A 252,803-nucleotide genomic window follows, 5' to 3' on the forward strand; every position below is an offset into this window, starting at 1 on the left:
TGTGATGCTCTAGTAGGCTTTTCCATACCAGGTGCTGCTGTTTTAGAGACAGGTATATACTGTTTCATTCAGATCTTTGTAGGGTGGGAGGGGGTCAGTAACCACTGGGGAATATGGGGGGGAGGGTCATTACTTAATCCCTCCAGTGGTCATCTGGTCAGTTTGGATACCTTTTTGGCACTTAGACACTTTTAAAACGGTCTAGCTCTGAATGTCTAAGTTTCATCCAGGACATCTTAGGAAACATTTGATTATCGCCGCAAGACATCTGAGACTGAGCATGCCCAGAACACGCCTCTAAAACACCCCCCGTGAGTTTTGGACACACAGAGGCTAGATCGCTTCGCAAGATGTCCAGAAAAACAGTTTTGGACATCCTGGCAATTAGGTTGTCCAGGTGCCAGTTTATGATGTTTTTCGAAGGTCTGCATTTTTTGAAAATAAGCCCCTTACTGTATATCTACTTTTGGATCACCCTATATAAATACTATTTTTATTTTCTTCACTGATCAGTAATGTTTTTCGGCATTTTAATAACTAGTCCTTTCAGAAACTTCTCCCACCCTCTTCCCCAATCAAATATCTTGCGTGTCATAAATAGCACAATGTCATGGTCTTTATGTCAGGGCAAAATGTGCTGAGGCTGGTCTTGAACAGAGGTCTACTTGATCAGAGGATGGTGTTCCTTATGCAGAACCTGATGTATTCCAGTGGGCCAGACAGTGAGGAATTTGATTGGTTGTGGGGACTTAAAGAAGGAATTATGGGTTATCCCAGGACAAGCAGGTAGCATATTCTTGACTGATGGGTGACGGCACCAACGGAGCCCCGGTACGGACAATTTTAGAGTGATTGCACTCTAAGAACTTAGAAAGTTCTAGCTAGGCCGCACCGCGCGTGCGCGAGTGCCTTCCCGCCCGACAGGCGCACGGTCCCCAGTTTCTTAGTTTCCGCGGAGCTAAGACGCGTGTTTCCAACGGCTGTTGGACTCTTTTTTTTTTTTCGCCTTCCCGCTCGCGTAATTTTTCTCGTGAATTTATTCACTTTTTCTTCTTTTATTATTTTCCTTAAAAAAAAAAAAAAAAAGGTCTATTTTTTTCGACTTTTTTCGGTCGGCCCCGGCGGGGCCTGTTGGCACCATCGAAGCCTCGTGCTTCGATTTTGCTACTGCCGTTTTTCCCTTCATGCCCCCTTCTCCGGGTTTTAAGAAGTGTCAGCGGTGTGCATGCCCTATTTCTTTATCCGACCCGAACAAGTGGTGCCTTCAGTGTTTGGATCCGGACCATAGGGCAGAAACGTGCACCCGCTGTAGTTCTCTTCAAAAGAGAACTTTGAAGAACCGCCAAATTAAACAGCGGATTCTTTTCAGTGCCGCTATGGAAGTTCCACCGGCGTCGACTCCGGCGACTTCCTCCAAATCGGCACCGGTGGTTTCGACACCGCAAGAGGTCTCTTCGGTGTCACACCCTTCAGGTAAGCTGGCTAAGAAGCCATCCCCTTCTGTTCTTGGCCGCCAGTCGAACAAGCAGTGAGCCAAGTCCTGCAGACTGCGCGCCGGCCCCGCAAACGCTCCGCTCCCATAGAAGTCACTGCCTCTTCATCGGCATCGACTTCGCCTGAGCATCGAGCGGCACCGCAGGTACCGAGCAAGAAAAAATCGGTACCGGTGCCATCGGGACCGTCTCTGGATGAGCGTATAGCATCCATCCTTCAGGTCCAGCTTAAGGAGCAATTACAACACCTGCTCTGCTAACTCCGAACCTTCCGGTGTCGGTACCCAATGAGCCTGCGGTACCGATAGTCGACCAGCCTATGTTATCGGCATCGACGTTATCGGCACCACTTAAATCTGCCTCTTCCATTTCTATGCCTGTCTTATCGGCAGAGCCAAAGTCTCTTCGACGTACGGCTCACTCGGCCTCTGATCCGGTACCGCTTTCTGACACCCGTCCCGTTTTACAGTCACCAGGTACGGTGTCGATACGTTCAGGCAAATCGGTACGCAAAACCAGGCATACCGAATCCTCTACCCCTTTGTCTCAGGGCCGTCTCCCATCAGTACGGGACCCTGATTTATGGGATGACTCCGATGATCCCCTCGGTACCGAGGAGGATTTTTCATCGGATGAGGCTGACCCATCGGTGCAGGATTCTGCTAGTAAGCCAGAGCACTCTTCCTTCACCAAATTTCTTAGGGAAATGTCAGACACCCTTTCTCTTCCCTTGGAATCCGATTCTAAGAAATCAAAAGCATACTTGGAGGCTTTGGACTTTGAACAACCTCCCAAAGAATTTTTAAAGTTACCCCTTCATGATATATTAAGGGAAACTTTTTACAAAAATTTAGAAACTCCTCTCACTATTCCAGGAGCTCCAAGGAAGTTGGAATCACTTTATAAAGTTATTCCTATCCCAGGGTTTGACAAACCTCAGCTTCCATATGAATCTTTGCTGGTGGAGTCAACCCTCAAAAAATCTGCAGGCTCTAGTGTATATGCCTCTGTCCCTCCTGGCAGAGAAGGCAAGGCCATGGATAAATTTGGTAAACGACTTTACCAAAATGCTATGTTGGCCAACCGTTCAGGTAACAATGCGTTTTACTTTTCCTTTTACCTGAAACATCTTATCCAGCAGATGGCCACTTTTCAGAAATATATTCCTGACCGCAAGCTTTCTGCTTTTCAACAATGCACTGCCAGTCTCTTGCAACTCAGGAAGTTTATGGTCCGTTCCATCTATGACACTTTTGAACTGACCTCTCGAGCTACTGCTATGGCTGTAGCGATTAGACGATTGGCGTGGCTTCGCGTCTCAGACCTTGATGTGAACCACCAGGACCGCCTTGCCAATGCTCCCTGCCTGGGTGATGAGCTGTTTGGTGAATCTCTGGATACCACCACTCAGAAGCTTTCTGCTCATGAGACGAAGTGGGATACTTTATTGAAAAACAAGAAGAAACCTTCTCCTCCTCGTCCTTTCAAGCAGCAGATGTCCTATCAGAGGCGTTTTTCTGCTCGGCCGATTCAGCCTCATCCTCCTCAGCCTCGGAGGCAAAGGCAGCAACAACAACAGGCTTGACAACAACAGCCGCCTGCCATGAAGCCTGTTGCTCAGCCTAAACCGACTCAGCCCTTTTGACTCGCTTCTCCAGGGCATTGCCAGTCTTCCTCCCTCATGTCCTCTTCCGCAACCTATAGGAGGTCGACTAAACATTTTTCTAACTCGATGGGAAGTGATCACCACCGACCAGTGGGTGCTCTCTATCATAGCCCACGGCTACTCCCTCAATTTTCAGACTCCTCCGCCGTTAGGCCTGCCAAAAGAGTCTGCTTCTAACAAATCTCAGTCCCTCCTTCTAGCTCAAGAGGTTTAATCCCTCCTTCTCCTCAATGCCATCGAAGAAGTTCCTCAAGATCAGAGAGGTCAGGGATTTTACTCTAGTTCCCAAAAAGATCGGAGACCTCAGACCTATATTAGATCTCAGAGATCTCAACAAATGCTTGGTCAAGGAGAAGTTCAAAATGCTCTCTCTTGCCACCCTCTACCCTCTCATCTCTCAGGGCGACTGGCTATGCTCCCTCGATCTAAAAGAGGCTTACACACATATTCCTATCCATCTGGCGTCCAGGCAATATCTACGCTTTCTCATCAATCAAAACCATTATCAGTACAAGGTGCTACCCTTCGGTCTGGCCTCTCCCAGGGTATTCACCAAGTGCCTGATTGTAGTAGCGGCCTATTTCTGCTCTCACAATTTTCAAGTCTTCCCTTATTTGGACGACTGGCTGATCAAAGCTCACTCTCCTCAGGCGGTTCTGCTTGCCACCAACCAGACCATTCACTTTCTTCGGCTGTTGGGTTTCGAAATCAATCTACCCAATTCGCACCTCATTCTGACCCAGCGACTTCAATTCATTGGAGCCATTCTGGACACTGTTCTGATGCGGGCGTTTCTTCCATCCAACCGCCTTCAGACCATCCTTCATCTCTGTCGACAGGTGTTTCAACAGATTACCATTTCTGCGAATCACATGATAGTGCTATTGGGGCACTTGGCTTCCACAGTACATGTCACCCCCTTCGCACATCTCCACCTGCGTACTCCTCAATGGACCCTAGCGAACCAGTGGTCACAAGCGACGGATCCTTGCTCACAACACATATCTGTGACCTCGTCTCTTCGACAGTCGCTTCTTTGGTGGTTGACATCTTCAAATCTATCCAGAGGTCTACAGTTCCATCTACCTCCTCATCAACTAGTCATCACCACAGATTCCTCCCCCTATGCCTGGGGAGCTCACTTGAACGAGTTCCAAACTCAGGGGTTTTGGACTGCCCAGGAAAAGAAACACCACATCAATTTCCTGGAACTCCGAGCGATGTTTTATGCCCTCAAGGCTTTTCAACATCTTCTCTTTCCTCAAGTACTACTAATTTGCACAGACAATCAAGTTGCAACAAACAGGGAGGGACGGGCTCTCACCTGTTGTGTCAGGAAGCCCAACGGATTTGGTCTTGGGCGACAGCTCGTCACTTATTCCTGAAGGCTGTCTACATTCAAGGGGAGCAGAATTCCTTAGCGGACAATCTCAGCAGAATTCTCCAACCTCACAAATGGACTCTCGATCCCACGACTCTTCAGTCCATTTTCGCCCAATGGGGCACTCCTCAAGTGGACCTTTTTGCAGCTCCTCACAATCATCAGCTGCCCCTGTTTTGCTCCAGACTCTACTCTCCTCACCGTCTGGCACCCGATGCATTTCTCCTGGATTGGACCAATCTCTTCCTATATGCATTTCCCCCTCTACCGCTCATGCTGCGGATATTGTTCAAGCTCAAGAGGGAACGAGCCACCATGATTCTCATCGCTCCACGGTGGCCCAGGCAACATTGGTTCTCCCTTCTACTTCAACTCAGTTGCAGGGAACCCATACCTCTTCCACTGTTTCCTTCTCTGCTTACTCAGCATCAACAGTCCCTACTGCATCCCAGCTTACAGTCTCTGCACCTGACAGCTTGGTTTCTCTCGGGCTGACTTTGGCTCATTCACTCCTTTCTCAGCCTGTCCGTTCTATCATTGATGCTTCCAGGAAACCGGCCACTCTTCAGTGTTATCTACAGAAATGGTCTCGGTTTTCTTCCTGGTGCCTTTTACATCACCATAATCCCATGTCTCTGGCAGTGGGACTGGTGTTGGACTATCTTCTTTCCTTGTCTGACTCTGGCCTTAAATCTACTTCTATCAGAGTTCATCTTAGTGCCATTGCTGCATTTCATGAGCCAGTTCATGGAAAACCCCTCTCGGCTCATCCTCTGGTTTCTAGATTCATGAGGGGCCTTTTCAATGTAAAACCACCTCTCAAGCCCCCTCCTGTGGTTTGGGATCTCAATGTGGTTCTTTCCGCTTTAATGAAGCCTCCTTTTGAACCTTTGGCCACAGCACATTTCAAATTTCTCACTTGGAAAGTGGTCTTCCTTCTGCCAGGAGGGTCAGTGAGTTGCATGCACTAGTGGCTGATCCACCTTTCACTGTTTTTCACCATGATAAGGTGGTTCTACGTACACATCCAAAGTTTCTCCCTAAGGTTGTGTCTGACTTTCATCTTAATCAGTCCATTGTCCTACCTGTATTTTTTCCAAAACCTCATTCTCATCCAGGTGAACAGGCTTTGCATACCTTGGACTGTAAACGTGCTTTGGCTTACTATCTGGAACGCACTAAACCTCACAGATCATCTCCTCAACTGTTTTTGTCTTTTGATCCTAACAAGTTGGGTCATCCTGTATCTAAACGCACCCTATCCAATTGGCTTGCTGCTTGTGTTTCATTCTGTTATGCTCAGTCGGGCCTGACACTGGAAGGTTCTGTCACGGGCCACAAAGTTAGAGCTATGGCAGCATCTGTAGCTTTCCTCCGTTCCACTCCTATTGAGGAAATCTGCAAGGCTGCTACTTGGTCCTCAGTTTATACTTTCACATCTCACTATTGTCTGGATGCATTCTCCAGACGGGATGGACACTTCGGCCAATCTGTTTTGCAAAATTTGTTTTCTTAATGGCCAACCTTCCCTCCATCCCTCTTTTTGTTAGCTTGGAGGTCACCCATCAGTCAAGAATATGCTGCCTGCTTGTCCTGGGATAAAGCACAGTTACTTACCGTAACAGGTGTTATCCAGGGACAGCAGGCAGATATTCTTGCGTCCCTCCCACCTCCCCGGGTTGGCTTCTTAGCTGGCTTATCTTAACTGGGGACCGCGCGCCTCTGTCGGGCGGGAAGGCACTCGCGCACGCGCGGTGCGGCCTAGCTAGAACTTTCTAAGTTCTTAGAGTGCAATCACTCTAAAATTGTCCGTACCGGGGCTCCGTCGGTGCCGTCACCCATCAGTCAAGAATATCTGCCTGCTGTCCCTGGATAACACCTGTTACGGTAAGTAACTGTGCTATCACCTCTATGTTCTCAGCAGCTAGAGATCTTGGAGGCCAAGCTATTTGGATTAGTTTCTGTACGGATATGCTGATTTGCCTTGGTTCTGGAATTTTTTATCTTTTTATTTTAGTTTGATGACTTAAACTCCCTTCTTTACAAAGTCGCGCTAACATTTTTAGTGCCAGCCGCCACAGTAACAGCTTCGATGCTTATAGAATTCCTATGAGCATCCAAGCTGTTAGCATGGCAGCTGGCGCTAACAACGCTAGCGAAGCTTTGTGAAGGAGGGCTAAAGTGATTTACAAACAAATTTGACTTAAATACATACTATACGCTTATTAAAAATAGTCATGAATCTTAACCATTCATTACTTACCTAATAAGTACAAAAAGCCAGCACTTCAGTTTGTTAATCTTTCCACATAACAGCATGGGCTCCTTTTACTAAGCCGCGATAGCAGTTTTAGCGCACACTGAATTGCCCCGCACGCTAGACCTTAATGCCAGCATTGAGCTGGCGTTAGTTCTAGCCACGTAGCGCGATTTAGTGCGTGCTAAAATCCTGTTTGCGTTAAAAACGCTCTCACAGCTTAGTAAAAGGAGCCCTATGTTGGAAAGAAATTATACATAAGGGGTCAAAACTCCGAGGGCAAAATAACTGTGAAAACTGGTTGAATAGGGACAAATTTATCATGAGAGAAGAACTAACAAAGAGATATCAAAATGAGCATTTGGACCATAGGTTCTAATCTAATACAAGATTTCTGAATCGCTCTAATACCATTTAGTTCAAGGCGATTTACATCAGGAAGAAGTCATAATTTTATAGGAAGATACAATTCTTTGGATAAAAAAGATATCCTTTTTACATTGGGCTCACTGGACTCCACAGAAGCTTGCTAAATTTTCACATAAAATTGTTGGTCATGAGAGAAATCAGTGGGTACACTGCCTCACATGATATTTCAATGCTCTCAGCTCACATTATACTGGGAGAGGGTTTAGAACACCTTTTCCTCTATATTAAAGATCCAAGAACCGCTAAATCTCAAAAAATTATTGTTTTAGGACTACAGGGTCTCACACAACCACTTTCGGAGCCCAACGCTCGCTTGCTTAATATCCTACTGTTTTTTGGCTTTCAAAAATATTTGGCATTGCTGGAAGAATCTATCCAAGGTAGAATTCATGGTATGGTGGAACACAGTATATATTACTACCAAATTTGAAAGTGTAATTGCAGAAAAACATCGTTCCACTAGCTCATTCCTTAAAAACTGGGGCCCTGTTCAATCTTATTGTGCTTTGGACTGTTGACAAGTGCGTTTCAGAATATATTGCATACAGATTATATTGATCACCTCCTTTTAACCTAATTAATATGTGATGCCCATTGGAAGTTCCCTTTCATACTAGTATGCTTGCATGTATACCATTTGCCTATAATATGTGTGCTGGTCTCGCCATTTTCATTTGCCATATACATTTTGTATATATAATCATGATTTGTACAGTTGGTTTGTTTCATGTTTTATTAATTTTTGTACATTTTGTTCATTTATCTTATAAAATTAATAAAATATTTGAACTAAAAATAAAAAAGATATCCTTACAATTCTTAGATAAAAATACATATAAATGCTGTATTTGCACTATGTGCTTTGGTTGTTTTTGACATGTTTGGTTGTATGTATACTTTTCAATAAACATACTTCAACATAAACATAAAAAATTCATATAAATAACATTCATATAAATAAAATACACTGTATAATTATATAAAAATATTTTAAGCATTTTATAAAATCTCCAGTAATTAATGTCTGTCTTTATTTGACTAGGTAAATCATTCTAATCAACAATAGCAGCACTCCTCCCCTTCAAATGGCATAATAAAAAAAATTTGGGCAGGTCCGATGAATTCAGAAAACTTTAATATGCAGATGGGGGCGATTGGAGGAACGCCTCCGTCTGCCGGCACCCCTGGCCTAACTCACTATGTATAAGTTCCTTCTAGGCCAGGGGTAGGGAACTCCGGTCCTTGAGAGCCCTATTCCAGTCGGGTGTTCAGGATTTCCCCAATGAATATGCATGAGATCTATTTGCATGCACTGCTTTCAATGCATATTCATTGGGGAAATCCTGAAAACCCGACTGGACTACGGCTCTCGAGTACCGGAGTTCCCTACCCCTGGTCTAGGCAATCTCGTTACTTTGGGGAACTTACCGGTGTTTTGTTGTGGTTTTTTTTTTGGGGGGGGGGGGTTAATCGAGCATAGCATCAGCAAGTAGAGAGTTTGGAATGGGGCAGGAAATTGTGTGTGTGGGGGGGGGGGGATTGGCCTCATCAACCACAAACCTTTTCCACTGCCCCTGAACTAGTATCACATGTCTACTTTTCTTAGCATGATTGCCTTTCACGTCTTACCTTTCCAAAAGGCTTTGCCTTCAAATTGCTTTAGTGCTGAAATTGAATCAAAGGACTCTTGTAAATGCCTACGTAATATCACTATGGATACAAAAGTTCTAATGTATGCTTTATGCAGACTTAAAGGGTAAAAAGAAATGGAATTGAAATGTTGAGTATATCATGAGAGAGACATAATAATTACCACAGGATGAACAATCAAATCTAGAAGAACAGAGGTGGCATGAAAACTCTTGATTACAGTTCCAGGGCATTGGGCAGGAGCGTGTTGAATGCAGGAAAACAATCTAATTGTTAATTATCATTAGTGAGCCATGGGCAAACTGCTAGGTGAGAGATGTTCAACACTATTGCCAAGTTTAATCTGAGCTGATTTTTTTAAATTAGAAGTTGAAAGCAACAGAAATGTGAAAGTACAACAAGTATAACTATAGAATGGGAAAAAATGCTGCAAGTCTAAGCATTGCAAGGTAGTTGGACAGTGTTGGAGCACTAGAATGGAAAATCCTCTTGGAAAATCTGTGTATTGCTGCTGCTTTAGAAGGCAATTTTGTAACAGTCCACATAACATGACTATCTAGATTAGAACAATGGTTCCCAACCCTGTCCTGGAGGACCACCAGCCAGTCAGGTTTTCAGGATAGCCCTAATGAATATGAATGGGGCAGATTTGCATGCCTGTCACCTCCATTATATGCAAATCTCTCTCATCCATATTCGTTAGGGCTATCCCGAAAAGCCAACTGGCTGGTGGTCCTCCAGGGTTGGGAACCACCGATCTAGAATAATATTGTATAGGCTGTGTGTAAATACATGCAAGGTACCTCATTATTATGCAAATTGAATAACAGCCTGCATTAAACTTCACAAGCTGTGTTTAATTTGTGGAAAAATAACACCATCTGAGTGGCCAAATGCTCCGGGGGTTGGGGTGGGATGGGGAGTTACCTTAAAGGGGCAGGTGAATAAAATGAGACCCTTCCACCACCACTCCCCAGTTGAGAGGTTTTTCCCAACCTCCCAAATACATCTCTCAGGTCTCCAGGAAAGACCCCTCATTTCCCTCTGCAGGCATTTTTAGGTCTATTTCTACAATTCCTGGTGTGTAGTGATGAGTGGTAGAGGCCAATCAAATGTTAGTTCATGTTTTGATGCTGAAACAGGCCTGCAATCTGTATTTGATCTTTTTTTTGGTTTTGACTCAAACTGCCAGTACATTTTCATCTGAAACTAACTCACAACTCTGTATCCGTAGCACGGGCTTCTTCCCCTCCCGCTTTCCAAACAGCAGGGGGCTCAGGGCTGGATGCTCTAAAACTGCCGTTAGAATCCTGTGGGTCGTGTAGTGTTAGTAAATTGTCCAATTTGAAAACGGCCATCGATGTTGAAACAATTTTGCATGCAAATAAGCTTTGTGGAGGATTGCCGTAATCCTATCCAATCAGTCATTTGAGAAAGTGACTTGACGCATGTGAAAAGCCAGCAGGTGAAGCCCTGAAACAGCCTTCTGCCGCTCAGCTGTTTGGGGCAAGAAGAGTAGTTGTTTTGGGTTTTGTTTTTTTTTAATGGGCACAGATTTTGTGCATGTGTTGTGTGACTACAACAGCTGTGCTTAATAAAAAAAAAGTTACCTGAGCCCCCCCCCAAAATGCTGGAAACCCCCCTCAATGTTGGGACCCTCCTTCCCCCCCCCCCCCCCAATGCCAGGACCTCACCACACACCCCTTACACCCCCGCACTTTAAAAAAATCGACAGGAGGGATGCCCTCTCTCTTGTGCCACAGGGTCGGGATCCCCCCCACCCCACCCAACACCCATACCTTCTTTCTTTATAATTGCTTAGACCCCTTTCTAGGCTGCTTTTTCTTCCTCTTCACTTCCCTCTCTCTCTCCAACCCAGTCCCAGCTATCTCAGCCCTTTGTTCCTACCCATTGCCTCTCTCTCTTTGCCCTCAACCCCAGCAACCTTCTCCCCTTCCCACTGCCTACCAGCAGGCCAGCAGCTCCTTCTTTTTCACTTGTAATATCCCCACTTCAAGTTCTTCTGTCTCTATTCTGTTGTAGGTACTTTTAATCTGCAGTTTTCTCTCTATGACGTTCTACCTACTACTTCAAGCTGAAGTTCTACAGCCTTGGCTTTCTCTAGCTGAACTCTGCCCTTGGTGTGGATCTCTCCTCTGCCATGGTGCCACTACTTTGATTTGCTGATCTGCACAGGCTGCAGTTGGGTGCCTGGAACTGGGATGCCACTGCTAAATCTACTGCAGTGCTACCTCAGCCTGTCATGCCAACCCTCAATGATTAAGTTTTAATTTTTGTTGTTGTTCTTGTTTAAAAGCAGTTTCCTCTGCTCAGAGTTCCTCAGTCACATGTGCTAGCTGCTTTTCTCTACTAGCGTGGTGGCTGCATGTGAGATCATTCTCTGTGCCAAGGGAAGTGAGGGTTTGAGAGAGAAATGATTCAGGAGGTAGAGTGCTGGCTTGTAATAGCAGCTCTGGATGGAATGCACCAATCTGGTAAGGGTGGGAGGAGGAGAGTTGGCAGTGATTGGCACTTATCTCTACTGATTCTGTCTGCAAAGCTCCTTTCTGGACAAACAGTGCTAGTAGAGATATAAGGGAGAGGACTGATGCTAATCTGTGCTGTTCCTCCTGTCCTTATTGGCTATGTGGCTGCACTGCTGCTGCCACCCCTAAGGCTGTGCTATCAAAGGTGAATGCTAGTCTCCTTAGCTCTAGGGTGATGCTAACCTCTGAAATAAAGAATGACATGGGGATAAATTTTTCCCCCTCTCCATAAGATCTCATTTTCCCATTCCTGCAAGCTCTTTTCCTGCCCCTGCCCCATTCCTGCAAGCTCCGTCCTCATCTGCAAAAGCCTCAAACACTTTAAAGTCATAAGTGTTTGAGGCTTATGCGGTTAAGGCAGAGCTTACAGGAATGGGGCAGGGACAGCGACATAACTTGTAAGGATGGGGAAAATTTTGTCCCCATGTCATTCTCTACTCTGAATGTTCAAAATCAATTAGGATAAGAATAGACTTACAGGGTCAGACCAATGGTCCATCAAGCCCAGTAGCCCATTCTTATGGTGGCCAATCCAGGTCACTAGTACCTGGCCCAAACCCAAGGTGTAGCAATATTTCATGCTACCAATACAGGGCAATCAGTGGCTTCCCCCAAGTCTTTCTCAATAACAGCCTATGGACTTTTCCTCCAGGAACTTGTCCAAACCTTTCTTAAAACCAGTTATGCTATCCGCTCTTACCACATCCTCTGGCAACGCGTTCCAGAGCTTAACTATTCTCTTAGTGAAAATATTTTTTTCCTCCTATTGGTTTTAAAAGTATTTCCCTGTAATTTCATCGAGTGTCCTCTAGTCTTTGTCATTTTTGACGGAGTGAAAAATCGATCCACTTGTACCCATTCTTCTTCACTCAGGATTTTGTAGACTTCAACCCTATCTCCCCTCAGCCGTCTCTTTTCCAAGCTGAAGAGCCCTAACCGTTTTAGTCTTTCCTCATGCGAGAGAAGTTCCATCCCCTTTACCATCTTGGTCGCTCTTCTTTGAACCTTTTCTAGTGCCACTATGGGCTCCTTTTACAAACGTGCGCTAGCGTTTTTAGCGCACGCACATGATTAGCGCGCTATAGCGCGCACTAGCCGAAAAATTACCGCCTGCTTAAAAGGAGGCGGTAGCGGCTAGCGCGTGGGGCATTTTAGCGTGCGATAAGCGCGCCCTAAAACCGCTAGCGCACCTTTGTAAAAGGAGCCCTATATCTTTCTTGAGATAAGGAGACCAGAACTGAATGCAATACTCCAGGTGAGGTTGCTCCATGGAGTGATACAGGGGCATATGACATTCTTAGTCTTGTTAACCATCCCTTTTTAAATAATTCCCAGCATCCTGTTTGCTTTTTTGGCCACCGCCGCACATTGGGCGGAAGGTTTCAACGTATTGTCTACAATGATACCCAGATCCTTTTCTTGGGCGCTAACCCCCAAGGTCCCCCAACATCATGAACTGGATTAGATTCACTTGTGGTTAATCCAATAGAAAGAAACGCGTGGATTAAAAAAAAAAAAAAATTGAAATTTGAAATGGTATTAGGAGAATTCAGCCACAGGTGGCTGATTTGTTTGAAGATCTGTTTGAATGTTGCCTGTATCTTTGATATGAATGCAGAAACTCTTTTCTGTCCAAGTTTCCAAGATTATTTAACATTTGATATATCACCATGGAAGAATATCTATGCAGTTTACATATAAAACTAATAATTAAAATAATATATCTTTAAATGGATATCTTTTCCTGTGTCGTTTTAACTGTTTTAGAATAGTAAACTTCCAAGACCCGCTTGTCAGAATAACCAGTATAGCAAATTTATAATAAACATAAATATATTTTAGTTACATTTACGCATACCCAACGGGGTGTGTTCAAGATCATTAGATTTAAAAAGTCTTAGTGTTTCTTATGTAAACTGGATAAAAAGACATAAAAATAAGGCTGGGTTTTGTGCAGTGTGCACTGGAAAGGCATCTTGGAAATGTTACAATAATTTTCTAGTTAATAGGAAAAGCTATTGAACATGACAGACACAAGAAACCAGGGATGAGAAGAACTAAGCCAAACTCTGCTGGATGTCTGGTTTGTCGACAAGAAATTAATGTGCAGCCTTTCCAGAACTTTCCACCTTCAGCTTCCTCAGGATAATCAAGACAGATGGTGTCTGGTGTGCCAGATCTAAACCTTCCTGATTGCAGTTACCAGCGTTTTGTTAGGACCTTATGTAGCCTCCTTATCTTGTTCTCTAAACCCTTCACCACGAGGGCCACGTTGGGTACTTCAGCACTTTTCAGCAGGCCATAGTAAAATAAAAAAGATAAATAATTCTAGATATGAGTTTTATTGAAAGCAGAAAATTTTATAAACTAATTACAGAATATGTGAGATTAAATTATCGTTTATTAATGACGATGAACACTACCAGCAAATTCTCATATTTTCATCATAATTAACCGTAACAACTAGTATCAAACTTCCAGATTCCATTTAAACATTAGTCATAGCATAAGAGCTACCTACAACACTGCAAATTGACACTGTCGATCGAGGCCGAACAAGTACAAAGAAATACAGCAAAGTCCCGGATGGTCTCAGGACTCAAGGATCTACCATACGAAAAACGGCTTGACAAATTACAGCTATACTCGCTCGAGGAGCGCAGAGAGAGGGGGGACATGATCGAGACGTTCAAGTATCTTACGGGCCGCATCGAGGCGGAGGAAGATATCTTCTTTTTCAAGGGTCCTACGACAACAAGAGGGCATCCGTTGAAAATCAGGGGCGGGAAACTACGAGGTGACACCAGGAAATTCTTTTTCACTGAAAGAGTGGTTGATCGCTGGAATAGTCTTCCACTACAGGTGATTGATGCCAGCAGCGTGCCTGATTTTAAGGCCAAATGGGATCGGCACATGGGATCTATTCACAGGGCAAAGGTAGGGGAGGGACATTAAGGTGGGCAGACTAGATGGGCCGTGGGCCCTTATCTGCCGTCTATTTCTATGTTTCTATGTTATAGACTCAGGGCACTGGTCTTTGACCTAAGGGCCGCCATGGGAGCGGGCTGCTGGGCACAATGGACTACTGGTCTGACCCAACAGTGGCAATTCTTATGTTCTTATACAATTACGATTCAGTATTAAATAAGTTATGAATAATATTAACATAATATGGAATATCAATATATTTTGAATACAATTTTAATTAATGCATTTGAAATCTAGCAACACCCTGTGGTTTTTCTTGCGGATTCTCATTGGAAAATTAGTCCAATTGGCACATTTCCATACAATTCTTCCACAGGCCGGATAAAATCATATTGTGGGTCGGATGTGGCCCACGTGCCATACTTTGGAGACCCCTGCTCTAGATGCATGAAATGAGGCCTTATGCTTTATAATATAGGTTCCTGATGTTCTACCTATATAATGTCTTCTCTCTCATAAATCCCACCTAGGCAGGCTGCAAGCAGTGTGGTGGTGGGTATGGCTTAAAGGGGATAATTTTATAACAGAGTTTCTAGGTTAATAGAGCAGGAAGATGTCTATTTTATAGAAAAAAAATATGTAGTTCCCAAATCACTAATAATAAACCCCTAAGTGCACATGCGCATTCCTACCTGCGTGATCCGTAGCTCCATGGCCTGCAGCAGAGAAATGTTAAAGCGTGCAGCACATGCGCGTTTGGTGCATGCGCACGTTCGGAGTGTGCGCACATGACGTTTTACTGTATCTAGCAGCGGTTACTGTGTGCCAGTTGCCCTTTCCACTGTATAAAGCACAACGTGTGATAAAAAAAAAGGTAGGTGGGAGAAGGGGCACGATAGACAGGCAGTGGGCAGGGACACTGACAGACAGATAGGTAGGAGTGAAAGACACACAGAAGGACATGGGGTAAGGAGAGAGAGAAACACAGAAAAAAAGACAGACAGACAGACAGCGGCCAAGGAGACAGACAGCAAAAAAAGACAGACAAACATACAGCAGCTATGCAGAGAGAGAAAAGAAAGACAGACAGACAGGGGGCCAGAGAGACAGACAGACAGCGGCCAAAGAGAGAGAGAGACAAAAAAAAAACAGACAGACATCGGTCAAGGAGAGAGAGAGACAGAAAGAAAGAAAGATAGACTGACACATCTATTCTAGCACCCGTTAATGTAACGGGCTTAAAGATTAGTTGTCTTTATAAAACTCTCACTCAAATCCTGCAGAAATCACCTACTCTCAAGTAGATGTAAATCTTAGTATGTATTTTATCCCAGGACAAGCAGGCATGATATTCTCACATGTGGGTGACGTCATCTACGGAGCCCCGATGCGGAAGCATTTTCAAGCAAACTTGATTGAAGATTTAAGTTTGCTCTGCTGCTCCACGCATGCGTGCCTTCCTGCTCCACTAGGGGGTGCATCCCCTCGTGGTCTCCAGTTCACTTAACTAGCCAAGAAGCCAACCTCGGGGAGGTGGGCGGGTTGTGAGAATATATGCCTGCTGTCCCTGGATAACACCTGTTACGGTAAGTAACTGTGCTTTATCCCAGGACAAGCAGGCATGATATTCTCACATGTGGGTGACCTCCAAGCTTACTGAAGAGGGATGGAGGGAAGTTGGCAATTTAAGCAAATAGATTTCGCAATACCGATTGGCCGAACCGGCCATCGCTTCTGGACAGGGAGTCCAGACAGTAGTGGGAGGTGAAGGTATGAACCGAAGACCACGTGGCAGCCTTGCAGATTTCCTCAATAGGTGTGGACCTGAGGAACGCTACGGAGGCTGCCATCGCTCGGACTTTGTGTCCCGTTACTCGACCATGCAGCGCGAGACCAGCCTGAGCGTAGCAAAAGGAGATGCAATCGGCCAACCAGTTGGACAAGGTGCGTTTGGAAACTGGGTGGCCTAACCGGTTTGGGTCGAAGGACAGAAACAGTTGTGGGACTTTCCGGTGTGGCTGAGTGCGTTGGAGGTAAAAGGCCAACGCTCTTTTGCAGTCAAGAGTGTGGAGCGCCACTTCTCCGGGGTGAGAGTGGGGCTTGGGAAAAAACACGGGTAAGACAATGGACTGATTGAGATGGAAATCAGACACTACTTTAGGTAGGAACTTTGGATGGGTGCGGAGTACCACCTTGTCGTGATGGAATACCGTGAAGGGTGGGTCCGCTACCAGCGCTTGTAGCTCACTAACCCGCCATGCGGACGTGAGCGCGAGTAAGAAAATTACCTTCCAAGTGAGGAATTTTGGATGGCATTTGTCTAGTGGCTCAAATGGAGGTTTCATTAGTTGAGCCAGAACCACGTTAAGGTCCCAAACCACCGGGGGAGGTTTGAGAGGGGGGTGGACGTTCAGCAGACCCTTCATGAAGCGAGTGACTAAGGGATGGAGCGAGAGGGCTTTCCCTTCCAGGGGCTGATGAAAGGCCGCAATCGCACTGAGGTGTACTCGAATGGAGTTGGTCTTTAGGCCGGAATGAGATACTTGAAGTAGATAGTCAAGGACCAGGGGGACGGGGACCGACACCGGGTCCTGGCTGTGGGAGGAGCACCAGGTTGAGAATCTGGTCCACTTTTGGGAGTAGCAGGTTCTCGTCGAGGTTTTTCTAGAGGCCTCCAATATCTCCTTGACTGATTGAGACACGGGGAGAGCAGTCAGGGGGAGAGAAACCAAGCATTCAGATGAAGAGACTGAAGATTGGGATGTAACAGTGAACCCTGACCCTGTGACAGTAGAGAGGGAAACAGAGGCAGAGGCAGTGGATCTCTGACACTGAGTTGAAGTAGCAGGGAAAACCACGGCTGGCGTGGCCAGCGAGGGGCAATCAGGATCAGGGTGGCTTGTACTGTTTTCAGGTGGACAAGCGTCCGCAGTATCAGAGGAAACGGCGGGAACGCGTACAGGAACCTTCCCTCCCAGTCGAGGAGGAAGGCGTCGGCCTCGAGCCGGTCCGGGGAGTATATCCGGGAGCAGAAGAGAGGCAGCTTGTGATTGTGAGGGGACGCGAACAGGTCTATTTGAGGTGTCCCCCACCGTTCGAACACCCCTCGTAGGGTCTGAGAGTGTAGTGACCACTCGTGTGGCTGGAGGAGGCGGCTGAGTCTGTCCGCCAGGCAGTTTTGTTCTCCTTGTATGTACACCGCTCGAAGGAAGGTGTTGTTGGAGATTGCCCATTTCCAGAGGCGCAGGGCTTCCCGACAAAGGGACCAAGACCCTGTCCCCCCTTGTTTGTTTACGTAGTACATCGCTACCTGGTTGTCGGTTCGGATGAGAACCACTCGGTCGTGGAGCAGATGTTGGAAGGCTACAGCTGCGAGATAGATGGCCCGAAGTTCTAGCACGTTGATGTGGCAGCGACGGTCTTGTGCTGACCACATTCCTTGGGTGCGTAGGCCGTCCAGATGGGCTCCCCAAGCGTACTCCGACGAGTCCGTGGTGAGTACCTTGCTGTGGGGTGGGGTGGGGTGAGGAAGAGCAAACCTTTGGAAAGATTTGAAGAGTCGGCCCACCAGCGGAGCGATCGTTGCAATGAAGGAGTCACTGTCATGGAGCGGTCGATCGGGTCCCGGTCTTGACGCCATTGAGACGCCAGGGTCCATTGAGGGATTCTCAGATGGAGGCGGGCGAAGGGTGTGACATGGACGGTGGAGGCCATGTGGCCCAGGAGGGTCATCATCTGTCGAGCTGATACCGAGGTCAGCAGGGAGATCCTTCGGCTCAGACTTACTAACGCCTCCAGGCGCGGAGGGGGGAGGAAGGAACGGAGGCGAACCGTGTCCAGCGTGGCCCCGATGAACTGTAGGGACTGCGAGGGGCGTAGTTGAGATTTTGGGAAGTTTATTTCGAACCCCAGACTTTGTAGGTAGGTAATAGTCTGTTGGGTCGCTGAGATAACCCCTTCCCTGGACGGGGCTTTGATTAGCCAGTCGTCCAGGTAGGGGAATACCTGGAGGCCCTGGGAACGTAAGGTTGCTGCTACCACCACGAGGCACTTGGTGAAGACCCGAGGTGATGATGCTAGTCCGAAGGGGAGGACTCGGTATTGTAGGTGCCAGTCCCCTACCTGGAAACGCAAGAACTTGCGGTGAGCGGGGTGCACTGGGACATGTGTGTACGCCTCCTTGAGATCGAGGGAGCAGAGCCAGTCGCCCTCGTCGATTAGGGGGTAAAGTGTCGGTAGTGAGAGCATCCGAAACTTTTCCCGTACCAGGAATTTGTTGAGGCGTCTCAAGTCTAGTATTGGGCGTAGGTCTCCCGTTTTTTTCGGTACCAGGAAGTAACGGGAGTAGAAGCCCTTCCCCCGTTGGTCGGGGGGAACCTTCTCCACTGCTCTCAGGCGAAGCAGGTCTCGAGCTTCGGAGAGGAGTAGGGATAGCTGAGTCCGGTTGGGAGGGCAATTCCTTGGGGGGTTGTCCGGGGGAATGGCCCGAAAGTTGAGAGAGTACCCTGATGAGATCACGCCAAGGACCCATGCGTCCGACGTGACTTGTTCCCAGCGAGGGTAAAAGGCTTTGAGTCGACCCCCGATGGGAAGGAGGCCTGGGACTATGGCGGAGGGGGCCCGCCCCCTTCCGCGTGTCCCGTCAAAAGGACGGGGATGGTTTGGTGGTCGCAGGCGGTTGGGACTTGGGCATGGCCCTGTGGTGGGCTTGCGGACGCCTGGGTGGGGGCCGCGAGAAAGCAGGGGTGGACTTTTGTGGGTAGCGGCGCGGAGGGGCCCTATACGGCCTGGGCGCTGGCGGTTTGGGCTTTTGCCAGACAAGGGAGGCAAACGAGCGTTCATGTTCGGAGAGGCGTTTTGTAGCCGCCTCGATAGTGTCATCGAACAATTCCTTTCCCACGCAGGGGAGGTTAGCCAAACGGTCCTGTAAGTTGGGGTCCATGTCGACCAGGCGCAGCCAAGCTAGTCGGCGCATGGCGATAGCGAAGGCTGCTTCTCTGGAGGAGAGTTCGAAGCCATCATAGGCTGCGTGGAATAGATGAAGGCGCAGGTTGGAGAGGGACTCTAAAAGCAGGCCGAACGTTCCTTGCCGGGAGGCCGGTAGGTCAGTCTCAAAGGCTCTCAATAGTCCAATGAGGTGTTTGAGGTAGGATGTGAAGGTGAAAGTGTAGCTTTGCACCCTAGAGGCCATCATTGCGTTTTGGTATAGTCTCCTGCCGAACTTGTCCAGGGTTCGGCCTTCTCGGCCTGGGGGGACCGCTGCTGAGACCCGGGACGGGTGAGCCTTTTTCAAGGAGGATTCTACTAGCAGCGATTGGTGGGAGAGCTGTGGTTGCTCGAATCCCGGGTAAGGTACTGTGCGGTATTTGGCCTCCATTTTGGAGGGTACGGCCGTGACCATGTAGGGGGTCTCCAGGTTCCTGAAGAACGCCTGTTGGAGTACCGGGTTAGGTGGTAAGCGAAGGGACTCTCTGGGCAGTGATGGCATATCCAGCTCCGCCAGGTACTCCTTAGAGTATCTGGAGTCGGACTGGAGGTCTAAGTCCAATGCGTGGCCCATGTCTTGGACAAAGCGATTGAAGGATGGGCGAGATGTCCCCGGAGCCCCGTGCGGGGTCGGGGAACGAGACCTTCGTCGGGTGGAGAAGGATAGGGAGGCTTCCCTCGAGTATCGAAGTTCATGCTCTGATCCATGCTCCGAGACTGGGGAAGCACTGTGAGAGTGTTCCGGGGTTGTCGATCTTCGGCGTCTCGAGGAGCCCCTCGGAGACGATGCCGGGGTTAGGGGTACCGATCGATGTCGGATTGGTGACCTCGATCCGGACTCCCTCGGAGAATACGTCCGAGGGGGGGTTCGGAGGATGCACGGGTTGGAGAGTGATAACTCAGCCACCCTTAGTGGTCCCGTACGAGGTGTGGGAGAACGGCCTCGTAGAGTTGGTGAACCTCGGGCCTTCTTGGAGGTACGGCGGTTCGAGGTTTCTGTCGTTTTAGCCCGACGTTTTGCCCCTTGGCGGTCTGCGGGGGGGGGAACGTCTCGGGCGCCTCGGCGAGGAGTCCGAGGAGGATGGGATGCGGCGAGGATTGCGCACCTTTCCTCGAGGTTGTTCGGTGCGAGGCTCAGGCTGGTCTGGCACATTCGAGGTCGAGACGGTGCTAGAAGGCAGTTGGGGCAGAGCCTGAGAAACACGGCTTCTAGGCTCGCGGAAAATTTTGAACTGGAGACCACGAGGGGATGCACCCCCTAGTGGAGCAGGAAGGCACGCATGCGTGGAGCAGCAGAGCAAACTTAAATCTTCAATCAAGTTTGCTTGAAAATGCTTCCGCATCGGGGCTCCGTAGATGACGTCACCCACATGTGAGAATATATGCCGGCTGTCCCTGGATAACACCTGTTACGGTAAGTAACTGTGCTTTAAGCGCAATCCCTCAAATTCTATAAATGGTGCTTAAGATTGCGCATGCAATTTAATTTAATAACGAGCCAATTACAATACAGTGTCTTATATACTGCAAGGAATCAATGCGGTTTATAATAAGATTTAGATCAAGTTCTTGAGTTACATTGTTAGAAGGAGCGTTGGTTTAAAAGTAAGGGGTGAAGGGTAGGAAAGTGACTGTAGTGAGAAGAAGTATGTCTTTAGTTTCTTCCAGAATTCAAGGTAGTTGATGGGTTGTCTTAGGTGTAAGGGCAGTTTGTTCCAAATGTGAGGTCCCTGGTATTCAAAGGTAGTTTTGAATATCTTCTTTTGCCATACTTGTTGAGAAGATGGGAAGGATAGTTTATAGCATTGCATGGTGTGTGAATTGAAGAAAGAATGTAGGACCTTAATATCAGAACTTAGTCCGTCCAAATTTTCTCCATAGATCGCTTTGTGAACCATGCAGGCTATCTTGAACTGGATTATTTTTTTCATTGGCAGCCAGTGCAGTTGCTCTAATAATGGACTTGCTCTCTAGTATTGGTTCCTTTTAAGAATTAGTCTTGCAGCTGTGCTTTGTAGTAGTTGAACATAAGAATAGCTTACTGAATCAGACCAATGCTACATATAGCCCAGTATCCCGTCTTCATGGAGGCCAATCCAAGTCACAAGTACCTGGCAAACACCCAAATAGTAGTAGCATTCCGTGCCACTGAACCAGGGCAAGCAGTGGCTTCTCCCTTGTCTGTCTCAACAGCAGACTATGGACTTTTCCTCCAGGAACTTGTCCAAACCTTTTTTTTTAAACCAGCTGCATTAACTGCTCTTACCACATCCTCTGGCAACGCATTCCAGAGCTTAACTATTCTCTGAGTGAAAAAATATTTCCTTCTATTGGGTTGAAAAGTATTACTCTGTAATTTCATCGAGTGCCCTCTAGTCTTTGTATATCTTGATGCAGTACAAAATCGATCCACTTGTACCCCGTTCCACACCACTCAGGATTTTGTAGACTTCAATCATATCTCCCCTCAGCCGTCTCTTTTCCAAGCTGAAGAGCCCTAACCTCTTTCATAGGAGTTCCATCCCCTTTATCACCTTAGTCGCTCTTATTTGAACATTTCGTCGCTCTTATTTGAACCTTTCCAAGAGCCGCTTGCATAGTGCCAACTGCTAACAATCATTTATTGGCACTAATTGGTAATAATTGCACTTACACATGTATCATCCTGTCATGAATTTTTACGCTCATAAATTTTTACACGTGGATCCAAAAAGGGAGGCATGGGTGAGTCAGGCACACTCTACAATTTGCGCACAGTGTTATAAAATACAGCAGATACGCAACTCATTTAGGTACGAGGATTTACACCAGATTTCAGTTGGTGCAAATCTTCATGCCCACCATTGGGCATGGATTCTGGTACCACGTGCTATTCTAGAAATCGTGCCCAACTCAGTGTACCATTTATAGCGTAACACTAAGGGCCCCTTTTACTAAGCTGGCTAGAAGTTTTAGCATGCGCTGCATTGCCCCCCCGCGCGCTAGACACTAACGCCATCATTGAGCTGGCATTAGTTTTTACGGGTAGCATGGGAGGCAGCGCGTGCAAAAAACAGTTCATAGTCAGTGGCGCGCAAGACACCAGCGGGCCGACAATCCAGCACTGACAATTCGGCGCAAGACAGAAGCGCGCGGGGGAAAAACTAATTTTTAAAGAGTTCCGATGGGGTGTTTGGGGTGGGAAACCCCCCCTCCCCACTTTATTGCATAGTGTTTGCGCTGCTGTTTGAGGGGGTTCAGGGGGTTGGAACCCTACATTATAGAGAAAACGGAACTTTTTCCGCAACAACAGCACGAACACTATGCATTAGAGGGGGGGGTTCCCCCCATATACACCCCCGGCGGAGCTCTTTAAAAATTAGTTTTTCCCCCACGCGCTTATGTCTTGCGCCAAATTGTCAGCGCTGGATTGTCGGCGCGCTGGCATCTGGCGTACGATTATCCCATCACCCAAAAAACGCTAGCGCATCTTAGTAAAAGGAGCCCTAAGTGCTCTTTTTTTTTTTGGCACCCGAATTTGGGCACCATTTACAGAATTTAGCCCTATTTGTGAATTTTATAAAATACACATATAAATTGTGACTCCTCCCACATATTGTCTGTCTCTCTTCTGTGTCTCCCTCTCCCTGCCATCAGTCATTCAGTTCTTTCCCTCATTACCTGTCATCTCTAAGTACTTCCCCAATGGCAACCAAATCTAAAGAGGAAAATAGCCAGTCACCTCTCTTCCCCTGTGCTTGTACACTACGAAGTGGTGCTGAAAAGTTCTCAGCCCAACCAACTTTCTAAATTCTGAGTGTTATATTGCCACTGTAGCTAAAAAGAGTGTTATTTTATTTTGCAGAATCGTAATGCTGTGTTTTGACATTGTTTCAGATCACTGATTGAACCGGTGACGGGATAATCGCGCGCCAGACACCAGCGCGCTGACAATTCGGCACAAGACAGAAGCGCGCGGGGGAAAAAGTAATTTTTAAAGAGCTCCGACTGGGGTTTTGGGGTGGCAACCCCCCACTTTATTGGTTAGTGTTCACGCTGCTGTTGCGGGGGGGGCGTGCGGGGGGGGTGAAACCCCCCACATTATAGAGAAAACGGAATTTTTCCCGAAAAAAATAAGACAAAGTTCAGTTTTCGCTATAATGGAGGTTTCCAACCCCCCAAACCGCCCTCCAACAACAGCGCGGACACTAACCAATAAAGTGGGGGAGTTGCCACCCCAAACCCCCCATCGGACCTCTTTAAAAATTACTTTTTCCCCCGCATGCTTCTGTCTTGCGCCGAATTGTCGGCGCTGGATTGTCAGCGCGCTGGCGTCTTGCGCGCCACTGTCTATGAACCGATTGGACCATGTCAGTGGGATTTTCAAGTGTGGAACTCTGAGCCGTCATTAAGTTCCTATTTCTCCAGAAGAAAACGTCAAATGAAATCCATAAATGTATGATGCAAACATTGAGTGACAAATGCTCATGATACTCCACAGTGAAGTAGTATGCAAACTTTCAGTGTGAGACCAAAGCAACAGCAAGGTGTGGGAGGCCTCAAATGGTGTCAGCTCCTGAAATTGTTGACCATGTCAATGACCTGATTTTGGCAGATCGGCAAATATCAGCTAAAAACAGTTGCTGAGACACTGCAGATATCCAGAGAACATGTTGGGCGTATAATCCACAAGCAGCTGGGTATGCAGACACTGTCAGCCAAGTGGGTGCTCAAATGTTTGAATGCTAATGAGAAGCGATGTCAAATGTTTATTGTTTATTATTTATTGAAAGCTTCATTTTGCTATTAATGACTGGGGAGTAATTCAGAGTGGTCCCTCTAAATAGCTTTGTTCTATGTCACAGAATCTTTTTGTCGTACCATCACTAAAATCATTCAACATGCTGATATCCAACAATTTCGCTGTCACTGCACCTTCTCTTTGGAATTCGGTGCCTAATCATTTACGTATCGAATCCGTGTTAAAGCAATTTAAAGCAAAATTAAAAACATTCTTGTTCCAAGATGCTTTTGGACAATCACCTGTCCTTTTAAGGACTAAAACAAGCTGTATAGCTTTTTACCCTTAACTATTGTTTTTTCCCCTAATTGTGCTCTTTTTCTCAAAGATTGTAGTTCTTGCCCTTCTTTCCTAATTGTGTGGTTAGTACATATGTTTTGGTATGTGTTTACTAACCTATCCTGGTTCTGTTTAGTAATTTAATTTTAATTTGTTTTTAAGATACTTTTTACTTTGTACACTGCCTAGAAATTTGATTAAGCGGTATAAAATTTTTTATAATAAACTTGAAACTTGCTTCTGTAATGGTGTTATAATACATGAGCTTCTGTAAAGGTGTTACAATACAGAGTTAGCGTTTTCTGAGATGGTTTTCAATACAGACATAGTTATATCATAATCATCCTACATATATGCACACATTTATACTATAATCAATCATCCTGGGCACTTCCAATTTGATTTTGCAGCATTTTCAGCGAGCTGGTGCCAACTTTTTGGAATGACTAGTTACTGTTGATGAAACATGGTTGCACCACTATGATCCTTGGACAAAATAACATGCAAAGGTAGAACTCAGGTTCTCCTAGACCAGGAGTAGGCAATTCCGGTCCTCAAGAGCCGGAGCCAGGTCAGGGTTTCAGGATATCCACAATAAATATGCATGAGATAGATTTGCATCTCAAGGAGGCAGTGCATGCAAATCCATCTCATACATATTCATTGTGGATATCCTGAAAACCTGACCTGGCTTCGGCTCTCGAGGACCGGAATTGCCTACCCCTGCCCTAGACCAAGGAAATTCAAGACCCAAAAATGAGCAGAAAAGGTCATGGCCACAGTTCTCTTAGGTTTCCACAGCTGATGTCATGATTGTTGCTGTTGTCCAGATCTCGCCACGTCTAGGTAAGTGGAACAGACATTTCAGCCATCATGCTGTGGCTTTCTTCAGGATATGGAATTCTCAACTCAAGTATATAAGGGCAAATCAAATGACAAAATAAACTCCCCTAATGACAAATGAGCACGCTCACTGTAAATACACAAGATACTTGCAATCCAAAAGGTTATTATATCAAGCATCAACAACTTCAAAATTGGCTAAAAATTCAAGAGGTAAGAAAAAGTCTCAGAACCCCTTCCACACCATATAAATTCAGTGTGGGAAGACTTGGAGGTAGGTGTACCTCACTGGCATAAAAAAAACCTCCTCAATTGAATTTTATTCCTTGTGCAATACAAGAAACAAAAGTCACTCTACTTTAAGATAGATATGCATGTTTGGAGAATCCACCACACTGAAGATGGCCAGTGTTTTGCCTATGCTGGCTGCTTCAGGATTTGGGGGCATCAATCACCTCCTAAAAGGCAAAAACCTATATGGAACTTACTTTTCTTCAGAAAGCGAACCTTTAGATGAATAAGACTTGCATAGCAAGGCAGAGGGGCTGGAGTCACTATGGGTCAAATTGCCGGGAAACAAGAGTGCAGGCATAAAACTGGGGCTGTACTATCGCCCACCTGGTACGCCGGAAGGAGTCGGACACGACTTGGAAGCTGAACTGAGACAAGAATGCAGGACTGGAAGTGTAACAGTGATGGGGGACTTCAACTACCCGGGGATTGACTGGAGTACGGGTCACTCCAACTGCGCTAGGGAAACAGGATTTGTAGAAGCTGTGAGGGACTGCTTCATGGAGCAACTAGTCAGGGAACCGACGCGAGGGAGTGCTACTCTTGACCTCATCCTAAACGGATTAGGGGGGCCTGCAAAAGGGGTAGAAGTGGGAGGACCACTAGGCAACAGTGACCACAATGCGATCAGATTCACATTAGAAAGGGGGACACCCACAGTAAGGAGGACCGCAACAACTGCGCTCAACTTCAGGAAAGGGAACTATGCTGCTATGAGGGAAATGGTGGGAAGAAAGCTCAGAAACATCCTTAGGATGGAGACTGTAGGAAGCACCTGGACCCTATTCAGGGACACCCTGCAGGAAGCACAAAGAATGTACGTCCCCAGTTTCAGGAAAAGCGGCAAGAACAAGCGATCAAAGGACCCGGTTTGGATCTCAACTGAAGCAAAGAGGGCAATAAATGACAAAAAAGTATCCTTCCGGAGATGGAAAAATGACCCAACGGAGGAAAATCACCAGGCGCACAGGAAATGCCAAAAGGAATGCCACCGGGAGGTTAGAAAAGCAAAAGGGAACTACGAAGAGGGGCTGGCCAGGGAGGCGAAGAACTTTAAGGCATTCTTCAGTTACGTAAAGGGGAAGCGACCAGCGAGAGAGGAGGTGGGGCCGTTGGACGATGGGGATAGGAAGGGAGTGATTAAGGAGGATAAAGAGGTAGCTGAGAGGTTGAACACGTTCTTCTCGTCAGTTTTCACGAGAGAAGACACATCTAACATACCGAATTCAGAGGAGCTCATAAGTGGGGAACAGGCTGAAAAATTGGAACACATAGAGGTAAGTAAGGAGGATGTCCTCAAACAGATAGACAGGTTAAAATGCGGCAAATCGCCGGGCCCAGACGGGATCCACCCAAGGGTTCTGAAGGAACTAAGACAAGAAATAGCGGGCACAATCCAGCATGTTTGCAACCTATCCTTGAAAACTGGAGAGGTACCAGAGGACTGGAAACTGGCGAATGTCACACCTATCTTCAAGAAGGGATCGAGGGGTGACCCCGGGAACTACAGGCCTGACTTCAATTATAGGGAAGATGGTGGAAGCTATGATCAAGGATGGTATTTGCAAGCACATCGAGAGAAATGGCCTACTGAGAACAAGCCAGCACGGATTCTGTAAGGGAAGGTCATGCTTAACGAACCTTTTGCACTTCTTTGAGGGAATAAGCAGTCGGGTGGACAATGGGGAACCCATAGACATCATTTACCTCGATTTTCAAAAGGCTTTCGACAAGGTGCCACATGAAAGGCTGCTTAGGAAGCTGTGGAACCACGGGGTGGGAGGGGATGTGCACAGATGGATCAAGCACTGGTTGTCGGGTAGACTGCAGAGGGTCGGAGTAAAGGGACAATATTCTGACTGGCGGGGAGTCACGAGCGGTGTGCCACAGGGATCGGTGCTGGGGCCGTTACTCTTCAACATATTTATCAATGACCTGGAAAAGGAGGCAAAGTGCGAGGTTATAAAATTTGCAGACGATACCAAACTGTGCGGCAGAGTTAGATCCAGGGAGGAGTGTGAGGACCTGCAAAGGGACCTGGACAAGCTGGAAGACTGGGCAAACAAATGGCAAATGCGCTTTAACGTGGAAAAATGCAAGGTCATGCATATAGGGAAAAGGAACCCGTTGTTCAACTACAAATTGGGGGGGGCATTGCTGGGAGACAGCAGTCTAGAGAGAGACTTGGGTGTGCTGGTAGATGCATCACTGAAGCCATCTGCGCAGTGCGCAGCAGCCTCGAAAAAAGCCAACAGGATGCTGGGCATCATAAAGAGGGGCATAACAACCAGGACGCGGGAAGTCATCATGCCATTGTATCGAGCGATGGTGCGTCCACATCTGGAATACTGCGTTCAATATTGGTCGCCGTACCTCAAGAAGGACATGGCGGTACTTGAGAGAGTCCAAAGGAGAGCAACGAAACTGGTAAGGGGGCTGGAACACTGCCCGTACGCCGAGAGGTTGGATAGGCTGGGGCTCTTCTCTCTGGAAAAAAGGAGGCTCAGGGGAGATATGATAGAGACCTTCAAGATCATGAGGGGCATAGAGAGGGTGGATAGGGACAGATTCTTCAGGCTGAAGGGGACAACAAGTACGAGGGGGCATTCGGAGAAACTGGAGGGAGATAGGTTCAAAACAAATGCAAGGAAGTTTTTTTTCACCCAAAGGGTCGTGGACACCTGGAATGCGCTACCGGAGGAAGTGATCAGGCAGAGTACGGTACAGGGATTCAAACAGGGATTGGACGGATTCCTGAGGGATAAAGGGATCGTGGGATACTGAGAGAGGTGCTGGGATGTAACACAGGTATAGAAAGCAAACCAGGTAATAAGTATAGAAACCCAACCAGGTCGTGCATGTGCAAGACCAGAGGGTTAGGACTTCGATGGGAAGATAGGACTCAATGGGAAACCAAGGTGGCAAGGGGGCCCCTTCTGGTGATTCAGACAGGTCGTGACCTGTTTGGGCCGCCGCGGGAGCGGACTGCTGGGCAGGATGGACCTATGGTCTGACCCGGCGGAGGCACTGCTTATGTTCTTATAGCGTCTTAACAGCTTTGTAAAAATGGTCATGGTAAAGCCCCCAACCCTGACTCTAAGCTCACTTTAAATAATCAGGCTGATTTCATTGAAAACAAGGGGGGGGGGGGGAGCCAATCCTGGAGGTAATATATTGAAAAAAACTTTAAAAATGTTTTAAAATTAAATCAGACTGTTCAATAAAGTGAAACAAAATGCTCCCTGGTTGGTCATAAGTTTATATATCACCATAATTGCTTAGCAACTGTTCTAAGCAACTTTGTGGGTCCACTGCCCTGATTCTGAATAGGGAGGACTGTTGGTCATGAAACGTTCACTGACCTGATTGAGAACAGGAAGGACCATTGATCATAAACGTCTGTTCTATCTACCCAGACACGGCGAAGAAGGTGTTATAATGACTGACTATCTTTCAAGGAGACAAACAGTTAATGCAGAATACTACTGTAACTTGCTGTGCTGATTAAAGGAGGCATTGAAAAAAAAAAGGAGAGGGGAAGTTGTGGAAAGGAGTTCTCTCTTTGCAAGACAATGCACCTGCTCACAAGGCTGGCAAAACGATGGGTGTTTTGATGCAGTTGGGGTTTCAGTCAACCCTATTCATTAGATCTTGAGCCATCTATTTTCGGTTTCCAAACCTTAAAAAGAGTTTGAAAGGGCGACAATTTTCGAGTGATTCAGAGGTGATTGCAGGAATGGAGCAATATTTCAGTGGCCAGACATCAAAGTATTTTTGACCTTAGGGGTGAATATGTGGAATAACTTGTAAATTTCATGGATTCATGACATTTCTTTCTTGGTTGGGCTGAGAACTTTTCAGCACCACATTGTATAACCTCCCTCCCTGCTTGGCCACTTCATATTTTTCCTCTTTGTTACCCCCCACCCCGCCCCCGCCCGACTCCCTCTCTATGCTAGAAGTGAGTGAGCCAGATTGTTTTACTGGAATATTCAGCCAGAGCCAAGGAGTCTGGCTTGGCTTGGCTCACAGAACTAACTACATGTGAAACTAATTAATTATCACAAGAAAAAAAAGAAAGAAAACCACAAAATTTTTAAAAGTTGTTTGACAAGCTTTTTGTATTTTTGGTTTGATGTATTGTCTATCTCCATTTCTTTAGTTTCTCGGTCTCTTGTTTAAGATTTTTCCCACTTTTCTAGTTTTCCTCTCCTTCATTTTTGACTCCATGTACCTCTCTCCCTGTCATCTTTTCTTCCCTCCTTCCTAGCTTTTTTGTTTCTACTCTTATTCTCTCCAGAATCTCAACTTATCTTCCTCTGAAGCTCCTCAGCTTGTCTCTCCCCTGTTCTGTCTCTAGTATGGACAGATTTCCCCTTTCTTCTCCTTTTAAGATCCAATTAATATGTTTCCTTCAACTTAATCTAACTATTGGAAACCGAGTCGAGCACTCTTAGGTTGAAGTCTTGGTATATAAAACCAAGTATTAGATTAGATTATCCCTTTCTCTGATACTCTGTTTATCACCTACAATCTGCTCATCATATTCCTCATTTACTTAGAGCAAGGCTTTCTAAAGCTGTTCTGGGAATTCTCCCATCCCAGCAAGTTCTTTTCTTGTCCCTGCCCCGTTCCTGCAAGCTCTGTCCTCATCTGCACAAGCCGCAAACACTTTAAAATCATGTGTTTGAGGCTTGTGCAGTTAAGGCAAAGCTTACAGGAATGGGGCAGCGACAGATCTCATGGGGATGGGGAAATTGAGTTCCTGCGGGGACAGGGAAAAATTTGTCCCCGTGCCATTCTCAAGTTATACATACCACTTCTTCAGGACAATGGGACCATCTACAATCAAAGAGACACTCTAGTGTAACTTCAGAAATTCAAAAAATGAAAAAGCCCCAAAAGAAAACAGGGCAGTGCAATAGTCCTCCAAGATAAGGAGGCTTATATTAGAGAAAGACAAAGACAATTGGTTAAACCAGGTAGTTTACCTACAATTAGAATCTGATCCCACTAAGCGATTGCAGTGTAAAATACAAGAGATTAATGGGATTATAGGCTGGATACCTCACTAAACAAGAATTTTGGTACCTTAATACCCCTGCTCTGAAGAGTTTAGTATTGTACACCTCGGCAAAGATTCATTACATTAATATCGCCCTCTCCCCCTGCAGGGAGACCGATAATTTTGGGGAGGGGTTCTTTGCTTGAAGCAGTGTCCACTTTAGTGGACTGTTTTTTTGCATCCTTTGGACTGTTTTTTTGCATCCTTCTCTTACATTCAGGATACTGATATTTTTTAAGAAGGATCACTAATATCACTGTCACTGGGTGACAGGAGATTTGGATGATCACTTTAGATGTTAAGTCTGTGTACACAATAATACCACAGGATGAAGCGGTGGATGTGTTGACCTTTAATTTGGACCAGCGAGATGACTCATCTAGAGTCCCAGCAGAATTTCTGATCAAGCTTGCTACAATTGCTATGTGTGAAAATTACTTCATGTTTGATGGGGGAGGGGGGGGGGTTAATCAGCAAACTTCAGGAGTGGCCATGCATGATACCATGGCCCCCTCAGTAGCAAACCTGTTTATGTCCCAATTTGAAACTCAGTAGATCCTCTCTTCACCTTATAAATAGTATATTTCACAGTGGACATATTTCATTGATATCTCCTTTTTGGGGGGAGGTGGGGATGAGCAGTAGAACACAGTTGGATGAATCTTTATGGTGGTTAAATGAGAGACATTCAAAAGTAAAGTTTGATATGACATGCAGCCAAACAGAAATATCATTTGTGGTAGGGTTGTACATTTAGCGCGTTAATAACGTGATTAGGCCCCCTTTTACAAAGCTGTGCAGCCAAGTGCTGCACAGCAAATGCTTTGATACCCATTAAATTTCTATGGGCATCAGAACTTTTACTGTGCCGACCTGCACTACTGGCTTTTGTAAAAGAGGGGGAAATGTGCTAAATATTTAACATGCATGAAAATGTTTAATTGTGATTAACATGATTCCCTGCTTCTGTGTAATTCCCCGATGCTTCTCCATTCTGAAAGTGGCTGCAGTGTCAGCGTCAATGTGCGTATTGCTGTTGGCTCCATCAGACCCAGGAACAGGAAGTCACATCAGAACGTAATGTACTTCCTGTTTCTGGGGTCAGGAAGAGCCAGCATCAGCACCCATACACTGATGCCAAAGCTGACACCACAGCCTCCTTCAGACCTGGAGAAGCAGTGTGTCTAGCAGTGATCTGCCTTGATTCTGCACCAGGAGGTTTAGGTTTCTAACCTTCTCTAATTTTTTTTCTTTTTTTGAATGGTAGAGAAACTGCTTTTGAGAGATAGGTTGACAATTTTCCATCTGCTTCTTTGAACTTCCAGCTCAGTCAGAAGCAGGAATGGATCTGGCTCCATGAGAATTCATTCACATCCACTAAGGGATTATTTCCATATTTTCTCTCTCCTAACTTACCTAGGTTGCATCATAGTAGCAGGGTAGAGAAATACCTTTTTTTGGGGAGGGTCTAAATGGGTCAATGTTTGGTCCCACTCCCAAGCTCTTTAGTTGCAGATGCTGCATTGGTTAAAATATTGGTAGGGCTGTGGTGCCAGTGATCTACCTCATTCTGGCCAAATCAACACAGCTCACTGTCTTTAGACTAGAAGTATAGTATTCTTCAATGTTCTCCTTTCCTGGTATTCCTTCATCCTTCTTTCAAGGCAGTTCTGTGGTGGGCCCTCTCCTCTCTTCTCCTTTTACTTCAGTGCTCTTGGGTAAGAAACCAAAAATTACGCCTGCCTTCAGAATCTCACTCCTGTTAGCTAAAACATGGTTAGCGCAATATACAAAATACACCCTTAGCCCTAAGCAGAGGCAGGGGCTATACCATTTGGAGAAGGCAAAGAGCTTTGCCAGAGAGGAATCCTTTTTTCTGTGACTTAGAGGTTTTCTTTGGGGTGTTATTCTTCAGGGCTGTCCTTAATGACATTGTGGAAAGACTCCAGTGTAACTGTCTTTGAAGGTTTAAGCAAGAGGTTAAATCATTGCCAAGGAAGTAACACAGAGTTTCCTGGCATGCATTAGCCTCCAAATTAAGGAATAAATCACTTCTTGTTTTGAAAGTGTGTTTTTCCTTGAAAGGATCTATGGTGTTATATTTAGTGCTATAAATCTATAGGAGACACACCAATCTAGTCTGCTTTTGTGCTACATTAAATTTAATCTTTTTTAAAATACATGTATTTCCATTGCTTGGCTTTCACCCTATTAGCAATGTGACCTGCAATATCATAAGTACATAGACATTGCCATACTGTGACAGACTGAAAGTCCATCAAAACCAGTATTCTGTTTCCAACAGTGGTCAATGCAGGTCACAAGTATCTGGTAAAATCCCAGAATCCCCAAATCCCTGCTGCTTATCACAGGAATCAACAGCAGATTTTCCCTATGTCCACCTTAATAATAGTTTATGGTCTTTTCTTCCAATGATTTACATTTACCCATTCCATTCATGATTTTATAGACCTCTATCATCTCTATTCAGTCATCTTTTCTTCAAGTAGAAAAGCCTAGACTTTTAAGCCTTTTCTCATAGGGGAGTTGTCCAATCCTCTTTATCATTTTGGTCACCCTTCTCTGTACCTTTTTCTAATTCAGTGGTATCTGTTTTTTGATGCAGTGACCAGAATTGCATACAATATTTGAGGTGTAGTCACATCATGATATAATAAAAAGGCATTATAAAATTCTCTTACACTAACTGTGAAAATGGCATTTACAAAAGAAGATAAGAGTTGTAATCAAGTTTTTGCGACAAACTACGGTAAACACCCCCTATTACTGAATTTCCAATAAAGAACTGGACATGAAGGCTTTAAATAAATATTTGAAAACTGGTACAACAGAACATCAGAAGGGTAGTGGCTGGCCACACACCACACACCATTCCCACAGTCACAGATATTGATCATGCTTGTTATCTTGTGTTGAGTCAGGAAAATCAGCCACAGATTCACAGGATTCAGTGTGAAAAATACACAAAATCTTGGAATTTATCAGACATCAGTGAATGAAATTGTTCACTCTGACCTTCACTTGAAATGCTACACAAAGCCCAAAGCAACTGAATTAACGGAGGTGAACAAGCAAGGCTGCAGCAGGTAAAAATACTCCTGAGATGTTTTCCATCAAGCCTTATCAATTTCATCATTTTCACAGATGAAAAAATGTTCATTGTTGCTCATTTGACAAACAGGCACAATGATCCTGTTTATACTAGTACAGTGTCTCTCAAACTGTATGCCATGGCACAGTGGTGTGCCCCGAAGAGATTCCAGATGTGCCATGAGATTCCAGAATTTTACTTTATTTTTTAAAAAAAAATTCCCTTCATAAGTACACACTAGGAGAGATGACATGTATGTTGTATAAGCAAGAGTCTGTCAATGTTATGAGCATCTATGTACATAAGGATACAACTGCCCAGACAAGCATCATTCTTTGACATGATTGGGCCTTGAAAACTAATGGCAAGTAATTTTATTTTTTTTATCCTAACTTAAGCAACAAAGCAATCAAGGCTTTATTACCGTTTGGATCTTCTTATCTTTGCAAACTTGGATTTTCAGCTCTGACAGAAATTAAATTAAAAAAAAGAACATAAGAATTGCTGCTGCTGGGTCAGACCAGTGGTCCATCCTGCCCAGCAGTCCGCTCATGTGGCGGCCTCTAGGTCAAGACCAGTGCTCCAAATGAGTCCAGTCTCACCAGTTTAGCATGAACTTGTCCAACTTTGTCTTGAAACCCTGGAAGGTCTTTGCCCCTATAACAGACTCTGGAAGAGCGTTCCAGTTTTCTACCACTCTCTGGGTGAAGAAGAATTTCCTTACATTTGTACGGAATCTATCACCTTTCAACTTTGGAGAGGGTGAACAGTCTGTCTTTCTCTACTAAGTCTATTCCCTTCAGTATTTTGAATGTTTTGATCATGTCCCCTCGCAGTCTCCTCTTTTCAAGGGAGAAGAAGCCCAGCTTCTCCAATCTCTCACTGTACGGCAATTCCTCCATCCCCTTAACCAGAATGACTACAGGTGGTGGATGATGAAATGTGTGCTTGTCAACTATCGAGCCGTATTTTGAGATAATTTGCACTCGAAACGAGCACATCCATCTCATTGATTAGCAATTCTATTCTATCTACTTTACCCCCTCTTTTACTAATGCATAGCACGGGTTTTAGCATCGGCAGCGACAGTTACTGCTCCAACGCTCACAGAATTCCTATGAGCGTCAGAGCAGTTACCGCCACTACCGGTGCTAAAACCCGCGCTATGTGTTAATAAAAGAGAGGGTTAGTTTCACTGTTGTTACAAATACCCATACATAGCTTAAAGAACTTAAAATTAAATTTGAGAGTTATTTATGTAGAGTCAGTTTTGCAATTTTATAAATTGAATTATAATTTGCCGAAAAAAACATTTGCTCCATCTAGTGTGCCAGAGCTATAAAAGTATGAGAGACACTGTGCTAGTAGGTCGAGAAAACATATTTTGAGCAGTTTACATATGGTGTCTTTTACAGTGTAAGTGCTCAGCAGAACATCCATTCACTTTATTGAACTGGACGTAAAGTAGATGGCAAACATTACCAAGATGTGTAGATGAGGCATGACCTGCTTCCGGACATTCATAAGCTGTCTTTCAGCAAGGCAGTACGGCAATGCACCAAGTTCAGGGTAGCTTCTGACACAACAAATGCCAAACTTTATCCCACTAACACTGGCTGCCCAGTAGGCCACACTTTTAAAGTCAGTGGACTACAAGATAACAACATGAGACTTGCCATACTGGGACATACCAAAGGTCCAACCCAGGTCCCAAGCACCTAGCTAGATCCCAAGTAGTAAAACAGACTCTATGCTGCTTATCCTAGGAATAAGCAGTGGATTTCCCCAAGCCATCTCAATAATGGCCTATGGACTTCTCTTGTAGGAAATTATCCAAGCCTTTTTTAAACCCTGCTAAGCTAACTGATTTCACCATACTCTCTGGCCACGAATTCCAGAGTTTAGTTACACGTGGTGTAACTCCAGTCTGTTTTAAATCTACTACTTAGTAGCTTCATCGCAGGTCCCCTAGCCTTACTATTTTTGGAAAGAGTGAACAAGCAATTCACATCTGCCCTTTCCACTCCACTCATTATTTTATAGACCTCTATCATATCACCCTTGCGCTGTCTTTTCTCCAAGCTAAAGAGCCCTAGCCTAGATATGGGTGGCAATGTCAGAAAAAGTGTAAAAGACAAAGATTAGAAAAGTTGAAGAACTCCGTAATTGCATGAAGAACCTGATCAATGCATGATTGACTCTGCAATAAAATAGTGTTGTACATGTCTTTGCGCTGAAATTAACCTTATCATTTATTGGACATGTTTCATTAAAATTTTTGAGCCTTGGAATTTTACAAAGTACAGAATGTGCAACAGCATTAAGGCCTTGTTTTCGATAAACTATAAATTAGTAATCACTCTCTCCTTTAGAAAAAAGGAGGCCAACCCAGTGTCCCAAGTGGCTAACCCATGCATAACTTGAAAACAAACTGGGAAAGCCAAGAAAAAAGCCTCAGATTTCAATGTGAGCAGAATTATTCTCTTAATGCACTGCTCTCATAATCCATCATAGGCATAAAAAAAACCTTCAGTATTCCCACAACATGCAGAAGTGACCATTAGGTTAAATATTTCCTAAATAGCAGGTTTATTTTATCCTTGAAAGTGGTCCCTTATGCATAATTTAATTGAATAATTGAATAAGCTAATTAGCGCTGATAGTTGATTAATTAGAAGTTACGTGTGTATTTTTATTTGTTGAAAACATTTATATCCCGCATATCACAAAAATCTATGCAGATTACAGAATATAGAAATCCAAAATTCTTCAAGGATAAAGTGAAGATAGTAGCAGCCAAGGACAATGGTTCACAAACTAAAATATTAGAGTGAAATAAAATAAATTTAAGTGTGGTGGGGGGAGTCCTCAGTTTACCCAACTAGACGCTAACTAGACCAAAGCGTCAGCTGTCACTCTTTATACCCATACAGGGTTTTTGAGGTCTCACCCCGTTGTGAATTAATGTGAACAAACGCGCCTCAATATAAATCAAAAATGTGAAAAACTACTAAAATACATTCATACTTGGCAGCTGCTATAACCACAGTTCAGCGTGCATAATTCATATCGAGCCATAGGTGAAGGAGTCCAACAAAAATGTAAAGCTGGAACGGATAGTTGAAAATTACGCTGTACTTATCTTTATGTAGTTGTAATGAATGAAGCAATCATCAAAACGCGTGCTAGCTGTAAATTCAATGGCTTCTGTTTCAGGGGAACATCCCCCTATTTCGGGAATATCAGCACTGCTTTAGGAAAGTATACAGTACAAAAGTCCAGCGATCCCCAGTCACCCAAGAGAGAAAAATGATGTTGAATTTACAGCTAGCATGCGTTTTCATGATATTAAAATATAAAATAAAGGGAACAAATTCACAGTTACGATACAGACATAACATGATACACATGGGCAAATGGGGAGGATACAATACTTAAAATAAAAGGAAAGGGGGGGGGCAAAAAAACAAAAGGAGAAAAGGGGATCTTTAACATATGGCCTGATGTCTGAGGTTTTTGAATAAAAATTAGGTATAAATCTCAAAAGCAACTCTGAAAATAAATGTTTTAAGATTAGACTTAGGGCCTGTTTTACGAAGCTGTGCTAGCGGCTGCGCTGCGGTAACGGCCCTGAAGCCCATAGAGATTTAAAGGGCTTCGGGGCCGTTGCCATGCCGTGTGGCTTCGTAAAACAGGGGGTTAAAATTATTGGGATTCTTTTCTTGTCTCAGGGTTAGAGGTAAAGAGTGGGAGCGGTTACAGAGCAGATTGTTTTATGTGTTGTATCGTAAAATAATTGAAGCTTTCTTTTACAATGTTTAGGGAAAGGGACATGTATACTGCCTTTAATTGTTATACAACCACACAAACAGGTACTTAAAAACATTTTCCATATCTATCTAATGTCCCTGGGGCAGTGGAGGATTAAGTGACTTGTCCAGGGTCACAGGGAGCAGAGCAGAGTTTGAACCCACAACCTGAGGGTGCTGAGGCTATAGCTCTAGGAGCTCTGTTGTGATTTTTTATTTTTTTTACAATAATGTAGTAGGAAAATAACTGTATACCAAAGGAGGTGAAAGAATGTATTTTGCACACATATATTGAAAAGTTGTTGTAATTATTATTTAAAGGGGAATTATAGACTGTTTAACTTATATTATTTATAGGCAATAATAATGTTTACATCAACATACTATAAAAATCCCAATTTCTGTCAAGATGTGTAACGTCTTGTAGAACTGGCTTCCAGCTTTGCATCAAAGTGTTACAACAAGCGTTCAGGGATGGGAGGATGTAGTTTTAAAATTGTCTAATTAGTTAATTCCGGGGAAGGTTTTTGAATTGAGTTGCTATGGCTTTGCCTAAGCCAGGAGGCAGGGTCTAGTTCAGCCGACAGAGAAGTCCACCCCGGATTTGAAAAATCACTCAAGCCTCCCCGCAAGTAAAATTGTAAGAGGCACAACTGCCTTTTGAATCAAAGTGTGCAGATCAGCAGTGAACGTGCTGGAGAGGGGCACAGACAGAGATGGCATATAATGGACTGAGCGTCGGGATTATAGCTCACTGCCTGCCTGGTGGGGAATGAGCAGGGTCGCTCAGCACCATCGGCTCCCTGGACAACAAACAGCAACTTCGAGGATGTCCTCTTAGGATGGACATGGCTCTTTCAAGAATCAACTCTCTGCGCATCTTTTACCTCAGTTTTATGCTGCTCCTCCATTTTAAAAGTAAGCTGCACTGCTTGTTTCATCCGTCTGGGGGGCTGGGTATGGACCACATGTACTAAAGGTTTTCTTCCCATTTTGTGTCTATGGGATGAATTATTAAAATACATCGGGCTTATGCTGTGTCAACAGTGATGTAAAATTGAAAGCAAGATTTAATGAGACCGACTCGGGATGCCGTGCAAGTTCCCTTGACACAAAAAGCTGGTCTTGCCGTTCTTTCACAATTCTTCACATGTTTGGTGTGAACTATTGGTCGGAAAATTGAACGACACCTTGTATTGATAGACTAAAAAGTCAGGTTTCTGGGAGGGGTGGGTTGGGAGAAAAGAAAGTCTTTGTAAAAAGTATTAGCAAACCAGTTTAAAAAAAAAAAAGGAAGTTAGATCATGCATTATTAAAATATTTAACATTTGTTGAAGTTATGCAAAAAAAAAAAAAAACTTGTTGAAAATAAGGATGTTTCTATTTAGTAAGCTTTCTAAAAAAAATATTTGCAATAAAACACGCAAAGTGTTTTAAGCAGACTGTTTTCTTTGGGGTTCAGATCAAAACTGATCACAATAGATTATTAGCATGGTGAAAAAGAATACTATTAGGGCTCCATTTACTAAGCCGTGTTAGCGGCTTTAACGCGCGCGACTTTTCATCACACGCTAATCCCCGCGCTAGCCAAAAAACTACCGCCTGCTCAAGAGGAGGCGGTAGCGGCTTGCGCGGCCAGCAGTTTAGCGCACACTATTACGCACGTTAAACCACCAACGCGGCTTCATAAAAGGAGCCCTTAGTTAAAAAAAAATCTGTGCCGAGAAAATAACCAGAGCTGGTCAGAATGAGTGTCCTCCCTAATTGATCAGTTTGTTGGCCAAGTGACAGTCTGCAAATCAGTAGGGGGGCCTCAGCTGGAAGAGCTGGTGTGTGTGTTTCGAAAAGGTTGCTGAACACGTTTTTGAAAAATGAAGGCAGAGAGTGCGTGTCTGTAGGAAGAGGCCGTGCAATTTGTGACGGTCGAATCTGAGTATCAAATAAGGCAAAGCTGGGAGCAGCTGTCAGTAGGCAAGGGGAGCTGGCATTGGGGAGCTGTGCGCTGTACTCTGGTTTACCTTCTGTTGCTGCGGAGGTCTGATTGCGATGTGTACAACTGGGAGATCCAACTCAAACATTTCTAACTAGAACTTTGCAGCTGAAGCATTCAGGCACAGCATGGTGTGTGTTTCGTTGACACGCTGGCATGGCTTACGATAGTAGAGGTATTTAGGCCAAAAGTTGTACCATCTTGTAGTTTCCCGTGTCATTTTCATTTTGTTCAATACATTTTTTTTCTCCCATTTCGGGGCAACTTCTTAAATAGTTTGTACTACCTGCAAAGAGTGCACGTTCCTTTTCGACGCGAGCACATGAGTACACTTTCATCACCGTTGCTTGGAAAAGGTGCCCGCTTTTTACAAATAGAGTATGCTTTTTGTGGATAGAGTGTTCAGGAAAACCCACAATTTCAGGGGGGGGGGGGTGTTCCTGTTGTTTTGGACTACAAACACAACACAAGGTGGAACATTTTATGTGTTGTTTCAGAGGAATTCGCATTCCAGTAATTAAGACAACATTTTTTTTTGTCACTGATGCATTGCATAGTAACATACAGGGACCCAGATTCACTAAAGATAGCAATTCAATCGCTGTTGGCCGATTCTCTGGCCAATTTTCAAACAGCAATTGATTCTTTCCATTCAACATATTACTGGAAATTGGAAGGACTATACTAAACTTAATTATACCTTTTGGTGAATTCAGTTTGTCATATTTATAAAATGGAGAGAGTGCTTGCTATATAGCAAGGAAATTATAATAGTTTCAAAAAGATTTGGGGGCCATTGATTGCATATTCTAATGATTAGACACCTTGGACACCTTTTTATTACATAGGACTATATTTAATGTGGGGATGGGGAGGTATGTTATGTGATTTAATGGATTTATTCCTGATGAATGGTATGGGTGGGGGAGGGGTCTTTTTTATATGCATTTTACAATAATTGTTAGAATGTCAAGTGATTTGTACAAATTATTTGATTGAATTTTGTACACTTGTTGCAAAAGTTAAAACTGAATAAAGAGTTAAAAAAACAAACAAACAAACAGCAATTGATTCACTATCTTGTTTGGCCAATCAGAGACTTCCTTAGGCTCCTCTCCATTGGAAGTCCCTGATTGGCTCATGCGCCTCAGGCTCCTTCCAAGGGAGGAGCCCGAGGCACCTGAGCCAATCAGGGCCTTAGGCCCCTCCCCATGCATCACACCGTGGAGGGGCCTAAGGCCCACATTGCAGCAGGGAGGAGCAGGAGGGTTTGATGGGGCACCCCTCCTGCTCCCATCATAAAGGTACGGGAACAGGGGGGGGACAATGGAGGTGTGTGCGAAGGAGGGGGGTTGGCCTTGCTGACCCTACTGAACCAGACCACAGGGGGAGTGGGCATCCCTCCTGCTATATCATTTGGGCAGTGGCAGCGATGGCAGGAGGGAGTGGGCATCCCTCCTGCCATTTTTTTGGTTTCGGGAGGAGGGAGGGGTGCTTCGTCGGGGGTGGTAGGCTTCTTTAGTTTATTTTAAATTGGGCAGATATTTTGCGTATGTAATACATGCAAAATATCTGTGCCATTAAAAAAAACCCAGGCAGACCTGATGCAAAACAGCCAAGCAAATGTTAGTGAATCAATTGCTTAGTTATTTTGCATGGGGTTTTACAAATTTGCATGGCCGGATCAGGAAATGGGCGATAGAGGGGGAAAACATGCGGTGGGCAGTTTTGTGAATCGGGTTGGATTGCAGCGATCATTGCTAAACCTGTGAAAACAGGTTAAGCGAAGATCACTGATTTTAGTGAATCAGGCCCCTAGTACATGACGGCAGATAAAGCCCTGAACAATCCATCCAGTCTGCCCATTAGTTATACCCATTACAAATACATGATTAAATAACTTGTCTCTTTTCTTTGATATTTCTGGGTCATAGACTGTAAAGTCCTACTGGTATTGTACATTACAATGTGCAGTATAAGCCCATAAAGTCTCCATAAAGGTTACTCCTGCAGTGCATCTGTGGAGGAAAAAGTGCAGTTACTTACCTGTAATGTAGGTTCTCCGTGGACAGCAGGATAGACCAATGGGAGCTATTGGGGACATCACCCATTTGCGGCTGACTCATCCTGCTTGTCTTAGGGATAAACACAGAGGATCACTCACTATATAGAAAAATTGTAATAGAAAACATATAAAACATAGAGTATGACGGCAGAAAAGGGCCGTCGGCCCAACACGTCTGCCCACTCAAAAAATGGGCACATATCACCCCATACTTCCAGATACTCCACTGGTTGCCGGTGGAATCCAGAATCCTCTTCAAGTTTGCCTGCATCAGCTACAAAGCTATCTTTGGAATGCTACCAACTTACCTCGCCTCTCAATTAATCCTCAACAGCTCTAATAAGAGCTCTCGTAGAATAAATCTCTTTAATTACCCATCCCTGAAATCATGTCTTTACAAGAAGTTCCTAGACAGAATGTTATCATTCCAGGCAGCCAAACTGAACACATGGCTCGTAAAACCCATTCTCGAGACCACTTCTTACGTCGACTTCAGAAAATCACTGAAGATCCATCTCTTTAACAAATTCTAATCCCAATTCTTGCCCAATCCCATTTGTAAAGGTATTCCACCCAAATTGTTTTCCCCTGCACCCCAGTCTCTGACTAGATACTTCCTTTTGATTCAAACCATCTTGATTCTCTTCCATTTGCAATTTGTATCTCAGAAAGTACTTTTTCTGTTCCCCTTACATCTCATACACTCATTGTATGTATCTTGTTGTAAACATCTCTTACTCCTTGTTGTAAACATCTCTTACTCTCGTATGTAACTTGTTGTAAACCGCTTTGAACTTATGGTATAGCGGTATATAAGAAATAAAATTATTATTATTATTAAAAGAACCCTCCCTCTAAGCAATCTCCTTAAGTGAGCCCACATGTTTATCCCATCGTTTCTTGAAGTCAAGCATGTTGCTGGCCTCAACTACCTGACGTGGAAGGCCATTCCAATGATCCACCACCCTTTTGGTGAAGAAGTACTTCCTGATGTCACCATGAAATCTCCCACCCTTGAGTTTGAGCGGATGTCCTCTTGTTGCCGTAGGACCCATAAGAAAAAGGATATCTTCCTCCACCTCGGTACGGCCTGTAAGATATTTTAATGTCTCTATCATGTCTCTCCTCTCTCTGCGTTCTTCAAGAGAATATAACTGCAGCCTGCTTAGACGTTCTTCATATGGGAGATCCTTGAGTCCTGAGACCATCTTAGTGGCCATTCGCTGAACTGATTCCATTCTTTTCACATCCTTTTGATAATGTGGCCTCATAACGAGCAAGCTTTGACAGCAGCTTCAGAGGTTGGGAAGTAAGACTAATGCTAGGCAGACTTCTACGGTCTGGGTCCCATAAAATGCAAAAACAGATCAAGATCAAGGCTGAAATAGGCTTTGGTGGCAACTCTAGTTGTTGGGAAGTAGGCCCAGTGCCGGGCAGATTTCTATGGTCTGTGTCCCAAAATTGACAGAGAGACAGAGATTGTACATCAGTGTTTAGTCATGAAGACGTGAAACCTATGTGTAGAGTACCAGATTCAACTCATATTTAATATACTTGCAATGGGTATTCCTTTATTTTTAGTATGTGCTTTAACTCCCTATCAACCTATGTTCCCTATCAACATCAACATCAACTATTAACAGTGCCCTTTTATTGTCAGATCTGTCTTGAGTCAACCTATACATCAATTTATAGCATACTGGGACTTACATTACATTAGGGACTTCAAATCCGCCTATACCTTGCAGTTCAAGGCGGATTACAAAAGAGCTAACTGGACTTATGGGAACAGTTTGCCACTTGACTTAAACTTGAATTCATCTAATCAAAAATTTAAGTCAAGATTAAAGCTATTACTTAAAAACAACATTTTACACTTGTTAACATAGGGCTTGTTGAGACATAGGGCTTCTTTTACTAAGGTACGCTAGAGTTTTTAGTGCAACGTAGGAAAATACCACGTGCTACACCGCACGCTACACTTCTAGAACTAACGCCAGCTCAATGCTGGCGTTAAGGTCTAAGCGCGCGGCAATGTAGTGTGCGCTATTCAGCGCGTTAAAGCCCTAGTGCACCTTAGTAAAAGGAGCCCATAATTTCTTGAAATATAATGTAAACTGATGGTCTATATACTCTAAAATTATATCTTTTAACTATAATTTTGTTTTAAAATATTTGTTAGATTCCATCTTAGTGGTTTATATCTATTGGTGGTATATCAAATAATGAATAAACTTGGAAACTGGAAAGCTATAGAATGGCTGGAGAAGTACAATAGGAGTAAGCCAAAGTAGAAGTTTGGGATGTTTATGGCATGGAGGAGGAATGTTGCAAGACTCTTCAAAATAGAGGATAGCATGGTATTGCAGGGAAGGACAGTTCGTTGACAAGCTCTGACAAAGGTATGGCAGAGAGGAGAGAAGAGAGAATTCAAGGAATGCATAGCCTAGATATTTCTAAATGTGTTGGTGAGGCATGGTTAAGATTGAGGGGAAAGATAGTTAAGTGTAAAGAATATGGGATGATGACCATCTATAGAGAACCATAGTGAAGAAGCCTATGAAGAAACAATTGGAAGAAAGAATTCAGCTAGGGCAGTGGTTATGTTGGTTTATGCATGTGGTAGGAGCAGCGGTATACCTGGCTGGGCAGGAACCTGGGGCAGAGCACCCCCTCCTTTGGCTGGAGCACCTCACTTCTCCAGGCAGTGGGAAGGTGTTGATCAGTTGCAGGGTTACAGGCTACCTGCATGCAGCTGTCGGCTTTGCTGGTCCCCTACCCTGGAACAGGAAGTTGACGTCAGAGGGGATGGAGACTGGTGGAGCCGACGGCCGCATGCAGGCAACCCACAGCCCCACAACCAATCCTGCACCTGGGGTGGACTGCTTCCTGAATCACCCTGCCCTTGATATGCCACTGTGTAGGAGCTAGTTGGAGGTCAAATGAGGAGGGTAGGATCCTTGAAATATTATGGTCAGAAGAGTCTAGTATGTGATGAGAAGAGTGGAGGAGTAGCTTAATGGTTAGTGTGAACCTGGAAAGCTGGGTTCAATTCCCACTGCTGCTCCTTGTGATGCTGGACAAGTCACTTAACCCTCCGTTGCCCCAGGTACAAAATAAAACTTAGATTGCGAGCCCACTAAGGTCTGAGAAAGTACCTGCATATAATAGAAATATAAGAGTTGCCATATTGGTAAAGACCAAAGATCTATCAAGCTCAGTATCTTGATTCCAGTGGTGACCAACTCAGGTCACAAGTACCTAGAAAGATTCCATAAAGTAAAACTGATTTTATGCTTCAAATGGCCTTTTCCTAAGAGATCCCATGTGACTGTCCCATGCTTTTTTTAAATTTGGACATATTCTGTCTTCACCACCTCTACCAGGAGACTGTTCCATACATCTACCACCCTTTCTATAAAAAAGAATGTCCTTAGATTACTCCTGAGCATATCACCTCTTAACCTCATCCTATGCCCTCTCAATCCAGAGTTTTCCTTCAAGATTTGTAAAAGAGTAGACACCCCGGAAGAAGTGGAGAACATGAAAAAGGATCTGCAAAAGCTAGAAGAATGGTGTAACATCTGGCAACTAAAATTCAATGCGAAGAAATGATGCATTTGGGGGAAGGGGGTAGAAATCCTAGGGAACCATATGTGCTGGGAGGTGAGAGGCTGATAAGCACCGATGGAGAGAGGGACCTTGGGGTGATTGTGTTTGAGGATCTAAAGGCATCTAAACAGTGTGGTAAGGTGGTGGCTGTAGCCAAAAGGATGCTAGGCTGTATAGAAAGAGGAATAACCAGCAGAAGGGAGGTGTTGATGTCCCTATATAGGTCATTGGTGAGGCCGTACTTGGAGTAATGTTTTCAATTTTGGAGGCCATATCTTATGAAGGATATAAAAAGAGTTGAAGCAGTCCAGAGGAAGGCAACAAAAATGGTAAGGGGTTTGAACCAAAAGAAGTATGAGAAGAAACTGGAAGACCTAAATATGTATACTCTGGAGGAGAGGATGGACAAGGGAGATATGATACAGATGTTTAAATACTTGAAAGGTATTAATATAGAACCAAATCTTTTCCAGAGAAGAAAGAATGGTAAAACTAGAGGGCATAATTTGAGGTTGCAGGGATGAAGACTCAGGAGCAATGTTAGTAAATTATTTTTCACGGAGAGGGTGGTAGATGCCTAGAATACTCTTCTGAGGGAAGTGGTGGGGAGGAAAAGGGTGATGGAATTCAAAAAAGCATGAGATAAACATAGAAGATCTCTAATTAGAAAATGAAGGATGTAAATTGAAAAGCTAAGGCTGGTACTAGCAGACTTGCACGGTCTGTGTCCCATATGTGGTAATTTGGTGTAGGATGGGCAGGGGAGGGTATCAATAGGATCTCCACTAACTTGGAACATGAGGATGTTAGTGGCCAGATGTTATGGTAGATATCCTTCATACAGGATGGTTGGATAGGCTGGAGTGAGGTTGGAACGCGACTTCAGCATTTGGAACCTAGAACAATACCAGGTGGACTTTACAGTCTATGACCCAGAAATATCAATGAAGAGACAAGTTGGTTTAATCATGTATTTTAATGGGTATAACTAATGGACAGACTGGATGAACCGTTCAGATCTTTATCTGTGGTCATTGACTATGTTACTATGAAAAAGACATACCTCCTATACATTAATGCTACAGAGATATTTGTCTCTATCACATCCCCTCTCTCCCACATTTCTTCCAGAGTATACATATTGAGCTCTATAAGTCTATCCCCATACGCTTTATGACAAAGGCTACTAACCAATAATATATGATGACAAATGGCTCAGGTGTCACTGTTAGTGAGGAAAGAGGAGGAGTGTTCAGGAGGTCAGTATTTTAACTATGGTTGAATTTAAGATGCTAGCACCTACAGGCAGCATCAGAAAGCAGTGAGGAGGGAAGGTTTCTCCTCCAGAGCATGGTCCAAAAGCAAGTGGAATTAGCTTCTTGTTATCTAAACTGTTAGAGCCCACTTCCCTGAACATTTTGATCCACTCTCTTGTGATTTCATGTATCGATTATTGTAACGCTCTCTTCAAAGGCACAACAAAAAAGGAAATAAGAAGACTCCAATTAATACAAAACACTGCAGTAAAAATTTTATTTAATGCAAAAAAATATGACCATGTTAACCCTCTTTTACGTAATGCTCACTGGTTGCCAATATAACACAGAATCACCTATAAAATTATTTTATTAACATTTAAAACCAGAGAAAACAACCAGCCAGAATTCATTAATAACTTACTTATCCCTTACAACCTTACAAGGACTTTATGATCTACAGCTGAAAACCTTCTCACGATCCCATCTCTGAAACATATAAATACATTAAGGTCTACAATGTTTTCTGTTAACGCCCCCTCTCTTTGGAACAGTATCCCAAACTACCTTTGTGAAAAACTTAAAGACATTTCTCTTCCTTGACGCTTTTGAAACCTAACTGTCCTTTTAAGGACGACCTAGTACCTAAAAGGATTCTTACTACTTGCTCCCCTCCCTATTGTTTTTTTCCTTACATGTTTTCTTTTTCTTTACATATTGTAGTTCTAGCCCTTCTTTACCTTTTGTCTCTGTAAATCTTTTTTTTTTTTTTTTTTTAGTCTTTTAAAAGTTAGTATTTTTCCTAGGTGCTGTTGTGTGTTTTTAAACTGTATTTTAGTTATTAGATGGTTTTAACATTTTTGTACACCGCCTAGAAGGTTTGCTTAGGTGGTATAAGAAATTTCAAATAAACTTGAAACTTAAACCCAGGTATTAGTACCTTGTGTATTCCTAACTCTAGGCCAGTATTTAACAGCTGTCTTCATTTTTTCATTTTATTTTAATGTTTATTAGAATTTCATATTAGTTATTTTTTTTATAAACAAATCTTAGATGCAATATTCAAGTCTTCTCTTATTTTAGATTTTTAAATCAGTATAATAACTGAGTAATCTAATATAATAAAGAGCTAGCCGCGCATGCGCACTCCTATTTGCGTGTTCTGTGCGCTGTAGGTCTGTGGCCGAAGGAGTGCGCATGCACGCTAATACGTCACCTCCACAAGCCGGACCGCAGCCAGATGACGATGCCCGTTCCTCCTGCCGCCGCCGCCAATCTCCGTTTCTCCTTTGCCGCCCACCCCCTTCTCTTCCCGCGGGCCCGAATGGCGATTCCAGCAACGTGTGCATCAGTCTTCACATGCTGCTTCGGGCCCTTCTACTGCCCTGATTTGCTCTGCCGCGTCTCTGATGATGTCATCAGGGACGTGCCAGAGTAAATCAGGGCAGTAGAAGGGCCTGAAGCAGCGTGTGGAGACTGATGCAAGCGCTGCTGGAATCACCACCTTTGTAGTCCGGACTGCGGGAAGGGAAAGGGGGGGTGTAGAGGAAACGCTAATGCTGCTGCACAGGGAACTGGTGGGGGGGGGAGGGAAATGGAGGGGAAGGGAATGCTGCTTTGGACAGACAGACAGAGAGAGGAAGGGAAACACAAAGAAAATAAGAAAGACACAGGGGCAGGTGCACAGGGAACTGGTGTGGGGGGAGGGAAATGGAGGGGGATGGAATGCTGCTTTGGGGGGCGAGGGAAATGGAGGGGAAGGGAATGCTGCTTTGGACAGACAGACAGAGAGAGGAAGGGAAACACAAAGAAAATAAGAAAGACACAGGGGCAGGTGCACAGGGAACTGGTGTGGGGGGAGGGAAATGGAGGGGGATGGAATGCTGCTTTGGACAGACAGACAAAGGGAGGAAGGGAGACAGAAAGGAAAGAAGAAAGACACAGGGTCAGGGAGATACACAGAAAGACAGACAGGCAAAGGGGGCCGGGACAGAGACAGACAGAAAGGACAGCGGGAGCCGCATCAGGAGGGGTGCGTGATGCGGCAGTGGGAACTTTTCCAATGGGTGCAACTGGGCAGCTGTCGGGAACCTCTGATCAGGGGCAGAGCAAGGTAAGAGTATCATAGGGATAAGAAGGAGGAGGATAAAAAAGGAAGGGATGCCTACTGCTGGACAGGGGGAGAAGAAAAGAGATGCTGATGGACAGGGGAGGTGAAGAAAAAGGAACGGAGGAATAATGTTGGACAGAGGGAGAAGGAAAGAGGTGCTGCTGGACAGGGGGGAGGTAAAACAAAGGGAGAAGGGCTGCTGCTGCATAAGGAGAGCAGTGAAGGGGTGGTGGTGGACACAGTGGAGATAAAAGGAAGGGAAAATGGACAGGGGGAGCAGGCAAGGGGTGGTGATGGACAGCCAAGGAAAATGAAAGGCAGAAAGAAAGAAAGCGGCTAAGGAGAGAGAGAGAAAGAAAGACAGACACACACACACACATATGTTCTAGCACCCGTTAATGTAATGGGCTTAAAGACTAGTTAATAATAAAAAGGAACTGGCCATATCCAGGAATTACAACAATCTTATTTTAGATTTTTAGATCAGTAGTTATTGTCTTATCCCTTCAAAGGACATCTTCAAAGGATGTCTTGTATTCCCCCTAGGCAAATCAGATATTTTCTGATACCTTTCTGTATCTAGAGGTGTCGTAGAGTGAATAGGCAGCTGAGTTTTGTTCAGAGAGAATAGAAATGGAACTGAAGAGGAAAGTGGGGTTGACACCTGAAAGCAGGAGTAAGAAGTAATACACCACCATGGCTGTCTGAATAAGGCATATGGAAGATTAGATATCTCCCGTGACAATGCTACAGCTGAGGGTGAATTTTCAGGTGAAAGCCAAGTTTCATTAAAAAAAAAAAAAAAAAGAGAAGACCAAGAGATAAAGAAGTTGTGAGTTTAAGCAAATATGTTGGAATTCCTTAAGAATTTTGTAAGGACCAAGTGAAAGAGAGAGGGGTCTGAGATAGTGTGCTGGAATGAATTGTGTTGTATTGTTGGGGCAAAGGACAAGTGATGGGACATGGTACAGTTAAAATTTTGAGCAGAGAGGATGGGGAGCGGAGGAGAAGGAAAGGAAGAAAGAGACAAGTAATTACAACATTAGGGGCATTTTCAAAATACTAACGTCCAAAAACAGCATAAATTGGCACTTGGACGTCAAAATGCTTCTTTTCAAAACCATCTTTCTGGATGTCTTGCAAGGCATCCTATCCACTGTGCATCCAAAATTAAAGGGATGTATTGGAGATGTGTTCTGGGATAACTTTGAGTAGGTTTAGACTTGGATGTCTTGCGGTAATAATCAAACCTTTCCCAAGATGTCCTGGATGGAACTTAGATGTTCTGAGCTAGACCTGTTTTAAGAGCATCTAAGTATCCCTAATGATAGTGCACGCAACACTGGAGAGACGCATGGTGGGAGACTTGACTCTTGGCCCGGGTCGCAAATTTTGTCAGGTGTGGGAGCACTTCTGGCAGGACCTCACACCGCGTGCTCGCAGTAGACTTTTGAATCTTTAAGATTTTATTCCCACTCTCAGCTGTTGGACTGGCCATAGATTCTTGGGGAGGGGAGGTGGGATGGGAGGGGAACTGATTATATTGTTGAAAATGTTATTTCCTGAATGGTACTACTGTTTGTATTTGCTTCTTACTGCTGGAATAATAAAAATCATTTAAACATAAGAGCATTTAAGTGCCAAAAAGGTACCCAAACTGGCCAGATGATCACTGAAGAGATTATGACACCCCCCATGCTCCCCCCAATAGTTACTGACCCCCCTCCAACCCCCCAAAAATCTGAATGAAAAAGTACAAACCTGTCTCTAGAACAACAGCACCTAGTATGGGAAATCTTAGTAGAGTATCACACAGGTGTCTTAAGTAGCCTAGTGAGTGGGCTAGTGAGCCATAGAGAAAATAACCTAAGCCCATAAGCCACTCTAACCATTACATTTATGGTGGAACGTGTGAGACCACCAAAGTCATATTATATTGTCATATAGGTGCCACCTGCAGCCATAAGGACTAGTGAGGTGGTAGACAGGTAGGTATAGTAAGTTTTGGGGAAGTTTTAAAGGGCTCATCATACATTAGAAGGGAGTTATGGTTAAATGTACCTCTGGCACCCTTTATGTGAAGTTCACAGCAGCACCCTCTAAAGTGCCCCACTGCTCTATTGGGATGTCTATGTGGCCAGTCCATTACAATTCTGGCCCCTCCCATATCCATTTGGTCTACATTTCAATGTTTTGAACTTGGATGGTTTTGTGGTCGAAAATGGCAAACAAAATTGGACATCCTAAGGCTGGATGTTCTGGTGGCCAAGGCATTTGTTTTGGACATCTTGTGGTGTTGCTGGTTTGGAATGCTTACTGGACATTTCTCTGCCTCTGACGTCTTGTGGGGAATTTAAACATTCTATCAAAAATACCCCTCCACGTAACACAATTTTTGTTCCTGGGCAGTAAGTGTAATTTCCTAATTGCTCATGCCTAAAAGTATAGAAAATGTCTGTTATTTGCATAAAACCTTGCTTTTGTGACCAGCATAGTTAAATTTTGCAATTTACCTATTTCAAACAAAAAAAAGTGCTGAAATCACGAAAAGCAACATATAAATCACAATTAACATGTATTAATATTGAAGTTATACAAAGATGACCATAGATTTAGAAGTGAGTAGTTTTTTGAAATTTGCGATTATATTGTAAGTCACTTTCACAAATCAGCCCCCAGATGTAGTCTCCCATCATGTTCTCATATTATTGTGCTTGATAGCAGCGTTCAAAGTCCAGTGGTAGCACTCACCTTGCTTTTCTCATGTTCTCAATTTATTTTTATTTAATATGCTGCAAATATAAAACCAGAAGGCAAATCTAAGCGGTTTAAGCATCAAGGACATGGAATTTGAAAGACATCCTACAGCCCATTGTACTATAATTTTTCACCAGATTCTCAACCAACTCCATGTAGTTTTTTGACCTTGTGATTGCCCAGGAAACCCTGAGCCACTGTGACAAAGCTGTTCCAAGCCACTTTCTCCTTTCTAGTTAGCTTCTTAGAAATTCCTTACATTCCAGGATCATCTTTATCTGTGGTCCAACAAAGACACCAGCTTTGAACTTTGTCTCAGATAGATTAGGCAAGATGTCATGGAGGTACTTGAAGGCTGCCGAGTCCTTACCTAGAGCTCAGACAAATTTTTTCATTAGGCCCAATTTGATGTGCAGTGGTGGCATCAGAACCTTCCTGGGGTCCCCACAGAGAATTTGGTCTTTTGTGGCCAGTCTCACCTTTGTAGTGTGCCTATATGTCCCTGCTGTCCCAAAGGTGGAGATAGCAGGGAAACTTGGTAAAGCTGCCTTGGAGACCCATTAGGAATGCCACCATTTTGAAGTCTCTGATTACCTCCCAGCCGTACTCATCATACTTCAAGGGGCCTAGTAAGGTCTTGATGCTGTTGTGATAATTCTCTTTGAGGTGTTCTGAGTGAGCCAGTGGACGAGATGGGTACTTGTTCCCATTGTGGAGCACCATGGCTTTGATGCTCCTGGGTGAACTGTCAATGAAGAGATGCCACTCATTCGAGTTACAGGTTATTCCAGTTGCATTAAACAGACTGGTCAAATTATGGCAGAAGCAGAGCCCATCTTAATGAGTGAAGAATGTGGAAAAAGCTTGACATCATGTCATCTGATTTGTGATTTGCACACTTTCATCCAACAAGCTCCACTGCTTGAGCCTAGATGTCAAAAGCTTGGCATTGGACTGGGCGAGACCAAGATCTCTGATCAAATCATTGAGGTTTTTTTTTGGTTTGGACAGTATGGGTTTCTATCATCAGTTGCACCACTGATATAGAAACTGGATCTACAACTCTCTCACATGCTGCTCTCTTCTGTAGATATTTCACTGACGCTGAAACCGTGGATTGAAGACAAAGTTTTATTTTATTTTTCTTTCCAACTTATGATTTATCTTTAATCTTATCTATTGTTTTGCCTTTTGTCTTTGTTTTGTTCTATTTCTATCATTTAAATTTCTCCAGAATTCTACTGTTCAACGGCTCCCCCTTCTGCTTCTAATCCTTTCTCTCCTCTCTTCTACCTTCCAAAGTATTTAGATCAATGCTGTCTTGTTAAAATGTTTATTTTATTTTTATTTTTCCTCTAACTCTACTTTTCACTTCTCTATTACCCTCCAGGTACTTTAGTTAGATTGTGAGCCTTCGGGACAGTAAGGGAATTTTTCAAGTACCTTTCTTATTTCTAATCTTAATGTATATTTTCTGTAAACCGCTTAGAACCTAACGGATGTAGCGGTATATAAGAAATAAATTACATTACATTACATTACATATCTGCTCTTTTTCTGGGGAAGTGGTTATGGGGAGCTAAGGGTAATGCGTCACAGGAGCGATGGATAAAGGAATGTCCTGCTATGTGATTGCAGATGCATGCTTGCCAGTTCAACATTTTAATGGTCCACCATGCAGAAGGAGTTGCTTGAGTGGTCAGTGGTTTCCTGCATGATTCTTGGGATAGCAAACTTCATGGCCTTCCTTTTTTACCCCTCTGTATCATCCTGTAGAAGAACAAATTGAAATTGTGGTAATGAAAGCAATACATTTATTTCACCTATATAACTAATTTGTATAAGATTCTCGCAACATATTTCATATATGCTATATTTCCAACAACATTGTTTAATTTGTTAAAATATTTAAATTTTAAATTTTTCATTCTAAGAAATGTTATAGCAGAAAGTTCTGCCATCCTAGTGAGAAATTCTTACCCATCAGAGTTTTTGACAGTGCCTGCATGTGATGTGAGGTGCCCAAGGTATGTCAAACTATGACTTGTAGGCATTGCACATCTTAGAATGTCTGCATAAAAGGTAAATTTCAAAATATCAATGATCTGATCACAAAAGCAAAGTTTGAGGGGAATGATAGACATTTTCTATACTTTTGTGTCAAAGACCACTTATTACTCAGAAACTAATAATAATAATAAAAATTTTGTTAGATAGTTATCATTCTTTTTCTAAAATGTAATCAAGCAAATGCTGTTGGACCTTCTCTTAAGGAATAAGTTAAGAATTACAATCCTCCCCTCCCCCAATGTTCTTTGCAGAATGGCATTCTTTTACTGTTTTTTTTTCCTCCATCTGAAAATTGCATATCTTTGGGCAAATAATGTACTACAGTACAGTACTTCTCCTTCTACAAACTGATTTGCAAATTTATCCCCCCTCCCCCCTTATATGAAGATGCAGTAGGGTTTTTTATCGCTGACAGTGGTGGTTAAAGCGACACTCATAGGAATTTTATGAGTGCTGGAGCTTTTACTGCTGCGGCCTGCAATAGAAAAAACCCTAATGCAGCATCATAAAAGAGGGGAGGGGTTTAATTAATTTTTTTGGGTGTGGACTATAATTTAAAGCTGGTCTTACAGCTTACTCCTCAAATACAATGGAAAGTACATCTCAGTAAGAAAGGTTTGCAGATAAAATTGGATGCTGTGTTTTGGTGAGCTATAACAGGCCTTTTACGATAAGAAAGGGGATAGCATATTCAATATTAAACAAATCCTCCCCTTATATATATTTTTAAAGGAGAAGAGAGACTTGATGGTGTGTGTTGACCCATATGAATCTTTTCAGACAGCTAGGCAGGGTAATCTTTGTTTCAATAAACAGAAGCCATTGAGGGTCTGGTGAGAACCTATATTAGCGCTGCTCTGTGGAGGTGAGAGGGCATATGCTTTCCCAGGAGGGACAGCGATATAAGCAGCAGGGGACTGCAAAATCCAGATAAAGTAGCAGCATGGTTTTTGGCACACAATAGAAATTAGTGCTGATCCTCTTTCTAAATTACTGTACCAAGAAAAAGGGATTTCTAAGGAGGTAACTAGAGAAAGAGACCCCCCAAAAAATTGAAAGAAGGGTAGAAGTTTCAGTGTATTAATTTTAGCATATTTTATGAACACAGAAGATTTATACTGTATCTTTGAACAAGTATTGAAATAGAAAAAATTAGGTGGAAGTTCTTTTCCTTCATTGTGGCTCTTTCTCCCATTTATAATTCAGATTTTGTGTTATTTATATGGCTCTGTGACCAGGTGATTCACCCTTGATGTCTATAGAACAGTTTGACACTCTGAGGGCCTATTTGATTGATTATATGTTTTAATATCCTTTAAACATTTCTATTTTTAAATTTATTTGGTAGCTTGTTATATTTCAAGGACTAAGGCCAATGATATTAGGTTTGCTAGGCAAACCATCAGCCTTGTATCTTTAAGTTTCAGGCTTCTAGATCTCTGGAGATGATCTTAATATGACATGGTCATGATCACTCCAAAATCTCCCCGCTCAGAATGATCATGTAAAAATGCTGTTTGATATCATATGTTTAAACAGTGGTATAGTGAGGGTAGGGGGTGCCCAAGGCAGAGGCACACTTCTGCGCACCCGCCTTCTGATCCCCCTCCCCCTCCCACAAAATCCTGGTGGTCTAGTGGGCTGAGGGGAGGGTTTGGATCAGAACCCCCCAGCTTGAGAACTCTGCACCCCTGACCCCCCCATACCTTTCATCGAAAATCAGACAGGAGGAATGCCCACTCCCTCCTACCTTGAAGGGCCCTCTTCAAAATGGCAGCTCTTCCCCCTCCCGATGCATCTTTGATGCACTGGAAGGGGCCTAAGGGCCTGATTGGTTCAGGCATCTAAGGCCCCTCTGCCAATCAGGACTTTAGGCACCTTCCAGTGCATTCAGGATGCACCAGGATGGGAAAGGGTCACCATTATGCGAGGTAGATGGATTAGTGCATACACTCTGAGTTTGTTAACGTGCCTGGCAGAATTCTCCACTTCCCAGCTGTGGCTTGCTGCTCATCCCTTCCAGCTCTCAGCTGTAGAGGCTTTATTCTACCGGCTCCTGCACTGCAGCTCTGCTGGCTCCCCCCCTCCCTTTAACCTTCTGTTTGTCAGCCTGCAATGCTGTAGGATTAAAGTGAGCTTTTCCCTATAGCAGGTTAGTATAAGGAATAATAGGGAAATATAGTGGAACTTTGAACTGCTGCTGCACTATTTCCCCTCTGCCTTTCTGGTGTGCCTCCTGTCTGATTGCCAGACTTTACAGTTCTATTTCTTTCTTTAGGAATATGCACTGGGTTAGCATAAGCAGGGCTAGAAGCAGAGTCTCTGGTCGTGACAGAGTCCTGCCTGTCACAGAACACATAGACAACAGGTAGTTTGGTTCTTTATGATAAAGTAATTTACAGTTGTCAGGGACTCAATTTATTGAAAATATCAATAGAATTTATTATTTTTTTTAAAAATGTTTATAAAATATTTTTACGTGCTCAGAACCAGGTGCCCTCAATGGAAAGGCAACCAGCCATTCTATCATTGCACATTGTCCATAAATGTATTTTGCAATAGTCACTGATCAATGGTTAAACAGCCATAAACTTATATTTGTGATACTTCTCCTGGTTCTGAACGCACAAAAATATTTTACAAACATTATTGAAAAAAAAACCCAACTTAAAAAAAAATATTTGTAATATAATTGAATGGTTGACAACTTTTGAATTTGATTGAATAATGGGTCTGGTAGTATAAGACAGTAAGTAACCCTGGTGAATAATATTATTGGTTACAGTAATTTACAGACCAAGTATAGTGCATTAAATTGAATTCCTTATTCTTGTGACATGCTGAGCAATGTGTCATCAATTATACATCAATTTGGTGCTAGAGGAAAGTTATAGAGAGTATAAAAGAGCTCTGAAAATGTGAGCTCATTAAAAGCTGGAATTTTTTAGTCCTTGAGAATCCTGAATTGACAGGAAGTGAGCTCACATGGAAAACGAGCTGTCTGGAAGATGTAGTGAGAGTGGAGTGGAGTGGACAAGATCCCCACAGAGACAGCAATAGTTATGGTAGTATAATTCTGAATATCGGTCTTATACAGAAAAAAGGCCATCCACCAAAGATCGGGAGAAGTGGCAACTGGAGATGGTAGGAACAAGGATGGTAGGCAGGCCAATCTTGCTAACCAGAGGAACAATAATGAGATAGGAAGAGGGCCAGGCCACACCAGCTGAAGAAACAGCTACTGCCACTGTGCTAAATTCCTCTCACTACTACTACTACTACTAATCATTTCTATAGCGCAGTGCTGTACATCAAAACATAGAAGTCCCTGCTCAAAGAGCTTACAATCTAGTCAAGACAGACAAACTGGACAAGAAGGTTCATCAATATACTGTGCTCAGGTGGGAAAATTACAGAGGGAATGATAAGACAGATATTGGTACTTAGAATGTGGGTTGGAGTTTGGAATTGAAAGCATCTTCAAAGGAGTGGGCTTTCGGCTTTGAGTCTGGATTTGAATACTGTCAGAGACAAAGCTTGACGTACCAAGCCAGGCAGCTTGTTCCACGCATACGGTGCAGCTGGCAGGAACCAGAGGATGAGTGGCTGCTTCCAGGAATGACCATCAATCCTGTATGTCAGTACTGATCTAGCTTTGCCAATGGGAGAGGAGGAGGGGAGGGGGAAGGGAAAGAGGAGAACTGGAGAAAACAAGGACAAAAAACAGAGGAGTTGAGTAGTGGCGCTGGCTGGCTGGTAGGGGGCACTGTAATGCTGTAATGGAATGGATAGCGTGCAAGATATGTTTGTGGAGTATGTTGTAGATTTTTCTACATATGAGATGCCTCCTTTTCATGTGATTCTGGTAAATCTAGTTAGAAGCATATGTGATAGTTAAGGCCACGCCCAATAGAAACTTATGAAAAGTTGGTACGCAAATCTAAACAAATTGAATATGGTATGCGGCAAAGGCCAGAAAAATAACATTAGAGAATAACAGGAAAAACACTAGGGGTTACCAGGAGGGCTGAATTAAGCCAAATCGTAGGGGAAATCAGGGTTGAACGGCGTGCCCCCTCTGCCCCCCTTCCCCGTACCTTTTTATCTTCGGCGTGAGCAGCCAAAAATGTCACTTCCTAGGTGCGGGTTCCCCTAAGTGACGTCGGAGAGAGCGCAGAAGCCGACACGAACAGCAAGTTCGCGGATGCTTGTGCAAATTAAAAAAGGTATGGAGGGAAGGGGCGTGCGCGTGGCAGGGGGAGGAGTAGGAATGGGGCGGAGAGCAGGAGGGGTGCCAGCACCCCGAGGAAGACCGTCCCCGGGATGCCCCCCCTTACTATGCCACCGCACTTCATTACAGTGCTTAAGTACAATTTGCAGTACTTGTACCTTTTTTGCCATACCATGTACTTGTAACACATTACATTTAAACTGCACTTTTGTACTTATTAACAAATTTGGAAAGTAAATTTTAAGAAAAATATTTTTCATATCTCTGTTTCCCCCGCCTCTACAGGCTTTCCTAGAGATGTCAGATGTAGCTTGCATCTGATTGGGTCTGAACATCTAACCCCAAAACGTCTGAGCCATGAACTGACAGAGACTTGAGTCCCTGGGCAATAGGGCTCTCTCCCCCCCCCCCCCACCCCAATACCTGTTTCTGTAGCAGAAAAGCAGCAATTCCTTTCAGCTGCCTGCCATCAAGCTCATGGCCTGCTCTCTGCTGCATTCTGCCCTTGCCAAAGTAAGAAGTTATGTCAGAAGGGGACAGAATGAGTAGAGAGCAGGCCACCATCCATATGCAAAATGCTAAGCCTGGCTGTCTCCTCATCATTGTCACACCACACCACTCTTCTACTGATTCTGCTTTTTACACATCTCTGGGCTTCCAGCCACTGTTCCTGGAATTTAAGCTCACAGGTCTACAATTCATTTGAAATTCCAATGGAGAGACATTGATTTAAGCCAATGCTGCATGCGAATGTTTGTTTAGTATTGCTGGACAAATTGTTTAGTCCAAAAACATGTGAACATCAGCTACTTTTGGGCGTTAACTCAGCATTTGATTAAAAACTCAGATGAGTTTGACTAAAATTACACATCCAACTTGTTCAATAACCTGAATAAATATTGTGCTTTGGGGGGAGGGGGGAATGACAGATTGAATATGACATAAGAATAGCCATATTGGGTCAGAAGAATGGTCCATATAGGCCAGTAATTTGCTTCCTGCAGTGGCCAATCCAGGTCACAAGTACCCGGCAGAAGCTCAAATTGTAGCAACATTCCATGCTACTGATACCAAGGCAAAGCAGTTGGCACCCCACCTCAATAGCAGACTATGGATTTTTGCTCCAGGAACTTGTCCAAACATTTAACCCAGATATGCTAGCCACTTTAATCAATTCTCTCGTAATGAGTTCCAGTGCTTAATTATTCATTAAGTGAAAATAATATTTCCTACTATTCATTTTAAAAGTTTTCACATAGAAACATGATGGCAGATAAGGGCCAAATGGCCCATCTAGTCTGCCCAACCATAGCAACCATTATCTTTTTCTCTCTCCGAGAGATCCTACATGTCTATCCCAGGCACTTTAAGTGCTCTCTAATCTTTGTACTCAGTGGCATAGTAAGGGGGGCTGGAGATGGGGGAAGATCACTCTAGGTGCCGTTTTGGGACACCAGCATCTCTCTGCCCCCCCCCCCCCGTGCCATGCTCAAGCCCTTCCTTTCCTGCTCCCCTGCACCTCTTTAAAATCTTTGCCAGTGTAAGTAACCGGCCTGGCTCCCTCTGAAATCACTTCTAGGTCATGGGGGCCAGGAAGTGGCATCAGAGGGAAAGTCAGCGCAAGCAGCAGGCTGGAGAAGCTGCTTGCGTTGGTGAAGATTTTAAGAGGTACGGGATGGGAAGGGAGGGCGTGAGTGTGGCGTGGAAGGAGCAGGAGCAGAGAGGAGGGTGGGGGTTGGCACGGAAGGAGGGGCAGACAGGAGGGCGTGGGAGGTGCCACCACCCTGGGTGCCTCCCACCCTCACTATGAAAGAGTAAAAAAATCAATTCATTTTTACCCATTCTGCACCATTCTGTCATATCTCCCCTCAGTTATCTCTCTTCCAAGCTGAAGAACCCTAACCTTTTTTTTCCTTTATTTTTATCATTATTTCATATTACATCAAGTAAATATTTGAATAGCAACAGGATTATATTCAGGAAACTTTATAATAATAATAAAAAATTACAACCCTATTAAGAGCAACAGTTAAATCCTTATCAATATAATCCTAATAGAATTAAACCAAGAATGGATCCAAGAGGAGAAAAATGGAGGATAATAATCAGAAAAGATAAAGAAACTATTTAGGAAATTATACCTGCATTTCCCCTTTTTAAATAAGACACTTTCTATTATAACTGCCATATCTTCAAATTCTATTAAACCTTTTCATTTGGTGTAGCTGGATTCAAAGATTAATCCTGAGATTCTCCAGCATATTGGGATGGCTTTTTACTCTGAAGAAATCTAGTCAATTGTAATGGTTCAAAAAGACATATTTTTGGGATTAATAAATTACCTCACATTTACAAAGCAACCTAATCATAACTTGCATACCAAAGGACGTTAGCCTCTTGAGAAAGTACAAGAAACCTTTTCCTTCTATATTGAGTAGATTTACATAAATCAGGAAAAATCCATATTTTCTGTCCCCCCAAAAAAGTCAAATGATTTTTGAAAAACAATTTAAGGATTCTGTCTTTATCCTGTTCAAACACAAATGAAACCAGCAGGGTAGCTCTATTAGTTACTTCTTCAATTGATGTCTCTAAAATAGTAGTGACATCCAAGCCAGCTCCCAGGGTTTCTACAGGTTGATCTTCTGTTCCCTGCTGTGTCTTCCCCATCAAAAAATAACATTTAGCAACAGGTGGTAATACTTCTACAGGAATCTTCAAAATACTTATGAAGTATTTTTTTTTAAAGTGTCTCTAGAACTGCTTAATATTTTTCTCATAACTATAGCTTGTTAATTATGCCACCTGAATGACTGGTATAGAGGGACTTCCTACTTCACTTTTACATTGGTGGAGCTGGAACTCCTTGCCCCTTATTCTGTTAGTGCTCTCTTACATGTCCCAATACCCCGTATATTCATCAGTACACGAGGCTTGGCAGTGGACTTGTGCTTACTTGAAACTATCTTCTGTCAGCTCTCCATTACTTACACTTAGAGGTAATCCTCAATTTCCTCCTGGGATGGAGACGTCCTTGTATGGATATAGGTGGGGGAGGGAGAGAGAGAGAGAGAGAAAGAGAGTGGTTTTAGGGGAGGCCATGTGATGAGAATATGTAATAGGCTGCTGGTTTTGGACTTTCAAGTATGTCTTGCAAGGCAGCATCCCAACCTGCAGAGCTGACTGTGGTGCTTTGGTGAGGTATGAGGGATTATTGGTTTGAGGGGGTCAGGAGTGCCCTCTAAACTAAAACTTAACCTTATATACCGGGTCTTCAACTAAAGGAAGCTCAACACGGTTAACAATAAATTTAAAAAAATAAAGTAAACTGAAATACAAGAGTTAGTTTTCAAAATGTTTAGCGAAATAAAAAAGTTTTTAGAAGTTTACGGAAGAGTTGGAAGGAACTGGGACACCTCAAAATTAGGGGAAGTTCATTCCATAGTTGGGGAAATTTAAACGCCAGAGAGCTACTAAAATTCTTAACTCCTTGAATTCCTTTCCTAGAAGGAAGAGAAAGTTCAAATTGATGAATGCCTCTCGCATATGAAAATCTATAAAAATTCCATAGCAGAGGAACAAGAGGAGCAAAGATACCTTGTAAAAAACAATACATAAACACTTAAACTGAATTCTAAAATAAACCGGGAGCCAATGGAGAGAGAAAAGCAAAGGAGTCACATGGTTGAATGTGCTCTTTCCATAGATCAACTTCGCAGCGGTATTCTGAATCAATTGTAGTCTTTGAAGACAGTTCTTAGTGATGCCAAGATAAATGGCGTTACAATAATCTAACAGGGATAATATAATAGATTGGACCAAAACAGAAAAATGACTTTGATGGAAAAGAGATCTGACTTTCCTCAACATTCGTAAGCTGAAAAAACATTTCTTAACCAGAGAGTTTATTTGATCCTTAAAAGTAAGAGAAGAATCAAAAAGTATTTCCAAAATCTTAGGGCTCCTTTTACGAAGCCGCATTAGCTGCTTTATCGCACGCGACTTTTAATCACGTGCTAACCCCTGCGCTAGCCAAAAAACTACCGCCTGCTCAAGAGGAGGCGGTAGCGGCTAGTGTGGCCGGAAGTTTAGCACGTGTTATTATGCGCGTTAAACTGCTAACGCGCCTTCATAAAAGAAGCCCTTAGAGGAGAAGTTTGTTTGTGTAGACTCCTTCCTTCTTTTCCCTTCTGTTATCTGATTGTGTGTCATAGTGGTTTGGGCTGATGTGTTGCAGTGCCAAGGTTTGGGGGTTTGATACCCACTGTTGATGTTTGTGGTGGCTATGGTCTTTTTTTTTTCTCCAGCTGCAGCAATTAGCTATGCATGAGTGCGTGGGAGAATGTATCCTTTGAAACTGATGGATGTATGCCTTCCCCTTCCTCCGATCCTTCTTCCCATGTCATCTCATTGTTTGAGGTCTTGGAGATTGCAGGTTCAGAGAAGAGGAACAGAGAAGTTTAGGGTTACTGTGTGGAGTGGGTACTTATGTTGAGCTGTGAGGCCCCATCTCAGACACTGAATGAGGCCTGGGTTCTCCCTCTGCACCCGCCTATAATGGTGCCTCAACGTCTCTAGATCACCTGTGGAACCTGAAGTACCTGCAAGACACAAGTTGGTGGTGAAAAGGGTCAGGTGATGGGCCTTCTTGGCTTCACATACATGATTGTTACTTGTGACATGCTATGCAATGCTCCACACATGGCCTTAGACAAATAGCAGCAGGCTGTTTGCAGGGAAGATTGGGGGGGAGCTAGGTGTTATGTGGGCCCCCTGACAGCTCCTGAGGTCCTAAGGAGAACAGGCAGCCTATGTCTAGGGCTTAGATAGTGGAGGATACTGGCTGACACTCATCTCTGGAAGTTGCTCCTCATGACTTGCCAGGCCCTCAGAGAGACACTGCAGGGGTGGGAGTGGGGGGCTCCTTTCATTATATTCAAAGAGGTGCATCCTGTAATGGAGACACAGCTCCATCAGAGCCTCCATCTCCCTTAGGGTGTAATTGGGCTCTCATCTTTCCCCCATCACACCATCTTTCACTCATACAGTCAGTCACAGAAACACTCTCAATCTCTTGCTCACACACTCTGGGGTTCACTCTATCTCTGTCACACTCTTTCTCACCCTCTGTCTCTCATTCTGTCTCTCTCTCTAAATAGCTTTCATAACACCTCTCCTCTCTACCATCACACTCCTAATTACATCCACAAAGAATTGTCATCCTACGTGTAGGCTATATATAGTTGTGCATGACATACTTTTACTACTGTGGTGACATTTTGACATCATTGGGGATGTTTTAAAGGGACTTTTTACTTTGGATGTCTTGTGGGTATAATCAAAACTTGTAGGTTGTCTACATTAGATGTTTCAGGGGGGTCGTATAATGGAAACTGTTTTGGACATAACAACAGCGCAGGTTTTATACAGCGAATATTGTACACGTTTAGTTACTGCATTTTCAAAACATCTTGTCTTCCTGGATGTCTTTTCGATTTCAGACCAAATTTTTTAAACGTCTAGCTCTGGCTGCTTCTGGGCATCCTAAGTTGGACATAGATGTCCTATCGAACATGCCCCTCCATATCATTTTGGTCGCTCATCTTTGAAACTTTTCTAATTCCGCAATGGGGCTCATGTACAAAAGAGAAAACCATTCATAAAGTGGCAGATGGACATTTTTCTTGCCAAACCCTTTTGAGCGGGACTGGGGCGGGCTTATGGCTTAGACACTTTTCTGCCTTAATCAAACATTTAAGAATACATCCAGAGCACAATTTGGATCTTTGGGGCTAGATCTAATAATGAATGAATAATATAATGAATAAGTGCCAAAAAGGTGCCCAAACTGAGCAGCAGATGACCACTAGAGGGATGTAAGCATGAACCCCCCACACTCCCCCAGTGGTCACCAATCCCCTCCCACCCCTCACCCCCAAAGATATGAATGAAACAGTACATGCCTGACTATATGATAGCTTCAGATGGTATGGGCAGTCCTGGAGTAGCCTAGTGGAGATAGGTAGTCAGGCCCATACTCCACTCTAACTACGTAGGGCTGCTGAAAAGTTCTCAGCTCAACCAATAAAGCTGGGGCAGCCTCCATCGAGGGCTATACACTTAGTCCAGCAATTTTCCACTTTTTTCATTTTATATTTTTCCGATGGAACAAAAAAAGTGGAAAATCACTGGGCTAAGTGTATAGCCCTCGATGGAGGCTGCCACAGCTTTGTTGGTTGGGCTGAGAACTTTTCAGTGGCCCCTTCAACTACATTTATGGTGGTCTATATGAGCCCTCCCAAACCCACTGTACCCACATATAGGCGTCACCTGCAAGCATAAGGGCTCTTGTTGAAGTGTACATTTGGATCTAGTAGGTTTTGGAGGGGGTTATGGTGAGATGTGTACCTGGGACCTTTTATGTGAAGTGCACTGCAGTGCCCCCTAAAGGTGCCCCACTGTTTTGCTGAGAAGTTTGTGTGGCCAATCTACTACAAATGCTGGGCCCTCCTACATCCCAAAGGCTTGTTTTGTGTGGGTTTTTTTTTTTTTTTTTTTGGGGGGGGGGTTCTAAAATGGTTCTAAAAAATAGACACATTTGAAAAATGGCCATTTTTTAAAAAAACAAGATAGATGTTTTGCAGTTTTGAAAATGGACATGTTTGGCACTTGATTTTAGTGTGTCTTCCACAAAACATCCACACTTGGATTTTTAATGTGATATCAAAAAATGCCCAACATCTTTTTTTAGATACAGCGACCAGAATTGAATGCAATCCTCAAGGTGAGGTTGCACCACGGAGTGATACAGAGGTATTATAATATTCTAGGTCTTATTTTTCATCTTTTGTCCTAATAGCTCCTAGCATTCTGTTTGCTTTTTTGGCCACCGCCGCACACTGGACAGAAGATTTCAGTGTGTTGTCTAAGATGACACCTAGGGCTCGTTGTACTAAGCTGCGTTAGGGCCTTAACGCGTGGAATAGTGCAAGCTAAATTGCCGCGTGCGCTAGACCTTAACACCAGCTTTGAGCTGGTGTTAGTTCTAGCCACGTAGCGTGGGTTTAGCGCACGCTAAAAAGCTGCTTGCGCTAAAAACGCTAATGCAGCTTAGTAAAAGGAGCCCCTAGATTTTTTTTCTTGGGTGCTGACTCCTAAGGTGGACCCTAGCATTAAGTAATGATCAGATCCTTTTACAAAGCTGCACTGCTGAGCCACCCGTTCTATTCTTATGGACAGCTTGGTGTTTAGTGCAACACAGCCAGAGCAGGATTAATTCGTCAAGGGCCCCTAGGCACACAAGTACACTGGGCCCCCTGCCCCGCACCACTCCACCATGCACCCAGGTAGAAACAGGAAGCTGCGCCAGAGGGAAGCTTTGGGCAAGCAGCACCGCTTGCACAATTACAGTTCCCGTTGCCTTTTTTACCCACGTTGCTTGCTTGTCATACTTTCCGTCGATGGGGGGGGGGGTGCTTTGCCAATCCGGGGGAGGGGGTTGCGTTCCCGATCGATGCTGGAAGGGCCCATCGCCGTTTGAAAAAACAATAAAGATGCCCTCCATTTGGCCCCCCTGACCTTTTCAGGCCCTAGGCACGTGCCTACTTGGCCTATTGGTTAATCCTGCCCTGAGCACAGCTTTATAAAAGCCTACCTATGATTTAGATTATTCTTCCCAATACACATCATTTTGCATTTGTCCACATTAAATTTCATCTGCTATTTGGATGCCTAGCATACCAATTTCCTAAGATCTTCCTGCAATTTTTTACAATCTGCATATGTTTTAACAACCTTGAATAGTTTTGTGTTATCTGTATATTTAATCACCTCACTTGCTGTTCAAATTTCCAGATCATTTATAAATATGTTAAATAGCACCAGTCCCTGTATGGATCCCCGTCGTACTCCACTACCGTATTCACCCTCCTCCACTGAGAAAAGTGACCATTTAAATCTACTATCATTTTTATATCCATTAACCACGTCCTAATACACTGCAGAACATTGCCTCCTATCCCATGGAGTTTTAGTTTTCTCAGGAGTCTCTCATGAAGGACTTTGTCAGAAGCTTTCTGAAAATCTCAGGAGTCTCTCATGAAGGACTTTGTCAGAAGCTTTCTGAAAATCTAGATACACTACATCAACCAACTAATATTTATCAACTTACTTGTTCACACCTTCAAAAAAATGAAGCAAATTGATGAGACAAGACTTCCCATGGCTGAAACCATGCCGACACTTTTCCGTTAAATCATGTTTGTTTATGTGTTCCGTAATTTTATTCTTTATAATAGTTTCTACTATTTTGCACGATACTGAAGTCAGGGTTATTGATTTCTAATTTCCTGGATCACCTCTGTAACCTTCTCCAATCTTCACCTTTTGTGATTTAGATCCGGTGCCTTCAAAATGGCTTTCAAGTTCTAGACATGGTCTATTAGCTCTAGCTTTAATTATGATACAGAATAGTCTAAATAGTGGAGAGGTACCTGCATGTTGGAAAAAGGTGATTATTAAACCTATTCTGAAGAAGAAAGATCTAGATATGTTGAATCCAGCTAGTTATAGACCAGTTTCTAACCTCTGTTTTTTTAGCAAAATTAACAGAGATGATCGAATCAGCAAATGTACTTAACCCAAGACAAGCGGGGTTTCGATCAATACATAGTACTGAGACAGTGCTAACAGGCTTTCTTAGTGAGGCTCACTCAATCTTAGATGGGGGGAACTTTGCAATGGTAGTGTCATTAGATCTGAGTTCAGCGTTTGATCTAGTAGATCATGGTCTTTGACTAAACTTCATATATGAGATTGGTTTAACAGGAGTAGTTTGGGACTGGTTTTCAGCATTTCTCTGAGGATGTACTTTTAGAGTGGTTTCTGAGGGATCAATATCTCAGGATAAATTATTAGATTGTGGTGTACCTCAAGGGTCAGCTTTATCACCAGTTCTATTTAATATCTTTCTGAGTCCCTTGGCACGACAAATTCAGAAACTAGGAATCAGTACATATATTTATGCAGACAACATCTTATTAGTCTATAGTAGGGGTAGGGAACTCCGGTCTTCGAGGGCCGTAATCCAGTCGGGTTTTCAGGATTTCCTCAATGAATATGCATTGAAAGCAGTGCATGCAAATAGATCTCATGCATATTCATTGGGGAAATCCTGAAAACCCGACTGGATTACGGCCCTCGAGGACCGGAGTTCCCTACCCCTGGTCTATACACTATCACCTGCAACGTTAGATTTAGGTCCTCTTATAGTTGGCATAAATAGAATAGAAGAATGGCTGAGTGAACATAAATTGATTTTAAATATGTCCAAGACTATAGCATGTTGTATCTCGAGAGATAAGACAACACTTCAAATAGATATTTCTTTTAATAATCATAATATAAAGCTAGTAAATAGCTTCAGGTACTTGGGTATTATAATCGATTGTCATCTAACTTTTGAGGAGCAGGTTTCAACCGTTGTTGCTAAAGGATTTGGGGCATTAAGACAGCTTAGAGCTATTAGAGATTTTCTAGATGAGAAATCATTGCATACGTTAATTCATGCCTTTGTATTGTCAAAGTTAGATTATGGTAATCTAGTATATGTAGGCATTGGGTTAGGACAGCTGAAACATTTACAAACCATGCGATTAGATTATTAGGCCGTGCATATATTTGTGATCATGTGACACCTCTGTATTTAAAATTCCATTGGTTACCAATGGAATTTAGGATTAAATTTAAGATCTTGATGTTGGCACATAGAGCATTATTTCAGATACAGCCTTTATATCTTTCTAACTTGGTGTTATTTTATGCCCCAAGACGTTTATTACGATCTTTGAATGACAATAGGGTAGTCATTCCTCATATCTCGAAGGCACATCTTGCGTCAACTAGAGATTGTGTGTTCTTTTATCTAGTTCCGCGGTTATGGAATAGTTTGCCCATAGATTTGAGAAAAGAAGAATCGTACATAAATTTTAAAAGATACCTAAAAGCTTTCTCAAACTGAATAATTGAGTTTGGGACTGTAATCTGTATTTATATAATAATTAATTTTTGATATGAAAATTTTTTTAACTGTATGTATTAATTATGGTTTACTGAGATTTGATTGTTTGTTTTTATTAGCATTGTTATTAGAATTATTATTATGAAGATGTTAACTGCTTAGTATTTTAGAAAAAAAAATGGTGTTTTTTTTTTACTTTTGCTTTTATTCTTTTCTATCCTATTTTTAAATGGAGTTCCTTTCTTAATGAATGTGTATTATATATTGTACACGGTTGGATCTTTTTTTAGGCTGTTATGCAGTACAGAAAGTTTTAAATAAACATAAACATTTTAACGACAGGCTACGGATTACTAACAACATTTATTAAATTCATTTATTCTGTTCCACTGTACCCTCAGAGAGCTAAAAAAATTATAAGTTGATATGTGCATAATCACAATACAGTACTTTTTGTCAACATACTAGATTCTATGGTCCAACTTGTTAAGAATACTTTTTATTTTGTAATAAAAAGTAGTTTTAAAAGGCTGTACTTTACTTTTACTTGTGTTTCATTATTAATTTTTATGGACACGATTTTCTACTTTTACTTTGCTAGTTTTTGAAGCAAGCACTTTTAAGAAATAAAAAACCCATCTTTGCACAAGTGAGAGCAAGAGGGTAAGACAGAAGTAGGAGCAAGAGGTCAGAAGGAACAGGGTTTTAGATAGCAAGTGGTTTGAAGAGGAAGGAGAGAGAAATAAGAACATAAGAAAAGCCTTACTGGGTCAGACCAATGGTCCATCAAGCCCAGTAGCCTGTTCTCACGGTGGCCAATCCAGGTCCTTAGTGCCTGGCCAAAACCCAAGGAGTAGCAACATTCCATGCTACCAATCCAGGGCAAGCAGTGGCTTCCCCCATGTCTTTCTCAATAACAGACTCTGGATTTTTCCTCCAGGAAATTGTCCAAACCTTTCTTAAAACCAGCTACCCTATCCGCTCTTATCACAACCTCTGGCAATGCGTTCCAGAGCTTAACTATTCTCTGACTGAAAAATTATTTCCTCCTATTGGTTTTAAAAGTATTTCTCTGTAACTTCGAGTGTTACCTAGTCTTTGTAATTTTTGACAGAGTGAAAAATTGATCCACTTATACCCGTTCTACTCCACTCAAGATTTTGTAGACTTTAATCATATCTCCCCTCAGGTCACCCATGTGTGAAGGCATCTATTAGCCTAGTTTATAAAGACACATAGGTATCTAATGTCCAGCTCTCTTGATTGTAAACCGCCTAGAAGTCGCAAGATTGTGGCGGTATAGAAGAATAAAGTTATTATTATTATTATTATGTTCTTTATAATTACTAGGGGAAGATATTGTACATTGATTGAAGTTGTGAAGATTTATGACTGCTTGGGAGCAGGTGTAAATAAATGTTGGCACGTAATCTGTGACTCTGCCAGCGCTTCACTCTGACTCTGCCCCTTAGCACATCTACAAGCAGGGGCTGCACAAAAGTATGTGCCGCCTTCTTGTCTCACATACTTAATCCATGAGGTAAGTTTAGAAAAGTGCTTTTATGTGTGCATCGGAGCCTTTACATTCAAATATTCCTTTAGAAAATTATTTCAACCTAGTGCATTGGAATGTAGGGTCCCACATTTCATTAATGTGCTAGGCTCTGTTCCAGCCTAAGGCTCCAAATTGTTCTGCAAAACAGCTACTAATGGGTTTGTCAAAGAAAGATTAATAAGCTACTTAGGGCAGCAGTCCTATAATTAGCCAATCAATTAGAGAAAGCAGAAATTAAGTTTCCCACTTCCTTTTCCAGTTTTTCCACACTGTTGAGGAAAATGCCAAGTCCTTGACATATTTGAAAGCCACTATTTGGTTTGGGTTTGAAAGGTCCTCCTTCTAAATCACTCAAGTGTTTCTTGAGCTAAGTAAGCTGGGCGGCTGCCATACTACTGCTAACAGCACCAGTCCTATTCTTATTACATCCAGGAGGAATAATTATTACCAACAGGGAACCTGCCTACGATGAAAAGTGCTTGCCTTTTCATTTTTGCAGTCAGCCTCTAACTAAGGAAGTGAGAGGGTATCTGAAGAGGCACTTCATGAGAGAAGTTTATAGAGTGCCTGTTACTTTAAATGGAGAAAATCATTGTAAAAAACAAAAACCAAAGAAAACTGTGGACAAGATGTTCCTGATGCAGGTCTTTATTCAATCAATTAAGAGATGCAATAAAAGTCCAAATCCAATAAAAATCCACATATGCATAAAATAAGTACCCAACAAGGTTCGTGTTTCGACAAACACGTCTTCTTCAGGGATCCAAATTGGAAATGTAAGATCAGAGAAAGCAAGTGTGGATATAATCATAAATCTTTTGCTATGAAGGCTGTGGTCCAGGCTATGTCCATGCTTCTCAGTCTTCTACAGCTGGTTCTCTCTTAGTGCAGAGTTTCTGGAGCAGGAGGAAACAGGAACCTTCTCCTCTGCTCCAGCAGCAGTGCCTAGAGCAAAGAGAAGGTGATTAAAGCAGAAACAACAAAAGGTAGAAAAAATATATTTTTTTTGTTGCTTTTGAATATAGTAGTATTGTAGCTGCTGTTTTGATAAAAGTTTATAAACAGGAAATGGAAATAAGGCAATCTTTTTATGGGACTAAACCCCCTTCCTCAAGTAAGGACAGGATACCTTAATAGTATACCTAACAGGACATCTATTAATTGTCAGTCCCGCCCCCCCAGTCCCACCCTAGCCCTTCCCCCATCCTGCTCCCAATTTCTTCCATTCATTTTTCATGTACACATAATATCTTATTAATTCATAATGGTAACCATAAAAATAAAAAAAACACAAAGCACACTATATGCAGAGAAAATGTTAATTATCATTTATATTTGGGGGGTTTCAAAGATGTCAAGGCAGATGACTTCAAAATATGCAATGTCACTCAGTAACTTTAGAAAAATAGACAAATATAGTGCAAAATATAGACAGCAGATATAAATTCTCAAAACGGACACATTTTGATCACTAAATTGAAAATAAAATCATTTTTCCTACCTTTGCTGTCTGGTGATTTCATGAGTCTCTGGTTGTGTTTTCTTTTGACTGCATCCTTTCTTTCTTTCTGCACTCTGGCCCAACAATTGTCCCTTTCTATTCCCTCCCTCCTTCCTTCCTATGTCCTTAGTGCCCCCAGTGCCTCCTTCCCATGTCCTTAGTGCCCCTTCCTATGTCCTTAGTGTCCCTAGTGCCTCCTTCCTATGTCCTTAGTGTTCCCTTTGCTGCTTTCTAGACTTTGTCCCTCCCCCTCCCCCGAAGCCAGCCAACCTGTTTGCCTGCCTACCTCCTTCTCTCCCTGTCGCGCAAAAAAAAAGTCTCCCTCCTTCCTTCCCCCCCCGGTCCGCTGCTGATTGCCAGCCTCTCTCCTTACCTCCCTCCAGCGCCGATTCAAACCCGCCGCCGCTGCTGCTAATTGCCGCCCAGAAGTCTTCTTCCTGACGTCAATTCTGACGTCAGAGAGGAAGTTCCGAGCCAGCCAATCGCTGCCTGGCTAGCCCGGAACTTCCTCTCTGACGTCAGAATTGACATCAGGAAGGTTTGTGGGCTGGTGCCTGGACCTTCTTTTGCTTTAGTTGCGGCAAGCGGCAGCGTCAGTGGACCAGAGGGAGATGGGTGTGTTTGAAGCGGCGGTAGGCCAGGCGGGTAGGCAGCAACAGCGGGGGCCGGACCGGGGGTGGGGGGGCTGGCTTCAGCTTCGGCACTGGAGGGAGGGAGAGGAAGCAATCGCCTGTCCTGTTGTCCCCGCGCACAGCTTTGGGACACTGTCCCTGAAAACGGGACATTTCAGCGTCCCGAAGCTGTGTGTGGGGACAACGGATCAGGGGATCTATAAATGGGACAGTCCTGTTCAAAACGGGACGTATGGTCACCTTAAGTATACCGTACTGACCTGAGGAAGGAGGATTTGGCCTCTGAAAGCTAACTGAAAAATGGATTCGTCCAATACAATAATATTTTCTTGGTTTGCGAGCATAATTCGTTCCAGAAGCATGCTTGTAATCCAAAGTGCTCGTATATCAAAGCAAAATTCCTCATAAGCCATAATGGCAACTCAAATGATTCGTTCCACTGACTTCCTTATTGTTTTTTTTTAGCCTTACTAAAATAAAACGACATCTAAACAAAACGTGAGTTATTCTTCCTTTCTTGGGTTTTTTGAACCTTCCTAAAATAAAATCCCAGAGAGAGTGAGAGCCAGAAGGGCTTGAGCATGCGCAGATGCTCAAGGCCCCACAGCAGCCCAGCAGAGAACCGGCAGCAAGCACTTTTAGCACCGGCGCACGGATAAGGACAGAACCAGTCAGTGGGGGGAGGAGGCGATCTCGGTTGCAAAAGGAGGGTAGCAGTGCTGGTGGTCTCGGGGGAGCAGCAAAGCTGGTTCCCAGGGTGGGGTGGGGGCTCGCAAATCACGTTAATGCTCAGTTTGCGAGTTACAATTTGCTGAAGTGTTTTGCTCGTCTTGCAAAACACTCGCAAACCGCGTTACATGCAAACCAAGGTTTGACTGTATTTGTTTTATTTCTGTTTGTTAATTTGTAAAATGATGATTGCTATATCTTAGCTTTTTCAAATTTACATCTGCTATCTTTATATTTTGCACAATATTAGGGTAGAATAAAGTGTTTTATTTGGAATTATTAATTGAAATATGTTAGCTTTGAGAAATATTAATTGCAGATGTCTTTGTACTATATTCAGTACAAAATATGGAGCCCCTTTTCAAGTTTTGTATTTCACAATGTGCCTGGTAGTGGAGAGCTTTGTGTTGCTATTGCTCAGATAACATGAAAATCAGGATTTTTTTTTTTTGTATGGTGACTTCCAAAGAGAAATGTTCTAGTTCTGATCTGCACCTTGTTGGGATGTAGAATATCAGCTCTCATATAACTAATTTTATTATGGTGTATTAAACTGAGCTTTTCTTTCGCTCCTTAATGATTGTTGTTTGAGCATCATCTATCTCCTTTGTGTTTTTGCTGAAAGCAGTTTAATTAAAGTATATGTGGCGAGAAACATGGTTCTTTGCGTTTGTCTGGCAGGATCTATTGTTTTGCTTTAAACATGGGTGACCTGGGCCTAAAAGAAGTGATGTGCGAGACTCTGCTGTCATTTACTGTGTTACTGAAGTTACTATCCTCTAAGAAGCTGCTGCAGTAGGCAGCTGGCCAGTCTTGCCTAATAGCTGGGGCAGCCATTGCCTCACCCCTATTTTGGATCCTTGGGGGTAGGGGGCACCAGCTCATCCCTCACCTCAGGCAGCAGATTGCCTTGAGCCACAGAGAGGGACTGTATCTATTCTAGAACTTAAATGAAAGTAACAGACAGCTGCCTAACCTTTTAAGAGCAGAGAGGTAGATTAATGGTTAGAACAGTGAACTGACGCCCAAGGAACCCAGGATCAAATCCCACTTATCCTCTTTTTGATAAACACAGAAGATCACTATATAGAAAAAGGATGGAATCCAATTAAAGCTAAGCTTAAATGATCTCGTAACTGAAGTGAGCTTTTACGGCAGCTTCAGAGGCTGAGAATTTAGACCAATGACAGGCAGACTTCTATAGTTTGGGTCCCTTAAATGGCATAAACAGATCAGGATCAAGGTTGCAGTGGGCTTCAATGGCAACTCCAGTAGTTAGGAAGGAGGAAAGATAATGGGCAGACTTCTACAGATTGTGCCCCAAAATTGGCAGGGAGAGACAGGGATTTACATCAGTGTTCAGTCATGGCTGGGAGGGTGTAGATGGGCTGGAGTGAGCTTTTACAGAGACTTCAGCAGTTCAAACCTAAACCGGGTAGAGCTTTGGATTCTTGCCCAGAAATAGCTAAGAAGAAAAAAATGAAATTGAATCAGGTTGGACAGACTGGTTGGACCATTCGGGTCTTTATCTGCCATCATCTACTATGTTATTATGTTAACCTATGCAAAGTGCAATATTCATATCTGGCTACTTTGTACAACAGGATAGCCCTTGTAGGTCTTCACCTGCTGACACTTATTGTGTTACCATGTTGTACGTCTTCTCTGATCTCATGGATATGAGCTGATGGAGCCATATTTTCCAAATTTTGAATTGGAACTTTTAGGCAGCAATGGAGGAAGCAGTAGTGAGCTACGCAGCTGCCTAAATTACCATAATTTTGGGGGCACAAAAAGTGACCAATGCTGGCCTAGTCCTACTCTGTTCATCAATACAGACTGCTGGCTTCACCTTGCAGCCTGTGATATGAAAAGCAGTGGTACTGATGAGACACTTATCTCCATACCTCTATCCTCTTTCTGTGTCTTGCTGCATTTACACTCCTGCAGCCTGAGGGGGAGGGGAAGTTGGAGTTGGAGGAGTATGGGAGTGGAATCCGTGCTATGTGCATACTTTGCAACTGCAGGAGACCACTTGAATGGTGTGGTGTGGTGTGGCGTGGCACAGCGCAGCAAAACATAGTGAGCATTCCTTGAAGCCCCTGCACCTCTGCTGCTGTTTCAGGACCTGCAATCCTCCAAAATCATCTATCCATCACCAGATGTTGGCTTGTTCTCTTGCTGGAGCCCAAAGCAATTTGGTAAGAGGTAGAGTTAAGGGAGGGGGATCCTGGATGGACAAATACTCCTGAGGGAGAGAAAGAGAGGATGCTGCTGTGTTTGTGTGTATATGTGTGGGGGGAGGGGGGTGGTTGAAGGGAGAGTAAAAGTGGTAGCATTATGCTGGGGAAGGGAAGGAATTGCTACTAGGACTGGGAACAGGGTTACCATATGGCTCCAGAAAAAGGAAGACCGATTGAAACATCCGGGTTTAACTTCCATTGCTTTCAATAGAAGTAAAACCCGGATGTCTCAATCCATCCTCTTTTTCTGGAGCCTTATGGTAACCCTAACTCGGAAGGGAAGCCACGCTGAGATAAGTCACTTTAGTGTCACTATAAATATTCCCCTGGTTTAAAAATGCTGCCAGAAAGCTGTGAGAGGGCTGGCAATTGACAATGATCTCCTAATTAACATTGTGGCTGGGAGCTGCTGGTTTAGAGCTGGTATTTATCTATTTGATATGTGGTTTAAAGCTGGCAAATGCCCTTAAGCTAAAGAGAAGAATCCATAGGGGAGATGTTTTAGCCTGGATGGGAAATATGCTGTTGATTATAACTGTTAAATATACTTTAGAGTTTGGAATTGTGTTGTAGAAACAAGCTGAGTTTGATAATTAGGGTCATAAGCAAATAAATTGCAGTTGAAGGCATTGACTGTAGTTTTGGTCCAGAGAGGGTCTAGTAAATGTACAACTCAATCCTAACAATAACAAGTGACAATACAAGTGACTCTGGGAGGTTGTTAAGAAGTCTATGGCACGACTTCCCCTCTGAACTATCACGCACTATCAGAAGAATGTGCCTTGTTTGCGAATAAAGTGCACTCTTTTGAAAGTGTGCACTACCAACACTATTGCTCCCATAACAACCCCCCCCCCCCCCAAGTAAACTACAAGGGAAACAATATGAAATGAAACTTTTTGGACCACACACCCCTATTGGGCTAAACCTTCTGGCCCTATCAGGTATCCATTTTCCTCATTCTGAGCCTGGTTATCAGTTGTCACTGCAAATGTATCATGAATAGGATATGCCTTCTCACCACTACATAATAAGGGCCTGTGAAGATCTCACTAAAAAAAAAGATAAGATGGTCCAGTCTCAGTGAGTCAATAAAGACCTGAGTAGTAACTTCACCAAGTGCTGGAAAGTTTTTTTTCCCCTCTGGTTGGAGTAAACCAAACCCAGAAACATTGCTGCTTGCTATTGGACTCAAGAAAATCCTGGAGGCAGATATGATAGAGACGTTTAAACACCTACATAAGTCAAGTCTCTTTCATTTGAAAGGAAGCTCTGGAATGTTAAGAGGTGATAGGCTCAGGAGTAATCTAAGGAAATACTTTTTTACAGAAAAGTTGATAGATGCGTGGAACAGTGTTTCAGAAGAGGTGGTGGAGACAGAGGCCGTATCTGAGTTCAAGAAAGCCGGGATAGGCATGTGGGATCTCTTAGAGAGAGGATGAGATAATGGTTACTGCAGATGGGCAGACTGAATGGGTCATTTGGCTTTTATCTACCATCATGTTTCTATGTTTCTGAACTGGATTCACTTGGACCAGTGCTTCTCAACCCATTCTTTAGGGTACAACCCAGTCCTTCAGGTTTTAAGAATATCCACAATAAATATGCATAAGATAGATTTGTATACCAATGAGACAGTGTATGCAAAGTGTATGCAAATTGATCTCATAAATATACATTGTAGATATCCTGAAAACCCGGTTGGCCAGGTGGTCCCTGAGGAATGCGTTTAAAACCACTGGTCTAGGCCAATGTTTCTCAACTTGGTCCTTGAGTACCCCCTTGCCAGTCAGGTTTTCAGGATATCCACAATGAATATGCATAAACTTTATTTGCATATACTGCCTCCATTATATGCTAATTTCTTTCATGCATATTTATTATGGATATTCTGAAAACCTGACTGGCAAGGAGGTATTCACAGACAAGGGTTAAATCAGCTGACCCGTTTAGTAATTTCAAGTTTACACCCAGCAGCGTCTACTGCGAGCTGTGAAAAATCAAGGTCAACAAGGTAATGGGGCCTGACAACCTACACCCTAGGGTGCTCAGGGAGTTGGGTGATGTCCTAGCGGAACCGCTATCTGCGCTCTTCAATTTCTCCCTTAGTACAGGTAACGTCCCGATGGACTGGAAGACAGCTAACGTCATTCCACTCCACAAGAAAGGCTCCAAGATGGAGATGACAAATTACAGACCAGTGAGTCTCACATCAATAGTGAGCAAACTAATGGAAACCCTAATCAAACGCCAATTGGATAGGATCATGGACGAGGAGAATCTACGGGATCCCCGCCAACATGGATTTACTAAGGGGAGATCCTGCCAATCCAACCTGATCAGCTTCTTTGACTGGGTGACGAGGAAGCTGGATGTTGGTGAGTCCCTGGACATCGTCTACCTGGATTTCAGCAAAGCATTTGATAGTGTACCACACTGCAGGTTGCTGAGTAAGATGAGTTCTATAGGTTTGGGCGACACATTGACCAATTGGGTTGGGAACTGGCTTGGAGGTAAGCTTCAGAGGGTAGTGGTGAATGGCACCCCCTCCGAAATGTCAGAGGTGATAAGTGGAGTGCCACAGGGCTCCGTCCTGGGCCCGATCTTGTTCAACATCTACATAAGAGACTTGACAGAAGGGCTCCGAGGTAGAATAACATTATTCGCCGATGATGCCAAACTAAGCAATGTAGTGAGCAAAAGCACAACAGACAAAATTCAATGGCAGACGATATGATGCATGACCTACTTCTACTGGAGCACTGGTCTAGGTCCTGGCAACTCAGTTTCAATGCCAAAAAATGCAAAGTCATGCACCTGGGAAGCCGAAATCCATGCAGGATTTACACCCTAAATGGCGAGATCTTGACAAAAACTGAAGCAGAAAGAGACTTAGGGGTGATTGTCAGGGAAGACATGAAGTCTGCAAATCAAGTAGAGCAAGCTTCATCCAAAGCAAGGCAAATCATAGGTTGCATACGCAGGAGTTTCGTCAGCCGTAAACCTGAAGTCATTATGCCACTGTATGCCTATAGTTATGCGGATGACATCACCATCCTCGTCCCATACGATCATTCTAAACCTACCATGACAGACAAACTTCACCAAACACTTGAAACAGTCACAACCTGGATGAAAAATCACAAACTTAAACTCAACCAAGACAAAACCAAATTCATCCTCCTAGAAAATGACAAGATCCAAACCACAACCAACCTAGACATAAACGCAATCAAATATCCCATCCAAACCACCATAAAACTACTAGGCATGACCATAGACAGATGCTGCACTATGCAACCGCAAATAAATAAAACAATTCAAAAATCATTCGCAATCATGAGAAATCTGAGACAAGTCCGAAAATTCTTTGAAAGAACACAATTCCAACTTATAGTACAATCCCTAATACTAGGTATATTGGACTACTGTAACATACTCTTCCTTCCATGTCCTGCAACTACGATAAGACAACTCCAAACAATCCAAAATACAGCTTTGAGACTCATCTACTCATTGAAAAAACATGACCACATCACTGAAGCCTTCATCAACTCACACTGGCTCCCAATCCAAGAAAGAATCCAATTCAAATTCTACTGCATATTATTTAAAACCCTACACGGAGACAGCCCATCATACCTGAACAATCGCCTCATCCAAGCACCCAGTACCAGACACAGAAAAACGCACTCCCCATTCATACCCCCCCCAATCAAGGAAGTAAAAAGAACAAAACTACACGACGGCCTCCTAGCCACTCAAGCCGCAAGGCTGGACAACCAGATCTCCAACCTTCTGATGACCACCCCAGACTATAGGACGTTCAGAAAAGAAATAAAAACCACACTTTTCAAGAAATTCCTGAAGCAGCAATAACAACACGACCTCTAAATGCTCTTAAGATCTACAACTTACCTCTCTAGCTAATCATTGTAACTCTGTTTTTTAAATTAACCTTTTGTAATCCGCCTTGAACCGCAAGGTAATGGCGGAATAGAAATCCCTAATGTAATGTAATGTAATGTATAGATCCATGGTGAGACCGCACCTGGAGTACTGTGTGCAATTTTGGAGGCCACATTACCGCAAGGATGTGCTGAGACTGGAATCGGTCCAGAGAATGGCCACCAGGATGGTCTCGGGACTCAAGGAGCTCCCATACGAGGAGCGGTTAGGGAAGTTGCAGCTCTACTCACTCGAGGAACGTAGAGAGAGGGGAGATATGATCGAGACATTCAAGTACCTCACAGGTCGCATCGAGGTGGAAGAGGATATCTTCTTTTTCAAGGGTCTCGCGGCAACAAGGGGGCATCAGTGGAAAATCAGGGGCGGGAAACTGCACGGTGACACTAGGAAGTTCTTCTTCACCGAAAGGGTGGTTGATCTCCACGGACGGGGAGAGGGACCTTGAGGTGATAGTGTCCGAAGATCTAAAGGCGAAAAAACAGTGTGACAAGGCAGTGGCAGCTGCCAGAAGGATTCTGGGCTGTATAAAGAGAGGCGTAGTCAGTAGAAGGAAGAAGGTGTTGATGCCCCTGTACAGGTCATTGGTGAGGCCCCACTTGGAGTATTGTGTTCAGTTTTGGAGACCGTATCTGGCGAAAGACGTAAGAAGACTTGAGGCGGTCCAGAGGAGGGCGACGAAAATGAAAGGAGGCTTGCGCCAGAAGACGTATGAGGAGAGACTGGAAGCCCTGAATATGTATACCCTAGAGGAAAGGAGGGACAGGGGAGATATGATTCAGACGTTCAAATACTTAAAGGGTATTAACGTAGAACAAAATCTTTTCCAGAGAAAGGAAAATGGTAAAACCAGAGGACATAATTTGAGGTTGAGGGGTGGTAGATTCAGGGGCAATGTTAGGAAATTCTACTTTACAGAGAGGGTGGTGGATGCCTGGAATGCGCTCCCGAGAGAGATGGTGGAGAGTAAAACTGTGACTGAGTTCAAAGAAGCGTGGGATGAACACAGAAGATTTAGAATCAGAAAATAATATTAAAGATTGAACTAGGCCAGTTACTGGGCAGACTTGTACGGTCTGCGTCTGTGTATGGCCGTTTGGAGGAGGATGGGCAGGGGAGGGCTTCAATGGCTGGGAGGGTGTAGATGGGCTGGAGTAAGTCTTAACAGTGATTTCGGCAGTTGGAACCCAAGCACAGTACCGGGTAAAGCTTTGGATTCTCGCCCAGAAATAGCTAAGAAGAAAAAAAAAAAAAAAAAATTTAAATTGAATCAGGTTGGGCAGACTGGATGGAACATTTGGGTCTTTATCTGCCGTCATCTACTATGTTACTATGTTACTATGTTAGTCTTCCACTTCAGGTTATTGAGGCCAGCAGCGTGCCAGATTTTAAGGCCAGATGGGACAGACATGTGGGATCTATCCGCAAAGATAGATAGGGAGGGTCATTGGAATGGGCAGACTTGATGGACCGTGGCCCTTATCTGCCGTCTATTTCTATGTTTTTATGTTTCCAGAACTGAGTTGAGAAACACTGTTCTAGACTAGTGCTGCCCGATTTCTGATTTTAATCGATTCACCTATTCACTCTGGGTAAATCGATTCGAATCAATGTGTATTTTAAAAAAATCGGCTTCTCCGATTCGGGGCCCAATCTCCCCGTGCCTGGCTGTTATCGCACTCACGAATCCTGCCACTTAAAACATTTTTTTTTTTTTAAACCCTCTCACCGGCTTGTGGATTCAGCCTGACTCGGCACAGCCTGAAGTTGTGTTCGACTCCGGTAAAGAAAGTACAACAGAAAAAAAACAGGTGCTTTTTCAAACCCTCCCGGTAACACTAGCCTGTATTAGCAGCTGCACCGCTCTCTCCTTCCGTAGCTTTAATGAGTCAATTCGCTTCTGCAGCATCAGAGCCTCTGCTAGGCCGTCCCGCCTCTGATGATGCAACTTCCTTCTTCCTCAAAGGCGGGACAGCCTAGCAGAGGCTCTGAGGCTGCAGGTCCTAGCTCATGCTCTCTGTCTAACACCAGCTCTAGCAGGATACACATTTCAAATCTGACATACTGTAATCACAAAATAGAAAGTAAAATGATTTTCTCTACCTTCCACTACCATATCCAACATTTGTTTCTTTCCCAGTGTTTACCATCTCTGTCTCTCTCTCCCTGCCTTATGCCCTGGATCATACCTCTCTATTTCCCTCCTTGCAGCATCTCTCCCTTCCTCCTCTCCATTATCATGTGCAACATTTCTTTCTGTTTCCCCATGCACCATCTCTGCCTACCCTCCATCCTATGTCCAACATTTCTTCCTCTCTCTTCTCCATGGAAAGAGGAATGGGACTGCCACAGAAAGGAAAGGAAAAGTATTTGCCTGCCCCATAGAGACAAAGGCTTCTCTGGATACAGAGTTGTTACGCTCTGCCTGAAAGCCATAACCCACACAGAGGGACCTCCATAGGCTAAACCTCCCCATTCTAACCACGACCTTTCCTTTTACTTGTTCGTCGAGGCCACTGCTTCCCAATCTTGGTGGCAGAATAAAAAAAACTGAAAGCTTCCCTTCCCTGTTGCCTGTCTGTTGTACCTGCTGTCTCCCACTGGATTGGTCACCGTGACAACAGGCTACAGGGCTTGATGGACCATTGGTCTGACCCAGTAATACTATTTTTATGTAGCCTAGGCCTCCCTTCGTGAATTTTCCTTTTGATTTATTGCTTTATGTACATTGCTTACTTACTTTGAATTATTTTAGTATATCAAATAAAGTGTTTTGGGTTGTTTTTTTTAAAATTTATTTTCCACCTACAACCTAGGCGGATTACAAATAAACAAACACTGAATATTTCATTTAATTTTCACAACAAAACCAACTGCAACAAGTGACCCCACTATATCATTCCCTCTTCTAAAATTTCAAATATAAATCTCACAAAGACATATCAATCACAACATTTTGCTCTATAAAAAAAGTTCATACATATAAGTAAGGGATTCTGTTACTAAGGCATGCTAGCCATTTTAGTGTGTGCTAAATATTAACATGCGCTAAATGCTAACGCGTCCATAGAATATAACCGACGCGTTGGCATTTAGCGTGTGCAAGATCAAATAGTACACCTTAGTAAAAGGACCCCTAAGTTTTCAATTCCTTTTTAAAAGATTTTAACGCCCTTCATCATCTCAAATGACCTGGCAACTGGTTCCACTGGACTTGCAACTGGAATTGCTGTTGTCTGTGTCCCCAACTGACTCAAATGACAATTGCGCTGTAGTATTTTGCATAACCTGCAGAACTTTCACTCTAATAGTGTGCTGATTTTTGACCTAAGGGCCGCCGCGTGAGCGGACTGCTGGGCATGATGGACCACTGATTTGTCCCAGCAGTGGCAATTCTTAAGTTCCCCAATTCAGGGGTTGACAGTAAAGAGAAACTGTGCACAGGGTCATATAACTCTGTAAACATCTGTTAGCTCTACCGGTCCTGGCCCCCTACGACGCAACTTTCTGTTCAGGCAGCACCGACAGAGGTTTCAGTGGCATGCAGAGCTCTATGACCTCAAGCACAGATTCTCTGTATTGGCAACTACCGAACTGAGGATGCAACAGGGAGGGAACATTCTCAGTTCATTTTTCTTTTTTTGGGGCTGGAGAAGGGGAAAAAGAGACACTAATTTTGGAGCCAGGAAATGGGAGAAAAGAAAGAGGGGGTAATTGGGAAGGAGGAAAGAGACCTAAAGCTGATGGTTGGGGGAGAGAAGAGACGGGGGGGGGGGGGAGCAATGCTGGATTGTGGAGTGTGGGGAACAGGCAATGGTGAGGGAAGAGAGGCTGAGGGGTGATGGTAGAGTGAGGAGATCGAGAGAGAAAGAAGAAATCTTGGATGGCTTGGGGAGAGGGATAGAGACAAAGGGGTAATGTTTAAATGGAGAAAGAAATAGAAGATGTATGTCAGATTGAGAGTCAGAAGATTCTGGATGGTAAGGTAGGTTGGATGGGGGAGAGAGAAAGAGAGGGGAGATCTTAGATGACTAGAGGAGAGCGAAAAAGAGAGAGAAAAGATATGCTGCATGGGGGGAGGAGACAGAAATGCCCCTACAGGCAAAACCTAAAGATTTAAATATGTCCTTCTCACCCTGCATTAGCCCCACTCCATCCTCAGCTACTCCCTTCTTTAGCCTCCCCAAAAATCTGAATCACTGACCTCCCATGGGGACATCCAAAGGAAAAATGCTTAATACTAGTCAGAAGTAACCTGTACAGATTTCACATGGTGACTGGGAGAAGGAAGTGAACAGAATCTGGAACCCAAGAAGCAACAGACCAAGTAGAGCTCCGAAAAAGTTATCTCTAGCACAAAGTAGATAGATACTATATGGCTGAAGTTTCTCAACACAAGTTAGACTTTTTCACTATTACTAGGGTTACCATATGGCTCCAGAAAAAGGGGGACGGATTGAGACATCCAGGTTTTATTTCCACTGAAAGCAATGGAAGTAAAACCCGGATGTCTCAAACCATCTTCCATTTTCTGGAGCCATATGTTAACCCTAACTATTACAGCACTCAAGAAACTGCCCAAGAGAGATGAAATCCTCCCGATCTCATAGTGGTCACCATTTGGACTGTGTGCATATCCTGAAAGAGGGGTTCACTACTTCCTTTTGAACAGTTTAGCCTTTATGGCTGTCACTTCATTTGTTTTTGGGCAGATTTGGTCTGGAAGTGAAACTGAATGGTTTCCTTGTGTTTGCAACTACTTTGAATGCTTTGTGTTAATGTCAGCTTAATGTTTTACTTGATAGCTTTCTTGTACATACCATTACATACTACCTTGTACTGTACAGCTAACAAATTTATGCAATAAGGCTAATTGTTGAACATGGTCTATTCTTTAGTAAAAATCTGGAGTGCAAATGGGGGGAGGGGGGTTGGGTTATCACAGGACTTAGGAAGACGCTGTCTCTTGATATTAAACATACACTTTAGCAGGAACAAGTCCCAGAACCTTAATTCCAGAAACTTGAAAGTACTGTATAAGAATCTTGCCTCTTGGTTTACACATACAAGATACTGACAATGAGTTCCTGTTCCACTCTGCTTGCTTTGATATGATGCACCTCATATTATATGTGTGTCACCTGCACATATACATGTGTTTATTTATATATATCCTTAGACCTACAGCTAAATATTGCATGAATTGTTGTATATTTTTTGCAAAGAGCTTTGGTTCAACTTTCACACAGAAGCAACACAAAGTTAAAAAAGTGAAAAGGAGTAGGCATCCAGTGTTAGACAGCTGTCCTTTCAACATCTATTTCTTGATGAAAAAACTTCATTGATGACAATCTGAGGCAGAAAAAATTCCTTTTTTGATCCTAGTAAAGTGTTTTGAAATGTTCCCTCTCTCAGTGACGTTCTGTGGGAGCTGTAGTCTGGTGACCGCCTGGAATCTTCTGTGATTTTATTTTCTTTCTGTCTTGTCCTGCTTTTGCAGATAACAGTGGAACTGAATAAAGTGCTCTTTTCTGTAAGGACTTGAAAGCCCTGAATAACTGGCCTCTTTTGTTGGTGGTTACTATGGTAATAATTTTCCTTCAAGACTGAAACCATGTAGCTGGTTTCCATGACAACATGGAAGGATGCTTTTGTACAGCAGAGCTAAAGTAACCAGATTCAACAGGAAGGGGTCTAGTTTTAACCCCTCTTCCCCCCTCCCCCTGCACCCTCCTGGGTCATAACCGATATGTAAAGAAAACATTTGCAAATTTTGGTAACTGTCTACATGAACCGTGCACCACACAGGGACGGCCATGTTTGAAAGAGTTTTCATTGTACATCTTTTGAAATGATTAACACTTCTCTTCATGTTGGGATAGCTAAGGGATATGTGCTATATTTTGTTCCTTATCCCGTCAGTTTCCTAATTATACATTGAACATCCAATAAAAACTAGGTAGGAAATCTGTAAAAAATAAATAAATAAGAGCAATTATCTAAAGTATGCATATGGGTATTTTTTGATGATTGAAGACTTGAAGATTGGTGCCACTGCTCACAAGTTTCAGACTTCAACAAATTTACATCTCTTTTTGCATCTGTGAAGATTAAGTACAAAAAAACTATAGTTCCCAGCAGCAGAAGCTCAGAAAAGAGTTAGAAAATTGTGTGGCGAATATTCTTCAACAATTCTGCAGTACATTTGCATAGGCTTGCATAGATATTACAGACAGAAACACAAACTCCCAACCTGCATACACCACATCATCACACCAACATGGAGGAGAAGACCAACAAACCCTTCCAGGACTAAACCACACCCTCAACCAAGAGCACTTGTCTACCCAAAAGCAACAAAAAGTACGCAAATAGAATACACATCATTAACATATGCCTACATAAACATCAGAGTTCTAAGCCCAAAAACATAACACATAAAAGACTAGATAAAAACCGAAAATCTAGACTGCCTCTTCCTCACTGAAACCTGGCTAACCTCTGACTTGGACCCCAGGAAAATGGAAGTTTGCCCGAATGGATACAAGATAACAATGGTCTGCAGGGAAAAAAAAGAGGAGGAGGTTAAGCCATCTTACTCAAAAACTCCCTAAACTTAAACATACTAGACAAAACGTCCACCCCATACATGGATCTACTAGCCTGCCAACTTTCATGCACCATACTAAAAGGATCCATAACCTGCATAACACCAGGGAATTGGAACACAGCAAGACCAGAATTCGAAGACTTTATATACCAACTCTGCTCTAGAGCAGTGTTTTTCAACCTTTTTATACCCGTGGACCGGCAGAAATAGAAAAATTATTTTGTGGACCGGCAAACTACTAAGACTGAAATTTAAAAAACACATTTCCGCCCCATCTCCGCAAGCTCAGTCCCCGCAAACCATCTGATCCTATCCACACAAGTCTCAGTTATGATTTTATATTGAACTTATTTTATTAAAGTATAAAAAGAAACAATATTCTGTACAATTGTCATTTTATAAATATAAATATACAGAGCAAGGACCAACAAAACCCCTGTCTCCCCTCCCCTTCTACTATCAAGAAAACTGAACAAGCTACACAGAAATATGCTAACAGACTACTGCAGTCACACATGACAGGAATAGTGTTAGGGGAGTGCAACTAGGGCAACTGCCCCTGGTCCGAGAGAGCCCTACGCCAGCTAGAAGCTAAAGAGACACTGCTTGGTCTTTGTAGTCCCCAGTTATGTCTCTAGCAGGATATATATTTCAAATTTGATATATTCTAATGACAAAATAGAAATAAAATGATTTTTTTCTACCTTTTGTTTTCTCTGGTTTCTGCTTTTATCTTCTTTTCACTCTTTTCCTTCCAGCGTCTGCCCTGTCTCTTCAATCCAGCATCTGCCCATTCCATCCACTGTCTGCCCCTTCCAGAAACTAGTCTGTCTCCCCCTGCCATATCTCCTCTAGACCCCCCCTTTGGTCTGGCATCCATCATCTTCCCTCTGTTCCCTCGTGGTCTGGCATCTTTCTTCTTTCATCTCTCTTTCCCTCCTCCCTGTGGTTTTTAGCATCTCTCTCGTCTCATTTCCTCCACTCAGATCTGATATCTCTTTCTCCTTCCCTGTTCTCTGGCATCTCTCTCTCCTCTCTCTCTTCCCTTTCCTTCTCTGGTCTTCTTTCTTTATTTTCTGCCTCCGTCTAAATTAAATTCCTTCTTACTATGCAGTCCTCAGTTTCCCTCTTTTCACTATGTCTACCCACAGCATGCCACCCCTTTCCTTCACCCCTCCACTATCTCACTAACTCTATCTTCTTCCCCCATCCAGCATATGTCCTTTTTCTTTATCCCTCCTTCCATCCAGAGTGCCCTCTTGTTCTCCCTACCTTGGAGAGGGTGAACAACCTGTCCTTATCTACTAAGTCTATTCCCTTCAGTACCTTGAATGTTTCAATCATGTCCCCTCTCAATCTCCTCTGTTCGAGGGAGAAAAGGCCCAGTTTCTCTAATCTTTCACTATATGGCAACTCCTCCAGCCCCTTAACCATCTTAATCGCCCTTCTCTGGACTCTTTCAAGTAGCACCATGTCCTTCTTCATGTACAGCGACCAGTTTGAAACATTGTAGGTGTTTGGGTATACAGTTAAGTAAAGTTCCTAGTTTAAACCCAAACAGTGAATTCAACGTGCTAAACAGTAAGCCATTTTTAGTGGTAATACTGAACACAACATTCGGTGATGACAAACACCCTCCCCATTTGTAAGACCAGGTCCAATATATCCATGTGAGTCCTTTTTTTTTTTTTTCCACTATTCAAAATCTCTTTAATGGACAAAATTACAGCTCCTCAGTATGTGAGTTCTATTACCAGGTGCAGAAACAATTCTCCCTGGAGAGAATCCAGGATATTCCTGCTTCTAAATGATACCACAACAGTGATAGGTAATTTCAATTTGTTTGCTGTTGATTGAACTATCAGTAGTACTTCGCCCTTTCAAAGCAATATTGTGTATGTTTCCAGTTAAATCTCTGTCTACTTCTTGTGAAGGAGGCCTGAAAATATAATTGAATCTAATCTATATATACCTTTCTCTATCACAAAGCAGTTGAAGGTAGTTTAAATTAATAAGAAGCTAGCAATGTGTACTGAGAACTTACAATAATAAATCAACAATAATAAAAAATTAATATTTAAAAAGCTCATACTCATAATATCCTTCTAAGTACTTAAAAAAAGAGGGAGATTTTCAAGCATCTATTAAAAGCAAAATAGAAGGGCTGCAATTTGAGTAAGAAGATGGATCTTTTGTAACCTAGGATACACACATTTCCTGGCTAAGAGCAATAATTAGATACTGAGGAAAACAAAGCATTGTAGTTGAAAGATGAAGATTGTGACTCTTTTTGTTTGCTTATTTGGAGCAGCATATGCAGTACCACTTATTCCACAAAGCATTGCATCTGGACATGTCGGCAATGAGTTGCAGGTAGGCCTAAGCTTAGGATTGAATGGTGCTGCTGGTGGTCTGGTGCCACTACTGCAACAGATACGTAATTTGAACCCATTCGTCCCTCCTGTTTTGGAGTTTGTTCAGCAGCCACAGTACCCAGCTCTGCCCCAAAGTCCATTTGCAGTACGGATACCATTTTCTTCTCAACTTCCAAATCCAATTGGTCCATTTCCTCAGGGATCCCTGAATGGCCAGCAGGATTCCATGCAGTCTCAAAATTCTCAACAGAACCAGCAGCAGCCTAATCAGCCAGCTTCAAATGTAATTCCATATTTTCCAAATTCTAGGGCCCTACTTCTCTTGCCCCTTCAAACACCCACAACTCCTAATGCATTGACTTCTACAGAACCTGCCATAGACATTTCTTCACAAAAAAAAGATCAACACCAATCTCAATAAAGCACCATAAAAGAAATTAAACAAAAGCATGTAAATCAATCTCCCAGGAGAAGATTCTCAAATACTCATTCTTTAATATTAGCAAGTCACTACTCAATCTTTTTAATATTAGTAGCCTAGATCAGAAAAATTCCTACTGCCACTTCTAAGCGTGTGTCTTCATTAGCTTAGAACTTGTTCTCAGAAAAGTAATATGCTTTGTAGTTAAAGTTTAGAAGAATTCACAAGGTCGGTAGTACTGTAGTTACAACCCATTTGTATATCTTTATGAATCTAGCATAACAAAATAATAATTGTTAAAAATATTGCTGAACTTATTGTACAAAAGGACAAACTGTCAGCTGTACAAATGTGATTAATAAATGATTACCCTGTTTAAAGCTAAATATAAGCTAAGTAAAGATTATTCTCATTTATGATTCACTATTGGATAAAAGAAAAAAGAAAAAATACATCAAATAAGATACATTTGGATCCCATGAAGATCGGATTCTATGGGTTTTCACCCATTTGAATCTGTGGGCAATTTGACCCTCTGAGGATCGCGTATCTCATTTCTCCTTATGAATGTGGAGTATATTAGTATTATTTTGCAAACAGCATGCACTATTCCATTAACACCTTAGTAACTGCGGAAAACTCAAGTAATAATCAGAAATAAAATACGCTCTGCACGGGTTAGGCACTCACTGACCATTCAGTAGACAAGAATATTGCATCACTGTTGCTCTAATGATTTACTGTCCTGAAAGAGAGTCTATGATTTTCGTTGCTACAAAAGAAATGAAAATTGTTCTCAGCGTAGCAAGATGATAATTATAATCAAAGCCTCTGTACTCTGAGATTATTGTAAACTGAAAGGCACTTTAGCTCACTGGTATAATATATCTATCAGCCAGGCACTTATCCTAATGTAAATGCACAATTTTCAGAATGGGGCAATTTTAACAATGCAGGTACTGTACTGTCCATATTTCTAGTTACTTAGCCACATCTCTTTCCCTTGAATTCCTGATGTCTTTCTGAGTTTAGAATCCTGGGTGTCTTATTTTTTATTTTCAGAAATCCCATCGCAATGATTTATTGATTCATTTTGCAGTTTGCCACAAGGCTCTAAGCCAGCTAGAGACACACAGGTTGCATTATTCCAGCATGCCTTTATTCGTATAGAATCCTCTCACACTATACAGCCTTTTTGTAGTGAGCTGAGGGAACAATTTTCACATACTATTTGTAAGTAAACTAAAAAGTATTTAACTTTCTCCGGACATTGTCTGTATCTGCATCAGTAGGAGAAAAATAAGATATTGGAAAGTGTTTAGTTACTGCTCTCTGTTTTTGTATGTTTATTAAGCATTTTAGAATTACTTTTTCCCCCCCTGTATTATCAAGGCTTTGCCCTTGTATTTGTTCTGCTGCAGTTGTCCTGGCTCTTAGGTACACCTGGGAATTTGTGGGAGACTCAGTAGAGTGAAGTGGAGCTGGCAACAGCCTCTCAGTAAGAAATTGTCAGCAAGTGCCTAACACCAGAAACGTGCAACAGGAGAAGCCTTTGGTAATGGCAGGAAACAGAGAGACCAAATTAACAAAGGGGAGGAGAAGCAAGCTGCCAGTAATCTGGAAAATTGGCAAAGAAACTCAGTTAAGTGGAAACTTCCCAGAGCAGCTGAAGGCTTGCAAGAGGACAAAGATTGAATTGAAAAGCATTTGTATTCTGCTGATAAATGAACCATCCTCAATAACAATATAATAGCACACAATTAAAGGTTAGGGTGCCCAATTCGTACACAAGTACGCTTTCAGGGCAATTTTCAAAAGCCATTTATGAGGGTAAATGACTACTCGTATTGATATTTGAAAATCGTCTGTTTGAAAATTGCATATCCTATATGCAAGTTTAAGCATGAATGTTGTAGACCAGGGGTCTCAAAGTCCCTCCTTGAGGGCCGCAATCCAGTCGGGTTTTCAGGATTTCCCCAATGAATATGCATGAGATCTGTGTGCATGCACTGCTTTCAATGCATATTCATCCCTTTAGACCAAGGTGCATAATTTTCCCCCACATACAGGGGAGGCATCCTGGGGCAGGGTTAAGATGTGGCATGCTATTGTTACAGTGTGTAGAGATTTGCATTTCTGAAACTACGTATTCTGTTCAGAAGAGAATAATTATTACCAAAGTTTATGCAATGTTTCCTATTGGTAAGGAAAGTTAGATGCTTAGTTTCCCTTGGGAATGGCTGCAAAGTCTGAAGGCTAAAGTACTCATGCAACTCTGCAGTACTGTTACCTGCTTTGTTACAATTGTTCTATTCTGAGAATTGTGCATTTACATTACACTAGGATAAATATATGGCTGCATATGTAATACCCATTTCATTAGACCTGGAAAATGGTACTTCTGTCCCTCCTCTCAAAATGATAGGCATATTATACTAGTGAGCTAACGTGACGTCTGCATTTAATCTAGTCAGTTTACAATAATCTCTCAGAGTCCAGAGGCTTTGATTATTATCTTGGTATACTGAGAACAGTTTTGATTTCTTTTGCAGCACTGAAAATTACAGACTCTCTTTCATATGCAACATCTTCTTGTCTACTGAATGGTCAACATGTGCCTGGCCAGCGCAGTGTGTTACTCCTGGCAGAAATTTGCATAAAAAAATAAAAAAAATCCAAATTCTGCAAATTTATTTGACAACATTTAAACAATATATTTTGTTAATTATCATCCAGAATTGCAGTACAATTCAGTATTTTCATTAAATTATACTAGTAAAAACAGAGCCAACATCTCTCACCCATCCCCCCAGCCAGAATTTCTCTCAACCTTGTAACCCACAAGCCAACATCTTTCACTCTCTCCCCATTGTCCCCAATCTAGCATTCATATCTACTACCTCTACAATGCAGATTCTAGTTAATGTCACATTGTGGGAAGACCACTTCTCTAAAACAACTTTACATTAACCTAAATTGTCTCTGGTGATAAATGGCACCACCATACAAGCTGATTGCCCTAAGTTCCTTTGGTCTGGGTACAAGCTTCCCGGACCCCTTGGTTGTCCCTTTTACCCCCCGTCCCCCCCCCCCGCCATCCAAGTGAGGGTAGGGGCCATTGCTCATGATTTGGGTAGAACCCCCCCCCCCCCATTTACAATGCAGGGTATTAATCCTCACTTTAGAGGACTCTTTAACACCATTATCTTCTGTGGTCCCCTCCACTTCACCATTGTGAGATTCTGGGGCTTGGTATCTCTTGAAATAACTTGAGACAGTGACCCCTCACTTGTTGAAAGTCCCCATTCTGTACTTCTAATCATGTTGCAGCCTCCCATAGTAGTAGCATGTCGATAGCATCCCAGATGTCGCTGATGAATATATCTAAACCTATATCTGATAGATATATCCTGTCGGGCTGGTAAAAGCCCGGACAAACCTTCTGCAATCAACTCATGAAGTATAGTAATTCCTTTTAGGGTATGTATAAATTTGTGCATCCCTTTATTGATATACAGTATTGATATACAGTATTGATATATGTTTGTATATTGGCTAGTTCTTTCCATGGTGCATTGGGATCTTTCTTCTTTCCAAACCCAGTGGAGGATGAGGTGGGACCACATCAAATGCATACATATTCAGGATATTTCTGACACGTCCCTCTGTATCTTCTTCACCAACTCAATGCCATGTGTGGAGGTAAGGATGTTTCCTTTGAGGTGTATAATCAGCACCCACAGAGTATAGCGACCAGGATTTTACGCATTAGCTGGTCCCACCTCATACCCCACATTCCTAGCCATACCAAAATGACTCCAGAAGTAGACAGACCAAACCCTTCACTGGAACCCTGGGAAAGAGTTCTCCTGTGTACCCATTGTACAAAGGAATAGTGTCTTCATCAGGTCATAGATAATGAAGATCCTGGAGTGCAAGGAATTTCCCAAGAAGCTAACTAGATAGGAGAAAGCATCTTGGAACAGCTTTGTCGCAGTGGTTCCGGGATTCCTGGTCAGTCTCAAGGCCGAAAACTACATGGAGTTGGTTGAGAATCTGGTGAAGAATTACAATAAAATGGGCTGTATGATGTCTCTCATAGTCCATGTTGTTGATGTTCAAATTGAGACATTCAAGAAGAACATGGGAACATACTCAGAGGAGCAAGGTGAGCATTTCCACCAGGATATACTGGACTTTGAACACCACTACCAAAGACAATATAATCAGAACATGATGGGAGACTATATCTGGGGGCTGATTCATGAAAATGACTTATAATATGTACGCAAATCTTGAAAAACTACTCACTTCTATATCTTCTGTGGTCATCTTTGTCAATTTCAATATATATATATGTTAATTGTGATTCATATATTGCTTTTTATGACGTTATAAGAATAAAAAGATGAAAATTTGTCATTTTTATAATCTGAAAAAGAATAACAAGTTTTCCTGATTTATCGGGTCCCAAACAATTTCTCAGTTTGGAATGAATGAGTCCAAAGGAAGAGAATATTCTTTCTACGCTAGGGAAATCATTACAACTGTCTCTATATCCAAGTGCTTAATAAGTGACCTCTACCAGTTCACTAGTGTGACTTTCGTTAAAAATTTATCAGCAAACATATATTTCTTGAATGGTTCCCCTTAGATCTGAAGTTTATTATAATTGACATTACAGATGGATAATTCCTGGATACCCAAATCATAGCTGTCAGCATTAACATTCAACATTACATGGTGCTGGCATATCCAGAGTGTAAGCAAAGACTCCTGGGATATTATATCAAACAATCTGACCCTTGCTGACCCTGGGGAATGTTAGTGAAGATAGTAACATATGGGCAAGAGCCATTCAGTCTAACAAAAGACCTTTACCTTAGAATGCCACTGCAAGCAAACGAAATGTCTCCTAAAAGACTAGTACTTAAGATTAACAAAAAAAACCTTATTGCATTGTACCTTATTGCATAGTATCCTCAAGCCCTGAACTTTCAAAATATATGATAAAGACAGGTGCTTAAAGTATGACAAAGGAATTCAGACACAGAGAGGCTGATTCTGTATAGAACACTGGTCTCAGTGGCCTCCTAAGAAGCGACTGAGAATTGCACACTGGCATCCTGTAAAGAATTGTATCTATCTTAAAGAACAGATACTTTACCCTACAATTCTCTAACCTGTGCCAGTTCTCTAACCTGTGCCTATCTTTGCCAAGGGATCCCTTGCCATAAGCTGATTGTGGCAAGGGAATCTCCGAACAGCTGAGTTGACAGGACTCCCTGAAGCTGCAGCTTTGGGGAATCCTGCCAGCTCTGCTGATTGGAGAGAAATTACCTCTGCTGCAATCAGGTGAGCTGGCAGTGGAACCCACCCCCCCCCCCCACACCTTCAAGATTGGCAGGAGGAATGTTCACTTCCTTCTGCCTAACTCCCCCAACATTCTTACCCCCACCTTCACAATCGACAGGAGAGATGCTCACTCCCTCCAGCCTAACTTCTGTGACACTCCTCTTCCCCCCACCTTCATGATCAGCAGTACCCTCCTGGTACTGGAACCCATTAATCCTCTGAAAGCCCAACACTCCCTGACACCCACCTGAGAATCCCCAACACCCACTGAACTCCCACTGTACCTTTAGGAGATGGCTGGTAAGAGGGATGCCCACTCTCTCCTGCTGTCAGGCCCACATCTTCAAAAATGGTGGGCCTTCCCCTTCCCGGTGCATCCTGGGATACTGAGGCTGTAGCTCTAACCACTGTGCCAAACACTCCCCCCTTTTATATTACTATTTATATGATATATATGCATGATTCTTTTCTAATTTAATATGATTTGATTTGTGTTTTTATAAGATATGTATGGTTTTATTATTTGTTTCTCAAGTGTTAAAAATTTTTAAATGACTGGATGTATGATTTGGGTTTTATTGTTCTGCCCTACAGTTCTTGCCTCTGACGAAGCCTTTAGGGGAAACATAGCCACGTCAGGCTTGTTTGTTTATTGAAATTAAACCTTTCATCATATGTTTGTTGGCCTGCTGTTTCACATGCCTCTCTTACCCCTCCGTGCAACAGTTATCGGATCATTTTGTAATTGGCCACTGGTTTATACCATACACTTGATAACTAATTCTCTGTACCTTCATTGCATAATTACAGCTCTTATCTCCTGTAAACTACTCTGAACTGTTTTTCAGATACTCTGTAACTTCGCTGTATATGTACAGTCTCTTCTCCTGTAAACCGCTCTGAACTGTTTTGTGGTATTGCGGTATATAAAAATAAAGTTATTATTATTATTATTACATCCCCTAATTCACTGCCAAAGCATGGACATGGCTCAGCATTGAATTTCTGGGCATAATGCCAGGGGTGGTCAGCAAAAAGCTGAGTGCCATTGGCTAAATATCAGGCCCCGTGTCCTCAGAGGGTTCATGATACTCATCACTTCATTGCCCTTCTTTTACTGATACAAATTGGAAGTATATTACCCAAAGTCATTAATGTGATCACATTCCTAAAGTTACAAACCAACACAATTAAATAAGAAAATGGTCTATCTATGTTATTAATTCAGTTGTGGTTAGGTGTTATAGCTAGGGACATATGAAAATGTGTGTCAGAAGTGGAGTAATCTCTTGTTGAAAGATTAGGGAATAATGGTAATGGCAATAGAATTTCATGAGATTTTAAACTGCCTTTATCCATAAATAGATGCATCTACAGTAGTATATCATAATTACAGGTGTCCATGACAGGTGTGGCATGAAACATTTCTACTCAGTCAAGCTGTCCTCATATTCACCTGATCTTTGAGCCCCTCTGGGCACATTTGAAGCATATTCTCAAACTGCAAATTAAAAAAACTCCTCTGGCTTCAGCATTATGATTCAATTGCCTACAGCTGCGTGTAGTGCAGATGGATCGTCACCTCTAGTATCTTTTATAGCCAGTAGATGGCAACCTTTACTGCAGCGAAGCCTTCAAGCTGAAAAATCTCATCGAGTAAAAACATTCAAATGGCTTGCATGTTCTTGTAAGACAGTGCCATGCATCTCATTAGTTTCATGTCACAGACTCTCACAACAAGTCTTGGAATGCCTGGCGGTCTATTTCTCAGTAACGAGATAATTTCTTTGTAAGGATATTATCCTAATCTAGGTTTCTAGGTTTAGGCTTCATTAAGCATTGATTTTAACTATTTGTGTTAAAAGAAATTGGTATAGAATAGTTTGGGAATAACAAAAAGCACATGCTATGAGAAGTGAGTAGTAGAGAGTGTCTGTCTTTATATAAAGATGTGATTCTGTTGGGGGTGCTTGAGGGAAAGAACAGCTGGGCTTTTACCACCTCCAGTCAGATATATTCTAATTTTAATTTCACGTGCTTGCTGTTTTATGGAATAGCTACACAGCACAGTGAGAGGAAGTGTTTGCTTATCCCATGCTTTCTTGAATTCAAAAACATAGTAAGATAGTAATAATTTGCAATTCATGACTCAGGATTGTGATCTACAATCCCGAGTCATGGATTGCAAGTGATTGCACCCCTGATGCAACTGAAGCAAAAACATAGTACTATGTTGGGTGCTTGTCTATAGCTGGACTCAGAATTAAAAGGTAACTGTTTCAATAGAAAAATTTTTTGAAAGATTTTTGAAAAGATGTTGTTAAGGGGAGCTCAGAACTGAATGCTGGAATGTAGCGCGCTTTAATGGAAGTTTGATCTTCCAAGTATTTTTATTCTGTTGGTCCAAAGAAACTTAGAATGCATATAAGGAAGGGCTGTATCTTGTGTATTACAGTAAGTAATACAATTTTTATTACTGGGCAGTATGTGTAATTTACTAATTGCTCATGCCTAAAAAAATATCCATTACCAGGATAGTCAAATTTGCTATTTACCTATTTAAAATGTGAAAACACCACATTTTCATCTTTTCATTCTTATAAAGTCATAAAAAACAACAAATGAATCACAATTAACTTGTTATTTATCTTGAAATTGACCACAGAATATTTAAATGAATAGTTTTTCAATATTTGTGATTATATTGTAAGTTGCTTTCAAAGCAATGTGGCACTGGGGCAAAGGATGAAGGAATGTCAAAAGGACCCCAAAGTTTACTCAGCTTGGAATCAATCTGGAATATTCTGCAAAAAATTTCAAAATATCAATGTCCTGGTCACAAAAGCAAAGTTTGAGAGGAATGATAACCATTTTCAATACTTTAGTGGCATAGGCAATTGAAAGGAAAGGCCAGAGTGAGAAAGCAAAAATGAGGAAATATTTTTTTTACAGAAAGGGTAGTAGACGCATGGAATAGTTCCCCGGTAGAGATAGTGGAGATAAAGACTGTATCTCAACTAAAGAAAAATAAAGGGAAATGGAGCAAAAATTCACAAACACAACACTAATATCCTCCAATTTATTATTTAATTCTTTTTCTTAATTTTTCAAATGACATGTCAATTATTCACTTGTACAGAAAGTAAGTTAGTAAGGTGAGAACTATATACAATATAAATCATATACAGTCCAATAAAGAAACTAAGTACAAGAAAATCTTCTAACCAACTCAACCCAAGTCCTCAAATGTAGATCCAAGATTTCATTAGAGCGAACAAAGAAATATTATTAAAAGAAGAATAGAATGCAGACAAAAGTGAGAGATAGGCAGATATAAAATTATGTTGTTTTCTCTTTATCCAGTCTAGACGTAGCCAGAAAAGCTGTTAATTGTTGTGGTTGAAAGAAAACATATTTAAATGAACAGTAGTAAATAATACATTTGCAGGGATGTCTCAAGTAAAAAGTTGCTCCCAGTGATGTGACTCCAGGTTTCAACAACAAAAATTCTCTATATCACTTTTGAGTTTCTCTGGAAAGGTCAGGAAACATTTGTATTTTACAACCAAGGAACTCTTTGGGCCTGATTCTCTAAAAGTGCGTCCCGATTTTAGGCAGCTGTAGGCGTCCTACAGCTGTCTAATCAGCCAATCGGGATGCACGTTTTTTAAAAAAAATGCTCCCCAGGCAGGCCGCTTATATTGAAGGCGAGGCCCGCAAGACACCTAGGCCCTGATTCTGAATAGGACGCCCGGGAGAGGCGTCCTATTCAGAATCGGCCTAAACTAAACCCCGATTCTGTAACCGGCGTCCATGTTACAGACGCGGGTTAGAGAAACGGGTTAGATTAGACACGGCCCGCTACACTTATCGCGGCAAGGGATCTCTCTGCTGCTAAAAGTATAGCGGGCCGTGGCCCCCTGACCAGGAGGGTGCCCAAACCCTCTGCCCGAAGACGCACCCCCCCGACACTAACGACCGCCCCCCCGACACTACTGACCACCCCCCCCCCCGACATTACCGATCCCCCCCGACAATATCGATAGCTGGCAGGAGGGTGCCCAATTCCTCCTGCCCGAACACGCACCCCCCCCGGCGCTAACCCCCCCCAAACCTCCACTCCACCAAACCTGTTCTTAGATGGGTCTTGCACGTCTTGAGCCGGCAGGCACGCCTCGTCAAAATGAAGTGGGCCCACCCCTTCCCGGCCCATCCCGCCGAAGCCTAAGGCCTGATTGGCCCAGGCTCTAGAAGCCTGGACCAAAAAGGCCTTAGGCATAGCGGGTCCGCCCATCCCCACTTAATCTAAGGCCTGATTGGCCAAACAGACCTTAGATTAAGTGGGGATGGGCGGACCCGCTATGCCTAAGGCCTGATTGGTCCAGGCTTCTAGAGCCTGGGCCAATCAGGCCTTAGGCTTCGGCGGGATGGGCCGGGAAGGGGCGGGCCCGCTTCATTTCGACGAGGCGTGCCTGCCGGCTCAAGATGTGCAAGACCCATCTAAGAACAGGTTTGGTGGAGTGGAGGTTTGGGGGGGGTTAGCGCCGGGGGGGGTGCGTCTTCGGGCAGGAGGGATTGGGCACCCTCCTGCCAGCTATTGATATTGTCGGGGGCGGTTAGTAGTGTCGGGGGGGGGGCGGTCATTAGTGTCGGGGGAGGGGGTGCGTCTTCGGGCAGAGGGTTTGGGCCCCCTCCTGGTCAGGGGGCTGCGGCCCGCTATACTTATAGCGGCAGAGAGATCCCTTGCCGCGATAAGTATAGCGGCCGCGTCTACTTACAATGTAGGCCAGAATTTTGCTGGCCTACATTTTAAGCTTCTCCTCTACTAGGGAGACGCGTAGGGCCGCCTAGGTTCAGCCTAAGGCCCGCCTAAGGCCCTTAGACGAGCTTAGGCATCTTGCGGGTCTCCCTAGGCTCCTGGAGGTGCCTTCAGGCTTGTCTGGGGAGCATTTTTTTTTTAAAAACATGCATCCCGATTGGCTGATTAGACAGCTGTAGGACGCCTAAAATCGGGATGCACTTTAGAGAATCAGGGCCTTTATGTCTATTTTTAAAGAAAAGTCTCAATAACCATGTTTTATCAATAGCGAGAGCAACAGTCAAAATCAAAGTGGAATTTATAGCTGTTTCTCTATCTGAAGTTTCTAACAATTCAGAAACATTCAGTAATACTTGATTTGATGCTTTAACTTGCATTGGGGCCCCTTCTTTATTTGGCAAATAGTATACTTGAGCAAACGGTGGTAAGTTTTCTTCTGACATTTCTAATATTTCTATCAAATATGTCCTAAGCATTTCCCTAGGGGTAATCAAAGTCAATCTAGGAAAATTAATTAATCTCAAATTATTATTCCAGGAGTTATTTTCAAGTGTCTCTAATTTTCTTCTTAAATTAATATTGTCTTTAATTAAGGATTCCTGTACTTGTTTAGTCATTGATATTTCTTGATCAAGTTTTTGAGTCATAGTTTTTGAAACAGTCATATCCATTGATAGATCTTTCAGCTCTCTAGAGTGTTGAATCAATTTCCCCTCTATATATTGGAAATTGGGACTAATAGTCTTAGTAAAATTTGTAATCAAGTCCCATAATGAATCTAAAGTCACTTGTGCTGGTTTTTCAAAAATTGGAAAACTTTGCTGAGTATAGAAATGCTCACCATCAAAAGAAGAAAAGTTTCCCTGGATAGGTACTGGCTGGAATCTTTCACCTCCAGTAGCTTGTTCTTCCCTGGTTTCTTCTGCAGTTACTCTCTGAACAGAGAGTACAGCTTCTTCAGTCTCCTGTGATGACTCTGCAGCTTCTCAAGGAAGTACTTCCCCCATTTCCGGGGTTTTCTCCACCCCTGGAGAACTGGCTGACCTGGGACACGGAGGTGGAGCTCTCAAGTCGGGGCTTAGAGTGGTTTCCAGACATGGAGAGCCTGCCCCGGTCTCGCCCTCTTCCAGTGCTCTCAACGGGCTCACTCCCGACATCGAAGGGACTGCGTTCTCCAGCCGCCGCAAAATCTCATCAATTCTGCCGAAGGAGGGGGCCTCGGAGCGCCGCGAGGTGCTAGCTGCGCTCCTTCCCCTTCTCTTCGGCATTTTAAGTAAGTAAATAATTAAAATTGGAGTGGTCAGAAGCGTCTCTCTCAGAGCGTCTGCACCGCGGCCATCTTGGATCTGTTTTTCTCTGTGTCATATCCTCCAGTTTAAATGCTGAAGCTAAAGCTCAAGGCTTAACTATTTTTTATCTAAAGCAGTGGTTCCCAACCCTGTCCTGGAGGACCACCAGGCCAGTCGGATTTTGATAATGTGATACAGGCACTAGTGGAAACTTCCTCTCAGAACAGCCGACGAAGGCCAACGTTTCACGATTGCAAAATCATTTCTTCAGGGCTCTTCAGTTTGCTAATGCTGAGAGCCTCACATAGAATACATAGGACAGTCAAGTGGGATCTCTTAGGGAGAAGAGGAAATTGTGAATGCTGAGGAAGGGCAGACTGGATGGGCCATTTGGCCTTTATCTGCCATCATGTTTCTATCTTACCCAGGAACAAAAAATATATATATATAAAATTTTGTTGTATTGTGTTGAGGCCCTTCTAAATGAAGTCTTTATACCAGATTCATATCATGCTATTCTAAGTGTTTTATGAGCATGTATAAATTGTGACTCTGCTCTGCCCCAAAATACACCTCCAAAAGTATGGCACCTTCTTTGTCACTGCATATGCCTTTACGTGCCTCAACCCTGAAATAATTTTATAAAAGTCATTTTACATGAGTGAAAAGGCTTTTGCCTACAGAAAACCCTTTCTAACATTATCCCTCTGGAGTCCTGACCTTGCCCTGGTTTCCCAGCTCAGCCTCCTAGCTCTTCCATTCATCACCTTCCTAATCATGGGAGTAAACATTAGACCCATCTAAAAGCTCCAAATGGCAGGTGTACCAAGGTGATTAGTAAAGCAGAATCATTTTTTTTTAATCCAAATGACAACTTCAATTGTCATTTGTTTTCACATTTCTTGTTCCACACAAGCACACCCTTCTAGAAAATTGAAAAAAACAACAACAAAAAACCCAAACAAAGCAAGACAGAATTTGTGTTCAGAGGAGCTTAATTGATTTAATTTTTTGTAAATAGTGGCTTACAGGGTAGGAAGGCATTATTTAACTCCAAAAGCAAAAGCCAGCATTTGCTGCTGCTATCCCAGTATCGGGCAGAACAGATCCATCTATATTCAGAGATTGAGCAAGGGTGGGAAAGCAGCTTGATATTGATATCAAAAAGGTGCTTAGAACCAAAGAGAAGAAACAAGGTGTCTCATTCTGCCCAAGCCAGATAAGCTTTTATAATAAAATGCCTGATTTAGAGCCCAAAACCTTTACTTCTTCAGACCATTTTTCATATTGTGCCTTGTGAATAAGAACATCAATTGAAAGAATAAATACAGGCACCTTTTCTGTGCTAACCCAGGACAAAGATACACAGATTTGTGCAGGGAGAAAATGGCTGCAGAATAGAGGCTGGGTTCCAGATCTTAAATCCATTTGTCTTTACGCTCCTATATGGCATTTTCTTGCAAGGTATACATTGACTATTAGGAAGGGTAATTTCAGAACAGAGGAGTGTGTGGCGCAGTGGTTGGATCTACAGCCTCAGCACCCTGGGGTTGTGGGTTCAAACCCCGCGCTGCTCCTTGTGACCCTGGGCAAGTCACTTAATCCTCCATAGCCCCAGGTATGTTAGATAGATTGTGAGCCCACCGGGACAGAGAGGGGAAAAATGCTTGAGTACCTGATTGTAAAAAAACCGCTTAGATAACCTTGATAGGCGGTATATAAAATCCTAATAAACTTGTAATAAAAAACTTGTAACAGGATACCACTGTTGGAAAGAGGATGCTGAGCTACATGGTAGAGAATGACATGGTGACAAAATTCATCACCATTCCCACCATCTCCATGTCATTCTTTAAGGAGAGAGGGTAGAATCGGAGAATGAATGGGCACAACCACTGACTCTCAAGCCTTTCATTGAAGAATGCTGGTGTAGAAGGACTGAGGTTGAGACAGTAAAAAATGACATGGGATGGTTTCCCGCGGTTATCAGTGGAATGGTGATGAATTTTGTCACCATATTCCACAGGGCTCGGTGCTCGGGCCGCTGCTATTTAATTTATTCATAAATGATCTAGAAACAGGGACAAAATGTGAGATAATAAAATTTGCAGATGACACCAAACTATTTAGTGGAGCTCGGACTAAAGAGAACTGCGAAGAATTGCAAAGGGACTTGAACAAACTAGGGGAATGGGTAACGAGATGGCAGATGAAGTTCAACATTGAGAAATGTAAAGTATTCCATGTGGGAAGCAGAAACCCGAGGTACAACTATATGATGGGAGGGATTTTATTGAATGAGAGTACCCAAGAAAGGGACTTGGGAGTAATGGTGGACATGACAATGAAGCCAACGGCACAGTGCGCAGCGGCCTCTAAGAGAGCGATTACAATGCTAGGTATAATCAAGAAGGGTATTACAACCAGGACGAAAGAAGTTATCCTGCCATTGTAACGGGTGATGGTGCGCCCGCATCTGTAATACTGCGTCCAATATTGGTCGCCATACCTTAAGAAGGATATGGCATTACTCGAGAGGTTCAGAGGAGAGCGACGCGTCTGATAAAGGGGATGGAAAACCTTTCATACGCTGAGAAATTGGAGAAAATGGGTCTCTTTTCCCTGGAGAAGAGGAGACTTAGAGGGGATATGATAGAGACTTATAAGATCATGAAGGGCATAGAGAGAGTAGAGAGGGACAGATTCTTCAAACTTTCAAAAAATAAAAGAACAAGAGGGCATTCGGAAAAGTTGAAAGGGGACAGATTCAAAACAAACGCTAGGAAGTTCTTCTTTACCCAACGTATGGTGGACACCTGGAATGCGCTTCCAGAGGACGTAATAGGACAGAGTACAGTACTGGGGTTTAAGAAAGGATTGGACAATTTCCTGCTGGAAAGGGGGATAGAAGGGTATAAATAGAGGATCACTGCACAGGTCCTGGACCTATTGGGCCACCGCGTGAGTGGGCTGCTGGGCACAATGGACCTCGGGTCTGACCCAGCAGAGGCATTGCTTATGTTCTTATGTACTACTAGAGTCCCGTAAACTTTTCAGCTGGAAGGCACACTAAACCCAGTGCCCCAGCCGGAAGGCACCTGGAAGTGTGCAGATGTCGACACGATGACATCATATGCATGCGTGACATCATCACATCGACGTCTGCGCATGCACGGAGGCCCATCTGTCCACGACACTGAACCTGTCACTTCGGTGGGGGATCCTGGAGGAGGGGAGGTGTAAGGAGAGGAGGAGAGACATTGGCGAGGAGAAGAGTCATCGGCGCAGGCTGACTGCCTAAAGAACATGCCTTTAACAGCTAGAAGCATGTCCTATAAGCAGTCATTCCACGCCGGCGCCTCTCTTCCTTACTGGCATCTCATCGGGGCACACCTGGAATCTGCTGCGGCATATTAGTGGTCTACTACATGGGTCTTTGGTCTGACCCAGTAAAGCATAAGACAGCTCTTATGTTCTTATTTCTTGTATTTGTTTTATATAGTCAACATGTGCATTTATGTGCAAAGATCTGAGCAGAGAAGCACTTGCTCCAAGGAAGGCATAGCTAATCTAGATATACACATAACATGCTCTGGTATCTCACAATTTTACCCCAGCTTTGCCCACCCTCCGTTCCCTGAGAAGCCAACATATATACTTTGTAAAAGTATGTGATATGCATCAGCAATGCATATTTTTATGTGTATACATACAGTATAATATACATACTCTGGACAATATTATAAATGTCCATTTCTGTACATAAGCAGGATAATTCAGTAAAGTATGTGCTAACATTTATACTCCAGTTATGTCATAAACATTTAGAATGCTTGCAGAAATGTGCTTATGTGCAGAAATATATTACATTACGTTACATTACATTACGGATTTCTATTCCGCCTATACCTTGCAGTTCAAGGCGGATTACAAAAGATTTGACTGGACATTTTCCAGTGAAGATACAATTTTTTTTTTTTTTTGACAGAGGAGAGATAGCTGGATAGATTCCTAAGGGGATTTAGGGGTTGGATAGTAAAATGACAGTGCCGAACTGTGTGATATGGACAAAGAGAATATAGTTAGAGTAGGTAAGATTACCATCTAATTTTTGGGGTCTGTTTGCTTGGAAGGTGTTTAGGTGGGTTATTTGGGGAAGTAATATCTTGAGGTAGGTGAAGAATGGTTAAGATATTTGGATGAATTTTTTGAAAAGCAGGGTTTTGATTTCTTTTCGGAATGTTTTGAAGTCGTCCGATGTTGTCAGCAGATTGGAGATGGTATGGTTGAGTTTTGCTGCTTGTGTTGCCAGAAGGTTGTCAAACAATTTCTTGCGTAGTGTGCTTTTGAGTGGGGGAAAGGCAAAAGGGTTCGGGGTTCTTCTGTGTCTTGAGGTGGAGATCTGGTTTAAGCGGTTGTTTAGGTAGGAAGGGGAAGAGCCATGTAACGCTTTGAATAATAGGCAGTGGAATTTGAATTGAATTCGTGCTTGTATGGGTAACCAGTGGGAGTCTAAGAAGGCAGTAGTTATGTGATCATATTTTCTGAGTGAGTAGATCAGTCTGAGGGCGGTGTTTTGTACAGTCGACTCCATCTAGTGCACGTTGGTTAAGCGCACGCTTCGGTTATCCGCACCCTACCACCATGGTCCCGTTTTTTTAACATTAAAGTCAATGGACGTAAACTCTGGATATTTGCAATTCGGATAAGCACACAATCCGCTTATATGCACTGATGTCATAGTTCCAACCTCTATTCTTTCATGTTACGTTCACGCCGGTTAAATGCAATCACATTCTAAGTGGGAATGGCTAGGCTTCACGTAGCAGCTTAAGCGCTGGGACAACTGGGAAAGTGAGTGCTCCACTTCCACTCAAGCTGTAGGGCATAGCTTTCCTGTACTTTAGGCTCCAGCAGCCCACAAACCATATTTAAACTGAGCCGGCTTAGCTACAGCCTCCCCCTCCCCTCCCCCCACTCCTATTAAGCGCACACTCCATATAAGCGGTCTGAGGGGCGTGCACTTAAGCGGAGTCGACCGTACATGCAAGGCACAAAGAGCAGGGGTAGTAGAGTAATGGCTTCCAATAAAAGAATCCCACCAGGAAAAGATCATCGCATCAAATTTTGTTGAAGAAAACCCCAGATAAAAGATTTGACATGCAGCCGTGTTTCAGCAGAGACTCCACCTGCTTCAGGAGTCAACTAATCTTTTTGTACTCGGGTACCACTGAACTTTCTTACTGTCAAATAATCCATATGGATGATATCAAAGACCTTCAATTTCAATTTCCCAAAGGCTCTGTTAACCAGGGGGAAAAAAGGTGCTTGTTTGGTGAGACCCTGATGCACTCTTTTTGGAATTGACCTTGAAGGTCAATTCTCAATCAGGTATCCTCTAGGCACATATATATATAGGTGCATTGTTATAGAATTAGCCCCAAATTATTGACCAATGGAATAATTTCCCTTTACATTTGTGGGACTTGGGTCCTTTTCAATTATTCCGTAAACATCTGAAGACTTGGTTATTTTCAAAAATGTAAAACCTCTTTTTCCTCTATGAATTTCACTGTTTATTTTTTTCTTTTCCTTATGCTTTACTAATTTTATTGTAAACTGTGTTGAGCTCTATTCCTATAGAGAAGATGTGGTATATAAGCATGAGGTTTAGTTTAGTTTTATGTATACAAAGAGCATGTAAAATTTAATCCCAATGGGGCTTATTTTGTGAAGTAATATGCAGTAGGTGCTGATGTGCCTTTATAAAATATGCTCCTAGAATGACTTCCCATAAGTGCACAAATTCACTTGCACAAACTTACATCTGCTCTAGATTTATGATTGCGTATTTATGTTTACTAACCTTGTTGCTCTGTCCCTCATAGGGGCTTTGCTTCTCCAAGCAGTAGCATTACTGCAAGTATGATCTGTGTGGGTACATTAGACCTAAAATATAATATAAGACCTAAAATGAGAAATGGGATGGAAATTTCCACGGCTTTTCTTTAGTTATTCATATGAACTTTGGAAGTCTTCTTGTAATCTCATAATGCCTTTTATTTTGTACCCCCTCCCCCATCCTTGCAGAGTCACTGTGCAGTAGAAATGAGTCCAGGTGCCTCGGCGATTCTTGCCAAAAGAACTCAACTTGTGCTGGCACTTCTGAAGATGGTTGCCATTGTCAAATGCCAGCAGCCCGCAAACTGAGAAGTGGCTGTGAGGAAGTGGATGACCCCTGCACCTCCAAACCTTGTCCCCTGAACATGGTCTGTTTCAGCACCCCAAAGAACCAGAGCTTTACTTGCCAGTGTGTGCCTGGGTACACCGGAACTAACTGTGAAACAGCACTCAGTGAATGTGACCACAACCCCTGCAGACATGGCGGCAAATGCTATATTAGAGAAGCTGGTCCCTCCTGTAGATGTTCTCCAGGGTACACTGGAGACTTCTGTGAAATTGACTCAATCGAATGTAGTTCTAACCCTTGCCAGAATGGAGCAGTGTGTAGAGACCGAGTTGATGGCTACTCCTGCTACTGTGTCCCTGGTTACCAAGGCAAGCACTGTGACATTGAAGTGGATGAATGTGTCTCCGAGCCCTGTCAGAATGGTGCAACCTGCCTCAATAAAATAGGAAATTATATCTGCCTCTGTTCACCTGAATATACAGGTAAGGTCTGTCCACAATGCATGTGAATCAAATGTGGTTTCATTAGAACATTAAAAGGGTGGAACTGCCTTTGAGAAAATGAAAGACATGGTGGCTCACGAAGAAAAAAGCAGGACACCAGCCTGCTGTCAGTGAGATGTGACTTTCTATTTAAGGCCCTGGTTACTGTTTTTAAATGGATGTGATGGCCTAAGCCATTATTATTATTAATAATAATAATAATAACTTTATTTTTGTATACCGCAGTACCAGAATAGTTCAGAGCGGTTTACATGACAAGAGACTGTACATCTACAGCGAAATTTACAAATAAGTCAATCAATCAATATAACTTAGCGAGTCGGGAGCAGGCAAGAAGGAGATAGAGAGGTTATAAACAAGTCAATCGGCATGGCTTAGGAAGTCGGGTGCAGGTAGGTGGGAGGTGCAGGTAGGGAGAAGGCAGGTAGGTGGGAGGTGCAGGAAGGTGGGAGGTACAAGGCATAGTTAAAAGTAGAGTTACAAGGAGGGCGGGAGTCAGAGATATTTGTCAAAGAGATAAGTTTTGATTGACTTCCTGAAAGTTTGGTAGGAGGGAGAATTAGAGATGAGAGTGGATAGACATTTGTTCCATTAGATGCCACCCTGTGTGTGGATTGAGACGTTGAACCCTAGGGAGGCAATTCTATAATTGATTGCTGCCATTAGATGCCCTGATGCCATATTGAATACTATAATAACCTGGCATTGGGGTGTGTAATATTTACACGCCTGCAGTTACACCAGCCAGACTTGGTATTTCTGTGGTTACGTAAATCTGTCAGATGTCCTTGTAACTTACCATATTCAGTATTGTGCATGTTAGAGTATCAGAGCACCTAAATACTATTCTGTAAATTGTGTATGTAAGTTGCATAGCACAGAACTGCAAGGGAACGAGCCTAGGAGGGCAGTGGGTGGGGCTGTAAGTGTACACGCTGTTATGGAATTAGGAGGTATATGCATGTTCATGCAAAAAACAAAAAACAACAACAACAACAACAAAAAACCTGCCACTTGGGAAGAGGAAATAGTCTGACACATTATTTTACTGTACTTATGGCAAGATAGATACTGTTGTAGCTTTTCCTCTTTAATTCCTCTTTTTAACCCATTTGCTGATGGAGATGTTCTGATAGGCTGAAAGTTCTATATTGGACCAAGCCAGAAGTTTGCCACAAGCCACAGGCAATGCTGTTTTGCTGTGCACTTCTACAGCAGTGTCGCACCGAAAGAAAGGCAGATGTCTGCCGGGTTTCATTGCTTTGTAACACTGTTTTGTGCACTGCTCTTTCACTACATTGATTCAGAATGTGGCCAGCCTCACAATGTCCAAGTGTTTTGCATGGAGAGTACATTTTCTTCCTTGGAAGGAAGGTCTTTTAAGGATTAGCGGAATTCAAAATGACCAAGAGGGCTTTTCTCATTTTTTTTTCAGGTTTAATTTGCACCTCTTTTAGAATGAGCATTTTCTGAGCTTATTTACAGCCAGAGAAAAAAAAAAAAAAAAAGAAACAGCAAAGCTGCCAAATGGCTCTGACTCTAGCAGGAGATTAGGCTCTCACTTGTATTTGAACTTTCATTCTGCTGATCAGAATGAATTGAGACTGGAGCAGGAAAAGCTTGAGTGGTTCACAATATCACAGAGAGTGAGACAGACTGCACGTAGCTAGGTGCCTGTAACACGTCAACATCTTCCCTTTCTGTGAACCACAGGTTTTAGTCAAGACAGCCCAAGTATCAATTTCTGGAGAGAGTTCCTTTTGGTTCTGTGTAACATGGTACACAGTATACAGAAAACGGTGGCAGATAATGACCATCCATTTTGCTTCACTTTGCTTCATCCTCATTCTTTGCTACCTTGGGTAAATGAGCATATAAATTATTATACTTAAACCAGTGCCAGATCTTCTCCCATGTCTCTCACCTCCAAGCTTGCTCCCAGCATGGTCTTCCATCTTCCATTCCAAACATGTCTAGATTCTACCACAGAACTAGTCTCCACCACCTTTGCCATCAGGCCACTCCTAAGCCTTGTTGTCTTCTTTTTGAATTGAATCCCAGAAGGCCAATATTTATTTCTACATCTGTGTCTCCTCTATGTTCACCATCACCATCTCCTGCCAATCCACTCAGACAGCAAAACCTGTGGGACTGTTGTCAAAGCATCTAGTATACCCTGATTGATTGGGTTTTAACTATAGCTATTTTGGGGGAGGTTTCGTAACACTTCTTGGAAGTCTTATAAAGTCATAGCCTATGTTAGTTGGGTAGATGCTACAGCATTTATAGAAAATATTTGGGTGTAGCTAGCAAAGTTCTAAGTGGGCAAAATGAAGTAATCAGATGGAAGGTATCCTAGGATATTAAGGAATTTCAAGGAGGTTCTGATGGGCCCAATGAGGAAACTTTTCAATAAATCCTTGAGTAAAATAAATCCTTGGAAATAAATGTGGTCTTCTACTATGTTACTATGTCTTATGTACCACATTTATGTGGACAAGTATATGATTGATTTTGTTTCTCATTATATAAGTAGTGCCGGAGAGAAGAATGGACTAACTTAATTGGGAGGAAAATTAATGGAAGGAAATGATAATGAAGTATTTAGAATTAGTGGTTTTACAGCATGGTTTTACCAGATCAAGGTCATGTAAAAAAACAAAAAAACAAAAACCCAACCCAAAACATAGTCAATGTCATCGATTGAGTGACTACAAGAGTAGATCAAGAGTGTGATGTTGATACTGATTACAGCTATTTATAATGTCTCACTTAAAATATTCATAACAAACTTTCACTTAAAATATTGTAAACAAACTTATCAACTTGTGGGGTGGGATCCAAGATGGGAGACTAGATTAGAAACTGGCTGAATAAGTGGTGAGGGTGGAGACATGGGCAGTAGAGGAGCTGGCATTGGTTTAGTTGTTACTTTTTTAATTATTTGGTTCTTCATCTAAAGTATTAATTATGGCAAGTTATAAGTAATACATTTACTCAATGGCCACAGATTTAAACTTGGAGGATGAGATGTACAGCGTCAACATCTATTAGACAAACCTGGTTCTTTTTGTTACATAGAATTTTTTGGAACCCAGTTTGTTTACAAAAGTTGGACAGTTCAAAGTCTAATAGATGCTGGCACTGTCATCTTGTACACTCTCATCTTGTACACTGTCATCTTGTACATCTGACAACGCTACTCAATTTTGAAAAAAGAATGCCAACCTACAGTGCTGTTGAGCCCAGAAGGTTTCAATGTATTTAAATGAAAAATCCATCTGGCTTCACGCTGAAGTAGCTCCTTTTGGCGATCACCTCCCCTCTCATGTCTTGGTTCTCTATCAATGCACAGACATCGGAGATCTTTCAATTCATGATGAAACTCTATGCAGTATTCAACTAGAGGGGCACTTACTTTCCTTAGTTTTAAATTAGACTTGTGCTCACTCATCTGTATTTTAAATGGATGGATACAGTTGCTCACATAGAGTTTAGCACAGGGACATACAACAATATAAATAATGTAGTCAGTATTACAGGTTAGAAAATGTTTAATCTGGTATTCTTTGCTATCCCCAGGATTGATAAGCACCTTCCCTTGGCATGTCAAAAAACAAATGCCGCAAGAACCACATTAGTAAAAGCCCATTGGCAAAGAACTACTACATGTAGGAGAAGACATGTGATAAGATTGCTGGACTAAGAATGTCTTTAAGGTTTATTTCACGAGAAAAAGCAATCCTTTGAGGCACATCTTGGAATAAAGGATTTGTTTGTATGATTTTCCAATTGTCCCTCAAAATGTTAGCTGGAATTGAAACGAACCATACATGTTTGAATAATTTCTTTTGTGTTGTTCCTAGCTCTGTTTACTTTATTTAACAACAGATCCCTGTTGCAATATATGGCACGCTTGAGCGCACGTCGTAATACATTTTGGGAATAGCCACGGTTAAGCAACTTTGAAAACAAAGCATTAGCTTGAGATTTAAATCTACCAACAATGGAACAATTCCTCCTGATACATAGGAATTTTGAAAAAGGTTAATTACCTCTTAATGACACTGGAAGACAACTAGTATAGTCCAGAAAAGTGTTCCTATCGGTTGGCTTCACATGTAAATCAGTAACAAAATGCTCATCTTCTTGGATTATTTTTATATCCAAGAAAATAATTGTTGAACTTGAGTAATTCATTATATGGTTTATGACTGTACTTTTCTTTTTTGCAGTTTTCAAAAAAGTCCCCCGACGAAGCCATATAATTTAGTGAAACAGGTCCCGTAGGGCACTTACAAGCACCAAAGATAAGTGCATTAATTTACTTACAGCTGACCGTTTGAGCAAATATACAGTACTAGTGTTAAAGCCCGTTACATTAACGGGTGTTAGAAAGCAGCCCCCTTTCCCTCTCCCCCTCCAGTTCCTCCCTGACTGTCTCTCTGTGGCCCCCTTCTGTCTCCCCTCCCCCAAGCAAAGCTGTCTGCCTCCCAACACACCCCTCCCCCCAAAGCAGCCTCCTTTCCCTCTCGGCCTCCAGTTCCTCCCTGACTGTCTCTCCGTGGCCCCCCTTCTGTCTTCCCCCCAAGCAAAGCTGTGTGCCTCCCAGCACACCCCTCCCCCAAAGCAGTCCCCTTTCCCTCTCCTCCTCCAGTTCCTCCCTGATTGTCTCTCCGTGTCCTCCCTTCTGTCTTCCCCCACCAAGCAAAGCTGTCTGCCTCCCAGTACACCCCTCCCCCAAAGCAGCCCCCTTTCCCTCTCCCCCTCCAGTTCCTCCCTGACTGTCTCTCCATGGCCCCCCTTCTGTCTCCCCCCAAGCAAAGCTGTCTGCCTCCCAGCACACCCCTCCCCCAAAGCAGCCCACTTTCCCTCTACCCCTCCAGTTCCTCCCTGACTGTCTCTCCGTGGCCCCTCTTCTGTATTCCCCCCCCAAGCAAAGCGGTCTGCCTCCCAGCACACCCCTCGCCCAAAGCAGCCCCCTTTCCCTCTCCCCCTCCAGTTCCTCCCTGACTGTCTCTCCGTGGCCCCCCTTCTGTCTTCCCCACAAGCAAAGTTGTCTGCCTCCCAGCACACTCCTCCCCCAAAGCAGCCCCCTTTCCCTCTCCCTCTCCCTCTCCAGTTCATCCCTGAGTGTGTCTCCGTGGCCCCCCTTCTGTCTTCTCCCCCCCAAGCAAAGCTGTCTGCCTCGCAGCACACCCCTCCCCCAAAGCTGCCCCCATATCGGGTCCTATTCTCACCATTTAAAGAAAATCAGTGGCTTGTCCCAGTAAGTGGCAGTTCATTTTCTATAGACCTACCTGTCGTCAAATGCTACCTGAAATAAATATATTTCAACCCTCCGCTCCCTTAGTTCCTTGCCGCCCCCTACCCGCGGTCCCGACAAATGTCCTTATTCAAGCAGGGGCCGCAGCACTCTAAACACGCTGCTTCGCGGCTTTTTACTTGCCTGATTTGCTCTGCCGTGTCGGGCAGAGCAAATCAGGGCAGTAGCAGGCCGCGAAGCAGCGTGTTTAGACCTGCTGGAGTCAGGACGTTTGTCGGGACCGCGGGGCGGGAAGAGAAGAGGAGGGGCGGCAAGGGACTAAGGGAGCCGAAGGGAGGGTTGGATGGGAGGCTGAATGGGGGTTCGGGTGTGCTGGGGAGAGGAGTGAAGACGCTGCTGCTGACCGGCCAGAGAGATTTGCGCGCATGCGCACTCCTACCTGAGGTGCCCTACATCTCACGGAAAACAGACGCATGCAGGTGGGAGTGCGCATGCGCGGCTTAGCGTTTTATTATATTAGATAGTGCATAATTCACCTGCTATAAGTATTTTTACGATGAGCTAAGAGAGGTTTATTGACCTATGAAAGAAAACCTGTCCCTGCTTAAACCACTTTGAATTTATATTCCATGTTGGTGCAGGAATCTGAGGTCTTTTCCTCTCGATCCTTGTTTGATCACAGTTCTGCTCAGAAACCTGTTTTTGCATTGTGTATATAACGGTAGAGGTTTCTGTCCATTCTTTAATATTGTTAATATAAAAATTGATGACATAGCATAATTGCTTTACATTGGATTCTAAATACAACTGGTAGCCAATGCAGTTGTCGGAGATATGGGGTAATATGCTCATTGATTAGCTTGGAAAAAATAGTGATATTGCATCTCACTGTGACAATTGCAAGGAAAAAGGAATAACACAGTGTAAAAGTAAAACAAGATCCAAAAGTACAATTTAATGAAACCCTTCATGAGAGAGAACGCAGAGGGGGAGGCATGATTTCTACAAAATCCAAAATGAAATAGCTCTTCTTAAATCTGCCAGGTGTACGGAGGGTGCTATCTGATATATCCTGTTGCCCTCCTGCTGCTGTCAGTGGGCAGCCAGATTAAGATGAAGAACCGAGGAGCTGATAAAAGGAATCCATTCCCCTCCTGGCCTAGAGGAAGGCTCATTTTGATACAGCACTAGAATCAATTGTATAACAGCATGGCTGCTATGAACTGAACAGGACAAGTCCTGGAGTGTCTCGGTGTCCAGCCTGGAGCCTGTGCTGGTTGCTGTACAGATGGGACAAGGAGGCATTCTTTGTGATCTCTGCATGGCACCCATGGAAGACTGGCACAGAAATAAAAGGGACAATAGAAAAATACAGGGAGGCAAACTGTATAATAAAAAGATTGCAGAATGAAGGCAGCACTGAGCACTGATCAAACAAGATAAGTTGGCCAAGGTTCCTTTTTATTGGTAAAACGTTTTAATGGATTCTCAGTTGAAGGAGGGAATTGTGGGGTCTGGGAAGCTCACACAGCATATTTTTGCATTATGTTCCTGTTGAACTAATGCAAGGTATCACCACCTACAAAGAATCCAGTTTTTCTCAGGAAAAATGCAGACATTAGAATGCTGTATTATACTATAGCTCTAGGGCAGGGGTGTCCAATGTCGGTCCTCGAGGGCTGCAGTCCAGTCGGATTTTCAGGATTTCCCCAATGAATATACATGAGGTCTATTTGCATGCACTGCTTTCATTGTATGCTAATAGATCTCATGCATATTCATTGGGGAAATCCTGAAAACCCGACTGGATTGCGGCCCTCGAGGACCGACATTGGACACCCCTGCTCTAGGGGAAGCTCATAAGCATCAAGCTGATTTTCATATGTGCCAAACTGCCTTTTAAAAATCTTCACACCAATGCCCACTTTTCACATTCTGCTCTTTAAAAAGGTGCATTTTTGGAACTAATTTTTTGAACAAATATTTTATTTGTTTTGCTAAACGTATTCTACACTTTCGATGTGAAAGAACAATTATAGAAACATTTTTAAAAAAATTAATAGGAAACTAAAATGACCAAAAGTACTGAATCAAGAAGTTTGAAGTCTTACATAATCAATTCTTGGTGAAAATCCATTTTGCAGCATAACAGTCGTGAATCCATGGAGAGGCATTATGTTCCTTTTTATTCTCCATTCCTTTCTGAATAATACATAACATTCTATTTGCTCTTTGGCCCGCTAATGCACAGTGAATTGAGGATTTAATGTATTGTGCTCATATGACTTTCCTAGGTGGTGACTCCCCATATGAAACCCAGTGTCATACAGTACACGTTATATTATTTATTTACTTTACCGTTCCCCCTTTTACTAGGCCACGGATGAGGTTTCTACCACAGTCCGGAGTGCTAAATGTTCCGATGCTCAGAGAATTCCTATGGGCGTCGGAGCAACATCGGAACATTTAGTTCTCTGGGCTGCGGTAGAAACCTCTACCGCAGCTTAGTAAAAGAGGGCCTTAGTTTTCTAGCCTGTCTTCCTAGGTTAGCCCAGAACAGGTTATAATATACATCCATAATGAAACTGGCAAACCTATAACAAATTACATCTAACATTCTTTCAAATTTCAAAACCAATTTAAACTGTACTTCTGAGTTGTAACATAACAGTTCAGAAACAAATATGTTTTCACAGCAACAAATTGTCAAGCGATCTAATACGAGAAGGAAATTGATTCTACAACTTTGCTTCAAACAGTGAATAAGCTCTTTTACGATCACATTCAAGATGAAGCATTTTCACATAAGGAATACAAAAAGGTTTCTGTTGTTGAGAACATAATGATCGTTTAGGACAGGGGTGCCCAATACGTCGATCGCGATCGACAGGTCGCTCGCTCAGGCGACCCCAGTCGATCGCAGAGCGGGTTCCCTTCTCTTTTTTCCCCTCCTGACTGGCCTGCTCCTGAATTCTGCTGCTTCCGCCACTGCTCAACATTAAAAAAAAAAAAACGGCTTGGAGAACTTATGCTCCGGGGGCTAACGTGTGCTTGTACCAGCTTCTCTTCTCTTCCCTCTGAAACCGGAAGTTATGTCCAGGGGGGGGAGAGAAGGGAAGCCGGCACGCACATGTTAGAGCCCCATTCGCAGGCTAAAGCGGGAGACAGATCAGTGAAGCTTGCGATTTGCTCTTCTTGCTGCCAAGTCCTGCCTACTTTCTGTTTCCTCAAAGGCAGGACCCGGCAGCATTTCTCCCAATAGGTCAATCTTGGGCCGATCAGCCTTCCTCTCCCCGACGTCAATTCTGCCGTCAGAGAGGAAGTTCTGGCCAGCGGAACTTCCTTTCCGACGGCAAAACTGATGTCGGGGAGAGGAATGCTGGTGGGCCCGAAGCAAGGAGAGCTTGGCCAGCGGCGGGTGGCTTTGGGGGCCTGTTATCCGATGGCAGCGGCAGTGGCAGTGGCTTGGGGGAGGGCAGGGAGGGAGAAAGAGGGCAGGCAGGGAGACAGAAGGAAAGAAGAGAAACAGAAAAAAAAGAAAGGGGGCATGAAGAGAGAAAGAAAGAGAGGGAAGGGAGAGAAGAAGAAAACGTTGGGGGGGGGATGAGGTCAGGAGGAAGCATACAGGCTAAAAGAAGGGAAGAAAGATTGGATGCACAGTCAGAAGAAGAAAGTGCAACCAGAGACTCATGAAATCACCAGACAAGGTAGGAAAAATGATTTTATTTTAAATTTGGTGGTCAAAATGTGTCTGAATTTATATCTGCTGTCTATATTTTACAATATGGTCCCCTTTTACTAAACCTCAATAGAGGTTTTTAGCGCAGGGAGCCTATGAGCATCGAGAGTAGTGCTGGGCATTCAGTGCAGCTCCCTGCGCTAAAAATTGCTATCGTGGTTTAGTAAAAAGGGAGGGGGTGGGTATTTGTCTATTTTTATATGGTTGTTACTGAGGTGACAGTGCATAGAGTCATCTGCTTTGACCTCTTTGAAAACCCCCCGGAATAGGAATGATAATTAACAATTCTATGTGTACAGTGTGCGTTGTGTTTTTTATTTTATTTTATTGTTGGTAGATCATTTTGACTTGGTCATTTTAAAAGTAGCTCGCAAGCCCAAAAAGTGTGGGCACCCCTAGTTTAGGATGATAAACAGGTAACTTCTCCATCATAAAATTTGGAAACATGTCATGAAAAATCTTAAAAGCAATCACTAAAACCTTTAAACTACCTCTTTTCTTAATTGGAAGCCAGTGAACTTCATCTAAAACTGAAGAAATAGCGTCAAAAGGATCAAGATTTTCCATGTGTCTCACTGTAGCATTTTGTACCCTGCAAATGACGTAAATCTTTATCGGGTAACCCAGCAAGCAAATTCTTGCAATAATCAATGCGTGACAGCACAAAAGCATACAACAATTGAGTAAAGTCAGCTTCAGAAAAATTATGCATGAGGTTAAAATTTTTAATTGACGTGATGTAGACACTAATTGAGATAAATGATTAATTAAGGTAAGACCATCATCCAAAACAATGCTCAAGATATTTGAATACCAAGGTTATTTCCCAACCAACAAATGGATGAATATACTGACAAGTATCTCTATGTACCCATAGTAGTTCAGTTTTAAAAGAATTCAACTGCAATTTATTAAAAGTCATCCAATCTTTAATCTCAGACAAACACATCCTTAGTTTTTCCAATTGCATAATCCAATTTAAACCTAAAGGGACATGAAGCTGGGTATCATCTTCAAATGAGTGAGTATGGATTCCATACTTCAAAACAATATCAACTTCTGGTCTAATATATAGACTCCATACCCCTAACTGTACCCTCACCACCCCAACCCTCCGCACCTTGTATTTGAAAGTCTGGCTGGAGGGATGCTCACACCCTCTGGCCAACTGGAGTTTTAGACCTCCTTCCCAGTGCATTCTGGGATGCAGTGGGAGTGGTCTAAGACTCTGGCCCAGAATGCACTGGGAAGGAGGTCTAAGACTCCAGTTGGCTTGCAATTATGCTGCTTTGCAATACCATGTTCTTAAGGGAGTAAAGAAGTTATCTCTATATGAAAAGTCTTTTAAATATCAGCTGGTCAAAAGTTTGAATACATCATTACCAGTGAATATTCAGATGTGTTCAAATTATTTTCAGTTTTGTAAGATATTTGAAATATTATTTATTGATTTTCTAAATTTTTATTTTGAATTTTATATGTGAGTTTTTTGATTTATGATCTTTTGGTATATAACTGTTCAAATTTGTTCAGTTTCCTGATTAATGAATCAGTTTCCTGATATATAAACTTACCTCAAACCTTGTTTGGGTATTTGGCAGGCTGTAAATGCTCTTCATTATTATCTTCATGTGTTTAATTCCTATACTGTTTTACAAGAGGCTCTGCAAATGTAAAAGCCTCTTGTATAATAGGACAGGACTGTATGTCCAGAGGAAATAGCAATTTCAGAAAGTTGGACATGGGGAAAACTAAAGTACTACCAAAAACCCAAATACAGGAGTGAGAAAGAAGATGATCAAATTTTAGATCCAATACCTCTCTCAGAATCGTGAGTTAGTACACTGCTATACCGGTCCGGAGCCCTGACGCAGCTTGTGGGCGAAACGGCAGCTAGCTTGATGTCCTGAAACTTTAAGTTTGAGTGATTTCGCAAGTAGGAGGGGGATAAAGTGCCGGTGAAGAATTATTCCCTTTCCAGTGCAGTTGATACAATCATCAACGCACGAGGATCAGAGGCTCTCCCCTTATACAATTTGTAGCTTAAGTCAACAATATCATTGATGCAAGAAATGTTCAGTGAAATTCTTTGATAAGAAATTGAAATGATTCTGAGAGAGGTATTGAACCTAGAAAACTAAAATACTCCCTGCCTCTACATAGGTGTGGGAGCAGCATTCTGAAATTGCTGCTTCCTCTGCCAAAGGCAATGATCCCAGTCTCGGTGTCCCCCCCCCCCCCCCCCCGCCCCTGCCTATGGCAGCTTCACTGGTCTCCCTCTGACTGCACACCAAGGCAAAACCTTCCAACAGCACCAATCACCCATTGGGGCACATAGATCTATTTGTAGGTGCTGTTGGGAGGGAGGGAGGGGGGGGAGGTTCTGGCATGGTATGCTATCAGGGTGAGGGCAGAATATATGCCAGGATGGGTGATTGGTGCTATGCTGATTTTAGAGAAAAGTAGATTTTATGCAGGGTTTTCATTTTTTCTTTTACATTCCATTTTCTTGTGATATTCTAGGATTTGCACTTGCACAAGACAGTGTTCCATTTGTGTTATAATATAAATGTTTTTCCAAAAGTTATTGTATGTGAATTTCTAAGGTTATAAAATTCCCTTCTTCAGATACAAGTAAAATTGAAGAACTTGGTCAGTCATGCCATAGGTATCAATATCACTGCTGTTAAGGACTTAAATAATAATAGATGAAAGATTTTTAATTTAATGTATGTTTTTAACATGAAAAGTTAGAAAAAAGGTAAATGTTTTTATACGCATCTTAGCAAAATAATTCTTTCTTATGATTTGTTTTAGGTTAATTCAAAACATACATTTCAATCATTCTTTACATACAGTTGTGATGGGCTGGTTAGTATGTCACTAATTATTAATTGGGTGCTAGAGGGAGCTCCAGAACTTGTAACAGGGCTGTGAGGAAAAAGTGAGTCCATGGGAACAATATGAGTTATCGTTTCTGGGAATCTTGGATTGGTATGGAAATGAACTCACTAATTAAGCAGTCTGCTGAAAATTTCACACAAAAAAAAAGGTAGCCAGAGGATAGGCAAGAAGAAATCAGATTGAGAAGCTTCAGCTTCTAAGCCTGAAAAGCAGTTTTAGAAAAGATCCCTTAGGTGGGAAATGCTTGGGGTTCAGAATATAAGAATAGCCATACTGGGTCAGACCAATGGTCCATTTAGCCCAGTCTCTTGTTTCCAGCAGTGGCCAATTCAAGTCACAAGTGACTGGCAGAATCCTAAATAGTAGCAAAATTCCATGCTACAGATCCCAGGGCAAGCAATGATTTCCCCCATGTCTATCTCAATAGCAGACTATGGACTTTTCCTCCAGGAACTTGTTCAAACCTTTTGTAAAACCCATATATATGCTGACCACTGTAACCAAATCCTCTGACAATGAGTTCCAAAGTGCAATTATTCATTGAATGGAAATAGTTCATCATATTCATTTTAAAAGTATTACCATGTAACTTTGAGTGTCCCCTAGTCTTTCTACTTTTTGAAAGAGTAAAAAAATTAGCTGTTTTACCTGGCTATACCAATCAGGATTTTGGAGTCCTCTGTCATATTTCCCACTCAGCCATTTCTTTTACAAGCCTCTCCTTTTATGAGAAGAGTTCCATCTCCTGTATCATCTTGGTTGCTCTTCTTTAAACCTTTTCTAATTCCACTATTGGGGGCATAATCAAAAAAACTAAAATGTCCTACCTAAGTCAGCACTTGGCCATCCTAATCACCAGGATGTCCAAGTGCCGATACTCAAAACAGTTTTCCTGGATGTCTAACGAGATGTGTGACGCAGTGGTTGAAGCTACAGCCTCAGCACCCTGGGGTTGTGGGTTCAAACCCCACGCTGCTCCTTGTGATCCTGGGCAAGTCGCTCAGTCCTCAATAGCCCCAGGTATGTTAGATAGATTGTGAGCCCACCGGGACAGATAGGGAAAATGCTTGAGTACCTGATTGTAAAACCGCTTAGATAACCTTGATAGGCAGTATATAAAATCCTAATAAAACTTGAAACTTGAAAACGTTTCACCCGCTGTGCATTCAGAGTTCAAAGGGACTTATTAAAAAAGCATGTTATGGGCGTACTTGGGGCAGGCCAGACTTGGATGTCATGCAGAGATAATCACACCTTTTGTAAAACATTCTGGGTGGAACTTAGATGTTTTGGGCGACTCTTTGAAAGCATCTAAGTGCCAAAAAGTGCCAAACTGATCAGATGACCAACGGAGGGATTACAGAGAGATTAGAGAAACTGGGCTTTTTCTCCCTCAAACAGAGGAGATTGAGAGGGGACATGATCGAAACATTCAAGGTACTGAAGGGAATAGATTTAGTAGATAAGGGTAGGTTGTTCACCCTCTCTATGGTAGGGAGAACGAGAGGGCACTCTCTAAAATTGAAAGGGGATAGATTCCGCACTGCTCCCAAACGCTCATAGGAACTCTATGAGCGTTGGGAACAGCGTGGCGTATTCAGCACAACTCCCTGCGCTAATAACTGTTATCGTGGTTTAGTAAAAAGGGGGGTACTTTTTCATAATTGATTCTGTACTTGATAAATCTGATCATCTAGAACCAGGCAAAGGCAGTGCTGATTTGTTCAATAATAATAATAATAATAAAATTAACAGGTTAGGATAAGGTGACCATACGTCCCGTTTTCGGACCGACTGTCCCATTGTCCCAACTCACCGCTTTGGGACACCGAACTGTCCCATTTTCAGGGACAGTGTCCCACAGCTGTGCGCGGGGACATCAGGATGGGTGATCACTTTCCTTCCCTGCCGCACCGATTCAAACCCTGGGCCGCCGCCGCTGCTTCTTTGCCTTCTTCCTGATGTCAATTTAGACATCGGAGAGGAAGTTGTAGGCCAGCCAATCGCTGCCTGGCTGACCCGAACTTCCTCTCCGAAGTCAAAATTGACGTCGGGAAGAAGCAGCGGTGGTGGCCCAGGGTTTGAATCGGCGCGGCAGGGAGGCAGACTGGCAGGCAGTGGCGGAGGACGGATGGGTGGGGGGAGTTGAATCCGCCGGGGGGGGGGTTGAATCAGGCACTGGAGGGAGGGAAGGCGGTAGGCAGGCAGGCTGGCTTTGGGGGAGGGACATAGGAAGGAAGCACTGGGGGCACTAGGGACACAGGACAGAGGCACTGGGGACATTATGGACATGGGAAGGAGGCACTGGGGGCACTAAGGACACAGGACAGGCACTGGGGGCACTATGGACATGGGAAGGAGGCACAGGGGCACTAAGGACACAGGACAGGCACTGGGGGCACTATGGACAAGGGAAGGAGGCACTGGGGGCACTAGGGATACAGGTCAGAGGCACTGGGGGCACTAAGGACATAGGAAGGAGGGAGGGAATAGAAAGGGACAATTGTTGGGCCTGAGTGCAGAAAGAAAGAAATGAAAGAAAGGATACACAGTCAGAAGGAAACACAACCAGAGACTCATGAAATCACCAGACAGCAAGGTAGGAAAAATGATTTTATTTTCAATTTAATGATCAAAACATGTCAGTTTTGAGAATTTATATCTGCTGTCTATATTTTGCACTATATTTGTCTATTTTTCTATAGTTACTGAGGTGACATCTTTGAAACCCCCCCAAATATAAATGATAATTAACATTTTCTCTGCGTATAGTGTGCTTTGTAGGTTTTTTTAATTTTAAGGTTACCATTATGAATTAATATGAAGATATTATGTGTACATAAAAAATGAATGGAAGAAATTTGGGGCGGGATTGGGGGCGGGGCTATGGCAGGTTGGGGTGGGGCTAGGGCGGGATTGGGGCGGGACTGGGGTGGGATTGGGGGCGGGACTGACAATTAATAGATGTCCCCTTTTGATGAAAAAAATAAATGGTCACGTTAGGTTAGGACCAAGGCAGCTTTTATATTGCACGCTGTTACAGTATGGGAAAGAAAAAACTGCTATAGTTCTAAAATGTTCTAGTCTGGCTTGGCAAGACCTGGTAAAAAAAAGCGCCACTGGGCTCATAAACACTTCTAAAACCTGACTATGTTCTTCCAAGCTCTTCCCTGGTCACCACTAGTTTCTGGTTTTCAGGCAGCTTCCAGTACCATTACCAGTCCCTCCACTGGTCACTCACCAGTCACTGTCAGTTGAGGGTCTCTTGTTCTTCACTGGGTCCTCTCCAACCCTCATTGAACCTCTGGGTCTTCAGGCTGCTTCCGGTACCATTACCAGTCCCTCCACTGGTCACTCACCAGTCACTGTCAGTTGAGGGTCTCTTGTTCTTCACTGGGTCCTCTCCAACCCTCATTGAACCTCTGGGTCTTCAGGCTGCTTCCGGTACCATTACCAGTCTTTCCCCTGGTTGCCACTGCCGGTCACTCACCAGTTACCTTCAGCCAATGATCTCTGGTTCTTTGGGCTGCTTCCTTTTGGATCTTCAACCACTCCCAGTACCATTACCAGTCTTTCTGCTGGTTGCCACTGGCCCTGCTTGTCCCTCTATTGGTTACTTGCCAGTCACCATCAACCTAGAACCTTGAGCTCCTTTGGGTCTTCTGACCACTTCCTCTTTGCAGGTTACTTGCTAGTCACTTTCAGCCAGGTCTACCACTGGTACACTGGTTACTCCATGGCCCTTCCTGTCACTAGTCACTTAGGCCCAAATTCACTAAGCAAACCGATCGTGTACCGATCGGTTTGTGAGCCCTTTGCAACCCGATTTCCCTCCTGCACTATTCACTAACCTGTGTAGCAATCCGATTCCAATCCACACATGTAGATGAGGGGAACTGCATGCAAAGTAGGCAGGGATGCGATTCACTAAAAAAAGTTCCTGATCTGACTGGGCTAGACGATCAACCCAAAAAGCGACTGCTGGGGACCAGTCGCAAACGGCTTTCTGACTCTCCTGCTCCATTGCCGCCCTGCACTCTGCCCCGATCTTAAGATTTTTTTTCCTGCAAGCAACAATCCTGAAATTCCAGCCCTGCTTTCTCCCCCATGTCCTCTCTGCCGCCTTCCCTACAGTGCAAGCCCGTGGGTTTAAAGCGGGGCTGCACGCCGCAGAGCTTGCACTACAGGAAAGGCTGCAGAGAAGAGGGCATGACCAGCTGACAGTTGGTGACAGGGAAGAGGCTGCTGTCACCGGGGTGGGGAGAGCAGGAGAGTTGGGGCCCATTCAAACTGCAAGCCTGCTGAGTCTGTGGGGAAAAATGCCGCCCTTCCCCACAATGCAGCCTGTAGTTTTAAAGCGGGGCTGCACTGCGGGGAAGGGCAGTTATATGGAGGGGTCTTGGATGTCTAAGCTAAAAGAGCAGCTTTGTCTCCTCACCCCCCCCCCCCCCAGCGACAAAACCCTTCTTTAATACCGGCTATATATTGTATAAATTGACAGCTTAGAGCAGGAGAGTCTAGGCGGCAAGAGCAGCTGGAAGGGGAGAGCAGGAGAGTCAGTGCTACAAAAAAACAAACCAGCAATAAAAAAAACCCCACAAACCTCAACCCAAAACTCATGCGCAGACCATCTGCAGGAAAAGCAGATGGTCTGCACATGGTCAGGATTGCAAACTCACGATCCATGTGGTCGGAGGGGGGGCGTGTTCGTGTTCTGAATCGATCAGGCCTGGTGAAATCGGCCACAGATCACCCCCAGAAAAAAGGTTAGTGAATCTAGCCCTTAGTTTTTTCTTCTAGATACACTTCCTGAAGACTCTCAAGGTCCCTCAGATCCTCTCCTTGAGGACTTTCTCAATCACACAGTCTCTCCCCACTAGGCCCTGTTCTGGTCATCAAGCTTGACTCTCTATGGTCATTTCAAGCTCTACTGGAAAAACTGGTCTAGATCAGGCTTACTGAGGGCTGGACTAAAACCAACAATTCTCCACTTGATAATTGCCTGGGTTCCCAAAAGAGCTCTTGCTTTCCCTAACTCTCTGTTCTGGAACTGTTCTTTTCAGCACCCCTTTCTACTCAGGATGAGTGGACAGCTCCCAGGTGCCTCTGCAGGAACCTATATGTAATGGAGCAGGAGCTCCATTACTACTGCTGAGGCTTCCTTCTGCTGGCCAGGATCTTCACCCTGTCACAATAAGAAGCTTGCAGAATAAATTAGTTTTCAATTGCTTTTGGAATAATAGAAGGAGGAATTAAACGTACCGTTTGAGGCAAAGTGTTCAAAATTTTTACAAAATGAAAAAAAGACAAGACTCTCTAAAAAAACATTTAAGTTTTAGACTTTTTATTTTAGGGAAACACAAAAGGCAAGGTTCCAAAATATACTGGGTGTGACCTGAAGATGGCACTCCTAGAGAAATAGTCAAAATTTCCTAAAGACAGCCTTCTAAGATTTTATAAAGCAAACCACAGGTTTTAAATGCAACATACTAAGCCCAGATTTAATGGAGCACTGTTTCAAGACACTCATTTTTTTAACATTTCAGGATTTGCACTAATGTTCACATTAGTACATGACACCTGTAAAAGATCCATACTATCCTTCCAATGATATGTCATAGACCAATAACCCTACTGGATATGGATTTCTATAGGACCCTGTGGTTGGTACTATTTCATATTCTTTTAAATTAATATTCTTTTAAACTAGTACCATATTTTCTTAGCGGGGGAAAAAGGCCTCAAGCACCCTGGTTAAGGGTTATTGACCTATAAAAAAATTAACATGAGTCCGTATTGTCCCTTATGTAGGAAGCGGTAAATACTCGTGTTAATTAGATAACGAACTGATTAATGCTTCCACAATCATTCTTCATCTATGGCATGCTCCCTCCAAAATATATATATAGAAAAAATGACCTAACATGCCTATTAATGCACACAAATAGGCAAAAAAAAACAACAACAAAATCCCAACAACCCATAAAATGCTTTCACATAGTTTGTGGTAGTTGGTTTTTCCAATTCTAACTGGGGAAAAGGCTACTTTATTACCACATTCCTCTTTGCACAATAATCCTCCGTTATTAGTATGGAAAAAATGTGCATGAAAATGCAAAGACTCATCTGCAGGATATACAGTGCATTTGCTTAATACACTCAGATGCATCTATCAGCTAATGAAAACCAATAACAGAATTCGGTGGCACGCTCTTGAAAACCACATATGGTAAAACCTACTCTCTGTTTTCACCATATAGAGCCTGACCTATTAAAGCATATTGGGGAAAAAAGCTCGTACCTTATGAGATGCTGTTCTATGTCACTGTTGCATTTACGTTTTACTCCAAATGAATTTTCTGACTTCTCAACTTTTCTTGCAAGTGCAAAATGAGTTTTCATAATGCTTTTGCATGCCTGATTGAAGCACAATTTTAACATAATGTTTTTCTGTGTCAAAACCATTTTGAAATTCTTTAAAGGTAGGAACTGCGAGCTGGAAATTGATGAGTGCTTGTCAGAGCCTTGTCTGAATAAAGCAACCTGTCATGATTCCTTGGGCAGCTATTTCTGTTCCTGCGCACCTGGATTCCATGGTGATCACTGTGACGTCAACATTGATGAATGTGCCAGTCAACCATGCCTGAACAGAGGACAGTGTATAGATAAAGACAACGGGTAATGCCTTCTAGAATTCAGAGCTCAAATTCTGACAATTCAGCATGAATAGACACTGCTAGACAGACAACTCTCTATTCATTTACAGCAGAGTCGTGGTGGGCCAGTTTCAATATGATGTCTAAATCCAACCTTGGGCACTTCCTTCTCTTGCTACCCCGCTTCCTACACTACCAGCAAAAATGACAGTATGCAGTAAGAACTATTCCAGAGCTTCCCAGAATGTAGGTTGGAACCCCAAATGGTGTCACAAAATCTGCTTTTGGGGTCACAACCTAGCTGAGCTCTCCATAGGTGCATTATTATTCTGTACCTTCAGGAGGTCACACAATTTTATTTAGCAGCAATCATGGGATCACAGCCACAAAAAGATTGGGAAGCCCTGGACTATAGGCCAACTGTAATTTGCAGGCCTCGCCCATTCTCTGCCTAGATCTCACAACATTGGTTAATATGTGAATTTGCATGTGCTAATTATATGACACTCCTACCAACTGGCGTGCATGTGCAGACTTATTTGTAGGTTAGCAGCTTTAATAATAATAATAATAACTTTATTCTTTTATACCGCCATAACCAAAAGTTCTAGGCAGTTTATACTGAAAAGATCTGGACAATCAGCGAAATACAAAAATATAGTAAAAAAAATACAAATATTTGTAAAATACAATTTCAATAGTAAAACTCTCATTACGTAATAAACTTTTGTAAAAGGGCCCCTATGTTTTGTAAACTAAATCTTCCTTAAATTGGTCAATATTTCAGCTCACAAAGAAGTGCATTAAAATGGTAGCAAAAAAGTGCTACTTTTCATATCGACCTCATAGTTTGATAACCAGACTATTTGGAGGTAATTTTATAAAGTCATACCCTTGCATTAAGTGGCCAAACATGTGCGTAAATTAACTGTTATACAAAACCATCCAGCCCAAAAGTACACACCGTGACATGATGGTGTGCACTTTGTTGCTACGCAAGCACAGGGATAGATTTTAGCAGAGCGCACTTAGACATGTAGATTATACAACACATTAATTTACATCAGGGCTACTCAACCTAGTCCTGAGGTCCTCAGGCAGGCCAGGTTTTCAGGATATCCACAATGAATTTGCATGAGAGAGGTTTGCATACCAAGGAGGCAGTGCATGCAAATTTCTCTCATGCATTTTAACTGTGGAGATCCTGAAAACCTGGCCTGCCTGTGGTCCTTGAGGACCAGAATTGAGTAGCCCTAAATAATCCGAATATTGGTATATGTACAATACAATACAATGCAATTTTTATTTATATGCCGCCAATACTTCTTTGAGGTTCACAAACAATGTATTATTTAATATTAGGTGTTTTGAAAAAAAATAAATAAATCCCTAACTGTCCAAAAACTCACAATCTAACTAACCAAAACAAAAGACTTATGGAGAGTTGATGTCTAAGATGAAGGCTATATGTATTTAGTTTTGAAAGATATTTGAAATGTTTGTGAAGTGTTATTATGTGTGCTATTGTACTTCACCTTGTAAAAGGCGGATTAATAAACAAACCATAAACCATGCTCTGTGCCCTATACACCAATACAAGGTGCCTACTTGTCTATAAAAGAACACCTACCCATGGCATCCTGTTATCAAATTACCTTCCACAGGTCTGTGGGAAAAATTCTTAAGTATCAAAAAGCCTAAAGTTCTTTCTAAATATGAAAGGGTCAATTTCAAATCTAGTACACTCCCACAGACCTGCTTCAGTTCCTTGTAGTCCAACTATGCACCAGCACTCACTCTATTCAAAGAGAATTAAGAAAAATTAAATTTGTAGAATGGTTAACACAGGGAGACTCATCAGTCCTGGGAGAAATAAAGCTTCAAAGGAGTTCACCTGGGTTTATCCTCAGCGCATGAGCGCACAAAGCGCCCTACAGGATTATACCCACAACCATCACCTTTTATGAAGCCGCGTTAGTGGTTTGATGCGCGTAATAGCTATGTTATGTTATGTTTGCCGGCCGTGCTAGCCGCTACCGCCTCCTCCTTTTGACTAGTGGAGGGAGGGTTAGCACGTGCTAAAAAAGTGTATGCGCTAAAGCCGCTAACGCGGCTTCGTAAAAGGAGCCCAAAGTGTCTTTCATATATATATAACAATCAATAAATAGTAAAGTGCCAAGTGCAAGTTTGGAATGAAGTAAATCAATCGTGTATCAGTGAAAACATTTAAATCTGACAGTTCTTAAAAATAGCAGTTTTCTCCATAGAATGTAATATGCAGAAAAACTTAGCTTTCAATTCTTAACACATCTGACTCTTAGTTTGATTGAATGTTTGTTTTTCATTTACAGTTACAGCTGTGACTGTACTGACACACGATTCATGGGTTTGCACTGTGAGATCTTAATCCCGCTCTGCTGGTCACAGCCTTGCCACAATAATGCAACCTGTGAGGAGAATGGTGAGAATTACACCTGCCACTGCTGGCCTGGTAAGAGCTTTATTCTTCTTATACAACTTCATTGGATGCTGGAAAAGCTGCTTCTGGGCCACAAGGCCCTACATCCTGGTACTGTAGCTCTGCTCTGTTTCTCACGGGTCTTACAGATCTAATGACCTGGTAGGGCCTTGAGATCAGAAGGAACTTTACAGCTGACCATTCTAGCACTGTCAAAGGTACACTTTGCTGAAAGAAACAAGTGTAGAATACTTATCACTTGTAGGACCAAGTGCATGGAATAAATTGCTTATTATAAGTTGATATTAGACTGCTTGAAGATGTAATGTAATGTAATTTATTTTTTATATACCGCTACATCCGTTAGGTTCTAAGCGGTTTACAGAAAATATACATTAAGATTAGAAATAAGAAAGGTACTTGAAAAATTCCCTTACTGTCCCGAAGGCTCACAATCTAACTAAAGTACCTGTAGGATAATAGAGAAGTGAAAAGTAGAGTTATAGGAAAAATAAAAATAAAATAAACATTTTAACAAGACAGCATTGATCTAAATGCTTTGGAAGGTAGAAGAGAGGAGAGAAAGGAATAGAAGCAGAAGGGGGAGCCGTTGAACAGTAGAATTCTGGAGAAATTTAAATGATAGAAATAGAACAAAACAAAGACAAAAGGCAAAACAATAGATAAGATTAAAGATAAATCATAAGCTGGAAAGAAAAATAAAATAAAACTTTGTCTTCAATCCACGGTTTCAGCGTCAGTGATGAAGTGGAGCAAGTAAGTTTAGGAGGAGCGATTGATGTTTCCAGAAAGGGCTTCTTCAGGGAAGATATAGAGCTCTTTAAGAAGTGGTCCAAAGGCACATTTGTTTTCTGAAACCTATAGTACAGTGTGATGTTTACAAATACATTCTGTATGGTATTGGAGGTATGATGCACTGTTTTTAGACTTCAGTGAATGTTATGTTTTAATTTGTATTTAACTACCGTATGTAAATTGATTTGAACTCCACTTAGAACATAGGCAGAATAAAAATACAAATGTAAGAACATAACATAAGAACATAAGCAATGCCTCCGCTGGGTCAGACCTGAGGTCCATCGTGCCCAGCAGTCCACTCACACGGCGGCCCAACAGGTCCAGGACCTGTGCAGTAATCCTCTATTTATACCCTTCTATCCCCTTTTCCAGCAGGAAATTGTCCAATCCTTTCTTAAACCCCAGTACCGTAATCTGCCTTATTACGTCATCTGGAAGCGCATAAATATATAAATACAATGCTACTCTAGTCTACAAACTGCTACTCAAACCAGGTCTGATTGTCTAATAAACTGTACTGCAGAACAATGGATCCTTGCATAATTTAAGAGCATTCTTCTAACCAGCATTTTAGAAAATTGCTAAACACCTATTTATTTGTTAAATTCTTAGAAGTGTGATGTTTTGTAATTTGCTGAGATTGTTCAGTTTTTCTTGCTTTGTTAACCACATAGAACTTTATGATTTTGCGGTATATAAATACATGTTTTAATGTTATGCTATGTTTCTGATACACCAGTCAATATCAGCAAGACATTACCTCACTGTTTTGCCAAACTTCATTCAATGTAGTTTAACGTTATTTTCAGGTCCTCAGCAGGCCACCACGCACTCAAATCATTTCATTGTGCGGGGCTTTATGCACCCATTCGTCACTGGACCCATGGATTTTGTATGCGTTTTTCATAAATATTAATTTTAACTTCATAAATTTAAGTATAAATATATACGCTAAAAGTACTTAGCTTATAAATAAGACGCTAGTCGGGAGGGTAGAAACATCAATCATCCAACATGTTTTGCCCGTGTGCTTCACAGGGCTTTATCAAGGCTCCCTCTCCCTAAAACAAATATAAAACACTCTTAAGTGCCCGAACTTTCAACATATAACACATATTTAGTGCTGTAGTTTAAACTTATTCATGCTATTGATTAACTCTTACCGCTCATAACCACAGTCTCCCACCATTGTGGGACGTGGTTGTCTGAGGTACGTATAAAATCAGCTGACTAAGAGCGTGACCGCCATTTCGTTCTTGACGCAATGGTGGGAGACTGTGGTTATGAGCGGTAAGAGTTAATCAATAGCATGAATAAGTTTAAACTACAGCACTAAATATGTGTTATATGTTGAAAATTCGGGCACTTAAGAGTGTTTTATATTTGTTTTAGGGAGAGGGAGCCTTGATAAAGCCCTGTGAAGCACACGGGCAAAACATGTTGGATGATTGATGTTTCTACCCTCCCGACTAGCGTCTTATTTATAAGCTAAGTACTTTTAGCGTATATATTTATACTTAAATTTATGAAGTTAAAATTAATATTTATGAAAAACGCATACAAAATCCATGGGTCCAGTAACGAATGGGTGCATAAAGCCCCGCACAATGAAATGATTTGAGTGCGTGGTGGCCCGCTGAGGACCTGAAAATAACGTTAAACTACATTGAATGAAGTTTGGCAAAACAGTGAGGTAATGTCTTGCTGATATTGACTGGTGTATGAGAATATTCTTCATTCAAATTAGGTCGAGGTAGTGCCTTGGTTTTCATTGTATGCTATGTTTCTGGACATATGATCTTTCCTCCCCCCCAAAGTCAGCATGTTAACTTTCCAAAAATGCACCAATATTACCAATAACAGGATGTCTCAGTATGCAACAACTCATCCTGACACTTTTGTGGTAATAGGCCAAGTTCTGCTCCTGGTACTTTGCATACTGGGGATGTGTAATCCTGTTTTTCCTGTTGCAAAATGGGACTACTCGGGCAGACTGAAAAACCTAGACGGGGCAAAATTTTAAAGATGATCTAGGGCAGGGGTGTCAAAGTCCCTCCTCGAGGGCCGCAATCCAGTCGGGGTTTCAGGATTTCCCCAATGAATATGCATGAGATCTATTTGCATGCACTACTTTCATTGTATGCTAATAGATCTCATGCATATTCATTGGGGAAATCCTGAAAACCCGACTGGATTGCGGCCCTCGAGGAGGGACTTTGACACCCTTGATCTAGGGCCTGAGATCAGTTAGTGGGCATGGATCACCTTCATGTCAGGCACACACATTTTTACTCATTTTAAAAGAGGCCTATATTCAGACAGCTTGTTTATTCAACAAATTATTTGTCCACATAAATGTTTTTGAATTTTTTTCTCTCTTTATATAAATACACAAAGGTGTGAGTATATAAAGGGCTCTTTTAACTAAGCTGCGATAGCAGTTTTAGCGTGCACTGAATTGCCGTGCATGCTAGACCTTAATGCCAGCATTGAGCTGGCGTTAGTTCTAGCCGCTTAGCGCGGGTTTATCGCACGCTACAATCCTGTGTGCGCTAGAAACGCTCTCACAACTTAGTTAAAGGAGCCCAAAATGACAGAACAACATCTGGAGGAAATGACATTTTTCAATTCCTGTCATTCAGGTTACACAGGCTTTCATTGTGAGACTGATATCAATGAATGCAGCAGTAACCCTTGCCTCCAGAAGGGTCATTGTGTTGAGCTGTCAAGGGTGGACCTGTATGGAAATGTCCCAGTACTGCCTGCTGAATTCAGCTACTACCATGCTGCAGGTTATATCTGCCAGTGCCAATCAGGATTTACAGGTGGGTAAGTAGATGAGCAGAGAGATATTGTACCAGGAAATATTTGTGGGTTAGACCAGTGTTTTTCAACCTTTTTTGGGCAAAGGCACACTTGTTTCATGAAAAAAATCACGAGGCACACCACCATTAGAAAATGTTAAAAAATTTAACTCTCTGCCTATATTGACTATATATAAAGTAATTCTCTTGAATAGGAATCAAATAAACACAAAGAAAGTATTTTATAATTACTTTATTATGAAATAAAAATTATAAAAATTATAAAATACTTTATTCAGTGCGAAACCTGGGCCTGTTTGGCTGAACACAAAGCTGATATTCTGGCTGGAATGGAAGAAAGACACACACGTAGCTCTTCGTCAACAGCTCTCAGTCTCTCTCTGTATTTGGTTTTTATAGCATACAAAAATAGACAAATATACCCTCCATCCTTTTTATTAAACCACAATAGCAGTTTTTAGCGCAGGGAGCTGCGCTGAATGCCCAGCACTGCTCTTGACACTCATAGGCTCCCTGCGCTAAAAACCACTATTGCGGTTTAGTAAAAGGTGACCATATTGTAAAATATAGACAGCAGATATAAATTCAGAACTGTGCATAGTAAGTGAAGGGAAGTTTTCATCTCTGGGAATTTACCCAGTTAACTATTAAGTTATTTGGGCAAATTCCTTTGAAAACTGTGGTAATACTGCCTCCACTTTGCTAAATTTAAAATAAAATCATTTTTCCTACCTTGTCTGGTGATTTCTGGTTGCACTTTCTTCTTCTGACTGTGCATCCAATCTTTCTTCCCTTCTATCAGCCTGTATGCTTTCTCTCCTCCACACCTCATTCCCTCCCCCAACTTTTTCTTCCTCTCTCCCTGACCTTTCTTTCTTTTTTTCTGTTTCTCTTCTTTCCTTCTGTTTCCCTGCCTGCCCCCTTTCTTTCTTTCTCCCTGCCGTTCCCCAAGCCACTGCCACTGCCGCTGCCATCGGGGAACAGGACCCACCAATGGATAACAGGCCCCAAAGCCGACGCATGCTCTCCCTGACGTCAATTCTGCAATCGGAGAGGAAGTTCCGCCCAGCCAGGCTGGTGATTTCTGGTTGCACTTTCTTCTTCTGACTGTGCATCCAATCTTTCTTCCCTTCTATCAGCCTGTATGCTTTCTCTCCTCCACACCTCATTCCCTCCCCCAACTTTTTCTTCCTCTCTCCCTGACCTTTCTTTCTTTTTTTCTGTTTCTCTTCTTTCCTTCTGTTTCCCTGCCTGCCCCCTTTCTTTCTTTCTCCCAGCCTCCTGTCCAGCAGTAACTCTCTTCCCTTCCTCCCCTCCCAGCAGCATCTCTCCGTCTCCCTCTCCAGTAGCAGCTGTCCCTTTTTTTTCCTTGCCCAGCAGCTTCCCAGATTCCTTTCCCTCCTCCCCTCCCAGAAGCATCTCTCCTTCTTCTCCCTCTCCAGTAGCAGCTGTCCCTTTTTTCCCCTGCCCAGCAGCTTCCCAGATTCCTTTCCCTCCTCCCCTCCCAGAAGCATCTCTCCTTCTTCTCCCTCTCCAGTAGCAGCTGTCCTTTTTTTTCCTGGCCCAGCAGCTTCCCAGATTCCTTTCCCTCCTCCCCTCCCAGATGCATCTCTCCTTCTCCCTCTCCAGTAGCAGCTGTCCTTTTTTTTCCTGGCCCAGCAGCTTCCCAGATTCCTTTCCCTCCTCCCCTCCCAGAAGCATCTCTCCTTCTCCCTTTCCAGTAGCAGCTGTCCCTTTTTTCCCCTGCCCAGCAGCTTCCCAGACTGATAGTGGTTTTCTCCCCTCCCAGCAGCTCTTCTTACTTCCCAGCGCAGCGATTCACGAAGGCAGCCTCGGGTCCTTTGTTGTGTCGCGCCGCCTTTGAGGAAAGAGGAAGTTGCATCATCAGAGGCAGCCGCGACTCAGCAAAAGCCCCGAGGCTGCCTTCGTGAATCGCTGCGCTGGGAAGTAAAGGAGAGCTGCAGAGAGGGGAGAAAGCCACTGTCGGAGGCTCCCCAAGATCTCTCCGGCCCAGCGCACGCTTCCGATGCTGATCTTGCCGGTCCTGCGCGGACCGGCAGGAAGTTCAAATGAGTCAATCTTGCCGGTCCTGCGCGGACCGGCAAAAATTTCCTGCGGACCGGCGGTTGAAGAACTGTGGATTAGATCGCCAAGACAAAGTGAGTCCTGGGTGATCGACTCACTTTGCCTTGGCGAGCTACTGGCGCCCCTGCCTCGGGCCCCCTGTAAGCTCCGGGCCCGGCGGCCCTGCGGCACACCAGGCAACATCTCGCGGCACACTAGTGTGCCGCGGAACAGCGGTTGAAAAACACTGGGTTAGACAACCCTGCATTAGAATGTGTAGTCGAGAATTATTAAAAAGTAGTAATAATAGAAGCCAGTATTCAAAAGGATTTTTCTTTGTTGAAGGGTCAGATACTGGCTTTGTATCTGAGCAAAAGGGCCACAAACCTTATAAATCAGGTCCTAGCCTAAGACATTCTATCTCCTGTAGTACAAGTAATGGCTGTTTTGTTTAACCAAAGTCTGCAATTTAGACTCTGCTGCCACCTTATGGCCATAATACAATCGGATTTCTTCAGCTACCATTGAACGAACTGTCTACCTAAATTTACAGTGCTCACACACACACTTCTGCATATTTAGTATAAAGATTACCTAACCCCCCCTTTTTGTGTGTGAAACCTCTTTTTTCTTCACTTTAGTAGAACTTACACAACTGCAATAGTACATTGCTGTGTAATAGTTTCCCAGTGAATGAGCTTGCTGAAGGTCATGGTTTGAATCTGAAGTGCATTGGCCTAACTTCCTCCGTTAATTCTTAGCAAAGGATGAGCTTGGTTGAGGCCCCCCCCCCTACTCAAATCAGCTGAAATTCAACCACAGACTACTTGTGTACTTTATACTGTGGGAGAATGCATGTGTGTACACTTACGCCATCTATCTGACATTGTAAAGTACATGCTTTCACTACATGTGTATATTTTTTTACATTTCGCTGTTCAAATCTGTTTTATTATTTAATGTGTGTGTACTGTTTTCTTCCCCAACCAAGTTACAGCCACAGGAATTTTTTTTCTATGTCTGACAAATTCATAAACATAGGAGTGGAGGAATAGCCTAGTGGCCAGCGCAGTGGCCTGAGAACCTGGAGAACTGGGTCCAAGTTTCCAAGTTTATTATTTCTGTGATATACCGTCCATCAAAATTTATCTACATAGTCAATAAAAGTATTTAAAAATAAAGGTTAAAAAGAAAAAGAAAAAAAATCCATCACAAAATAATTAAGTGGAGGGGAGGGGGGGTGCGGTTACATATCTTACTTGAGACTGACATGCCAGGAGAGGAAGGTACAAGAGGTGGTAAGAACATACGAACATAAGTATTGCCGCTGCTGGGTCAGACCAGTGGTCCAACGAGCCCAGCAGTCCGCTCACGCGGCGGCCCTTAGGTCAAAGACCAGTGCCCTGAGTCTAGCCTTATCTGCGTACATTCTGGTTCAGCAGGAACTTATCTAACTTTGTCTTGAATCCCTGGAGGGTGTTTTCCCCTATAACAGTCTCCGGAAGAGCGTTCCAGCTTTCTACCACTCTCTGGGAGATTAAAAAAAGAAAATAAAGGAAGTGGGGTGGGGGGTGGGGGGGGGAGTGGATAGAACATTAGGGGTTAGTTCGCCTCTAGAGAGGCGTTTGGAGATGAGAACCTGAAATGAAATATTATTTCAGGGAAAGAAAAATGGATCCTAGATTAGGGCCCTCCTTTACTAAGGTGCGCTAATTGAATTAGCGCATGATAAATGTTAACGTGTGCATGCCTATGGACGCATTAGCATTTAGTGCACGCTAATCGGTTAGCGCATCTTAGTAAAAGAGGGGGTAGGTATCGTAAGCATCTTTGAATAAGAAAGTTTTGAGTTTTGTCTTGAATAATGTGAGAGCGGCCTCCTGCTTTATATGCAGGGGAAGAGTGTGCCAGAGTGAGGGCACCATGACTGAGAAGATGGATTTTCTGGTGGCGTCGTAGAAGATTTCTCAGATGGAGGTGACAACAAGCAGATCTTGATCATTTGAACGTAGTGTACGGGTTGAAGCGTAGGGGGTTAAATATTTGTCTATAAAGGCAGGGGTATGGTGCTCCCACTGCAGCTCCTTATGACTGGGAAAGTCACTTAACCCATATATGTATGTAGGATACAGAGAGACCAATCTGAATACAATCAATAATACCCCTCTGTGCTCTCTTTTAATGCTCTAAAGTAGTGATAAGTGTTCTTCCATCTGAACTTATCTCTAAATCTTCAAACTTCACACGATATACTTTATAAGGGGTGTGGCCTCAGATCTCCGTGCACTGTCAGCATCCTCATCAGCCCTTCTCCCCCTGCTTGCCTGCCGATAAAGTCACTTAACCCCTCATTGCCACAGGCACAAAATAAGTACCTGAATATAATATGTAAACCACTTTGATTGTGACTACAGAAAGGCAGTATATCAAGTTCCGTTCCCCTTCGTTCAAGTGACTAAAAAATCCACCTAGGTGGATTCAACCTTTCTACCCAAGAAATCCTCCACTTACCCACCTAATTCTTAACCAAACCATTGAAAATTTAACCCCAGATTGCACAAATTATTTTTACTCTGCAACTACGGAGGGCATAAACAGAGACAGCTCTACAGCTTCGTACTAAGTAGCTTTAATCATCGTCAGTCTGCTCTAATAGATTTTGCTGACATCAAGTCACGTTTGAGATTGAAGTCTAATGTTCTCCCTGAAAGCATTTATTATGACATTCCTGACACATTTTCCTTGTATCCTGCTTCTCAACACCTGACAAACAATGGTGCTGCTCTTTCTTCACACTCAGAGCTTTACCTTCATGTTTCAGGAGGTGTACTAGAAAACACTTTTCGTATGAGGTGATGTAAAGAATAAAACAAACACCAGGAACTATTGATACATGTTAAATAAGAGAGAAAGTATGATAACAAGTCTGCCTTGATATTCAAGTAGTTTGTTTTACTGGCATGATTGGCCATCTGATCTTATTGCCAAATAAGAACATAAGAAATGCCTTCACCGGATCAGACCGAAGTCCATCTTGTCCGGCGATCCACGCATGCGGTGGCCCATTTTAAGTACACCTTTTGGGAGACCCGGATTTCCCGTATCCCTCAATATGGTTTTCAAGAAGATGTGCATCCAACTTGCGCTTGAAATCCAGAACAGTAGTCTCCGCCACAACCTCCTCCGGGAGAGCATTCCAAGCTCCAACCACTTGCTGTGAGAAACAGAACTTCCTGACGTTTGTCCTGAACCTGCTGCCACTCAGTGGTGTGTCCGTGTGACTTCCGAAAATGTTAGCAATGCTTCTTCCTGGTCTATTTTATCAAATCCTTTTAATATTTTAAAAGTCTCTATCAAATCCCCTCGCAGTCTTCTCTTCTCTAGGGCGAACAGACCCAGTTTTCTGAGACGTTCCTCGTAGCTCAAATTCTCCATACCTTTGACTAGTTTTGTGGCTCGTCTCTGCACCCTCTCCAGCAGAGTTATATCCTTCTTAAGGTATGGAGACCAGTGTTGGACACAGTATTCCAAGTGAGGTCTGACCATTGCTCTGTAAAGTGGCATTATGCTTAATTTCCAGAAAACGTGTGTCCTTGAAAAAACGTTGAATCCCAAAATGGCAGCACTATTGTCCCTATGTCATTCTCTAAGCTAATCCAAATATTCAAAATATCATTTCAACTGTTCAAAACATGATAAAATGATAGCTATCAGATACTTATCAAAAAGATATTGAATTAAGCCTTCAAATATTCCTGTTTCTATGAATTTATAACACAGGTCCCAAATCTTCCTTATTGCTGTGAAAAATATAATATGCTGAATAGGGACAGAAATTTCACCCATTCTTACCCATCCCCAATAGAGTCTAACCTAAACCCACCTGTACCTGCTAAGATCCATTCCAACCATACAATTAATCTCCTCCATTCCCAACCAAACCTGGGGGAGGCGATGCTATTATTTTATTTGCCTGCAACACTCTGGGCTCCTTTTACTAAGCTGCGTTAGCGTTTTTAGCGCACGTAGCATTTTAGCGCGCGCTAAACCCGTGCTACGTGGCTAGAACTAACGCCAGCTCAGTCAGAGGGAAGCTTTTGACTGAGCTTCGCGTTGCCAATCTGAAGTTCCTGTTGATGCTGGGGGTAGAAGGAGGCCCGTTGCCGATCTTAAGTGTCATCGCGGGGGGGAGGGGCCGCCGATGCTGCTCATCGCCATTGCAGCCCAGACGCTGCCGATGGCCCTTGCGCGGACCAGCACCGGATGATCCGGACCTGGCCGGTTATGCACCCCCTCTAAGGTGTGCACCCGGGGAGGACCGCCTCCCCGCTCCCCCCTTGGTACGCCACTGCAGGATATCATTTTATGCAATGAGACCTTGTGCTAAAATACCACAACTTGTAAAATAACCTGACATAACAATTACCCATGTTGTTAATGTCCCCCCCCTTATCTGGGTAGGAATGGCTCCTACCTGGATTAGAGCCACTCACTTGGGTACAGTGGTGTAAAAAAGGGGGGGAGCAGTCCATCCCAGGCACTGTCTTAGTGAGGGGGCTGGCACCCCTCCTCCTTTCCACCTCCCCACTCCTCCCCACCACACACGCGCCTTCACTCCCCCCCTACCGTACCTCTATCTTTTTCGCCGGCTCAAGAAGCAAATCCAACTTGCTGCTTGCGCCTGTGTTGGCTCTCCCTCTGATGTCACTTCCGGATGCAGATGAATTCAAAAATAAAACACAATATGAAAATATAAAACACAGTAAAAGATTTCATCAGGATCGTCAATTCCACAGTATCTTTTATGTTTAAGTTAATTACCTGACTGCCGGCTGCCGAATCCTCCTGCTTCTCTGAAGACATATTGGATAATGGGTGTGAAGGGGAGGATGGAAGGAAGGAAAGATGGGGGACAGGAGGAAAGAGATGGGAGAAAAAGATGTTGGCGGGTGAAGGGGAAGAAGTAAGGAAATGTAAAGCTACTAGAGAAGGAGTGAGGAGAGAAGTGGAAATGGTAGAACTATGTGATTATTGGGGGAATAGAAAGGACATGAGTTGAAAGGAAGATAGCGAACACAGGTGGTAGAAATGTGGTAATGGGGAATAGGAGACCACGTAAAAGTGAGACAGGATATGGGAGAATTAGAGCATGAGAGAAAGAGAAGGAATATTGATAAGCACTTCCTCCTGCCTGCTGTGCTCATTGCTGCTCCGCCTTAGCTCGGGTCTGGAAAAAAAAAAAAAAAAAATCACTCGATTGCATGTCTCCTGCCTCCTCGGGTCACTCTCTTCGAGTTTCGCCAGTATCAGGGCCTTCGGGGTGCTGAGCGGATCACTAAATACATCCTGTGTCTTCCCGCTCTAGCCTTGCTGACCAATCAGCAAGCAAGGCTCTCAGCTGTGTACATGCTGAGCAGTGAGCTCAGCACGTAAACAGCTGAGAGCCTTGCTTGCTGATCCCGTCCCGCCGTGCCACTGAACCAATCAGCAAGGCTTTCAGCTGTGTGCGTGCTGAGCTCACTGCTCAGCATGGCTGTTTCCACCACGGCGCCGGACTGGTCTCTCAGCTGCATCGTCGGAATTTAGGTAGGCCTCAGTAAGTTGAACTCTGCTTCTATCCCCATGGGAGTCCCGATGGCCAGAGGGGGATCCTGTGGGAGTCCCGTGGGCCAGGGGGGATCCCCATTTCCGTGCAGACCTCTATTTCAGACTGACAGTCTACCATAACTACCCTTCAAAATCTAGTCGAAGGGACAGTACTTCTCATTACAGGAGCTCACGAATCTCTCCACTTCGCTCACATGGTCCTTTGTATTTCCGGTAATGCCTCCTTTCTGCTTCTCTCTGCCAACCAAATTGGGAAGCACTTGTCTGGGGCGGAGCTTGGGCAGGTCTGGGGCGGGATCTAGGGTGAAGCTTTTGGACCCCCCCAAACAAAAAAGCGTTCCGCTGCCTATGGGTGAGGAAATTAGGGGATGGGCAGGTAAAAGAGGGGCTCCCTCCTTAATTTCTGCCCTGGGCCCCAGCATGTCTAGAACCGACCCTGGTCTGGGCAGAGCCAAACTTCTAGCTCCAAGATGCAGCAGCAGTACCCAGATACCTTCCAGCAGCTGTCTTATACCTAGGTATTCAGAGGGGAAGTTATCGATGTGGGCTACCATTAAGGTGGGTTATTTTACTACGTCATGCTACTTTAGAACAGGGTACTACCATATATACCTGAATATAAGCCGAGATAACCTTTTTCCCCTCATAAAATGGAAAGACAAGTTGGCTTGAATATAAACCAAACTTGTGTCAGTCTCACAAAGTTACTGTGGGTGAGTGCCCTAGTAATTAGAGATGCTGTCTCAGCACCCTGAGGTTGCAAGTTCAATCCTAGCCTGCTCCTTGTGATTCTGGTCAATTCACTTAATCCATCCATTGCCCCAGGGATCACAGTTAGACTGTGAGCCTGCAGGGACAGATAGGGAAAATACTTAATAATACCTGATTATTATTCAATATATTGTAACCGCTTTGGGGGAATCTCTTTGTGAAAAGGTGGTAAATAAACATAGCAACCACTGTGGGAACTCACATCCGCCATTTTAAATAGTGAGATTGCACATAGCCGGAACATAGGAGGATCGCTCTTGCCTTGGCTCACCACTGGATCAGCAGGGCTTAACATGGGCCCAGGGTGAAGCCTGCAATGGGTCTGAGGGGAGAGGGGAAGACTCTAATATAAACCTGGGCCCCAAAATCTAGGTTTATATTTGAGAATATATAGTATTTTATGAAAATAACACAGCTTGTAGTACTATAACCTGTCTTAATGGTATGTCACATTGATAACTCCCTCCACCCCCTTCAGTGTCACTATCCAGGTATGACCCATCACTGTTGCTAGCAGTGGAGATGAAAACGGTGGAGTTTTTCTTTTTTTTTTAAATTAAAGCTTAGCACTCACAAATTCCATGTGCTAAATGTTAAGAAGCCCTTAGGTAAAAAATGGTCTTCTTAGCATTTAGTGCATGCTAAACTTTTGTAAAAGTACCCCTGTATCGGAATGTGAGAGATAATGGGACAAGCACAGAGGATCTCTATGACAGATTGTAAGCTTCTTAGTACGGATGAGCAGATTGGATTGGCCATAGGGTCTTTATCAGCCATCATTTTCTCTACTTCCACAAATCTTTCTGTGCTCTGATTCTTTTTAAAATGTTTATAAGCAATATTGTGGAACAGCTGTCAGGGAAAAAAATTGGCTTTTTGCAGATGATACCAGGCATATTGATCTCATCATAATTTGTCAGGGAACAAAGGAGAAAGTTCAAAAAATACCAGAATTCTTTTGGTACGGACAAGAAGCTGCAACAACTTGGCAAACCTGTTTGTTGTAATTGCAACATTCTCAAGTTTTTCTCATGTGCAAAAATGTTTTCTTTCTTCTACGATTTTGTGCTGTGACCATCATTCATTTTTTTTTTCCACCAGCATGAATCCCATACTTGGGATGCAATTCACTCATGTTAAATTTCTCATACAGTGCTGAGAAAAAGTTTGTGAACCTATTAGGATGACCTAATGTACCGTATATTTTAACACAGTTTATGCTCAAAAACAGAAATTCATAAGTATATAAGCATTGCCATACTGGGACAGACTGAAGGACCGTGAAGTCCAGTATCATGTTTTCAACAGTGGTCAGTCCAGGTCACAAGTACCTGGCAAGATTCCAAAAGAGTTAAACGAATTTTGTATTGCTTATCCCCGGAATATGCAGTGGATCTTCCCAAGTCATAGAAACATAGAAGATGACGGCAGAAAAGGGCTACAGCCCATCAAGTCTGCCCACTCTGCTTACCCACCCCCTGTCTATGCCCTAATGACCCAATTTCCTTATCTTGACCCTCGTAGGGATCCCACATGGGTATCCCATTTATTCTTAAAGTCTGGCACGCTGTCTGCCTCGATCACCTGCACTGGAAGCTTGTTCCAATGATCAACCACTCTCTCTGTGAAGAAATACTTTCTGGTGTCTGCAGCAGCCACTCTCTCCTCCTCTCCCTATTGGCTAAGGCTCTTAACATTTGCATCTCCTCTTCCTATAGGCTAAGGCTCTTTACCCCTGCATTGTGATGTCATAGAACTTTCTGATTATAGAAACATGATGGCAGATAAAGGCCAAATGACCCATCATGATCAACCACTCTCTCTGTGAAGAAATACTTTCTGGTGTCGCCATGAAATTTTCCGCCCCTGAGTTTGAGCGGGTGCCCTCTTGTGGCCGAGGGTCCCTTGAGAAAGAAAATATCATCTTCCACTTCGACACGTCCCGTGAGGTACTGGGAGTCACACTAGATAAACATTTATCCCTGGAGAAACACACAGACATCACAGTTAGGAAATGCATCGCGGTGCTATGGAAACTCCGCACCATTAAAAAATACTTTGACGAGACCTCATTCCGCCTGCTGGTACAATCCTCCATCCTTAGCATACTAGATTACTGCAATATTATTTACTTGAGCTCCACGAAGAAAACCATTAGAAGACTCAAAATGATCCAGAACACTGCGGTCCGCCTCATATTCGGCCTGAAAAAATGGGAACATGTCACCCCTTTCTACCACAAACTTCACTGGCTACCCTTTGAATCCAGAGTCCTATTCAAATTTGCCTGCTTCTGCTATAAAACAGTATTTGGCCTATCCCCAAGCTACTTAAACCCTCACTTCTATCTGAATCACATAAACAAGCACTCCCGCAGAATTCAACTCTTCGCCTTCCCCTCCCTAAAACTATGTCACTACAAAAGATTCCTTGATAAAACTTTTGCCTTCCAGGCTGCCAAACTGAACCCATGGCTAGCCCAAATTGTCCTTGAGGCCCCCACCTACCTTGGGTTTAGAAAATCTCTTAAAACTCACCTATTCCATGGACAAGACACCTAACACCCCTCTCCAATGAACAACAATCTCCTCCTGCCCCCTTCCACCTCTCTTTTCCCAACCTACCCACCCCCTCCCCCCCTAACCTACCCCCCTCTCTTTCTCCTAACTTCATTCTACCTCCTTGCTCCTAATATTGTTCAATTGTTTTCGAACCACTTGTTATTTATTGCTTGCTTCTAATAGTGTTCAATTGTTTTTAAACCACTTGTAATTTTTTGTTAATCTAATGTAAACCGCCTAGAACTCCTTGGGTATGGCGGTATACAAAAATAAAGTTATTATTATTATTATTACTTAAATGTTTCGATCATGTCTCCCCTCTCCCTACGTTCCTCGAGAGTGTAGAGCTCCGAGATCATCCTGGTGGCCGTCCGCTGAACCGATTCAATTCTGCGCATATCTTTACTGTATGTCCATCTTAATAATGACTTATGCATTTTTCTTTTAGGAAATTATCCAAACCTTTTTAAAATCCTCCTATGCTAATTACTTTTACCACATTCTCTGGCAACAAATTCTAGAGTTTAATTACACATTAAAAATATTTTCTGCAATTACTACTTAGTAGCTTCTTCACATGCCCCCTAGTCCTGGTATTTTTGGAAAGCATAAATAAGCAATGTATATCTACCCATTTTGTTTCATGCCATGAACCGAGCATGCTTGTGGAGTGCCGGTGCCAGTATCTAAAAGCATGCCACTGACTTCTTTGCTGCTAAAGCAACCCGGAGGGGAGGGGGGGGGGAGGATGGTGTTCCAGGCAGCAGATTTCTTAGGCTGGCGGGGCATTGACTTCCCCACCAGCCATTCAAGAGTGCTGTAGTTTTGGAGGGGGCTTGATTATAAAGTTGGGGGAGGACCAAGGCCTCAAATACACAATAAATACCACCAAAGGGTACTCAAAGGAGATTCTGGAGGAAAATGGTCTCAGAAACCTACTTGGATACAGATATTATAATCCGAAGATATCTTAATCCAAAGCCAAGTTATTAAAGGTTTAAGACTTCCATCACTGACCGGATTACCTCCACCTCTCTATATGTGTAAATCAGACTTTACTGTATCATGCATTAATTTTTGTTTTTTCTTACAAACAGCAAAACGTCACGTACCTTTAAAGTGTGCAGAGTACTGATAAGCGCGACGGGGACCCATTTCGCAGCTAGACGCGGCTTTTTCAAGGGTTCTCAGGTCACTTTATTCTAGTCTCCCGCCTCACTTAGGGCTGTTTTTTGCCACCTGCTTCCTAGGGTCAGCATCCCCACTGAGGGGCAGATTCTCAAAACTACAATCTGCCTTTAACGTGCTCGCTAAACCGTTTCTAGCCAATTTAGCGTGCATGTATTTTAGCGGCAGATTATCAAAACACCTTAGGGAGGTCTTTTCTGAGTTTTCTAGCAGTCTCCAATACTGACGTGCAAATTTAGTACAACGAGGTCAAAATGATCACTCCGAGCGATTCGCTAACCTCGTTGTGCCACATTTGCAGCCAAAATTTACTGACAGGTCTGAGATGTCGTTGCCTTACTTTATGATCAGTGCCTGAGCGCTGATTAGCTCAGGCACTGACAGGAAAGTAAGGTTTGGGGGCTGGAGGTAGGGAGGGGAGGTTGTCGGGTCAGGACCGGCTGCCGCTGCTACTTTGGGGGCTGGAGGGAGGGAGGAGGGTTGTCAGGTCAGGACCGGCTGCCGCTGCTACTTCGGGGGCTGGAGGGAGGGAGGAGGGTTGTCAGGTCAGGACCGGCTGCCGCTGCTACTTTGGGGGCTGGAGGGAGGGAGGAGGGTTGTCAGGTCAGGACCGGCTGCCGCTGCTACTTTGGGGGCTGGAGGGAGGGAGGAGGGTTGTCGGGTCAGGACCGGCTGCCGCTGCTACTTTGGGGGCTGGAGGGAGGGAGGAGGGTTGTCAGGTCAGGACTGGCTGCTGCTGCTACTTCGGGGGCTGGAGGGAGAGAGCAGGTTGTCGGGTCAGCATGGGAGATGATTATTTTTTGTTAGCAATTTTTTTGTCAGTTGGTTGAGAGTGCCAGTTGATTGAGTACCGGTTAATCAGGATTCTACTGTACAAGTTATGGCAGTGTATCGCAAACTGTGTGCTGTGGCAAGATTCTGGGTGTGCCACGAGAGGCACGTCCTGTAGGCAGTCAGCCAGCACTTGCTTCTCTTATCCTCACTGGCACCTCTCCACCTCTCCACATTCCCCCCCCCCCCATTAGTGTAGTAATTTCAGGGTTAGCAAGCTCAGTGCCCCATCTGGAGGGCCTCCACGCATGCGCAGCCATTCACACGATGATATCATATATACGCGCATGACATCATTGCGGCGATGTCTGCGCACGCCTGGAGGCTCTGCAGACGCAGCCCCGAAATTAGTGTGCTGGGGCTTGAAAAAGTTTGCGCAACACCGAGTTATGGCATTGTTTATGCTACCTGTGGATTATCAAAGTCTCTTAAAATGGACTCAGTGTGCAAAGGTGACCCAGTGTATCAAATGACATAACATAGTAACATATAACCCAGTGTCCTGCAAAGTTTCTCGAGCCGTGGCACGCTAAACGTAGTGGCTCGAGGCATCCGGAAGTGTGCGGATGCTGCCGCGATGATATCACGCACATGCTGACGTCCTTGTATGCGCAAAAGCCCTCCAGATGGGCCCCGAGCCACATTTGGGGTGCCAGCAGGGAAGAAGGTTGGAGAGAAGGAGAGGCATTGGCGTCGGCTGATTGCCTTCAGGACGTGCCTCTCATTGCGAGAGGCACGTCCTGTAGGCCAGTGTTTTTCAACCTTTTTACACCTATGGACTGGTGGAAATAAAAGAGCTATTTTGTCCACTGACCGGCGGTTGAAGAACACCTGGCCAAGTCGTGGGCCAGACCCCGCCCCCATAATAGTACTAATTATAACACATTTTTTTCCATTTATTTTTCATATAAACACACACAAAATAATCTTATTAACACATAATGGTTAACCACAAACTTAAACTACACAAAGCTATATTCCTAAATTTGTCATTGGTGATTATATTTGTTTTCTGCATCAATAAAAAAAAATTGTTTGATCATAAACTACACAAAGCACACTGTATGCTTCTCAACATTCATTCCTACCAGAAAACAGATAACCCCTATGCAAATACGGGACCAAAAACTAAAAGTACTAATATATACAAAGAAAACCCTAAGATGCAAAACTCTGCATGCAGTACAACCCCAGAGAAAAAGAAACAAATGCATTTCTTCCTGAACAGTAAAAAATACAGACAGCAGATGCACGTGCCGGCCATGTGGACCGGCAGAAAATTTCTGCGGACTGGTAGTTGATGAACACTGCTGTAGGCAGTCAGCCGGCGCCTCTCCTCCTCTTCCAGTGTGTTGCGGCACACCTGAAATCTCAGGAAGCACACAAGTGTGCCGCAGCACACAGTTTGTGATATACTGATATCAGTATATGATATGATATGATATGATACTGATATGTTTGCAGGAGATTCCTAAAAGATATACAACAAACACCAATGCTCAAAAAAGTGTTCAATTAAATTATAAAAGAATATCAGTAGTGGTAAAATATCCCAGTGGTACCATGCCTTTAGCGCTAAACAGCAAAATTTATACAAGTCCACCACTACTATTTTCTCTCTTAAAAAAATAATTTTATATAAATTTTAGGAAATCTTTCATATACATGTAAACTTTTGGTGCAAAAAAATCAATTAACTACTCGCTTGTTCTACAATTACTAATACTACTTATCACTTATATAGTGCTGAAAGGCGTATGCAGCGCTGTACATTTTGACATTTATAGACGGTCCCTGCTCAGAAGAGCTTACAATCTAACTTGAACAGACAGACATGACATTTAGGGTTGGGGATGCAGAACCCAGGGTGAGAGGAGATAGGAGTCAAAAGTACTCTCCAATATACCCTGTATAATCTAATATTTCAGGGAGAAATCACTTAGCTTTTTTTTTTTTTTTTTTTTTAAGAAAGTACGGTGTGGCTTAGAACTACCTAACGAAGTTCTCCGTTCATCAGGGGTATATGCCCGCTTTTCTGTTGTAAGCTGCTAGCTCATTTCAAAAACCCAATTGACTTCCTAACCGATGTGAATCTGAGTGAAAGTTAGTTCCCAGTACTGAGATTCTCTTTTATAATTTAATTAAACACTTTTTTGAGAATCGGTGTTTGTTGTAAGAATCTCCTGCAAATGAGGTTGTTTCGTTATTTGACAGTATGATACCTGCAATGTAGAGAATGACACAATGACAACAATTCATCACCGTTCCCGTCCCCACGGATAACCGGGGGCAATAATCCCATGTCATTTTTAGTGTCCATTTCAACCTCGGTCCTTCTACACCAGCATTCCTCAAAGCAAAACTTGGGGGTCATTGGTTGTGGCCATTCATACTCTGATTCTTCCCTCGGTTATCTGCGGGGACGGGGACGGTGATGAATTTTGTCACCGTGTCATTCTCTACTGCAGTGTCAACACAATATGCAATAAAACACTTTAATAGACAGCATAAGGAATAAGCAGAGGTGAAACATACAGGTATAGACAGATAAGGTAGAGCTGGATAGAAAGTAAGGGTGACTAGCTCAAGGAAAATTTGCATGTGGAGTCGGAAAATGTCCCTGAAAGTGATCTCAGCTACCTGATATGATGATGTCTGAATGCCACTGAAAATCTCTCTCTTTTGGAGTATGTTCAGAACAAAGTAGAACATTTGCTCTTCCTTGAACACCATTAAGATCATGTAGCACTCTGGGCTCCTTTTACTAAGCCACGTTAGGGCTTTAACGCACGAAATAGCGCGTGCTACATTGCCGCGCATGCTAGACCTTAATGCCAGCGTTGAGCTGGCGTTAGTTCTAGAAGCGTAGCGCGTGGTAATTTCCCGCGTGCGCTAAAAACGCTAGTGCACCTTAGTAATAGGGGCCCTCTGTGTCTTGAATCTTGAAGGAGAGGCGTAACCTAGTGGATAAAGCAGGGGGGTAGAGAACCAGGTGAGCCCAGGTCAAATCCTACTGCATCTCCTTGTGACCTTGGGCAAGTCACTTAACCCTCCTTTTCCTCAGGTACAAACCCCACTATGAGCCTTCCAGGGACAGAAAAATACCTATTATAGCCAAATGTACACTTCTTTGATGGTTTGCAGGCAGTATGTAAGAAAATAGGTTACTGTTTTTGTTTCCTCTCTGATTCTACACAAAATTCAAACTGCTCATTCTTGCCTACAAACACATTCACTACACATCATTATCTCTCCCCTCTTCCCAGTGGGTAATGTCCTCAGTGGTCAATCTAATTTTACCTTTGCTATTTGTGTCATGCCACTTTATAGGTTAAGTTATCCATCTAGAGCAGGGGTGTCAAAGTCCATCCTCGAGGGCCGCAATCCAATCGGGTTTTCAGGATTTCCCCAATGAATATGCATGAGATCTATTAGCATACAATGAAAACAGTGCATGCAAATAGATCTCATGCATATTCATTGGGGAAATCCTGAAAACCCGACTGGATTGCGGCCCTCGAGGAGGGACTTTGACACCCCTGATCTAGAGGCTGAATATCACCAGTTAGATAACTTTGCTCAGCCATCGCTCTAACTACCCACCCTACACTAAACTTGATCCATCCAGTATTTGCAAGGATTTAACCAGGCAAGAGAAGCCAGGTGAACGGTCAAATCTGTGGAGAGCAAGATTTCCGTTTGACTTCTATCAGGAATGGTGACTTCGGGGGATGGTGTTTTACCGTAGTTAATTCCATAACAGTGTGACTATCCCCCTGCTTAGCATTTTTAGCGCCGGCCAAAGCGGTAACAGCTTGGACGCTCATAGGAATTCTATGAGCGTCTGAGCTGTTACCGTAGCGGCCGGCGCTAGAAAACACTAGCGCGGCTTTGTAAAGGAGGGGGCATATTTGTCCTAAGGTCTTTTTTTGCACATTTATACATTGATGTTTTCAGGAGTTATATGCTTTGCCTTGGTTCACCATATCTGAAAAGGTACGCTAGGACCCAAAAGAAAGAAATTCATAAAGAAATGTCAAAATATAATGCATTTACAGTCACATTCTCCATGTAATTACAGGCAGTCCTCGAGTTACAGACTTAAGTATGACTCATACTTAAGAACGTGGTTGTGGCTTCATTTGATTTCTTTGAGCAGTATTTTCAGTTGCATAGACTCCTACATTTCTCCTGTAGCAGATTCAGGAATTAAGCATGGCCGCATTAAGAACAGTGTGCGGTTGTGCATGCTGTACCTTAGAGGGAATACTGGTAGGGACAATTGGCCCTTTTGTCGGCTGGGAGCAGAGGTAAGCAGCAAGAATCTTTAAATCTACAAGTTCAGAGTTACATACAAATCTAACTTACGAACAGTTTTTTAAAAACGTAACTCGTTTTTAACCCAGGGACTGCCTGTATATGAATAATCAAGCCATTGTGACATCACTGTTGAAGTTGGCTCATAGGCATTGGTGGAATGAGGCATTATGAGATCACAATATGAGCTCTGGAATTTTGCCACTTTAGAATGTGGTTGTGGTTTCATTTGATTTCACCGAGCAGTATTTCCAGTGGCATAGACTCCTTCCTACACGTCTCCTGTAGCAGATTCAGGAATGATGCACGGCTGCATTAAGAACAGTGTGCAGTTGTGCATGCTGTACCTTAGAGGGAACACGTGTAGGGACAGTCGGCCCTTTTGTCAGCTGGGAGCAGAGGTAAGCAGCAAGAATCTTTAAATCTACAAGTTCAGAGTTACATACAAATCTAACTTACGAACAGTTTTTTAAAAACGTAACTCGTTTTTAACCCAGGGACTGCCTGTATATGAATAATCAGGCCATTGTGACATCACTGTTGAAGTTGGCTCATAGGCATTGGTGGAATGAGGCATTATGACATCACAATATGAGCTCTGGAATGTTGCCACTTTAGAATGTGGTTGTGGTTTCATACAAATATGACTTAAGAACAGCTTTAAAAATGTAACTCGTTCTTAACCTGGGTACTAACGTGAACCAAAGTGACTTCATGGGTTAGATACCTTGTAACAGCATTTCTCTCGACAATTATCAAAATTTGCATTACAAGTTCCAGCTGAGATGTGGCTAAGTTAAAAACTGCTATGAATATTCAAGAATTAAAATAGTGTGACAAGAACAGTCAGAATGACATACAGGTTTTATAGCATCCTTATTCTCTAATAGGACCTTACCAAATTTATATCATTTCCTTAATGTGTTTTGTTCCCTTGACAATTAAGCAATGCTAATTGCTTCATAAAAATAATATTTCAGAAATTAAATAGACTCTATGATCTTAATTAAACTGAAAGCATGTTATGTTAGCATAAATGCAAATAGGTTTTGACAAATTAAATATTGCTTCCCAGAGAGAAGCCGAAATCCATTTTATAGATATCATGTAGACCTTAATCTCAGGTACAGAGTGTTAAATTGCCACAGGGATGTCCCAAGATCATGCTGTTCTTGGAGGTCATAGGCAGGTCACTAAAAATGGGAATATTTAACAATATTGAGTTCAGTGTCTAAGTTACTACTTTTTTCTTGTGCATGTTCCATGAAAGCGATTTGCTCTTCTCAGAAGATGGTTTGACAGATTGCTCTGTAGGACTCCCAGCCACACTACTAAAAAGGCACTGTTGCTTCTAGCCCTAGAGAGGCAGCACTATGGGGTTAAGATCTAGAACAATTGCTTACGCCTACTACTTAAGGGGAATTTAGGAAACGCCTAAAAACATATCTGTTCCTGAAGTATCTAGGCATTGACCCCCACAACTCTTTCGCCACAATAACTGATCCCTAGAGCTGTTAATCACTAGCTTTTAACTCATTCTGTACCATGTTTTAATCATTGTAAACCGCATGGAACTTCACGGTCCTGTGGTATATAAACTGTTATTATTATTATTGATTGGTATACGCTGAGGATAGATAAGCCACAAGCAAGGTGCAACGGTTTTGTTAGTAGCATAGAGGAAGACTAAACCAAGTAAACAGTTTAATGTTATTGGAAATGCCCCTTAATGACTGTCTATAACAGAGGTTACAGACCATCAGTCAGTCAGGTTTTCAGGATACCTTTACTGAATATTAAGGCGGTATTTCAAATCCCATTACCTTCCTTACAAATTAAAATAAAATAATTTATCTTACCTTGTTGTTTGGTGATTTTATCTTTCTAATCATCTCTGGTTCTGCTTTCCTGTACTCTGAACTCTATTTCCAGGGCCTCCTGTCGATTCACTATTTTTTCCCCTCTTCTTTATTTCCTGCCCCATATCCATCTTTCACGATCAACTTTTCTTCCTCCTTTTCAAATCTGTTTAGTTTCCATCTCTTCCCTTCCCTTCCCTACTATTCATGGCACCATCATTTCCATCCCCTTCCCTTCCCCTTCCCTTCTCACCACTCTGTGCTCACCATATGGCAGATGCGTACTCTGGCAACAAGCCATAGGCAAAATAAGTTTATGTATATTAAATACCGATTGCCGGCAATATGGCTTCCAGCATGGCTGGCAAGATACTGCAGGGGAGTGGGACCATAAACCACCAATATTAGATTTACCCCTTGAAGACAGAGCCTTAACAGTATAAAGTCCAGGGGTCTCAAAGTCCCTCCTTGAGGGCCACAATCCAGTCGGGTTTTCAGGATTTCCCTAATGAATATGCATGAGATCTATGTGCATGCACTGCTTTCAATGCATATTCATTGGGGAAATCTTGAAAACCTGACTGGATTGCGGCCCTCAAGGAGGGGCTTTGAGATCCCTGGTATAAACCTACCATCTGCATCTTTATCCAACAAAGTTGCCCTACACTGCAAAGATTTATGAATAAGTACAGCAAGCCCTCCTTTTCAACCACCTGATGATGAATAAAATAACTCCCACCCAATCCCTCTTCAAGTTTTGGCAATTTTGAGCCAATCAGGGCCTTCAGCCTCTCCCACTGCATCCCAAGATGCATTGGGAGGGGGAAGCCCCATCATTTGCAGCATGCAGCCCTTTAGGCAGGAGGGACTGGGCTTATCCTAGGAATAAGCAGTGGATTTACACATGCCATCTTAACAATGGCTTAGGAACTTCTCTTTTAGGAAATTATGCAAACCTTTTTTAAACCTTGCTAAGCTAACCACTTTCACTACATTCTCCAGCAATGAATTCAAGAGTTTTATTACCAGTTGAGTAAAGAATCTGAAGTTGTCTGATATCTTGTGCTTGGGTGCCTTGTATTAAGGGATTTACAGTAATCAAGTCATGTCATGACAGTGCCATCTGCAGAGACAGAAAAAGAAGGGATGATTGAAAGTAGGTTTGAGTGAAAAGATATGGAGTGCTGCCTTGGCCATGCTAATTTTAAGGCCATTCTATTTTAAAAGTCTATCTGTGAGGGTAACATATTCTGTATTTTAATGTATTGCTATCTAATTGCACATGACTAGAATTTGCAAATTCTTGGTCTGTCAGAGAACTATCCGGTCACCCTTGCATAAACTGCATACTGAGTTTTATGGTAAGCCCTTGTAATCTGGCTCATCTTGGATACATTGTAATGCTAAATCATCAGCCAGAGAGATGTGGAACTGACTAATCTTGGACCTGAAGCCTCCGTTCCTTGGAATGGTTTCTAAATTTTTCACAACTTGCTTCCTGGATTATGTAGCTAGAATAATACAGCTGTAGTGAAAATGACTGCACAAAGGACATGGCTTTCCCTAATTTTAATGGCGGCATCAACAGGTAATTTTAAAGGGGTGTGCATTATATTTTCAATTTAAAAATGACAACGGTTCAGGCACCATGTTTCACACATGTAGTACGGTAATCTTTTCAGGGGCTAATTCTTAGAGACTGATGGAAAATGGAGATAATGATATGGTTCCTGTGGTTTAATTACTATAACAGTGTGAAACTGTATTGAGTACATGAAGTCAATGACACAATTAAACTCAACCAGGATTTTGCTAGCTTTCAATTGATATGATTTATCATAGAATTTGAACAAAATGGCCTTGTTGATGATGTGCAATTGTCTGAAATATACACTGATACCCACAGCACGGCTAAATGTAAATTAAAACGCATGTGGGGTTAGCAAGCAATTTCTAATGAGCACTGAGTCTGGCAGGCAGACGAGAAGCTAATTTGCAAAGGGATCTTTCACATCTTTGTGCCTGTGGCAAAAAAAATCTTTACTGAACTAAGTCCAGGGTCCTGCATGAATGGATATATCCTATCATGCATAACCTCTAGTACCGAAGCAGAAGTGTCAGTGAAGGCAGGGATTAAGAGACCGCAGAAAAACATCTTTGGGATTTCCTTTGGAAAATTTGGTTAACAAATTTAGCATAACTGTGCTTCTTTGGGAAAGACTGGTTATATTTAACTCTGCAGCTGACTGTAACCTTCAAAACAGGCTGAGGATGATAATTTTTTTTCTACGTGTTTGCTTCACTAAGCGTTGATTCACAGCTAATACTAGGTAATCTGTTTTTATGAACCGAGCCATTAATGAAGGGACAGATGTACTCAATATTTATAGAGGAGTAGCTTAAAGGTTAGTGCAGTGGCCTGAGAACCAGGGGAACTGGGTTCAATTCCCACTGCCGCTCTTTGTGATTGTGGGCAAGTCACTTAGGGCTAGATTCACTAACCTCCATTGCGATCCCGATCCGTGGCCGATCCGTGCAGGCCCGACGAATTCCCAAAAGAAAAAAAAATTTTAATGAGGGCAATCGAAGTAACGCTCCCTCCAACTGCACGAATCGCTAGTGTGCGATCATAACACATGCGCAGACCATCTGTAGATAGTCTGTGCATGCGTCTATGAGCCGCAATTTTTTTTTTTTAAACTTTACTTTTACTAGCCCAGCGAGCCCATGGTTAAACAGGCTCGCAGTGCAGGGAAGGGCAGGAGAGATTTGGGGCGGCAGGCAGGAGAGATTCGGGGCAGAGCACGAGATAGGGGCAGAGATATAAATATTGTCGGGGCAGCAGAGAGCAGGGCAGCAATGGAGCTGGAGAGTCGGAAAGGACATTTGTGACTGGTCCCCAGCAGTCGCTTCTTGTGTTGATCGGTCAGCCCAGTCGGTTTGCAAGATTTCTTTAGTGAATTGGGTCCCTGCCTAGTTTGTCTGCCGATCCCCTCATTTGCATGCGCGGATCGGAATCAGATTGGCAGAGAGGTAAGTGAATCGGGCCGGACTAAAATCTAGTCGCAAAGGGGTCTAGATCTTCGCCAGCATGAGTGGCTTCTCCAGCATGCTCCTTGTGCCAGTGTTGGATTTCCCTCTGATGTCACTTCCTGGCCCTGTGACCTGGAAGTGATTCAGAAGGGAACCAGGCATGGCGTGAGCAACAGGCAGGAGAAGTTGCTCACACTAGTGAAGATCTATAGAAGAATGGGGGTGAGAAAGAAGCGAAGAGGTGCCGGCACCCCCACCAACAAGGCACCCGGGGCGGTCCACCCCCTACCCCCCTCCCCTAACCACACCACTGATAATATATAAACCACTTTGAATGTTACCACAGAAAGGTGGTGTATCAAACCCCCCCCCCCCCAAGTTATAGATGCTGCTACTGTTCTCAATCACTTTTCCAGAGCTAATATGCAAAATTTCCATTTTAGGGGCATAGTTACTGTTGAGGTGTTATTATACCACTACCATGTACTATTTTAGAACAGGTTCCATTTTATACAATGAGATCTAGTTATTAATAACTGGGGTTGACAGTAAAATAGCACATCTTAACAGTAATCCATGCTGATAACTTCCCACTAAGACTACTTAAAAATGGTTATTTTTCACCCATCACATTCTTCATATTTTTAATCATAGGTAGTCCTATTGCTTTATTTATTTTTGCCATCTGTATTAAAAATTATGCCAGTCCCATAATCTGTTGATTAAATTGTGTATTTTTCAGTTTTTCTGTCAGTAAATTCACCTAGCTTATCATTCGGTAAATTCCATGCAGTTTTCAAATGTTTAGACTTTGCTCAGCTTTCCAATTAGTGCATTCTGCACAATACTGTGTTTTAGGGTAACTGCATCATGAATATTCTTCATCCCTCAGCATCTCTTCCATGACATCCAAAGTGGGGTTGCATTAATATTTTTTTTCTACTAGATGTACACAGCACCGTACACAGCACACAGCACTGTATATATCATATTCAGGTGCTTTCTCTATCCCCCCTCTCTCCTTCCTCCCCCTCTCTTCTCTCTCTCTCTCTCTTCTCTCCTTCCACTCCCTCTCTTTCCTTTCTCTCCTTCCACCCTTCCCACAGGTGCCCTTCTCTCTCCTTCCAACCTCCTTTCTTGCTGTTTGCACTACCATCCAGCACTATCTCCAGTCATCCCTCCATGCTGTTTCTCCAGCCCCCCTATGCTGTTTCTCCCTCCATCCCTCCCTCCCGTCATGCTGTTTCTCCTGCCCCCTCCCCTCATCTCCCATTCCCCCTCTTCCAACCTCTAATGCTTCTTCCCCTCATGACCTCTCTAGTTCCCAACTCCCCCACCTACTTGCTCCCTGGGCCCAGCCACTGTAATTTAATCTTTAAGCAGCCGGCAGCAGTAACAAGGAGAAAATGCTGCCACCGGTCTGCCCCAGAAGCCACCTCTCTGCAGTAACTTCCTGTTCCCGTGTAGGTGGGGCCTGCAGAAAGGCGGCTTCTGAGGCAGGCCGGTGGCAGCAGGCTCACCTCATTGCTGCTGCCAGTTGCCTGAAGATTAAATTACACCAGCTGGGCCCGGGGAGGAGGTAGGTGGGGGAGTCGGGAGAGCCGGCTTAACCCAGACAAACTCCCCCATTTAAACAAACCAAAAAAATGTCTCGGCACCTGGACAGTCCTCTAAAAAGAAGACATATCCGGGTTTTCCCAGGCATCTGGTAACCCTAGTGCCCAGGGCATTGCAGGGTTCAGTGACTTGCTCAGGGTTACAAGGAGTTGAAGGAGGAATTGAACCCAATTCCCTAGGATCTCAGTCTGCTGCACTATTAAACTACTCCTCCAATTTTAACAGCTTTCCCATAATATTTTATTTATCTTATACAATGCGGATTACAGATCATACGATCCTAGCGTGTATCTAGGCATTTATTACTTTAATTACTAAAGTTTCATAAAAAAGTTAAAAATATTTCTGTTTCAGAAAATTTTGAAGGGGTAGATTACTTATTATATTGCAAATTTATTCTTAGTTTCCAGCCTAAGCCTAGTACAGCAGGCGTTGGATGAGAACAAGCTTTCATTTGAACTTATAAATCAAAATTTCTTTTATTTTCTAGGTGTCCATTGTGATCAAGATATAGACGAATGTCATATGAACCCATGCCAAAATGGTGGCAACTGTGAGAATGTTCCCGGGCACTACCTCTGCCACTGCCCTTTAGAAAAGAAGGAGGGACATTTATACGGGGGCTGGAATTGTACAGAAATCCTCACTGGCTGCGTAGATCACACCTGCCCAAACGGGGGCTTGTGTGTGCCCCATTTGCAAAATGATCAACATGGATACAACTGTACATGTCCTTCAGGCTTCACAGGACCACTTTGTGAAAGGACGACCACATTTTCGTTCCAGGGAAACAGCTTCCTTCACGTTTCCAGCACTGCAGAGCCTGAAAAGGAACCATTTTACAACCTAACGCTCCGCTTTCAAACTGTGCAACCTACAACTCTTCTATTTCACCGAGGGAATAAAGATACTTTTATGGAGCTGGAACTGCTGAATGGCTATTTATACTTGTCCCTGCACATCAATAACCAGTCAAAGATGCTCTTACATGTCTTACCGAATGTCAGTGATGGAGAATGGCATTCAGTAGAGGTAACCTTAGCCAGAGCTGTTAGTCTTAAATTGCTTGACAGCTCTTGTGTAGAGAAATGCGTAAATACAACCACTGCTACTGTAAGTAGTAATCACCTGGCCCTTGCCTTTCAGAGCACATTTTTGGGTGGTGTACCAGCCAGGGAGATAAGTAGTGACTCCGTCTTTAACATCTATAATATCCATTCTGAAACTTCATTTGTAGGCTGTCTTCGAGACATTCAAATAGACTCAAAGATGATTACCCCTGAGGACATATCATCTGAAATGTCATTACATGTCAAGGCAGGATGCAGTAAGAAGGATTGGTGTGAAAACCATCCTTGTCAGAATAGGGGACGATGTATCAACCTATGGCAGAGTTATCAGTGTGACTGCTATCGGCCCTATGAGGGACCAAATTGCGTGGGAGGTAAGAATGCACTCTAAGCATTAATGACTTTTCATACCAGCTCAAAACTTAGATGCAAAACTTCAACTTCTGTAATCGTAACAAAACACAGTGACCTTCAAGAAATAGGTGATAGCCGTTATTACCAACTGGGGAATAAATGGAGGATATTAGTTATTATCTCGTAGCTATTTCTGTTGAAATCCCAAATTGCATCCATGCACAGAAGTCAAAACCTGTTGGTCAGACTGATGGGAAGAATATTCTGGCATGTGACATTGCACATATAAGAAAATGTAAGTTGCCGTGATTTGATTATAGAAGGGGCAGAGCAGGAGAGTAAATAAGGACCTGTTGTACTGGGGGGGGGGTTCCTCAAAGACACAGAATAGGAGAGAAGACAGTGGGTCGTGTGCTAAACGGCACATGTTAAGATGGGCTGAAAGATCGCGATCCACGATTGCAATTGTAAACCCTTCCCATAAACCAGGACATTCCCTGCAAGTGAGGATCTATCGAATTGAGACTGTGCATTGCAAGAATAACAGTCCTCAAAGCTGAAGAAAAATATGACATTTGTGACCATCCTTATACCTTTTTTTTTTTTTTTTTACTTTCCACCTATTTTTGAGAAACAAAGCTGAAGTTGGTATCTAATGGTTTCACAGTAAGTTTAGAGAGCAACCCCAAACAGAGAACTGAAATACACACCAGCAAAAACACCTCTAGTGTGCTATTGAAAACACAAGCGTACATATCATGGGTTAAAAAGAAGAGCAGTAAGAGAAGGGGGAAGTGTGTGTGTGGGGGGGGGGGAGGGGGCGGGTTGAAGGGAATGGACCCTGAATTCCCCATTGAACTACATATTAATAATTCAAGCTTGCCAAATGCAGCATTCTCTTCAGCAATTGTTGCCAACCAGGTGGGAGTGGGGGGAATACTGCCCAATTTATAAATGCGACCCTTGGGTGAAATAGGTGCCCGGTGGTGCACCTATTTCATAAATCCTGGCAAAAACATTACAAACTATCTCTACTATTGGCCTGATGTAAATCAAGGAAGTGTCAATTAATAGATGCTATTCACGAAAACACTTGTTTCCTGGCACCTTAAGTGTCATTTATGTTAAATCTAAAATCTTGAAATTTAACTGTTGGAAGGTTTGTATTGGCATGGGTACACGTGCCCAGTCTGACCAATATTCATCCAGTGGCAGCTAGTGTTTTTATGTCTTTCGCCACCTCTATTCCCAGACATTCAATGCCAAACCACACCCAGGCATTAAATATCTGGTTTTAGGTTGGCCACTAAAGCTTATGGGGGTAATAATAATAAAAAAAAAAGTCTAAAAAGTGTCCTAAGTGGCTACTTGGACGATCAAAAAGCCTGATTGTCCAAGTACCCATAACCAAAGCTGGTTTTTAGACATATCTAAAACCAACTTAGGCCTTCCCCTGCCTCTAGATGCACAGAGAGAAAAGAGGTGTGTTTAGAGGAGGGGAGAGGGCGGGCAGTGGACCAAGGCGGAACGTGATTTGGGGGTGATCATTAGCGAAGACATGAAGACTGCCAATCAAGTGGAGAAGGCTTCATCAAAGGCAAGACAAATGATGGGTTGTATCCGTAGAAGTTTTATCAGCCAGAAGCCCGAAGTTATAATGCTGTTGTACAGATCCATGGTGAGGCCTCATCTGGAGTATCGTGTGCAATTCTGGAGGCCACATTACCAAAAAGATGTGCTGAGAGTTGAGTCGGTTCAACGAATGGCCACCAGGATGTGCCTAAGGCCCCGCCCACAGGAGGGGCCTAAGGCTCCCGGGCCTATTCTGATTGGCCCAGGCGCCTTAGGCCCCACCAGTAGGCTAGGCTTTGGTACGGCTGGGCCAATCCAGTCTCATTCTGCCAGTGGCTGCCTGCCGGACAGGCGGGTTTGGCATCCGTCTGTCCGGTCAACGAAAAAAAGGTACGGGGAAGGGGGTTGGGGGTGGTCGTGGGGTCGGCCAGGGGGGTCGCTGGTCAGTTGGGGGGCGGTCGGGGGTTCTGGGGGGGCGGCCGTTGGGGGGAGGGGGTTCGTCGAGGGCAGGAGGGCCTGGGATCCCTCCTGCCCATAATTTAGTGGGGGGTGGGGGTAGAGAGTCGCCTGGGCTTGGGCTCCCTCCTGGCCCGATCGAGTCGGGGGGGGGGTAGAGAGTCGCCTGGGCCAGGAGGGCTTGGGCTCCCTCCTGGCCCGAACGAGTCGGGGGTGCCGCGGTTGGCCGGGGCAAGAGGGCTTGGGCTCCCTCTTGTCCCGATCGAGTTGGGGGGTCGCAGCTTCAGCAGGGCAAGAGGGCTTGGGCACCCTCTTGCCCCGATGTTGTCGGGGGGGGGGGGAGGGTTGGTGGTTTGACATGGCAGGAGGGCTTGGGCACTCTCCTGCCTGGATGGTTGTGGGGGGGGGGGGGATTCTGTAACCGGTGTTGTTTTTGGCAGACACCGGTTACAGAATCCAGCTTTTAGGCGAAGGACTGGACGTTTTTGGCTTAGGCATTTTTCTTTCATTATGGCTAAAAAGTGTAGAAGTGCTGTGGGTGTACTTTTAGACGTAGTGGAGATTGGGCGTTTAGGCAGAGGAAGGCCATAATCAAAACATGGACGTTTGTTTTGGTTATGGACACTTTCCCTGCTTCTGGGTTGAATGTTAAGGGACTTAGGCCAAAAGGGGACAGATGCTATTTTTGATTATGCCCCTCCACGTAATTAACCCTCCCCCTCTCTTTTTACTAAACCGCAATAGCAGTTATTAGCACAGGGAGCCATGCTGAATGCTCGGCACTGCTCCCGACGCTCATAGGAACTCTATGAGCATTAGGAGCTGCGCGGAGCATTGAGCGCAGCTCCCAGAGCTAATAACCGCTGTCGCAGTTTTGTAAAAGGGAGGAGGGGAGAAGTGCAATATTCAGCTCTTGACAGGGGACAGATCCTTGAAAAAGCCTGATAGTGAAACACGTCGAACATCCCCAACCGACATACATAAAAGTTAAGTACATTTCTTCTAAAAATGAATTAGAAGTTGGATGGAATGTTTAACATTCATTAATAAATATGCGCTTCCGGAGGATGTGATTGGACAGAGTACATTAAGGGGATTCAAAGAAGGATTGGACAAGTTCCTGAAGGATACGGGGATTGAGGGATATAGATAGAGGTAGAGATAGAGATAGGACCATGAAAGGGTATAGATAGAAGAAAAATGGGGATTAAAGGGTTTAGACAAAGGATCACTTGCAGGTCATGGACCTGATGGGCTGCTGCGGGAGTGGACTGCTGAGCGCGATGGACCCCTGGTCTGACCCAGCGGAGGCAACTTCTTATGTTCTTATAAGAGTTTGGGTAGACCGATGAAGAACTGTGGAGCATCAAATCCCTAATGAGAACATAATAAGCTCTGGGTTGCACCACTGCGGTCTGCTTGTTAATGAATACTGTTTCAACTTTTTGGATGTGATTGCTACTGACGTATTAGCACTTGCCAACTCCACCCCCAGAATGCTCACAAGCAGGTGCGAACTGTGACTATTCAGCGGTGCTACCGGTTAAGTGCTGCCGAATATTGGCGGTTAGCCACAGATAGAAAATGATTATTCCTGTCCCCTCCCCGCAAACTCTGTCCCTGTCCCTTCCCCATTCCTGCAAGCTCTGTCTTCATAAGTGTTTGAGGCTTGCAGGAATGGGACAGGGATGGAACTCATGGGGGCGGGACGGGAATATTGAGATCCCATGGGGACAGGGACAAATTTGTCCCCATGTCATTCTCTAGCCACAGACAAGTGATTTAAGCGGGCAGGAGAAGATCTAAGTCCTATGTTTTGATTGTATTACTGGCCATTCCTTGTTTACGGTAAATATGGACCATTTTTTAAAATCCATTTGGCATGTTTATTCTTATTGTGAACTATTCTGGCTTGAGTACCCCATAAAAAGCAAAATGAATAAATAGTAATATATTTCTTCTCCCTTCTCAACAAGAATACATAGCAGGCAGATTTGGGCATGAAAATTCAAGAGGATATGCTGCTTTTCCACTTGATGATATTCCAGATGAAAATGTTTCTATATCAATGTTTGTAAGAACACGCAAATCATCCGGCATATTACTGACTTTGAAGAACAGTACATCTCAGTTCCTTAGGCTCTTGCTTGAAAATGGAAGACTAGCTCTTTTGACATTCCACAATCTTAAATTACTGGGCAAGCAGATTATCAATGATGGAAATTTTCACTTGATATCTTTGAAAATTGAACAGCAGAAGGTTGAATTGTTTCAGTCTTCTCAGAATCTTGGCCATATCTCGGTTCCCTTACTGAAAGTCCAAAGTAAGGATGTCATCTATGTTGGAGGCCTCCCAGATCAGCAGGAGACCACTCTAAATGGTGGATATTTCAAAGGCTGTATCCAAGATATCAGGCTGAACAGTCGGCATTTGGAGTTCTTTCCTATCACTTCTTCAAAACACTCCATGAGTCAGCAAAAGCTCGTCAACGTGACACCTGGCTGTGCTGGTGACAACTTCTGCAAGGTAAAAGTTTATTTTTGTACTATGGAAGATGGGATGAATCCATCATTAACGCAGTCACTTGTCAGGTATGTAGTTATTAAAGTGAGATAGTGCTAATGCAAGAGTTAACATGTATTAAATTTGCATTATTATGCACTAATGTTATTTTTTATGATAATGAGATGCAGAAGTATACACTTTATTTCAACCTCTATTACCATACAGTAGATAAACAGGACACACATTGAATAGCACAAATATTCATAGAAATGTATCGGTGCCAAAATACTGACATGAAAATGTGCATTAATTAGGGTACAATTTGCATAGAACTACTGTTAAAACAGGGTGTTAACACTGATTTTAATGTGTTTTAACAAAAAGACCCTGTGAAGTCTACTAGGGGCTAATTTTATAACAGTGCCTAGGTCCAAAACAATGCCTTTCTTTTTCCATAAAGCAACACTTTGGTGCCTTTTAAAAATAGACTCCTATAATGACTGCAAGTAGCAATCAATGATATTACATGGAAATACCTTTAAAACAAATGGGAGGAAATATTTTTTCACTAGAACTCATTTCCAGAGGATGTGGTAACAGCGGTTAGCATAGCTGGGTTTAAGAAAAGTTTGGACAAGTTCCTGGAGGAAAAGTCCATAATCTTCTATTGAGACAGACATGGGGGAATCCACTGCTTGCCCTAGATCGCTGGCATGGAATGTTACTTTTATTTGGGTTTTTGTCAGGTACTGTGACCTGGTTTGGCCACTGTAGGAGACTAGGCTAGATTGACTATTGGTCTGACCCAGTATGGCTAGTCTCGTATTCTTATGATATATAGCACACAAAAGCTCTTGTTCCATTTACCATTGCTCCAAAGAAGGTGCAAAAGAGTACGTGTGCTCTAGGCATGCTCACATGTACGAGGGAATTCAGTAAATAGTGCTGAAAATTCAGCACTGAAAAACTCGAGGAACGTCTTTTATAAATAGTGAGCGACCTAAACCAAAAAACGTACTGCTATAGAAGTTTTACTGGACAACCACTCATTCAACATAAGGATATAACAAAAAGCAAATATAGACAGAACGTGGAGAAAAACAGAACTCAATTCACTGGCTCCCTGATTTGCAATAAATCATTTGGAGCCCTTATCATAGGTCTGTACAAAAATGCATCACGTGTACAGTATAATGACTCATACTCATTACTTTCTTCCATTAAAGATTCTATTTTCTTCATATGATGTCCATAGTAATATAGGTTCAAAGTCTCTTCATTATTTTAACTTTTATGGCTTTTAGATGAACTTTTCACAGTGTGTCCACATCTATGAGAATCTTCCAGATTAATACTACTCGTATATAGGAGACCCCTATATAGATCCCCTTTTACAAAGCTGTACGGTAAATACTATGACTCTTATTCAATTTCTATGGGTGTAGTAGCATTTACTGCGCCGGCCTGCATTACTGGCTTTTGTAAAAGAGGGGGTTAGTCTCTCCACATGTTTCTTCTGGATATCCTTTACTCTCAACAAACTCCCAACAGAGGCACTTCTATTTTTGCTTTGAAAAAAAAAGCTACATCAGGGGATAAAACTTTCACTTCTTCCACCCCAAATCACACGCGGCTCATCTAATATCTTCAAAATGGCCGCAGCTCCAACAACAACGCTGATCTTTTCAAGGCACTATAAAATGACATCGTAAACATAAACATGTGATAAAAATGACATCATAAACATATATATGAACCATCTTGTGGGTACTGTGACTGGGTGAGTCAATCACAACTCTGTGAGCTGGAAAAGATAAGGAATAGCATGTGCAGGAGACCAGCAGACCCCAAGTTTCTCAGATAAAGGTAGAAAATAAAGCAGAAAGACTTTCTTAACACAACTCTTGCCAACTGGAGAGGAAGGATGAATGAGAGAGAGTTTGGGGGGGGGGGGTGGATCATAAGTGGTGAGAATCAAAGAGTGAGAGGATCACAGTGGTGGGGAGGAGGTGATGAGAAAGGATTACAAGGAAGAGAGAGAATCATGCTGTTAGGGTACTAAATGGCTCTGGAAAAAGGAGGACTGATTGAGACATCCTGGTTTTACTTTCATTGAAATCAATGGAAATATGGAGGACAGATTGAGACATCTGGGTTTTACTTCCATTGTGGAAGTAAAACCCAGATGTCTCTTTCCATCCTCCTTTTTCTGGAGTCGTATGGTAACCCTATGCTGAGTGGAATAAAAGACTGTGAGTTGGGGGAACCCTTTCTAAATAAGTAGATGATGCCCACCAAATTTTCATGCTATAGTCAACATTGAAATACCGGGTAGTCTTTTTTAAAAAATTTTTATTTCTCCTGTTTAGTTCAATCCGTGCCAAAATGGTGGCATTTGCTATTCTATCTGGGATGACTTCAGCTGTTCCTGTCCTCCAAACACAGAAGGAAGAACATGTGAAGATGTCCGATGGTGTGAGCTTAATCCATGTCCACCTGAAGCCCACTGCCAACTGGTTCACCAAGGATTTGAGTGTAAGTGCATGTCAGGTTTTCACATTACAGAACTGCAATATTTCCTTCAATTGAAAAATAGGATGGGTTTAGGTTATAGACGGTATGGAAAATTGTAAAATAAATAAAAATAAAATTGATATGATTATCTCAGATAAATATTTTACTACTGCTTATCATTTCTATAGCACTAACAGACATGCGCAGCACTGTACATTAAAACATAGAAGAGACAGTCCCTGCTCTAAAGAGCTTACAACCTAGTCAAGACAAACTGAACAAGAAAGTACATCTAAACACAGTATTCAGGTGGAGGATTTATAGAGGGAATGATAAGACCAATATTGGTGCTTAACAGGTGGGTTGGAGTTTCGAATTGAAAGCAGCTTCGAAGAAGTGGGCTTTGAGTCTGGATTTGAATCCTGCCAGAGACGGAGCTTGATGTACCAACTCAGGCAGTTTGTTCCAGGAATATGGTGCAGCAAACTAGAAGGGACGGAGTCTGGAGTTGGCCACAAAGGAGAAAGGTACAGATAAGAGAGACTTACCCGATGAGCAGAGTGCTCGGGGTGGGATGGAGGTTGCAGGGAGTGTGGGGAGAAATGAGAGAGGAGAGATACTGAGGAGCTGTAAGTCATTAAGAGGAGTTTGAATGAACTTTTTGTATGGGGAAACAGATTGGGAGCTAATGAAGCGAATTGAGGAGGTGTAATGTCCTCCTTCTTTACTGTGCTGTATGCCTGGAACAAATTTCCTGACTCAGTGTGTTGAGCCCTGTGTCTGGTAGTCTTCAAGTCCAGGCTGAAAGCCCACTTTTTTGAAGCTGCATTTAAGTCCTACCCTGCCAACTTTATGATAATGAGATGCAGAACATAAGAATTGCCATACTGGGACAGACCAAAGGTCCATTAAGTCCAGAAGAACAAACTGCCTGACTCGGTCCATATCTGTTCTCATTCTCTCTTACTACCCTACCCCCTCCATCTCTTAAGTCCCTTGTAATTCCCACCTAAGTATCATGTATAAATTCACCTTAGTCCTCTATGTCTGTCATAATTAGATGGTAAGCTCTTTGGAGCAAGGACCGTCTCTTGCGTGTTTAATGTACAGTGCTGCATGCATCTGGTAGCACATTAGAAATAATAAGCAGTGGTCGTATAGCGACATTTGCAGAATATGAACGTACAGCAGAGTTCTGAACAGATTGAAGGGGAGAGAGATGGTTTAGCGGAAGGCCACTGAGAAGTCTAGGTGAGAGGTGATGAGGGTTTGGATGAAGGTCTTAGCAGTACACTCAGAAAGAAGGGGGGTCTGATTTTAGCGATATTGTAGAGAAATAAACAACAGGTTTTGACAGTGTGTTGGATATGTGAAGAGAAGGAGAAAGATGAGTTAAAGATTACCTCGAGGTTGAGAGCCGGCGAGGCAGGGAGGATGAAGGCGTTGTTCCCAGAAATAGAGAATGGGGGAAGAGAAGAGACGGGTTTAGGTGGAAAGATAAGGAGCTCAGTCATAGCTATGCTTAATTTTAGATGGCGACAAGACATCCAGATAGCAATGTCAGACAAGGAGATTGAAACCTGGGATTGAATGTCCATTGAGATTTCAGGTATAGAGAGAGATCTGCATGTCGTCAGCATAATGGTGATACTGAAAGCCCTGGGAGATTAGAGTTCCAACGGAAGAAGTGTAGATGGGAAAATGAAGTGGTCCTAGGACAGAGCCCTGTGGTACACCAACTGACAGAGGGATGGTGGTGGTGGAGGATCCAGAGAATAAACAACGAAGGTGACTGATTGGTGTTCAATCTCATTTATTGAATATAAAGATTCGAAACGATCGTGTTACGGCCCCAAAAGGGCCTGCCTCAGGAGTCTGAATGGATGACGAGTTGATATTTATGTAGGGACTCAAACTTCAATTGTTAATACAATGCTCTCCCGGTCATTCATGGTCAGCCATTTACGGTCCTGGTCATTCACGGTATTTTCCGACTGCGAATGACTGGGCAGGAGAGGGCAGCCGAAGTGCCGTCGAGTGAAGGAAATCACTCGTGGTATGCTCCGACCGCCTCTTCCTGCACTAAAGTCGGGCCTCACCAATCAGGAGCTGCTTTGACATGCAGCTCCTGATTGGTGCGGCCCGACTTTAGTGCAGGTAGAGGCGGTCGGAGCATACCGTGAGTGATTTCCTTCACTCGTCGGCGCTCCAGCTGCTCTCTCCGGCTGCCCTCTCCTGTCTACCCCGCTAAAACCCATATTCGCGGTTTTTCAACATTCGCCGGGATTCCTGGAACAGAACCCCTGCGAATATTGGGGGAGTACTGCACTGTGTTTCCATATATATATATATATATATATATACACTGAGTCATTGAAGCTAACAAACGGCAAACAATGATACTCCTCTATCACTGCCTTCGGTGTGCGCTGCTCTCGGTGTCGCAAATAAAACTGCATACGAAAAAGATGTGATGGAAAAGAAAGGAAGAACACCATGAGATAACAGAGCCCTGAAATCCAAGCAAGGCCAGCAGTAATTGATTTGCATATTTGGAAAAATATATATAAGTCTGCTTAGATTTACATCTAACCAGTTACAAAATGAAAGACTTTCCACAGCTTTCATGCACAAGGCCTTGAGCAATGCAGGAGCCTCCTTCAAAAACACCTAAACAGGACCCAGTAACCAAGTTTTTTTCATTTCTGCAATTCCTCTTAATTTTCGTAATGCTCACAGAAAGTTATTTGTTGCCAGTCCTCACAAATATACCCCATCTGTGTGCCTGGTATTTGTATTATAAGTTGAAAACCAAATGACATAATGTCAATGCAATCCAAAATCAATAGTGTCAGGAATAAAGGAAGAAAACCACCTTGAAAGTGGTTTTAAGTGGTCACATGTGCTTTGTCACTGAAATGAAACAGCCTTAGGCACTCTGTATAAATGAGGCAGTTTGGTTGCTTAATCTGACTGATGTTCTGACCTTGCCAGTAACATCTAGATCTGTCTCTATGTTAATTACTAAAGATTTTTTTTGTAATCCTTTTTTTTTCTCCTTTAGCCTTTTTATAATAGCTATAATATGCCCTAAGACAAGCCTATTGTACTTTTTGGCTGGACAAATTCAACCTTCCACCTTGTGCATTACAAGTCACCAAAGGCATAAAACAATGTCCCCCCCAGAGCATCATGACCTGCTGGGTCTTATTTCCCAATTAATGACCAGTTCTGAAATGCTACCTCTACACACAGAATGGAATAAGGACACATTTTCTAATTATAGCTTTAATCTTCTAGTCCTCAATGTGTCTGCCTGCCTAATACTTCTGTCACTGCTAATCTGCCCCATTGTTTTAGACCGAACAGAGTTAGGGCAGTCACTCCGCAGGGCTGGATTAATATCTCCTGCAGTTAGATGCCATATGACACATTAGCTCTTTCTGTTAGCTCAGCGAGTGCTTTCCGGCAAAGATCTGAATGAAAGAAACAAAGGGGTTCATATTTAAATGATATGTAAACATTTGGCACTGTGAGTGGCATGGTAAGAAGGGTGCGGTCTTCCTAAGGGCGCGGCACCCCTCCACCTCTCCGCCCTCTTCGCTCTTCTCCTTGCTGCACGTGTGCGCCCCTTACCTTCCCCCGTGCCTTTTTTAAACTTCCCTAACATGAGGTTGATGTCCGCATCTGCGCTCTCATTTCCTGGACCCGCGCTTAGGAAGTGACGTCAAAGGGCAAGCCGACGCTGATGTGGGCATGCTGCTCACGCCAGGGAAGTTAAAAAGGGAAGGGGGTACGTGCGTGGGTGGTGGGGGAAGAGGGCAGGGAGGGGTACCATCGCCCCAGGCGCCCCTCACTCTTACTATGCCACTGAGCACTGTGCCAGAGTCTAAGGGCCAGTTTAGTTTTTTTTTCACCACAAGTTATGTCACGTTATGTGCAACCTTATATTAAAGAAACATAGAATATGATGGCAGAAAAGGGCCAAGGCCCAACAAGTCTGCCCACTCTAATGACCCACCCCCTAAGTTCTTCCTTGAAGTGAGTCCACATACATATCCCATTTTTTCTTAAAATCTAACACGCTGCTAGCCTCAGTTACCTGCAGTGGAAGATCATTCCAATGATCAACCACCCTTTCAGTGAATAAATACTTCCTGGTGTCTCTATGAAATCTCCCACCCCTGATTTTCAACGGATGCTCTCTTGTTGCTGTAGGTCCTTTAAGGAAAAAGATATCTTCTTCTACCTCAATATGGCCCGTGACATATTTTAACGTCTTAATCATGTCTCCCCTCTCTCTGCGTTCCTCGAGTGAGTAGAGCCGTTCCTCATACAGGAGATCCTTGAGTCCAAAGACCATCCTGGTGGCCATTCGCTGAACCGACTCAACTCTCAGCACATCTTTTTGATAATGTGGCATCCAGAATTGTACACAATATTCCAGATGAGGTCTCACCATGGATCTGTACAACGGCATTATAACTTCGGGCTTCCAGCTGACAAAACTTCTTCGGATACAACCCATCATTTGTCTAGCCTTGGATGAAGCTTTCTCCACTTTACTAATGATCACTCCTAAGTCCCTTTCTGCTGCAGTTCTTGCTAAGGTCTCACCATTTAGGGTGTAAGTTCTGTATGGATTTCTGCTGCCAAGGTGCATGACCTTACACTTTTTGGCATTAAAACTTAGTTACTACAAATAAACCCTTTACTGAAAACCAAATAATTAATCTATCTATAAAGCAATGCTGATGTAAATAAATTATGTATAATAAATGTAAATATATATAATTGATAAATATATTTCAATCTTTATTAATCTTATAAACCTCAAAAATATATTAAAAGCTATACACATAAACATGATCTGACAAACATAGTCAAACAACAACTAAAAAAAGTACGTAATAGTCTTTGTGCAAAAACAAGCAAACAAAAAAAGCTTGCTCTGTTCAAATTAATGAGATGTATTGTACTTATCTTAAAGCCATCCAAAAACATACGAGGGAAATCTTGGAGCGAGAATCATAAGTAAGATCCAAAATGGCAGATGAAACTTCTGAGTTCACAGTTCAGGATTCAAGGTTCAAAGTGCAAAGTGCAGAGTCATGTGCAAAAGAATCTATGTGCAACCAAAGCAAAACATTGTTGCAAACAAAACAGTCCTGCTCCCTGACCAGGAAAAAGTTAAAGATAGGGGTAGGGGGACTAGCAGAGCTGATATGCCTCAGTTACATCATTCAGTTGCTAGGGGAAACTGAGTAATGCAGAAGCCTTACCTGGATAAATTCTACTCAGCTGGGAAACAGTATATACAGTATATATGCAGTGAAAGACTAAAGTGTAAAGTGCAGAGCTGTGTAAACCCTCCACATGAAGTAGTGAATAAGATCCTCCACAAAGGCATAAAACAGGACAAAACAAAACAGCAAAATTACTTCTTTTCTTCTTCTCTCCTCCTTAACACAGGCCGTGTTTCGAGACTTTCGCTAGCATACCTTAGTAAAAGGAGACCCATGAGTATTGAACATTGGTTGTGGACACTGTCAATAGTGCATGTCACAAACCGCACAATACTGCAAGTGTGTGAGAACCTAGACATATATGTCAGCCATTTTATAGAAACATAAACCTTTATTTTTCTGGAAGTTGTGAAAGAGCACAGTGTCCCTTACCACTATGATTTCAGGGGGGGAGGGGGATATTAAGTACTGGGTTTGAGCTCCTCTAATCCTTCCAATGGAGTGTTGCTTAATAGGAGTTGCTTTTCTGAAAACTAGACATCCAGGGAAGCAGATGTAAATCCTAGAGTCAATCTTTTGGACATTGATGTGAGTTCTCATACTGAAATGGTGAATATTTTTTACCAGATAATATTGAACATGAATTAAATAGGCAGGAGAATCTTCTACCCGTTTAAATTGTTTGTGCCTGCCTAATCAGAAGTGCTTGGAGGGAGGCAGGAGGGAGGATTGGATGTGTTCCATGGGAAGCAGGGGAGAATGGAAATGTTTGGGGGGGGGGTCCAAAAAGAGATCAGGCATGCTCTGTGCAGTGAGAACGAGGATCAAAACATAGTGGCAAAGAAAGGGAGGGGCAGGACTCCACTTATGTTGGCTCTGGCCGATATTCAGCCAGGATCCTTATAAGTATCTTCTGTGGATTCTGGGTGAATACAAGGTCTGTTCAAAAAGTTCCAGGACTGATTTTATAAAAATTTATTAAACAATCTTACAACTTATTCCATTGGGTCCCCTTCAAAGTATTCCCCTTCCCTGCATATACATATTTCCCAACGTCATTTCCACTTCTGGAAACAGTCCTTAAATGCATCTTCAGGAATCACCAAAAGTTGCTGCGTCAGATTTTGTTTTATGTCTTCAATGGTGTTGAATCACTTTCCTTTCAGCGTAGATTTAAGTTTAGGAAACAGAAGAAGTCAGCAGGGGCAAAGTCAGAAGAGTAAAGTGGCTAGAGAAGAACTGTCATCATGTTTTTTGCAGTTGTTCTTCTGGTCGTCAGTCATCAACCGTGGAACCAAACTTTGCTGCAATGCATGACATCCCCAATTTCTCTGTTAGAATGTTGTGGTATGAACCAATTCTCTTAAGTTAATCACCAATTAGCGTGCACAAGAACCTTCACTTGATCAACATGATCAGTTGATGTTGATGGTCTTCCAGTTTGCGAATCACCTTCCACTGATTCATGACCCCTTTTGAAGCATGAATACTATTCAAAACACCTTCCATGACTCATAACATGTTCCCCATAAGCCACTTTAACATTTCATATGTTTCTGTAGCAGTCTTACTCAATTTAAAGCAGAACTTCATGCTGTAGCGCTGCTCATTGGAGTCACACATGATGAAAAATAGCCAATCATGAAAACATAGTTTCATAAAAACTGCTGTAGCTCGGAGATGAAAACAGATATCAACAAACGGAAAAAAGGAGGTTACTCATGAGGTTTCAAGCTACTGAACACCGCCTAGCGAGTCTTATAAGAACTTCCCATTGGCACGTAAAGATTCCAGCAACCAGCAACAGTCTGGTCAATGTCAGTGCCTACACATGGCTGGCGTTGAATATCCAGGGCTAACTTAGCAGGTGACAGTCAGAGTTTAAACCGCTGACTGCCTCTGGCTGAATATTAAATGGTTAATTTTTAGGCATACTATAATCCCATCCAGAATATGCCAGATCATTTTTGAGTTTTAAATGCTCCTATATCACAGCTTTGTAAAATCATGATTTAGAGGTTTCTGCAATATGAACATCTAAATGCAAGTTTTTGACCTCTAAAATCCTAATAGCATTTCTAAAATAAGCACCATAATATGTTTGTAAATAAAAGTTCATATAATGTATGCTTTTGCTATTAAATAATTATAATAACCCCCCCCCCCCCTTGTACGAAGTTGCATTAGGCTTTTTTTTATTGCCAGCTATGGCGGTACTAGGTCCGACACGCATAGTATTCCTATGAGCATCAGAGCTAATACTACCATGGCCAGCAATAAAAAAGCCTAATGTAGCTTCATAAAAAGAGGGGTAAATTTAATATTAAACGTAATAATTATCAGAATGGATGCTGCTTTATGCAGTATTAATTCTGATGTATTACATTTTTATATTGATTTATATTTGAATTCATATTTTATTTATGTTTTATTCTTTTGGTTTTAGAACTGTGTACCCCTGAAACAGGACCTTGCTGGGTTGTAATTTTAATCAAAATTTTATCTTTGAGTACTTCTGTTTTTATTTTGCCTCGTACTATGATCCCTGGTCTCTTGTTTTTTTACTTTTCTCATGTATATCATAAATCCATCCCTTATGCTTTGTTTTCTCTACTCTCCACTCTTCCCACCCAGACCCTCTCACCCTGCCCTTCCTATGCATGACCCTCCCTGATCTTTTTTCCTCTGTCCTTTTGACCTGATGCCCCTCAGCCCATCCCTTCCGTTTGCTTAACCCATTTTTCCACAATACTGAAACACTGAAGAAAAAAATGGAATCATCTCTCCACTTTTACCTCCAGTTTGAAGCTCAGTCCCCTTTGCCCTGCCTTACTTTCCCTTGTCCTCACCAGAAATGATCTCCTTATTCCCTCTCACTTCCCCCCCTGCTCAGGCCCAATCCCATTGGATCTCTCTCCTCCCGCCTCTCTCCTTGTCCTCTCTAGGCTCAACCATGTGTCCCCCCCCCCCCCCCATCACCAAGGATTCATCTGTTCCATTCATTATCTCTTGACCTCCCAGGTTCAACAATGGTTTCACCAAGCTTGGATTTTCAGACTGTGGAAATGCTTAACAGTTCTGAGAGGTGACTTTCTGGTTCCATGCAGGAACCAAACTCAAACTAAGAATTCCACTTAAAAAAACAATTGAGTTATTTTACTCAGTTTCTTAATTGGCTTCTCTAGTATGCGCCAGGATCAGGAGAACAGAGGAACAAAGCAGAAGAGATAGCCTTATGATATACTATGAGAAAAACAGCAAGAGCTCAGGGGTGTGCATATTAGGGTTACCATATGGCTCCAGAAAAAGGAGGATGGATTGAGTCATCCGGGTTTTACTTCCATTGCTTTCAACAGAAGTAAAACCCAGATGTCTCCATCTGTCCCACTTATTTCCATTGCTTTCAATGGAAGTAAAACCCGGATGTCTTAATTTGTCCTCCTTTTTCTGGAGCCATATGGTAACCCTATTACATATACTATGAGGCAAAATAAAAACAGTCTCCGATGCTAGGGTATGTCAATTTTGGAGATGTCATAACTTTAAAATTAGGGCATCTCCAAAACTGACACGCATCAGTAGGTACCCCATTACAGAATTACCTTCAATGTGTAGCTATCTGGATGACCAGATGGGGGCAGGGCAGCCTGAGACCTTTGAGATTTCTGTACTCATTTTCCGTGATAACTTGATATGATCCTGGCCAAGTCACTTAATCCTCCATTCCCTCAGGTCCAAACCTAGATTGTTAGTCTCCAGGCACAGAAAAATACCTACTAGAATGTACAGCATTCAATAGCTTTATAGCAAACACTTTCACTAGAAATGTGAATAGGATGTCATGAAAAGTCAGTGCTGCTATAGTTCCAATTAAGGGAGTTTCAAATCGCTAGAGGAAAAAGCCTCAGATAGGAACCCTTCCACCACCACAATGGTGGTCCAAGGTGGTCGGGCGAACACCTCACTGGCAAAAAACCTCCAGACCAGCTCCCAACAATAGTGAACTTAAAGCAGGACTATGGTAGGACTATGGTATAAAGATAGAGGAAAATTTTCCACTTATCAATAGGTTGATCGGTGTACCGATCAACCTATTGATAAGTGGAAAATTTTCCTCTATCTTTATACCATAAGTCCTGCTCTAAGTTCACTATTGTTGGGAGCTGGTCTGGAGGTTTTTTGCCAGTGAGGTGTTCGCCCGACCACCTTGGACCACCATTGTGGTGGTGGAAGGGTTCCTATCTGAGGCTTTTTCCTCTAGCGATTTGAAACTCCCTTAATTGGAACTATAGCAGCACTGACTTTTCATGACATCCTATTCACATTTCTAGTGAAAGTGTTTGCTATAACATTATTGATTTTTCACTTTTCCGGGTTTTTTTGCTGCATTCAATAGCTGTCAGGCCTGCAGGCAGTAAAAACCAAATAAAAATAAACATACAGTAACTGAATAACATTAGTTTGTCATTGCTTGTATTTAGATCTGTGAACTGGTCATAGAGATATTTTCTGCTAATGTACAAATTTTTATGGTATAATCATTAATATTTTCCATGGCCAATTCTCCCAAGTCAGATCCTTGTAAACCTGATCCAGAAAGAGAGAAACAACTATAAACCCAGTGAGTAAAAAGGACAACGCAGAGCAGCTGTGACTTTTCAGAATTCTTCACTCTGAGCACTGTGCAAAATATTAGCATGGCCTATATGCCTCCTAAACAAAAGGTAACACAGCGAAGGAGACGAAACCAATGGAGTTGAATGAAAACAGTTTATTTAAAGTCACCAACTGACTCGACAGAAGTCGTGTTTCGGCCAGGGGCCTGCTTCAGGTGTCAAAAGCTTGCAGGTGTTTGAAATGAATTTGTTTCAAGCATCATTGAACAACTGCAAGTAGAGAATGACACGGGGACAAATTTTTCTCATTCCCGCAGGAACTCATTTTCCCGTCCCATCCCCATGAGTTATTTTCCTGTCCCTGCCCCATTCCTGAAAGCTCTGTCCTCATCTGCACAAGCCTCAAACACTTTAAAATCATAAACAGCAACATTCTAGAGCTCAGATTGTGATGTCATAATGCCTCATTCCACCAATGCCTAAGCTCTGTCCTCATCTGCAGAAGCCTAAACACTTTAAAATCATAAGTGTTCGAGGCTTGTGCAATTAAGGGAGAGCGATAAAACTCATGGGGACGGAATGGGGAAATTGAGTTCCTGCGGGGACGGGGACAAATTTGTCCCCGCGCCATTTTCTACATGCAAGCAGGCCCTTGGCCAAAACACAGCTCGTGTTGAGTCAGTTTGTGACTTTGAAATAAATTCAACTCCACTAGTTTCGCCTCCGTCACTGTGTTATCTTCTAGATCCCTCCTATCCATTTTAACATATTTAGTTTATATTCTATATTTAGCAGTCCAATAATGTTGCGTAACATTGTTGAACTTCCAGTGAATGGATTTTTGTGGTACGCATTCTTCCTTTTATAAAACATAACATTTTCCCTAGAAAGGCAACTGAGCTTCTCTTTTGCTTTGCCTAGGTGTTGCCAGCGCACTGTTCCGTGGGGAAAACAAAGTTATATCCTACAGAAGCAATGGGAAAATCACAAGGGACCTGACTAACATCACATTTGGATTTCGAACCAGAGGCACAGAAGTGGTGCTGCTGCATGCCGAGAAGGATCCTGAATTTATCACCATCGGGATTTTCAAATCTAATTTAATATTTCAACTCCAAAGTGGCAACAGCTTTTACATGTTGAGCCTCGCGAGCTCACAACCAGTGAATGATGGCAAATGGCACAAAGTGACTCTCTCAATGACAGATCCCTTGTCTCAGTCATCAAGATGGCACCTGGAGACAGACAACCAAAAGGACACTGTCACTAGCTCTCTCACCACTGGGAATCTGAACTTTCTCAGAGAAGAAACAGACATTTATCTGGGTGACAAGGCCTTTGAGAGTAACGTTGGCTTCACAGGCTGCTTGAGTTCTGTGCAAATAGGCGGCATTTATCTACCTTACTTTCAGAGTACTGCAATACATGCTAAAAAACCTCAGGAAGAGCAATTCATCCAAATATCCTCAAAGCCTGTTGTGACTGGCTGCTTGCATGTAGATGCCTGCAGCTCTGACCCTTGCATGCATGGTGGGAGCTGTGAGGACATTTATAATAACTACCATTGCACCTGTCCCAAGGGACAGAATGGTACCCGCTGTGAAATTAGTATGGGTGATTGCTCCTCTATCCCCTGTATTCATGGGAACTGTGTGGAGACACCTGCATCCTATGTGTGTGAATGTGAGCTTGGCTACACAGGCATGAACTGTGACATGGATATAAATAACTGCCTGGACCTTGCCTGTGCAAACGGCACCACTTGCATTGATGGAATTGGCGTCTATTCCTGTTTGTGTTCTGGTAATTTCACTGGAAAACTTTGCAGGTATGACTATGTGTGATGAGGTTATGCACTGATAGAGATTAATGGTGATTACAGCTTGTTCAGTGGCCTCTGATTTCTTGCTGGTGCAGGTTACATATCATGTGCAAATATGATTGAAAACTGTAAAAACTCGTGGTTTCTAATTTATCTTTTTTTTAAAAAACAGGGAAAGATTTTGAGGCTTCTTCTGGCCACCCCAGGGTCATTCCTTCTACTGCAACTTCCTGTTGCCACATGGAAAGGACATGCAGAGGGAAGGCCCCCCAGGGTGGCCAGAAGAAGCCTTGCTGAATTGCTGACAGGAAGCCTCAACTCTTTAAGACTGGTCAGGTGTACGTATGGGAGGTAGGTAGGTTTGGAGAAAGCCAGATCGCTGAAGGATAGAGGGAGATGAGGGTGTGGAAAGACCAGACCTGACTGGGCTCAGATACTGGAGTCAAGGACGAACAGCGTGAGCAATGCAAGATCGTTGTTGGGGGGAGAAAGGAAGTGGAGATAAATACAGGGGAGGAAAGGAGCGCAGGGAAAGAGAGAAACTAGAACAGACCAGGCAGAAGAAAGGGAGAGAGTTGTTGGACCCAGGAACAGAGGGCCACAGAGAGAGGTTGGCCTGCAGGGGATGGAGGATGAGAAATGCAGGAGGAAGGATAAAGAGAAGGGGGAAGCTGGACATGGGGAGATAAAGAGACAGAGCAAAGAAATGCTGGAGTGGGAGGGAGCATAGGGACAGAAATGGGGCCATGGGTTAATGTTGGAAAGGAGGGAGAGAGAAATAAAGAGGTGTGATGCTGAATGGAAGGGAAGAAAGAAGAGATGATATGCATGAATGGATGGAGGGGAAGGGAAGAGAAATGAGATTTTGCAGATGGATAGAGAGCATGGAATGGAAAAAGAACTGGAGAAGATGGTGCATGTGTGTGGAGTGCAGGAAGAGAGGAGAGCAGGAGGAGATGGTGCATGGAGGGGAAGGGAAAAGAGCTGGAGGAGATGGTGCACATGAATGTGGGCAGGGGAAGAGAAGACAATGGGAAGAGAGGTGCACTTGGATGGAGGGAAAGGGAAAAGAGAAAGAAGAATAGATATATTTGAGTTTGCAGACAAATGGAAGAAAGCAATGTGTGAAAAATCAGCAGCACCAAAGATTGATGTAACGTAGAAAACTAAGAAAAGAAAAAAACAGCAAATGGACAGGAGATCCTGGAAACAGAATTAAGAGCAGAGACTAAGAACAAGATGAATCAAAAAATAAATTCACCAAACAACAAAGGTAGGAAAAAATGATTTTATTTTCATTCTAATGACTGAAATATGTGAGTTTTGTATATTTACATCTGCTGCCTTTGCATTTTGGATTGTACAGAAATGCATGTTTTCTATTTCTGTGGTGGTGCAGTGCATTCAGAGTCTCGCATTTTAGGACAGGGTCTTAGCTAGCTATATGAAGCCACTGCAGCCACTCGGGGCACAAGGGAGATGGTGCCCAAAGTACTCCCTGCCCATTAGCCTCCCTTGTTCGGCTGTAACCCAGTGGGCAGGACAGACATGCTTGGGGGGGGGGGGGGTAGGCATGCCGTACAAGAACATGATTCCAGGTCGCTACATTCCTATCAGGGTTTTGTTTGTCTGCATTACGACTTTTTGTTTGTGGTCACTTATTCTATATATGAAGAGTTGCTATCTGTGTTCTGCATGTGTGACCGAGGGGAGATGTTCTGAAGGGATTGATTATCTACATGCATTGGTCAATGTCATGGTCCCAGGTAGAAAGATATGTTGGCTCTCCTTTAGCCCTTCTAGATCCAAAATGGCCCCAACTTAAAAATTAATGAAGAACCCTGCTGCAAAGGAATGTAGGTGTCCTTTATAGAATATATACCTACTGTATGTACAGTATAGGCAGACAGTTATAGAATTACCCCTCACGTGTCATTGCTAACCTGCTGAAAAAGACTACCCAGACGGTGTCAGGTCAAAAGCGCGCCGGGACAAAGGCGCGCGCAGACAATTGAGCGCAGCGTGGAGGTGCGCGCCGCAGAAAATTACTGTTTTTACGGCTCCGACGGGGGGTGGGGTGGGGGGGGTTGTAACCCCCCACATTTTACTGAAAACTTCATTTTTTCCCTGCTTTTAGGGAAAAAGTTAAGTTTACAGTAAAATGTGGAGGGTTACAACCCCCCAAACCCCCCACAACGCCGGCGCGATCTCTATTAAGTAAACTGGGGGGGCTCCCCAACAAAACCCCCCATCGGAGCCCCTAAAAACTGTAATTTTCTTCGGCGTGCGCCTCCGTCTTGCGCTCAGTTGTCGGCGCGCGCCTTTGTCTTTCGCCGAGTTGTCTATGAACCCTACCCAGACTGATTAGGTAGGTAAGAAGTATCAGTTTATCCCAGAATGACATTATAATTAATTGCAGTTCTGATAACTAGTTCTGCTTGGGGAACATCTTTATATGCAAACAGCTCAGAACACAGGAAATATCACACCAGCCACACCACACAAAAGAGAAACCATACATAAATACAACAATGTTACAGGCAGCTAACACATTGCAAAGGAGATGGCAGGGTTTAGCAACCAAATGGCTTAAATTGGATCAAGCCTTCCCTTTTCAGGCGACCCTCCAGGAGACAGATTTATAGTCCACAGCCCTCATCATTCCACAACACAAAATTAGCCCTTCTCGCCCCGAAAATATTTCATTACTTACATCTTCACAAAGTAACCTGGAGCTTGGGCATATAAGAATGTGCTAGTTTTTCCTCTTTTTATATTCTGAGTGCATTCCTTTCATTGCATTGAGTCTGTTGTTGTCCCCTTGTGCCTTTGTGTCTATAAAAGCAAACCTTTCAAGTAGAAATACCTTGTAAAAATATGTTTTTAAAACGGTCCTGTCATTCTTCTGCAATCTCCTTTTACTATTGTGAAATCTGAAGAAAAAAAAAAAAAAAGACTGCGCTTTTGTAAAAATGCACCTGACCCACACACTCATTCCTGCTCCCTTTTGTAGCCGTGTGTACGTGCGAGCGTAATCCTTTTTGTTCTTCCCCACAGATTACACAGTGGGATCGTAATCCAGTTTCTCACTGTCATAATCCATTCACCTGTTGTGATTATAAAGGCTTATTTTATCTTTAGGCCCATTTTATCATTCTTTTTCTAATACTTTTTCTGCAAGCATCTCCCAGTCAAGCACCGCAGTCATCCGTCTGTAAAAAATATATATATATATTCATTTTTATCGTACTAATGTATTGTTCCTTTTGTGGTTCATATTTCATTGTCCTTCACAGTCTCTACTCCTTGCCTGAAGCTTCTCTTCTCAATGTGGTAAGAATCTATGTATCATTGTCTAGCCATTCTTTTCAAGTATGCTAGCCACTGTGAGGTTTTAGTCCCACTTAAACCTTCCGAGCCCTAGGACTGCTATAAATGAGTAGTTCATAGACACCGCAGCAGGTCTGCTTATCAGCTGACAGCAGAACAGTTATAAGAGAACATCTCGGTGCCTCGCCCACCTTGCAAGCTATGGTTTATTTTTATTCAGAAAAGCTCTTTACTGCTTCCAAATACCACAGCCGGCCCAAAGCGGTGGACAATGAAATATAATATATATACTATTAAATAAATAGAAACCCAGAAAAAAAGACATACAATAATTATCCATCCATACATCCATGTATGAAATGATTTCCGAGATGAAATTATACATGAAATTTGCCAATTTTTTTTTTTCAGTTCAAAAAGTTTTATTTATGTAATAAGAATAAAACAGTATGTGAATACAATAAACAGTGCGTACACAGAGAGAGAAATATATAATGCATATAGTGTAACGACAGGTAAGTATATATACACTTCTCCCTCCGTATTCGTGGGGGATGCAGGCGGACTATAGGTGCAAATATGGAAAAACCACAAATAACTTTTTTAATGTTATTCGTGGTTTTTAGAAAAAGCCTTCCGTTTTTATTATTGGTACCGCGAATGACTTTTCTACAGCGATTTCTGGGCAGGCATGCTGGGAAGCAGCGTTTTTTTCAGTGCACAGTGAGAAGCATGGAAGCAGCGAATTTGAGAAAGCATGGAAGCAGCGATTTTCAGAGTGAATGGTAAGCAATACACTTTTTTATCGGTACAGTAAAAGGAAAAAAAACTTTAATGGTGATGTAATTTTGGGGGGTGGAGTCAGCTTCCGAAAAATCGCGAATAAGCGAATCCGCAGATATGGAAACCACAGATACAGAGGGAGAAGTGTATATGACATGGTAATCTATTCTACTACAATGGTAGATTAGTTAACATCGGAAAGAGTGATTGAAGATACACAGCTATACCAAAGATCATGTATCACTCGAAAGGTTACAGTGAGACAGTAAGGGTGACCATACTTTCTGAAAGGAGTGTACAGTGTTATCCTTCACAGCAATTGGCTTTTCATATTTAACATGCAGACAAAGAGTGTTCCATCAAGTGTTGTAGTCGGTGTTGGATAGATTTTTCCAATTATGAAGTATATTCTGGAAGGCCAATGTACACATAATATGAAAGAGTTTAGCTTCATGGAGCGAAAGGGATAAAGAATCATCAATACAACCCAAAATTATGTGAAATGAGCAATGGGGGGGAGAAATTGAGAGGACAGTGGTTATTGTATTGCAGACATGTTCCCAATAATTCCGAATGCGAGGGCATTGAAACAACATATGTTCTAGAGATCCTATATGAGTGTTACATGACCAGCAGTTTTGGGAGGAGACTGGTTTAATTTTATCCCACTATGAATGTTTTAAACTGAATTTGTTATGATGAGGTGTATTTTTATTTTTTTTAGGGGCCCTTTGACAAAGCTGCATTAGGTGCTAACATAGCTTAACTCTTTGGGGTCCTTTTGTTAAGGCGCGCTAAGCCGTTTTAGTGCACGCTAAATGCTAACGCGTGTGAACGCGTCCATTATATCCTACGGATGCGTCGGCACGCGTTAGCATTTAGCATGCGCTAAAACGGTTACCGCACCTTAGTAAAAGGACTACTTTATTTGGCATTGTTGCTCAGAAGCAACCTGTGTTTTCTATGGCTCTTACGGGAGATCTGCGTCTCCAAATGCCTGCTACTTGGCACTGCTGCTCTCGTTCAACCTCAGGTTACGTAAAGCAGCCGTTTCACCGTCTGCCAATTAAAGGGTTAAAATGGTGTACCGTGATAAGTGCCATCCCTCCCCCCCCCCCGCTTTTTTTTTTTTTTAAACTAAGTCACAACAGAAGTTTCTACCATGGCCCAGAGCAGCATTGGAGCATTTAGTGCTCCGGGCCGCGATAGAAAACCCTACCGCAGCTTAGTAAAAGAGGGCCTTAGTGTGCAGTAATCCATGCACTCAAAATGTTTTGGTTTTTGGGGGGAGGGGACGTTTCTGCGCTAATCAGGTGCAGCTGCGGTAAATTACTGTGTGTTAACTGGTTAGTGCAGGATTATTGTGTGAGCCCTTACCACTTACAAAACGGGTGGGGGGTAAGTGCTGACATGGAAATTTTTGTTAACAGCCACACACTAATGGAAATATTAGCACATGGTCAGTAATACAAAAAAAAAAGAAGAAAAATGGTCATTTTACTTCTGCAGCAAAAATGGCCTTAGCACAAAGGAGAAACCCACCCGAGGGTGCGCCAAGGCCACTGTTTCTTATATACCACTTGCAAACCTGAAAGCTATCGAAGTGGGGCACATTTGGGTAAAGTAAGCATTTTTCTGTCCCTGGAGGTCTTACAATCTGAGTGTGTACTTGAAGCAATGGAAGACCAAGTGCACCTCCTATGTATCCTCTATTATAAAACCCTAAGCACACATGCACACTTAGGGTATTGTGATAGCTGCCGCCGTGCTGTGTCCCTCCATGTCGAATTCCATTTTGGAACACGGAGGCAGGGAACACACCGGTGACTCTCCCCTCCCGCTCTCACTCACCAACCGCTGCCGACGGCGCTGCTCCTCTTCAAAGCAGCTTGCTAAGGATCGCGGCCGGCTGTAGCGAACCTCGCAGGCCGCTCTGCACCTCGGTAGCACGTTCCCTCTGACGTGATTGCATACGTCAGAGGGAACGTGCTACCGAGGTGCAGAGTGGCCTGCGAGGTTCGCTACAGCCAGCTGCGATCCTCAGCAGGCTGCTTTGAAGATGAACATCAGTGGTTCAAAGACACCAGGAAGCCGGCTGCATGGGGAACAGGGAAGAGGGACAGGGGGAGCAGGTAAAGAGTGCTGCTGGACAGGAGGAGCAGGGAAGAGGTGCTGCTGGACAGGGGGAGCAGGTAAGGAGTGCTGCTGGACAGGGGGAGCAGGTAAAGAGTGCTGCTGGATAGGAGGAGCAGGGAAGAGGTGCTGCTGGACAGGGGGAGCAGGGAAGAGGTGCTGTTGGACAGGGGGGGGAGGTAAAACAAAGGGAGAAGGGCTGCTGCTGGACAGGGCGAGCAGGCAAGGGGTGGTGGTGGACAGCCGAGGAAAGAGAGAGACAGAAAGAAAGACAGATAGACAGAAAGCGGCCAAGGAGAGAGAGAGAAGAAAGAAAGAAAGACACACACATCTATTCTAGTGAATGTAACGGACTTAAAGACTAGTATAATAATAATAATAACATTTTTTATATACCGCAAGGCCGTAAAGTTCTATGCGGTTTACAGTAGTTAAAAATACAACAAATTGAATAAAAATGAAGAAGTTAAAAGCCAATAACTAAAACCCTAAAAATATCTGGTTGTTGCATCATAAAATTTTTACAGATCAGCTACCTAAGTACTCCAAGAACAGATATGTTTTTAGATGTCTCCTAAATTCCCCATAAATATCAGTAAGCCGAAGCAATTGCTCTCAATCTTAGCCCCATGATGCTGCCTGATATGAAAACAGATGTTGATGATGTTTTTAAGTTTACATCCTCTAACCGGCGGGAAAACAAAATTCAAGTGTGAGCTTCTTTTATGTCTTTTATGTTGGTTGCAAAAGAGAAAAGCTCAGTTATGTATTTAGGAGCTAAACCAAACAAAACCTTGAAACAAAAACAACCAAACTCAAACTTCACACACGCCTCCATCGGCAACCAATGCAGCACTCGATAGGAAGGTGTTACATGATCGTGTTTCTTGAGCTCTGATGGGTACCTCGCGCTGTTTGTTAATCAGCTTGCTTAAGATAAGTATAGTAGTGTAAGGGCTGGAAAAGTTCAGCAGTCAGAAAGTTTTGTTACAAAAAAAAAGGTATTATATAGAAATAACTACTACTACTATTTATTATTTCTGTTACCAGTGGTATAGCGAGGATAGGAGGCGCCCAGGGCAGTGGCGCCCTACCTGCTCCTTCTGTACCCCCAGACTCCTTCCCCACCCCCACACCACACTCACACCCTCCCTTCCCCCCCATACCTCTTTAAATCTTCTCCAGCACGAGCGGCGTCTCTGGCCTGCTGCTCACGCCGGCGTTGGCTTTCCCTCTGACATCACTTTCAGGCTTAATGACCCAGAAGTGATTTCAGAGGGAAGCCAGGCTGATGCGAGCAGCAGGCTGGATAATTTACTCATGCTGGTGAAAATTTAAATAGGTATGGGAAGGAGGGTAGGGAGGGCGCGAGCGTGGCATGGGGGGCATAAAGGTGCTGGCATCCCCACCAAGATGGTGTCCGGGGTAGTCCGCCCCCCTCACCCCCTTACTAAGCCACTGTCTTTAGCACTAGACCAGGGGTGTCAAAGTCCCTCCTCGAGGGCCGCAATCCAGTCAGCTTTTCAGGATTTCCCCAATGAATATACATGAGATCTATTAGCATACAATGAAAGCAGTGCATGCAAATAGATTGCATATTCATTGGGGAAATCCTGAAAACCCAACTGGTTGTGGCCCTCGAGGAGGGACTTTTGACACCCCTGCTCTAGACGCTCGCATCGCTGTACATTAAAAAAACAAAACATAAATGAAATACTTTTTTATTGGACTACCTTAGGGCTCCTTTTACTAAACCGTGGAAGGGCTTCTTACCGTGGGCCGGCAAAATAAATGCTCCGATGCTCATTCAATTCCTATGAGCGTCAGAGCATTTATTTCACTGGCCTGCAGTAAGAAGCTCTTCCACGGTTTAGTAAAACCCAGCGTTAATGCATTTTTTGATTAGCTTTCAAAAGTAAGCCCCCCATCTTCAGTTCAGAAATCTGGCGCAATAGGATCAGGGCGTACATGAAGAATGGGTGCGGTGATTTTAAAAATCTGCTCCCACATACATGTGGGGTGTATATATGCAGGGTCTTTAAAGTCACTGCTCCCACTAGATAATGGGAAACATGTCAGAGTCTCTTGAAGCTACAAGGGAATTTTTCTCTTTCCTGGGCATTTTAATGCCTCTCTCCATGCTCTGTCTAAAGTCTGCATTAAGCTCTTAATTTGGCCTCTTTGAAAACTAAGGACTCCTTTTACAAGGGTGTGTTAGGGCCTTAATGCGCAGAATAGCGCAGGCTAAAATGCCACGTGCGCTAGCCGCTACCGCCTCCTCTTGAGCTGGCGGTAGTTTTTCGCTAGCACACCTTTGTAAAAGGAGCCCTAAATGAATGCCCCTAATTTCATTAGGTATCTAAATTTAAGAGCCTAAAAAAATAGGCTGCAAGAGGGGCTGGATTGAGGGGAGCAAATACGATTTTCAATACTAGGCACCTAAATTAGGTTCCAGGGTTTAGGCAAATAAATGGCAGGCTTGAATTAAAAAGCGTAACTTTTGGCTCCTAAATTTAGGTGAATTTTCATCTGAAAATGTTGTTTCCTAAATCTGGGTGAAAATAGGGGACACATTTAGGGAACTTGCCTCAATTTCAAAAATGATTATTAACAGCATCTTACCCCTTCGGCCTTGCGGTATATAAACTGATTATTATCATTATTATTTTTGAAGTATTTAGGCAGCTAATTCATAAAAAATTTATTATGCACTATTTTGATCATTTTAGGGCTCCTTGTATCAAGCCGTGCTAGCAGGGTTAACGCACGTGACTTTTCATCACGCGCTAACCCCCGTGCTGGCCTAAAAACTACCGCATGCTCAAGAGGAGGCGGTAGCGGCTAGCGCGGCCGGCGGTTTAATGCGCGCTGTTACGCACGTTAAACCGCTATCACAGCTCTTAGTGTCTCTAATTATTGGCTTTTAACTTTTTTAGTTCTATTCAATTTCTTTTATTGTTTGTTTGTTTTCTTTCTAACTACTGTAAACTGCATAGAACTTTACGGCCTTGCGGTATATAAACTGATTATTATTCTATGAAACCACGCTAGCGATTTCTAGTGCGGGGAGCCATGCTGAATGGTCCGCACTGCTCCCGACATTCATAGGAACTCAATGAGCGTCGGGAGCAGCGCGGGCCCTTCAGCACGGCTCTCTCTACTAAAAGCCGCTAGCGTGGTTTCTTAGAAGAAGGGGTTAGTATATTATTTTGAGTTATTGCTTCAAAAAGTGTTCTTTCAAACTGTATTATGTCACCTGTAATCCTAATTAAAGAAAGATTGAAATAACACATCTGCATCCCTTTGCGCTTGTCTCGGAGTAAAGTTGGGGTAAGCTTTTAAACCAGCAAATACACCCTAGGCACATCTTCATTATGGTTGTAGATCATTGCTTTAAAAATGATTAAATATACAGTGGTGCCTCACACAACGAACTTAATTCGTTCCAGGAGCAAGTTTGTTATGCGAAAAGTTCGTTATGTGAAACGCGTTTTCCCATAACAATACATGTTAAAAAAAATAATTCGTTCTGCAGCATAAAATATGCTAAGATGACATAAAAAAAGATAAATTTGTCAAAATGGTGAAAATGGTGGTCTTGCTGAGGCCAAACTCTTTGACGAGGTCACACTGTTTTACCCCACATTCACTCCTTCTAATTATTTCCCGTTTCATTTCAACAGAAATCACCTTCCTGCTTTTTTTAGAAGCCATGATATATAAAAAATATTGAGTTTATCTTAAAAGGACGACTGTATACAGTGAGAGAGGGCAGTTAAGCGCAGTGACTAACGACTGCCTGCAGTGCCTGCGCGGAAGGATGCAATACATAGGCAGCTCGGGCGACTTCGTTGTGTGAAACGAAGTTCGTTGTGTGAAGTTCGTTGTGTGAAACGAAGTTCGTTGTGTGAAACGAAGTTCGTTGTGTGAAACGAAGTTCGTTGTGTGAAGTTCGTTGTGTGAAACGAAGTTCGTTGTGTGAATCAAGACATGAAGTTCGTTGTGTGCAGCGTTCGTTGTGCGAGGCGTTCGTTATGCGAGGCACCACTGTAACATAAAACTGACAGGTATCCACTTGAATGTAAGATTACAATATTTCTCTTGCTGTTACCGTCATTCGTCTAGATACAGCAGACTGCCATCTACAGTTTGTGGAAACGAAGAGAGAAATATCACTTGCTACAACTATGGCAACTGCACCGAAAACAGAAATGAATTAAAATGCAATTGCCGACCAGGATTTACCGGAGAACGGTGAGATACAGTACTTCAGATTATTAACCTTTTTCTTTATTTTTTTTAAATTTTGCTTTTGTGAATAATTTTGCTAAGGCTGAATCGCTGCTCAGCCGATTTGCATAATTACTGAGCTCATTAATGATAATATTTTTTTGCAAACAATTTCATAATGGCGTAAGAGTACGTATTAAGGGCTAGATTCGATATATGGTGCCTAGAAAAACCCCTGAGCTCTTTTGCTCGCACCATTTATGGAATAGCGTTTCAGGCTGGAAATCGTGACTAACTTTAGGCAGGCGACACAGAAAACAGTGGAGATAACCAACGGTGCTAAAGCTCCTTAATTCATATACAAGATCTGACGCGACACGACTGTGTTTCAGCCAAACTGGCCGGCATCAGGAGTCTATTACTTGAAAGTACAATATAGTAGCGGCTCCTTATCGAACCACTGTGTAACATGGTTTCTATTCCTGGGAAGTAAGTGTAATTTCCTAATCTCTCATTCCTAAAAAGTACAGAAAAAGTCTGTTATTTCCACAAAACTTTGCTTTTGTGACCAGGAATGTAAAATTTTGCAATTCACCTATTTAAAACATGAATACGATACATTTTTAAGAGCATAAGAATAGCCTTTCTGGGTCAGACCAATGGTCTGACACTGGAGGACCTTACTGGACTAGCACAAAACTGATTTATTTTTAGATCTGTAATTCATTAAGTTGCTAAGATTCGAGCATGAGTCAATGGCACCTAAGAAGAAGTGAGACCAGAGACATAATCAGTATTCCAAATTTGGGGACGCCTAGGAGTAGGCTGTGAGGATCAATCCATTCTTCCTCTCCCTCATGTTTGCTAAATGTACCTTAGCGGGGATGCTGAAGCCCCACCATTCAATTCCTGAGCCCTGCCACTCCCCTCCTTCTAATGCTGGCGCTTGAATGTGGACTTTAGGTGCAAACAGTGCCAGGAGGAGGGTAGTGGCTCAGGAACTGGCTGGTAGGGCTTCAGCACCCCCACCAGCCATTTATAGGGGTGCTGCAGTTCCGGATGGTGCCTGAGCCCAAATTGGAAGGGGATGGAGGCATAGTTATGCCACTGGATGAAAACAGAGCAGACTGACAGTAAATGTATTGATTCCTCTTCTGTATGGTGACCAGGCTTTGAAGAAGGGGAAGCATTTTCTAAGGAGGCAAATATCACTGGCTGTTTCCTTGGCTTAGGGGGAATTGTATGATGTCTGTCAAAGTGAGTAGATCACAGATGGCCTTGGAGCTTGTTCTTTACATTTTTGCTTATAATAAGTGGTAACTGTAAAACTGTATCACACTTTAACAAACAGGTATCTAAATGTATTCAAACGAGCACTAAAAACCCTTCATGGAATGATTCATAGCATTTCTCACTTAAGCAATATAGATCTTATTCCAACTCATGCAATGTAGAATGATGGGGTACTCCAGTCATGGTGCAATGTGCCTGGAGAATGAAGACTCTCTTTCAGACATCAAAAGATGTCCTAATTTTGTGACATATATACTTGTCTCATTAATGACATTATTATGCTTAGTGTTTCCTGCTTTTCAGGTGTGAATTTGATGTTGATGAGTGTCAGTCTAACCCCTGCCTGAACGGAGGCCTCTGTCAGAACCTACTCAACGGATTCCAGTGCATCTGTGATGTCAGCTTTGCTGGCGATCGCTGTGAGTTAAACGTAAGCGATCTCTCCTTTTATGTCGCCTTGTTACTGTGGCAGAACCTTTTTCAACTTCTTTCCTATCTCATTTTGAGAATGGATGATGAACCAGCTGTTGAATGGAGGGAACAGGAAGATTACTAGCTAAGCCATTCCCCTGTGCAATTGTTGCAAAGTTGATCAAGAGATAACTTGAAGTGAATAGGTTTATTTACCAGGTTCTGCTATGCTATTTCTAAGCTGCATGGGAGTCTGCCTTCCATTTTTTGCTGTTTGGGGTGGTGCAGCGTTCTCTCATCTTCAGTCCTGCAGGGCAAGTAGGTTCTGTGGATTATCCAGGGAACCTGCTTGCCCCATATAATTGCAACTGCAAGATTGTAGACATCACTCCAGATGGTAGGAATGCGTGCAGCAAACTTTCTTGCAACACAGAGGCAACTTGAATGTTCTGTACATTTCTGCTATTTCCCCAGAATTCTTAGTGGGAAAACACTGAATAGATGTGAAAACTGTGGATGAATAAAGTCACTGAGAAGTAATGTAAAAAGAAAAGTAATAGGCTGGAATAATAATAATAATAACTTTATCTTTTCTATACCGCCATAATCTTGCGACTTCTAGGCGGTTCACAGGGAAGATGTCACTGAGCGGTCAGTGATTACAGAGTACAAATTAGTAAGAAATATAATATTAATATGTTACAATATAATCTTAACTGCTCACTTTGTGTTTGCATTCTCCTGCTTTATATATAAAACAAGCTATTATAAATAGCATTTTTCATGATACAAAATGTTTTTATTTATGATTAAAAGTAAAAAATACAGTACATTTGTTAAGGGAACCTATAAAGAAGGGAATGAACAGGAGAAATGAGTTTAAAAAGTTATTGAGAACTAAGGTAGTAGAGAATTTTAAAACTTGGCTAAGTAATTTTCTATGGCAAGATGGAAAGGCCTTGGAGAATTTTCAGGACTCTATATCTAAAAATGTCTCTGTATTGCTCAAAGGAGTCTTGTTTGGAGATATGAAACTCCTATATCTAAACAGTTTATGTATTGGCTATCTCAAATACCCACAAAGAGAAAATTGGGTATATAACTCCAATCAACACTTAATATTAAGATACAGTAGGGGTGGAGATTGAAGAGAAAACCTGAAGTATTTCTTGCATGAAGGATGGATTAGTCTGTGTGCATATTCATCTTTGAGATCCAGGGTAAACATCCGGTCCCATCTGTCGGATAAAGAAAGACTTGATGGAATGTGGTCTTTCTGAATTTCTCCTTGAAGGAGTAACAGTTGAGGTCTCTTAGGCTGGAAAGGCATAAATCTGCTCTTTTACAATGAGAAAGTATCTCAAGTAGAGCCCTCAGATCCTTTCCTGAGGTAAGACAAGTTCTGACATTGGCTTGATGTCTTGAAGGACATTTTGATTCTGACAGAGGGAGATCCGGGGGATGGCTTGTGAATTCAAAGTGATAACCATCCTGAATTACGGACAGGAACTACACATCCATGGTGACTTTCATCCAAGCTGATTGAAAAAATACTGTACTCTGCCTCCCACAAGTAAGGCAGAATGTCTTGAATGTCTTGAAGACACTGGATGTGAGAGCCACAGTCAAAAAAGAAAGCTTGTACTTAGGTCAAGCCCTTTCCATTTCTCTAAATTTAGATGCTGCAGCTCATATGAGATTGTTTTTGGGTAGAAAAATCTCTTTTGGTAATACACTTAGGCGCCTATTACAGAATTAAAGTTCTTTCAAAGTTCTTTCAAAGTGCTGGTCAAATGTTCACATAACCAAATGTAAATGTTGCTTTCAAACAGTTCTTAAATGCCGATATGGAACATTGTGCCAACAAAACTACAAAAACTTATCAGTGTCTCTTACGCAGGCTGTGTGTCACAAGCTTATCTCTGGCTCTATGCAAGCTTCTTTTGCTGCCCCATCCAACGTTAGTCAAATAGCGTTTCGCCAAAAGGCTGCTTCCGGGATTGGGAGGGTTTGAAAAACGGCACCTGTAATGCTCAATGCCCATGCCACAAAGAGTGGCAGTGGATTCTCCCATGTTTATGTCAATAGCATACCATAGGCTTCCCTCCAAGAATTTGTCTAAACTTTTCTTAAACTCAGCTATGCTAACGGCTGTTACCACATCCTCTGGCATCTACTTGTGTGCCGGAATCAGTCCTACTTGTCAACAGAAAATAGATATTTGCACACACAAATGAAGTAAGGTGAGTTTTGCCCAAGGAACGTTCACTCCTTTATTCACTATTAAATTTGTTCTTATACAGGAAATGACAGCTTGCACAGAATTGTGTTTTTTCTGTGTTGATCTAAAGATTATTGCTGTATTACTGGATGAGCTAAAATTTTCTCATGTTCCTTAATGGCCTTGCTTGTTTACAATGGGCGAATTGTGACCAGACTGCATTCTCACCTGATGGACAATGGGCATTGTTATATGCGTCATTTCTGAAGATATGAAAATGGAAAAGGTAATACCACTTCTGTCATTTTATACTGCTGTATGTATTATCTGATTTCTTATATTGGACTTTACAGAGGGTAAATTTACGTAGCATTTTTATATGCCTAGCATATTTTAGGCATGGAAATACATATTCGGAAATTGTTCATATGATAAATAGGTGCCCCAAAAAGATAGCATATCACGCCTTTGGAATAGAGGAGTGGCCTAGTGGTTACAGCAGTGGCTGAAAACCAGGGAAGCCAGCATTCAAATTCCTCCGCTGCTCCTTGTGATCTTGGGCAAGTCACTTAACCCTCCATTACCTCATTCATAAAATCAGGGGTACTTTTAGTAAGGTGTACTAACAATTAGCATATGCTAAATTTTAAGAAGCCCATAGGAATAAAATGGGCTTCTAATCATTTATCACACTAAGAAGACGTTTCTCTAAAATCACCGTGCATTTAAAGATGGCTCTAAACCAGTGGTTCCCAACCCTGTCCTGGAGGACCACCAGGCCAATCGGGTTTTCAGGCTAGCCCTAATGAATATGCATGGAGCAGATTTGCATGCCTGTCACCTCTATTATATGTAAATCTCTCTCATGCATATTCATTAGGGCTAGCCTGAAAACCCGATTGGCCTAGTGGTCCTCCAGGACAGGGTTGAGAACCACTGCTCTAAACCATCGTTAAATGCATGGATTTTACCGCCCGATTACTAAAACGGCTCATTGTGGTTTTTTCCATACTTTCTAGCAGCCTTCGATTGTACTATGCAAATGTAGTACAATGAGGTCATTAATATTAACAGGTGATTCTTAAAAAGGAACACCCATCCATTTATGGCGAATTGGTGCCGATATTTAGTGCCAGGGTCTGAGCTGTCGTAGGCTTATTTTCCTGTCAGGCACTAACAGGAAAATAAAGCAGCTCAGACCAGCCACCTCGAATGGCCCAGATTCCTCCTAAATGGAGCCCCCCAAAAGCCTGGTGGTCTAGTGTCCCACCACCACCACCATTGCCACCCCCCCACCCCCCACTGATGCCCCCCTCCACCCCATGCAGAAGATTGGCAGGAGGAATGCCCATTACCTCCTGCCTCAGTCATTTTTTAATGGGCACAGCACACACACGAGCTGCACCTATAACCCCTCCCCCGAAAGCAGGCTTCCCCCCTCGACAGTCTCCCATAGTCTCTCATCACACAAGCCTGGTGGTCTAGTGGGCTATCCCCCCCCCTTCGTACCTTTTTTAGAAGACTGGTAGGAGGGGTGTTCACTCCCTTCTGCCGGCAGACCCACCTCTTCAAAACAGTGGGCCCTCCTCTTCCTGGTGCATTCTGGGATGCAGCAGGGATTGGCCTAAGGCCCTGATTGGCCCTGGCGCCTAAGACTCCCAATGGCCCACTATAGCACCTGGCTTGTGTGGTGGGGGCTGTCGGGGGGGGGGGGCTTGCTGCTGGGGGGGGGGTGTCTTAGGGGGGATGGCCCACTAGACCACCAGGCTTGTGTGATGGGGTCTGTTGGGGGGGAAACTTGCTATGGGGGGCCCTTTACCATCATTTGTGCACACACATAACATGCACATAATAATTTGCATGCTATTATGCTGAGAATCGCAAGTAAAACAAAAATTGCTCTCATCATGGTATTTTTTTACCGTGGTGTTGGAACTTGGAGAATCTAGCCCTAAGGCTCATATTCTACAAATGGCACCTTAACTTAGGCACCTGTAGGTGCCTTACCGGCTCTTAAGTCCAAAATGCCATTTAAAAGCGGTCTTAAGAGACATTACAGGGTGCCTCCGGACGCATCTACCAGCGCCTAATGTCACTGTAGGCTAGAAGTGGCATTAGATGCCCGTAGACACCTCCGGAGGCGCGATTCACTTCAAAGGTAGGCACCGGAAAACCTGGCCTACCTATGCCGGAGGCGCGGTTCTCTAAACAGCGCTGTCACATGATTGACATTTGATCAGCGGCCACTTTTAAGGTGGCTGATAATGGGACCGTTTAGAGAATCTGGGCTTAATTGTTAGTGCATGCTAAATCCATGAGCACGCTTTAGTAGAAGGAGCCCCTAGATTGTAAACCCTGCAGGGACAGGAAAAAATATCTACTATCCCTGACCTACTACTGAAAAGGCATGAACTAACTTTAAACCTAACTAGATAGACTTCATCTCTGCCATCAATACATCATACTCTGTCTCTAGCAGTATTCTAATTCAAACTAAAAGCCCACTTTTCTAAAACTGCTTTTCAATTCTTAACTCCCACTTGCTGTCAGATATCTTTACCTATTGTATGATTCCTTCTGCCAGAAACTCCCCATCCCAAAGATGTCCTGTCTGTCTGTCCATATTAGATTGTAAGCTCTTCTGAGCTGGGACCATCTATTGAATGTTAAATGTTTAGCAGTAGTAACTATATACTTTTCTGCGATATGGTCTGGGTAGAGCTGGGGCTTAGTTGAGATGTGCTTGTGTACTTTGTAAATACACGCGTAGAGTGCATGCAAACATATACACCCAGTGGCATAGTAAGGGAGGGCAGGGGGGTGGTACGCCCCGGGCGCACCCATCCTCCTCTCTAGCCCCACATCCTTTCCCTTCTCTTCCTTTGTATCTCTTTAAATTTTCCTGGCGAGAGCTGCCCGCATTGGTGTCTGCTCTCTCTGACGTCACTTCCGGGTCCCTTACCTAGGAAGTGATATCAGAGGCAAAGCCGACATGATGCAGGCAGCAAGTTTGTGGTGCTGCTCGCGCTGGGAAAATGAAAGAGGTACAGGGGAAGGAAAGGGGGTGGCAGGGTAGGCAGAGAAAAGAGTGGGGGAGGGGTGCTATTGCTTTGGGTGCCACTTACCCTCGCTGCGCCACTGTGTACACCTGCCCAAGAACAGGTATAATTTGTACAACAGTATTTGTGTGATGTTGAGGACAGGACAGTCTATCCTCTGAGCAAGAGACATCAAGCAGTGGATATTGGGAACAGCCAAAGAAATCAAAACTCACAATACATACACGTAAAATGGTGCCGATTGACTTCAGGAGCTACTCTGGTCTGAAAGTAATGGTTCATAGTCATTCGCGCGAGTGACTTCAGCGCGCTGACATTGCAGCGCAGACAATTCGGCACAAGACCTCACGCGCCGCCTAAAAAGTTACTTTTAAAGAGCTCTGACATGGGGTGTGAGTGGGGAATCTCCCCCCAGCCTACTTCATACTCTTCGCGCTGCCGTTGGGGGGGGGGGTTGAAACCCTCCATTATAGAGTAAACTTAACTTTTTCCCAATTTTTTTAGGGAAAAGTTAAGTTTTCTTTATAATGTGGGGGGTTGCACCCCCCACCCCCAATGGCAGCGCGAAGAGTATGAAGTAAAGTGGGGGGGTCCCCCCACACCCGTCGGAGCTCTTTAAAAGTAACTTTTTCGTTGGCGTGCTGGGGTCTAGCGCCGAATTGTCTGCACTGCAATGTTGGCACGCTGAAGTCTCATGCGCTTTTGTCCCGTCACCGACAGTAATGCATCTGTAAGTGAACAACACCAAGAGCTGGTCTTTAGTTTGTTATGGAAATAATGGTCCATTTTGCTGCTTGGTTTATCTCAAATGATTAACTTCCTGTGGGGTCAATATTCAAAAGATTTACCTAGATAGAAGTGAACTACCTAACATTTCAAAGGAAGTTAAAGACCTACCTTTTCGACTCCATATACCCTAAAGACAATTAACTTTCGGACCCAACCAGGTAACCCTATCTCATCGGTACCTATACTATGCAGCCTACTAGCTCAAGGCTACGAACTACCTCTGCACTCCTCAAATAACTGATCTATTCCTATCTCCTTATGAATGATATCATCTCCTATTTTGTTTTCATTGTATATGTCACATAATAGTATTATCTGTGTAAAAGTGGAGTGCTTGGCAGTGCAGGCCTGGATGATTCATCAAAAGAAACGTGATGCTGAAAATCAGGCTGCATTTGTACTGGGAAACTGTGCATTTCCCATGCATCCAGTACTGAGCAGAGCCTGAAACAACCCGGAGTCTCCAATTTGCTATACTATTTGCCAAAGACAAGACTTCTTGAACCCCCGGCTTGCAGTAGATCAGGGGTGCTTTCATTGTATGCTAATAGATCTCATGCATATTCATTGGGGGAAATCCTGAAAACACGACTGGATTGCGGCCCTCGAGGAGGGACTTTGACACCACTGCAGAAGATGCATGCTATGCGTTACTCAAAGGGGAAAACAGTTCTATCCAAAAGACATTTTCAAAGGTATGAATTTTAAAAAAAAAAATGATCTGCTTAATTTTGTAATGCTGCTGGCCCAACGCTTTCTGCTGTTCACTGAAGTTTTTTAGATTTAGGTCAAATAATTATATGTTGACATTAGTAACTATTACAAACCACTGTTAAAGCCACAGATTGCAAGAAGCTGTTGGAAGCACTCTAGATGCCTAACAGTAAAATGATTATTTATATACATTATATAATTCTCTATATTTACAGTACCTGTTTCATACATGAAGTAATAGCTTGAACTGCATACATAATAAATGAGAAATAGTACATTAGTCTATTGCAGGGGTGGGCAATGAGGGCCAGAATCCAGTCAGATTTTTAGGATTTCCCCAATGAATATGCATATTAATTAACCCACTTATCAGACTTTTTAATAGCTCTACTTAATACATAAACAAAATACCCAAATAAGAACTATGTTTCACACTTCTTATGCTTATAAATAATTAATCATTTATTATGATAATATAGCACCATCAAAACATATAACTTTGTTTCATACTAAACATACATACAATTATTCTCCCAAACAGTGAAGCCCCCACAATCTATCCAACATATACGGCCTCTTTTACAAAGCCGCGCAGCAACAGCCCCGAAGCCCTTTAAATCTCTATGGGCTTCGGGGCCGTTAGCGCAGCACAGCCACTAGCGTGGCTTTGTAAAAGAGGCCGATAGAAAAAGTTGTGGTTTTTTTTTGTTTTTTAAAAAAAATTCTTTATTCATTTTCAAAATTACATTAAATGTTAAATATATTCATTCAGATTAACATTAACTACATCACTTACAAACAATCATTGATATATTACATAAAAACATATCCCTTCCCTTTTCCCACCCCACCCACCCTTATATTACATTATCATATAAAACATGTAATAATAAAATTCCCCCCTCCCTACCCCTTAAATCGATAAGTATAAGGGAAACAATTTCAAATTAATCTTTACAATACTTTGTTAATGGTTTCCACACATCCTGAAACTTCTTAAAATATCCCCGTTGTAATGCAATAAACCTTTCCATTTTATAGATATGGCATAAAGAATTCCACCAGAAGTTGTAATTTAATCTCCTCCAATCCTTCCAATTATATGTAATTTGCTGAATGGCAACACCAGTCATTATAAGTAGTAATTTATTATTATTCGCAGAAATATGACTTTTTGCTCTCATTTCCATACCAAATATCACAGTATCATAGGATAATGCCACTGGGTTATCTAATAAATTATTAATTTGGTCCCAAATTGATTTCCAAAAATTCATAATAAATGGGCAATGAAACAATAAATGATCTAAAGTTCCTGCTTCCAGATGACAATGCCAACATCTATTAGACAAAGAACTATCTAATTTTTGTAACCTAACAGGGGTTCATAACGCTCTATGTAACAGAAAAAACCAAGTTAACATTCATGAAAAGTTCGTCTTTCCAATAAAACATTGTATTCAGTGCCTCATCTTCTTATCTGTATCAGTTTTCAATTATCTTCTGCACGCCATTGTCTACTGGATTTGCCTCCACTTTCATTCAATCAAACTTGATCTTTGAGAACATTTTAGCTCAACACAGTTCTGTGTTTCACCCTAAGGCGTCATCAAGAGCTTAAGACTGAAACCGGCTCCACTTCATCACAGTTTCTACAATATACAATTCCAAACTTACCTTCACCCATAAATTTTACAATATACACTCAATAAAATTAAATCTTTAATAAACCTTCAACCCCAATCATATAACATCATACCTGACATTTCATCATATATTGTTTGCTGGCCTCAACCAGGACTAAGAACTCCAAATCAAGATCTTGCTCCAGCACAAACGCTGGAGAAATTCAACTGCTTGCTATTACCTCACTTCCTGTTATATCCCCTACACACCTGTCCTTGATTAAAGCAAATACCATTCAACTTCTTTATTCAACCCAAAGGGTTCTACCGTACCCCAGGTGTGGATTAATTTTTGCTCTTTCCTTAACAGAATCTCAGATACATTCCCACCTCTGGTCAATTGAACAGTGATTAAAACCACAAATCTGAAATCTTTCACCGCATTCTCTAACTGAACTCAGTGAGCCACCAGTGGTAGATCAATTTTCTGTAGTCTCGTGAGATCAATGGGAGGCAGTGCATGCAAATAGATCTCATGCATATTCATTGGGAAAATCCTAAAAACCCCACTGGATTCCGGCCCTCGTTGCCCACCCCTGGTCTATGGTCTTCCTTATGCATTCCATGGTACTCATGCTTTTGCTAGCGATGGCTTCTGTCTCTTCTTCCATTCTTTTCCTTATTTATTTAAAACTTTTTTTTATACCAATTTACATCAATTAAAACATACATAAGATAAAAGCAAACCATATCATAAAATCTACATAATAAAACAATTTCTTCTCTTCAATTGTCAACTAATAAATCGCAAGAGTACAATAGGAAACACGGTTAAGCAGATTCTTTTCTTCAAAAGCCAACTATTAAGCATATAAAGCCAATTCTGATTCCTTATTTTGTATTCATATCTATATTATATGTGTGTGTGTCTCTCTCTTGCCTTTTACACATTGAAATAAATCTTCTGCTTTTGTACTGTCTACGTCTCATCATTTTCCAGTTTCTTCATTAGCATTCTCCTTTCCGTAAAATGTAACATGATATAGAAATATTTTGCATAATGGCATAGAATTTTTGTTGGTGCTGTGTGACTCATCTTTTAAAAGGCAGCTTTAAGATCGCGATCATCCCATCCTTCAATAAGTGCCTTTCATTTTGGATCCATTCTGGATACCGAGGACTTTGTACTGTGACAAGCTAAGCACTCTCTCTCTGGATAGGCCAGTTTTAAAGCTACGATGAACATACTTATGTGGGATGTCAATTTGGGAAGTGTAAAGACACTTTTTGATTTCAAATTAATTGCCCCCCTCTTTTACAGCATATATTTCTCTGTCTTTGTGTATAGATAGACAGATAGATACATTAGATAGATATACATACACATATAGAGTTGTGCTAAACTTTTTGGTTAACATATGGTTAAAATGTCATACTTTGTAGAGAACAATCATGAATCAGGTAGACAGAGGGACAGATTGTTTTCTTATTCACTAACCCCTTCAGGTTAACACCCCTTGTTATCTTCCATGTTAACTCCAGAAGAAAGCTGCCTGGAGCCATCCCCTTGCAAACTGACATTTCTGTAATGATATGTACAAAACTAACTCACTGGGGACTTTATCCTGAAAGAACTGCACCGGAAATCTTATCATGGACATGAATGGCACACGTTATAGGCCTAAGAAATCAAGCCCAGCTGTCATTTTATCAGGTGAACTGTAAAGGACAGGGGGTACAGATCGGCAGTGAGAGCTGAGAACTTCTGCTTCTTTCGGACCTACGTGGGGGGAGTGGGGGACACTACCACCACTGTAGGATTCGGACCCACATATGTGTGTGTGAGGGGGGAGTGTTGATGATGATGATGATGGAACTGGGGGAGCTGGAAGCTGGTGCGAAAGCCTGGAAGGGAGAGAGAATACTGGACCCGTGGGGGTGGGGGTGATTTGACTGGCTGAGGCTGGAGCTGGTGGGAAGGGAAGAGAGATAAAGTGCTGGCCATATAGGGTGGAGGGGGCAGGAAGGAAGGGAAGTGTGAGAGAGGGTGCTGACCACTTGGGGTGGGGGGCGGAGGGCTGGAGGGAAGGGAAGAGAAAGAGGGTGCAGGCCACAGAAATTGAAAAGAATTATACAAAAGGGGTTGAATGTCCAGGGGTAAAATAACATTGACAACTTGTTATGTATGGAAAAGCCAGTAAAATAACTATTTTAAAAATGGGCCAGATTGAACTTGGGGTTCTTTAGAAATCTCCCCCACTTCCCCAAGAAAGAAGTCCCAATACATTTCTATGGGAGAAGTTACTTGCACTCTCTCTTGCTTTGCCCCCACCCCACAAACTGCCTGGGGTAACTGGGCAGAGGGGCACATGAGAAGAGGGGACAGGCAGAAATATTTCCTTAAGCCTGAACCCTTGGAGGGGGGGGGGGTGCTGAATCTGCAGGGAGGAGGAGAGAGAAGGAAAGGGAAGGTAGAGAGATGGAAGATGGATTTTGAGCAAGGAAAAAGAATAAAATGTCAAATGGGCAGGAGACCCTGGCGAGCGAGTTAAGAGAAGACAAACAGAAACCAGAACCTGGGACCAACATGATTTGAATCCTGCCAGAGGTGGTGTTAAACAGCAAGTGCGAGCCAGGACCTAACAGTGTTTGTTTTGTTTACACTTGACAGCACCAGTGTGGGGTTGGAGAGGGCAAGGGGGGGGAGGGTAGTTGAAGAGGCAAAATAAACTCGCCAGCTAATTTTAAAGCTATATCATAGAAAGCGAATTGAATCATAATGAATCAAAAAATAGATTCAATTTGCAAAATCAAATCGAATCAAAAGTTTTTTTTCCTGAATCGGACAGCTCTACATGTTGTGACCCCCCTCCCCCCAAAAAAAAGTTCTACAATAATAAGCAACCGCCTAATCTGCTGGCTGTGGTAGCCCTGGCCATAACGAAAAAAGAATGAAAAATATTAAAAGAACAACAAACCCCATAGGAATCGGGCTCTCTGATGGCATAAGGTATTTATCATTCTAGCACATGTGTACACTCCAAGTGGTGCCCTCGGTGAGAGTTCACATTTCTTTTCCCTCGTTGTCCTTTTCAAGAACTCTGGTCCACTGCTAACCTTCTAAGCATTTCTGGCTTTCAGACTGCAAGCATGGAAATGATGCTTTACTTGATGTGACTGCGGATTTGGTGATGGAGTCTGTACTGGGACCGCTGCTATTTAACTTATTTATAAGTGATCTGGAAATTGTAACGACGAGTGAGGTGATTAAATTTGCAGATGACACTAAACTGTTCAAAGTTGTTAAAACGCATGCAGATTGTGAAAAATTGCAGGCGGACCTTAGGAAATTGGAAGACTGGGTGCCCAAGTAGCAGATGAAATTTAATGAGGACAAATGCAAAGTGATGCACATTGGGAAGAATAACCTGAATCACGTAACCAGATGCTAGGGTCCACCTTGGGGGTTAGCGCCCAAGAAAAGGATCTGGGCATCATTGTAGATAATACGATGAAACCTTCCACCTAATGTGTGGCGGTGGCCAAAAAAGCAAACAGGATGCTGGGAATTATTAAAAAAGGGATGGTTAACAAGACTAAGAATGTCATAATGCCCCTGTATTGCTCCATGGTGCGACCTCATTTGGAGTATTGCATTCAAGTCTGGTCTCCTTATCTCAAGGAAGATATAGTGGCGCTAGAAAGGTTCAAAGAAGAGCGACCAAGATGGTAAAGGGATGGTCCTCTCGTATGAGGAAAGACTAAAATGGTTAGGGCTCTTCAGCTTGGAAAAGAGACAGCTGAGGGGAGATATGATTGAAGTCTACAAAATCCTGAGTGGAGTAGAATGGGTACAAGTGGATCGATTTTTTGCTCCATCAAAAATTACAAAAACTAGGGGACACTTGATGAAGTTACATGGAAATACTGTTAAAACCAAGAGGAGGAAATTTTTTTTCACTCAGAGAATAGTTAAGCTCTGAAACGCATTGCCAGAGGATGTGGTAAGGAGTGTAGCTGGTTTTAAGAAAGGTTTGGACAAGTTCCTGTAGGAAAAGTCCATAGTCTGTTATTGAGAAAGACATGGGGGAAGCCACTACTTGCCTTGTATTGATAGCATGGAATATTGCTATACCTTGGGTTTTGGCCAGGTACTAGTGACCTGAATTGGCCACCGTTAGAATGGGTTTGATGGGTTTGATGGACCATTGGTCTGACCCAGTAAGGCTGTTCTTATGTTCTTATGTGTGAAAAATAAGAGGATTTTAAACTTAACATAAATAGGAGGTCATTTTAGAAGCATCTACTTGTAGAAATAATGGAAGTAGCACTAGCAACTTTCTAAAAAAGTTGTTTATACATATATGGCAAATACCATGTGCAAATGCTCCAAGAGGCAGAGATTTCAAGGAAGCATCTTTTATTGGGAATATGCTCACATTTTAAAGTAGAGGACTGGGTTCAAATCCCATTGCTACTCCATGTTATCTTGGGTAAGTTGCTTAACCCTTCATTGTCTCAGGTACTAAATTTGGCGGTGAGCTCTCCAGGGACAGGAAAATAGTTCATGTATCTTGATGATACCTTGAGCTACTATTGATAAAGGTATGAACAAAGTCCAAACCCACCCAAAAAAGTGCTGTTTTGTCAGAAACTAAAAGCGTAAATGAAACTCCTCTTTTTCCACTCCCAACCAAAAAAGTCTCCCTGCCAAGCCGAGCTCCCCCAGCAGTAATGCTCCTCTTTTTCCTCTTCCCCATGATCACTTCCTGCCCCCCTTCCCTGAGTCCCTCCCCAGGCCTACCTTAGGAAGGCCTGGTGGTCTAATGGAGTCTTGTGTTGCAGAAATGAATCCCATTCATTCGTGCCTAATCCTGCTGCTCCATTTGCAATGGCTGTTGAGCCTTCCTGTGGTAGCTTCGTGAAACTACCACAGAAGGTCCTGGCAGCCATTTTGCAATTGCACTTTGAATATTTAATCCTTGTTCACAGTACCCTACAAGGATATTGACATCATCAACTTGAGCTATCCAACTTCAGTCCCCTAGAAAGAGATGGTACAGCTCTGTGAGCACCTTGTGCAATTTAAAACACAGAAGCATTCTAGGTATATGTTATCTCAATAAGGTTCAAAATATTTCATCAGCTTAAAAGATGCATTTAATTTTAAAAGTTTTCAGAAGCCAGAATCTGCTATGGCTAATTGCAATTTGTCCTACACCTGCATCACCTTTCCCCTGGATTTCAGAAAACTGCTGATCATGGAGCAAAACAGTACTAACTAGTTTTCCATTATACATTCATGGGTACATCTTAGCAACCAGCATTGTGGTGTCAAGCAATCTGCAGATGGCCATTTAGCAAAAAATTAAAAAAAATTTCCACCCTTTACTTGTGAAGTTTGTTTATGCATAGTATGTATATAACTATGAGGGGGTGTTGAAAAGTTCTCAGCCCAACCAACTTCCTAAGTTCTGAGCCTTATTTTGCCACTGTAACTGAAAAGAGCATTTATTTTATTTTGCAAAGAGCCAATTTGCAGAATCATAATGCTATGTTTTGACAGATCATTGATTGAACCATGTCAACAAAAGGTGTGGAATTTTCAAGTGTGGAACTCCAAGCCCCCATGAAGTTCCTATTCCTGCAGAAGAAAACTCCAAAGGAAATCCATGAATGTATGATGCAAACATTGAGTGACAAATGCCCATCATACTCCACAGTGAAGAAGTGGTGTGCAAACGTTCAGCGTGAAGATTTCGAGACCGAAGATGCAGCAAGGTCTGGGAAGCCTCAAATGTGTCAACTCCTGAAATTGTTGACCATGTCCATTACCTGATTTTGACAAATCAGCAAATATTGGCAAAATAAATTGCTGATCTACCACAGATATCCAGGGAATGTTTTGGGTGTATAGTCCATGAGCAGCTGGGTAAGCAGAAGCTGTCAGCCAAGTGGGTGCCCAAATGTTTGCTGATAAAAATGACATTGAATGGACACTTCCAAGTTGATTTTGCAGCATTTTCAGTGATCTGGTGCCAAGGACTAGTTACTGTTGATGAAACATAGTTACACCACTGTGATCCTTACACAACACAACAGTCCATGCACTCAGGTTCTCCAAGGCTAAGGAAATTCAAGACCCGAAAGTCATGACCTCAGTGGTTTGGGATCAGGAAAGTGTTATAATGACTATCTTCCAAGGGTCCAAACAGTTAATGCAGAATACTACTGTAACTTGCTGTACTGATTAAAGGAGTACTTTGAAGTCTATCCCCTTTCACCTTCATAAGGTATAAGGTACGGTTTATTTGATTAACCGCTAAAGGCGAATACCAACAAAGTGGTACAACACAATAAAAACAAATAATTGAAAAAACAGAAATAGAATAACAATAGCAAAGCAGGAATAGCAGACTTCTCTACTTGCTGTGTCTCATCATAATCTAATCTAATCTAAGGCTGGCTTTATATACCGAGTCATCATTCTAAGAAAGCTCTACTCAGTTTACAATAATTAACTTAAAAGGAAAAAACCATAAGGAATGACAAAATTCTAGAAAATTAATTTTCTAAATGTTTAGCAAATAAAGTGGTTTTTAAAGATTTATGAAAAAATTGAAATGAACCAGAACTCCTTAAAAGAAGCTGAAGATCATTCCAGAGTTGAGAAAACTTAAAAATCAAAGATTGACTAAAAATCTTGACTCCTTTAATCCCTTTCCTGGAAGGAAGAGATAATTTAAATTGTTGGATGCCTCTTGCATAAGAGAATCTGTAGACATTCCAAGATAAAGGAATAAGAGGAATAAAGATGCCATATTGTATCTTAAAAGCAACACAAGCACATTTAAATTGAACTCTAAAATAAACTGGGAGCCAATGAAGACTCTGGAGCAATGGAGTCACATGGTCAAATTTGCGTTTCCCAAAAATCAATTTCACAGCAGTATTTTGAATCTTACGCCCCTTCATCTGCATTGAAAGAGACTTGTCTCCTGTGAATTTATGTAACAGAAGTATTTAAATGCCTGTCATATCTCCCCTTTCCCACCTTTCTTCCAGAGTATACAGATTGAGATTTTAGGTCTGGCCCCATACACTGTATCATGAAGACCAGTGACCATTTTAATAGCGTCCCTCTGGACCAACTCCATCCTGTTTATATCTTTTGGAAGATGTGTTCTCCAGAACTGTACACAGTCCTCTAAATGAGGTCTCATTTGAGAATTATACAGAGACATTATCTGGAGGGGGGGGGGGGGGTCAAGAAGAAAACAGTGCTGCATCTGGGGGTGGAAGGCTAGAAAATAAGTGATGCCTATGGATGGCACCAGCAAAAATGTTCCTCCTGTTTGGGGTGGGAGACAATGTTTTTCTATCCATGTGCATGGTATGAGGAAGTGCTGGTAAGGAGGGAGGGAGGAAGGGAGAAAGAGCTGAGATTTGAAGGAGAAAAGGGGGAGGACACTGGTATCAGGCTTAAGGAAGGGGGAGAGTGAAAGTGCATGTGAATGTGAGAGGGGGATTAATGAAAGAAATATTCCATGGTGCTGGCTCATTTCAGTTAAAAAAAAGAAATAAATACATATTCTTGTTCTTGCTAGAATACTGATCTATGTATCCGTATATTTCTCCAACTCTGCCCATACTTTAGCTCACTGTTCTTGTACTATGTGCTGGTTTTGTTCACCCTTTAGATAATTCTGTTAACCGCATCGAGGTGTATAGCAGTATATATATATATATATATATATATAATTTTATGCTATGTTATATATAATTTTTATCTCCATTGGTTTGATATGCTGGTGTTATATTCAGTGTTATAGTCTGGTATATGTGTGTTTTGATTAGCCATAATGAATATGAATGAGATGTATGCATGCAACTTATATCCTAATGTGTCAAGCCCTCCCCCCCCCCCATGAAACAAACTATGCCCATATGGCCAGCTTTTAAAGAAACACTGACTGCCACCAGCTGAATATGGCTCCCTTTATTCATTCAGGGAGCAGGCTTAGTCTACGGCTCATTCTTCAGATAGTCAAATTAATGTCATGCATTTATTAGGAAGCACCTTGGTCACAGCTCGGAGCTGGAAACAGAACTTGAGGGCCCTGATTTATTCAAGTTTCAACCTGGTTAATAAAAACGTCCCTGTGGCTTACAGGTCTGAATACGGTGTAACTTGACGCTTTGTTTTCACTGCAGATTTATGTGATAAGATAATGTGATAGAAATATAAAAGGCACATGATGAAGAATGTGTCTGTGCCTGGAATACGGTTCGGGAGGATGATCAGTCTTAACACTGAAGAATCGTGGGATGTCTTTATTGCAGTTGTGAATATAAAGTAAATTGTGTATTAAGGGAGTTTTTAGGTCTCATTTCATGTGGACGTGTAAACGTGGTTCCCAAGGAGCAGAGTTTAGCACCTTCAGCTTCATTCGTTGGGAAAACCTGGAGTCTTCTTCACAGCTGCAGAGTAGCATGGGTCAAAGAGCCATTACTGGAATTTGTATGCTATCGATAACGCTGTTTGTGGGCTGGACAGACAGTCTTCATTCAAAAGGTAAAACTAGGGCAACCAGATGTCTGGATTTACCCGGATATTTCCTCTTTTTAGAGGACTGTTTGGGTGTCCAGATGGATTTTGAAAACCCAGCACTTTGTCCGGGTTTCGGAAGGCCCCGGCTCTGCCAGAGCTCAGGGCCACGTCTAGAGGGACTGCAAGCATGCACAGAAGTGACGTGATGACATCATAATCATGCATATGATGTCATCATGTTGCATCCTTGCATGCTCAGAGGCCTTCCAGATGTGGCCCCAAGCTCAGGGAAGAGGAGGGGACGAGGTTTGTGTAGAGACAGGACTTTGGCAGAATAGACGGGGCTGGGGGCGGGGTGGTATAGGGCCCAGTGTCCTCTTTTTTCCCCCTTAAAAATATAGAAATCCTAGGTAAAACTGTACAGATTATTATAGGCCTGGCTTTAGCACATGGTACTCATAGTGGGTGGATAATGCCTTTTGTAGATGGTTTGCTTCAGGCGGGAGAGAAGGAATTTGTTCAATATCAAAGGAGATCTCTCATTGATTGATTAACTGGAGCTTTAGAAAAAATTCATTAGAGCTTGCTATCCCTTGCATAGACAGGTCATAATATCGAATATAAAAAATGATTAAACAATAGGAATTGTTTAAATAGTTAACATTGTGGGGGAGTATATTTATAGCTTTCACATAACTTTTGGTCCTATAACTTCATGTTTTCTTTACTTTTAAATTGTAGTTCTCCCCACTTTCCCATTGTTTTATGTTTGTGAAGTATTGTTTAGTTGATACTTATTTGTTCATTGTTTCCCCCTTTTTAATACAAATTGTAAAACTCTTAGAAGTCTTGATTTGCGTTTTATCAAAATTGTCCTTCAAATTTTAAATCTCCTGCCATAATTCAGTCATAGCTGTCTTTCTAGCTGTTAAAAAAATAGTGAAGCTATACATTTTGTGACTTTAGGAATGCCCAAATATGTGGCTTTTACTGTACTGTATATAACTAGGCAGTAACCTGAAACGTGCATTGTACATATTAGAACATAACACAGGTGCTTAAAATCAATTACATTACCAAATTAAAACTTATTTACTCATAGCACAAAATCTGAAGTTTAGCTACTCCCATAAAAGAGGCGGCAAGATAATTTCAGCACTTGAATCTGAAAATTAGGATTTACAGTAAATATATCAACAGAAATGGCATTGGATGCAAAGAAGCCACATGTTCAGTCTGAGCTACAGGGAATAATGACTTTGAAATAATCCTGAAGTCTTCAAAACACGGTAATAAAACTCATACATAAGTTAGGGAAATATGATCATGTTACTCCCTTTCTGAAAGAAGCCCACTGGCTACCTATCACACACCGCATTACTTATAAAACACTTATGCTAGTCTTTATAATCAAACTCTCACGTCTTCCACCCTTTCTGGACAAACTCCTCATCCCTTTCTGCCCCTCTCGGACTCATAGATCAGCAGATCAGAACCTACTATCTGTTCCTTCTATTAAATAATTTTATTACACCAGGAAATCCAATTTCTCTGTAGTCACCCCAACTTTATGGAATGCCTTGCCATCCCAACTTCGCCACAAAAATCTCCTTGATAAATTCAAGACTAAACTAAAAACGTTCTTATTTCAAGATGCATCCCACAGCTCCTAAACTTCTTATCACTAAGCCTGCCAACCACTTTTAAGAAGCGACCCTATCCCTAATGTTTTATCCCTCTTCCTCTCTTTTCTCTTTAACTCAAAGTTTTTTTTCCTCTCCTAACAATGTAACTTTACCCCCCCCCCCTTTCTTTCTCAAGCCCCACTCTCATGTTTGTTATTGTACAACATCTTTAATGTTCACCTTTCCACCCTTTTATAAGTATTATTTTAATTCTTTTTTTTATCATAGCATTGTAAACCGGCTAGATACTTGTTGATGGTCGGTATATTAAAAATAATAAAACTTGAAACTTATTAAACCAACGTGTTTTGGTGAAACTACAGGGTAATAAGAGTATACATTGGGAAATCTGTTCTTATGTCTTAAGGGGCATCAGAATGGCATGTCCATCCAGACTATGGGGTAAATCATGAATAGATAAACTGGCCCGGAAACTCTCAAACTGGCTACCCTAGTGCGTGAGAGAGGTGAGGTGAGAAGCTGCAAAAGCAGAGAACATTGTTTTTCCAGAGTTCCTCTCTTTTGAACAAAAAGAGAGATCATACTGAATCGATTGGCCCATGGTCTTTTCATAGAGACAAGATGATGGTTTCTGGTTTCTCATTGCTTGCTGCACACTAGCTTCTTTCTTATTACATCCACCTGGCATCTACACCTGTTACAGTGGGAAAATCCCAGTCAAGACATTTCATTCTATTTACTATGGATTTTGACCTTAGAAACTTTGACCCATTCGCTGAAATGTTTGCCATACCAGAGAATTTTCGCTTTCTCTTCTAAGTTCATTGAGAATATTTCCTTAGAGTTTGTGGATGGAAACCATCCTGTATCTGTCTTCCTTAGTAAACTCAAATGTACACTTTCACCAGAAAGATACAAGAAATGTCATATAAGTGAACAGTACTGCTGTAGTTTAAATAAAAGGAGTATCAAAAAAATGGAGGAAAAGCCTCAGACTGGAACCCTCCCACCACCACAATGGTGTTCCAAGGTGGTTGGGCGATCACCTCACTGGCAAAAAACCTCCATTTACTCTCCCACAATATAAAAACTTTAAGCAGGGCTGTTTGTGCAAAAATGATAGAAGAAACTTTCAACTTATCTTCAGTTGATCGGTACACCGACGGTGGCCAGCGTTTCACAAGTCTGCTGCCTCAGGGTGTAAAACAATCCGATCAAGATCGTTTTACACCCTGAGGCAGCAGACTTGTGAAACGCTGGCCACCGTCGGTGTACCGATCAACTGAAGATAAGTTGAAAGTTTCTTCTATAATTTTTGCACAAACAGCCCTGCTTAAAGTTTTTATATTGTGAGAGAGTAAATGGAAGTTTTTTGCCAGTGAGGTGATCGCCCAACCACCTTGGACCACCATTTTGGTGGTGGGAGGGTTCCAGTCTGAGGCTTTTCCTCCATTTTTTTTATACTCCTTTTATTTAAACTACAGCAGCACTGTTCACTTATATGACATTTCTTGTATCTTTCCGGTGAAAGTGTACATCTGAGCTTTATTGAATTTTCACACATCCGAGTTGATCTTGCTATTCCTTAGTAAACTCTACATAAGATAAGTTATGAACAGCTTGTTCATAGGCAAAACTATTCATAGGCAAAACTGACATTCACTTAACAAACCATATTATACCTCTGCAGTAATTATCTCCTCAGGTTCTTCTACCTCAATAACAATTTCTTAAAGAGTTACTATTCCTCACATGGGGCTCATTGACAGCAAGATTCAAGTCATATATTTTATTGCAAGGGGAAAATAAACAGAAGAAAACAAGTCCACCACATATAAATCTCTTAAGAAGGAACCAGCGGGGCTGATGGAAACACACCGCTGGTGATGCTTCTGTAAATTGTATTCTAGCAACAATGGCTTGACTCAGTGTGACATGCAGAGAAGTGGAAATGTCCTATACAGGTGGACTCAGATGTATTTTAAAAAGATCCTTTAATTCATCCAATAAGTAACTCAATGACTCGAAATGTACATGTTTCGACCCAGATGGCCTGCCTCAGGAGTCTTCCAAATCTCTTGGTTGATACAAATGAATTGGTCCACAAAAAGATATCCACTCAAATCGTAGGTACAAAACTATGGAAAATTGAGAGCACGCACACAAAATCGACTGTGCTCCAGCATTTTCTGCAGAGCTCTCAATTTTCCATAGTTTTGTAGCCACGATTTGAGTGGATATCTTTTTGTGGACCAATTCAACCATGAGATTTGGAAGAGTCCTGAGGCAGGCCATCTGGGCCGAAACATGTACATGTCGAGTCATTGAGTTACTTATTGGCTGAATTAAAGGATCTTTTTAAAATACATCCGAGTCCACCAGTCTGTACAGGACATTTCCACTTCTCTGCTTGTTATTTTGTGTTTGTGGATTTGACTCTCCTGTTTTATACTTCATTGACTCAATGTGAATCATGTTTTGGCTGGAGAGCCTTCACCAGGCGTCCAAAGCACTTGTCACAGTGGTACCAGGATCAGCAATAATCTTTCCAAACACCTGAGTGCAACAAGTAGACCAATCTCTCTGAAGAGATTAAAAATGCCTTTTCAATTATCATTGGTGCCCAGCGTTTTTAATCTGTTCTGAGAGATTGGTCTACGCATTGCATTTAGATGTTTGGAAAGATTATTGATGTTCCTGGAAGTTTTCTGACAAGTGCTTTGGACTCCTCAAGCAGAATCTCAAGCCACTACTCTTATTTATTATTTCTATAGTGCTACCAGCTGCACTCAGTGCTGTACATTACTACTGCTACTTATCACTTCCATAGCGCTGAAAGGCGTACGAAGCATTGTACATGTTGACATTTATAGGCAGTCCCTGCTCGGAAGAGCTTACAATCTAACTTGGACAGACGGACATGACATATAGGGTTAAACACACGAGATAGTCCCTTCTCAATAGAGCTTACAATCTAATTATAACAGACACACACATGATTTATGTTGAGTCAAGCCATTGATGTTGCAATAAAGTTTTCAGGATTACCAGTGATGTGTTTGTATTTAAGTATTTTATTACCCCACAAACAGCAAGAAGCTCTTCGGAAATATTGGAAAAGTCAAACTTATATGGACCTCGGTCTTTCAGACTTGCCACTTAGCTGTGGGATGTGTTGGTAAGAGAAACATAATTGCTATGTCACCATCAAAACCCCTTCACTACTTTGCTAAAACACTGAATTTGAGCACCTTTTTCAGGCAAATATCACAAAAAAATGTTTTCTGCTTTTTTTTTTCCAGCACTGAATGAATCTGACATTAATCCACAAACACCAGACACACCAGTAAGTGCCAAAGCTTTTTCCCCTAAATAAAATCCACAGCAGAGTTAAATGCATAGATAGGCAACTGGAATGCCTCATGTTTATATTTATTACAATTCTTAATATACCACCATTCATCACAACATCACAGTGGATTACACACATCATTTTTAAAAGTCAGAAAGAACCCCTTTAATTGATTGGTATCTATTTTTTATGTCGTCTTATTAACAATGCCAGCAAATATGCTGCGAATAACGAGGAGACTTCAGCTGCCTCTAGTGGTAAACTAGGAACTGCAGCAAAAAGAAATAAAGTTCTCTTCTGAGCTTCCAATTTTCTAAGCTCCTCCCCACCCCCCCAAATAGAAGTAGATGCTGTGTAAGAAAATGACCTTAATAAAAACAAGCCCTTCAGTGATTTGGTAAAACTCAATTTGTGTCAAATCACAAGTTTCTAGCTCTAGCATGAGCCCTCCTAGTTGTATAGCAAAATGTCATAGAACGGTGGATATAGGAGGGGGGGCATACTTGGGGTCTTCAATCATACAAATATGAATTTTCCCAGAATCTGTCATCATATTGTAGCATTTTTCAAAGCTAGACCTACCCTACATTGAACTGGGGAGTTAAAAAGTCAGGTGCTTAAACATTTGCAGGGAAACTTTTAAGAAAAAAGATGCTTCAATTGCCAAGACTCGAGATTTTAATGCCAAAAAGCTTTCCTTTTAAACTGTGTTGCCTTGGCAACATCTGGAAATACTAGAACATTGTCTCCACAGAACTTCTTATTTTTATTCTGAAAATAAGCTTTTAAAATCAGTGTTTTATCTGACTCATTTAAGCATTTTATTTTATCAGTAATGTTGCTCAGAATAAAGATTATATTTGGGGGGATTCCTTACAACTTGAACAATTCTTATTAGTACAAGAATCTCATAGATCATAGACTGATAATTTTCATTTGGAGTTAATTGGAAATACCAGCATAAATGATAAAGAAAAAGTAAAATTTTTCTGGAAGAATAATAATTAGTTTCATTATTACTTTAAATATTGATTATTACTTTAAATATTGATTATTAATAGTTGCGTGAAATATTGATTATTAATAGTTGCGTGAAAGATGGTAACCTTTCTAAAAGTGGGCTAAATGGTATTATTGATCTTTGGAAAATGATGTTCTTAATAATTTTATTTCTGTTTAAGTTTCCATCTCTTTGCTTTGTGTAATGAAAAAAGTCAGGTGCTGCCTCCAACAGATCTCTATGAACCCGCAGTATGCTCTGTATCTTTAAACTTAGATTCATTTTATATAGATTTTTATGGCAAGCGCTATGAAGTAAAGTAAGAATATCTGCACACAAAGATAAGGTACGCGAATACACAAACCTTGAAAAGTGCCATCTTTGTTAATATTACAGATCCACCAATCTCTCATTTGGGGGTCCTTTTATTAAGACGTGCTCACAGATTTAGCGTGAGTTAAATGCTAAAGGCTATGGGTGCCTTAGCATTTAGCACGCGCTAAATCAGACAGCGCAGCTTAATAAAAGGACCCCCCAGATGTCTACTCTTAACCTGCTTTTCAGGGTTTTGTTTTCTCCCCTCCTTTTTTTCCTGATGTCCACATTTTCTTCCTGCTGCTCTTCTCCACTTTGTCCCTTCCTTGTGGTCTCTTTTCAATTGATCCTTCCTCAAGGGGTTTCCGTTTTTCTTCACACATCCACTGTCTTACGTAATTTCAAATTCTGATTCTGAGAAATGTTTTCTGATAAATAAGAATATACTGCACAGTTAATGGAGGCAACTGAGAGGTCATATGCCAACACAGGATTTGTAACTGCCCTTTGATACCTTCGTGGTTGTACTTGTTTAACACTATAAACTTGTTGAATTTGGAACAGATCGGACACTATAAAAAATTTAATGAGACTTGGGGGCCATTGGTGACGTTTGTAAAAAATGATCACTAGAATAAGCCTTTAATTTCTAAAAGGAAGTTCACACACATCCCAGGAGGGCGGGAGGGGGGAAGGGAATATATACTTATATCATCTTTGTGAGATAAAAGTGCTGTTTTATTGTATCATTTGTTTGTATATTATATTGCACTTTGTATTTATTTCAAAATTAATAAAGAATTAAAAAAACAACACCCTATAAACTGGATATAATGAGGGCCATTTTCAATAGGACATATAAGTCCAACTTTGGACATCTCCCACAAGACATCCAAAAGTCAGGCAGGGAAACATCCATTTTCAAAACCGCAAGATGTCCAACTTTTTTTTTTTTTTTTAAATGATTTGTCTAGACATCCTGGCTGTTTTCAAAAATCAAAATATCCAAAACAAGTCCATTCGGACGTGGGAGGGGCCAACTTTTTAATGGACTGGCTACACAGATATGCCAACAGAGTAGTGGGGCGCCTTAGAGGCTGTGCTGTGGACTTCACATAAATGGTGCTAGGTACACGTCACCATAACCCCTCATAGTGTATGGTGAGCCTCCAAAACTCCCCCCAAGTCTACTATACCCACCTGCCTACCACCCCAATAGCCCTTATGGCTGCAGGTATCACCTATATGGCACTACAGTAGGGTTTGGGTAGGTTTTGGTTGACTCAAACTTTCCACCATAAGTGTAGTGGGTACAGTGGGAAAAGACCAGGATCCCCCCTCTCTATCGTTCTCCAGACACCTGCTTGCTGCTCTACCAGGTTGTCCCATAATAATATCTGCAGCTGTTATAGAGGTTGGTATGCACTATTTCTCTCATATCTTTGGGGAGTGGGAGGGGACATGTTTTCATCCCTCCAGAGGTCATCTATTCAGTTTGGGTACCTTTTGGGCCCTTAGATGCTTTTAAAACAGGACATCTAAATGGTGTCCTGGATGTCTTGGAAAATGTTTGATTATCTCTCAAGATGTCTAAGAGCCAAGACTGCCCTAATCCCAATCAGAACATGCCTCTAACACATCCCCTTAACATTTAGATGTCCTAGAGGGTAAATGACCTGCAAGACATCTAAAAACTTAGGCCTTCTTTTACGAACCTGCGATAACAGTTTCTAGTGTGGGGAGCCGCGCTGAATGGCCCGCGCAGCTTCCATGCTCACTGAGTCCCTATGAGCATCGGGAGCAGCGTAAGCCATTCAGTGCAGATTCCCGCGCTAGAAACTGCTCTTGCAGTTTTGTAAAAGAGGGGGTTAATTTTGAAAATCAGCACTTGGACATTTTGGTGATTAAAATGTCCCAAGTGTCAGTTTATGTTGTTTATTGGGGGGGCATCTTTATTTTTTTGAAAATGAGCCCCATTGTTTTCATTTCAGTCAGTCACAGAATTAAAAAAATTCCTCCACTGAAAAAAACAATCTTGTAACCCTAATGGAGAGCAATTATGGTACCCAACTTTGTTTAAAATTCTGTGGGATCTCTGCTCTGGTTATAGCAGTGTAAGAATCCAGAGTATGGAGGAGTTATCAATTTGGGCTACTGTTACGATGGGTTACTTCAACACTAACTCATGCTATGTTAGCACAGATCTCATTTTATTTAGTAATAAAACTGGGATTAACAGTAAAATAACGTCTTAATGGTAGCCCAATTGATAACTTCCCCTTAACTCTCTCTGTGACCTTGGGCATATCATAGTATCATAGTAGATGACATAGAAACATAAAAACATGATGGCAGATAAAGGCCAAATGGCCCATCTAGTCTGCCCATCCAAAATAACCATTATCTCTTTCTTTCTCCGAGAGATCCCATATCCCAGGCCCTTTTGAATTCAGACACAGTCTCTGTCTCCACCACCTCTCCCAGGAGACTGTTCCATGCATCTACCACTTTTTTGATAAAAAAATATTTCCTTAGATTACTCCGGAGCCTATCACCTCTTAACTTCATCCTATGTCCTCTCATTGCAGAGTTTCCTTTCAAATTAAAGAGACTCAACTCATGCACATTTACATTATGTAGGTATTTAAACATCTCTATCATATCTCCCCTCTCCTGCCTTTCCTCCATAGTATACAGATTGAGATCTTTAAGTCTGTCCCCACTTGCCTTATGATGAAGACCACACACCATTTTAGTAGCCTTCCTCTGGACCGACTCTATCCTTTTAATATCTTTTTGAAGGTGCGGCCTCCAGAATTGTACACAATATTCTAAATGAGGTCTCACCAGGGGCATCAATATCTCCTTTTTCCTACTAGCTACACCTCTCCCTATGCAACCTAGCATCCTTCTAGCTTTCGCTGTCACCCTTTCAACCTATTTGGCCAGTTTAAGGAGTTTGATGTGGGAGCTCATTATATATACTTTTTTTCATCTGTTTCAAAAGACTTTAGGAAAGCAATAAAAACATTTCTCTTCACCTAACTCCCCTGCCCATGACCAATGGATTACAAAGAAATGTATATTGGTACTATATCCCGGTATGTGTCACGTTAGGATAAAAACTTTTATTAATAATCTTGCACTGTAACTATGGCAAATCGTAGCCTGTAAACTGTATATTATGTATGTTTAGCCTGTAACCTGTACTGAGCTCTTTGAGAATAACAGGATAGAAAATAAATAGTGCTGAAGTCACTGAGGTCAGGATTCTTATAAAACCGCCTTAAAAAGTGACGGTCTGCTAACGCGGCCATTTTGATAGCGAATTAAAAAAAACAACAACAAGTCATTCTCAAAACATTGCGCATGCAAATGAGGTCGGTGAACAGCAGCAAAGATTTTGCTAAATTTGCACGTGTCCATCGCTGGTGATAGCGATGGGCACATGCGCAAAAAAAAGTGAAAAGAAAAGAAAACACAACAGCAGGAGAGATGTTCAATCTCTCCAACTGCCAACCAACATCTTACCCCCCCCAAGCAGCGGGAGAGATGCCCACTCTCTCACGCCACCAAGCGAAACCACCACTGCTGCCCGGCCATGCCCCCACCCTGCAGCGGGAGAGATGCCCACTTTCTCCAACTGTCAAGTGAAACCACCCCCCCCCCCTTCAGCAGGACAGATGCCCACTCTCTCCCGCTGCCATACAACACCCCGCCCCCTGCCTCCGATGCCCCCCCTTCATTCATTTCAGGTATCTATCGCGGCCCTAAGGAGATGCCTAGGACTGCTTAATCTTGCCCAAGGCCAGTTCCGGGTGAAACCATGCCCACTCCCAGCCTTGGGCGAGCTTAACCCCCCCTCTTTAACGAAACTGCGATAGCAGTTTCTAGCGCGGGGAGCTACGCTGAATGGCCCGCGCTGCAACCAATGCTCATAGGAACTCTGTGAGCGTCGGCAGCAGCGCAGGCCATTCAGCGTGGCTCCCTGCGCTAGAAGCTGCTATCGCAGTTTCGGAAAAGGAGGCCTAAGTGTCCCGAATCATCTCCCTCAAACCCAACAAATGCCTACAGTGTAGGTGTCCTGCCTCAGTTGTTTTTTTCTTTAAATGTGCGTCCCGATTGGCTGCTAGACAGTGGTAGGATACCAACCGCTGCCTATAATCAGGATGCCTATTTACAAAATCAGCACTTTTGAGTTGAATTAGTGGTCTTACACAGTGAAAGGATTAAAATTCTCTATTTTCATCTGTTTAGCAACAGGGGTCACAAAAATCCAGTCTAAATTCTGATACACACTTTAAAAGTTGTTATCAAATTTTCTTTGAAATATAACTCCAAACTTAATTTAGAAATCTCAATAAATCATGAGAACCAGCAGGCATCAGATAAGTTCTTAAATCAGCTGTATCCTTCTTCACAGCTTTCTCATTGCACACCTCAGCTTAACAGCTCATAAGGTTTAATATGCAGCATTTCTCATGAAATCAAACATTTACAGGAAATATTATTTCAAAAATAGTCACTCCTTCCGCACACACAAACTCTAGAGCTGACATACAAATTTTCACACAGCAGCTACACACCATTTTCTCACCAACTACTTATGCTGCCTCAATTTTTCTGCTCTTAAGTGCAGCTTCCCCCAAGCTTCTTGCTCGGACTCTCTGTCTCTTATCTTTTTTTAATCTCACTACAGCTCCCAGGCTTTGTGCAGGTCCCAGCCTCTGAGCAGCTCTCAGCATTTCCCTCCTGCCTCTCCCCTGTGTGCTTTAAATGTATTATTTTTTCTTCCTGTTACACTATCTCTGCTTTCCTTCCTACCTTTTTTCTAGAAAATGCATTTTGAGTTCCTCAAGCTCCTCTTTTCCTCAACTTATATTTTGCACTGTAGGAATGCATTTCAGCATTTTGATGTCCCACACCCTTGTCATGCTCTTTAGAGGACTGCCCGATGTAAAGTTATGTATAGGCATTGCCAAATGTTCTCAGTATACTACGGAGCAGGGATTCTCAACCCAGTCTTCATACATTACCTTCATTCTATGCAAATCTGTCTCATATATATTCATTGAGGGTATCCTGAAAATCTGACTGGCTTGGTGTGGCCCAAGAACTGGAAAAACACATCTTACACCCCAATCAAACTGGTTTTCGTCAAAAATCATTCCACAGAGCGCTCCCTATTAGGCCTGACCACATAATTTATTAGGTCAACACAAGTCTGTAATCTTAATATCTTTGGATTTGTCTGCAGCCTTCGATACCATCGATCACTCTCTGCTCCTGAAAAGACTATCACTTGTACACTAGGGATAAAAAACCAGGTACTTGACTGGTTCCGCTCCTACTTTCAATGGCATTATGTCAAATCCCTATACCTTTATGCGGTATATAAATTTTTAATAAACATTGATAAACTACTTATTCCTCATACTCCACTTAGAACTCTCAGATCATCCCCCCAAAACATACTTTTCGTGCCTACTCTTAAGACATTTGGCACTCGTCGCGCGACCTGCTTCGCCGTAACTGCTCCCCTCATCTGGAATACTCTGCCCCCCTTACATTAGAGAGGAAGCAAGTTTAAATAAATTTAAAGGAGCACTAAAAAGTTTTTTTATAGAGAGATGCCTTTGAACAATGATGTAATCTCCTACACTCCGGCTTTCTCCTTCCCTTTTTGATAACAATAGTCTGAATAAAACCCTTCCACCCCCATTGTTTTATCCTTTTTCATTCTCTCTCCTTTACTTTATTGTAGTTCACCCATAGTCCTTTTGTACCATGTTAGTCCGTTCTGTCTTTGTATTTGTCAATATGTACTTTTGTTGTGTATCCCCTGATTTTAACTATTTTGTATAATCACTTAGTATTACGATAGGCGAAATATCAAATAATCATTAAACTTAAAACTTGAAACTTGACTGAGAGCTTCTACTATAGAAGCATGCACTCTGATCCATGTAACCACTATTTTAGCACTATAAAATTCTAAGAAATAATAGGTATAGATCATTACACTATGGAACTCATAATCAAAACATTGAGATGTCCAAAAAGCTGCCTAAGTCGGCACTTGAACATTCTAATAGCCAGGATGCCCAAGTGCCAATATTCAAAGCCAACTTTCTGGACATCCAGCAACACTGTGCATCCAGAACTCAAAGGGGCATGTTGGGAGGCATTATGGGTAGGCTTAGACCTAGATGTCCTGCAGCGATAATTGAAGCTTTCCCAGGATGTCCTAGATGGAACTTAGACACCTAGAGTTAGACCTGATTTAGATGCGTCTAAGTGCCCCAAAGGTGACCACTGCGTGCATTCAGGTATGACACCCCCTCCCCCGGATCCCCTAATGCTCACAGACTCCCCTCCCACCCCCAAGATATCCTATTTAAAGAGTGCATACCTGTCTGTAGAACAGCAGCATCTGGTATGGGAAAGCCTAGTATACTGGTGTCTTAAGTAGCCTGGTGGATGGGCTAATGAGCCATAGAGAAAGAGGACCCAGTCCCATAAGACACTCCAACCACTCCATTTATGGTGGAAAGTGTGAGGCCACCAAAACCCGCCAAAATCCTACTCTACTCCCATGTAGATGCCACTGCAGCCGTAAGGGCTATTAGGGTGGAAGACATGTGGGTATAGTAGGTTTTTGGGGAGTTTTAAAGGGCTCAGCAGGGTTTTTTTGGTGAGATGTACTTCTGGCACTCTTTATGTGAAGTTTACAGCAATGGCCTCTAAGGTTTCCCACTGCTGTGTTGACATGTCTGTGTGGCAAGTCCATTACAATGCTAGCCCCTCCCACATTCAAATGGTCTGCATTTGGACGCTTGAAGCTTGGACGCATCTGTGGTCGAAAAAGCCACATAAAGTTAGATGTTTTGTCGGACAAAACATTCAAGAAGACAATTTAAAAAAAAAAAGGTTGATGTCCAAGACATTCAAAAATAGGTGTTTTTGCATATTCGATGTCTAGCAGGAAACGTCCAAAATTGGACTTGGATGCACTATCAAAAATGCTCTGCTATGTAACACAATTTTTGTTCCTGGGCATAAGTGTAATTTCCTAATTGCTCATGCCCAAAAAGTATAGAAAACTTTGCTTTTGTGACAAGGATAGTCAAATTTTGCAATTTACCTATTTAAAACATGAAAACGCTGAATTTTTATCTTTTCATTCTTATAAAATCATAAAAAGCAACATATGATTCACATATAACATATTATTTATACTGAAGTTATACAAAGATGACCACAGAAGATTTAGAAGTGAGTAGTTTTTCGAGATTTGCGTATACATTGTAAGTCACTTTCATGAATCAGCCCCCAGATGTAGTCTCCCATCATGTTCTCATTATATTGTCTTTGATAGTAGCATTCAAAATCTAGTATAACCTGGTGGAAGCACTCACCTTGCTCCTCTGAGTATACTCTCATGTTCTCCTTGAATGTCTCAAGATAAGCATCAAGACCATGGACTTTGAGAGACATCCTACACTCATTTTACTGTAATTCTTCACAGAATCTCAATCAAGTCCACATAGTTTTCGGCCTTGTGATTGTCCAGGAAGCCCTAGTTAGCTTCTTAGGAAATTCCTTGCACTCCAGGATCTTCTTTATCAGTGATCTGACAGAGACACCAGCTTTGACCTTTACCTCAGACAGATTAGGGAAGATGTCTTGAAGGTACTTGGAAGGCTGCCAAGTCCTTATTTAGAGCTCTAACAAATTGTTTCATTAGACCCAATTTGATGTGCAGTGGTGGCATCAGTAGCTTCCAGGTTTTCACCAGTGATTCCTATTTGACATTGTTTCTCCCCACAGAGAACTTGGTCCACTCTGGCCAGTCTCGCCTTTGGTAGTGCACCTATATGTCCCTGCTGTCCCAAAAGAGAAACTTGGTTAAACCACTTTGGAGACCCATTAGGAATGCCACCATTTTTAAGTCTACAATGACCTCCCAGCCATACTCATCATACTTCAAGACACCTAGTAAGGTCTTGATGCTATTGTCATCCTCTTTGAGATGCACTGAGTGAGCCTGTGGAAGAGACGGGGACTTGTTCCTGTTATGGAGCAGCATGACTTTGATGCTCCTGGATGAGCTCTCAAAGAAGAGATGCCACTCTTTCAGGTTACAGGCGATTCAAATTGCCTCAAATAGACTGGTCACATTGTAGCAGAAGCAAAGCCTATCTTGATGGATGAAGAAGGTGGAAAGAGTTTGGTGACACTTCCTCTGATCTATGGCTTGCATACTTTCATTCAACAAGTTCCACTGCTTGAGATTAGATGTCAAAAGCTTGGCATTGGACTTGGTGAGACCAAGGTCTCTGATCAAGTTGTTGAGGTCTTTTTGGTTTGGATAGTATGGATTTCTCTCATCAGCTACACCATTGATATTACTAACTGGATCTACGTCTCCCTCACTCTCTGACTTGCTGATCTCTTTCTGAGGGAACTGGTAAGGGGAGCTCAGGGCAATGTAGCACTGGGGTGATAGATGAAGGAATGTTCAAATATGTGATTGCAGATGCATGCTTGCCAGTTTGACATCTGGAATGTTCTGCAAAAGAGGTAAATTTCAAAATATTAATGTCCTGGTCACAAAAACAAAGTTTTAGGGGAATGATAGCCATTTTCTGTATTTTTGTGACACAGGCAATTAAGAAAGAACACTTATTACCCAGGAACAACAAGAACAAAAAATGTTACATAGTGATTTGCAACAAGCTGAGTTACTCTGCTAATGTGGTTATCCCTGCTATGCTTGTAAATATATTTGTGTCGCAATCTAAGAAAAGGTCTCAAGTCTTAGTGCCTGCTTACTTGAGAGACAAGGTAACAGTGTCAGTTGGGTTCTGTTTATATTGCTGAATTATATGGTTAATTGAAACGGTATATGTCTGGCAAATGAAATGATAGAAAGATGTGGCTTGTTGCATTTGAATCAACATCTTCTTGATTACTTAGCCAGCTGAATAACTCAGTTTCTAAGACTTGGTCCATATTCATGGATTATGACACATTTTTAAGCTATAAAATAAAAAAAATATGAAGAATTATATTCCTTATCAGGAAGTGCTGCACTGAAGAAGTGCCCTTGTGGGCTATGAGTATAGAGGGGCTCCTTGAGGCACCTACCAAACACATGCAGTGGCCCCAGTACTTGCTCCTCACTAGAGAATGACACGGGGACAAATTTGTACCCATCCCCGCAGGAACTCAATTTTCCCGTCCCAGCCCCGTGAGTATTCTCGCTGTCCCTTTCCCTGCCCCATTCCTATAAGCTCCGCCTTAACTTCACAAGCCTTGAACACTTATGATTTTAAAGTGTTTAGGCTTCTGCAGATGAGGACAGAGCTTAGGCATTGGTGGAATGAGGCATTATGACATCACAATCTGAGCTCTAGAATGTTGCTACTTATGATTTTAAAGTGTTTGAGGCTTGTGCAGATGAGGACAGAGCTAGCAGGAATGGGGCAGGAATAGGAAAAGAGCTCATGGGGATGGGAAAATGAATCCCCATGGGGAGGAGGAAAAATGTGTCTCTGTGTCATTCTCTACTCCTCACTCAAACACAATGCCACTGGCTCCTTCTCTCGCTGTTTCTGTGCTTCTACTGACACTTCTTCCAGCCCACATAGGATGGTGGATGCAGAAGTCAAAAGGAGCTTCCCACGAGGATAGGAGGGTGCAGTGGTAGAAGCCACGAAGCGGCAGAAGAAAAGGTTCAGTAGCACTCATCAGGTGAAGATGAGTGATGAAACTGCCACAAATGTTTGGTGAAGATCTCCTAATTCTCTTGAGAACAGGACAGAGAGTCAAACTCTTTAATGTAACATGAAAACTTCTTACTTCCTCAATAGCATGAGGTGGATTTCACACAAATAGCAACAGTTCTGTATTATCTTCACACATTCCTTGCAAATTCTGCTTTCTGCATTAAATATTATGACAAGCAGATCACGATGTGTCTTAACATATATATGGAAAGAGGTTTTTTTTTCCATTTACATTTTAATGTTCATCAATCAATTAGTGAAATAGCATTTGATTCTGATGAGATGAGACTGCAAGTTCATCAAAGGGGTCTTCAATGCTGGCATGTCTTTAGTGCAAGCGGGGAGCCCAAGTATTGATTACACTTCAGGTCAAACTGAATAAGAATTAAATTATTTAAACAGAAAACATTCCTTAGCTGTGAAAAGCAACTGCGAATGGCATAGTGAATCAGACATTTTTGGAACCTGAAAGTAGGTGCTGGAAGCTGGATGGGGTACCGTGTAGAGAATGACATGGGGACATATTTTCCCCCGTCTCCACAGAAACTAATTTTCTTGGTCCGGCGAGTTCTTTTCCTATCCCTGCCCCATTCCTGCTAGCTCTGTCCTCATCTGAACAAGCCTCAAACACTTTAAAATCATAAGTAGCAACATTCTAGAGCTCAGACTGTGATGTCATAATACATCATTCCGCCAGTGCTTAAGCTCCGTCCTCATCTGCACAAGCCTTGAATACTTTAAAATCATAAGTAGCAACATTCTAGAGCTCAGACTGTGATGTCATAATACATCATTCCGCCAGTGCCTAAGCTCCGTCCTCATCTGCACAAGCCTTGAATACTTTAAAATCATAAGTAGCAACATTCTAGAGCTCAGACTGTGATGTCATAATGCATCATTCCGCCAGTGCCTAAGCTCCGTCCTCATCTGCACAAGCACTTTTAAAATCGTAAGTGTTTGAGGCTTGTGTGGTTAAGGCAGAGCTCACAGGAATGGAGCAGGGACAGCAACAAAACTCACGGGGATGGGACAGGGAAAAATTTGTCCCCATGTCATTCTCCAGTGCCGTGCTTATAGGACACCAATGTGCCTCATTAGAGGGTGGGGCTCAAGAGCTTTGCGCTGCTACTGAAGCATTAGGTGTAATACACACCATTGCACACTGCTACCAACAGGCAGATGTGACATCAAGGAGAACCCCAATGGCATGGTTATGTCACTAGAGGGATTTTTGCCTTCTGTGCTGGTGAGTCCCAGTCCTGATAGGCCTAAATATAGCAGTAACGAACAGGCTGAGTTAATTCTCTGATTGATAAGGGGAAGGGAAAAGCGAAACCTAATCTCATGGTGTGGTGGATACTGTATGTATTTAGATTATTGTACGGTGTTGGGGGCATATATGAAAATGCAGGATTGCAAGGAGTTAAACTTAGTAGGGATCTTGCATGTTCATCTCTTCAAGAGTATGGAGTACAGAGGATTCAGCATGAAATCCCCACCTCCCATCTCAATACATAAAATAAAAACCATCTTAGATAGGAAACAAGGACAGCCAAGGTAGGCCAGTTAGTCTTTTTCTGAAATTATCTGTTATTATGCTCCAATGTAATATGAATTAAAGCAAATTACTAAGTACTTAAGGCTCCTTTTATGAAACAGCACTAGAGGTTTTTAGCATGGGCTGGTGAGGTAAATGCTCATTTACCTTGACGGCCCACACTAAAACCCTCTAGTGCCGTTTAATAAAACCCAGCGTTAGATGGTAAATTTTCTTGACACTTATTTAGACAGAACAGTGCTTTACACAAATAGGCTCTTCTGAAATTTCATGCGTACTACACAGCTAAGTTTCAAGTTTATTTAAGTTTTGATATACCACTCATTGTAAAACTGAGCGGTGTATACAAAAAAAAGGCGTAAAGAAAAAAATATATAAAAAAAGGTACACACATAATAATAAAAGACAGATACAGTAGGGTAAAAAGTAATGGGGACAAGGGTGGAACTACAATATTCTGATAGGAAAGAAAGTAAGGGAAGATCACAGGAGGAAAGAGGGTAAGGGTATTTTAAAGACTGATCTTCGATCAAGTTGAAATTAAATATTTAATTTTGTTTTGCTTTATTATATCGTATCATAAGTATCTTTGAATAGAAAAGCTTTGAGACCGGATTTCAATTTAGTTAATGAAGATTCCTGACAGAGACATAATGGAAGAGCATTCCAGAGGATAGGAGCCATTGCCAAGAAAATAGTCTTTCATATGTAATATCATATGTAGTGTAATATCATATGTTATATGGTTTGCAGATGGAATAAAAAATTAGGGTTGTGTAGGGAAGCTTCAAATGTGTCTTAAGATGAGAGATTAGAAAAAATGACCGTGATATAAAAAGAGAAAACTAATCTTATGAAATAATGCAAAATATGTCAACTTATTTATATATCCAGTGGAATTCATATACACTCAGAAGTGTGTAATCTGGCCAAGAGCCTAAGCTCCTATAGCCAGACCCACTGCTCACCACACCAATGAAGCAGCTTTGTCAGCTAACAAGCAGAAACCTTTATATGACAGAACTAAATGCTTTGTTACCACTTTGCCTGACACCTTTGGCATTTTGAAGTATTAGAATCCCTAGTTTTGGGTTCCTTGATAAAGTTTTTCGAAATATGGTCCATGTCGGGACCTACTCACTTCTCAAAAGCTAAGTGATGTTTTTTTCTACACTATAACTGCAAAATGAACAAATGAATTTATATGAAGTTATAACAAAATTCCATGCACAGTGATTGGGTGATGGGTCTGGCTATAGGAACTCAGGCTCTTGGCCAGATTACACACTTCTGAGTGTATGTGAATTCCACTGGATATATAAATGTTGATATATTTTGCATTATTTCATGAGATTAGTTTTCTCTTTTTATACTGCAGATGGAATAGTCAAGAGATTTTGTTGATTAGATCAGAGTGCCCTCATTGGGGTGTATGGGATGAGTAATCAATCTATAAATCCTAGCAAATATTTTGCCTAACATTAAATGTGATAAGATTTTGAATGTCACTCTATGTGTGCCTTATATAATACATGAGTGACATGATCTTATTTTTTGGCCATGGAGAGGAATTTGACTGCAGTGTTTTGTATAATCTGTAGTCTTCGTAACTCCTTTTGAGTTATTCCCTGATATAATGTATTACAGTAGTCTAAATGAGAGGTGATAAAAGAATGAATCAGGATATTAAGCGATGAAGATTCCAATAATGGCGATACCTATCTAATAATTCGTAGTTTGTTAAAACATTTTTTCACAACAGAGCTTATTTATTGATGAAAGGTTAATTTAGTATCAAGGATAACTTCAAGTACCTTAATGATATCAACCATTGGGACGTGGGTATCTCTGAGATATATTGGTGCAGTCAATACTTCATTTTCATTACAGGAAAACAAAAGAGCTCTAGATTTTTAAGTATTATAAAGCAAGTTTGTTATTATGTAACCATATGCATATTTGCTCCAAATTCTAATGTGTGTCTCACCTACAGGCATGCATAGGGTTAGCAGACATCCAGGTTTACTCGGACATGTCCGGATGGCTTTTCAAAACTTTGGGTTTTGAAAAGCTTTGAGCTCAGGGCCATGTCTGGAGGGCATTTGCCCATGTCACACCCAAACACGGCTCCGAGCTTGAGAAGAGATTTAGTGACAGGACTGGGGCGGAATGGGGTCGGGCTGGGTGGAACTGGATGGTGCTGGGGGTTGGGCTACATGTCCAGATTTTACTGTTGTCAAATCTGGTAACCCTAGGCATGCATGTTTGCCCAGACTGAGCTGAGGTGCTTCCAGGGGGGCAGGACATGCACTTATACTTTTTGAAAATTGCTCCTTGAACATTTGTGCATAAATTAACTCTCCTGCTAAAAAGTGCACATACAATATAATCGTATTAACAACACATAATGGTTAACCACAAAATTAAAATACACAAGGCACACTGTATGCTTTTCAACATTCATTCCTACCAGAAAACAGATAACCCCATGCAAATGCAGGACCAAAAACTAAAAGTACTAATATTCACAAACCCTAAGGTGCAAGACTCTGCAAGCAGTACAACCCCCAGAGAAAAACAAACAAATGCATTTCTTCCTGAACAGACAGCAGATGTAAAATCACTAAATTAAAAAAATAAAAGCATTTCTCCTACCGTTGTTGTCTCTCTCCCTCCATGTGCCCTCCCTCCCTCCCTTCTGGCCTGCCCCCCCTGCCCCCACCCCCGGTGTTAGCTTCAGGCCGGTCCACGGTGCGATCAATGCAGGGTCTTCGTGCTGCATTGCACAAAGCTGTAGGAAGCGGCTTTCCATGCATATCCCACACCTCATCTGGAAGCCTTCCCTCTGACGTTGTGATGTCAGAGAGAAGGCTTCCGGGTCAGGCGCAGGCCGCGGGTAGGAGCCGCTTCCCACAGCTTTGTGCACTGCAGCACTCAGGGAGCCGGCCCAAAGATGCCGAATTGATCGTACCGAGGACTGGTGGCTACAGAACAATCTCTTGGGCCCGATGGAGGTGCTGGCCCTTTGGACCGGCAGAAAATTTCTGCAGACCGGCACCGGTGGTTGAAGAACAGTGCTATAGATCACAAATATATATAAGTACAAAATGATACAACATATAATGTAAGTTTTTATGTTGCAGCTTGGAGTCATAGTTGGTACATTTTTACTGACTCTGACTCCACCCAAAATTGCTTCTGACTCTGACTCCACAGCTGTGGTATAAGAGCCCCTATGTGTGACAGCAACACAGAGGTGTAAGGAATATCTACTAGAGTTTTTCCTGTCTCGCTACCCTCAGTGTCAAGGAAAGCACATCACCCTCCAGTAATATCTCTTCTGATCACCACTGGGAAAAAAAAGGTTATTGTGCAAGCTTTGCTTCTGCAGTGTACATCATTATCTAGTCTTGAAAGATCCTGAGCAGATTTCAAAGGGGAAAGAGAACCATTCATTTTCTTTTCAAAGCTGTAACTTCATGCATTTAAAACCCTGTGTTCCTTTACTACCCAGACACCAGAGCTACTGCATGCTGTGCAACAAAAAAAGACTTAGAATAATGTCTCACTTTCACACTTTAATGGGAAAAAGAAAACTGCATTAATAAATACTGGAGGCATTTTTGTTCTGGGCACTGAACTAGAGAAAAATCTAAATAAGGGCCTCACTTTCAGCCTTTCATTTTCTGCGTTTTTGAATTTATGTGCTTGATGTCAAATGAATGTTTACTTGTGTGCACATTATTTCCACAGAATACAGCACCCAGAAAGGCAGCTGATCTGGCATCTTTTATTGCTCCCAGTCTCACTGTAGGTGCAATTATTATAGGAATTGTCACAATACTGCTCATTGTTAAAGTCCTGGAGCAACGACAGACTGAAGGGACATTTAATCCCAGCAACTTGGAGCAAACAGGACCTGAAGTGGACATGGCGGTCACCACTCTGAAAATTCCCCCGGAGGAGCGTTTGATCTGACACCGGATTATCATGCAGCACAGAAAGGGGTTTGGGGTCTCACTTATGAAATTTTGCCTGTGTAAGACCTGTAAGGTGGCACAAACTGGATACTTTACAAGTTCTGATATACAGTATTTGGTTGGAGGAACAGGAAAATACATTCTGTATAAGAGGTGATCTGAGTTTTTAGTGGCAGATTAGCGCCCTCTTCAGATGTGTAGAGCTATTGCAGTCTACAAAAAAAAGTTCAACCTCCTCCAGCACCAATGCACCTATTAGAACTGCACAATGCCATAAAAGGCAAAAAGGCCCAAATGTTAGAAACACATTCCTCTCCATCTTTGGCAGTTTTCAGTTGTGAATAAGGATGTGTATTCAATAGGACAAATTTGGTTCATTAGCACATCCTAAAAAAAACACTTTACTGTGTACTAATGGGGGGTGGGGGAGAGCGAGCCCAAACAAACTGAAAACTGTCTTCCCTTCATTCCTTCCTGATTATCCCTAGTTGTCAAAATGAAGTCTAGGTAGCATTTTGGTAATACCATTTGACTGGAGTACTGTGATTACTCTGTCAATTATCGCCATGCTGATGATAATCTATATTGGGTAGGTCATAAAATGATAGTGTGGTGTGAAAGGTTAGTTATCCATATAGATCTATGGATAAAGCATTTCTCCAGTAGACACAAAATGGGAAAACTCCCTATGTAGAGATGATAGTTTGGTTATATTCTGGCATTGTTAAATCAGTTGGAGTAGTTTGGCATGTGACATTGGTAATCCCAAGGAGAAAACCACGCAATGTCTCTAAAACACAAAATGCAATATTAAATATGCAACAAGGGCAAAAACCTTCAAGTGCTTTAGAAAAGTCTAAAGGGTTCTGGTACATGTGACCAAGTTTTTTAAAAATATAATTCCAGAAATAACTCTAGAAATGTACAGAACATTTACTAAATGGCATTTCAGAAATGATTGCATGCATGACTACTTTCATCCCATAACTAGGTGAGGGTTAAAATGAGTGGAAATGCTCTTTTAGAATTTTATAGGTGATATTTTTCTATATTTGGCAGCGGCAATTGCATAAATACGACAAAAATGACTATAATCTGGACAAAACTCTAGAGCAGGGGTGTCAAAGTCCCTCCTCGAGGGCCGCAATCCAGTAAGGTTTTCCCTAATGAATATGCATGAGAATTATTAGAATACAATGAAAGCAGTGCATGCAAATAGATCTCATGCACATTCATTGGGGAATTCCTGAAAACCCGACTGGATTGCAGCCCTCGAGGAGGGACTTTGGACACCACTGCTCTAGAGATATCAAAGTAATGCTCCCGTATCTCTGAATTTGCACACAGAACCATGGGCTTACACTTTTATAGAGAATTAGAATTGTTCATACAAGGGTGGCTAATCAGTCTGTGGGAACTTCCTATTAGTGATTGGGAGGTTCACCAGGGTATATCCACAATTCATGTGCACCCTACAACGCACTGCCGGGTCTACCCACAAACATCACCTGTGGCCAACCCGTATTTTTTATAAGAAAGATTTTTTTTAGACTCCAAAAGTGCTGAGTGCAAATATAAAAATGAGATATCAAATTTACAATTATAATGTGCAAACCACTAGACCCACATATCATAATAAGAAAGAGTTTCCATATTACAAATAACAAGTCGCTTTGAAAAAGAACTTATCTCATGGTATCCATAAGTGTTCAAAAATTTCCTTAAGGGGGTGCCCATGTAGTATGGAAACTCTTTCTTATGATATGTGTGTCTAGTGGTTTGCACATTATAATTGTAAATTTGATATCTCATTTTTATATTTGCACTCAGCACTTTTGGAGTCTTAAAAAAAAATCTTTCTTATAAAAAATACAGGTTGGCCACAGGCGATGTTTGTGGGTAGACCCGGCAGTGTGTGGTAGGGTGCACATGAATTGTGGATATACCCTGGTGAACCTCCCAATCACTAATAGGAAGGTCCCACCGACTGATTAGCCGCCCTCGTATGAACAATTCTAATTCTCTATAAAAGTGTAAGCCCAGGGTTCTGCGTGCAAATTCAGAGATACGGGATCAGGTCTTTTGTATTCGTATATTGTGGTTTGACCCCTTCCGAAATCTTATTGGGCTTCATATATTTCTGGTATCAAAGTAATACCAGTTCCTTTTGCTTATGCTGGTCCTTTGGCGTTTTTATTTGACATCACTTCAGCAATTTTTATCACTGTGATTAGCAGGAGATAGATCTCTCAGTTGGAAACATGGATAGTGAATTGTAAAATAGACTTTGTTATGGGAAAACTACAGTAGCACTGCTGGTCAGGCTCTTACCTGAGCTCTGTGAATTGAGATTTCGGTTGATATTTCTGGTTTCTAAACATTTTTTTCTTTTGGAAATTCTGCCTCGAGCACATGAACATGGAATAGCTCAGTTACCACTTGTTATACAGATTGATACGAAGGAGGAAAAACCTGCTTTGAAGGGTAATCCCTTCCATTGTCAAAATGCCTCTAGATTTCTCTTGACCTCCTTTATGTGCGTTTAGCACTCTTAGAGAGACTTCTGGGTTTTATGTAATGCCGCCCTCCCCCCCCCCCCATTGCCTGACAACATAACCAAAAGCAAAGATGAATTCAGTCTTCTCTGGATTTAAAGAACCATTGCCAAACGGACAAAAATAATAGTGTATTATTTTAATTAATTTTCCCTATAAGTACCTCATTAACCATACTTGCAAAATAAAGTATATGTAGGAGGGTGGTTTGAAAAATTTGGTCAAAAAAAAAAAAGCATGTTAAACAATGTAGTCTCTATCAAGGCATACACTTTAGGGCTCCTTTTACTAAGCTGCGTTAGGGCTTTTGTTTTTGGCTTTTTTTCCTTTATCAATTTTACATTTTAACAAAATCAAACATTTTGTACAGAAAGATTTTATGTTAATACAACATTTTGAAAAAGAATTTTTTTTTTTTTTTACAATTATTTCACTTCAAACAATCTCAAGTCCTCATTTTTGGATCCAAGAATTTATGAGTGAATATTAAAGGAAAATTAAAAGATATACACTAAGCAAAAAAAAAGGTATCTCTGTTTGGTTCGAGGAGCTTAAATCTGATTTACTAGTCCGATGTTCTAGCGTTAGGGCTTTAATGCACGGAATAACACGCACTACATTAATGCTAGACCTTAACACCAGCATTGAGCTGGCGTTAGTTCTAGCCGCATAGCGTGCGGTAATTTCCTGCGTGCGCTAAAAACGCTAGCGCACCTTAGTAAAAGGAGCCCTTAGTCGAAGGAGTTTCCATTTTTTAAAATTGTAGTTAAAATAGCTTACAAAAAACCTGGAAACTCGCTGGACTCAGTGCATAGCCCTCAAGAAGGAGACTACGTTGTTTAACTTGCATTTTTTTTTTTTTTTTTTTTACCAAATATTTAAAATTATCCTCAGACAGCCCAGCCTAATGTAACAATCAACTAATTCAATTCACCTCAACCAGACATAGGAGAACCCACACACCATTCACACACTCTCCAACCAAAAACGTCAAAAGAAAAAACTGTACGATAACCTCCTACCCACTCGAGCTGCAACACTCGACCTCCAACTCTACAACCTATTGACCTCAACCACAAACTACAAAACCTTCAGAAAAGAAATATAAACCCTTCTATTCAAAAGACACATAAAACTGAACTAACACAATCAGAACTGTCCCAAGCATCACCTGCAACTACTCCATATGTACTTCTAATACCATGAGAATTCAGATGTAATCCTTAGCAACTCAAAGAAATGTACAAACTACTCCCTAAATACTTCTAATGTCCTGACAATCCATTTGTAATCCGCCTTGAACCACAAGGTAATGGCGGAATAGAAATCCCTAATGTAATGTAATGTAATATATTGCTTAGAGTAGCTGGACATGACTTCTTGGCAATGATATCTGTTAGAATCACTTTTTTCTATAACCATTTCTATTTAGCAAAAGTGATATCAGAGCATTCTGTGTAGAGGTCTGCATGGGAACGGGGATCGCAGGAATCCTGCGGGTCCAGCGGGAATCCCCCCTAACCCACAGAACTCCCATGGGGACCTCCCTCTGGCCCACACAACTCCCACGGGGATGGAAGGCTTTGGAAGCAGGGTTCAACCATATAATATAATGGACATGTCAGTCTTAGTAAAAGAGGGGGTTTATAAGTTAATTACCTGAACAGAAAACAAAGAAAAAGGGTTCTACCAAAGAGATTCCACAAGGAAAATAGCAACGTAAACACAAAAGAAACTGTGGAATTGATGATCCTGTCAGAAGTAATTGCTGCTTTTTATGGGGATGGAGGTAATTCCTTGCGGAGATGGGTGGGGACGGAGAGGATTTTGACGGGGACAGGTGGGGATGGAGAGGATCCTGGCGGGGACGGGTGGGATTTCTGTCTCCGCGCAACTCTCTAATTCTGTGTTCTGACTCAAGATATCAGACTGATTAGTCAGGATGGTGATGAAACTTTAGAGGTCATTGCCACTAAAATGTGATCTTTAGCACTAAAGATTGCTCGGCCTTGTCCATGTGCCACATTTGTGCAATAATAACACAAAACAGTGTTTTAAACATTACAGCTGAGTGAAGTGGAAGGCGATACATAAGCTACTTAACCTTCCTGCTGACCTTTCAAGAGTATTATTTTAGTTTTCTATACTGTTTTCTCCAGGGAGTTTGTTCAGGTACTCAAGCACTTTTCCCTGTCTGTCCTGGTGGGCTGACAATCTGTCTAATGTACCTGGGGCAATGGGATTAGGTGACTTGTGTGGAGTTTGAACCTACAAGTGCAGGGTGCTGAGGCTGTAGCTTTAACCCAGTGCATGTGTACATATTAAAAACTAGCACTTATGTGCACATATGAGGGGCCGCTGAAAAATTAGGGGCAGTGTCCATTGAGGGCTATACACTTAGTCCGGTGAGTTCCCACTTTCTTCGTTCCATCGGAAAAATATGGAATGAAAAAAGTGGAAAATCACTGTTCTGTAAAATATGCCCTTAGATTGCATAACCCACAACACAAAAAAGGCTTGAGAATTTCAGCCACTCACTTAAAAGACAGTCTTTAAATGGGAAATTTTAATTGAAATACTCTCTTACCCACTCACATTGAGAGGAAGAAAAGACTTCAGTGACTGAATCATATTAAATAACCCCATAAGTGACACATCCTTGGTCTAAAAAAACCCCACAGTTTCCATGTAAAGGTGAGATCTCTGTCTTTTAACTTTCTTTTTATTCTTTACATTCCCAATGTTATGAAGTTCAATGACTCAAATCACATACAATGTCTACAGAAGTGGATATTATTTTGTACAAGAGGTTTTCAGTGCTGTATAAATGTAGAACAAACATTTCTCAATGCTTATCTTTCAAGCTATTCCCATTTGCTCAATGGAGCTTCTCATTTCGGACTCTTCACTGGGAGTTGCTTCAAAAGCTGAATCTCTGATTCTCTGCCAAGAGAACTAGGCAAGCAGAAAATCAGCTTCATCAGAGAGGTTGGTGCTGGCGCAAACAGCAATACTTTTGAAGCAGCTTCATAGATAGCTATCTCCCACTGAATATCCGGTTCACAGGATTGGCCGGTGATTGGCAAGTTGCGTGGGATAGCCAGTTACCGCCAATAGTCATTGGCTAGTCAGCTAAGGCACATAGCCAGACAGACACAACTAAAAGGCTATCTTTGGCTGTTAGGCCTCAGCTGATGAATATTGGTTTGGCTGGCTAAGTCTGCGGTGGCAAATTTTCATCCAGATATTCAATGTTGATGGCCATCAGTGGCCCCAGCACTGAATATCCGGGATTGCTGTGGACCATGGGAGGTAGCCGGACTGCTTCCTACGGTCTCAATATCGGGTTCACGGTCTCCAGAACAACTGCTGTGTGTGGCCACTGTTGCCCTGGAACAGTAGCATGAAATGTTGCTACTCTTTGGGTTTTGGCCAGGTACTAGTGACCTTGGATTGGCCACCATGAGAACGGGCTACTGGGCTTCATGGACAGTTGGTCTGGCCCAGTAAGGCTATTCTTATGTTCTCAGGGAATCTGAGTTATACAGTGTACAAACTCCTATGCTATTCTTGTAAGACTGTGTGAATAATGAAGATGTCTGGACACCACACAGATCCACATGATGCTGGAAGAAAACAGAACAGCTGTCCCAGAGGCTGTGCCTGTGGCAAGACTCTGAGAAAGATCAGGAGTCATTAAGAAGCTGGATGAAGAGGGCAACCAGCTTGGAGGGATTGGGGATAGGATGATGGGAACTGACTGAGAGGAGAGGCTGGCAGGATTTAAGACTGGTTTAATTTGGAAGAGAAAGAGATTTAGGTTAAATGTGAGCTGGAGAAGAAAAGATGAGCCAACAGAGTTAGTCTGGAAACTTAAGCTTCTTTTTTTTTTTTTTTTACATATATTACTCTGAGTGCGCCCGAGCAGCCAGTCTGGCAATATCATTGTAGAACCCCATAACCAGGACAGGATTAATTTGTCGAGGGCCCCTAGGCACACAAGTACACTGGGCCCCCTGCCCCGTCCCACCCCACCATGCGCCCAGGTGGAAACAGGAAGCTGCGTCAGATGGAAGCTTTGGGCAAGCAACACCGCTTGCACAATTATAGTTCCCGTTGCCTTTCTTACCTGCGTTGCTTGCTTGTCTTACTTTCCGTCGATTGGGGGGGGGGGTTGCCATTCAGGGTGGGGCCCGCATTTCCGATCATGGGGGCCCGCGTTGCCGATCGATGCTGGAGGGGCCCATCGCCGTTTGGAAAAAACAATGTTGATGCCTTCTTTCATCGAGCCCCCCTGACCATTTTGTGCCTGCTTGGCCTATTGGTTAATCCTGCCCTGCCCATAACCCCAAACACACCACTTCATCCAGCACTTCTTCTGGCTCTTGTACTGAAGCTTTTTGCCAATGTGGCCCCTGCATAAAAAAAAGAGTGATCACCTATGTGCTTCATTGACCAATTCCTCCTGACTTTAAAAGGGGTACATGTTTCCACAGAGTGACATCTCCTGCCACCTTTCCGATAAGGACTTTGTTCAAAACTCTTACCAGCCTAAGAAAATAGAGCTGAAATAAAACTCAGATCCAGACCTTCAGCCTAGTAAAGTCTAGAACTGTGCCCACGGTGATTACATTTAATCATTTTTTCATAGTGCAACTCTTCACAAGAACTCTGTTTAGATCACACTTTTAATGGTTACAAAAAGAACTAAAGCAGATTTTACTGTTGTATTTTAGAAATGTACTTTCCAACGAATAGTAAATGCGTTATTTTTTAATTACTTGCTTACATTTAAATGGTACGCAGAAATGTTTTTGTTTTGTTTTTTAACCAAGATAATACATGATGTTCAAATTTTGATTCTATTATGAATATTTTATTGATACCCACTTAGGTAATAGATAGGCTGTAAATGAAATTCATTAATCAATCAATCAACCATTTTTGAGCTAACATGCATTAACCAATTAATGCACAGTCATGGATTTATTGCATGTTACATAATGCAAACCTTATCCTTATCAATGAGTTCTAGCTACAATCTATACACTTATCCCTAGAGTCTATAAATTTGTACACCCAAATTGGTGCCTAGTGTGCAAATTTGCACACATAAGTTATAGAATAAGGTCCATTGTTTGTACAATTTAATTGGCTGTCAATTGGAGTTAACAACCAGTATTGGTTAAATTGGTGTTAATTAGTGTTAATTGGCACCAGTTGCCTTTTACACGTGAACCTTAGTCGCTATTCTAGAAGTTTTATGCACTGATTCCAGTGCACTCAACTTCACAGGGGGTGTGGATGTGGGAGGGGCATAGGTGGGTCAGGGCATGGCTAACACTTAGACCCAAGAACTTACACTAGCCTTTGACATGGCATAAGTCAGGGATGGGGAACGAAGGCCACAATCCAGTCGGGTTTTCAGGATTTCCCCAATGAATAGGCATGAGATTCATTTGCATGCTCTGCTTCCATCGAATGCAAATAGATGTCATGCATATTCATTGGGGAAATTCTGAAAACCCGACTGGATTGTGGCCTTCGTGCCCCACCCCCTGATAAGCGCTCAGGCCTAAAGTTGTGTGCAAAACTGCAGACTTACACTGGTATTCTATAAAATTCATGCTTAACACGCATCAGCCAGCATCTAAATTTTTGGCATACTTTTTTGAATCTATCCCTTAATGCATATTGATGCATGTTAATTCAAGTTAATGTAGTTAACTGGTTAACACACTTTAGTAAATAAGACCCTTCATGTCTTTTGTTGCATATTATGCTACAATTACTGTGTTTCACTCCTTGCAGACAAAAGATGCCTTGATGTCGGGTGTTTTCACAGCTTTTGCCTCTATCATCTTGGTCCTTTTTTTCATCTTCTGCACTGGATTATGTGCTCTCATCGCTGCCGCCAGCATGCGTGCTAACCAGGGCACGTACAGTCCCAGCCGACAAGAGAAGGAGAGCTCACGTGTGGAAATGTGGAACATGGTCCAACCTCCGCCCATGGAAAGACTAATTTAGATAGAGACCACCAGCATCTGCTACACTGTCTGTCTGATACAAGGATGCTGCTGACGTCAATCAATCATAATTGAAGAATGTGGAAGTGCTTTTTTCTTTTCCTCCTTATTCTGAAACTATACACTATTTATCTGAACATAGCCTCTGAAAGGACTTTGGAGAATCACATTCACTTAATCAAACAACTTTACATTTTGTTATACATTGGAAAACTCAAAAGAACTGCTCAGGAGATGTGAAAAAGTTCAAATCTCCATTATTAAACTGCTATCTACTATTTCTCCTCTACTTCACTACATTAAAACTGAGTTATTAGTAATTCAGTCACATTTCCTCGTCTTTCTCCCTAAAGGACAAATCTGAGAAATACTGTGCACAGAATTAAAAGTAATTTCCTGCATTTCTGTGCAAAAAGCATATTTTAGATTTGTATCATTTAATGCTCTCCAGAGGCTGCCAAGCTGCCACCGAAACTAGCCATTTTGGGACAAAACCAAAACTGCAGCCGAAACTTGTTGCTGGTTTCAGCTGAAACCAAAAACTACAGTTTGGTTGTGTGAATGCAAACCAACAAGACCCACTGGGGATTGTCAGAACTTGCTGTTGGCAGTCCTCTGCTAAACCCACTGCATCCAGCACTGGTCACCGTACATGAAGGAGGACACGGTACTACTCAAAAGGGTCCAGAGAAGAGCGACTAAGATGGTTAAGGGGCTGGAGGAGTTGCCGTACAGTGCAAGATTAGAGAAACTGGGCCTTTTCTCCCTCGAACAGAGGAGATTGAGAGGGGACATGATCGAAACATTCAAGGTACTGAAGGGGATAGACTTAGTAGATAAGGACAGGTTGTTCACCCTCTCCAAGGTAGGGAGAACGAGAGGGCATTCTCTAAAATTGAAAGGGGATAGATTCCGTACAAACGTAAGGAAGAGTGGTAGAAAACTGGAACGCTCTTCCGGAGTCTGTCATAGGGAAAAACACCCTCCAGGGATTCAAGACAAAGTTAGACAAGTTCCTGCTGAACCAGAACGTACTCAGGTAGGGATAGTCTCAATTAGGGTGCTGGTCTTGACCAGGGGGCCACTGCATGAGCGGACTGCTGGGCACGATGGACCACTGGTCTGACCCAGCAGTGGCAATTCTTATGTTCTTATGTTCACAGGAGATTATTCCCAGGAGCTTCAAGCACAGGATGACAACTGGGTTAGCCATTTTCACAAATATTTCTCAAGTCTGACATTTAGGTTCCCAAGTCAATGCAGATGTAGTTAAATATCCTCAGAGAGGGGACCCTTGTTATTTAAAGATGCTTATGATTGCTAAATGATCTCTGGGTCCTTCCTTGCCAAATTCTGTTTTACTCATATTCAACACTGATATGATTCCTCCCATTTCCCTCTTGTTTTTAACCTTATTTGTACTCTTTTCTTTTAAAATTGTATTTCTCCCTACCTTCCTGATGTTTTCATGTAAGTAATGTCATGTCATTAATAAATTTGTTAATTGTTCCCCATTTTAATTTTTTTAATTGTCAAATGCTTAGAATGTATGATTAGCATTTTATCAAATTTTAATAAAACTTGAAACATGTAAAAAAAACAAAAACATAATTGCCAGATTTCTAGGTTTACCCCAACTGTGAATAAATAATAAGAAAAAGTAGCATTGAGATATTTCCTGTTTTGTATTTAGTTAAAGGCCAAGCGTAATAGATTCTTACTAAAATAGTCCAGACACTGGTCTACACCGTGGGCATTATACCATCTTGATGCACAATCCAGGATAAAAAAGCACATTGCCACTAAAGGTCATGGCAGCCATTTTGAAAGTAAAGCAAGCAGGGGCAGGAGCGACTAAGGATCATTATTGCCCTGGCTACACCCCTAAACTACCAGGGGTTGTAAAATAGGCCTTAGGGGTGAAAGGAAATGCCTGTCCAGAAGGGAAAGAGACAAACAGGATAAAGCATATAAAGTTTCAGCTTCCACTGTTAACACATGGTCAGTTTCTGCTGAAACTTAAACCATGGCCATAGCCTTTTAATCAACACCGAAACCAAGTAGAAAGAGGATTTTGAGCCAGTTTTAGAACTGTAAACAAAACCAAAATTTGATCACCTTCTGCTCTGCAGCCCACCGTTAACTTTGCAAAAATGTTAAGATGTCTTCTAAACTGTGCCAACAGAAGTGTGCCTTTCTGGCTGATGTTTTTAACTGTGGGTTTCTTTGGTTTCATATCTAGCTACTGTAGCCATATATTCGGTATATATATATATATATATATATATATACACACACACACACATATACAGTACTCCTCCGTTCCAGGAACCCCCGTGAATCTCAAAAAAACGTGAATATGGTTTTTCATTGGGGAGCCTGAAGAGGGCAGTGGTGGGAGAGGGCAGCAGGAGAGCAGCCAGAGTGCCGCGAATGCAGGAAATTACTCGCGTTACGCTCCGACCGCCTCTTCCCACACTAAGTTGGGCCTTATCCAATCAGGAGCTGTGTGTCAAAGCAGCTCCTGATTGGATAAGGCCCGACTTAGTGCAGAAAGAGGCGGTCGGAGTGTACCGTGAGTGATTTCCTGCACTTGCGGCACTCCAGCTGCTCTCTTCTGCCTCTCCCGCTGCCCTCTCCTTGTCGGCGGTTTGAAGTCGGAAAATACCGTGAATGACCGAGACCACGAACGACCGGGGGAACACTGTATATATATATTTAGGAGAGCTGAAATAGATATCAAATAACCATATGTCTTCTGGCTAGAGATATATACTGCTAGACATGCCTTAGTTCATTAAATCAGAAACTGGGAGCTCTGCACTATGCAGCAAAATAAACTTGTTTTATAAATCAACTGTCTTTTATTTACTGCACTGCCATGTTTTGTATGCATCTTAGCCTAAACAGTACAGAGATACAGATGGATCCTCAGTGAACCTCAGTAAGAGCCAAGGGTGGGATTGGTGGTGGGAGACTTGTCCATCAGGTGGATTGATTGGTGAGATCATGCTGTCAGGGTATGGGGTGAAGGGTCTTCTTGCTGTTAGGAGGTGTTCAGGATTCTTGATGGTGGGGTGGGGTGTGATGGGGATCTTGATGCAGTTGGGAGGAGGGACATGTACTGTGATTGGGGGATATGGGAGAGCTTGGGAGTGATGGTATTGGCCTTTGCACCTGCCCCTTCAAGCAAGCATGTGTGGGTACCTTAGGGCATATAATAAAGTAGAAAAAAACCTGATGGTTACCTATCAATTAAATACAATATATAGAACCACCAAAAAATGCCAAAATGACACTGGAGGTAATTCTTTTCTCTATTTATAAACGGGAACAAGCTCAGAATATTGAGTATTAAGTTCTCAACCATTCAGGGTTGTTTCAAAGAGAAAGACACTTCTTTTCTCTTACTCACATTCACATCACTGGCTTGAACCCATCCTCCCTAGCTTCTTTCTAATGTTAAGTATAATTTTTATTTCTTCAATGATTTACATTAAAACTATTTAATACTAAAGGGGCTATATAGTTCATTGATACTAAAAACTATTTAAACCTCACAGTTCATTTCAGAAACTCAGAACCGACAGAAAGTGCACTAGTGCAAAAAGTATACTAGTGCTTGAAAGTGCCATTTCAGAAAGTGCATATGTGCTGTAAATTTTTCAACCTCATAGAACTTAAAGTACTTAGCTTTTGTTCTTATGCTCTTTAAGAACCAGGACTGTTGCTTGCTACTCTCAGTCCATAGCCTGCGTTTTGCGGGACCAAATTACATCCCCGCTGCGTCAGGGAAGTCTTTTTGAAACGCTTATCTGGGCTACAGACGAACTCCTGTCAGTTCAGAGCAACCCTTAGGGAGAGAATGTGAATTGTTTCAGGAGACTGGAAGCTGAGTCAGCAGCAGCTGGCTGTAGTTCCTTGTTAATGTTCTTCCATCTTTCTGTGGCCAATTCCCCTTATGTGTGCTTCAGATCAGGTTAGCAGCAAGGGGAGGAGTAGCAGCATTACCTGGGACAGAATCTTCATCTGACAGTCAGGTGCTGAGGGCCACCTTCAACCATTCAGGAGAGCCTTAGTATCCTGTCCTTCAAAGACTGAACTGGGTCCCAGATGGCAGAGAAGAAAGATGCAGCTTCCCTCACTGCAACTATACATACTTGTACTAAAAACAAAATATCACATACAATAATCCTACACAAGATTTTAAAAAAATACACACAATGCCTCTATTTACCATCTAGCAACATAAATTGGGAGATCCAATAGGAAATGGAGGAATGATACATAAACCAGAAAAAAGTAAAGTACAAGAGAAATTCTCATAAGTAAGTTATTCCAATTCTTAGGCTCTCACAGAACTAAACCCAGATACTTATGGATAAGTCACTATACACCTCTGAGTAGAAAATGAAAGGCTTTTCATCAGTCTGTAAGGCCTGTTATTTATGAGCCAATCAGGCGTCTCTCAGCGCACCCCAGGATGCACCAGGAAGAGGAAGGCCCACCATTTTGAAGATGCAGGCCTGCAAGCAGGAGGGAGTGGGCATCATTCCTGCCCAACTTTTCAACAAAAAGGTACAGGGGGCGGAGGTTGTTAGGGGTTGGGGCCTGGGCCTGGGACAGAAGGGAGTGGGCATCCCTCCTGCAGATTTTGTTTTTTAAAGGACAGGGGTGTGGGGAGGTTTGCAGCATGTAGGGGGTTAGCAGGACAGCCCACAGCCCCCCCGTATTTTGTTTTCGGGATTTTTTTTCTGCTTTCCCTGTTGGCCAATCAGCTGAGTCAGCCGGGTTCCTCCAAAGCCGCCGATCAGTGGTTTCGAGGCATCCCTTGCTGGCTCAGCTGATAGTGGCTGAGCCAGTACAGCTGAACAGCAGAGGAAGCCCTGAACCTGCCGGCGGCCTCAGAGAGACCTTGAGATCCTGAATAAATTCATGTAAACCCTTCTGAGCTCACTTGGGAGAATGATATAGAAAATTGAATAAATCAATCAATCATCCTTGAGTGATCTTTTTGCTCCTTGATGATCCAATGGTCCCTTAGATTCCCTTACAGGCTTTCAACTTCTGATGTACCTGAAAAAGTTGTTATTATGAGTTTTTGCTTCTGTGGCAAGTTTCTCTTATTCTTTTTTAGCCTTCTTTATCAATGCTTTGCATCTATGTTGCCAGTGCTTATGTTGCTTCTAATTTTTTTCATTCAGATCCTTTTTCCATTCTTTAAAGGATGTTGCCTCTTTCACTTTATCTTTTAACCACTGTGGGTGACATTCATTCTTCTTTCCATCTTTCTTAATATGTGGAATATATCTGGTCTGGACTTCCATGATGGTATTTTTAAACAGAGTAAACACCAAAAAGTCCAACAGGACAGAGAACCCACGGGTATAAAACAGTACAAAAGGAAGTGGGAATGGATAATGAACACTCCATTGAAGGTCACTGATGTAAAAACAACTAATTTATTTCATAAAAGGAGACAAGCAGAAGCTGTGGACCCAACATAGCACTGTGTTTCGGCGTCTGAGGAACGCCTGCAACAGAGGTCACTCGGTCCAACTAACATGCCAGAGTAACCAAAATCACTGAAAAGCTATGGAAGCATTAAAAAAAAAAGGGGGGGGGGGACGACAGGCAGGCAAGCCTTCAGGGGGGATGCAGGCCTTCAAGGGGGGACAGGCAGGCCTTCAGGGGTGGGATGCAGGCCTTTAAGGGAGGGACAGGCCTTTAAAGGGGGGGGGGACAAGCCTTCAAGGGGGGGGGAGATAGGCCTTCAAGGGGGAAACAGGCCTTCAGGGGGGACAGGCCTTCAGGGGAAGGGGGCCCTGGTGTAGAAGTACACGGAGGGAGGGAAGGGGGGGTTCAAAGAGATGTGCATATGCCGGACTTTGGGGTGAAGAAATAATGGGTTTAAAAATAGAGGAGAGGGAGAGAGATGATGGACAATGGGATTTAGGAAGGGAAGGAACGGAAAGGGAGAGAAGTTGGACACAAGGGATGGTGTGGAGGGGGATATAGTTACTGGATAGGAGGGTAGTTGGGAAAAGAAAGGGATAGATGGTGGACCCTGGGGTGGTGGGGAAGGAGAGAGAGATGCTGGATGAAAGGGTAGTTAAGAAAAAGTGGATCTGTGGAGGGAGACGAAAAAAAGGAAAGATGCCAGACCTCTGGGGGAGGGAAGGGAAACGGAAGGGGAGGACAGAGATGGCAGATGGTTAGCACGGAGATAGAAGAAAGAAGGAGACCCTGGCAAGCAAGTTATCAGAAGACAACCAGAGCCTGGGACAAACAAGATTTGAATAATGACAACAAAAGGTAGAAAAACTATTTCTATTTTCTGTTTTGTGATTACAGTATGTCAGATTTGAAACGTGTATCCTGCTGGTGTTAGACCGCAGACGTGAGCTAGGATTTAACAGAGAGAAGCTAAGTCTTTTTTGTTTGTTTATTTTGTTTACACCACAGCGCCAGTGTGGTTAGAAGAAGTCAAAGGGGGTGAAGAGGCTATAAAATAAACCCACCAGGATGTTTGAAAAAAACACCCAACTGGGCAGGAAAATCGAATCGAATCGAAAAACCAATTCAATAGGGTGAATCGAGTCGAATTTTTTTTTCCTGAATCGGGCAGCACTATCCTTCATATTATGAATAGTACAATGTTGTAATATACACTTCCCCCTCCTTATTCGCGGTTTCCGTATCTACAGATTCACTTATTCGCAATTTTAAACCTAAAATTCCTTTTTTTGGGGGGAGGGCTATTTTAAGCCCTGCAAGCCCCCCTTAAGCCTTACCTGGTGGTCTAGCGGGTTTTCGAGGCAGGAACAATCTTCCCACGCTCCTGCCCCATGCAGATCACTCACTGGAAATGACTCGAGAGAATACAGGAGCTCATGGAAGCCATTTCCTGTGAGCGATCTTCATGGGGCAGGAACGTGGTAAGATCGCTCCTACCTGAAAACCCGCTAGACCACCAGGTAAGGCTTAAGGGGGGCTTTCAGGACTTAAAATAGCCGGAGGAAGTGGGGGTTAGGGGCAGAACCAACCCAAATATTATTCGAGGGCCGGGTCTGCCTCTATCCACCGCGAATATGGAGGTGGAAGTGTACAGCAGTTTGTTTTAATGTAGTCTTTTTGTGATTTGTGTAAGTTTAATTGTAACCACCTAGTTCATAGGCAGTCTAGAAATATGAAAGAAATAGCTGCCATTTAACTAGGTGGGCTTTGTAGTTAATGCTTTTCATGGTAGATAATGGTTCTCTTTTATACAATACTTTGTAATTTCTAATTGGAGTTTTTATGCAATTCTCCTTCCTTCTGTTTTTGTGGACTGTAAAAAAAAAAAAAAAGTGACCTTATTGTTTCATTGATTTTTTTTTTTTTTCATTTCTTTTGAATATTCACAAAGTTTTCTGTTAAGAGTAATGATGTAAAACTCATTCTAGGGGGAGGGGTTAGGGAAGGATGGGGGCTTTTTTTGGAAGCCAAAAGGGGGATCCAGGTTTCTTTAAAGTTAAAGAATAGTTTTGTGCTGGAATCTGTATAGCTACGTAAGTGGAAGTTTGCAGGCTCCTACATAGCTGCCAGCTTCTCACAAATTCTGTCCCCTGTACCACCCCTGACCTGCCCACTTTTTAATGGGCAATCAGAGGCACTGCCCAGTTTAGAGTCACTGAATATCAGGTGGGGAGGTGGGCAGTCACAGGCGATTCTCAAGTGGGCAGGAGCTTCTCCTGCACGCTTAATTACATTTATTAGAATATCGTCCAGAAAATTTGTATGTGATAGGGGTGCACATAGGGAAAACATTTTCAGATGTTTAGCCTTTCTTAAGATTTAAAATTTAACTGAATTTCACTGACCGCCATTTGTAAAGAACAGCAAAGCAGTTTACAAGTAGTTCAGTGTTCGGGTGATGAAAAATGCACAGACATACACAGAGGTCAAGAAAGGTCCCAACACAAGGATAACTAATATAATAAATATACTTCTGAACCAAATATAACAAATGTGGAGAACATAAGAGAAGAGAGGAGAGGAGAAGGAGCCGAGTCACAACATTGAAATGACACTCAACAGAAACCTGCCTTGTGGACAGAAGAAGAGTGCAAGTGATCACAACGATCTTATAACTCAACAATTTATTATTTCTAGAGCACTACCAGGCACATGCAGCGGTGTACATTGTACATGCAAGACATGGTCCCTGCTCAGAAGGGCTTACAAACTAATTATGACACACAGTACAAAAGGGGAGTCAGAACAAGTGCTCAAGTAGGGAATTAGAGAGGGAGGAGTTGATGAGGTGAAATCACATAGGACAAAAGGGAGTCTGAACTTAGTGCTCAAGAAAGGAATTGGAGGGGGCCGCAGATGTGATAGGGGACCATTGAGAGAATGAAAGACAGGTATGTTGGTAGTGTTAGTATTTAAACACAGCTTCAAATAGGTGGACTTTCAGTTTGGATTTGAATACCGTCCGAGATGGGAGTCTGATGAAATGAGCCAGGCAGGTTGTTTCAGGCATGCGGCACAACAAGATAGAAGGGATGGAGACAGAAGTTGGCAGTAGAGGAGAAAAAAATAGGAAAATGTTTTCAGAGAAAAATGGGGGGGGGAGGGATTTGTATACCGCCTTTTTGTAATTTTACAATCACACTCAAAGGGGTTTACATAAAGGTACTTCAAGCATTTTTCCTTATCTGTCCCGGTGAGCTCACAATATCTAAACAAAATGAAACTAAAACTTAATTTTATACATCGAGTCATCAACCAGAAGGAGCTCGACTCGGTTAACAGTAATGTCAGTGTTCTCCCTAGCATGTTTTAGCCGGGCGCTCCGCCTGGCTAATTTAAGTGAGCGCCCGACTGTCATCTCACATGATATTGCAAAATGACAGCCGCAGATCTACCTTTTCTACTCTCAGTAGGCTAGATTGCACGGAGACAGGAAGGCCGGCTTGCTACGGGACTTGGTGATTGCTAAGCGTTTCTCTCCGATCCTAGTCTAATTGATTTCCTGTTTCCATCCACTTGGTGTGAAAGTTCTTTCGGCCATGCGTGGGTGGGCGAGCCTGTGCGGGCAGCTCGGTGTGCGCAGTTGCAGTGCTCTGTTTATTTATTATTAGTGCGTGGGGGCGGCAAAGATGGCGGCATCCTCGCTGGAGCAGAAACTCTCCCACTGGAGGCGAAGCTGGAGCTGGGAGGCCCCAGAGTGGGGAGGGGAAGAGGAAGGAAATAACAGTGGAGGCTTCATTTACTTTCTGTTGCGGCAAGCACATAGCAGAGGCCTCGGGGGGAGCTGGAGGCATTGTGTGAAAAGCTGCCAAGATCTCCAGGGGGTGGGGGAGACAGCCTGTGCCTAGCTTTCACTCCAGAGCAGTGCTGTGGGGGTGGGGGTGGGGCGGGGTTCTCGTGCTGTTGGAGCCCATAGTGCAGGGGGTTCAGGGCATTCAGAAGTTCCCTACATTCTCCTCTCTGCAACTGGGGGGCTTGGCAGAGCTGGGGACTGGCCTTGTTACAGTCAAATTGTTTAAATGCCTCCCCTCCCCCATTGCAAAGATTTCAGAAAGGTGGCTTTTTATAAAAATTCATTTCTGTTGTATTGGGGAGGGGGGCTGTTTGGGTGGGGGTGCAGTGGGAATGGAGAGGGACAGTAGTTAATGGGAATGGATAGCTCCTTCCTTTTTGAGATACACACACACACAAAATATTTCTGATGACTGGTGCAGTTCACTTTTGTATAGTGTGATGTTGTCTGTTTTCTGCTCATTTTGATGGTTTTGCGTCTTTGCTTTGGTTATCAATAAAAAAATGTTGTCACGTAAAAATCCCTTTCTGAAATACAGTCAGTGGGGATAGGTGGCTTCTGGCCATGGATGTGTCTAACTGCCAGAAAGAAGAACAGTACGCTCAAATATACCTGTCAAATGTGAAACTTCTACCAGTCCCTAAACATTCTAACCAAATAGCCATCTTGTAATCTTACTGGATATGACCAGAATGCCTCTTTTTGTATTCCGCCTAGAACTGCAAGGTATTGACAGAATAAAAGACACCAATGTAATATAATACTGTGTATCTTGGCTTCCTGGATGAGGGAAAAGGATCCGTGAAATCTCCTCTGGGGGTAGCGGTATAGATGCCTCTAGAACATAAGAACATAAGAACTGCCATCTCCGGATCAGACCCATGGTCCATCAAGTCCGGCGATCCGCACACGCGGAGGCCCAGTCAGGTATACACCTGATGTAGTTTTAGTCACCCATATCCCTCTATGCCTCTCATAAGGAGATGTGCATCTAATTTGCCTTTGAATCCCAGCACAGTGGATTCCTTGATAACCTCCTTTGGGAGAGCATTCCAGGCGTCTACCACTCGCTGCGTAAAACAGAACTTCCTGACATTTGTCCTGGACTTGTCCCCCCTTAGCTTCAAACCATGTCCTCTTGTCCGTGTCGCGTTGGACAATGTAAATAATTTATTTTCCTGCTCTATTTTATCGATGCCTTTCAGCATTTTGAACGTCTCGATCATGTCCCCTCGCAGCCTTCTCTTCTCAAGGGAGAACAGTCCTAGTTTCTTGAGTCGTTCCTCATATTCCAAGTTCTCCATACCTCTTATTAACTTCGTTGCTCGTCTCTGCACCCTCTCTAACAGTTTTATATCCTTCTTTAGGTTGGGAGACCAATGTTGGACACAGTATTCCAAGTGTGGTCTGACCATTGCTCTATAAAGCGGTATTATGACTTTCTCCGATCTACTCGTGATTCCTTTCTTTATCATGCCTAACATTCTGTTTGCTTTCTTTGCCGCTGGTGGCTTTCTCTGTGATTGTTTCCTTGTGTCCTGTATGGCAGGGTTTGTGGTGTACTCGGTCTCCATAAAGTGGTCAGATTCAGGGTGTTGGGTATGTCGGGCTTAATATTTGGCCACCTCTCCCTTGGGGTGGGGGAAGGGGGGGAACTTGATACCATAATGCACATATGGTATTATCCTGTTCCAGACGTGATTAGCCAGAAGCATCTTTTTAAGGTGCAGAGAAACCCTCCCCATTGTTTCTCAACGGAGTTAAGAGCTACAAGGAAATGCGAGCTAAATCTACAAACAGTTCATTGCCAGGGTTAAAAGTGAGACTTGAGAGAAACTTTATAGGTACGATACTTACCCTTTCCATTACGAACCCATAGTACGTGTTTTAGCTCCGGCAGCAGCGGTAACTGCTCCGACGCTCATAAGAATTCTAAAACCCACACTAAGGGCCTTAATGCATGGAATAGCACGTGCTAAATTGCCATGCACACTAGCCACTACCGCCTCTTTTTGAGCAGGTGGTAGATTTTGGGCTAGCACGTGCTAATCCGATGCATGCATTAAAACGCTTAGCGTACCTTCGTAAAAGGAGCCCTAAGGGTTCATAAAGGAGGGGGTAATGTATATGTCGCTAACGCAATACATATAAAGAGTTAAATTCAAACAAAAATAATTTGCCAACTTTGATGGTTGGTTACAGGCTTTAGGGATATTTACTTCAATTGAGCATTGGAAAATAATTAATAATAATTAACTAATAAAAATAGTGCACATTTAATTTTCCCCACCACCAAATTTCCCCGTTTTGCCCCACCCGGCTACTTTTTCATGCCACCTGGCTGGAAAAAAAATTCTGGGAAGAACACTGAATGTAATAAATAAACATAAGAGTGGTTAGTTTCCGAAGTGTTTAGCGAAGAAAAAGGTTTTCAGGGCTTTCCGGAATAGAACTAAGGAACCTATACTTCTTAATGTAAGTGGTAAAGCGTTCCAGAATTGTGTTAATTTGAAGATGAAAAAATGACAATTTCCTAAAGGAGATGTTTTTACTACTAAGGGAAGGAAATGTAGGTTTTAATTTTTGAGAACTTCTGGTGAGATGAGATCTATGCACATCCCAGTCTAAAGGACTCAAAGTAGCGAAAATGCCAAATAAGATCTTAAATGCAATATAAATGCACTTAAATTGAATTCTGAGATACACTGGAAGCCAATGTAATTCCTTGAGCAGAAGGGATACGTGATCGAATTTACTCTTACCGAAAATAAGCTTAGCTGCAGTAATCTGTATTAGTTGGAGTCTCTGCTGTTTGTAATTGTGCCTGTGTGTTAAGATACGACAGTGAACAGAACTAGTATATCCAGAAGTTGGTTTTTTTTTTAATCATATGAACAGAATTGTCAACCTTCATTTCTAGAACTCCATCTCCAGTGGGAAAAATCTTCATTTTTCTATGCTCTGACAGAATAATTGTTGCACCTAGCTAGAAAAGGAGCATACAAAATTTCTTTTACTCCAAATGTCTAGAAAAAATGTTGTGCACACTAATCAAACAGACAGAAATCAATGTATTTTGCTTGTTCGATGTGATCAAAATGTAGAGAATATAAACCAAACATTCACAAAATGAAAGTGAAAAATTGAGGAAGAAGCCAATTATGCAAGAAGTAGACTGCTGACATTTAGAGTGGAACTAAGATGAGCAAGAAGACAGAAAAATGGTTGGCCAGCAACCAAAAACATGAAAGACAAATCACAAAATAGGACACTACTAATTAGGCTGAAATGCCAACATTGTTCCTATCCCATTCAAAGCACACAATGTCAACGATGATGTCATGGCCCCCTCTAAAATGCCATGGGCCAATTCATTACAGAGAGCTTAAAAATATCATAGGGCTGGTAAATTAAATACAAATGCTTTTAAATGACATTTGGAGTTTAGCTTACTATCTCAAGATTTTTAAAGCTTTAAATAAATACTACTTTTAATGCAGAGCAAAAGTCAGTTATCTGTATGTATTATTCAACTCATTATTAACATAGCTAACGAGATTCACTATTAACATAAAGAGCTGTACCATGCAGAAACAAGTCACTACCATGGAATGAACATATGTATAGGCATGTATGTGCAGAAAAATCTTGGGCTCTTTAAAAACTGTGACTTCAAAAATATTATTCCTTAATCAATTGTTCCTTCTTGCAGGTTCACCATTTTTTGCTGTTGACCATTGCATAGGTCTATATCAGTGGTCTCAAACTCACAGCCCAGGGGCCACATGCGGCCCTCCAGGCAATATTTTGAGGCCCTCATTATGTTTATTATAATCACAAAAGTAAAATAAAACAGTTTCTTGATCATATGTCTCTTTAGCTATAAATTACAATATTATTATTAAAACTTAGCCAAAAGGAAAGATTTATAAACTATAAAGAGTTTTACCTCATGCAAAATTGTCATTTCTTTAATAAGACATTAACTACTTTTTTCTGAGACCCTCCAAGTACCTACAAATCCAAAATGTGGCCCTGCAAAAGGTTTCAGTTTGACACCACTGGTCTATATGTACCTCCTATACACATATAGACAAATGATGTTAATGAATTTTTGAAATTCATCATTTCTTATATTAAATATGAACATTGTACCACGACAAAAAACAAAAAGATGACCCAATATTCCACAGTGAAAGCAATCCAAACAATAAGAACAAAAAACTGTTTGTGGATGCTCTGAAAGATGATTTATTATTCACGCTTTACAATAAAATCATAAAAATATAAAAAATGAATCCAAGTTAATAGTCCACATGTAATTGTCCTACTGGACCCTACACGGTCCATGTTTGGGTGAACCCGCCAAGTTCATCAATTTAAATTTGACAAGCATTAAAGGCTCTTTTTTGTAATAAACTGCAAAGGTTACATAAAATGTCCCAATATTCAAGACCAAGACAATGCATACACAAGATGTGAGGGTTCGAACCTGAGATGGTCCTGTTAAATCAAGAACATTTCTTGAACTCACTTGGCATTGGGGACATCAATGGGAAAACCTCCGACGTTAAGTCAAAAGGCTCAATTGTTGGGGAGGTCACATAAAAAGATAATTGAAAATGTTGATGCTTCCAGCAGATCCAGAGGCATTCAACTGCCGAAAGACCTGAGAAAATGAAATGTTTCACAAATGAAAGAAAACAAAAATAAATAAATTAAATGAAAAAACATAACTAAAATGAGGGAAAAAAGGTACAGGAGGCACATAAAAAAAGAGAAAATTGACAACACACAGAACTGTTTAGAAACACTTCTTTACTCTATGGAAAATGAAGAACTGAGGGTGCTGCATGCTGATGTTGGGCGGGATGGCACACGCGTGGTAAGGACAGTACTGAAATTTTAAAGAGAAAGTACATTTTGATACCTCTCCATGCTGGGCTCCATGGATGGCATCACCCACATGTGAAAATATACTGCCTGCTTGTCCTCAGAGAATATGTTAAACTCAGAATGTATAATGACATAGTTGCATTATTTTTTTGTGCAAAATTCATCTTTTTTTTTTAAGTTCAAGAACATTTTTATTGAAATTTATGAGAACAAAAATCATAAACATAAGATGCATAGCAATGCATACCAAATATAACCATCTTTTAAAAAATTCTTTATTCAGTTTAAACTAACAATAAGTGCAACATAATTAATAACTTCTTTTCAAAATCACAGGTCTCTGGAATGACCTTACTATCCCACTGTGGAACCTGAGCTCCCTCCATTTATTCCGCAAGCAACTAAAAACCTGGCTCTTCTCTAACATGTAATTTATTTTCCCTTACTTTTCCACTCAATTTATAAACTTATGTCAACCTTTTCCTACCCTTTCTCATTTTTAAGTTCTTGTAAACCGTGCCGAGCTCTACTTCCGTGGAGATGATGCGGTATATAAACTTAAGGTTTAGTTTAGTTTAATAAAAACATTTTATAATTTAACAGCACTTAGTGTTATATCAAATTATAGTACATATCAATTATATATATCACTCCCCCCACACACACTATACACCTAACAATTGCCCTCAACCCTAAATAGATCAAAGTATCCCCCACCCTGGACATGTATATTCAAAGGGAAAAAATACTAATTATTCCTTACAAAATGTTGTTAATGGCTCCCAAACATCCTTAAATTTATTATAATGCCCCTGTGAGCATCTTTGTTTTTTTAACTTTCATACATAGAAAGAAGGTATAATGGGCCAGATTCAGTAAATGGTGCCCATTATTGACAATTACAGCAGGAGTGAAATACTATATAGACCTGATGACTGAACTATTCTTTATTGGTAGTTCTTGATTAAACTTACCATACCAAAATGTAATCTCAATGGTGTCTAGTGCCAAACTGAAACTTGTTTTTTGGGTGGAAGAGAGGGTATATGGGCAAGCAGCAGGGATATATGAACATCCATCCACTAAGAATGGGAATAAGACCACCAACTTAGAACCTAGTCATTTTTACTCCTAATAACCTGGATTTATATCAAAGTAGGGACTTGGGATGATCACCATTAACAGTGATTAATTTGTCTATTTTCAGAAATTATCTAGTGAATAGAGAGGCAGGTTGAGAGCCAGGTAAGCAGCAAGGGTTCAAATCCTGCTTCTCCTATTGACACATCTTGAATAAGTTACTCAGCTCTCCAAATACCGCAAGGGCAAAATTTAGATTATAGACCCTCTTGGTCAAGGAAATACTAACTGAATCTGTGCTGTTTATAACTCACCTGGAGTTTGCATTTAGAAGAGTAATCAAAGCTAAAATCCAAATAGTCTAGGGGAATTACATCAGAACTGTTTAAAGAATTAACATATAAATAACAGGCAAGTAGTATAATGGGTTCACCTCATGTCGAAATGACTGACAGCTGTCAGAGCATTTTAAGTTTAATTTATTTTTACATTCATGTTCTTTTTAATATTGCAAGGCAGGCACTTTAAAAACTTTTTTTTACAGAATGCACACTGCTGCCTCTACTGTCCTAGCAGAGGCTGCTGTTGACTGACATGACTGATGCGACCTCAGACTTCTCTGGTTAAATCAAACCTGGTACAGTATAGTGGGAGGAAACAAGATTCACACTGCCACATAGTACTTTCATGATATATTTTTATTCTGAGAACAGAATATAAAGCATTTCCATGACTGTAGAATTGATAAGATTTCATGCAGGCATAGTTTGGGAACCACTAATTACTTCATATAGTGTAGGTCATACAGCAGCTAAAATGATGATTAAAAAGTTACTGTATACTGAAGAGAATAAATGTATGGAAAGAACAGAAACATTATAATGGCACATATAAGTAATAATATTCTGATCATCTAATTATTTACTTATCTGATAGAAGACTTCCTGTTCAAAAGCTGTTGAAAATGAAAAAGTGATTGTGATGCTAATCCACTTTGATAAATAGAACAAATAAGCACAATGTAGCCATGTTTATTTTTTTTATCTAGACCCGCTCAATACACTGGTAATTAGTTTGTTTATGCATCTTTTATCAACAGGGTATATATATTTGAGATTAAGCAGGGTCTATACAGTGATAATTCATTCTTAGTCCTGGGTCAGGTTTTCAGAATAGCTCTAATGAATATGTTGGAAATATATATATATATATATATACATATATATATATATATATTTACGATATCTTTGGCATCTGAGATGGTGGATGCAAAGCACTAAGGGGCTCATAATAAAAAAAAAAAAAACGTCTAAAAAGTGGCCTAAATAATAATAATAACTTTATTCTTTTATACTGCCACAATCTTGCGACTTCTAGGCGGTTTACAATCAAGAGAGCTGGACGTTCAGCAAGTTACAATATGCAGATAGTCAGAGGAAATACAGAGTGCAGAAACTTTAAGAAAGCAAAAATATGGATATACAGTTTGCTGAGCGAGAATATAAGATATACAGTTTGCTAAGAAATTTCCGAAAGGACCTGTTAGGAAAAGGTCACGTATTTTAAAAAATACAGCGAAAATTACAATATGATAATAATAACAGTTTATATAACAGTAATAACAGTTTAAATGGCTACTTGGACGATCAAAAAGCCTGATCGTCCAAGCAGTGGCGTACCTAGGGTATGTGGCACCCTGGGCCCATAATTTTTTGACACCCCCCCATGTAAAAAAATATTTTTTGTAATAACCATGAAACTGAATAAATGGTCATAATAGAAACAGGCAGTGAAAATTTTCTTTTATAGAACCTCATATATGTAACCATTATTCCAAACATACCATAACATAACATAAATTATGTCTGAATTGTCATGACATCAGAAGTACATATGAAGTAGTTGCAGGTGAGGCTTGGGACAGTTCTGATTGTGTTAGTTCGGTTTTATGTGTTTTTTGAATAGAAGGGTTTTTATTTCTTTTTTGAAGGTTTTGTAGTTTGTGGTCGAGGTCAAAAGGTTGTAGAGTTAGGGGTTGAGTGTTGCAGCTCGAATGGCTAGAAGGTTGTCAAACTGTTTTTTTCTTTTGACGTTTTTGGTTGGAGGGTGTGTGAATGGTGCGTGAGTTCTCCTATGTCTGGTTGAGGTGGATTGAATTATTTAGCTGAAGAAATTAGTTACCCCCCCATTCCACACACATTAATTCTCTTCCATTTTTGTTCCCATTATAAAAAACACTGATAAGTTCTCAGAAAAAACAACAACATTAAAATAAGAAGTGAAAACAAAGGCCCCTACAGATGAGAACATAACATAAGAATAGCCTAACTGGGTCAGACCAATGGTCCATCATGCCCAGTAACCAATTCTCATGGAAGCCAATCCAGGTCACTAGTACCTGGTCAAAACCCAAAGAGTATCAACATTCCATGCTACCGATCCAGGGCAAGCAGATGTTTCCCCCATGTCTTAATAACAAACTATGGACTTTTCCTCCAGGAATTTGTCCAAACCTTTCTTAAAACCAGCTACGCTATCTGCTTTTACCATAACTTCTGGCCACTTCATTTTTAAGCTGAGATCTTTCCTTCCAAACAGAGACTTTGCTAGATGTCAAATACAGCACAAGGTAACTTCACACGGACTTAGCTGTGCAGGAAATGTGAATCTCCTCATACACCCACCATATAGTGCAAAAATGTGCAAAGGTCTGGTTTTTTCTTTCGATCACTACATAGACTAATGCCACACAACCAGCGCTGTTACTAACATATTCTGTAGGTCAGTGCTAAGGTTAACAAAGTTTCCTTCCTTGGACCAGAAGGAGATACTGACAAACCACTAGAAGAGATCCCAAAACAACTACCCAGGAACAACACCCAAAGACCCACTCAGTGTGTGAACCAGTTGAGTGGAGTGGACTAACTGGGGGGTGGAAATGGGCCCGAAGTTTGCTCATCAGAATTTCCCAGATCACCTCTTCCTCTCAACACATTGATACGCTGCTGCCACCACACTAGGAACACCTCACCGGGTAGGCCAGCAATGCTATAAACTTTATAAAACACATTATTATATTTTCTTATAAAGCACATATTTTAACTGAACTCTCTGACATCCTCAGCCTTTCCATTCACAAAAATAGAAGGAAGAAAAGTTCCCATTTCCTGCTGTCTCATGTCCCCGGCCTATACAATATTTTTCTTCTGCAGAGTGCAGACCCTTCAAAAATCTGACCAAATCCTCATTTCACTTGCATTATAAAGTACTGAGGATCTCTCCCCAATCCCAGGTCCTAAAGTCTAAGACAGTAGCGCAAACTAGTGCTGCCAGATTCAGGAAAAAAAATTTCCATTCGATTCAGCCTATTGAATTGGTTTATCGATTCGATTTTCCTGCCCAATTGGGTGTTGTTTTTTTTTCAAACATCCTGGTGGGTTTATTTTATAGCTTTTTCACCCCCCTTTGGCTTCTCCTAACCACACTGGCGCTGTGGTATAAATAAAATAAAGAAACAAAAAGGACTTTTCCTCTCTCTGTTAAATCCTAGTTCACGTTTGCGGTCTAACACCAGCTCTGGCAGATACACATTTCAAATCTGACATATTGTAATCACAAAACAGAAAATAAAATTAGTTTTTCTACCTTTTTGTTGTCTGGTTATTTTTCAAA

The 252,803-nt window shown here is 42.4% G+C and overlaps 1 protein-coding gene across 1 annotated transcript; it reads left to right on the top strand.

The window, feature by feature from the left end:
• The first annotated feature begins 91,694 nt into the window (after window positions 1-91,694).
• CRB1 (crumbs cell polarity complex component 1) lies at window positions 91,695-233,846 on the top strand. Its single transcript, XM_033916808.1, has 12 exons — window positions 91,695-91,824; window positions 105,210-105,791; window positions 124,204-124,399; window positions 126,729-126,868; window positions 130,297-130,479; window positions 154,818-155,771; window positions 159,756-160,306; window positions 162,655-162,820; window positions 173,583-174,489; window positions 184,855-184,983; window positions 186,556-186,682; window positions 233,631-233,846. Exons 1-12 carry the CDS (start codon window positions 91,695-91,697, stop codon window positions 233,844-233,846), a joined length of 4,281 nt encoding a protein of 1,426 aa, XP_033772699.1.
• The last annotated feature ends 18,957 nt before the right edge of the window (window positions 233,847-252,803 follow it).

The sequence above is a fragment of the Geotrypetes seraphini genome, chromosome 12 (genome assembly GCF_902459505.1).
Source record: "Geotrypetes seraphini chromosome 12, aGeoSer1.1, whole genome shotgun sequence".
In the NCBI taxonomy this organism is placed as follows: domain Eukaryota; kingdom Metazoa; phylum Chordata; class Amphibia; order Gymnophiona; family Dermophiidae; genus Geotrypetes; species Geotrypetes seraphini.

Bases quoted from the DNA above. Each gene is read 5' to 3' on its own strand.
- CRB1 (XM_033916808.1), top strand. From the start codon at position 91,695: ATGGAGTTGGTTGAGAATCTGGTGAAGAATTACAATAAAATGGGCTGT. The intron at 155,772-159,755 runs GTAAGAATGCAC...CTTCTCAACAAG, and splicing joins GGGACCAAATTGCGTGGGAG to AATACATAGCAGGCAGATTT. The intron at 162,821-173,582 runs GTAAGTGCATGT...TGCTTTGCCTAG, and splicing joins GGTTCACCAAGGATTTGAGT to GTGTTGCCAGCGCACTGTTC.